The sequence below is a fragment of the Balaenoptera borealis genome (genome assembly GCF_965194805.1).
Source record: "Balaenoptera borealis genome assembly, chromosome: 1".
Classification (NCBI taxonomy): Eukaryota; Metazoa; Chordata; class Mammalia; order Artiodactyla; family Balaenopteridae; genus Balaenoptera; species Balaenoptera borealis.
In genome coordinates, this window is record NC_138860.1 from 5848871 (window position 1) to 6137228 (window position 288358).

Sequence of the window (288358 nt, forward strand, 5' to 3'; positions counted from 1 at the left end):
TTGATTATTAACAAATGGTAGCTAATAGTACAGTTAATTTTAAAAGTTCTTTACACTTAGAAAGTCTGAAGGGCAGTCTCGGCTCATTTAATAAAGTAAATCCTCTAACATGATGTATAGTTTCTCAGCTCTAGTGTGGTTGGTTCTTTTGTGTTGACATAAATATTGAACTCAAAGTAACAGAAAACCCTGATATTAACAAAGACGATAAAGACAAATGTGAATTTTTGCACATATATTGAAGACAATATAGTCCAGTGAACTGGCATTAGGAACCAGAAATATTTTGATGTGCAGATTGATGTTTTAATAGATGAAAGACATGCAGCAAAGGTGAGGTCACATGTCAAGTCATCCAAACCAGAAGTGAAACAACAGCATGTGTAGCTTTTATTTATAAATAAAGAAAATGTCCAGCGTAAACAGTTTAGATTCAAATCTTCATGTAAGTAAAAACTCAGAGATTTTTAATTCAACATTTTTCTTCTAACAATTATGTTTTATAAAGGATTTTATGATGTGTCAAAATGTTATTCTTCTTTCTGCCATTCATTTTCATGTCCTTAAGGGTTCTTGATAAGACAACATCCTTGATAAGAAAAAAAGAGAGAGAAGGTGGGGTTGAAATAAGCATCATTTCTGGTCAAGTATTTATTACAGTCTTAGCCCTTCAATATTTCATATAACTGGTCCTTGTTTTAATGAGGTACTGATAAAAGCAAGTAACCATCCCTGGTAAATTATACCACCAATTTCTTTTTAAAAACTCAATGTCATTAACTACAATAACACCATTTTATACAATTTTTTTTTCTAAGTTACTTATTACTTTTTCTCTTAGAAATAGGAAATGCAAGATATAATAAAAAATTTAAATAGCACATACATTTTTTACTCTGATTTTCAGCACAATTAAAAATTAAAAATAAAAAGTTTTCTGCTTGTGTGTGTCTTATGAATTTTTTTTCTAGAATGTTCAAAGTATCTAAAAAACTGTCCTTATGTAGTTCATACAGCTCATTCTTTATAACCATTAGAAGAGTACCACATGCACTTTGCCGTTAAGTCATTTAAAAATGTTCTTAGTTGAACCTAGAGTAGAATTCCCATTTTATAATGTATCTTCAAAGGGGGCAAAATTCTGACCCAATAAAATGAATTACATTATTTTATTGCATTCTTTTAACGTTTCTCTAAGAAAAGAACAGGATTGTTTTCCATTGATCAAGTAGTAGAAAATATATTTTAAAAATTGCTATATGAGAAAACACTTCAGAAATAACTTCCAAATTCTTATATAGAACTGTGTTCCTGAAAACAAATACCATAATTTTAATCTGTGTTATTAACATGCTTTTCCCTCAGTATCAAGTTTGTACAACTGTGTTTCCCATCGTTATTATGAACCGCTAATGAGGAATGGGAGAAAATGTGATTTTCTCTTATCTCAGAACATGTAGGTTAATTTTTCCACATTTAAATATCGCTCAAATTGATTTATTTACCCGATTGCCAAAGAGTCCAAATATCAAATAGCAAACAGTGCTTTGACTTTAGACCACTCAGAAAGCTTGTTGAATTAGTTAATACATCAAGGAGTTGGCTTGGTTTAAAAAAATAAAGACAACGTGATTTTTTTCCCTTTATAATGACCATAAAGTAGGACTGTTGTAGAACCTAATGTTTCTGAAATTTATAACATAATGAATCTCATGAATAACAACCTGAACAGAAAAAAAATTAGTTGCAGGTACAAACCTCTCCTTACCTTTCTCTTTGAATACATCTTGGATATTTTAACTGCCCTCTGTCACATTGCACTCTCAATTCTGATCCGATAATAGGAAGCTCAGTTATGTAAGTATCTCTCTTACAAAGAAACTCAATATACTCGCCGTGGAAAATATATGGCCTATTGTCAAAACTCCATTTCAGGAGCAAATTATTACTTTCCATTGTATCAAAAGATAATGTGCAAGGCTCTGAAAAAAATTAAAAACAAAGAAAACGATCTTGATACCTCTCAGTATTAACAGGAACCATTGTGTTGCTTTCTCATAATAACCTTAAAATTCCCAGGCATTAGAGCAGCAAGTAAGTTTGAATTCATATTCAAGTCAGAAAATATGTTCAAAGCTCACAGAAAACAGCCTGCCATTTATCTCTGTTGCTCTGAATTTGGAAAAAGGGTATGTCCTGCCAGTTACTGAGCTTTATGCCATTAAGATTTGCAAAGGCAGAAAGCAAAAAAAGGTGTTTTTTAAAAAAACATTGATAGTTAATAATAGTCATTGAAATAGTGTTCTTTTTTCCTTTTTCTTCTTCAGAAAGTGCAAATAAAACACCCATGAGACAAACCATTCATGGTTGGATAGATAATATTTTATGGAAATGTAGAAACAAGCTCGAGTCTCAACACTGACTCAGAATTTATGACCTGATGTATAAAGTATATCCAAAGTAATTAACAGTTTCTTCTCTTTTAAATTTCAGTTATTAAGGATTATTAAGATTGGATTGAGATGCTTTAAATTTTAAGCATTGACAGTATTATTGTGTCCTTCTCCTTATGCATTAAAACAAAACAAAATAAAAACTTAAGAACTAGGATACCCAGCAAACTTCTCTGGTTTCTTTTCCTTGATAAAAACATTGGTATTTTTAAAATACCAAATGTCAAATCATGTCAGAAAATGGGGCTGCTTGTGTTCATATTTGCCTCCTGGATGACTGAGCACCAAGCAGTTGCTTCTGAGATAAATAAAAAGGTTCAGGGCTTCCCTGGTGGTACAGTGGTTAAGAATCCGCCTGCCAATGCAGGGGACACGGGTTCGAGCCCTGGTCTGGGAAGATCCCACATGCCACGGAGCAACTGGGCCCGTGAGCCACAACTACTGAGCCTGTGCATCTGGAGCCTGTGCTCCGCAACAAGAGAGGCCACGATAGTGACAGGCCCACACACCCGGATGAAGAGAGACCCCTGCTTGCCGCAACTAGAGAAAACCCTCGCACAGAAACAAAGACCCAACACAGATAAAAAAATAAAAATAAATTAAAAAAAAAGGTCCAGAGTTGCTAACAGAGCATATGAATCATACAACTGACACGCTAAAATACTTCTTTATTCAGTCGTTCTCAAGTGAAGGCCTGTGTGTCAGATGTCATCCTAGAAATGCTATAGATCGAAAAAAAATGACAGGAATGATTAGAAAGAGTCTAACAGGATTTTTATAGTCACTGCAAAATAGTTTTGAAAATGAGGTCAAATGGTACTATTGTTTAGAATGTTCTACAAAACATGCAATTTAAATTAAAACGAGTTCCAAATTGTTTCACGGAACTTCTGCTCTCAGCCATGACAGAGTAGCCTATATCAGACCAGCACTTCTACTAAGAACTAGAAAATCTGAAAACAGACACAAAGCAAGTATTTCAAGGAATCAGAGAATTTCCAAGGCAGGCAGTACTCCAGAGGCTAAGGGCCTGGTAAAAGCCCATTCAGATGAGCTCCACACTCTGCGCCATTTTTCTCTTGGGGTTTTGTTGATTTTCAGCGCAAGCTGAGAGACTAGATAGAGATGGGCCAGCAACAAACAAAGAGCCAGAAGAGCTGCTGGAAATCCCATGGGGTTGAGGATAGAAAAGTGGGTCAGCCAAGACAGCCAGGACTTGACGTGTCAGAGCCCAGAGAGATGGGAGGTATGAGGAAATGAGCTTGATACTCTGCCCTGGCTTTGCCAGGGGGGCATCTGCCTATTCTTGATTGTGCAGAGAGAGAATGAGGAGCTCAGCTTGAAGTGAATGAAAATCTACAGTGAGCAGTGGCCATCTCCCAGGAATATCAGAGCCAGGCAGGAAGGGGGACCTTGGTATACACACCAAACTCTAGTGAAGAACCCTGCAGGGTACATTCTATGACCAGGAGCAAACAAAGTTCTGAAAATAAGCTTAGAGAAAGTTTTTGTCTCTCACTGAATAGAGAACAAATTTCCCTACACCATCAGCCAGAAAATGGGATGAGTATTGTCTGGAATAAGATGGCATCATTGTCTCAAGCTCCTAAAATTATCCACACATAATATTTGATATTCAATCAGCCATTAACAGAAATAGCAAGAAATGGGGCTAGAAAATAGATATAGCTTACAGATGATCCAGATATTGGAATTTGCAGACAAAGAGTTAAAGATAAATAATTGTGACTAATATGGTCAAGAAATAGATGTTAAGATGAAGTCTTTCATCAGACAACTCAAATCTACAAAAAAATATGAAATGGATATTCTAGAAATGCAAAGATAATAGTTGAAATTGAGAACTCAGTATACAAGTTTAAAGCAGATTGTACACATCTAAAGAGAGGATTCATGAACTGGAAAATATATCAGCAGAGAATTACCAAACTGAAACAATGAGAAGATAAAAGGAGAGAAAATATTGATTTTAAGAGACAGGGGACACTGGAAAAAGATGTAACATGTGTTTTATGGAATCACAGAAGGAGTGAAAAGAGAAAATGTTAAAAATATTTGAAACGACATTAGCCAAACATTTCCAAAACCTATGAAAGATATCAAGTCACAGATTCAAGAAGTCCTACCAACTAGGAGAATAAAATGCACAAAGAAACCAACATCTAGGTCCAAAATAACCTACTGAGAAGGCAAAGAGAATCTCAAAGACAGCAGAGTAAAAGATATTACTTTCAAAAAAGTACTATTAAAATGGTCTTTGACTATTTAACAAAAATTACAAAAACAGAAAAGGATGAAATGACATCCTTAAAGCATTGAAAGAAAATAAGGGACAAGCTAGAATTCTATTTCAGGCAAAAATATTCCTCAAAGGAGAAAAAAAATAAAGAGATTTGCAGACAAACACAAACTGAGAAAATAATAAAGAACTAATTTTTTCAGGCATACAGAAAATTATCCCAATGAGAAACAGAGAAAAACAAGAAAAGATGAAGTAGATAGTCTCATCCACCAGAGGGCAAACAGCAGAAGCTAAAAGAACTAAAATCCTGCAGTCTGTGGAACAAAAACCACATTCACAGAAAGACAGACAAGATGGAAAGGCAGAGGGCTATGTACCAGATGAAGGAACAAGATAAAACCCCAGAAAAACAACTAAATGAAGTGGAGATAGGCGACCTTCCAGAAAAAGAATTCAGAATAATGATAGTCAAGATGATCCAGGACCTCGGAAAAAGAATGGAGGCAAAGATCTAGAATATGAAAGAAATGTTTAACAAAGATCTAGAAGAATTAAAGAACAAACAAACGGAGATGAACAATACAATAACTGAAATGAAAACTACACTAGAAGGAATCAATAGCAGAATAACTGAGGCAGAAGAATGGATAAGTGACCTGGAAGACAGAATGGTGGAATTCACTGCTGTGGAACAGAATAAAGAAAAAAGAATGAAAAGAAATGAAGACAGCCTAAGAGACCTCTGGGACAACATTAAATGCAACAACATTCACATTATAGGGGTCCCAGAAGGAGAAGAGAAAGAGAAAAGACCCGAGAAAATATTTGAAGAGATTATAGTCGAAAACTTCCCTAACATGGGAAAGGAAATAGTCACCCAAATCCAGGAAGCTTAGAGAGTCCCATACAGGATAAACCCAAGGAGAAACACGCCGAGACACATAGTAACCAAATTGGCAAAAATTAAAGACAAAGAAAAATTATTGAAAGCAGCAAGGGAAAAACAACAAATAATATACAAGGGAACTCCCATAAGGTTAACAGCTGATTTCTCAGCAGAAACTCTACAAGCCAGAAGGGAGTGGCATGATATACTTAAAGTGATGAAAGGGAAGAACCTACAGCCAAGATTACTCTACCCAACAAGGATCTCATTCAGATTCGATGGAGAAATCAAAAGCTTTACAGAGAAGCAAAAGCTAAGAGAATTCAGCACCACCAAACCAGCTCTACAACAAATACTAAAGGAACTTCTCTAAGTGGGAAACACAAGAGAAGAAAAGGACCTACAAAGACAAACCCAAAACAATTAAGAAAATGGTCATAGGAACATACATATCGATAATTACCTTAAACATGAATGGATTAAATGCTCCAACCAAAAGACACTGCCTTGCTGAATGGATACAAAAACAAGACGCATCTATATGCTGTCTACAAGAGACCCACTTCAGACCTAGGGACACATTCAGACTGAAAGTGAGAGGATGGAAAAAGACAGTCCATGCAAATGGAAATCAAAAGAAAGCTGGAGTAGCAATACTCATATCAGATAAAATAGACTTTAAAATAAAGCATGTTACAAGAGACAAGGAAGGCCACTACATAATGATCAAGGGATCAATCCAAGAAGAAGATATAACAATTATAAATATATATGCACCCAACATAGGAGCACCTCAATACATAAGGCAACAGCTAACAACTATAAAAGAAGAAATCGACATTAACACAATAATAGTGGGGGACTTTAACACCTCACTTACACCAATGGACAGATCATCCAAACAGAAAATTAATAAGGAAACACAAGCTTTAAATGACACAATAGACCAGGCAGATTTAATTGATATTTATAGGAATTTCCATCCAAAAACAGCAGATTGCACTTTCTTCTCAAGTGCGCATGGAACATACTCCAGGATAGATCACATCTTGGGTCACAAATCAAGCCTCAGTAAATTTAAGAAAATTGAAATCATATCAAGCATCTTTTCTGACCACAACGCTATGAGAGTAGAAATGAATTACAGGGAAAAAAACATAAAAAACACAAAAACATGGAGGCTAAGCAATATGTTACTAAATAACCAAGAGATCACTGAAGAAATCAAAGAGGAAATCAAAAAATACCTAGAGACAAATGATAATGAAAACACGACAATCCAAAACCTATGAGATGCAGCAAAAGCAGTTCTAAGAGGGAAGTTTATAGCTATAAAAGCCTACCTCAAGAAACAAGAAAAATCTCAAATAAACAATCTAACCTTTCACCTAAAGGAACTAGAGAAAGAAGAACAAACAAAACCCAAAGTTGGCAGAAGGAAAGAAATCATAAAGATCAGAGCAGAAAAAAAATGAAATAGAAACAAAGAAAACAATAGCACAGATCAATAAAACTAAAAGCTGGTTCTTTGAGAAGATAAACAAAATTGATAAATCATTAACCAGACTCATCAAGAAAAAGAGAGCGAAGGCTCAAATCTATAAAATTAGAAATGAAAAAGAAGTTACAACAGACACCACAGAAATACAAAGCATCTTAAGAGACTACTACAAGCAACTCTATGCCAACAAAATGGACAACCTGGAAGAAATGGACAGATTCTTAGAAAGGTATAACCTTCCAAGACTGAACCAGGAAGAAATAGAAAATATGAACAGACCAATCACAAGTAATGAAATTGAAACTGTGATTAAAAATCTTCCAACAAATAAAAGTCCAGGACCAGATGGTTTCACAGGTGAATTCTATCATTTACAGAAGAGCTAACACCCATCCTTCTCAAACTCTTCCGAAAATTTGCAGAGGAAGGAACACTCCCAAACTCATTCTATGAGGCCACCATCACCCTGATACCAAAACCAGACAAAGATACTACAAAAAAAGAAAATTACAGACCAATATCACTGATGAATATAGATTTAAAAATCCTCAACAAAATGCTAGCAAACAGAATCCAACAACACATTAAAAGGATCACACACCATGATCAAGTGGGATTTATCCCAGGGATGCAAGGATTCTTCAATATATGAAAATCAATCAATGTGATACATGATATTAACAAATTGAAGAAGAAAACCCATATGATCATCTCAATTGATGCAGAAAAAGCTTTTGACAAAATTCAACACCCATCTATGATAAAAACTCTCCAGAAGGTGGGCATAGAGGGAACCTACCTCAACATAATAAAGGCCATATTTGACAAACCCACAGCAAACATCATTCTCAATGGTGAAAAACTGAAAGCATTTCCTCTAAGATCAGGAACAAGACAAGGATGTCCACTCTCGTCACTATTATTCAACATAGTTTTGGAAGTCCTAGCCACGGCAATCAGAGAAGAAAAAGAAAAAAAGGAATACAAATTAGAAAAGAAGAAGTAAAACTGTCACTGTTTGCAGATGACATGATACTATACATAGAGAATCCTAAAGATGCCACCAGAAAACTACTAGAGCTAATCAATGAATTTGGTAAAGCTGCAGGATACAAAATTCGTGCACAGAAATCTCTTGCATTCCTATACACTAATGATGAAAAATCTGAAAAAGAAATTAAGGAAACACTCCCATTTACCACTGCAACAAAAAGAATAAAATACCTAAGAATAAACCTACCTAGGCAGACAAAAGACCTGTATGCAGAAAACTATAAGACACTGTTGAAAGAAATTAAAGATGATATCAACAGATGGAGAGATATACCATGCTCTTGAATTGGAAGAATCAATATTGTGAAAAAGACTGTACTACCCAAAGCAATGTACAGATTCAATGTAATCCCTATCAAATTACCAATGGCATTTTTTACAGAACTAGAACAAAAAAATCTCAAAATTTGTATGGAGACACAAAAGACCCCGAATAGCCAAAGCAGTCTTGAGGAAAAAAACAGAGCTGGAGGAATCAGACTCCCTGACCTCAGACTATACTACAAAGCTACAGTAATCAAGACAATATGGTACTGGCACAAAAACAGAAATATAGATCAATGGAACAGGATAGAAAGCCCAGAGATGAACCCACGTACCTATGGTCAACTAATCTATGAGAAAGGAGGCAAGCATACACAATGAGAAAAGACAGTCTCTTCAATAAGTGGTGCTGGGAAAACTGGACAGCTACATGTAAAAGAATGAAATTAGAACGCTCCCTAACACCATACACAAAAATAAACTGAAAATGGATTAGAGACCTAAATGTAGGACTGGACACCATAAAACTCTTAGAGGAAAACATAGGAAGAACACTCTTTGACATAAATCTCAGCAAGATCTTTTTTGATCCACCTCCTAGAGTAATGGAAATAAAAACAAAAATAAACAAATGGGACCTAATGAAACTTAAAAGCTTTTGCAAAGCAAAGGAAACTACAAACAAGACGAAAAGACAACCCTCAGAATGGGAAAAAATATTTGCAAACAAATCAACGGACAAAGGATTAATCTCCCAAATATATAAACAGCGCATGCAGGTCAATATTAAAAAAACAAACAACCCAATCAAAAAATGGGCAGAAGACCTAAATAGACATTTCTCCAAAGAGGACATACAGATGACTGAGAAGCACATGAAAAGCTGCTCAACATCACTAATTATTAGAGAAATGCAAATCAAAACTACAAAGAGGTATCACCTCACACCATTTAGAATGGGCATCATCAGAAAATCTACAAACAACAAATGCTGGAGAGGGTGTGGAGAAAAGGGAACCCTCTTGCACTGTTGGTGGGAATGTAAATTGATACAGCCACTATGGAGAACAGTATGGAGGTTCCTTAAAAAACTAAAAATAGAATTACCATATGACCCAGCAATCCCACTACTGGGCATATACCCAGAGAAAACCATAATTCAAAGAGACACATGCACCCCAATGTTCATTGCAGCACTATTTACAATAGCCAGGTCATGGAAGCAACCTAAATGCCCATCGACAGATGAATGGATAAAGAAGTCGTGGTACATATATACAATGGAATATTACTCAGCCATAAAAAGGAACGAGATTGGGTTATTTGTAGAGACGTGGATGAATATAGAGACTGTCATACAGAGTGAAATAAGTCAGAAAGAGAAAAACAAATATCGCATATTAATGCATATATGTGGAACCTAGAAAAATGGTACAGATGAACTGGTTTGAAGGGCAGAAATTGAGACCCAGATGTAGAGAACAAACGTTTGGAAACCAAGGGGGGAAAGTGGTGGGGGTGGGGTGGGGGTGGTGGTGTGTTGAATTGGGAGATTGGGATTGACATGTATACACTGATGTGTATAAAATGGATGACTAATAAGAACCTGCTGTATAAAAAAATAAATAAAAAAAAAGAAAAGATGAGGAACAAATTACTGATAAATATATGGGTGAATCTAAAAGAATATTGTTGGACAACATAATATTAATATATCTTTGGGACTTAAACTATATGTACAATGAAAATGCATGACATAATAATACAAAAAGTGGGAAGAGTAAATAAAGTTAAAGCGTTCTGTGTCCTAGAGAAATGGTAAAAGTACGAATTTATACTCAATTGTAATAAGGCAATTTTGCATTATGAAATCTCTATGATAACAGCTAAAGGAAGTCTGGAGGAACATATAATCCACAAGCTATGAGAGAGTAAAATGGTATAACAAAAAATTTGATTTGCCCATGAGAAAGCAATAAAAAAAAAAAAAAAGAGAGAGAGATAAAACAGAACATAGAACAGATAGGATATATATCTAGTATAGTAAGATAGTAGCTATAAACCCAAACGTATCAGTAATCACATTAATATGTAAATGGACCAAATAATCCATTGTAAAGGAAATGACTGTCAGACTGAATAAGCATATTTTTACATACACTAACTATATATTGCTTGTAAGGCATACACATTAAAAGTAAGAACCCAGAAAGTTGAAAGTTAAAGGATGGAAAATTGTACACCTTGTAAATACTTGGCAAACACCAGTTGGTACAGCTAAAGTAGATTTTAAGGCAAAACCAAACAAAAACAAAGCATTACTATAGGTAAAGAAAGACTCAAATTATAAGGATTCAACATGTTTCAATCGGTGTGCACCTAATAAAATAGCATCAAAATACATAACCCAAAATTGACAGAACTAAAATGATAAATATTTTTAAATGTACCAAGTGAGAGAATTTAACACACTTCTTTTGGTAATTGGTAGAAAAATAAACAAATAAACAAACAAACACAAATCAGGATAGATAAGAATGAACTTAGTAACATGAAAAACAAAATTCAATTCAATTGACATGTATGTAACAACAGTGAACCCAACAAGGACAAAATTAATTTATTTCAAGTAAAAAGAAGGTTTACCTGAAACAAGTATATGCTTGTAATAGACTAAGTATTGGTGAATTTCAAAGAACAGATATAATTCAAAGTATGTCTCAATGGATTTAGACTAGAAATCAACAACCAAAAGAAAACTAGAAAATCCTCCAATGTTTAGAATTTAAAAAATAAACTTCTACATAACTCAGAGTGCATAGAAGATATCAAAATGGGTATTATAAATTTTTAACTGAATGATAGTAAAAATCAAAAATATAAAAATGTGTGGGATGAAGTTGAAGTTGTGCTCAGTGGGAAATTTATATCCTTAAATTCATTTTTAGGGAAAAACATAAAGGATGAAAATTAGTAACTCTAAGTATAAATCTAAACAAGCTAGAAAAAGTGTAATAAAATAAATCCAAGAAAGTAGAAGAGAGGAAATAATAAAGACAAGAATATAAATTAATGAAATAACAACATTTGATGAAAGGATCAAAAAATGCAGATACTGATTGCTTATAAGGACCAATAAAATTTACAGACCCTCAGCAAGATATATCAGAAAGACATACTTCTTCACAGCAGTATAACAATAGACACATCACTAAAGGCATTAAAAAGAGTATAAAAGGATGTCATGAACGTTATGTCAACAAACTTGACAATTTAGATATAATGGACACATTCTTACAAACCACTTCCTACTGAAACTGAGAGAAGATAATAATAACCTAATATCTATTAAACAAATTGAAGTTGTTATTAAAATCTTCCCTCAAAAAAAACCTCAAGGCCCAGGTGGCATCTCTGATGATTTCTTACAATTATTAAAGAAGAAATAGTACCAGTCTTAGACAAAAATCTAGAGAATTGATAAAGAGGGAATACTTCCCAACCCATTGTATGAAGTTAGCAGAAACTTGATACAAAACCCAAAAGGAAAATAACAAACAAATCTCCCTCATGAAAATAGTAGCAAAAATCCTAAGTAGAATATTAGCAAATAAAATTCAACAATATATAAAAAGCATAATTCATCACAACCATGTGGGATTTATTACAGAAATACAATCCTGCTTTAACATTCAAAAAGAAGCAATGTAATTCCAGGGAAAAAAATAAATGTAATAATCATATGATTGTTTCAACAGATACTGCTAAAATTAAACGCACTGAAGGTTTTTTTAAACTCTTAGCAAAATAGAAATAGGTGGTTTCGATATCTTTATTTTGATTTTTTAAAATGTATTTGTAACACCATATTTAAAGATGAATTACTGAAAGATTTAATTATGAGATCGGAACACAGATACCCACCACTTCTACTCAGTATTATACTGAAGTCCAAGACAGTGAAATAAGATAAGAAAATAAATGAAAGTCAGATATAAACACAAAGAAATATTTTCTTTTTATTTAAAAATATGCTATTTTACGACTCCTGAGAATCTTGGGAGATAGTGTTACTTTTATTAGGATGCCTCATCAACAAGGCATTATCATCTTTCAGCTTGAGGGGACCATTCCTATATCTGTTTCCCACTGTCCTCGTGTTTTCTAGCACAGCACCAATAACACTGAATGACAACTGTTAGACTGGTTCCCCACACCACACAGCTTATCCATCCTATAGTTCCTACAACCCAGTACCTCATGTATGGTTTGTACTTAAAAAATACTTGTTAGAATGAGCTGGATTCTAGATATTTATGATCTAGAGGAAAGAGTAGAACCCAGTAATTCAACAAGCACACTAATAAAATAACAAAAATGCAAAAATTAAATTTTATATTAGTGCTATATCAACTCAAAGAGAAGAGGAAGTGAAAAATATGGTTTTATTTTAAGAAATAGAGACATATGTGGCAGTACTTACCCAAACACAATGGTGGTGTAGTCCACACCCCCTCTAAACAATAGGACTCCTTAGACCCTTGTAGGAAATGGTGCTCGAAACATCTGTATTCCACTGAGGAACCATTTTCATAGGTCCTGATTGTTGAACTCTTAATAACTCCATTTTTAATAAGTGGGGGAGATGCACACGTTCTTTTAGATTCTGCAAAAATAATAAAGTCTGCAATGAATTGCTACAATAGGCAGCCAGTGTTTTTATAATCGCTACAGAAATAAAACAATATATTTCATGTAAAAGCATTTTTAAGACATCTCTCAAGTAATTTTTAAATATCAAAAGCGTTTCTGCAATAACTTCATACATAAAATTTATGATTGCAATTAGAATCTCATAATATTAAATACACGTTTAAAACTAGCAAAGTATTAACAATTGTGATTTTACTTTTCCCCTTTCTGTTTGCCAAAAGTGAAAGCATATAAGATCCGTCTTGAGGCCATGCTTTCTGTATGCATTCTCTTTGTTTCTCCTTATTAAAAGTGACAGTCCCATGCCCAAGGAGTACACAAAATCTCTCACTCTACCTTGAGCCCTCTTCTGAGACAACGTTTCCCTGCAAACCCTGAGGAGAGCAATGCTTTACAGGGTTGTTGATTGCTCACAAGAGGGTGATCCATCCTCTGAAAGTCTGGTGATATGTACAAAATCTCATGATTTCTCTCTTTATAAAACTGACTTACAGAATTAGAAGATGTCAGCATAGATCCTATTTAAGGGTATGTGCTGATTGGAAATTGATCAGGTCATTCCCAACTTTATAGATTAGATGGTGAGGGTGGTGGATTGCTTAGGGTCTTATCCTTTGAACTCATATTGATCACCTGTGATATTGGTCACCCAAGAAATTGTCAGGAAGCACTATTGTTTTACCTTTTCTAATACATGAAGGATATTTCACTTCTCCTCTGTTGCACTGCACCGATAATTCAGAGAGTGCAGTTGATGGAGACAAGTCATACCCCTGTTTACATACAAAATCTATTAAATCTCCATGTAAGATCTTCCCTTCATAATTCCACTTCATCCCTAGATTATTTCTGCTCATGTCATCCACGTTAACTGTACACGGCTCTGTAAAACAAAGGGTCTTTTCAATTCTTCACTCATCTCACTCATATTTTTACAAAAAAAATTATGACAGGCATCAAAAGCAGTGTTTTATATTTACCATTTATCATTGTTAAAGCTCTTCACATATATACATAATAAAGGATACACTTTATTGCTGTCAAATGAATTTATATATTTTGTATTATCTTCAATATACCATAAATTAAAACCACTTAATTTGAAACATTAAAAATATTGTTTAAAGACAACAACCACTTAGGTTCATCCTGATTGCCTTCCTATAAAATAAAATCTTCAAATAGAAAATGTATTTACTGTGTAATATTTGTGAGACACTTACCACTTGATATTTGTCGGTGAATAAAACAAAGATCCCTGCCCTCATGGAGATTACCTTCTAACTGGGAGACACACACACACAATAAACAATAAATGTAATAAATATATGGATCTTATAATTTGGGGCCATCTTTAAACTACATATAATAAGTGAGATAGGAAAATTAATAGTGGAAGCGTGGGGGAAGGGGGATTGTGCTTCTAGGTAAGGCGGTTGGGACAGGCTTAAATAAGTAATCTTTGAACAGACTTGAAGGAGGTTAAGGAGTGAACCAAGTCATTTTTTGAGGGAAGGGCATTCCAGGCACGGGGAACTACCTTGAGGTGAGAGCACACCTGGCTTACTTGGGGAGGAGTAATGAGACCAGACTGGCTGAAGTAGGATATGGGCAGGGAAGACCAGCAGGGGGGAGGTTGAGAAGTTCATAACATCTGGAATAATTCACAGATGGGAAATGCTGTTCCTTATAACACCATCTTTCCCATTCGTAGTGAGAGTACTTTCAGTTCCACAGGACAAGTAAGATGGACAAAGCTCTTTCCTCTTGCCCTGATGACAATAAATGATCTTCACTCAGTATTTGTTTTAGGCTGTGGGCATCAAGCCGAAATGTCATGAGGCAATTGTTCCAGACAGAAAATGATAGGTTTCCTTAAACCTTATTGTTCTCTATGGGGTTGTTCCATTACTAGCTTTTCCTTTACAATTTTGGTCCAGTCTCTATCCTCAGAGATGAATGCAATATCAATCACATCACCAAAAGCTTAACATCAAAATCATTTATGAAAATATGAGAGCAATAGAAAAACTACAGGTGAAGATATATCTGAATGTGAATGTGAACAGCAAACTAAGAATGACTTGAAGGAGAAAACCACAAAGGAGAGGCTGAAAGAGCTGACTTAAAACTTAAATTTATGTATATTAAAAACACTATAAATAAAAGGAAGAGGAAAACAAAAATTGTTGCAATATACATAACTGTCAAATGGATAATATAATTTATATAGATAAAGATCTTATGGGTATGGAAAAATCGCTAAACTATGAACAATCAGTTCATTGAAAAACCACCTGTGGCCATTAGAAAACTGAAAAATGTCAACTGTTTAATACCCAAATAAATCCAACTAAAGTAATTTTAATTGCCTAATTAACACTATGTAAAGATTAAGATATTCAAGTTCACAAAGATTAAGAAACTACTTCATTAATTCACTGATGCTGGGATCATAAATCAGAATAAACTTTATGAAGGGCAGTTTGGCAATTAACAGAAATTTAATTAAAATTCCAGATCTCTTTGATCCAGAAATTCCTCTTCAGATAATCTGAAAACAAAAACAAAACATGCGAAATAAATAGAATTAATTTTATTTTATTAAAAAATAAAGATTATTTACATGTACAAATATTTAGTACAAGATGTACTGTGTGGAATATAAAAATGTTGAAAACACACTAAATGTCCATCAAAAAGTAATTAATTAAATTATGGCATATCTGCATTAAGGAATACTGTGCAGCCATTAAAATATAATGTAGAGATATATCAAACCATGTTCATAATATAGTTTAAGTGAAAGAAACAAGATTCATAGCCTCTTCATGATATCATACATTTTTGTGAATATGTATGTTGGAAGCTGGTGTAGAAAAAGGTGTAAAAGACCATTATCTAAGTCATTGACAGCATTTGTTTCTGGCAAGGTTACTGATATTTTCTGTTTTCTTCTAGTTTATTCTGTATGTTTATTAATTTTCTTGTAGATAACAATGATTTGCTTTTGTTGTTTAAAGGGCTAATATTTTTAACTAAATGTCTTTTTTAACTTATAGGGAGCTTATCATGCAATTTTCTATTTGTAGAAGTCACAATGTAAGAAGTTCTTTGCAACTGTAGTGAACAGGTATGTTACTTTTAAATGTAACTCTGACTAGCAAAGTTAAAAAATGAGGCAAATCTATAGGCTTGAAATGAGAGGTGAATATTGTTTTCCCAAAGTAATTACAATTTAGGTAATTATTTAGATAGCTGCCTCAGTTTTCTACTTGAAAACATTAACATTAATTAATCCATGCCTTAATCCAAAATATATTTAGAGTAACTACAAACGTTTTTATCTGCTCAACAAGATAAAACAAAAGTGAGGAAGCAGTGGCAAAGAAAGCTATAAATGACATGCTCTACCAAGGAAAGAATTGGATTGATTATTCTTCTGTCCAAATGACATTCTGAGGACAATAAGAGAGACAACAAGAAATATAAACAACCAGGGGAAATTCCAGTTAGGAGAAAGACAACACAAATGTAATCAGACACACAAATGTGATTATGTTTAATGCCACTGAAATGGACACTTAAACATGGTTAAAATGGTAAAGTTTTGTTGTTCTTATGTTACCACATTTAAAAAAAAAATGCAGTGGGGTAAGAACTAGTATAGCCTAAACCCTAAGATACTAGGGATATTTTTCTGCTGACAGAAACGATAAAGTAAAACACTTGAAGAATGAAAGATATATACAAAATTCTCTTTTCCATGCTATAAAACATTATATGAAAATCACGTAAGAACAGAAACATAAGGGTAAAACAAATTCAATGTGTCCTGCTAAAAGCAGAGTAAGTTCCAGGGACCTAATGTACAAAACAATATATAAAAAAAAATATTAAAAAATAAATAAGATAAAATTCAAAAATTAAAAAAATAAACACCCCAATGTTGTGCACTTAAAAGTTGCTAAGAGTGGATTTTAAATGCTCTCATCGTAACAACAACCCCCAAAATTACGTGAGGTGAAGGATAAATAAACTAACCTTATTGTGGTAATAATTTCACAATGTATTTGTGTATCAAATCATCACATTATACACCTTAAACATACACAAGGTTATATGTCAATTGTATCTCAATAAGGCTGGGAAAAATTTTTTTAATTCAATGTGTTCTCTATCTCACCTAAGCAAACAGGTGGGGATGACCATTTTCCTTGTTCACAATGAGATATTTTTGCTCCTCTCAATAAGTAATATTCATTGCATCTATATTCCACTGAGGATCCTGTCGGGTAGCTTGCTAATAATCCACCAATAACAGCTCCATTTATTACATCAGGTGGAGAATTACAATTCTCAGTATTTCCTAAGAAAAGAAGATATTTTAAAATTAATACAAACATAACAACATAATGATGTAATACAGTTGCCCATACAATAGTACTTTAATATTTCACTATGTAATTTAGGACAATTGATCTCTCAGATTACCAGAATCAGAGAAACTTTATTCAGCTAAGTATTGTTAAAATTTACTAAGCCAAACTAAACAGCAAATGTTTTGCTGAAGGACAAGTATGCAGTCGATTTTTCACTTTTCTTGCTTCTGAAGGACTCATGCTATAGATATTCTTAAAATGTACAGAAAGATAAACAGTGTTCTTTAACCTAACGATTATGGTCCGTTTAAAAACTGTCCTTTGTTATTATCCATTTTTATTTTTAAAAAAAAAATTTATTTTTATGTATTTATGGCTGTGTTGGGTCTTCGCCTCTGTGCGAGGGCCCTCTCTAGTTGTGGCAAGCGGAGGCCACTCTTCATCGTGGTGCGCGGGCCTCTCACTATCGCGGCCTCTCTTGTTGCGGAGCACAGGCTCCAGATGCGCAGGCTCAGTAGTTGTGGCACACGGGCCTAGTTGCTCCGCGGCATGTGGGATCTTCCCAGACCAGGGCTCGAACCCGTGTCCCCTGCATTGGCAGGCAGATTCTCAACCACTGCACCACCAGGGAATCCTCTCCATTTTTATTTTTTCCTTCTCATCTCTCTTCATCTCAGATCTCAGTCAACCCATGGATGAAAATTTCCATTTTTCTCTCTGTCTTCAGAGTCTTTCTCCTACTCGGCTAATTTCTCTAGCATCTTTAATAGCTTTTCTCTTACACAACAGATATCCTCGGTAAACATGTCTGTGGAGGTCTCTCCAGGACCTGATCAAGAAATGAGGAGGGTGACAGGAAGGGTGGCACCGAGGAGTGGTGCCCTGGTTGTGCCCTTCAGTTAGATGAAAGAGCAGGTATGTGGCTCAGAGGGTGGAGGGCTCAGAATGGCCAGATGCAGAAGTACTATCATCAGGATGTTAAAAACTTGTTTGTTTCCCAATTCTTTATATTCAGTTAAATTCTACAGAGAGCTCCATATGCTCAGGAAAAATAGCAGAGTAAGTGCTGTATCTGTGTGTTTCAAACTCTTCTAAGCCATGGACTGTTGCTGTAAGTGTGTGAATTAAACAAAGGAAAATTTTACACACTAGGCTTAGCTCTGGATGTGAAACGCAGCACACATACCAACACACTCAGGGGGAAGGGTCCATCTTCCACGTTTACAAGTTATTTCTTCTGGTCCCCGGAGGTGATACCCTCTTTCACACATGTATGTCACTTTATCCCCATTATAATAGACCTTGGAGGATAGGTTTGCTGCAGCATTCGCAACCAAGGGTGGGTCCTCACAGACCATCCTCTGCTTTTCTTCTAAAAAGGGAAAATTTAAACAGAAGAGACCATTTAGCTCCACATGCACGCAGGTTTCATTGTAGGGAAAGCTTATTTGAGGTGCTGCTAACCAATGCATTTGGGAGGTTCTGTCCATTTTCCGTTTTCACAGCGTATCTCTTCTGATCCCTGCATCTCAAAGTTAAGTCCACATTCTATACGAACTGTTTCTCCGTGACGATACGTGGTTGAGTACGTTTGAATTTTGGAGGTCAGAGGCAGAGGGGGAGGAGGACATCGATTTCTTCTTCCTTATGGAAAAACGTCAGTATATTTAGTCATATAATTGCCAAAAAAATAATAGTTAAGATTTCATAAGCACATTCATTGTGCCAAGGACCCTAAGAAGTATGGCAGACAGACTGGGGTCACCCCCTGGATCCCCACATCCTGACGCTCACTTCCTTGAGTCACGCCCCTCCCCAAGAACAGGAACTGGGACTTGCTTCTAAGCAATGAACGTAGCCAAGAGGATGGGATGCGTGTGACTTGTTTAAACACAGCCACAACGATGGACGTGTGATCGCGCACACACACTGATGCAACACAGTACGGTAAGGCCGTTCTTGCCGAGCTCTTTCCCAGCTGATTTGGAAGAGAAGCAAGCTGCTTCTTGACGAGTTTCCGAATGGGGTGGGCCACAGGGCAGGGGGCACAGGGCTGCCTGCAAGGGCATCCAGGAGGAGACTGAAACCCTCCGCTCAGCAGCCTGCCAAGCTCCAAATGCTGCCACAAACCACAGTGAACTTGAAAGCAGCTTCTTCCCGAGTCCAGCCCCAGATGACACTGCAGTCCCACCTGACACCTTGACCGCAGCTTTGTTAGACACGGACGCAGAGCCAGGTCAGCTACACCCAGAATCCTGACCCACAGAAACTGTGAAAGACACAGCTGTGTGGTTTCAGGCTGTTAAGTTCGTGCCAATAGAAAACTAAAAGAGCCAGCACGTTACATTCATTATCTCCTTTCATCTTAAAATAACTTTGTTAAGCGGGGACTATTACATCTCCCATATTATAGACAAAGAAACTAAAGCTTATGAAGTAAGTAAATTATTAGTAAGTGGTGGATCTGTTCCTAAACCCGTGTCTATCTGAATTAAAATCTCCTGCTCTTATCTATTCTAAAATACTGACTATATTAATTTCCCATGGCTGCCGTGACAAATTACCACAATGGAGTGGCTTAAAATAGCACACCTTTATTCTCTTACATTTCCAGAAGCCAACGTCCAGAATCGGTTTCACTGGGCTGAAATCAAGGTATCAGGAGAGCTGTGCTCCTTCTGGAGCCTTTAGGAGACAAGCAGCTTCTCTGCCTCTGCAAGCTTCCGGGGGCTGCGTGCACTCCTTGGCTTATGACCCCTTCCTTTTTCACTCCAACCTTTGCTTCCACCGTCACATCTCATACTTGATCTTCTGTAGTCACATCTCCCTCTGCCTCCCTCTTATGTAATTATGATGCTTATGATTACATTTGGGGCCCACATGGATAATCCCAGATATTATTCCTCTCTCCAGATCCTTAATTTCATCACATCTGCAAAGTCCCTTTTGCCCTATAAGGTAACATTCACTGGTTCCAGGGACTTGAATATGAATATCTCCTTTTGGGACGGAGGGAGGCATTACTCAGACAACTATACTTCCCATCCTACATCTAAGGACTGTTTGCTAGACAGCGATAGCAGGAATGTTGGCATCTGACTTAATTTGGTGGGAGTGGGGCGAACAGGTGATAAGTCGGTAGGTCTGCCATTTCATTTTGAAATAATACGCTACAGGTAATTTGCTAACAATCTTCCTCTCTGCTGTGAGAGCAAGGCTGTTGGGCACCACTGGAAAGTTTTAAAAAGAATATTTCTAATAAAAAAAATTAAAGTCATTGTTTAGTGCATTTAGAGAATGATGGCAGTTCTGGGAAACCCCACTGCATAACCCTGGTGACCCATCTTTCATTCCTCCCAGCAACTGTTTCAAATCTTCACTACTCTCTTCCAAGGTTTCCTTTCCTGTCTTTCTCCTGCCTGTTAATAATGACACTATTTCCTACATTACAGAGACAACAGAGGCTATCAAGCCCTTTACCTCTCCCCATCCTTCCCAATCCTCAAAGTCCTATTTATCTTTTAAGGCCCAGTTCAGACATTATCCATCACCTCTGTAAACACTGTCCCACACCATATCGATCAGAACCTTCAATGTTTGTTCAAACACCTTATACCTGACTTTATTATACCAGTTGTCACATTGTATCAATGACTTGTCTCTGTTTCCTCTGCTAGACCAGGACCTCCTTCATATAGCATTGCAGGTGTGATTATATGACTATTGAATTGATGTCTCTTAACAGGTAATCATACCACCTGCTTGAACACAGCCAGTGATATAAATGGAACCATAGACGCCCCATTTGACGGTGGCTCTTAGTAGATGACCTCAGTTTTGATTTTCACTCTGGGTAGCATTCTGCTGCTTTTTCTGCTCTTTACCCCACTGTTTTGAAGACTGTATTTTCACATCAGGGAATATGCGGCTAAGTAATAAGAAAGTACCTTCACAAAGCTGCCACCTTGGGACAACTGGATCTAGTTAATTCCCAACAAGAAAAATTATTCATTATAATAAGAGATTTACAATTTATAATAGATTTTTAAAAATATATTTAAAAGATATGTCCACTCTGCAAACTAATGTAAAAATTAAGATTTCTTCAGATTAAATGTATTAAAGACTGTTGAAAATAGCACTGATTTAAAAGACAATATTTATTTTAAAAAATAGCACTCGGGAGAAGACTTAGATATCACCAGAGACTTTTTTTCATAGAAATTAAAGCTGATTCAAACATGATATTTTATTTGTGTGAGTATGAAATTTAAAAAATTACCTTCACAGACAGGAGATTCTGGGTACCAACCAAAGTTATAGCACTGAATTAAATCAGATCCACTTAGATAATAATCTTTATGACAGAAAAACTGAACTACATCTCCTTCTTCATAGGTTTGCTTTACAGGATGAAAATAACCATTTTCGATTGATCTTAAAGAAGAACATATTAATTCTAAAAATGAAAGAACAAATAAAAAACAAAGAAGTGTTATTTTTCCTGCTAGAACAAAATTCACCCACTACTTACCTACCATATCTGAATTAGAAATCAGCAACTTTGCCAAATTTTGTTATTCCTAGTAAAAGCTTGTCAATTTATATATTTATTGAATATCGTTAAGCTTATTTTAAGTATCTGAGCTAAAAGGATTTTTCCCTCTTTGAGAGCTTGAAATGATGAAAGCCTACTGTCAACATCGTTAAAACCAGAAGCAAAAAAATATGAAAAAAGGAACATAATTCGCATAACAACTTGTACCCATTTCTGGGAGGGAGTTTTCAAAGTGAAAGCAGTCGTCTTCAAAGTGAGAACCTACTGGCACATCGTGGGGTGAGGGCCCATCCGTACGGGTGACACTCCACCTCCTCCGTCCTCTTCCCGGAAGATGTGTGGTACCCAGAGGCACACTCATATCGTACTTTGTCCTTCACTTTGAACATCTTCTGTGCTGTGGAATAATTTCCGTGATGTAATTCAGGGGCCAAACATGTCTCTAAAAAAAAAAAAAAGAAATTAAAGTCATTTGTTTTATGAACTCCATCCCTAAACCTAGAATATTAAAAGGAAATCTCAAAAAGTATTTTCTATGAATCTTAACAATATATGACAGAGACAGCTCTTGGCAAAATTGAAAAATAATCAAAGTTTGCCTTTGTCTCTGGATTCCCTTTCTTCATGCACCCTGCATCCTAACTCTACCTGTCTTCAGTCTTTAAAATTCTGCTCTAGTGTATTTGGCCAAAGGCCACAATTCAATAGAAAACTTGTGCAGTAGCGATTTTTTGATGATGTCCCATCTGTGGATTTGTATAATTTAAATAGATAACACCACACTAACTACATATATATATTCAAATAAGTGGGTTATTTTTAAAATAAATTTATTTATTATTTATTTATTTATTTTTGGCTGTGTTGGGTCTTTGCTGCTGCATGTGGGCTTCCTCTAGTTGCGGCGAGTGGGGGCTGCTCTTCGTTGTGGTGTGCGGGCTTCTCACCGTGGTGACTTCTCTTGCTGCAGAGCACAGGCTCTAGGAGCGTGGGCTTCAGTAGCTGTGGCATGTGGGCTCAGTAGTTGTGGCTCACAGGCTCTAGAGCGCAGGCTCAGTAGCTGTGGCGCACGGGCTTAGTTGCTCCACGGTATGTGGGATCTTCCCGGACCAGGGCTCGAACCCGCGTCCCCTGCATTGGCAGGTGGATTCGCAACCACTGCGCCACCAGGGAAGTCCCTGATTGGGTTATTTTTAAGTTTATCTGATATTGGTCTGAGGTATAAAATAATGTGCATTATTTCAAACTCTTCTGTAATGAAGGATATAATAATTTATGTATGTTGTGACAGAAAGTTTCATTAAGGGTCTTTCCTTTTATTCCACTCCAATTCTTTGTTTACTAGTAAAAAATAGGAACTGCTGGAGTAGGTGTGTGGTAGAGGTTGGAAATCCTTGGATTAAGGAAACACCCAGCATTAGAGAGAAACAATAGAATAACTTCCTGCATCGGGAGACATAATAAAATAACAATTATATTTAAACAAGAATGCCTACCAATATAAGAAAGCATTGAACTCACAAGCTCTTATCTTCAGATTTAGGAGATGATTCTTAAACACATACCATGTTCCTTCCTACAGGTTGGTTGAGAAGACCATCCATCAGGGAGGCATTGAACCACTGCTTCATCCTGCCCTGTTGTGGTTTTGTACCCTGAGGCACAACGATAACGCATGTTCTCTTGAATTTTGTAAAATAATTTTGTGTCAAAGATGTAACCGTTCCTCAGGTCAGGCTTAGGGCATTTTTCTGTGGGGACAAAATATTTCTGTTCTAAATTGATGAAATTAAGCTTGTTCTTTACTGAGTTGTAAAACTAACAATGCAAAAGTTTAATATTATTCTTGGAATTTTAAGGAGAGAGAAAAATGTTCACTCCATAATTCCTTGATTTAATTTAATTTTGGAACTATCCTGCATGCTCTGCATCAAATTTGTTTAAAAGTTGATTCAATTTGACACTAAAATTCTTGGATGTACTAACTTCGGTTCTCACAGTCCTCCCACCCCTACCTCATCTACTTTAGAAAATATATCCAGAGATCTTCCTCAAACTAATTGTCATTAATGGAAAATAGAAAGAATTTCTTTTGGGTTTACTTCCTAATATTTTTGAGTCCACTGCATTTGCTAATTTTTAACATTATGTAACTAAAGCACATATACCTACTCTATGGATCCTTAAAGAATCATGCAGACAATTTAATGTGAAAACTGTGTTCATTTATTTTTTAAGCCTCTGATCGCCTACCTGCACAGTAAGACTCCATAGTCAGTCCATGTAAACTGTGACTGAGTCGCAGACATGCTACTCAAAACCTCGGAGTTCAGAGAGCTAATTTTTACTAAATACTTGGAACTATGATGTGTTAGATAGTACATTTACCTTAGCATTGTATGGAGTTCAATCATTTTTTAAGCCTCATTAACAGACCCTTGTAACAAACCAATCCAGAAAGGTGAAGAGACTTGTCCAAGGTTAATATTAGTTTAAATATATGTTGTACTTGCTGTGTGGCAAGCCCTTTATAAAGATTATCTCATCGAAGCTGTATGATTTGCATTTTATAGGTGAGAAAGCCCAGCTCAGAATGTTTAAGCCACTTTTCGGTGGTGCAGCAGGATTCACAGGCGGCAGTCTGGCCACAGAGGGTGTCTCAATGCTGACACTGCAATGCTAAGCCTGCATCATCCTTTCCTGGGTCCTACTTCACTGCTCTCACATCATCTCATCTAAGATGTTGAATGTACCTTTATGCTCTAGCTATGAGTGAGATGTATTTATTACAGTTAATCTATGGTCCATGTTAATACGAAAAGTGCAATGCTTAAATTGATGCTCCGTCCTCAAGTCATGGAGTGGATAATTATCCCAAATAGATATATTCACTGGACATATCGACCACCGTAAGCACCATACCCACTTCTTCTAGATGAAACTGACTCAACCAAAGCGCCTTACTCTGCAAAACAGAGCTTGGGGAATGTGTCAATCAAGAGAGGTCACCTGACTCCATGGAAGACAGCTGATGGTTTGACTCTAGGGTAGCCTGACATGAAATACTGAGATGAGCCGATCAGATTTCCTTTTCACAAATTTGAACTCAAAATTCAAAAAAACACATTTTTCAATGGATATTATGTGAGAAGAAGTTGTCATACAAAGGAGAGTCTTTCAAATGATAAAATACTAGAGTAACAACCCTACATATACTTCTTAAGGCCAGTGTCAAGCATTTTTCTGTCTCCTGCAGAACTCTCTGTAAAAGCCCCTCATTCTTTTTTTTTTTTTTTAACATCTTTATTGGAGTATAATTGCTTTACAATGGTGTGTTAGTTTCTGCTTTATGACAAAGTGAATCAGTTATACTTATACATATATCCCCATATCTCTTCCCTCTTGCATCTCCCTCCCTCCCACCCTCCCTATCCCACCCCTCTAGGTGGTCACAAACCACCGAACTGATCTCCCTGTGTTATGCGGCTGCTTCCCACTAGCTATCTATTTTATGTTTGGTAGTGTAGTCCATGACACTCTCTCACTTTGGCACAGCTTACCCTTCCCCCTCCCCATATCCTCAAGTCCATTCTCTAGTAGGTCTGTGTCTTTATTCCCGTCTTACCCCTAGGTTCTTCATGACCTTTTTTTTTTTTTTTCTTAGATTCCATATATATGTGTTAGCATACGGTATTTGTTTTTCTCTTTCTGACTTACTTCACTCTGTATGACAGACTCTAACTCCATCCACCTCACTACAAATAACTCAATTTCGTTTCTTTTTATGGCGGAGTAATATTCCATTGTATATATGTGCCACATCTTCTTTATCCATTCATCTGTTGATGGACACTTAGGTAGCTTCCATGTCCTGGCTATTGTAAATAGAGCTGCAATGAACATTTTGGTACATGACTCTTTTTGAATTATGGTTTTCTCAGGGTATATGCCAAGTAGTGGGATTGCTGGGTCATATGGTAATTCTATTTCTAGTTTTTTAAGGAACCTCCATACTGTTCTCCATAGTGGCTGTATCAATTTACATTCCCACCAACAGTGCAAGAGGGTTCCCTTTTCTCCACACCCTCTCCAGCATTTATTGTTTCTAGATTTTTTGATGATGGCCATTCTGACCAGTGTGAGATGATATCTCATTGTAGTTTTGATTTGCATTTCTCTAATGATTAATGATGTTGAGCATTCTTTCATGTGTCTGTTGGCAATCTGTATATCTTCTTTGGAGAAATGTCTATTTAGGTCTTCTGTCGATTTTTGGATTGGGTTGTTTGTTTTTCTCTTATTGAGCTGCATGAGCTGCTTGTAAATTTTGGAGATTAATCCTTTGTCAGGTGCTTCATTTGCAAATATTTTCTCCCATTTTGAGGGTTGTCTTTTGGTCTTGTTTATGGTTTCCTTTGCTGTGCAAAAGCTTTTAAGTTTCATTAGGTCCCATTTGTTTATTTTTGTTTTTATTTCCCTTTCTCTAGGAGCTGGGTCAAAAAGGATCTTGCTGTGATTTATGTCATAGAGTGTTCTGCCTATATTTTCCTCTAAGAGTTTGATAGTGTCTGGCTTTACATTTAGGTCTTTAATCCATTTTGAGTTTATTTTTGTGTATGTTGTTAGGGAGTGTTCTAATTTCATACTTTTACATGTAGCTGTCCAGTTTTCCCAGCACCACTTATTGAAGAGGCTGTCTTTTCTCCACTGTGTATTCTTGCCTCCTTTATCAAAGATAAGGTGACCATATGTGCGTGAGTTTATCTCTGGGCTTTCTATCCTGTTCCATTGATGTATATTTTTGTTTTTGTGCCAGTACCATACTGCCTTGATTGCTGTAGCTTTGTAGTATAGTCTGAAGTCAGGGAGCCTGATTCCTCCAGCTCCATTTTTCATTCTCAAGATTGCTTTGGTTATTTGGGGTCTTTTGTGTTTTCATACAAATTGTGAAATCTTTTGTTCTAGTTCTGTGAAAAATGCCAGTGGTAGTTTGATAGGGATTGCATTGAATCTGTAGATTGCTTTGGGTAGTAGAGTCATTTTCACAATGTTGATTCTTCCAATCCAAGAACATGGTATATCTCTCCATCTATTTGTATCATCATTAATTTCTTTCATCAGTGTCATATAATTTTCAGCTGTTAAGCTTATGGGGCTTCCCTTGTATATTATTTGTTGTTTTTCCCTTACTGCTTTGAATATTTTTTCTTTGTATTTAATTGTTGACAGTTTGATTAATACGTGACTTGGCATGTTTCTCCTTGGATTTATCCTGTATGGGACTCTCTGTACTTCCTGGACTTAATTATTTCCTTTCCCATATTAGGGAATTTTTCAACTATAATCTCCTCAAATATTTTCTCAGTCCCTTTCCTTTTCTCCTCTTCTTCTGGGATCCCTATAATTTGAATATTGGTGCATTTAATGTTGTCCCAGAGGTCTCTGAGACTGTCCTCAGTTCTTTTCATTCTTTTTTCTTTATTCTGCCCTGCAGTAGTTATTTCCCCTATTTTATCTTCCAGGTCACTTATCCGTTCTTCTGCCTCAGTTATTCTGCTATTGATTCCTTCTAGAGAATTTTTAAGTTCATTTACTGTGTTGTTTATCATTGTTTGTTTGCTCTTTAGTTCTTCGAGGTCCTTGTTACATGTTTCTTGTATTTTCTCCATTCCATTTCCCAGATTTTTGTTCATCTTTACTATCATTATTCTGAATTCTCTTTCAGGTAGACAGCCTATTTCCTCTTAATTTTTTAGGTCTGGTGGGTTTTTACCTTGCTCCTTCATCTGCTGTGTGTTTCTCTGTCCTCTCATTTTGCTTAACTTACTGTGTTTGGGGTCTCCTTTTCGCAGGCTGCAGGTTCATAGTTCCTGTTGTTTTTTGTGTCTGTTCCTAGTGGGTAAGGTTGGTGGGTTGTGTAGGCTTCCTGGTGGAGGGGACTAGTGTTCTGGTGGGTGAAGCTTGATCTTGTCTTTCTGGTGGGCAGGTCCGCATCTGGTGGTGTGTTTTGGGGTGTCTGTGACCTTTTTATGCTTTTAGGCAGCCTCTCTGCTAATGGGTGGGGTTGTGTTCCTGTCTTGCTAGTTGTTTGGCATAGGGTGTCCCACACTGTAGCTTGCTGGTCGTTGAGTGGAGCTGGGTCTTAGCATTGAGATGGAGATCTCTGGGAGATCGCTCACCGATTGATATTATGTGAAGCCAGGAGGTCTCTGGTCTAATGTCCTGAACTTGGCTCTCCCACTTCAGAGGCACAGCCCTGATGCCTGGCTGGAGCACCAAGAGCCTGTCATCCACACAGCTCAGAATAAAAGGGAGGAAAAAAAAGAAAGAAAGAAAGAAGAAGATCAAATAAAATAAAATGTTATTAGAATAAAAATTAATTATTAAAAAAAATTACTTAAAAGTAATTTTAAAAAAAAGAAAGAAAGAAGAGAGCAACCAAACCAAAAAACAAATCCACCAATGTTAACAAGCGCTAAAAATTATACTAAAAAAAAAAAAAACAAAAACGAAAAAACAGACAGACAGAACCCTAGGACAAATGGTAAAAGCAAAACTATACAGACAACATCACACACAGAAGCATAACATACACACTCAGAAAAAGAGAAAAAAGGGGAAAAAATATATATATCGTTGCTCCCAAAGTCCACCTCCTCAATTTGGAACGATTCGTTGTCTATTCAGGTATTCCACAGATGCAGGTACATCAAGTTGATGGTGGAGATTTAATCCGCTGCTCCTGAGGCTGCTGGGAGAGATTTCCCTTCCTCTTCTTTGTTCGCACAGCTCCCGGGGTTCAGCTTTGGATTCGACCCCTCCTCTGCGTGTCGGTTGCCTGCGGGCGTCTGTTCTTCGCTCAGACAGGACGGGGTTAAAGGAGCAGCTGCTTCGGGGGCTCTGGCTCACTCAGGCCGGGGGGAGGGAGCGGTACGGAGGAGGCGGGGCGAGCCTGTGGCGTCAGAGGCGTCATGACGTTGCAGCAGCCCGAGGCGTGCCGTGCGTTCTCCCGGGGAAGCTGTCCCTGGATCACGGGACCCTGGCAGTGGCGGGCTGCACCAGCTCCCGGGAGGGGCGGTGTGGAGAGTGACCTGTGCTCGCACACAGGCTTCTTGGTGGCGGCAGCAGCGGCCTTAGCGTCTCATGCCCGTCTCTGGGCTCCGCGCTGATCGCCACGGCTCGCGCCCGTCTCTGGAGCTCGTTTAGGCGGCGCTCTGAATCCCCTCTCCTCGCGCACCAGGAAACAAAGAGGCAAGAAAAAGTCTCTTGCCTCTTCGGCAGCTGCAGACTTTTTCCCGGACTCCCTCCCGGCTAGCTGTGGTGCACTAACCCCTTCAGGCTGTGTTCACGCCGCCAACCCCAGTCCTCTCTCTGCGATCTGACCGAAGCCCGAGCCTCAGCTCCCAGCCCCGCCCGCCCCGGCGGGTGAGCAGACAAGCCTCTCGGGCTGGTGAGTGCTGGGCGGCGCCGATCCTCTGTGCGGGAATCTCTCCGCTTTGCCCTCCGCACCCCTGTGGCTGCGCTCTCCTCCGTGGCTCTGAAGCTTCCCCCCTCCGCCACCCCTCATCTCCGCCCGCGAAGGGGCTTCCTAGTGTGTGGAAACCTTTCCTCCTTCACGGCTCCCTCCCACTGGTGCAGGTCCCGTCCCTATTCTTTGTCTCTGTTTTTTCTTTTTCCTTTTGCCCTACCCAGGTACGTGGGGAGTTTCTTGCCTTTTGGGAGGTCTGAGGTCTTCTGCCGGCGTCCTGTAGGTGTTCTGTAGGAGTTGTTCCACATGTAGATGTATTTCTGATGTATTTGTGGGGAGGAACGTGATCTCCGCGTCTTACTCCTCCGCCATCTTGAAGCTCCCCTCCCCCCTCATTCTTTAAAATAACTCAGTGGTGTCTCTCTTCCTTGCAATGTGATAATAACAATTTCAATAACTATCTGTATTCTCTTCACAGGGTAATATTAAAAACAGATAAAGAAGATAACATTTTAATGAAAGATGTGATTTACAGAATTACAGTATATGCTTTCATTTTGTAAAAAAGACAGTGGGTCAGTAATTTTGTTCTTATCTACCGAAAGGTTTAGACACCTGCCATATTTTAGGGGACGCTAGTTTTACAAGCTCATTTATTTCCATGTTATCACATGATGTTGACCCCGCCACTGACTTACTGAAGCACCGTGGTTCTGGGGACCATCCTGCTGCCGTACACGTGGTCCGGGCCTCTTGTTTCCCAGTTTCACTTGTATAACCAGCCATGCAGGAAAATGACAGATTTTGGTTTATGCTCATTGGAAAGTAATAACTTTCAAAAGTATAGTAATATTGGGCAATCCTTCCATTTTCCACAGTTGGAAAACCACAGGGTTTCTCTGAAATGAGAAAATATCAAGCTGAACACTGAAAAATATATTTAAAACCATACAATTTGTGATCAAGTGACAATACATTTTAAAATTCAAAGTGTTTGCAGACACTGTACCTAGGACTTATTTTTATTACTTAACATTTTAGGGTATTTTTTGACAATTCTTTTCAATCAGGAAGTAATCTGCTAGCAACCACAACACCCAACAGTCAGAATAAATCTGGGCAGGCCAGTTCCTCAGAGAAGCCTTCCCTAACTTTGTCAAACAGCACGTTCTAATAGAAACACCAGCCATATATGTATTTTTAAATTTCTAGCAGACACATTAATAAAAGGAACAGTTGAAGTTAATTTTAATAACAGATTTTATTTAACCCAATATATTAAAAGTACTTTATATTATTTTTTTCCTACTAAGTCTGAACTCCAGTGTATATTTACACTCATGGCACACCCCAATATGGACTAGCCTCATTTCAAAAGCCACATGTGATTAGTGGCCACTGTATTATTGGATGGGAAAGTTCTAGAATAGATGAGGTTCTCCTTAAGATACGCAGTTACAAATTTTCATATGAATGGCTTTTGTCTTGTTTCGTTTTTTAAGAAAAAGACAGACAACCAACTGAAAAAATAAAAGACTTGAGTGAGAACCTTACATTAAACGGTCAGAGGTCTAGTAAAGAGGACTCAGCTTTATCAGTCATCAGGGAAAGACAAATTTAAATCACCGTGAGATAGAAACACACATCCACAGGAATGACTGACCTGGAAGAGGCAGACTGCCCCAGTGGTTGGGGAGGACATGGAGAAAAGGGAGCTCAAGACCACTGCAAGTAAGAGTGTAAACAGGTACAACCTCTCCTGAGAAAACAGTACGGCAGAATATGTACAAACCACATTGAAAGCACATCTCTGTGCACCCACATGTGTAACAGAGTGTTCCTGGCAAGTCTCTGCATGTGGTACCAACTGGAAGCAACCAAGTGCCCACTGACGGCAGAAAAGACAAGCACGTGTCAGACTGTGCACACAAGGGCTATTACACAGCAACACGAGTGTTGATGCTGATGGTGAATCTCACAGACCTATGATTGTCTCCGCTGTGCCACCTAATTTCCTACTGCGTCCCCTCCTTTTTCTTTCTGCCAACCTCACCACCTCCCACCTTCCCCACTTGTGCCACAGGCCTCACTCCTGGCAGAAGGAGTGCCAGGAGTGCCCTCCTCCCTTAGGCTTCGTCCCCCCCACCCCTCCCCCACTCATTCAGCCAAGCCCCCAGCCACTCGCCCTGGGCCCTTGTCGCCTCACTGGAGAGCTCAGCCATGGACCTGCTCCAGGCCCGATGCCCGTCTCCTCGGATGTGCACGCTGCCTGCGGGTACACTTGCCTGGAACCCCTCCAGCAGGTGCCAGCTGGGTTCTTACCCCTCAGGAGGACCAGTCCGTTCTGGAAGCTGCCACGGCTGTCAGGCGGAGACAGCCAGGAGAAAGGTAGTAAACCGGGAGGTGAAGAACTGGCCCCCCCGCAACAGAAGGCTGAAGGCAGGGATCGGTGCCGGTGGTAGAATGTGAGGGACGGGCTGCTGTTCTCAGGTTCTCACGCTGCACGGTGGGAGGTGCCGTTGCAGACACGTCAAGGGACCCTACACCCAGACTTGAGGTCCTAGGGTGGTTGGCGCTTTATCTTCTCAAGAGTATCGTGTGGTGGCAGCTCAGAGGATGAGCCCCGCCCCCTCCTCCTGTCCCATCAGACCTCCGACCATCAGGGTGCGGGGCGAGGGTCAACCAGGAACTCAGCAGAGATGGCCGAGAAAAATCAGGCCCGGGGGTTCTGCCCTCCATCCCAACAGGAACCGATGAAACACAGACCTTTACCCAAAGCGGTAGGTTGTAGCCGATGGCAGCCTGGCGCCCGCGGGAACTGACCCAGGCCACTGCCCCTGGGCTCAGAGATCCTGGTGGCATCAAGCTCGGACACGCAGGCCAGAGGCGCCTTCCCAGAGCAGGGGCCACCGTCACCGCAGGCGCCACCTCCTCCCACCTGCCTTCCCGTTTCCTGAAAGGCGCCGCCACCCAGCTGCCGCGGGGGCGACGGAGCGCGGGGAGGACCTGGGACCCGTGGGCGGTGCCAGGCGCGCGGGGGAGGAAGGTTGACTCGTGGACATTCAGGGGAGCCAGTGGCTGGATGGCCGTGCTGCGCTCCTGCTTGGTGCGCACCCAGGCGCCCTGAGCGTCCCTTCTTCGCACGAGGCCCGGTGGGTCCTCCGGCAGCGCTGGGCGGACTGCACCGCTCTTGCCTCGGCCCCGCCAGCGGCCACAGGCGGGAGCCGCTGCGTCTCCATCAGTTTGCAGAGCTTGAACAGTAACTCGGTCTCTCAGGCCACCTGCCAACCCGAGAAAGGCCAGAGGACAGTCTTGGGGTCCAGAGAGCAGTGTGACCGCGAGGAGAAGAGCCTGCCCGGAGCTCCCAAAGACACAGCGCGCGAGGCGAGGGGGCCGGGCTGCGCGCCCGGGTCCCTGGCTCATGGCGCAGGAGGTCCAGCCGAGGGCATCCGTGCAGGGAAAGGAGCCTCCCCCACCAGGACTGGGCTTCACCCAGAGCCGGCCTCGCCGGGAGCCGTCGGACAAGGTGCACACGCCCTGCTGTGAGACCCGGAGAGGGAGGCCTGGAGGCACTCTCCGAGGAGGCTGGTCCTTGCTCCTGATCCCAGGGTCTCCCGTGTGGACAGCCCAGGGGGCCGTGATGGGGGCAGCAGGCCTGGGCCAGGAAGGATGGGTGCTCGCAGAGTGAGAAACGGTCCAAACCGCAGGGCCTCCCTGTTCTTTCGTCTCCAGCCCTCGCTCCCGCAAGGGGAGAGTCAGGCTTTGGGAGCGGGTGGCAGAGGTCAGGGAGAAAGAGCCAAAGATGACGAGCCCCAGCTGCAGGAGCAGTTCCACCGTCTGAGGGACTTTTTCTTTTTGTGGTGGGAAGGCAGGAGGCCCCCTGGATATAAGAGGGTCCCCCCAGATTCTTCTTTTGGGTGCTCGTCGCTTTGATGCGTGGTTCTGTCCGGGGTCTATGGCTGGGTTGGGGGGCGGTTCACCCCCATCCACCAGCCTCTGCTTGATCCTCTGCTTCAGCAGTTCCCACGCCCCTTCACCAGGCCTCCCACCAAATAACTAGCTTTATTTGCCTTTGGATGGCTTCTGGGGAGGGTGGCGCTGGCAGCAGCCTGGGCTTCATATGCCCTCCTTGAACCTGAGGCAAGGACCAGAATTGAGGCCAAACCCAAAGAACTCTACAGTCTGGGACCACGTCAGTCCATTCAGGGGAGGGTGCCACCTCAGGAGATGCATGTTGGGAGGCCCAGCCCCTGGCTCTCATCCTCGGCAGCGCTGTTGCCTCATGGTCTGCGGAGACTTCATCCTCTGCAGATGGTCCTCTCCTGCTTCCCCTGTGGTGAGGATGGAGAGGAGGGTGCCACGGGGGAGAGGAGAATGCCACGGGGAAGAGGAGGATGGAGAAGAGGGTGCCACAGGGAAGAGGAGGATGGAGAAGAGGGTGCCACGGGGAAGAGGAGGATGGAGAGGAAGGTGCCACGGGGAAGAGGAGGATGGAGAAGAGGGTGCCACGGGGAAGAGGAGGATGGAGAGGAGGATGCCACGGGGAAGAGGAGAATGCCACGGGGAAGAGGAGGATGGAGAAGAGGGTGCCACAGGGAAGAGGAGGATGGAGAGGAAGGTGCCACGGGGAAGAGGATGGGAGGAGGGTGCCACGGGGAAGAGGAGGATGGAGAGGAAGGTGCCACGAGGGAGAGGAGGATGGAGAGGAAGGTGCCACGGGGGAGAGGAGGATGGAGAAGAGGGTGCCACAGGGAAGCTGGTGGCCTAGGCCAGTCCCACAGCTCTCCTGGGGCTCCTATGCTTTTTCTGGGCATGTGTTCAAGCTCAGGGGGTGGGGGCAGGCTCCTCCTTGGTCTCTGGGGAGTTGGGGCTTGGCAGCACTGGCTCCTGTTCCAGGATGGCTCTGGAGAGCATCCCTTTGGAAGCCTCTTCCACCCACCTCTGGCACGTCACCCTCGTGCCAGATAATCCATGGTCAGAGAAGTCAGGATGGTTACCTGAGATTTAGTCCTTTAAAAAGGGACATTTAGGAGGCTTCCGAGTGCCAATCAATGTTCTATATGTTGATCCGGGTGCAGTAAAATTTCATAAACATTTATAGAGGGGCATCGCATGATTTTTGCATTTTTATGCATACATTATACTCCAAAGTAAACATTTATTTTTAAAAATCTATCCTTATGTTGGAGACTTTAAAACCATAAATACACTTAAAAGAAAGCAGTTATTGAGCATCCCCTAGGGTTTGTGTTGGGAGGAAGCGGCAGGTGTGTGGAAGACCCGGGCCGATGGGATTATTTTGCCTTCAATGCCTTGGGGACGGCAGTCAACCCTCTTGCTACCCTGAGACATAAAATAATAGCAGTGCCCTCCCAGGGCTGAGGGAAGTGGGCAAGGAATTATGAGTAAAAGAAACTTTCCAGAGTCTGATGGAAGGAAGGAGCAGATAAAAACATGCACAGGGGAGGCCCCGTCCCCTGAAGATTCTCACCATTTTCCATACCAATACCACCAGGGATTTACCAAGAAGACTCTTTAGAACTAGCAGAAACTATAGGCAAAAGTTGACGAATCTGATTATATGAAAATTGAGAATGTCTTTCCATGAAAAGTATTGTTGACAAAACACACACATCACATTTTGGAAGAAGGAATTTGCAACGTCTAAAAGTGACAAGAAGTTAAAATGTATTGTCTGCAAAGAGCTCCCACAAATCAGTTCTTTAAAAGGCAGAAAGCAGAGGGAAATGCTAATCTGTTATAAATCAGGAAATGAAGAAAAGGAATTGAGCCAATAGCCCCACATGGGGGATATATACAGGCAAGAGAAATGTCACAGAGAAATAAGGCGATTACATGAAAGCACTCATTTCAGAGTTACTTGAGGTTAGGAGGAAATTAGAGGAAACTATGTGTCCATCCTTAGGAGAGTGGATAAGTAAATATACGAAGGTAGGTAGCACTTAAGAGCAACAAACTAGATTCAGCAACAAGGAAATAAGTTTAAACAGTAGCAAATAAAATGAAACAATAAGGAGATAAAATCTATGGCAAGCTTCCATTTATATGAATGTAAAACACACAAAACCAGACATAGTTTACAAAGATAATTGCATATTTAAGGATATATCAAACATTATAGTGGGTCCCAATAGTTTGGTTTTCAACAGTTGGGTTTTCAACAGTTTGGTTGAAAGGGAAATGGAATTCAGGGTCAGGAAATGAAGAGGGAAAATGTATAAATAAAACAAAAGTGACACTTTTCATAGGCCAGTGATGGTCATATGAAATGAGGAGTATAGTTAACTTGCCCCCAAGATTCCGGATGGGGGTGGGGGAAACATGGGAATATGAGGTCATGGTCCCTGTCTTCAGGCAGCTCACATTTCTTTGTTTGTGTGAAAGAACATTATAATTACACAATAATTAAAAAATTAGCTAGAATATTGTTTCCATGGTATAGATAATAGACAATTATATCAGCTGTTTTTTCCCCTATTTAGACAGAAAAATAAAAGGAAACTTCATGCAAAAATTATCTTATTGTAGATTTAAATGTGTAAGATGAATTCTATTTATTTCACTTTCATAATTTTAATTGCAGAGCCTCTTCTGGCAGAAAATTTGTAGTAAACTATTCAACTAAGGCAATTATATATAATCTGTCAGATATTTTATTTCAACAAATTTCCTAAGGTGTTTTAAAAGAGGCTTATGGCTGTGGTTTCCTACTTTGTCTACTCCTCTTGCTGATACTTAATGACTTGCCTGGTTTCTTATCCCTACAGCCCAAGAACATCGTTAACTATTCCTAAATAACCCACACTGGCACACTCACATTCACCTCACACATGAGGCAGTCTGGGCAGAAAGATTTCTAACAGTTAGGGAGTCCACAGGTATTGCTTGTCTGGACAGTACTGATTTACCCCTGTCGTCCCATTTGAGTATTAATAAAACCTGCTTTCACCCTGAGACATGTCCTCATTTACATAATCAATCATATGGTCCTCCTACTAAACATTACTTACTGTCTTCAACCAAAGAATAAAAATTAGGATAAAAATCAAGGTGTCAAGAGTCAAAGATTTTGCTGATGATTTATGGTTCTTTTTAAAATTTCCCACATGAAAGCTCTCTCTTTAAGAGCAGAGAATTAAAATTGTACAAGCCGTGCAGTGTTAGGAATGAATTCTAGTCTGAAATTAGAATTAAGGTTAACTTACAGCTTCAAATGGTGGTACCATCAGCCTGTTAGCCTGAAAACACTTTAAAGCATTTAAATCCTGGTCTCCTATACCCTCAAAAGTAAAGATGCAAAGGGTTTTTTTTTGTCTAGTTTTGGTTTTCTAAGCTATGTTACGCTTAGAAAAGTTTAGTAGTTTTTCTCAAAGGAAAAAGTCTGTCTAAATATTATAACAAATTATATTTATAAGTATCTTTTTTATAAAATTGGTACATAAAAATGAAAGACTATATTAAAAGCTCAAGAAAAATAATGTTAGGATTTCCCTTTAAAATTATTAGAGAGTAAAGAATATTTAAAGTTAACTTTACCTTCTGCATTGAGTTCTCTTGAGATGATTAATATGATAACCAAAGCCAAGCCTTTCGACCTCATCTTCTATGGTGTGCTTAATAAAGGGTTTAACCGTTCTAAAGTACTAGGGACTCCGCATTAAGTACACAATACGTCTCCTGAAAAAAGTTAATTATTTACAACATCTAAGTCCCTTTGTAACAAGCCTTACATTTGATTTAAAACAGTTTAGAATAATACTAAAAATACACAACTACATTAATTGACAGTACTTTTCACGCCACGGTCCAATAAGAAGATGACCACTGATGAGGGCAACAATAACAGCAGCAAAATAATTAACTCAGGCTGCATTAAAAAAAACAGGGTAAATTTTCAATGTTAATTTCCCAATGTAAGTCCATGGAGTAAAGTTCATTGGTGGCCATTGATTTCTTTACCACTGTAGATCAAATGAAGGGATGAACTTAGGTACATGAATAAATGGATCCCTGATGTGAAAACAGTGTTGTCTAAACTGCACTGCTAAAGGGAAAAGTGGCCTTAATTGTCTCGAGCAGTGATAGAATAATATTATTGATTGTAAAGTCTAATGTTGAGAGAGGTTGTATGCTGTGGCAGGTGATTAGATAAGCACTGTGCTGAATTATCATTCATGAAAAATGCTTTGACTATCTGGTCTATACCAGGACATGCTCTAGTCTTGGGTTTATAGCAGTGAAAAAATAGATTCCAGTGACTGTCCTCATGGAGTTTACATTCTAATGGGTTTTAGTTTAAACTACAAAATAATACTGTGAGGTGGGAACTATTATTATTTCAGTTCAGGAACTTTTTATTAAAATGCAACATATTAAGAGAAAAGTGCATGTACGATTAGTGCACGGATCAATGGGTTCTCGCTAACTGAACACATCTGTGAACCAGCACCCAGAACAAGAGGATACACTAGTTCCCAGAGTCCCCGCTCCGGGTCATTGGCGAGGTCTACTCCCAGTATAAATACAATCTTGGCTGCTGACAGCATAGGTCAATTTTGCCTGGTTTTATTCTACATAAATGAAATCCTAGAGTTTTTTGTTTTGTTTGTTTTAATATCTGGCTTCTTTTGTTTAACATCTTGCTTGTGAGATTCATTCCGGTCTTGGGCTGTAGAAGATAACTCCTTCCCTGCAGTTTTCCACTCTGCTAATATGGCATGAATTACCCACCTATTCTACTCTTCATGGACATTTGGGTGACTTCCAGTTAAGGAATATAAGATGGCCTCTGCTTATTTTCAAAGATTATTTTTTAATTTGAAAAATTTCAAACATAACCTCCCCCTGGATTCTACCATTCACATTTTATTATACTTTTTAAAATCATGTACTTATTCATCTATCCATCTGTCCTTTTTTGACGCATTTCAAAGTAAATGGTAGGTAGTTGTGTGTGCTCCTCTAAAAACTAAAGCAAATATATCATTAACCCAGTAATTTTAAAGATTCTTTTGTCATGAAATTTACAAAGAAATGCAGAACTTTTAAGTGTACATTCTGAGCCTTGAGCAAGGCATACAACAGGATACTTCAAACCGCTGAAGTAAACAGCATCTCTAAATGTGGAGCATAGAAGTTGCTGAAGAGCAAACACCTGCACGCTGACAGCGAGGCTACAAATCAGGATAGATTTTCACTCGAAAGCTGCCTGGGTGTGAGGGAAGCAGATCACTGCTGCCTGTCCTAGTAGGTCAGCACTTATTTTAGAGCAGATAGGAACATACACGGAATTGAATGGTCTTGTAGGAAAGTGGCCATGGAACCCAGATAGCCTCAGAGAGAAAGTAACAATAGAAGGAAGACACTGAGTAGCCTATGTCTTTAATAACATTGTTAAGGTGAATATAAATGTCATCGGACTGTTCTTCAAATGTACCACAATAAAGATCAATCAAAATTATTGATAAGAGGAAGAATCTGTTCCAAATACTCAAACAATGTTCAGCAGGTATGAAACTTAATGATGCTTTGGCAAAGCAAGGGCAAAGTTTAGATCAAGTTTCATTTTGGTCTCATTTAGATAATTCAAAATAAACCATCACTATTCCAAATACAAAAGTTATCTGCAGTAATAATGGAATATTATTCATAGAATAAAACTCTACTCTCTAAGACTGGTTTCTGAAATAGGCTTCTGTATAATTGGAGAAAAAAAGGGTCCATAATTTATGCAAGATGCAGAAGCACTGCTTTATGTAGACCCCCCTTAAGTATTCCTAGAAATAAGCAGCTTTTTGGACTATTTCCTTCTTCCTTTATATAGGTTGGAATTTTTTACACACACCAACAAATACACATGCCCTCAAATGAAAATTGTAAGTAAATATTTATCTGCATTATATTTACCTCTGATAAAGAAGCTATAAGCGAAATATTTTCATCGGAATTCTCCCTTTTTGGTAAAAGCAGAACTACAGTAGATTATCACTCTTTCTTGACTGAGTGAACAATATAAAAATTAAAAGGAAGCCTGTTAGGAAGCCTAGCTACTAGCAACAAGCAATCCAAAAGACAGTATTTTCTTAATCAGCAAAGATTTTTAAATGAATTTTAAAAAGAATTTTAAATTTTAGATAAAAGGAACAAAGAATAGAAAAAGTTTGTTTGTTACATGTATCTTTTTAACTTTAACACAAAGTCAGATTTTAGAAGTTGTACAAGGAGAGCAAAAAGCACTTTCCATACGTGTGATCAGCTTTCCTATTTCTTTTCCTGTACATACTGAGATATTTGCCTTTGCTAATAAGGAATGCCAAGTGTGTCCATCACCATTTGAATAGCTTTCAGAGGATTCATCATTTCTTCCAAGTTATCTCTTCTCAACACCCAATCCGGTTTAAGTCTGTGAGAAGAATAAAAACCTTGCATTAATCCAGTTCCTCTCTTAGAAGACTCACATGCATCGCTTTGTCTTAAGTGAAATGTGGTCCCTCCTGGACGCATCACCTCCCTCACAGGCCCTCACACGGGTGGGAGGCTTCATGTTATCGCCGTTTATAGACTATTTCTCTCCATCTTCCCTGAAGGGTGATCCTGGCTCCTTTGAAGCTCAGGCTATTCAGCTACCAAACCCCAGGGTTTTGTCTGTAAACCTGGTTCCTGGTCTTCCCTCAACTCCTGCCCCATCTCAGAACTTCAGCAGCCTTGTAGCTAAAGAGCCGGCCCCTCACCTCTCCGTTTCTGCCCCCTTTCCTTTGGGTCCACTCAGCACACCCCCCCCCCCCCCCCCGTCACACAATCACAAGATTAGCCTCTGTCACCCTCAGAAAGTGCCCGGCCACCGACTGCTCAGTCTGAGCCTTCCAGCCTGAACCACCACTTGGGATTCATCCACGCCCCTTGACTTAATACGTGCACGGCTCACAGCTTCCTCCCACTGTGGTGTCTGCTTCAGGGGACCTCAGCACGTGCCTGTCACCCAGCACAATGTTGGTCTCCTTTCCCTCCCGTCTAGCTCGGGTCCCTCAGTATCATCTCTGTTACAAACGCCGTTAACGCTATTGCTGCTCTTCCCTATTGAATTCAACTGGAAAGCTCTAGGTGGATTCCAAGTTGAATCCAGGCATCGGCCTTCTCCATTCCTGCACAGCTGGACGTTGCTAAAGAAAACCTGCACCACCAGGCTGGCTGATTTTATGCCAATGATTGAAATTACCTAGAAGTTGCTTCCTTTCTCTTTCCCCAAGATGACTGTTTCCTTCTTTCCAAATGTCCCCTCCACACCCTCCCCCATCTGCTTCTGAGCTAATGTTTATCATCTCCTTCTTCACTAAGGAAACAGCAGCACATCCACCTTCCTCACATGAATCCCCACCACTATATGCATTTCCACCTTCCTGTTCTTTCCAGTGAAAATTCCGAACAGCTATTAACTGGGGGGTGGTCAGACAGAGTGCATATATATACCCCTACCGTGGAACAGCACTCTGTGAAGAAAGAGGTGCGATCTAAGCCATGCATCGAGATGGATGAACCTCAAGAGCATTACGCTAAATAAAAGAGTCCCGTCGCAAAGAGCTACCTCTGTATGATTCCATTTATGGGACACAGCAGAAAAGGCAAAACTAAAGGTACTGAAATCACATCAATAGTTTCCACAATCTAGGGGTTAACGGGAGAGAACTGACTGCAAGGGTGCACAAGGGAACTTTGTTGTGATAGAAATATTTTATCTCAGTGGTAGTGGTTTTACAACTGTATACATTTGTCAAAACTCATTGAATTGCATACCTAATTAAAGGGTACATTTATACTGTTGGGAGTTTTACCTCAGAAAACTTGCTTATGTCAAAAGGAAAAAAAAAGAACCTATTCATTCATACGTTAATAGTTTTTACAAGATAATTAATATTAAAATGTACCCAGTCCTTAAATAAAAATCATATGTAATGATGGTTCCCACTAATAAATTTCATGCAAGTAGACTATTTTTACCTTATACTGTGAAACATGCATGCACAAAACCAATTTACAACTATTACACATTGTATAATTATGAGTAATTATAAAACTAACTGCTATATAACCCAGGCCAAAATAGGTCACTGTCAACACTGTTGGATCTGCACTAAGTAGAGAACTGATGAGTTGTAGAAAGGAAGTAGGGAAAGAGGGAGAGAAGGAGAGAGGAAGGGAGGGAGAGAGAGGGAGGGAGGGAGGGAGGGAAGAGGGAAGGAAGAAAATTAAACATCATGAGTTAATCTAGTTCATCAAAATCAATTAAATCTTTTTGTTAATAAGCTAAAATCAATTAATCATTTTTAAATAAAATTGAACTGCCTGAACAAAATGTAAAGTTACAGCTGAAGTTCAGTAATGGAGAATACACCAACAAACAAACCATACAAGTTAAGCATAGCAACTATTTAAAAGAAAAACCAACAAGCAGTATTATTTGATATATAGACTTGGCTACCACAGGTACATCCTGGGTTTTGTGCCCATCCTGCTGCAGAATCCTGAGAGCATGCATCTCTCTGAGGACCATCAGATTTTCCGACATGACAATGGTAAAAATACCTACAGAAAATAGAAGAATACACCAGTTAAAGGCTAAAGGAAATGAAAACATTGAGGATTTTAATAAAAGATTAATTTTTTAAAACAGTCAACTCCTAGTGGTTTTCTTTTTTAAAATATATTTTTATTTATTTATTACTTATTTATTTTTGGCTGCTTTGGGTCTTAGTTGCGGCACGTGGGATCTCTTCGTTGCGGTGCGCGGGCTTGTCTCTAGTTGTGGCGTGCAGGTTTTCTCTTCTCTAGTTGTGGTGCGCAGCCTCCAGGGCGTGTGGGCTCTGTAGTTGTGGCACGCGGGTTTCAGAGCGCATGGGCTCTGTAGTTTGCAGCACGCAGGCTCTCTTGTTGAGGCGTGCGAGCTCAGTAGTTGTGGCACGCGTGCTTAGTTGCCTTGTGGCATGTGGGATCTTAGTGCCCTGACCAGGGATGGAACCCGTGTCCCCTGCATTGCAAGGCAGACTCTTTACCACTGGACCACCAGGGAAGTCCCCTAGTGGTTTTCTAATTCAGTTAGTTTTAACATTCTAAATATTACTGAACCATGCACCATGTGAAAAACTCAAATTCCAATGAAGTTTTTATGAGCAGTGTTCCATCAAAATGGTTCCAGTGGCATCAGATTGGTGTAGATTCCAGTCCTGACCAGTCATTGGCATTCAGCGAGTCACTTAACATCTGAGCTTCTGTTTCGTCAGTGAAGTAGAAACAATAATACATACCTCACTGGGTTTTATAAAACTCTAAACTAGAAAATGTATTTAAAACATCCTAGTATTGTCATTTGTAAATGCTCAGAAAGGAGTTCATTATACTTGTTGTTACATCTGGTACCACATCTTATATATTTAAGAAACTAACAGGAGGGCTTCCCTGGCGGCGCAGTGGTTGGGAATCCGCCTGCCAATGCAGGGGACACGGGTTCGAGCCCTGGTCTGGGAAGATCCCACCTGCCGCGGAGCAACTAGGCCCATGAGCCACAACTACTGAGCCTGTGTGTCTGGAGCCTGTGCTCCACAACAAGAGAGGCCGCGATAGTGAGAGGCCCGCGCACCGCGATGAAGAGTGGCCCCCGCTTGCCACAACTAGAGAAAGCCCTCGCACAGAAACGAAGACCCAACACAGCCAAAAATAAATAAATAAATAAATAAATAAAAAAGAAACTAACAGGAAAATTGCTATATAACAAAATGGCAATAATATATAATGAGAGGGTCTATTAACCTAATGAGCATTTATTAAAGGACTTTAAATTTCATACTGAGAGGTCAATTAAGCTAACCAAATGTCTTTATAAGTGAAACCATATTTTATTAAAGAATCTATTAAAAGTATATGATAAAAAAATTATCTTTTTTTCAAAAATCAAATGGTATACTTACCTTTAGGCTGATTTGTAGCCACAGAGGATTATATGACAACAACCAGTTCAGGACTTTCTGTCGTTCTCCTGAAATGCAAGTGAAAAACAAGTAAGCTCAGACAACTAATCAAATAGAGACAGTCAATAAAATTTCACGGAGAGAAATCAGTGGCAAAAAAGGAAAGTCGCATACATGAAATAATTTAAATAAAGTATACTTCCACTCTTTAATATACATACATGATCACGTTTACGTTTGTGAGATTTTAGGCAGCAAAGCCAAACTCTGAAATACAACATTTCTAGAGTATATTTGAAGAACTTAAAGTTTAAAGAATTAATCTCAAGATTTCTGTAATGTTCTCACCCACATCTTTCCAAGAATTAACCGCTTAACTTCAATGTCAATTTAATGATTTTCTCATAGCTTTAACCATTTTTTCAGCAGTAAATAAATGACACGCAGCACAACGTAATCTATTTCACTTGCAACGAGCGGTGTAAGCTCTGAGAGACACTTCATCCTTGGTAGGAGCTCTCGGGACACTTAACACCTGCAAACTGTATCCCAAGTCGAACCACTTCTCACAACCACTATTGTCCAGGTTCCAACATGATCACCTCTAACCCAGACTAATGGGAGAGCCTCTCCTAACTGGTTTCTCTGCTTCCACCCTCTTTATAAATTAGAAAGCTAAGCCCTTAAAGAATGTGATTTGTTAAAATTAAATTCTGAAATGCAATTTGAATTTTTATAAAACATTTTCTTCCCTCAGGAAGTTCTCGGTCTAGTATAGATGTGTAGATAGAATCACAATACACTACATAAGGAGAAGTACACATGAGGAGTCATGGGACAAGGGGAGGGAGAGCTAAGTCACCTAAACGGCAGGACAGCCTCCTGGCGGGGGTGACCCTGAGCTGACCCTGCAGTGGACGTGACACACCAGGAACGGGGCCTTCCACTGAACTGCAAAGTGCCCGGAGCCAAGAACACAGATAAGAAAAACAAGACAAAAAAGAGGTTGGAAGAGGTAGAAAAGAATTCAATACTATTAAAAATAACAGTGACAGCTAATAGTTGAATACTTTGTGCCAGGCACTATCAGAGTCTTGTAATTTGGGTTACCTCATGCAGTCATCACTTAAGCTGTTTATTATGGCTGTGATTAGAAATATCCTGAACTGCAGAAAATTTAGGCTGGTTATGTTTCCTTAAAAGTGTAATAATTTGACTTCATTTCTAAAGCTTGGATTTTTCAAAAATAGCTTTTGGAGATTTTGAACCCTGACATTCAGGAATCAAGGTAAAACTTCATTTCTTCTCTCATCTTGAGGAGGTTGTGAGGCCTGAGAATTTTCATTTGATGATGGTGATAATTTACATATATGCTGAGATATACATATATATGCCATGTTATCTTTTACACATTGACTTGGGGATAGAATTGGACTAACTGACTCTGATTCTAGATCCTAATTTAGTCTGTAATTATCATTTATGAAAGATGCTGGACTTAAAATTGTGCAGTAAATCTCATGCACACGTTTTGATTCCAAATGCACAGGCTTTGAATAATCTTTTACAAACATATCTGGTGAAAGACATTCCACTAATTCTGGTTCATTATTAGCTACACGGCTATTATTCACAAAAAAATCTGGACTTAGAAAATTTCCTTGGCTTTGTGTGATGTTCAAAGTTGAAGAAAAGTTTGGGGGTAAGAATGAGTTTACTATTCTCTTCACTTTGGCCATTAACATTATCTATGGGGTCAAAGGAAGTTTCAGTTATGACTTTCTCATTAAAATTATATCTTTCAAAATGTTGGAGATGGTTGTATATATGTAATTTAGTTAGTAGATTTGAATTACAAACAACATTACTTAGGTGTATGTTTTGTGGCTGCAAAGGCTTTTGATTTTTAGTTTGTCTATTTTCTTTCTTAAGGCATAACAAAATGTAGTGCTGGTCTTTTTATCCTTAATTGAAAGGTTAATCGGCTAACCCAGGAGGAGAGCACATATGCAAAAAAGATGCTCAAAGTGTTCACTCCATCTTTTTCTCTGCCTTCTCCTCTTCCATCCAACTTCCCATGAGGAAGCACTTCCATCATTTGTGACAATCTATAGACTAAGGCAGGGAGAGCAAATCAGTTCTGAGAGACCCAAAGGGATTTATGACTGATACCTGCTTTTCAGACTGCAGTGATAGTCTAGCTATAAAACTTCAGCTTTTATGGAGACAAATACGCTCAGAGGTGTAAAAACAGAAATAAAACATAAAGCATTTTACTTTTTCCCTTTCAGAAATCTTGATTTGGTCTCCCCCATCCCCCAACTCCACCCTTTAAAAAAATTTCTTAGGTAACTCAAACAAATGAGGGAACAGATCTGTCATACTACTTTCTTTTAAATATGCCTCTATTACCTTCAGTAATGCCATTCTTGGATATGCATCACTGTTAATTTTTTGAACAGAAGCATTGCCATGTGTCTGAGGTAAGAATCTTACTATTTTATCTAGATTCCGAAAGACAGCAGAAAAAATTACAATAAAAAAAAAAAGTGGGCTGCATCTCCCTCCTTTGGGAGAAGATTGAAAAAAGGTTGACAATCAATAAACAAGATGATCTCTCATATTTCCATCTAGTCCTAAGAGTCTGTGGTCTTTGTTTACACTTTTTATTAGTGACAGATCAGAAAACGGTAGTTGCAGCCAGTGACAACTGAAGCTGCCTTGTTATTAAATGGATCTGGCCCGCCCCCTTGTGGCCGTAAGTGCAATGACCATAACTGTCTGAGAAGCCTGGCTGTGAAGGAGGAGGAGGGAAGAGCCAGGTTTGGGGCTGCCTTGCCAGTCTCCCAGTCACATCAAATTAGCATCAAACTCATTGCACAATAGACGGGTGGCTTATTTTCTTGAAGAAGTGCGAGCGGCCTCATGTTAGCCTCTACTCGTTTGCAGAGCAAAAGCTCCTATTTCCAGAACTGGCACCAATGAGTCAGTTAAACCATCCAGTTGAGTTGTTCATAACCCTGGTTACAGAGATCACTTGAGGGGTTTGTAAAAAGTAAAAATGCCCCGACCCTCCTCTATGTCCTCCCCAGGAGTGATGCTGAAGCGGGGTCCTGGTACCCGTGGTTTTTTTAAAGCTCACCACTGAGGTAACGTGCAATCAGGATGGAAACACCACGTAGCTTAATCCCATTCAGTAGGATGGCTGGTGATTTTAACTGAATGTCATTATGAAGACCCAGACCCAAACGACAAACCCCCTACATTACAGCAGTCCTATGCAGATTCTAACACACCAGTATTATTGAAGTTTTAAAAAGAATGACTAGGAGATTAAAAGAAACCCAAGAGATCATTTAAAAAAGTTTTCCTTGGATAGGCCCCAATAAATCTGCTCTACAAAAATATCCCAAATGACAGTCTCCTGGTCTTCATTCCGCTTCAGGCCTAGATATATTGTATGGTAGACTTATTTTTATATTAATTGTGAATTTCTGTCATTCTTTGGCAAGTATAACACTTTACCTAGTGGTTCTTGAGATGCGATCTGCATACATAAGACCTTGTTTAAAATGGAGTTTTCTGTATTTACCCCCAGAAAGTCACATGAGTAAGTGTGGAGTGGTGAGTAGAAATCTCCCTCATTTAACAAGCAATCCGGACAGATCTGATGCAAGTGGTTGCAGGCATCTCAGAGAAGCGCTGCTTAGTCAGACCGTGACATGCTAATTCACTGGAGGTGTGGGGTGTGTTTTAGATGAGGGATGTTCTAATATTTATTTTCTACTACAGTGCTTCTCAAAATGTGGTCCCTGGACCTGTAGCAGAGGCATCACCCGGGAACTTCTTAGAAATGCAAGTTCTAGTCCTACTCTACACATATGGAATCAGAAAGTCTGAGGGTGGGGACCCAAAAGTATTTTAACCAGCCCTCCAGGTGATTCTGATGTCCAGTCTCCTCAAAGCATCCCATCCTCCTTGATAGCTGTTTGATGCAGCTTCTTCTTGTTCTTAGAATTTTTCCCTCAACCTCCTAACATATGTCTTTAGGAAGGAACCATGTCTCATGTCTATAAATCAATACAAGGGAAAGTGCATGGGATTTAAAATTATAAGACCTAGATGGGAATCCCAGCTCTGTCAACTGCTAAGAATAAAACCATGCATAAATATTTCCACCCTCTGAGCGTATTTCCTCATGAAGAATCAGGAAGAGAACATTTATTCAGGACACAGAGTCCAGACTTTTGCTTAAAGCTTTCTCTCATTTGAGCACCATGCACAGGTGCAGTTGGCATTACTTTCAACTAAGAGATGAGAAAATAGAGACACAGAAGACTCAGAAGAGTGAACTGAGCTGCCTACCCTGACCCACTGCACACAAACCCTTTGATAGTGTTGCCTTATCTGCAAATGTGGATAAGGACTCCATGAGTGTGATGTAAGGATTAAATAAGGCAACAGAGTTTAAGAGAATTTGTAAAAGGTAAACATTATGTTTGTATGTATTATCTTAGTGGTTTGGTGGGTTGAGTGGAATCAGCACACCCAGACCTGAAGCTGAGGGAGATCAACAGCTAATAAAAGACAAGTTTTGTTTTAAAGCAGAAACCATAAAACATCATAAACGGATGGTTTAAAAGATAAGAACAGTTAACTTTTACAGTATAAAAAGTGTAATTCTAAAAAAACAAAACCCAAAAACTTTAGTTCCACAAAACAAAAAAGAACAAGTAGAAGTATTATGTAGATAGAAAAAAGTATATATCTTTTCATGAAAAGAAAAGCAAACATTTATAAAGTAGAGAGAACAGGCAGGTTCTTAAGTTGCTCATATTTGAGGAGCACAGGGGTAAACTCCTGCTAGCGAGAAACACATCATGATAATCCAAGGGATGCGGTAGCATCTTGAGTCCTCAAATTATCTATCTGGGGTGGCAGCATGAGATGAAGTGTATACGAAGGGCAATTTATTCAAAGATCAGGTGGCCGGGGCACACAGTGGCTATGCCAACACTTTATAAATGATTATGAAGCGTAGAGTGTCACCTGGTTTCACCTGACCACCCTGGAGAGCATACACAGGGAAAAAGAAAATGAAACTCTGTGAACATTCAAGGGTACCACTAAGAACATATCTTGAGAACAAGAATGTGTGGACGGAAGGCCTGAAGAAGCCCCTCACTTCCTGTGGTCCCAGGGAACACATGGCCAAGGACTAATCCCAAGGTTGCTGGTAAATGTGGCAGCACTGATTAAATGCTTGACCCTATCAGCCCTCCTAGCTAAGGGGAGGGATGGGGACCCTGGGAAGGAGTGTGGTATTTGGGCAAAAGTTTAAAGGCTGAGAGCTTGTAATTCTCCCTATTCCCACAAACCTCCCTCACCAGCAGAGGCAGACCCTCCACCGGTCCGTTATATTGATGACATTTGCTAATTAAATCTGAAGAGCAAGAAACAGCTGTCAGGAACTGGGAGGGTCTGAGACTTACCCCACTGAAGTTTTACTGGAACACAGAGACACCCATTCCTTTACATGTTATCTACGACTGCTTTCACACTACAAAGGCGGAGTCGAATAGTTCCAGGAGAAATCATATTGCCTGCAAAGCCTGTACTACTTAGTATCTGGCCCTTTACAAAGAAGTTTGCCGACCGGGGATCTAATCCAAGGAACCAAACAACTGGATGTGACAAGCAACATTCCATTATCAAGTCAAAGTGGTGAACACCAGCCCAGGGCTGAGCAGGCCCCAAGTTCACAAGCTGCACAGACGACTCGGGTCCTGTAATATCTCCTCCTCCTACACTGCCTCTCTCAGTCTATACCTCGGGGAAATTGGGGATTTCCTTGACCATTTCATAAAGGAAGAAAAAGCCTGGTTTATGGATGGATGTGTATGGCAGGCCAGATGTGAGCAGAGCTAAACTATAGCCTCCCCTCAGGGTAGATGAGAACACTCAGTGAGCAGAATTTTGGATGGTGCATCTAATCCACTTCAAAAGGGAGAAGGCACGTCTCTGCTCTCTGCTGACTCAAGGGCACAGTCAACAGGTTGGGCAGTGGGTCAAGGGTGTGGAAAAAGCAAGATGAAAACTTGGTGACAAGTAAGTCTGGGGAGGAGAGGTATGTAAAAGGGCATCTCAAGATAGGGACGGGGGAATTCCCTGGTGGCACAATGGTTAGGAATCCGCCTGCCAATGCAGGGGACATGGGTTTGAGCCCTAGTCAGGGAAGATCCCACATGCTGCGGAGCAACTAAGCCTGTGCGCCACAACTGCTGAGCAACAAAGACCCAACGCAGTCAAAAATAAATCAATTAATTAAAAAGAAAAATAGGGGCAGGAAGTTAAGAAATTTGTGTCCCTAGTAAATGCCATCAGAGAATATCCAAGGCAAAGGAAGAGCTCAAAAATCAGGCAAACAAGACAACCTGTCCTGCTTAGATGTCAGAACCTCTTTCCTCAGAGACCCCATTCTTACTTGGTGAACCCATGTATACACTGGCCATGGCTGGAGATATGGGGGCTACGAAAGTCCCTCTTTCCAAGGCTGATCAGATGTCCCACCACTGAGAGCCTGACCTGCGAACAGAGGCCAAGCAGAACCCCCAGTGTGACTCCACTCCCCAGGGACCAACCAGTTACCTGTGGCATGTGGGTTACATTAAACCCTTTCTATCACAGAAGAGGTGGTATTTTCCTCTCTGGAGTAGATGCATTTTCTGAGTATAGATTGCTGTACCTGCCCCCACCATCCATGCATGGACATACAGAATGCTTTCTCTAGAACCAATGAATCTGTGGAGGTTTTCAAAGTGTGTCTAAAAATTCTTGGTCACTTCTCCCTTCAAGAGGGGAATCTTAATTTGTGTCCCTTGAGTGGTGTGGACTTAGGGACTCGCAGTGGCAGATGTGATGTGCTATCACTTCCTAGATTAGGTTATAAAAGACTGCAACTTAAATCCTGCCTGTGTTCTCTCTCTCTTTCATTTTTTCTTGGGGGCAGCAGCTGTGTATCTATCACCAGGCAGCCCTGTAGAGAGAGGCTGTGTGGGGAGGAACTATGGCCAGAAGTGGGCTTGGAGGTGAAGCCTGCTCCAAGATGGCCTCTAGAGACGGCGGCTCCCATGAAGTTTGACTTCAACCCCAGGATGGCCTCTAGAGACTGCAGCTCCCATGAAGTTTGACTTCAACCCCAGGATGGCCTCTAGAGACTGCAGCTCCCATGAAGTTTGACTTCAACCTCTGGCCCTGAGCCAGAGCCACCCAGCTCAGCCAGTCGATTCCTGACCCACAAGACCTGTGAGGTAATGTCTGTTGTTTCAAGCCACTACATTTGGTCTAATGTGTTACACAGCAATAGAGAATTAGGTGTCCCACACAACACTGCCTCTAGTGGGAAGGCTTGGAATTCACTAGTCTTCTACCAGCTGCCTGCGGAGGCTCAGTTATGGTGCCAGATGCAGATGACAGCTGGCCAGGTCGGGTGTGTCCTGTCACTCAGCTCGTGCCTTAGACCAGCAGCGGTCCATCCCGTGGCCAGAGTGTACAGTTCTGGGAATGAGGGGTAGTGGTGAGAGTGACCCCTCTCACTGTCGCAGGGACCAGCCCATTCATGGGATTTTCTACACTTCAGGCTCCTTGGGGAAAAACAGCGCATGACTACTTCAAGCATAATAGTCCACTATTAATATTTAAACTTATATTAATTAGCCACTTAAAAACCATTAAATAATGATTTATACATTTTAACATATAAAATATTTCAAAATGGTATCTAGTTTATGAAAAATAAAGAAAAATTTAATAACTGTGCCCCAAGACACTGGTTTTTTATGTGCTCATGGTCTTTTTTTTTTTTTTTTAACATCTTTATTGGAGTATAATTGCTTTACAATGGTGTGTTGTTCATGGTCTTTTTATTCAATTTTTCAGGAGCCAGGCAGAGCACTGCATTGTCATGCTGTGAAAATGTGTTCAGTAAAACCTAGATATGCTTTATTAGGACCAAAGAACTTTATTCTAAATATCAAAACAACACAAAGAACTAGTTCAATATACAATACACTTCCTAGTCTTCACATAGAACTGAATTTTTCTATAAAGACATTGGTAGTCAGGACACACGAGACAGTCAAAATATCTATAAAACTCACAAGATACTTTACACACAGTTCACAAAATAATAAATCTTGATATTTTAGATTTTTCTTTGTAACTGTTTTCAAAAGTGTTCTAATGATTAAAAAGAAAACTTAGGATTGGAGACTGAAAACTAAGTTCAAAGGCATTTCCACTTTAGTGGACATCATAAATCCCGTAATCAGAACACTTCCTACACAACACAGAGCAGCCAAATGCCCACCTCTGTGCTCATTTTTTGGCAGCCGCACTCATCAGTTGTAATACAGTTTTGTCCACAGGGATAAGAAAAGTCCGATTGTTACAAGGAATAAAAATTTTGTAATTACAAAGCAGGAATACCAAGCAACGAGACGAAATAACAATGAGAAGTGTGCATGCTCTTCATTCAAGAAATGTTTGCCCTTATTATGTTGATGAATGTTCCCTCTATAACCACTTTGTTGGGATTTTTAAAGCATAAATGGTTGCTTACAGACTAGAGAAATTCTTAATGAATTTTATTTGTACCTGGAGTTCTGAAATATTATGGCAATTATAAAACAATGTTGCTTTTTTCCCCTTCCACTCCTGCAAACTCGATATATGTAAAATAAGTTAGACTCCATAGCTTCTACTTCTTAATAACCTTAGCCAAATGCCATCTTACCTGGAGGCTAGAAGGTGAGACAGTGTTCTGATGCTCTAATCACATGGTGGGCTCCACTGGCAACCAGCCCCATCTTTAGGTGCTTTCCCAAAGTCACCCCATTAACATAACAATATACACATTTATCACTCTCAGCACTTAGTAAATTCCCAGGGTTTTTGGAACTGTGAACCAGGAAACTTGGAGGAAGACTAAATATGTATGAGAAATATATTTTGGTCATCTTAATGTCCAAATACATATGCATTTTTATAAATCACAATTTCACAGGAGGAAAGTCTTCCCATCTCATTTTATGAGGCCAACACTAACTCTGATACTAAGTTCAGATAATGACACCACAAGAAAAGAAAATTGCAGACCAATATTGCTGATGAATATAGATGCAACATTTTTCAATAAAATATTAGCAAACTGAATTCAATAATACATTACAAGGATCATACACCATGATCAAGTAGGATTTATTCCAGGGATGCAGAAATGTTTCAACATTCACAAATCATTGTGATACACCACATTAACAAAATGAAGGGGCCGCGCTGGGCCGGGCTGAGGGCACCTTGGGAGGGTTGGGGGTCGCAGGGCTGGGAGTGGAGGCGATGCCTGGGCTTAAGGGGGCGGAGTCTGGTTGGCGGGGCAGGGGAGCCTGGTGAGGGCGCACGGAGCCTATGAGGGATTGCAGCAAAGGTTTGAGGAGCAAAGCGTCGCGGCTGGAGCTGCGGAGGGACGGGGCTGGGGCCGACTTCGGGGAGCTCGTAGAGCGGGGTGGGTGAGGCGGGATTGAGAGGGTGGGCGCTCCGGCCATGGGGTTCTGACAAGGTCACAAGAAGAGAGACGGGAGGAAAGTTGAAGGGTTGAGAGGAGGGCGTAAAACCAAATGACCTTCCTGCCATCGGCTTCATCTTCTCCCCGGGCCGCTATTCCCTTCCACCTTTGGCGACCCTCTTTGGCCCTAGGAAGGAAGATTCTTCAATCACTATGTCAAGTGACACAGATGTTTCTCTTTCATCATATGATGAAGATCAGGGATCTAAACTTATCCGAAAAGCTAGAGAGGCACCATTTGTCCCCATTGGAACGGCAGGTTTTGCAGCAATCGTTGCATATAGATTATATAAATGGAAGAGCTGGGGCAATACTAAAATGTTCACCTGATCCACATGCACGTGGCAGCCCAAGGCTTTGTTGTGGGAGCAATGGCTCTTGGTATGGGCTCTTCCACGTATCAAGAATTCTGGGCAAAACCTAAACCTTAGAAGAGGAGATGCTGTCTTGATCTTGGTGGTGCTTGCTTTAGTTAGACATCTCATATTGAGGTTATATGTTTATGTTGAAAATAAATTCTGTGGGTCGAACAATAACATGGTAATTTGAATATTGGCTTCCTTTCTTGCAGGCTTGATTTGCTTAGTGACTAGTTCACTAGCTAGGTCATTCAGGGGAGTCAGATTAGCACAAAAACATGTCACTTTTAAATGCACTTGATAGTCGTACAATGTCCACCTTCTTAAACTCTTCTGATAAAATTAGTTGTAAAGAGGACAACATGCCAAACCTGAAAATGCTCCCAGTTGCTGCAGAATATCATATGCTTTTGATATAATGTAGGAATCCTATTTACCCCAGTTAATTTAACTCCTTCTGACTGCTTTGTGGACTGAGTACTGTTTTTAAGGTCTGGTTGGCTCTTGAAGAACCCTTTCAGAACAGTGCATGGAATACAACATTATAAACCTCCCGGCAACTGTGTGTGTGTTTTTAAACCAAACCTAAAGAGCTGGTAACAGCTGCTTTGAAGTAGTATCTGTTTCAGAATCATAGCTGTAAACATGAGAATAACTTAACTGTAGATCCCCGTTTAGCTCTTTTGTAATTGCAGAATTATAGTTTGCTGCTGTTATATTAGAATAATTTTTAAATGGCATTTTGAAATAGAAGTGTGTATTTTAAGTGCTAATGTAAAGGTAAATGAAAAATACTTTTTAAATGTGTGCAGTCTGTTTATTTTCTCTGAAAGAATCATAAATGTTAAACTAAATAAATTGCCTATAATGGAAGTGATTTATGAGCAAACTGGTTTGGTCAGACATTATACAAACTTCGGTATACTACAGAATGCTTTGTTGTACTTGTGAAATTCTCTTGTCTAACCCGAATTTACATTCCATGGTGATAACATGGTACCTGTAGTGTTATTAAAGTAAGCGAACACACACAGACACACACACAAAAACAAAACAAAACGAAGGATAAAAATCATATGATCATTGCAATAGATGCAGAGAAAGCATTTAACAAAATTCAACCTCCATTTATGTTAATGCTGTCAATGAATTGGGTATAGACGGAACATACCTCAACATAATAACGGCTATATATGACAAGTACACAGCTAATATAATATTTAACAATGAAAAGCTGAAAGTTTTTCCTCTATCATCAGGAGGGACAAGGATGTCCACTAAAAGCGTTCCTGGACCCAGTTCCAATGTGGTTGTGTGCCTGTGTGAAGGCTTTCCAACACCAGCAAGCAATTCCCAGACATCAGCAAGGTGCCCAAGAAATCAATTTAATTCTGACACTACCCAGAAATAAAATCAGATTCCACAGGTAAAGGGCTCAGTCCCACAAGATCACCCTCTACTTCATACACCAGTTATAGGGCCAGGTTGTACCCGTGCTTCTCACCAACCAGCTACAAACTGGAGGTTCCAACAACCCCCTCCAACTCAGCATGCCAATCAAAGTCCAGGTTGTTACATGTACTTCTGACCGACTGGCTATAAATCTGAAGTTCCCATCTTCCCCTTCTTGGGTTTGATTAATTACTCAAATGGCTTATGAGACTCAGAAAAACCCATTTACTCACTGGATTATCAGCTTATTCCAAAGGACATTAAAGGCTACAAATCAAGAGCCAGATGAAGAGATCAAAACCACAGTGAGATGTCACCTTACACCTGCCAGAATGGCTATCATTAAAAAGTCAAAGTTAACAAGTGCTATCAAGGATATGGAGAAAAGGGAACCTTCATGCACTGTTGGTGGAATGCAAGTTGGTTCAGCCACTAGGGTAAACAGTATGGAGGTTTCTCGAAAAATTAAAAATAGAACTACCATATGATCCAGCAATTCTACTTCTGAGTATTTATCCGAAGAAAATGAAAATACTAATAAAAATCATATGATCATTGCAATAGATGTTGAAAAGATACACGGGGGCTTCTCTGGTGGCGCAGTGGTTAAGAATCTGCCTGCCAATGCAGGGGACACGGGTTCGAGCCCTGGTCCAGGAAAATCCCACATGCTGTGGAGCAACTAAGCCCATGCGCCACAACTACTGAGCCTGTGCTCTACAGCCCACGAGCCACAGCTACTGAGCCCGCATGCCACAATACTGAAGCCCACGTGCCTAGAGCCCATGCTCCGCAACAACAGAAACCACTGCAATGAGAAGCCCGCGCACCACAACAAAGACCCAATGCAGCCAAAACTAACTATATAAATTTTTTTAAAAAAGAAAAAAGATACATGTAATGTTCACTGCAACATAATTTACAATAGTAAAGATATGGAAGCAATGTAAGTATTCACGGATGGTGGAATGGATAAAGAGAATGTGGTGTATGTATTCAATGGAATATTATCCAGCCTTAAAAAGAATGAAATTTTGCCATTTGTGAAAACATGGATGGACCTTGAGGGCATTATGCTCAGTGAAATAAGTCAGAGAAAGACAACATATGATCTTACTTACATGTGGAATCTAAAAACAAAACCAAAAAACAATTAAACCAACTCAAAACTGAGCTCATGGATACTGAGACTTGATTAGTGGTTGCCAGAGTCTGGAAGTGGAATGGGGGATTGGGCAAAATGGGTAAAGAAAAAGTACAAACTTTCAGCTGTAAAAAAAATAAGTCATTGAAATGTAACACACAGCAGGTAACTATAGTTAATAATACTGTATTGTATATCTGAAAGTTGCTTAGATAGTAGATCTTAAAAGTTCTTATCACAAGAAAAAACTTTGGTGACAGTGTATAGTGATGGATATTTACACACAACAGTAACAAGGTATTACCTAAAATATTTTTAATTATTTATATATTTATTTTCATCTTCAAGTGTTCATTTTTTGTAGATATTTAAAATGTTTCTAGTCAACTGATTTTTAGCTATGCTGTTTGAAATTAAAAACATAAAGATCACATTTCAAACTCTTGTGGTTGAATGTTTCCGAAACTCTCTATACCAGCAAACTCATGAAAATGTTATTAGATCTGAAGGTCAGTACCAAAGAGGTCTTTACAATTCTCAGTATGTATTGTCTTGCTTTATATGTATCCTTATTTAAAATAAAATATTCAAAGGTGATATATATACTTTAAAGGTTAATAAATTTAGAATCCACATAAGTATAAAGGAGTTAAACACCACCTCTTACCCCTATTATTTCTAAATTCAACTATAGTTTTTTAAAATATTTTATTGAACTTCCTACCAATCTTTGTTCAGTAAACCTTTATTCAGTATCAGAGCATAGTGTTTGTGTGTGTGTGTGTGTGTGTGTGTTTATACTTCATATTGGATTTTTTAAACCACTTTTTATGTCAACATGAGAGATATATACCCAATTAGATTCTAACTCCTCCTTATGACTCGTTTATTACATGTGCTAGATAGACACCTTGTAGAAGAACACAGATTTCATCATTTTTTGGTATATTTATCTATTGATCGATAAGCAAAGGTAAGTAATAACTAGATCTAATTACTAACATAGGTATGACACAGATTGCTTTTTACGTGTTTGTGAAGTGATATTATTTTGAAGATGGAGACAAACATTTTTTTCCATTTCTTCTGAAACAGTCTCAGAAAGCCTCAGAAGTTACAGAGAAAGCTTCGAGAAAGTTAGGAGAATGATGGATGGAAGGAGGCACTGAAGTGATTGCATCTAATTTCTTGCCACAGATGTTTTGTGAACAGGACACATAGCATTTTGGTTTGCCAGGTTTTAATGAAGTACTTTTAAGAAGTGATTCATTGGTCTCCCAGATTATAATTACATCATTCACATCATACTTAACACAAATTCTGATTTACTTGATAAAAGCAACTGAGGATTGGATTAATAATGAAAAATTCTGAATACATTTCAATTTTACAACTGCATTTTAACCACTGTTTCATCCACAAGTAGGATATGCCAGTTTTCCTTCCTGACAGGTTGTTCGAAATGTATGATTTGGTGTCCTTCGATTATATCCACGTTTACACGTAAATTCAACAGTGTCATCTGTTTTAGAATAAAGTTTTTTATCACGTCTCCATTTTAACTGGATGTTATGTTTTTTCATAATTTCTTCTGAAATTACACACGCATCTGAAGTTAAAAAAAATAAACATAAACCGTTAAGTGGTATACAAATATTTTCCACAGAATTTCAGGCTTTCAAGTAGAATCTCCTGCTCTGGTCCAAAAATTCCTTCTCAAAACCTTTTACAAACCAACTCATTGAAAATCCAGTATGTAGTTTCCATCATTTTAAACAGTTAATGTTGTAAGAATGAGGTACTATTTTTAGTGTAATAATTAAATGTTATAATCAAAGATTCATAATGTCAGTTATCATATGAAGAGCTTTCATTAAGGAATCTTTTGTTGCTATTGTTGCTTGAACAGGAAATTTTCAAACTTTATTTCCACACATATTATTTTCTGGTAGTCAGGCATGCCACAGAATGGTTGGTAGTTAATCCATGAAAATTCTATTATAAACAGCTAAACATCATACTCAGTACACCGATTTTCCCAGGATCCACAAGAAGATTGAAATATTTACCTAAGCACTTTGGTGGTTCTGACCACTCTCCATTCTGACACACTATGTGTCTGTTTCCCTGAAGTTCATAGAAGGACTGGCATTGGTACTCAACTGTCGATCCTGGAGGAAATACTGGTGCCGGGAATGAGGTAATGTCTCCGTTGTCTATTGGTGGGGGAGGCCCACATTTTCCTTGAGAGTCTGAAAAATAATTTGATTCATTGAGAGACCAAAGACAAACACAGGTTAAAGAAAGTAAATAAAAATATAGAACAATATGTAATAGACTTGTGATTTCTTATGACAGAAATGATTCACTGAAAAAAGTTTAATCACTTAAACTGAGAGTCACATTTTAAGCCCTTCCTTTCACCCCACATGAAAGCACACATAAGACATTAACAAATATGTCTGCTTTGCAGTATTCTGGTATTTAAAGATGTTTTCCTTAATGAATGTATACTAGAGAGATGGATAGCTAAGATAAACAAAGAAAGTTTCTTGGTCTTATATATTAAGCATACTGCAGTGGCTATTGAATCTCTGGTAATTTTTTAAATTGATTTTCATTTTTATTACAAGAGAAACATCAGCTTTTTAAACAAAATTCAAAGAATTACAAATGTGTATAATGTGAAAGGGAATTTCTGGCTTCCTGTTCTGGACAAAATGAGATGGGAACATTTCTGCTTATTTATTTCTTCTGCTAAATATTCCCTCTGTTAACTAAAAATCCTGAACATATTATAAAGACCAACATAAGAGGTTGTGAAGGGTGTAGAAAAGAAGTAGATCTTTTAGTGACCTTGGGCTTCAAGGAGTTACACTGCAGTGGGTTGTCTGAGTTTTCACTTTGCCTTGTATGTATCCTGGACTTGGGCACTGAGACCACGACCCAGAAATGATCTCACGTTCAGGCAAAATTAACAAACAAAAAAAGAGTCCCAGGGAGACTCTGCTTCCTTTAGCCAAAGGCCCAGGAAAGGATCAGCCTAGCAAGAGAGAAACATTTTTTCACAGTACAGGACTCACTCTAGAAAAACACCATTGAGGAAACCTGAGACCAACCCTCTCCCCACCTTGATCAACAGGGGTCAAGTGTTCAGTCTAGACTTTCACCCACACTGGGAGGGAACAAGATACCTGTGCTTGTGCTTGGACTGCACCCCTGGGGTTTCACAATCTCCTGGAACCTGGGTCCCGCATCTCCCATAAAGGGGCTTTTGCGGATAGATGCTAAATTATTATTGTTGAAGGTGGGATACCAGGAGGAGTGTCTTACCCTTTATCTTGCTGACATCGCTCTCTCCTTTGTGCTATTTTTGTTTATATTTTATAATTTTTTTCTTTTCTTTCTGTCTGGAGCTTCTGGTTTCTAATAATTTTATATACTCTCTCACTTTTAATTTCCTATTTAGGCAGATTTCTATGGCTTCTTTTCTTCTAGTGACTCAATCACATTACAATATTTCGGACAACTATATCTTTGGTTTCCAAGTGCTCATTTTTAAAATCACCTTTATTCAGATATGAATTACATACAATAAGATCCACACATATTAGCATGTGGGCCAATGATGTGACAATGTGTACACCTGTGTAACCACCCAACCAAACTAGAGACAGTTTTCATCTTCCTTTAAAAGTCTGTGGTTTCCTTTCTACTCCACCTCCCCCAACTCTCTTCCTCTAGGAAGCCCATGTTCTTTCTGTCACTATAATTTTGCCTTCCTACAACTTTGTATGATGGATTCATACAGCATGCATTGTCTTACATCTGGCTGCTTTATTTCATCCAAAGTCAAACCCATTCTTCTATGTGGTGTCTTGCATCACTAGGTCACTCCTTTCCATTGTGGAGCAGGGTAGCTTTCTATGGATATAAAATATGTTTATCCATTTTATCCTCTGTTGAATGACTTTTGGAGTGTTTCCAGGTTGTGGCAGTTATGACTGAGCTATTTATGAACACCTGAACTCAAGTCTTTGAATGAACATATATTTACTATTTCCTGATAAATACCTAAAAGTAAAATTGCTGGGCTATCTGATATGTGCTTGACTGAATCTACAAGAAACTACCATACTGGTTTTCAGGGTGATTGTGCCATCTTACATTCCCATTAGCAATGTGTAAGAGTTCCAGTTGATTCTCATCCTCACTAACAAGCAGGATGATCAGCATTTTTGTTGTTTTAAATTGAGGTATAGTTGGTTTCCAATATAGTGTTAGTTTCAGGTGTACAGCATAATGATTCAAAAATTTTGCAGATTATACTCCCTTATAGGTTAAGACAATGACTATAATTCCCTGTGCTATACAGTGTATCGTTGTCGCGTATCTGTTTTGTACATAGTAGTTTGTATCCCTGAATCCCACACCTCTAACTTGTCCCTCCTGACTTCCTTCTCCCCTTTGGTAACCACTAGTTTGTTTTCTATATCTGTGAGTATGTTTCTACTTTGCATATGCATTCAGTCGTATTATTTTTTAGATTCCACATATAAATGATATCATACAGTATTTGTCTTTTTCTGTCTAACGTATTTCACTAAGGATAATATTCTCTAAGTCCATGCATGTTGCTGCAAATGGCACTATTTCATTCTTTTTTATGGCTGAGTAGTATTCCATTGTATATATGCGATGGAAAGCACCTAAGCTGGTTGCCAAGGGAGTCACCTTGTGATGAGAAGGTTAGAAGATTCAGTCCCACACCCCTGACCTCCAGGGAGGGAAGAGGGGCTGCAGATTGCATCAACTGCCGATGGCCAATGGGTTAGTCAATTTGCCCCTGTGATAAAGCCGCCATAAAAAAAACAAAAGGATGGGATTTTGAGAGATTCCTAGCAGGTGAACATGTGGACGTGCTGGGAGAGTGGCCACTAGGAGGGCATGGAAACTCTGTGCCTTTCCATGTACCTAGCCCTGTGCATCTCTTCCATCTGCCTGTTGCTGAGTTATATTCCTTAAACTGGGAATCTGGTAAATGAAATATTTCTTTGAGTTCTATGAGCCACTCTAGCAAATTAATTGAACCTGAAGAGGAAGTCCCAGGAACCTCTAATGTATAGCCAGTAAACAGAAGCACAGATGACAAGCTGGACTTGTGATTGAATTCTGAAGGGGGCGGGGTGGGAGAGCAGTCAGCTTTCAGCAGAATTATAAATAGACTTATCCTAAGTTGAAGTAAAGTAAAAGCCATATGTGGTAACTGAAATTTTCAATTTTATAAATTTGGTTTTGCACACTTAATAAAGGCTAGCTTTCTTCTCTCCCTTTGTCTCCTTCCTTTGAATCATTCACTAACTTGCCAAATGACCTTGTCAGAATTAAACTGTGCTACCTTTTAAAGCATCATGAGAGAACCATATTTTGACTTGCTTCTTTTGATGCATTGTTATATTATGTGAAATTATTAGGAATTATATTAAAAATTCTGTATATTTGAGAAGCAGCACCATATGTATTATCAAGTTTGTTGATTCTGATTAAAAAAATACACTGAAGAAACTATATAATGTGAGAATCATAGTTTTTCACTGTGTACTTGGCTAGTGTTTTCTATTAGCACCTATATTTAATTTATGTAAGTAGACAAGATGATTTTCTAGTGATGACCCAGATATTTGCATGTCTACTTAGACACAGTTGGAACCCTGAAACTGAAAAGGTGACAATAGTAGAAACAGCAATACTGCATATACTAAATACTGTTATCTCTCTATAAAATATAAAAGAATACAAGATCCCAGAGGACAGTGTTTTCCTTACAGACACGACTGCATTTAGGAGGGGAGGACCAGCCATCTTCTGCACATGTAACGCTGCTCCAATCATTTGGGAGGCTATAGCCAGTGTCACACACAATTTGTACAGTTTCACCTTCCTGGTGTGTTTGTCCTGAAGATGCAGAATGACCATTTTCCACCCAAGGGAAAAAACACTGTCCTAAAAGCCAAAAGATGACAGATACAAATCTTGCAATGAAAGAGCATAACATTTTGCAAACTTCAGAAGAGAAATCAAGTGCAAAAATTTTGTTTCTTAAAAATTAAGCCATGCATGTAAAAAATTAAAATGCCATGCCAGTAATTAAGACTTGAATATAGAAAAAATGTACATTTGTAAAGCTACTTTCTATAAACAGCTTCTCACAACGAGCAATAACATAAGTCATCTTTGCTGGCCCCTCCGGTTCCCGCTGCTATGACTGTCCAGGCTCTGTGATACCTTCAGGCCGAGCCTCTCCACTCACTGAACACACTGGGTAATTCATCCGGACAATGAGGAGGGTGTTTACTCACTGAGACACTTTGGTCTTGGTGACCATCCTTCCTGTGTACAGATTATTCGATTCCAGAGTAATTGTGAAGGGGACACAAAGCTGTGATCACAGGTGTAGTAGAAATATTTCCCTATGTCAACTGGGAAGACTTGTTTATAACTGTTTTCATCATATATGGTTCCATGTTTTATCTCTGGAAAATCACACGTTCTTCCTTAAGAAAAGAAATAGTATCCTACATTAATGAATAGCTCTACTTATGTTAATAATCCCATTGTTGAATTTATTATTCTATTTAGCTTAATTCTTCCACTTGCATTAGTGACCGAGATCTGGGACAATGTATAACTAAGAGTACATAGGTACTTGAGGAGCTCAATATGTTTAAGTTCTTTGGAAGCATTTTCAAGATTAAAATCACACAGAAAAATGTAAACGCTGAGGAAGAGAACAAAAGTGGTTCTATGTAGTGAACCTCCCAGATCTAAGACGTTTGCTTCTGGAGGGATGGGAGGACTGTCTGTAGTTCTCCTTTCATTTCTTGTGCCTCTTCTTCCTGTGTCTTCCACAGAGATTCCCCAGCGTCTCAGCCCTTTCCATGCCTCCTCTCCCAGTCCACGTCACATGTTGCACAGGAGACATATACGAACAAATATACATTCGCATATGAATATATATATTCATATACATATAGTCATACATGTATATATGACTATGTCTAACCTTTTCAGTGAAGACAATTTGAATATAAAATATTCATAAAGGAAAAATACTAGCAACAAAAAACCGCTAAGATATAATTACTAACTTGTGATGAATGTCCTCTAAAAATATGTATGCAAGAATTTAAATATACTTGAGTGGAAAATAGAAAAAGAATTTTTGATTATTACTGTACACTCAAAATGTGTAAGTATGATTGTATTTATTTGCTAGGGCTGCCATACAAAGTACTATAGATGGGGAAGCTTAAAACAAAGAAATTTATTTTCTCACAATTCTAGAGGTGAGAGGTCCAAGATCAAGGTATCAGAAGGGCTGGTTTCTTCTGTGGCCTCTCTCCTTGGCTTGTAGATGACCGTCTTCTCCCTGTGTCTTCACGAGGTTTTCCCTTTATGTGTCTGTGTCCTGATTTCCTCCTCTGATGCTGACACCCGATTTATTGAATCAGAGCCCATCATAATGACCTCATTTTAACTTAATTACCTCTCTAAAGACCGTACCTTCATGTACAGACACATTCTGAGCTCCTGGGAGTTAGAACTTCAACATATGAATTTTGGAGGACGGAATTCAACCTGTGTCCATCCACTAAATACACAAAGATGTTTCTGTTTACACACAGGTGTGCTTCCACAGAATGGCTTCCATTCTCTGCTGAAAAACCTTGGTGCAACTCAAGCTTACGGGGCTTTCAGCTCAAAGGTTACTTTTAGAAAGAGTTCACTGAATGAGAATAGTTTACATTGGACAGGAATCGTTGTTGTATTGTTACTGTTGTTGCTGATGAAAGAAATTGCCCAAATATAGACTTAAATAGCATACAAAACCAACCATGCAAAAAATTATTTAGATTCACTCTTCTTGTAGATTAAAAATAACAAATAGTGTTTCATATTCTAATCATAAATGGTGCAATGAGAAATCCTAAAGCATATTAGAGGTTTTGTTTACAATAACTTGGAAAGGAGATTTTGATTTTAAAAGAAATAAGACACTTTAAAAAGATATCATGATGAAGGATCCATAGAGTTGTAAAAGAATGAAATAAACAAAACTGTGTCAATAAAATCTTGATGTGTACATGTAAAATTAGAATTAATATACAAAAATAAAGTGCTCCTTAATTTAAAGATAAGTGAAAGGATCCACAATATTTGTTACGTTATAAGAGATAATTTTTGATATAGAACAATTGCATTCAGGTAAGTTAATATAGAAAATTTCACTATAAATGTGAAAACACATCAGTGAACAATGTGCTAGGGTTAACGCTCTAAAAATTATTTATTAGTTTATTTGCCCAACAATTACTTCTGACCTCAGAAATGTAAAGTAAAATTAATTGTCATTCCACTGGAATTAAGAATTTACTATACTTTTTGTTGAAATGGATATTTCTTTTAACCTGCTGTTTATTTTATTGAAATATTAAATTGATCATGATGTCAATGACTTTTAACAGCTGTATGAAGTTATAATTAAAACACAGTAAACTAAATATATTTGAAATGCCTGATTTAATGAGTTTTGACATATGAATCCATAAAACTATCACCATACGCAAGATTATAAAGCTATCCATCACTCCCAAATATTTCCTTGCATTAAAACTGAGAAACCTCCATCCATTTTGAAGTCAGAAGCTAGCCTGTGACTTCTTTCCTAATGTTGTGTGAGCATATTCACTTATCTTTATAATCAGCGTTGAGAGTCCTTTCGCTGTGGAACTCAAAACACAGAAAAAACATAATTTTTTTTCGTTTTCCCTTAAGAGAATATGAGATAATTTTCCTGTAAGGTTACACTCTATCATGATGACACAATACAGACAATTCCTATTAGTCTATCATTAAAATATAAAGACAGGTGAAAGTAGATAAAACGTGGAGTTACATTCAAGAGGGAAACTGAGTGTTCAGGGGTGTTTCCACTTACCTTGTGCATGAGCACAGGAAACCCACAGGGTGAGGATGACATTGAGTAGTAACAGCATGTTAGAGATTCCCAAAGGCACGTTCATACAAATATTCCAGTTGTGTTGCTTGGTCGTTCAGCAGTTTATCAAGTGTGACTGTGAACTTAAGGACATTACTATGGCTCTAGTTAACTGAGGTCACTTAGTAAATATCAAAGTCCAAACAGCTTTGCAAAATCCCTGAATTACGGTTAGTGGTTTCACAACAATTTCTTAAGTTCATTCCCTGGTAAGTGCTTGCACAACCTTTTTGCGGGACAGTAATAGGTGGGCTCCAGAAGTGATATAAAACACTAATTGTTAAAGTAAACACTTCTTTAAAATAGGTGGAGTTCTTTCTCAACCAGGTGAGTCATATGTGAATAACTCTGAGGCCATGTCACCATCACTTTCTCATGTCTTTTATTTACCTTCACCCAGCTTCTTTGCTTAGGGGTCTAGGAAAACCAACATGTATTTGGATCTTATTCTATCATCTGTATTCTCTTGTGCTTAGGGAAGCACTGATTCTTTTTTTTTAACTTATGTGGGATCACACTAGTGAGTACAAGAGTTTCAGCATATTCTTGGCATTAAATATTCTTTACTGTGCTTGAGGGACCTTCTTTTTTTTTTTTTTTTTGAAATATTCAGATGCACACAATGATATCCCTTTTGTTGTAGGACTATAACTCAAAAATCCTCACCTGGTCTTTCACTAACTTAATTACACTTATTCTCTATTTTATTTAGATATGAATATTTATATAGTCAATTCTATTCAATGTAATGTAAAATACAATTCTTTAATATAAGAGAAGTGCTTTCAAACAGATAATTAATGTGGAAAATATAGTATTACTATAAAGGAAAAGAAAAACCAGTCAGAGATGTCAGAGAGTTAATGCATTGAAATTATTTATTTTCTTAATATAGCTACAGTAGTTTCAAAATATAAAATAATTTATTAATATATGTAATTAAGGCTTCCAGAATAGCAAAATAGCTTATATCAAGCTAAACTTTCTATGAATAAAAATTATTTGCTAACACAAATTATAACAATGACTGCTTGAGAGAGTAAAAGCTAGCAGAAAATAGAAAGTGTCCAACCTTTGAAAGAATGGAACCAAACTGTGAGATCCGTATTTACCCATTTTCTGAACTTAGAACACACTCACATACACATGGTGATGAGTGGTTGAGCTCCAGGAGGAAGCAAGAGTTTGTTTCTTGTGACAATTTAGAGACCTGTATGTGGGGCAGGCAGGACATCTGCCGTGTGAGAGGAGAAATCCATGAAGCCCCACCAGGGAAATTTGCGATAATCTTCACATTACTCCTTAAATTATCTACTAAATCCACATGAGTATTTACGGGCTGAAGTTCCAATATCAAATAAAATAAAATTCAAAAGAGGATTATCAGAGAATAATGAAGAGTATTTTATCATAATAAATAATTCAGATAATGTTGAATTCACCAAGGCAAAAGAAAAAGAGGCATGTAAGGACAGAGTAAAGCATAATTATGTAATGTTTAAAAATTAAGGATTCTACAAAAAAGGCTATTAGAAATAATATATACAAAACTTTATATAGAAACCAAAATTGAAAAAATATTATAAAGGACACCATCTTTTATAAATAAAAACTGTATTAAGAAATACATTTGACAAAATATTTAAAGAGAGCTACACTGAAAACTGCAAAACATTGCTGAGAAAAATATTAAAAGACAAATCAAGTAAGGAGAAGATGACGAACTTGGATTGGAACATTTAACATCATAAAGATGTCAGTTTTTCCCAATTAGTTTATGTTTTGAACATGACCCAAGAAAAATTCTTTTAATTTTTGTGAATTCCAAAAATGTAGGCTATTGCTGCATTTCATTTGCTGTCATGTGAGTTCCTTGATCAGAAGCAATGATGTGTGGATTACCGCTATGTGGATAAGTGCACGGAGGGTTGATGTGGCAGAAGCTTGTGGGTAGGGAAGGCAAATCCATTCCCAGGTTGAGTATCTATTTCAGGAAGAACAAAACACAGCCCCTTCCATGATGGAAGTGTCCAAAGTAATCAACCTGCCATCAGGTGGCTGGCTGATCACCCCAGGGACTGTGCCTCACCAAAAACTCATCTGGTTTCTGCTGCTAGGAGACGGGGCCCTCAGCAGTGGCTAATCACATAGGCTTTGGGGATAGGAAGTCCACGTTTCTGATCCCACAGATAGCCTCCATTCCTATTACCATGGCCATTGTACATGACCCCACCAGGAAATGACGGCAGTGGCTGGGGACAGAGTTTGACTGGAATCCATCACAGAGGTCGCCCTATCCACTGGATCCATAAATCTGCATCTGCTGAGATCAGCCTTTGCTGAGCATCACATAGGATATAAATATCCTCACCTTTTTTGCTAATCAGAGAGATCTATCCACATACCTCTTTTCATCTCCTTGTGACCAATTTTCCTACCAAAGTTCAGGACCCCATTCCTTCCTACTTGAACAGCAGACATCCCGTGTAGTTGGAAATTTAATTTGCACTGTAATCCACCTACTCGTAGGATCAGACTCTGGGTTTACTTTTCAGAGATCTCAGCTCTGGGGATACAGGAGATAAGGGTTTCTTTCAGGGTCAACAGAGAAACTTTAAGGGCATTTGCGCAGCATCTGAACTGTGGATTTGAATTCCTGAGCTCAACCTTTTCTTTCCCCACTTCGTCTCGTGCAACGAAGATCAACCAGTCAATCCAATTCTTCTCATTAGTTTGACAAAAATGCTCTACGATATCAAATACTTGTCACCTATAAATATGATTGGAAGTACCCAGTGTTGATATTTTGTGTATCTCTCTTGTCACATCATGCCACGGACTATCGGTGCCAGTGATGTTAAATATATCAGATTTGAGAATAAATTCCAGAAATCCCAGAAACAGGTTAGAAAATTTATCCTGAAGATGTTCTTTCTTTAGGATCTCTCGTTACCAAAATCTGTAATAGTCAAAGTTGTCTTTAGAGGAACAGAAACAATATCCTATATCAGTAAAACACACACACACAGGGAGTGACAGAGAGACAAACACGGATGTTGAGGTTTGTGATAAGGAATTGGCTCATGTGATTGGGCAGGCTGGCAAGTCTGGAACCTGCAGGGCAGGGAGCAGCCTGGAAACCCAGGAAGGGCATGTGTTGCAGTTTTGAGTTTGAAGGCCGTCTAGAGGCAGAGTTCCTCCTTCCTGGACGGAGCTCAATGTTTTCTCTTAAAGGCTTCAGCAGATTGGATGAAGTACACCCACGTTACGGAAGGTGCTTTGCTTTGTTCAAAGTCTGTGAATAGATGCTAATCACGGCTTTAAAATGCCTTCACAGAAACATCTAGACTGATAGTTTGACCAGGCACCTGAGTAGTGTAGTCTAGCCAAGTTGACACAAAATTAACCAGTACAGTGATGACCTTGCATATTTAGTTCAGAAGATTCCTAACCGACTATGGAAGAGCCACCTGATTTCTTCTTGCTGCTTGTAGTAAAATATGTGAGATAAGATGTAAATTGAAGGATGAACTGTCAAGCAAAAAGGAACCAGCATGAGATGATTTGAAAATTCTCAGCCTATCCACATAGTGTATTCACCAATCAAGGCCAGAGTGAGGCTGGATAATCCTTTGCTTAAAAGGTTAGGCATGTGACTTGAGATCCAAGCAATTGTCTCAGCCTAAGTCAGAAGAAACACTATTATCCAGGGAAGGTCTGGAATGTACCCTCACGTCTGAGAGCTTGTACCTATTAGTGCACAAGAGACTGACAAGATTTTTGAGAATGTTATACTAACAGAAATGCTTGCAGCAGGGAATGAAAGGGGCAGGGATCATACAAATAAAGGAGGAAAGTCTCCAAAGATTGGGCGATGCATACGGAGGCCTGGGCCAACACGGACTGTTTCAGCTGAGAAAGTGGGGTCACCTCCCTGGTGGTCCAAAAAGTTGGGGCTGCCACCCCAGGGGGCCCAAGGACAGAGCATGAATTTCACAGAGGGGTGTCCTCTGTTCTTGGAAACTAATGAGATTTCTCCTGCTGGGTTTTGGATTTCCTTGAGACCTGAGACCCCCTTTTTAAAATTTCTATTTCTCCATTTTATAATGGTAATATCTGTCCTATACCAGTCTTAACGTGTTATTTTGGAAGCATATTACTAGTTTTCTGGGCTCACAGGGTCGCACGTGAATAAGAATTTTGCCCAAGGATGGACCAGAAACTGAGTCTTCCCCATAACTGATTTAGAAGGTATTTAGATGAAATTTGGGCCTTAGAGTTGATACTGGAAAAGGTTAAAACTTTGGGGGATGTTGGGATTGGGTGAATATATTTTACATATGGGAAAGATAAAAATTTGAGAGGCCACAATGTGGATTGTTATGTGTTGAACAGTGTCCCTCAAAAGACTTTTTAGAGTCCTTACACCCAAGACTTAAAAGTATTACCTTATTTGGAATTAGGGTGTTTAAAAGATGTAATCAAGTGAAGATGAGGTCATTATGGTGGGCTCCAGTGAAATATGACTGATGTCTGTTTAAGAAGAAGAAAATACCAAGTAAAGACAAAGCACACAGAGAGAATATTTTGTGACCAGAGAGGCAAAGATTAGAATGACGCAGCTGTAAGCCAAGAAACACCCAGACTGATGGCCACTGCCAGAAGCTACAGAGCAGCAAAGAAAATTCTACCAGTTCTCAGAGAGAGCATGGTATAAAAAGCACAAATAGAAGCAAAAGGAAGCAAGTGCTATTGTTAGTCTTATGGGGGCCCCAATCCCATTTATAAGTGCTCCACCCTGAGGACTTCATTTAATCCTAATCACCTTCCAGAGATCGTACCTCTTAATCCTATCATATTAGGGGGTTTGGTTTCAACATTGGGATTTTGGGGGATGCATTCCATCTTCTTTCCAATATCAATAACTCTTTGAAAAACAGCTAACTACAGTTCTCTTTCATGTGTATTGATACATTTACTATGTTGCCAAGTGCTACCTGAATTTAGGTCATAAATTGGTTAGAAGAGATTTGTAGTTAATGCAGATCTCAAATGTATATTGATGATGATATGATAATATTGGAAACTGAAGAATAAGTATCAATGGTTTTATCTCCAGTAGTGAAACATATGACTAACAGAAGCTGGCCAATAAGAACAAAGGTCCAGGGACTTCCCTGGTGGCACAGTGATTAAGAATCTGCCTGCCAATGCAGGGGACACAGGTTCGAGCCCTGGTCCCGGAAGATCCCACCTGCCGCGGAGCAACTAAGCCCATGTGCCACAACTACTGAGCCTGTACTCTAGAGCCCGCACGCCACAACTACTGAGCCCGCATGCCACAACTACTGAAGTCCATGCGCCTGGAGCCCATGCTCCCCAACAAGAGAAGCCACCACAATGAGAAGCCTGTGCACCGCAATGAAGAGTAGCCCTGCTCAACGCAACTAGAGAAAGCCCGAGTGCATCAACAGAGATCTAACGCAACCAAACATAAATAAAAAATTTTTAAATAAAAGAAATGATCAAAGGACTATCCACTCACCATTTCATGGACACTTGGATTATTCCCAGTTTGTGGCTATTCATTCCAGAAAAGCAAAACTATAGGTGCAGAAGACGAATCAAGGGTCCCAGATGCTGGGGTTGGAAGGAGCAGATTGTCTGCACAGGAACCTCTTCACGTTATAGAACAAGAACCTTCTATAGCTTGAGTAGATGGTGCTTGTGTAACTGAATGCGTTTATCAGAACTCACTGAACTGTCTGCTTAAAAAGGGTAAGCTTTACAGAACTTCAAGATGGTGGAAGAGTAAGATGTGGAGATTACCTTCCTCCCCACAAATACAACAGAAATACATCTTCATGTGGAACAACTCCTACAGAACACCCACTGAACGCTGGCAGAAGACCTCAGACCTCCCAAAAGGCAAGAAACTCCCCACATAACTGGGTAGGGCAAAAGGAAAAAGAAAAAACAGAGACAAAGAATAGGGATGGGACCTGCACCAGTGGGAGAGAGCTGTGAGGGAGGAAAGGTTTCCACGCACTAGGAAGGCCCTTCGCGGGCGGAGACTGCGGGTGGCGGAGGGGGGAAGCTTCGGAGCCACGGAGGAGAGCGCAGCCACAGGGGTGCGGAGGGCAAAGCGGAGAGATTCCCACACAGAGGCTCGGCGCCGACCAGCACTCACCAGCCCGAGAGGCTTGTCTGCTCCCCTGCCGGGGCGGGCGGGGCTGGGAGCTGAGGCTCGGGCTGCAGTCGGATCACAGGGAGAGGACTCGGGTTGGCGGCGTGAACACAGCCGGAAGGGGCTAGTGCACCACAGCTAGCCGGGAGGGAGCCCGGGAAAGTCAGGAACTGCCGAAGAGGTAAGAGACCATTGTTTAGGGGTGCGCGAGGAGAGGGGATTCAGAGCAACACCTAAATGAGCTCCAGAGACAGGCGTGAGCCACGGCGATCAGCGCGGACCCCAGAGCTGGGCATGGGACGCTAAGGCTGCTGCTGCCGCCACCAAGAAGCCTGTGTGCGAGCACAGGTCACTCTCCACACCGCCCCTCCCAGGAGCCTGTGCAGCCCGCCACGGCCAGGCTCCCGTGATCCAGGGACAACTTCCCCGGGAGAACGCACGGCACGCCTCACGCTGCTGCAACGTCACGCTGGGCTCTGCCGCCGCAGGCTCGCCCCGCCTCCTCCGTACCCCTCCCTCCCCCCCGCCTGAGTGAGCCAGAGCCCCCGAAGCAGCTGCTCCTTTAACCCCGTCCTGTCTGAGCAAAAAACAGACGCCCTCAGGCGACCTATACGCAGAGGCGGGGCCAAATCCAAAGCTGAACCCCGGGAGCTGTGCGAACAGAGAAGAGGAAGGGAAATCTCTCCCAGCAGCCTCAGGAGCAGCGGATTAAACCTCCACCATCAACTTGATGTACCTGCATCTGTGGAATACCTGAATAGACAACTAATCATCCCAAATTGAGGAGGTGGACTTTGGGAGCAATGATATATATATATATTTTTTTCCCTTTTTTCTCTTTGTGAGTGTGCATGTGTATGCTTCTGGGTGTGATTTCATCTGTATAGCTTTGCTTTCACCATTTGTCTTAGCATTCTGCCTGTCCTTTTTTTTTTTTTTTTTTTTTTAGTATAGTTTTTAGTGCTTCTTATCATTGGTGGATTGGTTTCTTGGTTTGGTTGCTCTCTTCTTTCCTTTTTTTTATTACTTAAAAAATGTTTTTTAATAATTTTTTTATTTTAATAACTTAATTTTATTTCATTTCATTTTATTTATTTAATATTTTTCTTTCTTTCCTTCAATTTTTCTCTCTTTTGTTCTGAGCCATGTGGATGACAGGGTCTTGGTGCTCCGGCTGGCATCAGGGGTGTGCCTCTGAGGTGGGAGAGTCAAATTCAGGACATTAGTCCACCAGAGACCTCCCAGCTCCACGTAATATCAAATGGTGAAAATCTCCCAGAGATCTCCATCTCAACGCCAAGACCAAACTTCACTCAACGACCACCAAGCTACAGTGTGGGACACCCTATGTCAAACAACTAGCAAGACAGGAACACAGCCCCATCCATTAGCAGAGAGGCTGCCTAAAAACATAATAAGGTCACAGACACCCCAAAACACCACGAGACGTGGACCTACCCACCAGAAAGACAAGATCCAGCCTCATCCACCAGAACACAGGCACCAGTCCCCTCCACCAGGAAGCCTACACAACACACGGAACCAACCTTATCCACTGGAAACAGACACCAAAAACAAAGGGAACTACAAACCTGAAGCCTGCGAAAAGGAGACCCCAAACACAGTAAGTTAAGCAAAATGGGAAGACAGAGAAACACACAGCAGATGAAGGAGCAAGGTAAAAACCCACCAGACCTAACAAATGAAGAGGAAATAGGCAGTCTATCTGAAAAAGAATTCAGAATAATGACAGTAAAGATGAACAAAAATCTTGGAAATAGAATGGAGAAAATACAAGAAATGTTTAAGAAGGACCTAGAAGAACTAAAGAGCAAACAAAAAATGATGAACATCAAAATAAATGAAATTAAAAATTCTCTGGGAGGAATCAATAGCAGAATAACTGAGGCAGAAGAATGGATAAGTGGCCTGGAAGATAAAATAGCTGAAATAACTACTTCAGAGCAGAATAAAGAAAAAAGAATGAAAAGAATTGGGGACAGTCTCAGAGACCTCTGGGACAACATTAAATGCACCAACGTTCGAATTATAGGCATCCCAGAAGAAGAAGAGAAAAAGAAAGGGACTGAGAAAATATTTGAAGAGATTATAGTTGAAAACTTCCCTAATATGGGAAAGGAAATAGTTAATCAGGTCCTGGAAGCACAGAGAGTCCCATACAGGATAAATCCAAGGAGAAACACGCCAAGACACATATTAATCAAACTGTCAAAAATTAAATATAAAGAAAACATATTAAAAGCAGCAAGGGAAAAACAACAAATAACACATAAGGGAATCCCCATAAGGTTAACAGCTGATCTTTCAGCAGAAACTCTGCAAGCCAGAAGGGAGTGGCAGGATATACTTAAAGTGATGAAGGAGGAAAACCTACAACCAAGACTAATCTACCCAGCAAGGATCTCATTCAGATTTGATGGAGAAATTAAAACCTTTACAGACAAGCAAAAGCTGAGAGAGTTCAGCACCACCAAACTAGCTTTACAACAAATGCTAAAGGAACTTCTCTAGGCAAGAAACACGAGAGAAGGAAAACACCTACAATAACAAACCCAAAACATTTAAGAAAATGGGAATAGGAACATACATATCGATAATTACCTTGAATGTAAATGGATTAAATGCTCCCACCAAAAGACAGAGACTGGCTGAATGGATACAAAAACAAGACCCATATATATGCTGCCTACAAGAGACCCACTTCAGACCTAGAGACACATACAGACTGAAAGTGAGGGGACGGAAAAAGATATTCCATGCAAATGGAAATCAAAAGAAGGCTGGAGTAGCAATTCTCATATCAGACAAAATAGACTTTAAAATAAAGACTATTACAAGAGACAAAGAAGGACACTATATAATGATCAAGGGATCGATCCAAGAGGAAGGTATAACAATTGTAAATATTTATGCACCCAATATAGGAGCACCTCAATACATAAGGCAAATACTAACAGCCATAAAAGGGGAAATCGACAGCAACACAATCATAGTAGGGGACTTTAACACCCCACTTTCACCAATGGACAGATCATCCAAAATGAAAATAAATAAGGAAACACAAGCTTTAAATGATACATTAAACAAGATGGACTTAGTTGATATTTATAGGACATTCCACCCCAAAACAACAGAATACACATTTTTCTCAAGTGTTCATGGAACATTCTCCAGGATAGATCATATCTTGGGGCACAAATCAAGCCTTGGCAAATTTAAGAAAATTGAAATCGTATCAAGTATCTTTTCCGACCACAATGCTATGAGACTAGATATCAATTACAGGAAAAGATCTGTAAAAAATACAAACACATGGAGGCTACACAATACACTACTTAATAACGAAGTGATCACTGAAGAAATCAAAGGTGAAATCAAAAAATACCTAGAAAGAAATGACAATGGAGACACGACGACCCAAAACCTATGGGACGCAGCAAAAGCAGTGCTAAGAGGGAAGTTTATAGCAATACAAGCCTACCTCAAGAAACAGGAAACATCTCGAATAAACAACCTAACCTTGCACCTGAAGCAATTAGAGAAGGAAGAACAAAGAAACCCCAAAGCTAGCAGAAGGAAAGAAATCATAAAGATCAAATCAGAAATAAATGAAAAAGAAATGAAGGAAACAATAGCAAAAATCAATGAAACTAAAAGCTGGTTCTTTGAGAAGATAAACAAAATTGATAAACCATTAGCCAGACTCATCAAGAGAAAAAGGGAGAAGACTCAAATCAATAGAATTAGAAATGAAAAAGGAGAAATAACCACTGACACTGCAGAAATACAAAAAATCATGAGAGATTACTACAAGCAACTCTATGCCAATAAAATGGACAACCTGGAAGAAATGGACAGATTCTTAGAAATGCACAACCTGCCGAGACTGAACCAGGAAGAAATAGAAAATATGAACAGACCAATCACAAGCACTGAAATTGAAACTGTGATGAAAAATCTTCCAACAAACAAAAGCCCAGGACCAGATGGCTTCACAGGTGAATTCTATCAAACATTTAGAGAAGAGCTAACACCTATCCTTCTCCAACTCTTCCAAAATATAGCAGAGGGAGGAACACTCCCAAACTCATTCTACGAGGCCACCATCACCCTGATACCAAAACCAGACAAAGATGTCACAAAGAAAGAAAACTACAGGCCAATATCACTGATGAACATAGATGCAAAAATCCTCAACAAAATACTAGCAAACAGAATTCAACAGCACATTAAAAGGATCATACACCATGATCAAGTGGGGTTTATCCCAGGAATGCAAGGATTCTTCAATATACGCAAATCAATCAACGTGATACATCATATTAACAAATTGAAGGAGAAAAACCATATGATCATCTCAATAGATGCAGAGAAAGCTTTTGAGAAATTCAACACCCATTTATGATAAAAGCCCTGCAGAAAGTAGGCATAGAGGGAACTTTCCTCAACATAATAAAGGCCATATATGACAAACCCACAGCCAACATTGTCCTCAATGGTGAAAAACTGAAACCATTTCCACTAAGATCAGGAGCAAGACAAGGTTGCCCACTCTCACCACTATTATTCAACATAGTTTTGGAAGTGTTAGCCACAGCAATCAGAGAAGAAAAAGAAATAAAAGGAATCCAAATCGGAAAAGAAGAAGTAAAGCTGTCACTGTTTGCAGATGACATGATACTATATATAGAGAATCCTAAAGATGCTACCAGAAAACTACTAGAACTAATCAATGAATTTGGTAAAGTAGCAGGATACAAAATTAATGCACAGAAATCTCTTGCATTTCTATACACTAATGATGAAAAATCTAAAAGTGAAATTAAGAAAACACTCCCGTTTACCATTGCAACAAAAAGAATAAAATATCTAGGAATAAACCTACCTAAGGAGACAAAAGACCTGTATGCAGAAAATTATAAGACACTGATGAAAGAAATTAAAGATGATACAAATAGATGGAGAGATATACCATGTTCTTGGATTGGAAGAATCAACATTGTGAAAATGACTATACTACACAAAGCAATCTACAGATTCAATGCAATCTCTATCAAACTACCACTGGCATTTTTTCACAGAACTAGAAAAAAAATTTCACAATTTGTATGGAAACACAAAAGACCCCGAATAGCCAAAGCAATCTTGAGAACGAAAAATGGAGCTGGGGGAATCAGGCTCCCTGACTTCAGAGTATATTACAAAGCTACAGTAATCAAGACAGTTTGGTACTGGCACAAAAACAGAAATACAGATCAATGGAACAGGATAGAAAGCCCAGAGATAAACCCACGCACATATGGTCACCTTATCTTTGATAAAGGAGGCAAGCATATACTGTGGAGAAAAGACAGCCTCTTCAATAAGTGGTGCTGGGAAAATTGGACAGATACATGTAAAAGTATGAAATTAGAACACTCCCTGACACCATGCACAAAAATAAACTCAAAATGGATTAAAGACTTAAGTGTAAGGCCAGACACTATCAAACTCTTAGAGGAAAACATAGGCAGAACACTCTATGACATAAATCACAGCAAGATTCTTTTTGACCCTGCTCCTAGAGAAATGGAAATAAAAACACAAATAAACAAATGGGACCTAATGAAACTTAAAAGCTTTTGCACAGCAAAGGAAACCATAAACAAGACGAAAAGACAACCCTCAGAATGGGAGAAAATATTTGCAAATGAATCAATGGACAAAGGATTAATCTCCAAAATATATAAACAGCTCATGCAGCTCAATATTAAAAAAACAAACAACCCAATACAAAAATGGGCAGAAGACCTAAATAGACATTTCTCCAAAGAAGATATACAGATTGCCAACAGACACATGAAAGAATGCTCAACATCATTAATCATTAGAGAAATGCAAATCAAAACTACAATGAGATATCATCTCACACCGGTCAGAATGGCCATCATCAAAAAATCTAGAAACAATAAATGCTGGAGAGGGTGTGGAGGAAAGGGAACACTCTTGCACTGTTGGTGGGAATGTAAATTGATACAGCCACTATGGAGAAGAGTATGGAGGTTCCTTAAAAAACTACAAATAGAACTACCATACGACCCAGCAATCCCACTACTGGGCATATACCCTGAGAAAACCATAGTTCAAAAAGAATCATGTACCAAAATGTTCATTGCAGCTCTATTTACAATAGCCAGGACATGGAAGCAACCTAAGTGTCCATCATCAGATGAATGGATAAAGAAGATGTGGCACATATATACAATGGAATATTACTCAGCCATAAAAAGAAACGAAATGGAGGTATTTGTAATGAGGTGGATGGAGTTAGAGTCTGTCATACAGAGTGAAGTAAGTCAGAAAGAGAAAAACAAATACAGTATGCTAACACATATATATGGAATCTAAGGAAAAAAAAAAAAGGCCATGAAGAACCTAGTGGCAAGACAGGAATAAAGACACAGACCTACTAGAGAATGGACTTGAGGATATGGGGAGGGGGAGGGGTGAGATGTGACAGGGTGAGAGAGGGTCATGGACATATATACACTCCCAAACGTAAAATAGATAGCTAGTGGGAAGCAGCCGCATAGCACAGGGAGATCAGCTCGCTGCTTTGTGACCACCTAGAGGGGTGGGATGGGGAGGGTGGGAGGGAGGGAGACGCAAGAGGGAAGAGATATGGGAACATATGTATATGTATAACTGATTCACTTTGTTATAAAGCAGAAACTAACACACCATTGTAAAGCAATTATACTTCAATAAAGATGTTTAAAAAAAAATGTATTCAGTGTTCAAGGCATATTGTGTTTATATGTGTATGTGTGTTTATACTTGATGCTGGATTTTAAAAATCAATTATATGTCATGTTATGATAGTTATGCAACCAATTTGATTCTAATTCATCTTTTTTTAATATATTATTATTTTTATTGATTTTAGTATAGTATTTTTAAATAAATTTATTTATTTATTATTTTTGGCTGTGTTGGGTCTTCATTGCTGTGCGGGGGCTTTCTCTAGTTGCGGCGATCGGGGGCTGCTCTTCCTTGCGGTGCACGGGCTTCTCATTGTGGTGGCTTTTCTTGTTGCGGAGCACGGGCTCTACGCGCGCGGGCTTCAGTAGTTGTGGCACGTGGGCTCAGTAGTTGTGACTTGTGGACCCTAGAGCGCAGGCTCAGTAGTTGTGGTGCACGGGCTTAGTTGCTCTGCGGCATGTGGGATCTTCCCGGACCAGGGCTCGAATCCATGTCCCCTGCATTGGCTGGCGGATTCTTAACCATTGCTCCACCAGGGAAGTCTTCTAATTCCTCTTTATGTGAATTATTATGTGTGCTAGATAGGCGTCTTGTAAAAGATCATGTATTTCATTATTTTTTGGTATATTTATCTATTGACGGAAGAGCAAAAGTAAGAAATAACTACTTACATGTAGTTACTAATATAGGTATTACATAGTTTGCGTTTTACATGTTTGTGAAGTGATGTTATTTTGAAAATGGAGACAAGCATTTCTTCCCATTTCTTCTGAAACAGAATCTTAGGAAACCTCAGAAGTTATGGAGAAATCTTTAGAAAGTTAGGAAACTGATGGATGAAAGGAGGTACTGAAGTGATTGCATCTAATTTCTTGCCGTAGATGTTTTATCAACAGGACACATAGCCTTTTGGCTTGCCAAGTTTTAATGAGGTGCTTTTAAGAAGTAATTAGTTGGTCTCCAAGATTATAATTACACCATCCCTATAATGTTTAACATGAAGCTGATTTATGAATAAAGATGAGTTAAACAATACTTGATAAAAAGAAACTGAGAATTGGCATAATAATGAAAAATTCTGAATACATGTACATATTTCAGTTTTACAACACACTATAACCACTGTTTCATCCACAAGTAGGATATGCCAGTTTTCCTTCACGACAGGTTGTTCGAAATGTATGATTTGGTGTCTTTCGATTATATCCACGTTTACACGTAAATTCAACAGTGTCATCTGTTTTAGAATAAAGTTTTTTATCACGTCTCCATTTTAACTGGATGTTATGTTTTTTCATAATTTCTTCTGAAATTACACATGCATCTGAAGTTAAAAAAAAATAAACATAAACCGTTAAGTGGTATACAAATATTTTCCACAGAATTTCAGGCTTTCAAGTAGAATCTCCTGCTCTGGTCCAAAAATTCCTTCTCAAAACCTTTTACAATCCAACTCATTGAAAATCCAGTATGTAGTTTCCATCATTTTAAACAGTTAATGTTGTAAGAATGAGGTACTATTTTTAGTGTAATAATTAAATGTTATAATCAAAGATTCATAATGTCAGTTATCATATGAAGAGCTTTCATTAAGGAATCTTTTGTTGCTATTGTTGCTTGAACAGGAAATTTTCAAACTTTATTTCCACACATATTATTTTCTGGTAGTCAGGCATGCCACAGAATGGTTGGTAGTTAATCCATGAAAATTCTATTATAAACAGCTAAACATCATACTCAGTACACCGATTTTCCCAGGATCCACAAGAAGATTGAAATATTTACCTAAGCACTTTGGTGGTTCTGACCACTCTCCATTCTGACACACTATGTGTCTGTTTCCCTGAAGTTCATAGAAGGACTGGCATTGGTACTCAACTGTCGATCCTGGAGGATATACTGGTGCCGGGAATGAGGTAATGTCTCCGTTGTCTATTGGTGGGGGAGGCCCACATTTTCCTTGAGAGTCTAAAAAATATGTTGTTTGATTTATTTAAAGAGAAAAAAAAGAAAAAGAAATCCCACGGTTTAAAATAAAAAGATAAAAATGTAGCCTAATATGTAATAACCAGGCTTGTGATTTCTGATGACAGAAATGATTTATTGAAGAAATTTTAATCACTTAAATGAAAAGGCACATTTTTAAGTCCCTAGTTTTACCCCACATGAAAGTACACATAATACATTAACAAATATGTCTGCTTTGCAGTGTTCTGGTATTAAACATGTTTTCTTAGTGAATATATGATGGACAGATGGATAGCTAAGATTAAAAAAAATTATCCTTGTATACAACATACAGCAGTGTCTATTGAATCTCTAGTCATATTTATTGATTTTCATTTTTATTACAAAACAAACATTAGCCCCATCAGCTGCTTTTCTAAAAGTCAAAGAATTACAGATTTCAATAGTGGGAGAGGGAATGCTGTCTTCCTTTTCTGAACAAGATGAGGTAGAAATATTTCTGCTTATTGCATCTGCTCTGTATTCTTTCTGCTAACTAAAAATCCTGAACATATTATAATAAACCAACTCAGGAGACTGTGAAAGATGTAGAGAAGATATTAATCTGGTTAGAGACATTGGGATTCAAGGAATTACACTCCAGAGACTTGTTTGGGTTTTCCTTTTCCCTTCTTTGTATCCTGGATGGACCACTGAGCCTGCAACCCAGAAATGATAGCAAGTTCAGAAAGAAAAAAAAACAAAACAGTCCCAAGAAGCACTTGGTCTCTTTAAGCAAAGTCCCAGGAAAGGATCAGCATAGTAAGACAGAAACAGTTTTTACAATCCTGACTTTCTCGAGAAATACACCATAGAACCTAAGACCAACCCTTCCCCGCCTTGATCAGCAGGGGCCAAGTGAGGAGTCCAGACTTCCACCCACATGGTGAGGGAAGAAGACACCTCTCCCCTTTCTCCAGGAGTCAGTGGAGGCCAGGTGGGACCCCTGGACTTGCACCCTGCATGGCAGTAAGGGAGGTCTGATAAATAAAAGATTTCAATAAAATCCTTAATCTCAAAACATAATACCCAAAATGTCCAGAATACAGTTGATCATCACTCATCATACCAAGGATGAGGAAAACCTCAAAAGAGAAAAAATAATCAAAAAGAAGACAACACTGAGATGACATACATATTGAAATTATTGGACAATGGTTTTTAATAATCCAGTCAAATTGATAGAACTGGAAAATAGAGTAATATAATTTTTTTAAAAAACACACTGGATAGGCTCAATAATACATTGCAGATGGCAGAAGGATAAATATACTTGACTATAGGCTAACTTTGAAAAGAGTCATGTACCAAAATGTTCATTGCAGCTCTATTTACAATAGCCAGGACATGGAAGCAACCAAAGTGTCCATCAACAGATGAATGGCTAAAGAAGATGTGGCACATATATACAATGGAATATTACTCAGCCATAAAAAGGAATGAAACTGAGTTATTTGTAATGAGGTGGATGGACCTAGAGACTGTCATACAGAGTGAAGTAACTCAGAAAGAGAAAAACAAATACCGTATGCTAACACATATATATGGAATCTAAAAAAAAAAGAAAAGGTCATGAAGAACCTAGGGGCAAGATGCGAATAAAGATGCAGACTTACTAGAAAATGAACTTGAGGATACGGGGAGGGGGAAGGGGAAGCTGTGACAAAGTGAGAGAGTAGCATTGACATATATACACTACCAAATGTAAAATAGATAACTAGTGGGAAGCAGCTGCATAGCACAGAGAGATCAGCTCGGTGTTTTGTGACCACCTAGAGGGGTGGGATAGGGAGGGTGGGAGGGAGGGAGATGCAAGAGGGAAGAGATACGGAGACATATGTATATGTATAACTGATTCACTTTGTTATAAAGCAGAAACTAACACACCATTGTAAAACAATTACACTCCAATAAAGATGTTAAAAAAATTAAAAAAAAAAAAAAAGAAAATAGACTGAAAAGAAAATGGACAGAGCTTCAGGAACCCATGGGAAAATAGCAAAAGATTGGAGACCCAGAAAATGAAAAGAAAGGGGATGAGATGAAAAAAAAAAGTAAAAATAATGGTTGAAAATTTCTGAAATAGGGCATAAGGCACACATCTACATAATAAAACAGCTGAGTGAATTCCAAACAGGATAAAACCAAAGAAATTAATGTCAAGATACATCAAAATCAAATTGCTGGAAATTAAAGAAAAAGAAAAAAATCTCAAAAGAGCTAGATAGATATTATGCAATACTTATATGGAAAAAGGATTAAAAAAACTGGTAGGATTTTCATCCATGACCATAGATCCAGAAAGAAGTGACATCATTTTTTCAGTGCTGGAAGAAAAGAATTGTCAACCCGAAATTCTATATCGAGTGAAGTATATTTTAGGATTAAAGGGAGAAAGAAAGACATTCCCAGACAAAGGAAAACTGAGAGAATTTGTCTCTAGCAGACCTATACCTAAAGAATTGCTAAAGCAATTTTTCAAATATAAAGGAAACTAGAAAAGGGATTGAGACTTTAGGAAGGAAGAAAAAACAATGGAATTGATTTTTAAAAGTAAGGGTAAATATAATAAGAATATCTTTTCCCTAATGATTTTGTTAAATTATGTGTAAAATTATGTCATTTGATATGTTGCTCAATGTATATAGAGAGAATACTAAAGACATTTATGTTAAAATATGGGGAGATAAAAAGAATCTAAATGGAAGTAAGGTTTCCACATTTCACCTGAAGTGGTAAAATGTCAATCCAAGTAGGGAGTGATAAGCTGCTTATGTGTATCTTAATATTTGGAGCAACCACTAATAAAAACATGCCAAGACATATGCTCCAAAGCAATGCAGATGTATAAAAATTAAGTTATTTATAATGTTCAAAAATCCACAGGGAAGACAAGAAAAGGAAATGGGGATGAGAAACTGAGGAAACACACACAAAACAAATAATAAAATTGCTGACATTGTCTCTGTTATGTTAATAGATATTTTCAATGTAAATAGCCTTAATATATCAGTGAAAAGACTGAAAATGGCAGGGTGGACACATAAACGAGATTAATCTATATGCTGTCTACAAGAAAATCACTCCAAACATGAAAACATGTTCAAGTGGAAGACTGCAAAAAATACATACCAGGAAAAAGTTAACTTGAAAAACTATAAGTGGCTAATATATTTCTTGGTTTGGATTCCCTTACTTCCTGAACTCTAAACACTGAAGTGTCCCAGGACCAAGTTCTCAGACTTTTTTTTTTTATATGTACACTAATTCCCTGAATGAGTTCAGCTAGTAACATACCTTTAAATATCATGAATATGCTGAAGATGCCTAAATTTAAGTCACATTCTGTGATCAGGCCCTGGCTGCCTGTATTCCATGTCTCAAAGTGGAATTTCTTGGGCTGTCAAATGTACTTATGGTGTCGTCAACACATTTATTCACCAGGAAGTAACTGAATGTCTTAATATTTAAGATAAGAAATGTTCCAAGATTCCAACTGTTCAAATCTGGTCAACTCTTTCATACAATAAATATGTCAGATTGCTTATTCAGTCCGCAAAAGACCTGGATTTTAAGCACCTTCATTTTTATTTGCAACAAAAAAAATTCCATAAGAACTACTTCATTATACATTTATATCAACATATTTTGTCCCTAATATATTCTCTAAAATTGGGGGGGTGGTGGTGTAAGATACTCTACCTTTGCATTGAGGTGGTTTTGTCCAAGTTCCATTTAAACATATCACATCTACCACCCCAAAAAGGTCATAAGGCCTGATGCATTCGTAATGTACTCTCTCACCATTTTGATATCTAGACCTCTCTTTTTGTATAATAGCATTTTCCACTTTGGGTGGATTCACACAGGAAACATCTAGATAGAAAGAAAAATAGTATCTCTAATATAATGATCATTATGAACAGCAAGCTAACAAGGGGGGTGTCACATATATTCCATGGTCATTTAAAATCAAGAGTTAATCTGTCATGAAAGACTGCTAATTTTAATAAATTTACATGTAAGTTTGAGGATAAGGAGATAAAGCAATATTTTTTAGTACAAATTAAGCTTCTGTATCTTAAATCTCTCCCCCATCCTTCACGAGACGGTTGATACACATTTTTTAGGCCAGTGAAAATGAAAGCTTTTCTGGACATCTCTTTCCGAGTTTAGTAAAATAAGTGTTATAAATTATATAAATTCAAAATGAATTTATAAACCATAAGAAAATCATAATAAAAGATCATTTGACATCAGGATTCGGTTTATAGTCATCCTGTTTATGAACTGTAACTTTAGGCCCTTAGGAAAATAAACACATTAGGTACTTCTTTAAAGACTTGATCAAGAGTTAGCACATTTTGAAGAATACCGTAGTTGAAAGAAGAAGATGATTAATTAAAAGATCCAAACAAAGATCTGGAAAAATAACAGAAAAATAAATGTATGTATTTATTAAAATGCTCTTTAATAATATATTTTTGCAAATGCTTCCGTATACAACAATGAGTAATGTGTAATTCATCAGTGAGATTCAGGTGGATGTAAAGTACAATATGCTGTAGCTATGGTTCCTAAACTGAAATGTGCATAGAATCCCTTGGGAATCTTTAAAACAGTTTCAGGGTTCCATCCCCAGAGTTTTTGATACAACAGGTATGAGTGAGCCTGTGAATCTGTGCTTGCATGTCTAATAATCTTCCAGAATATGCTAAGACTGCTGTGTCAGGGGCTGTGCTTTGAGAATTATTGGGCTACAAGACTGAGCACTTGAGTACCCAATTCCATCCCTTTTTATGTTCAGGCATAAACCTTCTTTGACTTGGCCTGAAAATAATCTGTGTCCATTTTATGATGGTAGAGGCACTTTTCTGTATTATGTTACTTAAGATACTTTAATAAATAAAGTTTTAAATTTTACCAAAGTACCTCTGCATGCTGGCCTTCCTATCCATTTGCTCTTAATACACTGTACAGTATTGGCTCCATCCAACTGATAATATTGTAGACATTTAAAAGCCACCTGTTCTCCTGACCTATATGATTTCTTCTTCCGGTCTATGAGTACAGCATCATTAAAGCTGGGTACGTTAAAACAATCTGTGTCTGAAAAAAAAAAAAAGTATTTGTTTAGTACATCTTTAAAAATAATAGTGGCCAATAATTATATTCTAGAAAAATAGATATGTACATATCAAACTAATGAATACTGTACAATATTTCTCTTACAACTTAAAACAAATGTTAGAAGTCTTGACTTAGTTACATTGAATGTGTCTATATTCATCAAAACTATAACATGGGAATGGTGATATTCAAAGAGACAGGGATGCCTTTGATGCTTGAGACCATACTTCTCACATTTAAATTATTTTTCCCCATCACAGGTCACCTACATTATGGATGTTTCTTTTTTTTGCTTCTATCAAAATCTGTTCCCTTGAATTATGTCAAATATCTTAGAAAATTGTATATTATAAAGAAATAATTGATAAATTAACAGTAAATTGAGTGCTGATAAGACTGATGAGCAGGGGCCAGCTATGTTATAGGAACAGAGACCAGAAGTCTGAGAATGTGTATCAGAGGATGTCCAAAGTGTACACAAGATGATGTGATAGTGAGATAATTTAGTTCATGAATCAAACTTTTATTATTACTAGGGTTATTAATTCTCTACCAGAATCCAGAACTTTCCAAAGACACCTTGTTTAGTTCTAGAATTACAGCTTAGTTTCATACTTGTGCCATTTATGTCCTGAATTAAAGATATTTATCAGCCTTAGAATAAAATGAAATATACTATACTTATGCATTCTGGTGGAAGGGACCATTTTCCTCCTAAACATCTTATAGATGCAGGTCCATCGATCCCAAAACCTTCATCACAGTTGTATATAACTTCTTCTCCATGTTGGTAACTGTCTTTCTCATTAGATACAACACCATTCTGAATCAAAGGTGGAAATCCACAAGGAAGTCCTAGGAATAAATGAAAAAACGATTTCATGTTTCACTAACTCTGAAATTTAATTTGATGTACTGCTTGCCATATTTGGTAGTTTTACTTGAAAATAATAAATGATTATACAGGAACTTCCATCACATTGCAGAGAAGTGCACAAAGGCACCCAAAAATCACCATTCTGGTGTGTTTCCAGCTATCCACTTGAACAAGAACTTGAAACTAAAAATATCAATATATTTATGAAAGAGACCATCAGTGCATCTCTAAGCAATTATGATTAATAAAAGAAAACACACTGAGACTTCATCATCTTAAGAAAAGTACTATATATTGTAAGACGTCAAAAGGGACATTGTAGGAAGAACATAAGTTTTTTTGAAAAAACTTGGTGGCAACGCATACACTGAAACTTATATGAATAAGTAGGAATATAAATAGGTTTAACTATATGAATAGGTAGGTTTACTTTTTTTACACATACAGTGTTAATACAAAAGAAAGTGCCAGATTTAAAAGTGATTCTATACTGAACTGATGAAATTAACAGAAAATGAATATACAAAAATTGATTAAATGTATAAAAATATAAATTATATATTAATACATAAATGACCCATAAATATATAAATAATTGATATATTTAGGAATCTAAAGGATTCTGTTCCATGACTTTGATGATAATTGATTAGTAAAGAATGGTACTGAAAATAGAACTTTGGTTTGCATACTGTCCTCACCTACACAATGAGGTGGAGAACTCCACTTTCCCATGTGGCATGTTATCACATTTTCTTCGGATATCCTGAAACCATCTTCACAGGTATAACTTAACTTGGTGCCATGCGCATAAAGCTTGGGTGCAAATGTTTCTCTCCTTTCTTCTGCAGAGCTAGATGATTTAATCGTTCCATGGTCTACTTGAGGTGGTTGAGAGCATGGAACTTTTTCTACATGAAAAACAGAGATCAAAGGGTAAAGTATAAGTATAATGTTTAAATTAAAAATACATTAAAATAAGAATAATTTGAACAAGTTAAGGAATTTTAAAGCTGAAAAATATTTGAAACTTGCAAGGTATTTGTCTCCATAAACACTATGCTACTATCCACTTGTTCAGTATGCCCCTTCATCCTTTTTAAAAATTTATCTTTATTGAAATATATTTGATGTATAATAGTATGTTAGGGAGAGGAGTCAAGATGGTGGACCAGGAGGACACGGAATTCACGTCTCCTCACAACTAGGGCACCTACCAGGCACCAGTGGGGGACCACGGACACCTAAGGGGACGGGAGGAACCCCCAGCAACCAGGTAGGACGTGGGTCATGGGGGGAGTGAGGGGGGAGGAGAAGTGGAGGTGGGATGGGACTGGCGCCCCTGAGGGGTGGCTGGGGGAGGGGAAGGGATCCCTTGCCCAAAGGGGGAAATTGGGGAACCATTGGGAGGGCAGAGGATCAAAAGGGAGCGTGGCCAGGTTTCCCCTGCCCTCTTGGGCCCCCAGGAGGCTACTGAGATCCCGGGCCTGATCCTCTGCCCACCTAGGCCCCCTCCAGCTGTGCAGGTCCTGAGAGAGTGGGAGGGTGGGAAGGGGGAGCAAAAGTAAAGGCTGGACCTCTGGGACTGGCACCCCTGAGGGGCGGCTTGGGGAGGGGAGGAGTTCCTACACCCAGCGAGACCCACCAACAGTCAGGGGTCCAGCACGAATGGGGGAGACTCTGGGGGAGACGTGGGGGGACACAGAGGAATGGAAGGGAACGGGGCCAGCACTTTCCCTGTCCACTTAGGCACTGAGGAGCCTGTTGGGCTCCCGGGCCTAATCCACTGCCTTCGGAGCCTCCCTCCTGCGGCTCAGAGCCCAAGCCCCCCCCCCTTCACCCCATCCAGGGCCCTACCTCTATAATTGGAGACCCCCTCTGAGACCCCCCTCCAACCACGCTGGGCCTAAATCCAACCCACACACACTCACCCAGGGCCTTACCTCCAAACTCTGGAACTCCACACTCCATAGGCAGTCCTTTAGACTTGCTGTCTCTCTGCTTCCACTTGAATGATGCCCTGCCTAGGCCCCACCCCCAAGGCCTTTTCTGGCTGCATGGGTCCTGGGCCTATGCTCCACCCCACGCTCAAACATCAGCCTCCCTGCCTAGGTCCCACTCCACCTTAAACCCCACCCCTGCCTAAGTTCCATCTCTGCCTAAACACCTACCCCCCATAGCCAAGGTTTTTTCTTTTTCTTTTTTCTTTTTTTCTTCCTTTCTTTTTTTTCTTTTTTCTTTTTTCCTCTTGTAGATTGGGCTTCTGTTTTACCTTGTTGTTGATTCATTTATATTTTTATTTTTTCCAATAAATCTTTTATTTTTCTAATTTTATTTTATTCTTTATACTTTGTTATTGTTCTGCTCCTTTTGGCTTGTTCCCCGCCCTCCCCCCCTTTTTCTTTCTGTTGTGGTTTTGTTTTACTTTATTGCAGTTGTTTCAATTGTATTTTGATTTTTCCTATATAGTTTTTATCTTTCTAATTTTATTCTGATTTTTAGTCTTTGTTATTGTACTGCTCCTTTCATCTTCTTCCTTTTTTTCTTTGCCTTGCCATGTGGCTTGCAGGATCTTGGTTCCCAGGCCAGACGTTGGGCCCGAGCTCCTGTGGTGGGAGCTCTGAGTCCAAAACTCTGAATAACAGAGAACCTCAGACCCCAGGGAATATTAATCAGAATGAGGCCTCCCAGAGGTCCTCATCTTGGCACCAAGACCTGGCTCTATCCAACTGCCTGCAAACTCCAGTGCTGGATGCCTCAGGCCAAATAGCCAGTAAGACAGGAATACAGCCCCACCCATCAAAAAAAACAACAACAAAAAAAGAAACGACAAAAAGTTATGTTACAGATGAAGGAGAAAGGTAAAAACCTACAAGACCAAATAAATGAAGACGAAAGAGGCAATCTACCTGAAAAAGAATTCAGAGTAATGATAGTAAAGATGATCCAATATCTTGGGCACAGAATGGAGAAAATACAAGAAACATTTAACAAGGATCTAGAAGAACTAAAGAGCAAACAAACAGTGATGAACAACACAATAACTGAAATTAAAAATACTCTAGAAGGAAGCAATAGCAGAATAACTGAAGCAGAAGAACAGATAAGTGACCTGGAAGATAAAATGGTGGAAATAACTGCAGCAGAGCAGAATAAAGACAAAAGAATGAAAAGAATTGCAGACAGTCTCAGAGATCTCTGGGGCAACATTAAATGCACCAATATTGGAATTATAGGGGTCCCAGAAGAAGAAGAGAAAAAGAAAGGGTCCGAGAAAATATTTGAAGAGACTATAGTCAAAAACTTCCCTAACATAGAAAAGGGAATAGTCAATCAAGTCCAGGAAGCACAGAGAATCCCATACAGGATAAACCCAAAGAGAAACACACTGAGACACATATTAATCAAACTATCAAAAATTAAATACAAAGAAAAAATATTAAAAGCAGCAAGGGAAAAACAACAAATAACATACAAGGGAATCCCCATAAGGTTAACAGCTGATCTTTCAGCAGAAACTCTGCAAGCCAGAAGGGAGTGGCAGAACGTATTTAAAATGATGAAAGGGAAAAACCTACAACCAAGATTACCTGCCAAGGATCTCACTCAGATTCAATGGAGAAATCAAAAGCTTTACCAACAAGCAAACGCTAAGAGAATTCAGCACCACAAACCAGCTTTACAACAAATGCTAAAGGAACTTCTCTAAGCAGGAAACACAAGAGAAGAAAAAGACCCACAGAAACAAACCCAAATCAATTAAGAAAGTGGTAATAGGAACATACATATCAATAATCACCTTGAATGTAAATAGATTAAATGCTCCAACCAAAAAACACAGACTGGCTGAATGGATACAGAAACAAGACCTGTATATATGCTGTCCACAAGAAACCCACTTCAGACCTAGAGGCACATACAGACTGAAAGTGAGGGGATGGAAAAAGATATTCCATGCAAATAGAAATCAAAAGAAAGCTGCAGTAGCAATATTAATATCAGATAAAATAGACTTTAAAATAAAGACAGTTACAAGAGATAAGGAAGGACACTACATAATGATCAAGGGATCAATCCAAGAAGAAAACATAACAATTATAAATATTTATGCACCCAACATAAGAGCACCTCAATACATAAGGCAAATGCTAACAGCCATAAAAGGAGAAATCGACAGTAACACAATAATAGTGGGGGAAATAACACCCCACTTACACCAATGGACAGATCATCCAGACAGAAAATAAATAACGAAACACAAGCTTTAAATGACACGATAGACCAGGCAGACTTAATTGATATTTTTAGTACATTCCACCCAAAAGCAGAAGAATACATTTTCTTCTCAAGTGCACATGGAACACTCTCCAGAATAGATCACATCTTGGGTCACAAATCAAGCCTTGGAAAATTTAAGAAAATTGAAATCATATCAAGCATCATTTATGACCACAATGCTATGAGATAAGAAATCAACTACAGGACAAAAACAGTAAAAAACACAAATACATGGAGGCTAAACAGTGCACTGCTAAATAATCAAGAGATCACTGAAGAAATCAAAGAGGAAATCACAAAATCCCTAGAAACAAATGACAACAAAAACATGAGGATCCAAAGCCTACAGGACTCAGCAAAAGCAGGTCTAAGAGGGAAGATCATAGCAATTCAAGCTCACCTCAAGAAACAAGAAAAAACTCAAATGAACAATCTAACCTTACACCTAAAGCAACAAGAAAAAGAACAAAGAAAACCCAAAGTTAGTAGAAGGAAAGAAATCATAAAGATCAGAGCAGAAATAAATGAAATAGAAACAAAGAAAACAATAGCAAAGATGAATAAAACTAAAAGCTGGTTCTTTAAGAAGATAAACAAAATTGATAAACTGTTAGCCAGACTTATCACAAAAAAAAGAGAGAGGACTCAAATCAATAAAATTAGAAATGAAAAAGGAGAAGTTACAACAGACACTGCAGAAATACAAAGTATCCTAAGAGACTACTACAAGCAACTCTATGCCAATAAAATGGACAACCTGGAAGAAATGGACAAATTCTTGGAAAAGTAAAACCTTCCAAGACTGAACCAGAAAGAATTAGAAAATATAAACACACCAATCACAGGTAATGAAATTGAAACTATAATCGATAATTTCCAACAAACAAAAGTCCAGGACCAGATGGTTTCACAGGCAAATTCTATCAAACATTTGGAGAAGAGTTAACACCTATCCTTCTCAAACTCTTCCAAAAAATTGTAGAGGGAGGAACAATCCCAAACTCGTTCTACAAGGCCACCAGCACCCTGATACCAAAACCAGACAAAGATATCACAAAAAAAGAAAATTATAGACCAATATCACTGATGAACATAGATTCAAAAATCCTCAACAAAATACTAGCAAACAGAATCCAACAACACATTAAAAGGATCATACAGGGCTTCCCTGGTGGTGCAGTGGTTGAGAATCTGCCTGCCAATGCAGGGGACACGGGCTCGAGCCCTGGTCTGGGAAGATCCCACATGCTGTGGAGCAACTAGGCCCGTGAGCCACAACTACTGAGCCTGCATGTCTGGAGCCTGTGCTCCGCAACAAGAGATGCCACGATAGTGAGAGGCCCACACACCGCGATGAAGAGTGGCCCCCACTCGCTGCAACTAGAGAAAGCCCTCGCACAGAAATGAAGACCCAACACAGCCATAAATAATAAAATAAATAAATAAATAAATAAATAAATAAATAAATACCATTCCCTTAAAAAAAAAAAACAAGAATCTGGGTAATAAAATAAAGTCTAAACTTTTTTTTCTAAAAAAAGGATCATACACCATGATCAACTGGGATTTATCCCAGGGATGCAAGGATTCTTCAATATATGCAAAACAATCAATGTGATACACCATATTAACAAACTAAAGAATAAAAACCATATGATCATCTCAATAGATGCAGACAGAGCTTTGACAAAATTCAACACCCATTTATGATAAAAACTCTACAGAGAGTGGGCATAGTGGGAACCTACCTCAACATAGTGAAGGCCATGTACGACAAACCCACAGCAAACATCACTCTCAATGGTGAAAAACTGAAAGCATTTCCTCTAAGATCAGGAAGAAGACAAGGATGTCTACTCTCGCCACTATTATTCAACATAGTATTGGAAGTCCTAGCCATGGCAATCAGGGAAGAAAAAGAAATAAAAGGAATACAAATTGGAAAAGAAGAAGTAAAACAGTCACTGTTTGCAGATGACATGATACTATACATAGAAAATCCTAAAGATGCCACCAGAAAACTACTAGAACTAATCAATGAATTTGGTAAGGTTTCAGGATACAAAGTTAATGCACAGAAATCTCTGACCTTCCTATACACTAACAACGAAAGATCAGAAACTGAAATTAAGGAAACAATCCCATTTACCATTGCAACAAAAAGAATAATATGTCTAGGAATAAACCTACCTAAGGAGGCAAAAGACCCATACTCAGAAAACTATAAAACACTGATGAAAGAAATCAAAGATAACATAAACAGATGGAGAGATATACCATGCTCCTGGATTGGAAGAATCCATATTGTGAAAATGACTATATTACTCAAAGCAATCTGCAGGTTCAGTGCAATCCCTATCAAATTACCAATGGCATTTTTCATAGAACTAAAGAAAGAAATTTTACAATTTGTATGGAAACACAAAGGACCCCGAGTGGCCAAAGCAGTCTTAGGAAAGAGAAACTGAGCTGGAGGAATCAGGCTCTCTGACTTCAGACTATACTACAAAGCTACAGTAATCAAGATGGTATGGTAGTGGCACAAAAACATAAATATAGATCAATGGAACAGGACAGAAAGTCCAGAGAGAAACCCATGCACATATGGTCACCTTATCTTTGACAAAGGAGACAAGAATAAACAATGGAGAAAAGTAGGCCTCTTCAATAAGTGGTGCTGGGGAAAATGGACAGCTGCATGTAAAAGAATTAAATTAGAACACATCCTAACACCATACACAAAAATAAACTCAAAATGTTTTAAGGACCTAAATGTAAAGCCAGACACTATAAAACTCTTAGAGGAAGACATAGGCAGAGCACTCTATGACATAAATCACAGCAAGCTCCTTTTTGACCCACCTCCTAGAGTAAGGGAAATAAAAGCAAAAATAAACAAATGGGACCTAATGAAACTTAGAAACTTTTGCACAGCAAAGGAAACCATAAACAAGACAAGAAGACAGCCCTCAGAATGGGAGAAGATATTTGCAAACGAAGCAACTGACAAGGGATTGATCTCCAAAATTTACAAGCAGCTCGTGCAGCTCAGTATCACAAAGACAAACCACCCAGTCCAAAAATGGGTGGAAGACCTAAATAGACATTTCTCTGTAGAAGACATGCAGATGGTCAACAAATACATGAAAAGATACTCAATATTACTAATCGTTGGAGAGATGCAAATCAAAACCACGGTGATGGTCAGAATGGCCATCATCAAAAAATCTAGAAACAATAAGGGGCTTCCCTGGTAGCACAGTGGTTAGGAATCTGCCTGTCAATGCAGGGGACACAGGTTTGATCCCTGGTCCGGGAGGATCCCACATGCCGTGGAGCAACTAAGTCCATGTGCCACAACTACTGAGCCTGCACTCTAGAGCCCACGAGCCACAACTACTGAAGCCCGCATGCCTAGAGCCCGTGTTTCACAACAAGAGAAGCCACTGCAATGAGAAGCCTGCACACTGCAGTGAAGAGTAGCCCCTGCTCGCCACAACTAGCGAAAGCCCGTGCACAGCAACGAAGACCCAATGCAGCCAGAAATAAATAAATAAAATAAATAAATTTAAAACAAAACAAAAAAACAATAAATGCTGGAGAGGGTGTGGAGAAAAGGGAATCCTCTTGCACTGTTGGTGGGAATGTAAATCGATACAGCCACTATGGAAAACAGTATGGAAGTTCCTTAAAAAACTAAAAATGGAACTACCATATGACCCACTACTGGGCATATACCCTGAGAAAACCATAATTCGAAGAGATACGTGTACCACAATGTTCATTGCAGCACTATTTACAAAAGCCAGGACATGGAACCAAGCTAAATATCCATCAACAGATGAATGGATAATGAAGATGTGACACATATATACAATGGAATATTACTCAGCCATAAGAAGAACGAAATTGAATTATTTGTAGTGAGGTGGATGGCCTTAGAATCTGTCATACAGAGTGAAGTAAGTCAGAAAGAGAAAAACAAATACCGTATGTTAACGTATATATATGGAACTTAAAGAAGTGGTACTGATGAACCTAGTGGCAGGGCAGGAACAAGGACGCACAAGTAGAGAATGGACTTGAGAGCATGGGGGTGGGGGGAGGTTGAGATGAAATGAGAGAGTAGCATTGACATATATACACTACCAAATGTAAAATAGATAGCTAGTGGGAAGCTGCTGCATAGCACAGGGAGATCAGCTCGGTGTTTTGTGACAACCTAGAGGGGTGGGATAGGGAGGGTGGCAGGAAGGTTTGGGAGGGAGGGGATATGGGGATGCGTGTATACATGTGGCTGATTCACTTTGTTGTATGGTAGAAACTAGCACAACATTGTAAAGCATTTATACTCCAATAAATGTGTGAAAAAAATAAATTAAAAAAATATTGTGTTAGTTTCAGGTCTACTACATAATGATTTGACTTTTACACATATTATGAAATGACCAGCAGGATGTCTAATAGCAATCTGTCCCTATACAAAGTTATTATAATATCATTGACCATATTCCTTATGCTGAATACACATCCCCCTGGCTTCTTTAGAGTCTACGTATATGTGAGACCATGTGGCATTTGTCTTTTTCTATCTGACTTATTTTACTTAACCATAATACACCCTAGATCCATCCATGGTGTTGCAAATGGAAATGTGTCATTTTTATGGCTCAGTAATAGTTCATTCTGTGTGTATATATAAAACATCTTCTTAATCCACTCCTCTATCAATGGACACTTAGGTTGATTCCAAACCTTGGCTATTGTAAGTAATGCTGCAATGAACATTGGAGTGCATATATCTTTTCAAATGTTTCTGGTTCCTTTGAATAAATACCCAGAAGTGGGATTGCCAGATCATATGGCAGTTCTATTTTTAGTTTTTTAAGGAAACTCCATACTCTTTTCCATAGTGGCTGCACCAATCTACAATCGCACCAACAGTGCACAAAGATTTCCTTTTCTCCACATCCTCGCCAACACTTGATATTGTCTTTTTGATGACAGCCGTTAAGACAGGTGTGAAGGGACGTTTCACTGTGGTTGTGACATGCATTTGCCTGACTTTTTAATGATGTTGAGCCTCTCCTCATGTGTCTGTTGGCCATCTGTATGTCTTCTTTGGAAAAAATGTCTATTCAGGTCCTCTGCCCATTTTCTAGTTGAGTTATTTGTTTTTCTGATGTTGGTTGCATTAATTCTTTGTATAGTTTGAATATTAACCCTTTAATGGATATATCCTTTGCAAATATCTTCTCACATTCAGTAGGCTGCCTCTTTCATTTTATTGATCATTTTCTTTGCTGTGGAAAAGCTTTCTTATTTTATGCAGTCCCGTTTGCTTATTTTTGCTTTTGTTTCCCTTGCCTGAGGAGACGTATCCAAAAAAAACCAAAAAAACAAAATATTGCTAAAACTGATGTCAAAGAGCATACTGCCTTTGTTTTCTTCTAGAAGTTTTATGGATTCAAGAGTTACAATTAAGTCTTTAATTCATTTTCATTTTATTTTTGTATATTGTGTGAGAAAGTAGTCCAGCTTGATTCTTTTGCATGTAACTTTCCTGTTTTCCCAACACCATTTACAGAGGCAATCATTTCCCCATGATGCTCTTGCCTCCTTTGTCATAGATTAATTGACCATATAGATGTGGGTATATTACTGGGCTCTCTAATCTGTTCCATAGATCTATGTGTCTGTTTTTGTGCCAATGCCATTCTATTTTGATTACTCTAGCTTTGTAGTATAGTCTGAAGTCAGGGAGCCTGATTCCTCCAGCTCCATTTTTCTTTCTCAAGATTGCTTTGGCTATTTCTGGTCTTTTGTGCTTCCTTACAAATAAAAAAAAAAATTGTTCTAATTCTGTGAAAAATGCCATTGGTAATTTAATAAGGATTGCATTGAATCTGTAGATTGTTTTCAGTAGCATGGTCATTTTAACAATATAAATTCTTCCAATTCGTGAACATGATATCTTTCCATTTGTTTTGTCACCTTCAATTTATTTCATCAATTTCTTATAGTTTTCAGAGTACAAGTCTTTTATCTCCTTGGTTAGATTTACTCCTAGCTATTTTATTCTTTTTGATGCAATTGTAAATGGGATTGCTTTCTTGATTTCTCCCTCTAAAACTTTGTTGTTCGGGCATAGAAATGCAACATATTTCTGTATATTAATTTTATACCCTGCAACATTAATGAATTCATTTATTAGTTCTAATAGTTTTTGGTGGTGTTTTTCTATGTATAGTATCATGCTATCTACAGATAGTGATAGTTTTACTTCTTCCTTTCCAATTTGAATTCCTTTTATTTCTTTTCTTGTCTGATTGCTGTGTCTAGGACTTCCAATACTATGTTGAGTAAAAGTGGAGAGAGTGGGCATCCTTGTCTTGTTCCTGGTTTAGAGGAAATGCTTTCAGCTTTTCACCGTTGAGTATGACATTGGCTGGACGTTTGTCATATATGGCCTTTATTATGTTTAGGTATGTTTCCCCTCTACCCACTTCACTGAGAGATTTAACATAAATAGATATTAAATTTTGTCAAGAGCTTTTTCTGCATCTATTGAGATAATCATATCATTTTTATTCTTCAATTTGTTGATGTATATCACATTGATTTGCAGATATTAAAACATACTTGAATCCCTCTGAAAAGTCCCACTTGATCATGGTGTATGATCCTTTTAATGTATTGTTGAATTTGGTTTGCTAATATTTGATTGAAGATTTTTACACCTAAGTTCACCAGTGATATTGGCCTGTAATTTTCTTTTTTTGCACCATCTTTGGTTTTGGTCTCAGGGTGATGCTGAACTTGCAGAATAAGTTCAGAAGTGTTCTTCCTCTTCAAATTTTTTGGAATATTTTGAGAAGAATAGGTGTTAACTCTTTTGTAAATGGTAGAATTCACCTGTGAATCTGTCTGGTCCTGGATTTTTGTTTCTTGGGTTTTAAAATTACTGATTCAATTTTAATTGGTAATCAGTCTGTTCATATTTTCTATATTTCTCCTGATTTATATTTGAGAAATTGTGCATTACATGGAATTTATCAATTTTTCTTGGTTGTGCATTTTATTGGTGTGTAATTGTTCATAGTAATCTCTTATGGTTCTTTATATTTCTGTGGTATCAGTTGTAGCTTCTCCTCTTTCATTTCTGATTTTATTGAGTCAGACCCTCATCTCTTTTTCTTGATGAGTCTTTCTAAAGGTTTATCAATTGTGTTTATCTTTTCAAATGACTAGCTCTTAGTCTCATTGATATTTTCTATTGTTTTTTTAAGCCTCTATTTCATTCATTTCTCCTCTGTATTTATTATTTCTTTCCTTCTACTAACTTTGGGTTTTGTTTACTCTTCATTTTCTAGTTTCTTTAGGTCTAAGGTTAGATTATTTACTTGGGATTTTTCTTCTTTCCTGAGGTAGGCCTGTATCACTATAAACTTCTCTCTTAGAATTGCTTTTGCTGAGTCCCATAGATGTTGGACCATTGTTTTTTCATTTTCATTTGTCTCCAAGTATTTTTCTTAATATCCTCTTTGATTTCTTCAGTGACCCCTTGGTTGTTTTGTAGCATATTGTTTAACCTCTAACTGTTTGCACTTTTGGGTCTTTTTTCCTGTAGTTGAAGTCTAGTCTCATACATTTGTGGTCAGAAAAGATGCTGGCTATGATTTCAATGTTCTTAACTTTCTTTTGTGGCCAAGATGTAATCTATCCTGGAGAATGTTCCATGTGCACTTGAAAAGAATGTTTATCTGATGGTTTTGGATGGAATGTTCTATATATGTTTAGTAAGTCCATCCGACCTAAAGTTTAAGTCCAATGTTTCTTCACTGGATTTAAACTTGATTTTCTGTCTGGATGACCTGTCCTTAAACGTAACTGGGAAGTTAAAGTCCTCTACTATTGTTTTGTTACTGTCTATTTCTCTGTAAGTGTTTGTTAGTATTTTCTTTATGTACTTAAGTGATTCTATGTTGGGTGCATATATATTTAAAATTGTTGCATAATCTCGTTGGATTGGTCCCTTTCTCACTATATAATGTTTTCTTTGTCTCTTGTTTCAGTCTCTGTTTTAAAGTCTATTTTGTCTGATATAAATTTTGCTACCCCAGATTTGTGTTTATTTCTATTTTCATGAAATGCTTTTCTCCATTCCCTCACGTTCAGTCTGAGTGTTTCTTTAGATCTGAAATGAGTGATTATAGGCAGCATATATATGCGTCTTTTTTTTTTTTAAATCAATTCAGCCAGTCTATGTCTTTTGAGTGGAGCATTTTGGTTCATTTATATTTAAAGTAATTATAGATAGGTAAGTACCTATTGCCATTTTGTTAATTGTTTTTTGGTTGTGTTTGTAATTCTTTTTTGTTCCTTTCTTCTGTTCTCTCTTCCTTTGTGATTTAACGACTATCTTTAGTGTTATGTTTGGATTACTTTCTTTTGTGTGTGTGGATCTATTATAGATTTTTTGTTTTGTTGTTACTATTAGATTCATATATAACAACCTATATTCATATGTGGTTATAAGTTGATAGTTTCTTAAGTTCAAACACATTCTAACAACCCTGCATTTCTATTCCCCACCTCATATTTTACATCCTTTTGTTTTATGTTTCTATTAACTACTTATTGTGGATACAGAGGATTTTACTATTTTTGTCTTTTAACCTTCCTACTAGCACCTACTACCCTTACTGTATGTTTGCTTTTACCATTAAGATTTTTTTCTTTTGTAATTTTCTTATTTCTAGTTGTGGTCTTTACTTTTCCTCTTAGAAAGTCCCTTTAGCATTTCTTGTAAAGTCATTTTAGTGCTGCTGAACTCTTTTATCATTTGCTTATCTGTAAAACTGTTGATCCATCCTTTGATAGCCTTGCTCGATACAGTCATCTTGGTTGTAAGTTTTTTCCTTTCATCACTTTGTGTATGTTCTGCCACTCCCTTATGGCGTGCAAAGTTTCTGCAGAAAAATCTGCTAATAGTCTTAGAGGAGTCCTCTTGTATGTACCTAATGGCTTTTCTCTTACTACTTTTAAGATTCTCTCTTTATTTTTAATTTTTGCCATTTAAATGATAATATGTCTTGGTGTGGTCCTCTTTGAGTAAATGTTGTTTGGGACTTTCTGATTTCCAAACCTGGAAGTCTGTTTCTGTCTTGTTAGAATGTTTCAGTTATTATTTCTTCAAATACGTTCTCTGTTTCTCTCTGTCTCTCTTTATTTGGGATCCCTATAATGAGAATGTTACTATACTCGGTGTTGTTGCAGGTGTCCCTTAAGCTATCTTCATTTTTTTAAAATTCTTTTTTCCCTTTCCTGTGCTGTTTGGGTGGTTTCCACTACCCTGTCTTGCAGATCACTGATCCATTCTTCTGAATCCTCTAATCTGCTGTTGACTCCCTCTGGTGTAATTTTTCATTTCAGCTGCTGTATTCTTCAGTTCTGTTTAGCTCTTCCTTATATTTTCTACCTTTTTCTTAAAATTCTCACTGTTTTCATCCATTCTTCTCCAGAGTTCATTGAGCATTGTTATGGTCATTACCTTGAACTCTATTGGGCATACTGCTTATCTCCACTTTGTTTAGAGTTTTTTCTGAGATTTTGTCTTGCTCCTTCATTTGGAATGTATTTCTCTGTCTCCTCATTTTGCCTAATTCTCTGTATTTATATGTGTGAGGCATGTTCCTGATCTTGGAGGAGTGACCTTATGTAGGAAAAGTCTATGGGACCCAGCAGCATGCTCCCCTCTGTAGGATCTATACACCAGATCTATATGCTATAAGGGTGCCCATCTGTTGTAGCAAGGTCAATTGGGTGCACTGGTAGGTGGGGCTGGCCCCCCACCTGGTTGGCTACCATACTCTGCCTCATGCAGAGGCTGTCAGCCACTGGTGGGCAGGACCAAGTCCTGGGGCAGCTGGCTGCAGGACCCAAGGGTACCTGGGCTGGTGCTGTCCCACCCAGGAACAGGGCCAGGTCCCATTGTAGGAGCTGTGGGGCCTGGTGGGGCCTGGAGTTGGTGCTGTCGTGGGTTGGTAAGCTTCTGGTGCTAATAAGCTATAGGGAGAACTCCAAAGTGGCACTTGTCTCTTATAATGGCTGGCACCAGCATCCATGTCCCCAGTTGCCTCCTGCCTCTCTGGGAGGTTCACAAAGATCAGCAAGTCAGTCTAACCCAGACTTCTTTCTAATTACTGCCTCTGCACTGGGACATGGAGCAAGTGAGAATTTTTGTGTGCCTTTTAAGAACAGAATCTCTGTTTCCTACAGCCCTCTGGCTTTCCTGTACACAAGCTACACTGGTCTTCTAAGTCAGACATGCTGGGGGCTTATCCTCCAAGTGTGTGACTCCCAGGCTGGGCAGCCCAACTGCCCCTTCATTCTTGTCCTTTTGATCATTAGGAATAAAATATGCATAAACATAAATTTTACCTGGTATTTACATAGTAGGCCAAAGATTTTGTCTGTATTTACTTCACACTAGAGGTGAAAGAATGTTCATTAATTTATATACTTAATTGTGATTTACCATTTCAAGATAAAGTGGAATAGAGAGACCTTGACCTTGCTGATCCATACAAAGCTTAGAGGAGTATTAATCTTATTTAAAAGAATGTTATAAAGTAAGTTATGCACTACTGACCAATACAGCGTGGGATTGACTGCCATCTTCCATCCTTGCACACAAGTTCTTCTGCATCTTGAATTAGATAATTTTCTTGACAGAGAATAGATATTTTTTCTCCATCCTGATATGTCACTGTAGTTGTCATATCTCGAGTATTGGGAATCTGAGGCGGGGGTGGGCATGATTGTATTTGTGCTTCTGAAAATATTAAAATTAGATTTCTTGATTAAAAACCATGTTAAAAATATTAAAGGAATAATTTTCAATAAATAGAAAGCTCTAATAATATATCATAAATGATTAAACAATATTAGACTCTTAATTATACTCTTAAGCTTGTTTAGTACTTTAATATATCACACTTGGTTTACAGTGTCATGGTCTTCCTTGCAGGTTCTTCCTTCTGTTCTTTCTGTGGTCAATCTTGCATAATTTACGTAAAATTGATTTTAATTACTTCTAACCTTTAGGATGTTCTAAGTGAATTGCTCACTCAATTACAGGCACTAAGTAAAAACTGATATCAGGGTATTGTTTTTTACAGATATCGGTGAACAGATGTATTGGAACCGGCTTAAAACCCTCACAAGATTTTCTCCCAGTGGAAGCAGATTAGCCAGAGGAAAAATTACACTTAGTTAATGATCGATTAATTTGATGCAGAGTCTTGGCCAAGGTAAGAATTAGATATGTTCACTGGGATTTATAGTATACTGTTTACAGTTCAGAACTCTTCTGGAGGTACAATTTACTAGCTTTCCTGTGCTGTTAAGAGATATATAGATTGATGAAATACACCTGGTTTAACGGATTAGACAACCTGGCTTTAGTTACGTGACCAGCAGGGTATAAAAGACCCTTCTGTAAACTGTGTCTGAGTCCCATAAAATTGAGATACCTCAGATATATATTGGCAGTTCATAATTTGAAGACAAAGCCTGTCCTGCTCAACTGAGGGAAGATTCTGCATGACTATACCTGGAAGATTTTGGACCTCTCTGTGACTCCTTGATTTTGTTTTCTCCTGCCATACTGTACTTTTATTTCATTAGAAGCCGTATGCAAGTATATACTGGAAAGTCTTGTAAATCCTTTCAATTGTTCAATATTTTGTATTAAATTCAGAGAAATATTTGACTGAATACACTTCATTCATGCTTACTAGTATCATCAGATTTTCTATTTTGCTCTACATCAATAGAAGTATTTTATATTTCATCCAAAATATTTTTCTTATTTCTGTTTTAACTATCTTGACATTTTTTTCAATGTATTTTCAAGAATTTATTTTCTTTTGTGTCTGATGTTTAACCACTTTTGTCGTAATAATATTAACCTGTACTTCTTAATAAGTCTTGCAGAAGTTGGTCTATCCACTACATTTCCCTATAAACTGAATTAATATTCTATAAATCAGCTATTTATGATTTTTTAGCTTATTATAATAATTGATATTTTAATTTTAATTATTCTTTCCTTCTATGTTCTTTGGGTGTATGTTCTTTTCTAGATTCCAGATTGTACTTCCTATTACTTTAAGTTTGTTCCTTGTTTTGTAATGCACGCTTTAAACTACAAATATCTCTGTTTTTGCTGTATCCCATAGATTTCAAAGTATACTGTTTGCCTTTTCATTTTACTTAATTTAACGTATTTTCTGTTAGTAAACCACCGAAAATGGGGTTTTTTAGTTTAGAGATTTGTGACATGTGTGAATAAGATGTGTAGCTAGCTCTCTTTTAATTTTATATTTGCTTTTACTTTAGAGAGAATAATTTGAGGACACTGATTACTTGAAATTTGTTGGGAATGCCTTTATCGTATGAAAGTAATAAATTGTTTTAAATTAATTAACTATATTTAAATAAGCTAATATAGACTTCCGGCAAGGTGTATTTCAAGAGCTATAAAGAAATATTGTATAATTATAAAAAAGTTAATTCACAAGGACTAAGCAATTATAAATGTATAATGTATCTAAAAATATATCAAATAAATGAAGCAAAGATGGACAGAGCTAAAAGAAGAAATAGACAAATCCATAATCCTAGTTAACAATACTGATACCCTTCTTACTCTGACTGATAGAACAACTAGAAAAAAACATTTTAAGACATAGATAAATTTTTAGAACACTAGGAACCACTTTACCCTGATCTAGCAACTAGATTATACATATGCTTTATATGAAAAAGGAAATACCACAATGATAGGCAATATGCTGTGCAATAAAGAAACAACAAATTTCAAAATATTGAAAAATTACACAGTGTGTTCTATGACAATTGAATTAGATTAGAAATCAGTAAGAATAAATTATCTATGCAAACACCCATGATACTCATCAAACTGTATACATTAAATATATTCAGCTCTCTATATAAAAATCATACCACAATAAAGCTCTTAAATGGAGAATAAATTATTTAGAAAAACATAAATATTTGGGAATTAAACAACAAACTTCTAAACAACTGCCATGTCAAAGAAGAAGTCATTAGGAATATTAGAAACTATTCCACATAGAACTAAATGAAAGTAAATTGGATATATTTATAATTTTTTGAGACACAGCTAAAGCAGCACTTAGAAGGGAAAAAGGCAGTTTTACAGGTTTACATTTAGAAAGTAGGATGGCTTAAATCAATGTTTTAATTTTCTATCTTAAGAAATGAGAGAGTAAAATTAAACTCAAGAAATCATAAGGAAGGAGAATTAAGTCCAGAAAAGAGAGAAAATTGAGAAAGATGAATAGAAAAGAGGAAACAGAGAAAATTAACAAAGCTAAAAATTAGAGAAGAGAGGAAATGGAGAAAATCAAGAGTGTTAAAATTGGTTATTTGAAAATAATAATATTGAAAAACAAAACTCTTGGGAGAAGATCAAAATAAAGGAGAGAAACAACTATCAACACCAAGAATGAAAGAAGTGATATCACCAAATATACTGTAGAATTAAAAGAAAAATAGAATGTTAAGTGACTATTAGAAAGAATTTTACATCAATCAATTTCATAAATTAGGTAAAATGGAGACATTTCTTGAAAAATACAACTTTCACACCTTGACAAAAGACAATATCAAAAATGTGAATAGCACACTCCCTATTGAAATTGAATTCTTCATCAAAGGAAACTTCCAAAAAAAGCAAACTACATATCAGATGACTTCACATGTAAATTCAAAATTTTTTAGAACTATAAGTGTTTTACGCTTAAGACATTACTGGAAAAACAGAAGCAGAAATAAATAAAGAGACATACCATGTTTATGATGTGAATAGTCAATATGGTAAAGATGTCAATTCTCCCTAATTTATTTCTCATTATAAAGCCATCCCTTTCCATATACAAACAAATATTTTATAAAAATTAATCAGCTTTCCCTGAAATTTCTATGTTAATGTAAAGACCAGAATAACTAAAACAATTTTGAGTAGGAGGAACATACTTGTAGACTACATATCAGACTTCACAGACTTCAAGTCTACTAAAAAGCTAGTTACAAAGGCAAATTGGCAGGAATAAAGATAGACAAATAGATAAATGGACTGAATAGCAAGTCCAGAAATAAATCAACACTTCCATAGTCAATTGATTTTCATTTCAAAGTCTTTTCCACACATATTGCTAAAACAATTGGCTATCCATACATAAAAAAATCAACTCCTATTTTATGCAATACTCAAATGTTAATGTAAGATGGATAATATACTTAAATATACATACTAAAACTATGAAGCTTCTAGAAGAAAATGTAGAAGAACACATGTACTTCACTGCCTCTAAATATTACTTGTTTCCTTAAAGAGGCAGTTGTGTAGCAAGTTCTCTTTTAATTTTATATTTGCTTTTAATTTGGAGAGAATAATTTGAGGACATTGATTACCTGAAATTTGTTGGGCATTCCTTTATCATATGCAAGTAATAAATTGTTTTAAATAAATTAACTATATTTAAATAAACTAATATAGACTTGCAGACAAGGTGTGTTACAAAAACTATAAATAAATATTTTATAATAATAAAAAAGTTGGGCTTCCCTGGTGGCACAGTGGTTGAGAATCCGCCTGCCAATGCAGGGGACACGGGTTCGAGCCCTGGTCTGGGGAGATCCCACATGCCGCGGAGCAACTGGGCCCATGAGCCACAACTACTGAGCCTGCGCTTCTGGAGCCTGTGCTCCGCAACAAGAGAGGCCGCGAAAGTGAGAGGCCCGCGCACCGTGATGAAGAGTGGCCCCCGCTCGCCACAACTAGAGAAAGCCCTCGCACAGAAACAAAGACCCAACACAGCCAAAAATAAATAAATTAATTAATTAATTAAAAAAAAAATCAGATTTATAAAAAAAAAAGTTAATTCACAAGGACTAAGCAATCATAAATGTATCATGTATAATATACAGTACACATTGTATATTGCCACGGCAGTTGTTTAGAAGTTTGTTGTTTAATTCCCAAATATTTATGTTTTTCTAAATAATTTATTCTCCTTTAACAGCTTTAGTGTGGTATGATTTTTACGTAGAGAACTGCATATAAGAAAGAACTATAGGATGTTGAACACTAGATAGTAGATTTGTTTTTATATTGGTTTGAAGCTACTTTCTGTATATTATAGGCTTGTAGAAATTGGTAAAAATATTGAGGATAGTGAGTCAAGGTGTCCTACAGTTAGAGAAGAGAGATACAGATGTGAAAGTAAAAAACTGAAATGAGCCTATTCAATTGGAATTGGTGGTGTCAATATAATTCAAGACTTTTTAAGATAGCTATAGACACACAAATAGATAAATAGATGACTTGATAGATACATAAATATATATAAATAGATAGATACATAGATTGATACATAAATAGATACATGAATAAATACATAATAGTTCAGCATAGACATAAGCACATTTATGTGTAATGTAAGAAATCAGAAGCAATGGTTTTCCCATGCTAATGAGCACACCTACTGCCCAGATGTTAATTTAAAGCCACCAACGTTCTGGGTGTTGTGTCATATAGCTGACTAATGCACACGATACAATTAATATTTAGAAACAGTGTTTTGGTTTGTTTCTAAATTACTTTTCAGATTGAAAATTATTTGTAATGATAAATAACAATTTCCTTGGAAGACACAAAGATACTACTTTTACAAGTTAGAAAGAAATAGAATACATTTTTGAAAACATTATAAAGAAGAGTTTACCTTCTTTGCAGGTTACTTCAGGATCCCATCTTCCATTTATACAGATTGAGTGTTTGTATTCTGATTTTCCTCGACATTTGTAACTTTTGTTGGTGTTATGGTCAAATTCAATCGTTTCTGATGGATTTCCCTCAGATGCAAATATTTTTAACCATTTACACTTCTTAAGTTCCTCTGTCGCTATAAAATGAAAATATTCCCTTGAAAAGACTAATTCTAAGAACCAAATAACAAATACCATAAATAGCTATGGAGTCAGTAATATGATGAACTTACAATTTATGCCTACAAATTCCACCAACCAAGTTATTACTGATCAAATTGCATGAAATGGACTATTATATATGAACCTGAGTCCTGCATCCAGTTTTTGAAATTTCAGAGAAAATATCCATCTTTAAGACATTCTGCATTTTGGATTGGAACATTTTTGCATGATCTACATAGTGAATAGTCATCGCATGAATAATCTGGTCCCAAACTTGAAACATGTGCAAATGTTCACATTCATTTGTTTTTAGATCTGAAGCATCTCTGCATTACTTTTAATTCACAATCTTAAAACATTAAAATAAAAACAATTATGTGTGGACATAGAATATCAATTTGCTAGTTTATATATATTTTTTCAAGAAAAGTAATGAAACATAGTAAGAAAAGTACATCTAAGGGTTTTTTTTTTTATAGAATCTTAATTTTTAAGCAGATCTTTTGAACGATCACCAAAAAATAACAAATACTTGGAATAAGAAAGTGGGTACTTAAAGTTAAAACCTGTTTTCTGTATATACACGTAGAGTCTTTGAGAAGCTATATTACACACCAGGTCATTCTATGATCCAATATAATGCCATAATAACAATTTTTTTTCTGGTTCCAGAAAAAAAGGTAAATATGGACTAAAAAAGCTTTTTATATAGCTACCTATTTCAAAAAATCAGTGCAGGTGGAAGTCCTTTTTGAATATGACAAAATATCAGTATAGGTCTTTGGTAGTATTTGTTAATGATTTGTTAGTGATAAGAGTCAAGTGAGGATAACAGAATAAAGAAAAGTCAAGTAGTTGGCCCTCGAAAAATAATGATTTGAAAATGCAACCCTGAAAAAATAACATGAAATAAGGAGATGAATTCAAAACACACTAGAGGCTTGAGAATCAGCCCTATTTTTAGGATTCGTTCAGAGTGTTGAGGGAGACAAAGCCGACAGTATTCTTCAGGGAACAGTAACTGAAGGAAGATGTATACTCAAAAGGAGCAGTGGTGCCTGCTGTCGTCATCCTATGATTGACTGGTTTCTGAAAGGAAAGCAAACTTATTTATTAGGAGAAAATAAATATAGTAAGAAGAATGAAAATCTAGACTAGACAGAGTTACAAAATAAACACTGAGAGGAGAAAATTGGAATAAGGTCTATTATAGCTGAGAGGGATTATGTTAAACTGAATATAGGTAGAGGATTAACCTTTGCAAGGAAAACTCTGAGATCAGGGGAGTAATAATTGAAGCACATGCTTTGGTGTAAGGTAGAATGAAAAGTTAATGAGGCGAGGTCATTTGTGGAGATGGAAGAGGATAAAGATGAGGGTTGGTGAAGAACTGGCAATACCTTGGACAGGACTGTGTTAAGTAAAACTGTAGGGAGTAATAAACAATGAAATTTACTGATTAACTTAATAAGCTCCTATTGAATATCTCCCAGCTGTCAGCCAGTCTTCTGGTATTGGCAATATATCAGTGAACAAAACAGGTATGAATACCTGCTCTCATGGAGCCTGAGCCTAAGCCCTACCTTCTTCTTGGAATAATTAATGACTAGAAATCTGATGAATAAATAAGACTGGGCATCCAGGGCTCTCTTTGAGTGCAGGACCCAGGAAAACTCCAGGAAAGAAGTCAACTAAGGGAAAAGTGAAGGAAGATAGCTAAGATTCTCCCGGTCAGTCATCAAAGACTTGGTCATCCAAAGGTCAGGATGATTCACTTACAGTGAAATGCATCAGTCAGGGCAGGTTTCTGACCCCAGCCCAAGGGCCTCCTGTGACTGAGTTACCTACTGACTGGGAGGGCCTGAGCCCACCTTCCCTCCAGCACATTAACTTCTTTTTGCTGCATTTGAAACTGACTGAGAAATCATCATTGTTAGAAGTTTTGAGAGAGGCAAGATTCCTAAAGGAATGCATGAAATGGGTATTTTCTTAGCTATATTTCCTTGTTTTAAAGGTCCTAAAAGAAAGAGTATCATATAAAAACAAAAATGGTATTTCTGCAGAGATAGTTGTATTTTCCTGGTAACTAGTACTCATATTTTAATCATGTGAATATCAGTAAGATTTAGCTTCACACTTGTAAAGATAAACAATGTTAATATCAGGACAGAAAGATTCATAAAATTCTCTTCTAGTTTATACTTTTCCTCTTCAGACACATATTGAATTATAAACAACAAATGTTGGGAATCATTATAATTTAAGCTGACATTTTCAAGGATATCTCTAAATTTCAACAATATGGTTGCAAATGTTAAATGTCAATTTGAGAAGTGCATTCTCACCAATACACTGAGGAGGTTGGGTCCACTTTCCACTAATACATGTGACTGATCTGGGTCCAATCATTGTAAATGCTTCTCTGCAACTGAACTCTACCAAGTCTCCATGGTGATAGAGAGGGGCAGAATGGTTGACATAGCCGTGATCAAGTTCCGGTATATCTCCACAGGTACTCTTCTCCTCTGGAAAATTTCACAAAAATATGTTCGTCTTTATCATTTAAGTTTGTATAAGAATACAAATAAAAGTGTTGATTTACCTTTAAATATTACTATTTTTAATACATTACCAATACACACGGGCAAAGCGGTCCATTGTCCATCAACACACTGAATTTTATGAGAGCCCTTCATCAGAAATCCAGGATTGCAAACATATTCCACCACCTCACTGTGTCCATATTCTTCTTTCTGTGTTTCTTTAACTTCCCCACTGAGGAGTTGAGGAGGTGGAGCACACGATTTTACTTGCCCTACAGTAGACATACTGTGTAAATAATGGTTACGTGGTCTATTTTACAACTTAAAAATCCAGCTAATGCAGAGATTTTTTGTTAATTAGTTTATTATTTATTACATAATTAATTTTAGCATTCTTAAACAATGAAAAAACAATGGTGTTTACACCAGACTCTGTTTCCTAGTTCTATTACTCATCCTGAGCTAACATATTGGAAGTCTATGTAAGCCCAGAAAACATGTTCAATAATCTAGATACCCTAAATAGGTATGCAAGCCAATTAATCAATATGGGTGTGTAAATTATAGTAATATTCTTATTCCATGGAAACACTGTATCAAAACTTTTTGAGAAAATATCATCCTTTGAAACAAGCATTTGAACAAGTTTTAACTTTTATTCCAGCCATACATATGATTGAATTGACTATAAGCTACTTGAACATTGTTTAGACACACTTGATGACACTTAAGGTAAGTCCCACATTATATACAATGTCCGATATTAATGGTGGAATTGTAGGCGAAAGGAAAACTAACAAGAAATCCTGCCAGTGTCAGGTTCCTTATACATATCTGTGGATACTTCCACCACACATTTCAAGAAGCAACTGGAGATTAATTTCTTAAATAAGGAAAACTGTTTTATCTACAACCCAACACTTGTCCTTGGTGGGTATACCTCTGGCTTAATGCATTAGATTATAGATGCACTGGTAGCAGACAGAAAATTAAGAGAGGAAAAAAATGGTTGATGTCTAAGGTTTTAACTCTTGTTCAGCAGCTGTAAGATAAATATTTACCTTTACACGTTGGAAGATTAGGGGACCATCCAAAGTGGTAGCACTGAACTGAATCTGCTCCAACCATAATACGTCCTTGTATGCAGGAGAATTTCAACACGTCTCCAAATTTATATGTGTCTTTCTTGGGATTAGCATCTAAATTGTTTTCCATTTGTGGAATACTGCATTCTCTTTCTATAGAAAGAGACAAATAATTTAGTGAGAATATATAACTAATCATTGCCAAATAAATATTATATGTGTCATGTAAAAATGAGGTGCTGGGTACTGCATGCATATACAGAGGGGCAGCACATAAATGCTCTTCCTTGAAAAACATTACATATTAGGTTTTATACACCCTCTCCATTCATATGGGGCTCTTTGAGAAATATTAAGGTATTGAACAGCAACGTATGTGTCCTGATAATTTATTTGTTAAGTCAGCTTGTTTGAACTGGATATGATTTTATCACTGACATTTATAAAATTTAATGTTACTTTTTCTGTCTCAAAACGTAAAAAGATTCTCTCACGTTAAAGAAAACGAATGCTACAATTTTTAAATTGCACACAAATGAAAAATGGTATTTTTAAAAATATAATTGGGAAACCAGAACACACAAGGGAGACATTTCTCATGTATTTGAGTTACAGGAACATTAAAAATCCCTTAATTTTACAAGTGTGGAAATCAAACTGAAACGTGATCAAATTGAAACATGAAACAAAATGAGGAACATGTTCAAGGCCACAGAGATAGGCATATTCTAGGTGTCATGATTATGTATATGATATACAAATATCTATTCTTGTTGTACCTATAAATGATCTTACTATTAATATATTTATAATTATCCTGATTCATTTTAGAAATGTGTAAAATTATATCCCCAAATTTATAAAATGTATGAAATTTGTGACATTGCTACAAATTATGAAAAATTGCATTTTTCTTATTTGGAATCTTCCTATCTTGTTAATTAACTTATAAAATTCAAAACTGGAATTTGAAAATTAGAATTTTACCAAAATGAAAATTCATACCATCTGAAAGTCAAGTCTTAACACATAATCATAAAGTTAGATGTAAGTTAACTATTTTTAAAAGTAATGTCACAAAAAATAACTCAAAAAATAGTTTTCATTTTTGTGTTAATATTGAGTTTTGTAGCTTAGTTGAGAAGGTCACGCTTGATGAGAACAACTGAGATTCTTTTCTGAAAATTCTACTCCAAATTTCCACATAGCAATATTTTTATTGGTATGTGTCTGTGTTTATATATTTTGTGCTTAAATAAAATTCCTAAATGGAATTTGAAAATTAGAATTTTACCAAAATGAAAATTCATACCATCTGAAAGTCAAGTCTTAACACATAATCATAAAGTTAGATGTAAGTTAACTATTTTTAAAAGTGATGTCACAAAAAATAACTCAAAAAATAGTTTTCATTTTTGTGTTAATATTGAGTTTTGTAGCTTAGTTGAGAAGGTCACGCTTGATGAGAACAACTGAGATTCCTTTCCAAAAATTCTACTCCAAATTTCCACATAGCAATACTTTTATTGGTATGTGTCTGTGTTTATATATTTTGTGCTTATATAAAATTCCTATTTTATCATATTGTGGAAAATGCTGCATTAAGAATAACATCAGTTGTAGGCTATTTTCCAACTGCTGTCTTCACATAAAGACAGTGACTTTAAGAAAGCCATGATCATGTTAAGAGCCTCTCCTTTTACTTAGAATAAGCTCCAGACACTTTACAATCCATTCCTTGCCTACACTTCCAATGTCATCTATCCGCCCCTGGAGTCGGAGTCAATACAGAATTTTTAAAATAGGTCAATTTCTTTGCTGCCTCAGCTGTTGCACAGACCTTTATCTCTATGCTGAATGAATGGTTTCCAACTTTTCTTTGCATAGATGTCTTCCTGTAGGAACTAGAGCCTTCAGTCCCCTCCTATTTTCTAAGCACTTGGATTCTTTTGTTCTTCGAGTACAGTTATTTGGAAAATATAGTAGAAATATTTTACCTTTTGGTTCATTATTTACCTTAATTATTTGTTGGTTTTTCATAGTGGAATGAAAGCTCTTGAAAGGCAGATCCCCTGTTAGTATCTTTCACCATTTTCTCTTAGCCTACTTCTAGGACATATTAGGTGTTTGCTGACAGCCTGAAAAGTGAAATTTGTGCCCAGAACACTTGAACAAGCCTGTCTCATTTCCGTTATAAATTCACTCTGTGTGTCTGTCTGAAATCTCTATTTTTAATCTTTTCTACTCTGCCTAGTGTTCCTTCTCCTTCTTCCCCTGTGCACCACTTAATCTCACATGACTTTGTCTCCTACCTCAAAGGAAAGTAGAAACCATCAGCGACTGCTTCTTTTCAGCATTAGACTTACACATCCATTTTCCTTCCTTCCTCCTGATAGGAAGTTGGAAGCAGAGCTGTTGCCACCAAAGCCCAGTATTTTCTCAGCAGCGCTGGTTCCTTTCCCTTCTCCTTCACAGGGAACTTCCTGTGTTCAGTCTGCCTGCTCCCCTCTCTAGCATATCCTCTTCAGCGTTCAATACACTCTCATCTTTCCCATTAAAACAATTCTTTATTCAGTGCGTAATTCCCCTAGCAATATATCCTGAACCTCCTCTTCTCTGCCACAAGCAAATCTTTTGAAAGAGTTATGTCCACATGCTGTATTAAGTTTCTTACTAATCATTTTTTTCAGCAGGTTCTATGTAGGTTTTTTCCTGTCTACTCCATCCAAAACCATCTCTGTTGCAGTTTTTGTTGGCCTCTATGTAGCCAAATCCACCACATTTTTACAGTCTTCTAACTGGACGTATCTACTGAATTAGAAATATTCACCACTCTAACAATCATAATAATGTAATTAGATGACAATTTCCTTGATTTTATTGTATGGCAGGCACTATGGTAAGAACTTTATATGAATAATTTAGTCCAAAATCCTTTGAAATATTAGAACATTTGTAATTACTAATCCATTTTCCAGATTAGGAAGTGTGAACAAAGCTTCAAATAGGCTTGGTTGTTGCCCTAAGATACATGTTTAGCAAATTGTAGAACTGGAATTAGAACCCATCCAGGCTGACTCCACAGGATTCACCATTAGTCGATCTATTATACTTCCTTTACCTTTACACATTTTCTTCCCTCCACATCTATGAAACATTCATTTCTAAGTTTTTCCTCTAAATTCTCTGGGTTCTTTTTCCTATCTACTTTGCCATCTATTCCTCTTTGTCTGACACCTAAATGCTGGAATGCTTCAGGGTTCAGTCTTGATCTCTCTTCTGTTTTCATTCTACATTCTTTCCCAACGCGATATCATTATTTATAGGGTGATAATCTCACAGGTGTATCTCCTGGCTAGACCCATGTATTCAACTCTGTAGTGGATATATCCAATTTTTATGGTCCACGGGCAGCCCAATCACAATGTGTTCAAGTCAAAAGTTGCAGTGTTCTTCCCAAAGTGTTCTCTTTCTTGCCAGTAGCACCTGACAAAGTCATTTCCATTTACCTGCTTGCTTATGAAGCAATGGAGAGCAAGCACGTGAGTCCCTTGACTTTTTGCTCTTTTCGACATCCACCATTTAGTGACATTATCTGTGTTTTCTGCCAACAAAATATATCCCAAATCTATCCTCTGCTGTGCATCTCTTCAGCCATAACCTTATCTAATCCCCACTCTTTCTCACCCTACATGGCTTCCTGAAAAAAAAAAAAAAACTTCAAGAAACCAAATAAAATTATATTATTCCTTTCCTTAAAATTCCTTATGACCTTTCATCAATCATAAAATTAATCCAAATGTGAACATGCCCTGAAGTAACCTGGATAATCTTTCCTTTGCCTCCTATCCAGCCTCAGCTCATAAAGTTCTCCCACACCTTGAGTAGAATCCATTAACCTTGGTATTTCCCAAATATTGTTTTGTTGCCAAAGCTTTGCATATACTGTTCCCTTGGCTTGGAACATTCAACATCCACTCAGTTGGCCAGAGACTGTAGCCCTGTTTCTAGCCCTGGAGAAAAGACAGCTGATTGGCAAAGATAAAAGAGATTCATGTCACTGTCCTCAGAACTTCTCACAGTGGGAAAATAAAGAGCTCCTCTCAGTACCTGCAGAAATTAATACTCAAGGTAGGAGGTATAAAGCAGAAATTCAGGAGCAAAATAGTTGAAGAGGTTGTAAGACACTGTCATTTTGGTAATGAGTGAGTCTTTGCATTTCAAAACTTCCCCTCTACCCAGTTTATATTAAAGCAGAAGGAGACATCTTGATTTTAATCATTGTGCCTTAACAATGACTCTAGATCAGTCAAATTTGGTAAAAATAAAACATTTTTGATGATTATTGTTAATTATGTTCATTTTGAAAAGAATAACACCTGAAAAGGAGTTCTTACCATAACATGCAGGTTTATCAGACCAGCCACCTTCACCACACACGATGGAGCCTGTGGTGTGTCCATCTTGGCTCTCATGCCCATCAAGGCATTCGTAGTCCAGGCTGTCATTGACCTTAAACCATGTGCCATCGCTTCTGGCTCTGGCATTCTCAAATACTGGCATATCACAGGATTCTAATGGATAATGGAATAAAAATATTTCATTTCTAATATTATTTAGTGGGCAATCTGATTAAGTCTCACCTCAAGGGGAAAGGGGGCTTTACCAATTGGTATGTGCTAATAAATAATGATACAAAAATAATCCAAGAATACCAGTGATAGATCACTGTCCTGAAATAGTTACTCAAAATGAAAAAAATATGTTTCTGTTATTGTCTTTTTCGTCTGCAACACACGGCTTGCGGGATCTTAATTCCCTGACCAGGGATCGAAACCGTGACCCCTGTAGTGGGAATGCGGAGCCCTAACCACTGGATCGCCAGGGAATTCCTGAAAAAATATGTTTTACACAACATTTTTCTCAACACTTAATGTCTCTGAAATATTTCTTTTATGAACATTTTTCTCAATTTAATTATACTTACGCATTTTCCCCATGCTAGTAATAAGCCATTACAGATGTATTGTACTATTTTTATAACAGCATTTTCTGAATTAATATGCTGAACTTATTAGCAATTGTGACATATATGCAAGAAAAAAATTGATTAATTGAAAAAAAGTAATTTTCAACAAGGTAAGTAAATTTTTAAACATTCTATAGAATTCTACTTTAAAACACACTAATATTTAAAGTCACATGCTGATTTTTCTTTCCCAAATATATTTCTAATGGTTGTGTATTCTTTTATATTTATCAAGGTTGAATGCAGAAGTAGTTCTATTATTTATAACAAGTTACAAGAAAGTAAAATGTTTCTTTATAAGAAAGTAAAATTGAACAGTATCAATTTTCACTAACACCGTAATAGAGTGATGTTAATAAAGGTTTAAATAATTAATCTCAAATTTCATAATGTGTTATGTAGCCAGCTAGCTTAAAACTTTAAAAAATTAAAGCAAAACTATACTAGTATAAACAAAAGAGAACTTTTCTCTTCCATGAAAAGAGCGTTAGAATGGAAAATTGGTCACATATTAGTGCAAAGTGAATTTGATATGGGGGCAACTTTTATCATTTTCTCTTTGGCTAGTGCCCATGTTAAGCATAGACATTGGAAAGCAAAAGAAATAAAATGTAAACAGTAGAAAGGGATATCTTAAACATCCACTTCTCTTGAAGTGAATATGTAAACTATCACTTCAAAAATATCATTGTGCAGCTTTGGGATGAATAAGATAAACTCAGCAAATTGTCCTTAGAAAATCGTCATAAACGTCTGTGTGGTGGGACAGAAAAACCTCTCAGCACAGCAGAATTTGGTCCTATTAGATGTTTATGAAGATTTCCTAACAGAGAGAATTTTTCGCAAGTGGATCTACCCTACAGTTTCAAACATATAAAATTTACAAGTTATATTATTTGAAGATTATGCACTATGGACTCATATCTTCACTTAAAAACATAACTTTTCGGCTTAGGAGGAAAGATTCTGACATAAAAGTCTCATAAAATAAAATCAGATACAATTGGCATAAAGGACTCAGCTAAAAATAAATGAGTTTATACCAGACTATAGGTATGTCTTCTAGCTAAATTAGTTTTTAATCACGGGATGTTTTAAAGTGAAAAAACCTTGAAGTGAAGGATGCAATGATATTCTACCCTACTAGTAATTAATCATAAAAGGTAAAAAATGATACACATTTTTAAATTTATCTTTTCAAATACAGCCATGGAACCACATCAACACCTCATACCACCCCACCCCAGCAAAAAAAAAAAAAGGATAAAAAGAATGAAGTTAAAGAAAACTTCTCTAGAGTGATCATTAGGATAATGAATACTAAAATAATCAATTACTTACTAATGCATACAGGTTGCATTGACCATCCACTTTGCAGACATGTAATTAATCCTGATGTATTACCATCTGCTGTTACATATCCTGATTTACACTTATACTGTGTTTGCTTATTTAAAGGATATGTAAAGGTAGATTCAGAAAAAAATCCATTCTTAATTTGTATATCTGATTTTGAACATGTTTCTAAAAGGGAGAAAGCATAAAGAAAAGATAAGCATATATTTATAAACATTTTATAAGGACGCAAATAATATAACTATAGAAAAATGGGGAGTCATTTATAAATGTAAACTTAGAAAAATTCTAATCATTTAAGTTCTGGTGTGAGAGAAAAAAATCTATGAGTTTCCAAAGATATTAAATCAAGACACTTTATTCATTTTTTTAGAACAAAGCAAGATTTAAAGTACTCAGAATCCTTACTAGGAAATTATTAGAAATCTGTTTGTCTAATGGATCTGGAATCCTACAGCATGTCAGAACTCTATTAACAATAGGTTTCCTTTCCTGGGACTTGTTCAAAACATTGCTTAGTCTGGATCTCTTAAGCAACCCAGAACACAGTTAACAAATTGGGGTAGCTCAGATCAGGTGATGATCTCAGAATCTTCCACCACAGTTACCATAGCCTTTGGCATGTATCAGCTCCCATTATTCAAAACACTGGTTGAGAGGCTCCTGCATTCAAGGCAAGTGAGAAAATGCTAAAATCCTAACTGTTAGGAAAAACTGAGACACACTCTCACAATAAACCCCACCTAGGCACAGCACCATATAATTGGGAGGGAACCCTCAACTCCCAGCTTCTCCTGGAGGAGCAAAGAGTTTGAACCACAATCTAGGGCTCCAGTTTTCCAACGGCTAGTCCAGGGTCTGGCTTCTAACTCACCTGCCTCTGGGAGGGCCCAGCATTTCCAGTCCCCTGGGACTACTGAGGACAAAGTGGCAGTTAGGAATGGCTGCGCTAGCACTGCTCACAGGTCATCCCCTAGCTTAGTGCAGAGTGAGCAGCTCCCAGTTTCTCCATGGAAGGAGTTAGACTACACATCTAGACCCTCATCTTTTCTAGCTGCTGCCTAAGGAACTGGCTCCTAACTAACCTCTCTCTGAGAGCTGATGAAGCCCAGAATTTGTTGGTGCCTGGGGACTACAGAGAGCAAAATCATGGTTTGGAAGAGCACAGGGTTTGAAGGAGCATGCAGGCATTTCCACAGCCCTTCTCCTCAGCTCAGTGCAGAGTGAGTGAGGGGATAAACTCCAGCTCCCAGCTTCACCAGCTTTTCTGGCTTCTAGCTCACCTGTCTCAGGACGTAGATGGGAGTTGGCATACTCTAGACCCCTGGAAGATGCTAAGTACAAAGACAGCAGTTTGGATGAGCATAGAGGTTAGACAGGCATCCAGAATCTCTGGCCAGGCTGATTGATGAAGGCTTTCTACTTATGAGTCCAGTCTGTGAAGACTAGGAGTTGTGGGTGTTTAATCTAATGCACAGATATCAACACAGAGATTCGAGAAAAATAATAATAGAGAAATACGTTCCAGTCAGAAGAACAAGATAAGTATCTATAAACCAACACTAACGAAATGGAGACAGGTGATTTCCCCAACAGAGAGTCAAAATAGCAGTCATAGAGCGAAAAAGTTGACAAAAGAGTAAAGCAGAGGTGGTTTGGGCCTGGCATATGTCCCAGGTGAGTGTCACGGGCAGCTCCCATGTCCAAGCCTAAGTACTCAGCTTCTTCCCTTGCTTCTGATGTTCTCCCTCTTGTAACTAAAGCTTGTGGGTTTATTACTAGGAAATATTTAGAAATGAAATGCATTTTGCAATGGCAAAAAACCCCAAAACAAACAAACAGAAACCCCAAAACCCACAAAATAGCCATCATAAACATGCTTACATGTAAACATGTGTGCTTACATGTAAGCATACGTAAACACACATGCTTACATATGTAAGCATACATGTAAACATACATGCTTACATGTAAACATACGTGTACAAAGTAAGAATTTCAACAGAGAGATAGAAAATATAGAAATTACCAAAAGAGAAATGGTAGAACTGGAAAATGTGATAAATAAACTGAAAAATTAAACAGAGGGGTTCAACAACGGACTAGAACAAGAAGAAAAAAGGATCAGTGGGCGCAGAGGTCACTAAAAATAATTGAGTCAGAGGAGCAAAAAGAAAAAACAATAAAAAAAAGTGATCATAGGTTATGGCACTTATGGGACACCACCAAAATGATCAATATATATGTTACAGAAGACTGAGAAGGACAAGAGAGAGGGAAAGGGGCAGAAAACTGAATCAAACATACTAAAACAACTGAAAATGCACTAAATCTGGGAAAGGAAATAGACATCCAGATCCAGTAAGCCCGAATGAAGTACGATGAACTGCAAAAACATACAACCCCCCCGACTGATACACATAATCAAATTGTCTAGAGTCAAAGACAAAGTAAAATATTGAAAACAGCAATAGGAAACATCACAAAGAAGGGAACCGCAAAACTACCAGGTGATTTTATAGCAGAAACGTTGAAGGCCAGAAGGGAGTGGGATGATATACTCAAAGTGCTGAAAGAAAAAACTGCTAAGAATACTACACCAGCAAATTGGACCATCACAAATAAAGGGGAGGTACAAATATTACCAGACACACAAATGCTTAGGGAGTTTATCGCCACTAGATGTGCATACCAAGAAATGTTAAAGGCAGTTCTTCAAGCTGAAAAAGAAGGGTGCTAAACACCAGCACAATAGCATAAGAAAGTATGACACTCATTGGTAATGGTAAATATAGAGACAAATATAGAATACAGTGATGGGTAAATAACTTTTTAAAAAAATAGATCTTTATTGGAGTATAATTGCTTCACAATACTGTGTTAGTTTCTGTTGTACAGCAAAGTGAATCAGCCATATGCATACATATGACCCCATATCCCCTCCCTCCTGAGCCTCCCTCCCATCTTCCCTATCCCACCCCTCTAGGTCACTGCAAAGCACCGATCTGATCTCCCTGTGCTATGCTGCTGCTTCCCACTAGCTATTTTACATTTGGTACTGTATATATGTCGGTGCTACTCTTACTTTGCCCTAGCTCCCCCTCCCACCCCGTGTCCTCAAACTCCATTCTCTATGTCTACATCTTTATTCCTGCCCTGCAACTAGGTCCATCAGTACCTTTTTGTTTTTTGTTTTTTTTTAGATACCATATATATGTGTTAGCATACGGTATTTGCTTTTCTCTTTCTGACTTACTTCACTCTGTATGACAGACTCTTAGGTCCATCCACCTCACTAAAAATAACTCAATTTCGTTTCTTTTTATGGTTGAGTAATATTCTGTTGTATATCTGTGCCACATCTTCTTTATCCAGTCATCTGTTGATGGACATTTAGGTTGCTTCCATGTCCTGGCTATTGTAAATAGTGCTGCAATGAACATTGTGGTACATGTCTCTTTAGAATTATGGTTTTCTCAGGGTATATGCCCAGTAGTGGGATTGCTGGGTCATATGGTAGTTCTATTTTTAGTTTTTTAAGGAACCTCCATATTGTTCTCCATAGTGGCTGTATCAATTTACATTCCCACCAACAGTGCAGGAGGGTTCCCCTTTCACCACACCCTGTCCAGCATTTATTGTTTCTAGATTTTTTGATAATGGCCATTTTGACTGGTGTGAGGTGATACCTCATTGCAGTTTTGATTTGCATTTCTCTAATAATTAGTGATGTTGAGCATCTTTTCATGTGCCTCTTGGCCATCTGTATGTCTTCTTTGTTGAAATGTCTACTTAGGTCTTCTGCTCATTTTTTAACTGGATTGTTTGTTTTTTTGATATTGAGCTCCATGAGCTGTTTGTATATTTTGGAGATTAATCCTTTCTCTGTTGTTTCATTTGCAAATATTTTCTCCCATTCTGAGGGTTGTCATTTTGTCTTGTTTATGGTTTCCTTTGCTGTGCAAAAGCTTTTAAGTTTAATTATGTACCATTTGTTTATCTTTGTTTTTATTTCTGTTACTCTAAGAGGTGGGTCAAAAAAGATCTTGCTGTGGTTTATATCAAAGAGTGTTTTTCTTCTAAGAGTTTATAGTGTCTGGTGTTACATTTAAGTCTTTAATCCATTTTGAGTTTATTTTTGTGTATGGTGCTAAGGTGTGTTCTAATTTCATTCTTTTACATGTAGCTGTCCCGTTTTCCCAGCACTATTTATTGAAGAGGCTGTCTTTTCTCCATTATATGTTCTTGCCTCCTTTGTCATAAATTAGGTGCCCATATGTGTGTGGGTTTATCTCTGGGCATTCTATGCTGCACCATTGATCTATATTTGTTTTTATGCCAGTACCATCCTGTCTTGATTACTGTAGCTTTGCGGTATAGTTTGAAGTCGGGGAGCCTGATTCCTCCAACTCCGTTTTTCTTTCTCAAGATTGCTTTGGTTATCTGGGGTCTTTTGTTTTTCCCTACAAATTGTAAAATTTTTTGTTCTAATTCTGTGAAGAATGCCATTGGTAGCTTGATAGGGATTGCATTGAATCTGTAGATTTCTTTGGGCAATATAGTCATTTTCACAATATTGATTCTTCCAATCCAAGAACATGATATATTTCTCCATCTGTTTATGTCATCTTTGATTTCTTTCATTAGTGTTTTATAGTTTTCTGAGTACAAGTCTTTTGCCTCCTTAGGCAGGTTTATTCCTAGATATTTTATTCTTTTTGTTGCAATGGTAAATGGGAGTGTTTCCTTAATTTCTCTTTCTGATTTTTCACTGTTGGTGTATAGGAATGCCAGAGATTTCTGTGCATTAATTTTGTATCCTGCAACCTTACCAAATTCATTGATTAGTTCTAGTAGTTTTCTGGTGGCATCCTTAGGATTTTCTATGTATAGTATCATGTCTTCTGTGAACACTGACAGTTTTACTTCTTCTTTTCCAATGTATATTCCTTTTATTTCTTTTTCTTCTCTGATTGAAATGGCTAGGACTTCCAAAACTATGTTGAAGAAGAGTGGCGAGAGTGGACATCCTTGTCTTGTTGCTGATCTTAGTGGAAATGTTTTCAGTTTTTCATGATCGAGTATGATGCTTGCTGTGGGTTTGTCATATATGGCCTTTATTATATTGAGGTAAGTTCCTTCTATGTCCATTTTCTGGAGAGTTTTTATCATAAATTGCTGATGAATTTTGTCAAAAGATTTTTCTGCATCTATTGAGATGATCAAATGGTTTTTATTCTTTAATTTGTTAATGTGGTGTATCACATTGATTGATCTGCGTATATTGAAGAATCCTTTCATCCCTGTGATAAATCCCAGTTGATCATGGTGTATGATCCATTTAATGTGTTGTTGGATTCTGTTTGCTAGTACTTTGTTGAGGATTTTTGCATCTATGTTCATCAGTGATATTGGCCTGTAATGTTCTTTTTCTGTGATATCTTTGTCTGGTTTTGGTATCAGCGCGATGGTGGCTTCATAGAATGAGCTTGGGTGTGTACCTTTCTCTGCAATTTTTTGGGAGCATTTGAGAAGGATGGGTGTTAGCTCTTCTCTAAAAGTTTGATAGAATTTGCCCGTGAAGCCATCTGCCCTGGACTTTTGTTTGTTGGAAGATTTTAAATTACAATGTCAATTCCATTACTTGTGATTGGTCTGTTTATGTTTTCTATTTCTTCCTGGTTCAGTCTTGGAAGGTTGCACTTTTCCAGGAATTTGTCCATTTCTTCATGTTTGTCCATTTTATAGGCATATAGCTGTTTGTAGTAGTCTCTTACAATCCTTTGTATTTCTGCTGTGTCAGTTTTGATTTCTCCTTTTTCATTTCTAGTTTTATTGATTTGAGTCTTCTCCCTTTTTTTCTTGATGAGTCTGGCTAAAGGTTTATCAATTTTGTTTATCTTCTCAAAGAACAAACTTTTAGTTTTACTGATCTTTGCTATTGTTTTCTTTGTTTCTATTTCATTTATTTCTGCTCTGATCGTTATTTCTTTCCTTCTACTGAGTTTGGGTTTTCTTTGTTCTTCTTTCTCTAGTTGTTTTAAGTGTAGGGTTAGATTGTTTATTTGAGATTTTTCTTGTTTCTTGAGGTGAGATTGAATTGCTATAAACTTCTCTCCGTCTTAGACTGCTTTTTCTGTGTCCCATAGGTTTTGGGTCATCGTGTTTTCGTTGTCATTTGTTTCTAGGTATTTGTTAATTTCTTCTTTGATTTCTTCAGTGATCTCTTGGTTATTTAGTAGTGCACTGTTTAGCCTCCATGTATTTGTATTTTTTACGGTATTTTTCCTGTAATTGATTTCCAATCCCATAGCGTTGTGGTCAGAAAAGATGCTTGATATGATTTCAATTTTCTTAAATTTTCCAGGGCTTGATTTGTGACTCCAGATGTGATCTATCCTGGAGAATGTTCTGTGTGCACTTGAGAAGAAAGTGTATTCTGCCACTTTTGGGTGGAATGTTCTATAAATATCAATTAAATATCTGGCTTATTGTGTCATTTAAAGCTTGTGTTTCTTATTTATTTTCTGTCTGGATGATCTGTCCATTGGTGTAAGTGGGGTGTTAAAGTCCCCTACTATTATTGTGTTACTGTCAATTTCTCTTTTCATGGTTGTTAACATTTGCCTTATGTATTGAAGTGCTCCTATGTTGAGTGCATAAACATTTATAATTGTTATATCTTCTTGGATTGATCCTTTGATGATTATGTAGTGTCCCTCCTTATCTCTTGTAATAGGCTTTATTTTAAAGTCTATTTTATCTGATACAAGTAATGCTACTCCAGTTTCCTTCTGATTTCCATTTGCATGGAATATCTTTTTCCATCCCTTCACTTTCAGTCTGTATGTGTCCCTAGGTCTTAAGTAGGTCTCTTGTAGACAGCATATATATGAGTCTTGTTTTTGTATCCATTCAGTCAGTCTGTGTCTTTTGATTGGGGCATTTAACCCATTTACATTCAAGGTTATTATTGATATGTATGTTCCTCTTACCATTTTCTCAATTGTTTTGGGTTTGTTTTTGTGGATCTTTTTCTTCTCTTGTGCTTCCCACCTAGAGAAGTTTCATTAGCATTTGTTGTAATGCTGGGTTGGTGGTGCTGAATTCTCTTAGCCTTTGCTTGCCTAAAAAGCTTTTTATTTCTCCATCGAATCTGAATGAGATCTTTGCAGGTAGAGTAATCTTGGTTGTAGGTTTTTCTCTTTCATCACTTTAAGTATATCCTGCCAATCCCTTCTGGCCTGCAGAGTTTCTGCTGAAAAATCAGCTGATAACCTTATGGGGATTCCCTTGAACGTTATTTGTTGCTTTTCCCTTGCTGCTTCTAGTATTTTTTCTTTGAATTTAATTTTTGATATTTGATTAATATATGTCTTAGTGTGCTTCTCCATGGGTTTATGCTGTATGGGACTCTCTGTGCTTCCTGGAATTGAGTGACTATTTTCTTTCCCATGTTAGGGAAGTTTTCCACTATAATCTCTTCAAATATTTTCTCAGACCCTTTCTTTTTCTCTTCCTCTTCTGGGACTCCTATAATTCGAATGTGATATGTTTAGTGTTGTCCCAGAGGTCTCTGAGATTGTCTTCATTGTTTTCATTCTTTTTTCTTTATTCTGCTCCTCAGCAGTTATTTGCACCATTTTGTCTTCCAGCTCACCTGTTTGTTCTTCTGCCTCAGTTATTTTGTTACTGATTCCTTCCAGTGTATTTTTCGTTTCAGTTATTGTGTTGTTCATCTCTGTTTGTTTGTTCTTTAGTTCTTCTAGACCTTTGTTAAACATTTCTTGTATTTTCTCAATCTGTGCCTCCATTCTATTTCCGAGATTCTGGATCATCTTTACTATCATTACTCTGAGTTATTTTTCAGGTAGATTGCCTATTTCCTCTTCATTTATTTGGTCTTGTACTTTTTTACCTTGCCCCTTCATCTGTGACATATTTTTTTGCTGCCTCTTTTTAAAATTTTTTTTATGAGTGGGATTGTGCTCCTATCTTACTGTTGTTTGGCCTGAGGCTTCCAACACTGGAATTTGTAGGCTGTTGGGTAGACCTGGGTCTTGATGCTGAGATGAGGACCTCCCTGAGACCTCACTCTGATGAATATTCCCTGCGGTCTTAGGTTCTCTGATAGTCCCATGGTTTGGACTCCGAGCTCCCACAGAAGGAGCTTTGCCCAGCCCCTGGCCCATGGGGCATCCAAGATCCCCCAAGCCACATGGGGTGGCAAAAAAAAAAAAGAGAACAATAACAAAGTAAAAAAAAAATTAGACTAGGAAACTAACAGATATATTAGAAAGAATATAAAAATAAAAATACAGATGAATCAACAACTGGGAAGTACATCAGTACCACAATAGTACAAAAGCAGAGGAGGGAAAAGAAGAAAAAAAAAAAAAAGAAAGAAGAAAACGAAAAAAAAAGGAGCAGGAAAGCCTTGGCTGTGGAGGGCAGGGTCTAAGCAAGGGTGAGGTTTGGGTGGTGGGTGGGGCCAATGCTCAGGACCCAAAGGGCTAGAAAAGGCCCTGGGAGCTGTGGGGGGTGGGGCTTAGGCTCAAGGAACATAAGGGGCCAAGGCGTGTCCCCCACCCCTCATCTCAGAGGGCAGGGGAACCTCACCTGGGAGCCCAGCAGGCTTCCTGGGCTAGAGTGGGTGGGGCCAATGCCCTCTGCTCCTCTCCTACTCCTCCCAAGTGTCCTTCCCACCTGCCTCTCCTGATCTCCCTGACCTCTGGGGTGCCAATCCTGTCTGGCCTCCACTTCTCCTCCCCCTTCCATCCCCCCCACATCCTACACGTTCACCTGGGGGTTCTTCCTGTCTCCTGGGGGGTCAGGGTCCCCCACCAGCAGCTGGCAGGCACCCTAGTGGTGGGAAGATGCTAACTCCACGTCTCTCCACAACACCACCTTGATTCTGCCCCCCCAAATCACTTTTAATGCTAGTGTAAAAGTTAAAAGACAAAAGCATTATGAATAAATATAACAAATTATATAAATGGTTACAAACAAAATTGGATGTAAATTGTGGTGTCAACAACTTAACATGGAAGGGGAGAGAGATACAAGTTTATAGCTGTAAAAATTAGACATTTTATGTAAGCCCCAACAAGAGTATACCTATACATTACATCAAGGAAAAGAGAAAGGAATCAAAGCCTATTTAAACTGACAAACAAACAAACAAACAAATAAGGAAACAAACCCAATGAAACACAAAGGAAGATAGCAAGAAAGAAAAAGAGAGACAAAAGAACTACAAGACAAACAGAAAATAAGTAATAAAATGGTAAAAGTAAAAAATTATCAACAAAAATACTTTAAATGTAAATATATTAAATGCAACAATAAAAGACATAAACTGGATGCATGGATAAAAATACAAGATCCACCTTTATGTTTTCCATAAGAAACTAACTTTAACTTTAAGGAAAAACACAGGCTGAAAATATAGGGATGAAAAATGATATTCCATGAAAATGGTAACCAAAAGAAAGCAGGGCTAGTGATATTTGTGTTAGACAAAATAGACTTTAAACCCTTACCAGAAAACATGGGATCTTGGAGGCACAAGACATTCATTGTTTTTTTTCCTGAACCAACAACAGAAATTTGACATCCATCCACAGACAAACCTGTCTTTGAGGGAGGCGTGGGACTCAACACAATATGCCAAGGGACCCAGGAGGAGTCTCACCCACATATGCATGAAATAAAAGGCAGACAGGTCTCTGTCCAGACTGTGGTGTCTGCAGTGACCCATGAACCAGCTCTAGCCTCACTCAGCCTCAGTCCAGGAGTCACTGGAAACACTATCTTATACAATCACACATGGAGGAGAGTCCTTATGTGAAAGTCCAGGTTTTCACAGGAGGAGCTCCAGCACACACTGGAGAAAAAAAAAAATATGAGTTTGGATTCATTGGACTGGGTAAGAGGAACAGCTCAACTTTACCTTCATCACCCCTCCCCCAAAGGAGGCACAGCTTAAGGCTAATAGAAAACTTCCTGGGCCCCTGATTTCTCCCGCAGGGGAGTGTGTGTATGATCTTGCAGCTTCCCCATCTGTATGGGACCTGCCAAAAGGCTCATTTCTCTTTCATTCCATCCAGAGTACTAATAATGAGCTATATGTCTGGGAGTCAGGAAGAGGCTATGAAAGCAGAAGACTGGACACTTACAGAGCATTAAAGGGAGGCTGATCCTACTAACTGTATTGCAAACTCCATTGAAGAACTCACTCAAAAGCTGCTGGGACTGCCTCACCTTCCTGTTCACTCAACTGGCCCACTGGCCCCTTCAGGGCTCTGTCTGCCTCACTCACACACCCTCCCATCTTGTGGCCAACCCCTGTGGGCACAACTGACATTGGAGGTAAAAGCAAGCTTTGATAGACAGCTAGTGAGCATGCACAGAAATTTGGCTCAAATCTGTGGGCCAGGGAGAGAATAGAAGATTAAGATGTAGTGCCATCTTTGGGGAAACAAAAGACAGGCTGTCAGCACCCATCCTGGTGCATTGTAGGATCTAGACAAGGCACACAAGCACAGAAGTTCTGCCACTAGAGGGAGAAGAAGTGTGAGCTGGTGTTCCCATAGAAGATCTGAGATAGTCTAAAAGTCTGTAGCAGGGCTGAAGGAAGTTGTCTCACCCCCAAAGGATACTGGTACTTTCAAAGCAAACACAACAACACTTAACTTCAAGGAACATGAAATCAAGTAACATGGCATCAACAAAGTATCACAAAAATCTTCAGTATTCAAACTCAAAGATTGGAGATCTGTGATTTACCCAATGGAGAATTCAAAATAGCTGTTTTAAATAACTCAGTGTGCTACCAGAAAATACAGGAAGACAACTGAAAAACATCAGGAAAACAATACATGAACAAAATGAGCAGTTTACCAAAAAGATAGAAATCCAAAAAAAGAACCAAAGAGAAATTCTGGTGCTGAAAAATCCAATGCTGAAATGAAAATGCAATAGAGTAGCATCAACAACAGAATGAAACAAGCGGAAGGAATCTGTAAGATAGATGACAGATATACTGAAGTTATCCAGTCAGAGGAGAACAAAGAAAAAAGAATGAAAAAGAATTAAGAAAGGCTACATGATATATGGTATGTCATCAACAGAACCAATCTGTGAATTATTGAAATTCCAGAGGAGAAAAGGTGGAAATGGGGGCAGAAAGCTTATTTAAAGAAATAATGGCTGAAAACTTCCCAAATCAAGGGTGAGATTTGAATATCTAAGTTCATAACATTTTTAGGTGACCAAACAAAATCGATATAAAAAGGTCCTCTACAACACATATTATAATAAAACAGAAATAAATCAAAGAAAAAAAGAGAAGTCTTAAAGGCATCCTGAGAAAGAGACCTTGGAACTTACAGCAGAACCCTCATATGGCTCTAAGTAGATTTCTTAGCAGAAACCTAGTGGGCCAGGAGAAAGCCAAGTGCTGAAAGAGAAAACTGCCAACCGAGAATACTTTATTTGGAAAACGTCATTCGGAAATGAATGGAAGATAAAGACTTCCCCAGACCAACAAATACTGAGGGAATTGAACACCACTAGTCCTGTCTTACTAGAAACACTGAAAGGAGTTATTCAAGCTAAAGTAAAAGAATGCTAATTAATAACATGAAAATACACAGTACACTGGTAAATTTAAGTATACAGCCACATACAGAATACTCTAGGACTTTGATATGGAATGTTAAACACTTAACATATTAAAGTTAAAGGACAAGAATATAAAAATAACGATAGCAACAACTATTTGCTAATAAGTACACACCATAAAAAGAGGCAAATCATGACATCAAAAATATAAAAGGGTGAAAAACAACAACAACAACAACAACAAAAAACAAACAAACAAACAAAAAATATATAAAAGGGTGGAGGGTAAAAGGAAAGAGTTTTTGTATGTGGTTGATGCTCACGTTTCATCAGTATAAAATAGACCGCTGTCTCTGTAAGATGTTTTATTTAAGTCTCATGGTAAACACAAAGCAAAGAAACCACACTAGATTCACAAAAGGTAAAGAGAAGTTTATTAAAAGCATACTACTATAAAAATCATTAATTCACAAAGGAAGGCAGTCAGAGAGGAAGAAAGGAATTAGGAAACTACAAAAGAGTCTTAAAAAAAGAGATGGTATTAGTAAGTCATTACCTATCAATAATTACTCTAAATAAAAATGGATTGGGCTTCCCTGGTGGCGCAGTGGTTAAGAATCCACCTGCCAATGAGGGGGACATGGGTTCGAGCCCTGGTCTGGGAAGATCCCACATGCCAGGGAGCAACTAAGCCTGTGTGCTACAACTGAGCCTGTGCTCTAGAGCCCGAGAGCCACAACTACTAAAGCCCTTGAGCCTAGAGCCCGTGCTCTGCAACAAGATAAGCCACTGCAATGAGAAGCCCGTGCAACCCAATGAAGACCCAATGCAGCCAAAAGTAAATAAATAAATAATTTTTTAAAAAAATGGATTGCATTCTTCAATAAAAAGACATAGGATGGATAAGATGGAGGAGTAGGAGGATGCAGAGTTCGTGTCTCCTCATAACTAGGGCACCTAGTAGGTGCTGGTGGGGGACCTTGGACACCTAAGGGGAAGAGAGGAATCCCTATGTGACCAGGTAGGACGTGGGGGTCGGGGGAGGAGGAGGAGAGGAAAAGTGGAAGTGGGATGGGACTGGCACGCCTGAGGGGCAGCTGGGGGAGGGGAGGCGTTACCATGCTTGGAGGGGTCAACTCACAGTGAGAGAATCAGTGGAGATGGGGAGAGACCTTCAGGGGATCAGGAGATAAGAAGGGAACATGGCCAGTGTCTCCCCTGCCCACTCTGACCTGGCAAACCTGCTGGAGGCCTGGGCCTGAAACTCCACACTCCTGGGCCCCCTCTGGCAGCACAGGCCCTGAGCCTAATCCCTGCCACCCCCAAGGCCTTTTCTGGCCTTTTTTTCTTTTCTTTTCTTTTTTTTTGCCATGCTGCATGGCTTGCGGGGTCTTGGTTCCCAGGCCAGGAATTGGGTCTGAACTCCTGTGGTGAGAGCGACGAGTCCAAGCCACTGGACTAACGGTGAATTTCAGGACCCAGGGAATATTAATCGGTATGAGATCTCGCAGAGGTCCTCATTTCGGCACCAAGATCTGGCTCCACCCAACTGCCTGCAAACTCCAGTGCGGGACACAGCAGGCCAAACAACCAGAAAGACATGAACACATCCCTCCCTACACATCAAAATAAAAAATGAGATGACAAAAAATATGTCACAGACAAAGGAGCAAGGTAAAAACCTAAAAGACCAAATAAATGAAGAGGAAAAAAGCAACCTACCTGAAAGTCAATTCAGAGTAATGATAGTAAAGATGATCCAAAATCTCAGAAATAGAATGGAAGAATGGATCAAGAAAATACAAGAAATGTTTAATAAGGACCTAGAAGAACTAAGGAATGAACAAACAGTGGTGAAAAACAAAATAATTGAAAATGGAAAATACACTAGAAGGAATCAATAGCAGAGTAACTGAGGCAGAAGAAAAAATAAGTGAGCTGGAAGATAGAATGGTGGAAATAATTGTCAAGGAGCAGAATAAAGAATGAAAAGAAGTGAGACAGTCTCAGAGACTTCTGGGACAACATTAAACACACCAACATTCAAATTATAGGGGTCTCAGAAGAAGAGAAACAGAAAGAGTCTGAGAAAATATTTGAAGAGATCACAGCCAAAAACTATAAGTCTTAGTTTTAGTTTATAAAACTAAACTATGGGCCTTCCCTGTTGGCGCAGTGGTTGAGAATCTGCCTGCCAATGCAGGGGACAAGGGTTCGAGCCCTGGTCTGGGAAGATCCCACATGCCGCGGAGCAACTGGGCCCGTGAGCCACAATTACTGAGCCTGCGCGTCTGGAGCCTGTGCTCCGCAACAAGAGAGGCCTCGATAGTGAGACGCCCGCGCAACACGATGAAGAGTGGCCCCCGCTTGCCACAACTAGAGAAAGCCCTCGTGCAGAAACGAAGACCCAACACAGCCATAAATAAATAAATAAATAAATAAATAAAAAATAAAAAAAAAAGAGATAAGGTCACTAGACACTTAAAAAATAAATAAATAAACAAACTACAAGTCCAAGAAGCACAGAGAGTCCCATACAGGATAAACCCACGGAGAAACATGCCAAGACACACATTAATCAAACTAACAAAAATTAAATTCAAAGAAAAAATACAAAAAGCAGCAAGGGAAAAGCAACAAATAATGTTCAAGGGACTCCCCATAAGGTTATCAGCTGATTTTTCAGCAGAAACTCTGCAGGCCAGAAGGAAGTGACAGGATATATTTAAAATGATGAAAGGGAAAAACCTACAACCAAGACTACACTACCAAGCAAGGACCTCATTCAGACTCAACAGAGAAATCAAAAGCTTTTCAGACAAGCAAAAGCTAAGAGAATTCAGTACCACCAAACCAGCTATACAACAAATGCTGAAGGAAATTCTCTAGGTGGGAAACACAAGAGAAGAAGAAGACCCACAAAAACAAACCCAAAACAATTAAGAAAATGTTAATAGGAACATACATATTGATAATAACGTTGAATGTAAATGAATTAAATGCCCAGCAAAAGTCACAAACTGGCCGAATGGATACAAAAACAAGACCCATATATATGCTGCCTAAAAGACACCCACTTCAGACCTAGGGACACATACAGACTGAAAGTGAGGGGAGAGAAAAAGATATTCCATGCAAATGAAAATCAAAAGAAACCTGGAGTAGCAATACTCATATCAGATAAAATAGATTTTAAAATAAAGACTGTTGCAAGAGACATTAAAGGGCACTACGTAATGATCAAGGGATCAATCCAAGAAGAAGATATAACAATTATAAATATTTATGCACCCAACATAAGAGCACCTCAATACATAAGGCAAATGCTAACAGCCATAAAAGGGGAAATCGACAGTAACACAATAATAGTGGGGGACTTAACACCCCACTTACACCAATGGACAGATCACCCAGACAGAAAATAAATAAGGAAACACAAGCTTTAAATGACGCAATAGACCAAACAGACTTAATTGATATTTCTAAGACATTCCACCCAAAAGCAGCAGAATACACTTTGTTCTCAAGTGCACACAGAAAATTCTCCAGGATAGATAACATCTGGAGTCACAAATCAAGTCTCAGTAAATTCAAGAAAATTGAAATCCTTTCAAGCATCTTTTCCAAAAACAATGCTATGACATTAGAAATCAATTACAGGAAAAAAACTAAAAAATACAAACACATGGAGGCTAAACAGTACACTACTAAATAACCAAGAAATCACTGAAGAAATAAAAGAGGAAATCAAAAAATTCATAGAAACAAATGACAACAAAATCATGACGACCAAAAACCTATCGGATGCAGCAAAAAACAGTTCTAGCAGGGAATTTTATAGCAATTCAATCCTACCTCAAGAAACAAGAAAAATTTCAAATAAAAAATCTAACCTTACACCTAAAGCAACTAGAGAAAGAAGAACAAACAAAACCCAAAGTTAGTATGAAGAAAGAAATCATACAAATCAAAGTAGAAATAAATGATATAGAAATGAAGAAAACAATAGCAAAAATCAATGAAACTAAAAGCTAGTTCTTTGAGAAGATAAACAAAATTGATAAACCTTTAGCCATTTAGCCATACTTATCAAGAAAAAAGGGAGAAGACTCAAATCAATAGAATTAAAAATGAAAAAGGAGAAATCAAAACTGACACTGCAGTAATGCAAAGGATTATAAGAGACTACTACAAACAACTATATGCCGATAAAATGAACAAACACGAAGAAATGGACAAATTCTTGGAAAGGTGCAACCTTCCAAGACTGAACCAGGAAGAAATAGAAAATATAAACAGACCAATCACAAGAAATGGAATTGAAATTGTAATTAAAAATCTTCCAACAAACAAAAGTCCAGGACAGACAGCATCATGGGCAAATTCTATCAAACTTTTAGAGAAGAGCTAACACCTATCCTTCTCAAACTCTCCCAAAATATTGCAGAGAAAGGTACACACCCAAGCTCATCCTATGAAGCCACCATCGCCCTGATAACAAAACCAGACAAAGATATCACAGAAAGAAAATTACAGGCCAATATCACTGATGAACATAGATGGAAAAATCCTCAACAGAATACTAGCAAACAGAATCCAACAGCACATTAAAAGGATCATACACCATGATCAAGTGGGATTTATCCCAGGGATGCAAGGATTCTTCCATATACACAAATCAATCAATGTGATACACCATATTAACAAATTAAAGAATGAAAACCATATGATCATCTCAATAGACGCAGAAAAAGCTTTTGACAAAATTCAACACCCATTTATGATAAAAACTCTCCAGAAAGTGGGCATAAAGGGATCCTACTTCAACATAATAAAGGCCATATACAACAAACCCACAGAAAACATCATTCTCAATGGTGAAAAATTGAAAGCATTTTCTCTAAGATCAGGAACAAGATAAGGATGTCCACTCTCGCCACTATTATTCAACACAGTATTGGAAGTCCTAGCCATGGCAATCAGAGAAGAAAAAGAAATAAAACGAATACACTTTGGAAAAGAAGTAAAACTGTCAGTGTTCACAGAAGACATGATACTATAGATAGAAAATCCTAAGGATGCCACCAGAAAATTACTAGAACTAATCAATGAATTTGGTAAATTTGCAGGATACAAAATTAATGCACAGAAATCTCTGGCATTCCTATACACTAACAATGAAAGATCAGAAAGAGAAATTAAGGAAACAATACCATTTACCATTGTAACCCAAAGAATAAAATATCTAGGAATAAGCTTACCTAAGGAAACAAAAGACCTGTATGCAGAAAACTATAATACACTGATGAAAGAAATCAAAGATGACACAAACAGATGGAGAGATATATCATGTTCTTGGATTGGAAAAATCAATATTGTTAAAATGACTATACTACCCAAAGCAATCTACAGATTCAATGCAATCCTTATCAAATTACCAATGGCATTTTTCACAGAATTAGAATAAAAAATTTTACAGTTTGTATGGAAACACAAAAGACCATCCAAAGCTAAAGCAATCTTGAGAAAGAAGAACAGAGCCAGAGGAATGAGGCTCCCTGACTTCAGACTATACTACAAAGCTACAGTAATCAAGACAGTATGATACTGGCACAAAAACAGAAATATAGATCAATGGAACAGGATAGAAAGCCTAGAGATAAACCCACGCAGCTATGGTCAACTAATCTATGACAAAGGAAGCAAGGATATACAATGGAGAAAAGACAGTCTCTTCAGTAAGTGGTGCTGGAAAAACTGGACAGCTACATGTAAAAGAATGAAATTAGAACACTCCCTAACACCATGCACAAAAATAAACTCAAAATGGATCAAAGACCTAAATGTAAGACCAGACACTATAAAACTCTTAGAGGAAAACATAGGAAAAACAGTCTTTAACGTAAATCACAGCAAGATCTTTTTTGACCCACCTCCTAGAGTAATGAAAATAAAAACAGAAAGAAACAAATGGGACCTAATTAAACTTAAAAGCTTTTACACAGCAAAGAAAAACATAAATGAGACAAAAAATAACCCTCAGAATGGGAGAAAATATTTGCAAACAAAGCAACCGACAAGGGATTAATCTCCAAAATGCTCATGCAGCTCATTATCAAAACAAACAAACAAACAAACAACCTAATCAATAAACGGGGGGAAGACCTAAATAGACACTTCTCCAAAGAAGACATACAGATGGCCGAGAGGCACATGAAAAGCTGCTCAATCACTAATTATTAAAGAAATGTAAATCAAAACTACAATGAGATATCACCTCACATCAGTCAGAATGGCCATCATCAAAAAATCTACAAACAATAAATACTCGAGAGGGTGTGGAGAAAAGGGAACCCTCTTGCACTGTTGGTGGGAATGTAAATTAATACAGCTACTATGGAGAATGGTATGGAGGTTCCTTAAAAACTAAAAATAGAACTACCATATGACCCAGCAATCCCAGTACTGGGCATATACCCTGAAAAAACTATAATTCAAAAAGACCCATGTACCCCAATGTTCATTGCAGCACTATTAACAATATCCAGGACATGGAAGCAACCTAAATGACAATCAACATATGAATGGATAAAGAAGATGTTGTATATATATATATATATATATATATACAATGGAATATTACTCAGCCTTAGAAAGAAACGAAATTGGGTCCTTTGTAGAGATGTGGATGGACTTAGAATCTGTCATACAGAGTGATGTAAGTCAGAAAGAGAAACATAAATATCGTATATTAACACATATATGTGGAATCTAGAAAAATAATACAGATGAACCAAATGCAGGGCAGGAATAGAGATGGAGACATAGGAAACAGATGTGTGAACACAGGAGGGGAAATGGGGGTGGGACGAATTGAGAGATTAGGATTGACATATATACACTAACATGTGTAAAATAGATAGCTAGTGGGAACCTGCTGTATAGCACAGGGAGCTCAGCTTGGTGCTCTGTGGCGACCTAGGTGGATGGGATGGGGGTGGGTGGGAGGGAGGTCCAAGAGGGAGGGGATATATGTATACATATAGTTGATTCACTTCGTTATACAGCAGAAACTAACACAACATTGCAAAGCAAGTATACCCCAATTTAAAAAATAGTAAAATAACAGACATAGGATGAATGGATGGATAAAAAAAAAGACTAAACTATCTGTCTACCAGAGACTAAATCCAGCATTAAGGACACACACATGCAGAAAGTGAAGGAATGGAAAAAGATATTCAATGAAAGTGAATTACAAAAAAGAGGCAGGATAGCTATACTTTTATCAGACAAAATAGACGTTAAGCCAAAAAAGTAACAAGAGACAAATAAGGTCATTATATATTAATAAAGACATCAATTTATCAAGAAGATAAAAATTAGAGCACCTAATATATTGAGCAAATACTAACAGATGTATTGTGAGAAATAGACAACAATTAAATAATGGTAGGTGACTTCAAGACTCCATTATCAACAATGGATTAATCACCCAGACACAAAATCAACAAGGAAACATTAGATTGAGCCAAACTTTACAGCATATTGACATAACAGATAAACACAAAACATTCCATGCAGTAGCCACAGAATACACATTCTTTTAAATTGAATACTGAACATTTTGCAGGATAGATCATGTGACAGGTCAAAAATCAAGTCTTAGAAAATGTAAGAAGATTGAATTCATAACAAGTATTTTGCCAAACACAATGTTATGAAACTATCAGATACTGCAACATGAATTCTGAGGGAATTTTGTAGCATTAAATGTTTACATTTAGAAAAAAACTCAAATAAGCCACCTAAATATACCTCAAGGAATTGGAAAAAGAGGAGAGAGATCAAGATGGCAAAGTAGGAAGATGCTGAGCTCACCTACCCCAAGAACACATCAAAAGTAAAGAATGTCTATGTGTATAACTGAGTCACTTTGCTGTGCAACAGAGATTGGCACAATATTGTAAATCAACTATCCCTCAATAAAAAAAATTTTTTTAAATACATCTACATGTGGAGCAACTCTCACTGAAAACAATCTGGAAAGTGGAAGAAAGGCTCTTCTACACCAAAGGGTATAAGGAAAGGTCCACACAATGTAGGGTAGGAAGGAGGGAAATAAGTGGGTCAGGACCCAAGCCCTAGCAGGTGACTCAGAAGAGGAGTGGGATATCAGAGGTTTAGAGACTCTCCCTGGAGAGTGAGGAGTTTGAGCCACAAACTAGGTGCCCCAGACCTGGGGGTTGACACCAAGATGAGTCCTCTTAGCTGGATTGAAACCAGTGGGACTTAACTGGAGGGTTGAAGGAAACCAAGACTCCACTTGTGAAGAACGTGCACAAGTGCTTACTCCCAGGAACAGGACAAAAGAGACAGACTGAATAGTGCCTGGGGCTCTGGTCAGTTTCCCTTGACCACTCCAGCATGCAACCCTGTCTATACTGTCTGCCTGCTCCAGCCCCTCTTTCTCTGATGCTGCTTTCTAATAGGGTGGAGGTGTGATTGCCAAGGAGAGTGTTCACAATGAAAGGGAATGGAGCTGGCTCGAACCCAACCCAGCCTCTGAACAGGACAAAGGCAACCACGAGCAATGTGTGCGTGGAGGCAGCAGATTGAAAACTGCCTGGGGCTCTGACTGGTGCACTGGAATCATCCCATTGTGCACCAGGGCCTGCACCAGGTACCCTCTCCAGCTCCTTTTGCTCTGGAGCTGCTCTCCTAGGGCGGAGGTGCAGTTGCCAAGGAGTGTATGTGCACTTAAAGGGAATGGATCTGGCTTGAATCTGACCCTAAGAGCTTCTGCTCCAGGATCTCAGGGTCTTCTACCCACCCCCAATAGGGTGGTGACTATCATTGAGCACAGGAGAAGCCTTGGCTCACACCTGGCTCTGGCTCTATCCCCTCCATGTCCAATATCACCTTCCACCGAGATGAAAGCTGACAGCACACCCTGGGGGGAGATGTGACCCACACTCACTTCAGATCCAGCTTTATCATTAAAGCCACTAGCCACACACAGACCGTATAGGGACGCTCCCAGACAAGAATACGTATTCTAGACTGGATAGGTAACTGTTTCACCTAACTTCACAGAGACAGAAAAAGTTAAAGAAAATGAAAAGACGGAAGAGTATGTTCTAAATAACAGAACAAGGTGAAAAAAGTAAAAAACAAAAACAAAAACAAAAAACCTAGTGAAACAGAGATAAACAACTTACCACATAAGGAATTCAAAGCAATAGTAATAAGAATGCTAACTGAACTTGGCAAAAGATTAGAAGAACACAGTGAGAATTTTAACAAGGCACTAGAAAATATAAGAAAGATCCAGTCAGAGCTGAAGAATACAATAATTAATGTGAAAAACACACTAGAAGGAATTAGGAGTGGATTAGGTGATATAGATGGATGCATAAGTGATCTTAAAGATAGAATAATGAAAGTCATCCAATCAGAACAGCAAAAAGAGCAACAATTTTTTTAAAAAAAGAACAGTTTAAGGGACCTCTGTGATAACATCAAGCATACCAACATTCACATTATATGGGTCCCGGAAGAAGAGAGAAAGAAGTGGGTAGGAAACATATTTCATGAAATTATGGCTGAAAACTTCAAAACCTGAAGAAGGAAACAGATATACAGATACTGGAAGCACAGAGAGTCCCAAACAAAAAGAACTCAAACAGACACACTCCAAGACATATCACAATTAAAATGGCATAAGTTAAAGATAGAGAATTCTTAATGCAGCAAGAGAAAAACAAAGAGTCATATAAAAGGAAGCCCCCGCTAAGGTTATTAGCTGATTTTTCAGCAAAAATTTTGCAGGCCAGAAGGGAGTGGCATAAATATACTTAAAGGAATGAAAGTGAAAAACCTACAACCTAGGATACTCTAAAAAGCAAGATCACAGTTTGCAAATGACATGATACCATACATAGAAAACCCTAAAGATGCTACCAGAAAACTACTAGAGCTCATCAGTGAATTTGGTAAACTTGCAGGATACAAAATTTATACACAGAAATCACCTGCATTCCTATACACTAACAACAAAAGATCAGAAAGAGAAATTAAGGAAACAATACCATCTACCATCACACTGAAAAGAATAAAATACCTAGAAATAAACCTACCTCAGGAGGTAAAATACCTGTACTCAGAAAACTATAAGATGCTGATGAAAGAAATCAAAGATGACACACACAGATGGAGAGATATATCATGTCCTTGGATTGGAAGAATCAATATTGTGAAAATGACTATACTACCCAAAGCAGTCTACAGATTCAATGCAATCCCTATCAAACTACCAAAGGCATTTTTCACAGAACTAGAACAAAAAATTTTACAATTTGTATGGAAACACAAAAGAGCATGAATAGCCAAAGCAATTTTGAGAAAGAAAAATGGAGCTGGAGGAATCAGCCTCCCTAACTTCATGACACTACAAAGCTACAGTAATCAAGACAGTATGGTACTGGCACAAAAACAGAAATACAGATCAATGGAACAGGATACGAAGTCCAGAGATAGAACCAAGCACATATGTTCAACTAATCTATAACAAAGGAGGCAAGAATATACAATGGAGAAAAGACAGTCTCTTCAATAAGTGGTGCTGGGAAAACTGGATGGCTACGTGTAAACTGATGAAATTAGAACACTCCCTAACACCTTACAGAAAAATAAACTCAAAATGGATTAAAGACTGAAATGTAAGACCAGATACTATAAAACTCTTGAAGAAAAACATAGGCAGAACATTCTCTCACATAAATCACAGCAATATCTTTTTTGACCCACCTCCTAGAGTAATGAAAATAAAAACAAAAATAAAGAAATGGGACCTAGTTAAACTTAAAAGCTTTTGCACAGCAAAGGAAACCATAAACAAAATGAAAAGACAACCCACAGAATGGGAGAAAATATTTGCAAACAAAGTGACCAACAAGGGATCAAGCTCCAAAATATAGAACCAGCTCATGTAGCTTAATATCAAAAAAACAAACAACCCAATCAAAAAATCAGAAAGAGATCTAAATAGACATTTCTTCAAAGAAGACATACAGATGGCCAAGAGGCACATGAAAAGATGCTCAACATCACCAGTTATTAGAGAAATGCAAATCAAAACTGCAGTGAGGTAACACATCACACCAGTCAAAATGACCATCATCAAAAAATGTACAAACTATAAATGCTGGAGAGGGTGGGGAGAAAAGGGTACCCTCCTACACTGTTGGTGTGAATGTAAACTGGTACAACCATTATGGACAACAGTATGGTGGTTCCTTAAAAAACTGAATATGAGCTACCATATGATGCAGCAATCCCACTCCAGGGCGTATATCTGGAGAAAACTATAATTTGAAAAGATGCATGCACCCCAATGCTCATTAAAGCACTATTTACATCAGCCAAGACATGGAAGCAACTTAAATGTCTGTTGACAGATGAATGGATAAAGAAGATGTGGTATATATATATAATATATAAATATATACACACACACCATATATATATATATACACATACCATATATATATATATACACACACCATATATATATATACACACACCATATATATATAATGGTATTTTATATATATATATATATATATATATGAATATTACTCAGCCATAAAAAAGAACGAAATAATGCCATTTGCAGCAACATGGATGGACCTAGAGATTGTTATACTGAGTGAAGTATGTCAGACAGAGAAAGAGAAATATTGTGTGATATCATTTGCATGTGGAATCTAAAAAAATGATACAAATGAACTTATTTACAAAAGGGAAACAGACTCACAGATCTCAAAATCAAACTTATGGTTACCAAAGGGGAAACACAGGGAGAAGTGATAAATTAGGAGATTGGGGTTAATGTATACACACTAGTATATATAAAAATAGACAACTAATAAGGACCTTCTGTATAGCCCAGGGAACTCTACTCAATATTCTGTAATAACATATATGGAAAAGAATATGAAAAAGAATAGATATATATACATACATACATATATATGTATATATATAATTGATTCACTTTGCTGTACACCTGAAACTAACACAGCATTGTAAATCAGCTATACTCCAATAAAAACAAAACAAAACAAAACGAGTACTACAAAAACAACGAAAAAACGTGTAAGAAAATGGCAATAGGTACGTACCTAACAATAATCACTCTCAATGTCAATGTACTAAATGCTCCAATCAAAAGACATTAGGGTGGTTGATTGGATAGAAAAACAAGACCCAACTATATGCTGCCTGCTAAAGATACACACAGACTAAAATTGAGGTGATGAAAAAAGATATTTCCTGCAAATGGAAATGACAAGAAAGGTGGGGTAGCCATAGTCATATCAGACAAAGCAGACTTTAAAACATAGTCTATAACAAAAAGACAAAGAAGGGCATTATATAATGATAAAGGGACTTTACATATAATCTTTAATATATTTTGAGTTGATTTTTGTTATGTGGTGTGAAATAAGGGCCCAGTTTCTTTCTTATGCATGTGGATATCCAGTTTCAGTAAAACTGTTTGTTGAAGAGACTATCCTTTCCCAGTAGTGTATTCTAGGCACCCTTGTCATAGATAAGTTGATTGTGTCTCAATTATGTATTATTAACAAATGCGTGGATTTATTTCTGGGCTTTGTATTCTCTTCCATTGGACTGTATATCTGTTTTTATGCCAGTAGCATACTATTTTGATTACAGTAATTTTTGTAATATATTTGAAATCTGGAAGCATGATGTCCTCAGCTTTTTTTCTTGCTCAAGATTGCTTTGGCTATTCAGGCCTTTTGTGGTTCCATAGAAATTTTATGATTTTTTTCCATTTCTGTAAAGAACACCACTGGGATTTTGGTAGGGACTGAATTGCATCTGTCCATCACTTTGGGTAGTAGGGATATTTTAACAACACTCAAGCTTCTGATGCACTAGCACTGGATATGTTTCCAGTTACCTGTGCCTAATTTCTTTTATCATTGTACTACAATTTTTTGCATCTGTATTCACCAGTGATATTGGCCTATAGTTTTCTCTGCTTATGGTATCTTTAGCTTTGCTATCAGAGTGACGTTGGGCTTATAAAATGAGTTTGGAAGTATTCTCTTTTCTTTGATTTTTAAGGAGTTTTTAGCAGGATTGTTACCAATTCTTATTAAATGCTTCAAAGAATTCACCCATGAAGCCATCTGTTCCCAGTATTTTCTCTTTTGGGAGGTTTCTTTTGGTGGAGATTTGCTTCAATCTCCTTATTTGTTGTTGGACATTTTAGACTTTATATATATTTTTCTTGACTCAGTTTTGGTAGGTTATATGTATCTCAGAATTTGTCCATTTCTTCTAGATTATAAAGTTTGTTGGCATATTTTTGTTCATTAGTCCCTATGATTATCTTTATTCTTGAGTCATCCTGTATAATGTCTCCTCTTTCATTTCTGATTTTACTTGTCTTAAATTTAAGTGGTCTATCTTTTTTAGTCTAGCTAAGCTTTTATCAATTTTGTTTATTTTTTCAAAAATCCAACCTTTCATTTTGTTGATTTTTTAAAAATTATTCTTCATTTGATTTACTTCTGTTCTAATCTTCATTATTTCCTCCTTTCTCTAACTTTGGTCTTAGTTTGTTCTTTTTCTAGTGCTTTAAAGTATAAATTTAGGTTGTTTACATAAGATCTTTCTTTTGTTTTAATGTATGCATTTATAATAAAAAACTTCCCTCAGTACTGCTTTTGCAGTATCTTGTAATTGTTGGTATGTCCTATTTTGTTCTCATTTGTCTTAAGATATTTTTAAAAATTCCTTATGATTTCCTCTCTGATCAAACTGTTGTTCGAGTTTGTTGTTTAGTTTGCACATATCTGTAGATTTTCTCTTTTCTTCTTTTTTTTCTGTTACTGTATTCTTGTTTTATTTCAATGTGGTTAAAAAAGATACTTGGCATGATTTCTCTCTTCTAAAATTTGTCAGGACTTGTTTTGAGACCAAACAGGTCATATCCTTCCAGAGATTATTCCATGTGGACTTGGGAAGAATGTGTATTCTTCTGTTGTTTAGTGGAAAGTTCTGTACATACCTATTAGGTTCATTTAGTTTACAGTGTTGTTCAAGTCTACTTTTTCTTTATTAAAATTCTGTCTGGACATTCTATCCAATATTGAAAATGGAGTATTAAAATCTCCTACTATTATTGTATTGCTCTCAATTTCTTCTAATCAGATCTGTGAATATTTGGTTTATATATTTAGGAGTTCTGATGGTGGGTGTTTATATGTTTATAATCCATTTTCCTGTTGATTTGACACTTTTACTATTATATAACAACCTTCTTTGTTGCAAGAAACAGTTTAGACAAAAAGTCAATTTTTTCTGACAGCCCCTCCTGCTGTCTTTTGGCTTCTATTTGCATGAATATCATTTTCCATATGTTCATGTTTAGCCCATCTGTGTCTTTAATTCTAAAATGAGCCTTTTATAGACAGCAAATTATTAAATCTTGTTTTTTTAACCATTCAGATGTTCTATTCCTTTTGATAGGTGAGTGTAGTCCATTTACATTTAAATTAATCATTATAAGTGAGCACTTACTATTGATATTTTGTTAACTAGCTTACTCTGCAATTGCTATTTCAATGTCTTTCTCTCTCTCTTTCATTGTTATTTGATTGTTTTGTAATATTTTACTTTCTTTTTATCTTTTGTGTATCTGTTGTAGGTATCCCCCTAGCTTAATTGATGTATAGTTAACAATTAAAACTTTATGTGTATAATGTATACAATGAGATGATTTGATATACATATACATTTATCACAATAGGGTTAATTAACTCATCCATCACCTCACATATTACCTTTTCTTTGTATGTGCTTGGAATGCTGTAAATCTACTCTCTTAGCAAATTTCAAGCATACAATATAGTATTATTAACTATATCACCAAGCTGTATATCCCCAGAATTATTCATATTATAAATGAAACCTTACACCTTTGGACCAGCATCTCTCCATTTTCCTCACCTTCAAGTCCTTGTAACTACCATTCCACTCTTTCCTTCTGTGAATTCAACACTTTTCTTGTTTTCCTATTTTCTTATTGCCTTCCTTCCTTCCTTTTTCTCTTTCTTTTCTTTCTTTCTTCTTTCTTTCTTCTTTCTTTCATTCTTTCTCCCTTCCTTCCTTTCTCCCTTCCTTTTCTTCCTTCCTTCCTTCTCTTTGTTTCTATGAATTCAATCTCTTCTTTCCCTTTCTTTCTCTCTCTCTCTCTCTTTCCCCCTTTCCTTCCTTCTTTCTTTCTTTCTTATTTCACTTAGCATAATGACCTCTATGTTCGTCCATGTTGTATCAAATGGCAGGACTTCTTTTCTTTCTTGTGGCTGAGTAATATACCATTTTACATATATAGATCACATCTTTATTTATTCTTTTATTTATTATTTTTTTTGCTGACCCCTAAGTTGTTTCCAAAGCTTGGATACTGTGAATAATGCTAAGATGAACATGGGACTGCAGATATGTCTTCGAGATATTGATTTTATTTCTGTTGGATACATACCTAGGAATGAGATTGCTGGGTCATATGAAAGTTCTATTATTTTTTTTGAGGAAATTCCACACTGATTTCCATAGAGTTGTAACAAATTAAATTCCAACCAAAGTGTACAAGGATTCCCTTTTCTCCACATCCTTGCCAACAATTATATTTTTTGATAAAAGACATTCTAAAAGGTGTGAGGTAATATCTCATTATGGTTTTGATTTGTATTTCCCTGAAGACTAGTAATTGTTTTACTATCTACTCATGTATTTGTTGGCCATTTGCGTGTATTCTTCAGAAAAATGTCTACTCAGATCCTTTGCTCATTTTTAAATCAGATTATTTGATTTTTCTACTATTGAGTTGTAAAAGTCCTTTTTTAAAAAATATTACCCTCTTATTAGATATATGGTTTTCAATTCCATAGTTTACCTTTTCATTTGTAGATTTGCTGAACAGAACTTTTAGTTTAATACAGTCCCACTTAAATTTTGTTTTTGTTACTTGTGCTTTTGGTGACATATCAAAAAATATCATTGCCCAAACCAATGTCAAGAAACTAGTTCCCCAAGTTTTCTTTTATGACATTTATGGTTTCAGGTCTTATATTTAAGTCTCTAATTCATTTAGAGTTAATTTATGTTGGTATTTTCATATAGGGGTCCAATTTCATTCTTGTTTGTACATATCCAGTTTTCCCAGCACCATTTACTAAAGACACCATCATTTCCCCATTGTGTATTCTTGACTGCCTTGTTAAATATTAGGTGGCACATGGGCTTATTTCTGGGTTTCAATTCTGTTCCATTGGCTATGTGTCTATTATTTATGCCAGAATCATACTATTTTGATTACTATTGCTCTCAAACTATAGTTTGAAATCAGGAAGTGTAATGCCTCCAGCTTTGTTGTTCTTTCTCAAGAAAAGGGGGTATTTAGTGATTCCATACGAATTTTAGGATTATTTATTTTACTTATGTAAAATATGCCATTGGGTTTTGTTGAATGGTTTGAGAAGGATTGGCATTTATTCTTTAAATCCTTAGTAAAATTTACCAATTAGACCATCTGGTCCTGAGCTTTACTTCATTGGAAGATTGTAAATTTCTGATTCAATTTTATTTCTAATTTTATTCTGTTCAGATTTTCTATTTTTAAATGAGTTAGTATTGTTGAATTATAAGTTTCTAGGAATTTATCCATTTTTTCTAGGTTATCCAATTTGTTGGCTTATGATAGTTCATAGTTGTCTTTTATGATCCTTGGCATTGCTGTGGTATCAATTGTAATGTCTCATCCTTCATTTCTGATTTAACTTATATGAGTTTTATCTCTTTTTTTTCTTAATCTAGCTTTAGGTTTGTTCATTTTGTATATCTTTTTGCAAAAGCAGGTATGTTGTGATCTTTTCTGTTGTATTTTCTGGTCTCTATTTCACATATTTCTGTTCTGATCTTTGTTATTTCCTTCTTTCTGCTAACTTCACGCTTAGTTTGTTCTTTTTCTTTGAGTGTAAAATTGGCTCGTTTTTTGCAGATCTTCCTTTTTTCTTAATGTATGATTTTATCACTACAAATGTTTCTCATACAACTACTTTTGTTGTGCTTAAATTTTCATTTCCTTTATATTTTTATTTCTCCCTGATATCTATTTTGACCCATTGTTGAGGAATGTTTAGTTTCCACAAACCATCAGTTTTCTACTTCCTGTTACTGATTTTTTAGTTTCATACCATTGTGGTCCAAAAAATATTTGGTATACTTTCAATCATCTTAAGGTTTTTAAGGCTTGTTTTGTGACCTAGCATGTTATCTCTCCTGGAGAATGTTCTGTGTATGCTTCGGATGAACACATATTCTGCTGTTGAATGGAATGTTCTGATGTCTGTTAGGTACATTTGTTTAAGTTTGGTTCCAGTCGAATTGCTCTTTTTTGATTTTCTGGGTGAATGATCTACCCATTTTTGAAAGTAGAGTATTGAACTCCCCTACTATTATTATACTGCTATTTCTCTGTTTAGATCTGTTAGAATTTGCTTAATGTACTTAGGTGCTCCCATGCTGGATATATATATATATATTTACAATTGTTAAATCCTCTTGATTTGACTCCTTCATTTTATAGTGACCTCCTTGTCTCTTGTTTACAGTTTTGACTAAAAGTCTATTTTTCTGAAATAAGTATTGTTATGCCTGCTCTCTTTTGATGTCCATTCGCATGGAATATTGTCTTTTCATTCACTTTAGCCTTTGGGTGTCCTAAATGCTGAAGTGAGTTTCAGTTTAGTTTTACCTCTAGGTAGTTTATAGTTGGATCTTCTGTTTGGTCTCCCCCCCCCCCTTTTTTTAATGCACTCTCTTTGTCTTTTGATTGGAGAATAGAATTCATTTACTTTTAATGTTATTACTTGATAGGTAAGGGCTTACTAATACAATCTCATTAACTGTTTTCTGGCAGCTATATAGTAAATACTGTTCCTTGGTCTTTCTCTTGCACCCTTTCTTAGAGAATTCATGATTTTCTGTAGTGGTATACTTTGATTCCTTTATCTTTTGTGTATCTAAAATAGGTTTTGTTTTGTGGTTACCACAAGGCTTACACAAAATACCTTATAGGTTTAATGGTCTATTTGTAGCTGATAACAAATTCACTTTGATTGCATACAAACTTTACCCTTTCACTTTCCTCCCCACCTATTTTGTTTTTGATATCACAATTTACATTATTTTGTATGTGTTGTATATTCTCATGGTTTCACATTACTAATTAACATCTTTTTCTTTCAGCTTGAAGAACTCCTTTCAGCATTTCTTGTAAGACAGATCTAGTTCTAATGAATTCCTTCAGTTTTTATTCGTCTGGGAAAGTCTTTATATCCCCTTCATTGTTACAAGACTGCTTTTCCAGGCAAATAATTCTTCAGTTGCAGGGTTTTTTCTTTCAGTAATTTGAATATTTCATCCCTGTCTCTCCTGGTGTGCAGTGTTTCTGCAGTTTTATTAACCTGCTTATATCTTTATGGGGAATCCCTTTTGTTTGTGGAGGTTTTTCTCTCAGCTTCAAAAATTCTCTTTGCCTTTGATTTTAGACAGTTTTTTACAATGTGTCTTGTATATAGAATATCTCTTGTTTGAATCTGTTTGGGGACTTATGAAATGCATGATTTTGAATGTCCATGTCTTCCCAGCCATTATTTCTTTAAATAAACTTTCTGCTCTTTCTCCCATTCTTCTCCTGGGACACCCATAATCTCTACAATGTTTCTCTTGATGGTCTCCAATCATTCCTGTAGGCTCTCTTCACTCTGACAGGATACTTTCAAATGAGTTTTTTTTTTTTTTCTGCTTGATAGTTTGTGGTTGATGCTCTCCATTGTATTTATCACTTCATTCATTGTATTCTTTACTTTCAGAATTACTGTTTTTTTTTTTTATGTTTTCTATCTCCCTGTTAAACTTCTGGTTTTGTTCAATTATTGTTTATCTGACTTCTTTGAATTGCCCGTGTTTTCTTGCATCTCAGTGAAGTTCTTTAAAGTAACTATATTGAAGCATCTATCAGATAAATTGTACATATCCATTATTTGAGGTCAGTTAATGGAAAACTATTGTGTTCCTTCGTTTGTATTGTAATCCTTTGATTTTTTTTGTTTCTTGAAGTCGCCTGTTGCTGTCTTCACACTTAAAGAAGCAATTGCTTCCTCCAGTCTTTACAGACTGACTGGGGAGGAAAATACATTCTGTCACACTGCTATAGGCTTTTCCAGACCTTTTTTAAGGACACACCTGTTCCACACATCTTGATCCTTCATGGGAGAGAAGTTTGAAGCTTGTATGCTTCCCTCAATCTGGCAAAGCCAGTCTGTGTGCTGACAGCTTCCCGGTTGCTTTCCCTGGGGCAATGACAAATGCTCATGTTTGTGTGTTTTCTTACAATCCCACAGGGTCAGGCTGGCTTCTAGATGTCTCACTAGTCATCTGCAAAAGTTTGCATCACCACCTTGGGGACATACACAGGGAGCTGGCCATGGGGCAGGGGGATGTGGATGTGTTGAGGGTGTCCATGGGTGAGAAGGATTCACAAACTAGGTGTCTGCAATGGTTAGAGGATGGGCTTCCTTTTTTTTAAATGCCCAGAAGTGTCAATTTTATTTGTCAGTGCAGTAGGGGGCTAAGGCATGACCTGTTGCTTCTAAGAGTTAGAGAGCCAGCAGTGGAGGGGAGAAGCAAGCCCTCTTGGGCACTGGGCCCCGAGGCTGCCTTCTTGGCTGGGGGCTGGGCCTCAGACCTGAGCCCCAGCAGACCCAAAGTTTTGTTAAAGAGGAGGTTGATGGGGGTGGAGCCATCGGTGATGAGGGTTGATTTTAGGCCCAGGCTCTGGAGCAGTTTTACCTGCATCTCCAGTCCTGCCACAGCGAGGTCCCTGAGGGTGCTGGGACCCAGGCCCTCTGTCATCTTCTTGAACTTCTTCACCTCTACCTCAGCCAGCTGGTGGTGTCTACAAAACGGTCAGTAGGATCCTTGTCTCTTGATGAATTCTAGCCCTGGATGCTATACTCCTGGCCTCTCCCCACCCCTCAGTCATGCAGATTACCCCAGTATTCTGGATGGGGTGAGAGAGAAGTGGGCCTTTTGATCAGTATTGCAAGTGGAGGAAGCTGGCCCTTACTCACATGCTCTTATTTTCCCCCACAGGTGAAATCCTGTGCTGAAGGGGTCTCTCTGGGCAATAAGCTGTGCTACTTTAGGGGAGAGGTGACACAGGTAAAGTGAAACTGTTCCTCTAACCCTCTTTGATGCATTCAGTCTTGAATCTCTGTGCTCCAACAGTGTGCTATAATTTCTCTGCTAGACTCCTAGAATCCCACAAAGATATTCTCATCGATTCATGATTGTCAAAGTTTGTATCAGGAGAGACAGTAAAACTCCTATTCGGCCATCTTGCTGACATCTCTCTGTTATTATAGGTTTCTTCTTTGTGGCTTTTTTTTTTTTCCCCCTTTATTCTTGACTAATGTCTATCAATAGCACATTTATTTTGTTATATACTTATCAAGAAGTCTGTATATACACACACACACTTGTAAAAAATAAAACTAAATAAGTCTTTTGGCAAAACAAGAAAAAGTTGATAAAAACATTTTGCAGTGGATAATATAGCTGAGTTTTAGAAAATTATAAATATACTGGGATCTTGGACCAGTTTACTCACTGACACGGATGCATCTGGGAGGAGGAAACCAGTCATTCTCTGTACAGGTCATTGTGTTCTGGTAATTCTGAAGACTGTAGCCATTATAGCAGTGAACTCTTACAGTTTCACCTTGTAAATATTTTTTTTCGTAATCTGGGTAACGTCCATTTTCCAAGTAATTGAAAGTACATTGTCCTAAGGATCATAAAGACAATAGAAAAGAAAAAAAATAACATATATTTGGTAAAATAGCACATTAAAAATTAACTTTATAGTATTTACCTGACAATGCATTAGTATTCAAAAAGAACAAATAACTTAATGAAAATGAAAGCTACTACCACGTGTTTGTTAAAAAAGAAAAAAAATCAATATACCATGTTATTTATCTTTAGTTTTTATAATTACAATATGTGTAAATGATGCAGATATTCTTGTAAAGTCTCTATATTTCTCATGTGATTTCCATGGAGAGCTCCTCATAAAAAGAAGGCTTATTTGGGTCTTTTTGCTCACAGAACTTGACCCTTGGCCTTTTTTTTGTTGTGCAAGACTTAATTGTACTCACTTATGTACTATTGTCTCTCCACTCTTTGGAAGATTTATACATATAAAATTAAAGAGGTTTACTTACTGAGGCACGGTACTTCTGGAGACCACCCTTGTGGTGTGCAAGTAAGGTAATCGCAGGAAAGTCGTGAAGAAGTCACAAAATACTGATCACAGCAATAGGTGAACTGTCGACCTAACCTTACTGGAAAGTATTCTTCATTTGCATAAAGTAGCCTTCCATGTTTTATTACTGGAAAATCACAAGGTTTAACTTGGAATAAAAAAAAAAAAGGTATGAATAATGTTTTACCTTAGTAAGCCATCAAATTAGAGATCAGATGTTTCATCTATGAATTATATTCCTATTAGCTTAATTACCCTCATTGCGTTAGAGTTTCTAGGAAAAGAAAAGTTACAGAAAACTCAGATGATTGAGGTATGTAAGGATGTCCTTGCTAATCAAGATCAACTTATGTCTTGTGAGTCATATTACATAAAATTTATATGTGAGCTCTCTTGGTAGAAAACTATACAGAGCTATTGATTTAATTATCCTTAAGTACATAAGTCCTAGCCTTGGTTGACTAAATTAGCATCTTAATCGAGAGATGAAAGTATAAATTTTATCGTGCAGCTCATCTGTTTTCTTTTCCTTTCTTTTTCATTCTCATCAGAAATCAGGATCCTGGCTTTTATTCTCAGACCAAGTCAATGTAGGAAAACAGTTTTTGTTTATAGATTAACACTCATTAGTTTATTTTTCTATTTATTGGAAATGTGTGATAAGTGTAGAGAAGCACAACAGTTGAGCCATTGATCCATTGATCACATTACACAGAAAAAAAAAATTCTTATTTAACCCTCAAACTAGACATGAAGGCATATTTTCCCTTCTTTATCTAATCAGAGAAATGAACAATGAATGAATAATTCTTAATATCCAAATGGTTATGATTAAGGGAAACACTTAAATGCTTATTTCTAATTTTAATGGGAGAATGATGTTTTTTTCACTGTTTCTTATAAATATTTTAAATGAGGTATAATATAATTACATTTATTGTTATTCTTATATATTGAGTAATTTTCACATGTATTCTTAAGTGTTATGTTGTTTATAAGAGTTTTATATATAATATTTTTCAGAAAAATTTACCCTTTTTATTGGATGGTTTGGAGATAATCTAATACTTTTAATACTACACTAGTATTTATTTTACATCATGAAATATGATATTACAAGAACACATATGCAACACATTAAAAAAATGTACAACACACACACACAATATTCATTACCATTTTTAATCTTCCTTAAGATCAATGATCCGTTTTCTTTTTTGTATGATTACAGAAATCTTTCAAGCTGTTTTTATAGACTTGCTACGTGAATTATAAACTTTGAATCTTTGCATACCCTAATGTCTTTCTTTAACAAAGACTTGTGAATGATACCTTCTCTTGGTATAGATTCTTGTCCTATAGTCTGTATCTCTCATCATTGATAGGTTTTCCCCACTTTTGTGAAGCTTCCCACTCTTTTAAGATTGAAATGCTTATTTACTCTCATTCCTTTTAAGTAACAGACTAGTTTTCTTTTTTTTTTTTTTTTAATTTTTATATTCATTTTTGGCTGTGTTGGGTCTTCGTTTCTGCGTGAGGGCTTTCTCTAGTTGCGGCGAGCGGGGGCCACTCTTCATCGCGGTGCGCGGGCCTCTCACTATCGTAGCCTCTCTTGTTGCGGAGAACAGGCTCCAGACGCGCAGGCTCAGTAGTTGTGGCTCACGGGCCTAGTTGCTCCGCGGCATGTGGGATCTTCCCAGACCAGGGCTTGAACCCGTGTCCCCTGCATTAGCAGGCAGATTCTCAACCACTGCGCCACCAGGGAAGCCCCAGACTAGTTTTTTTTCACACTACTTTTTGGAGATTTAGAAGATTTTCTCTTCATCCATGGATTTTACAAATTCTATCATGTTATGTCAAGATATGTGTATTTAACAATAATTCTATGTTGGTCAAGCTTGAGTCTTTGTATTTGCAAGAACCAAATCTTAAAGAACTCAATTAACTTTGCCATTAAATTGTAGAGCAGAGATTTGAATCCTGATGATCTGATTTCAGAACTAGTATGTTTATCCACTTCATTATGTTTCTTCATACAATATGAATACAGTAAAATAATCCACTGAGATTCATTTCTAAAAGGTACACACAGAGGGCATAATTGAAAGTAAGTATTATTACTATCACTGGCCCGAGCCCTGTTCCTATTCTTGTCTTTCATTCGGTCACATGTGAATGTGTCTGTATCTCTCTAACCAGATCAATTCCTGAAGCACATGTACTATTCCACTGTGGTCGGATCAGCACTCACACTGGCAGGACTTAGAACAGCCTCACTACACTCTCACACTTCTACCAACACGAGCTCTGGTCTCATGAGCAGCTTTGGCTGTGCCATCACAGTGTTGGCTCAGACTGATCTCAAAACTGATTAAAATATTCACTAATTTTTAAAAGTGTTTCTAGTCTTTCTGTACTTGTGCAGCTGACTCCTATGACCCAAGCCCAGGATCTTACAGTTATCACTGTTAAGTTTCATGTTATTAGATCCAACCTCGCACATGGGAGTCTTTCTGCGTGATGAACCTGTCCTAATGCAGGTTCTCTTTCAGCACCCTTGTATCATTCCAGCGGTGAATTTGTACTGCATCTCCTCTACACCATTAAACTAGAGGGATGGAGCAGGCCTGAGAACACAGTCCTGAATCTGATAATCAGAGAGGCTTATTTAACGAAATTATGAATATCTGATAAACCATCTAACTGGTCAATTTCCCCATCTTGTCCACAAGAACTTCGGAAGTTCCCTTGTGGGATAAACTCATTGAGGTACAGTCAGGCTCATCTGCCATATTCATAAACCAAACTTTAACACGATTAAATATTTCTCTTATATTTCTTATGCACATTGAAATCTGTTTCATACTGATAATAGCTTCCTTTTTAAGGGACTCATACTTTGAAAAATCATTTTGGACTTATGCCTGGAATTAACATGGAGGTCACTGATCTATTATTTGTATCATTACATTTTTCTTTCATGCAAGATCGAGTTTAACTGTAGTGCATCTTTACAATAAACTGTGATGTATAAAGAAAAAGAATATGATTGTAGAGACAGAAAACACTTGAAAAAAGGTAAAGGAAGCATCCCTAGAAATAAAATACTCTGTTCAGTTTAGTGACATTTTTCTAAATGTGATAGTTTTAGAAAATTCCACAATGTCTTGTACATTCCTCCCTCCCAAAATTAGAGCCTAATTCCCCACAACTGAATGTGCTGGACTTAGTGACCCACTTCTAAAGAATACATATGGCTGAAGTGACAGTGACAGTGTGTGACCAGGTCATAAATGGTATGGAAACTTCCTGCTCTCTCTCTCTCTGGGATCACTAGCTCTGGGGAAACATAGCTTCCTCTCAAGCAATCTGCGGAGATGCCCATGTGGTAAGGTATTGAGGCTTCCCGCCCAAAGCCAGGTGAGAGAGCCTAGGAAGCAAATGACACATCAGGTGACTTGCAGCCCAGGCCAGCACCCCGACTGCAACCCAAGAAGTGTGATTCAGAACTAACCAACTAAGCCACTTCCTAATTCCTGACCCATAGGAGCTCTAAGAATATAAAGGTGTGTTGTTTTAAGCCCATATGTTTTGGGAGAATATTTTTACACAGCACTAGATAACTAATATACTAGGTGTTGGGTGATGTAAGTCTTACTCAATGTTTTAGTTCAGATATTAGAATTATATTAGAGAATTATATATTCATACACACAGACATATATTTAACTTTGAGTAGCAAAAAATTTAAAGAGTTTTAGTTTACAAAAATGTTTTTATTCCTCCTTAGAACTGTCTACTTTGAAAAGCAAAGAATGCCTCTAAAGCCTCTACTTTGCATACACAGTAGGGCAAATACTTGGATTTATTCTGTCCCCATTTTTGTATGTTTAAGAGAAAGAAACTTCAGAATTAAGAAGTAGGTCAAGATATGAGTGAAACTTACAGGAACATCTTGGAGCAGGTGACCAGCCATGGCTGGTGCACATTGCAACATTTCCCTGGATCACAGGAGAAAAGCCACTTTTACACTCATAAATGATTTTATCTTCACCTCTGTATTTGGTTAATTGAGGTGTGTAAATACCATTTGGAATATAAGGAGGATCACATGTTATTTCTGAAAAGAGAAAAGATATGTGTACAATATAGAAATAACTATCCATTAAAAATAATCAAGTATATAAAAATATAAAAGTGGATGTTATTTGTTCTTAGTACAGCACAAAATGTCATTAAAATGAGCACAGCCTCATGCCCTTCCTGCTGTATCACTCATATTTCCCTCCATTGTATTTCTCATCTAATGTATTTGTGCCCGCTGGACTCTTGAATACTCTTTCTCCAAAGCCAACACATGCTTCATGATATTCCATACCTGGCAATGAATTCTTGATATATCACTTCAGCTATTCTTTCCACTTTCTGCAAGTTCCTCAGCTTCTGTCATTCTCACAAGTACTATTTACAAATATTCTGAGTCTCCTCCCTCCAGATGCTTGGTTGGATAGTATACCCCTGTCCCTCTGAAGTAGACATAAACACATGGCTTGCATAGGACAATGAAATGAATATGGAAGTAATATGTTTTCCTTTAGGGAGGAACAGTCATTGTGACTGTAACAGTTATTGTGTGAATTTTTATGTTCTCTTCCCCACAGCTGCAGTGATTAAAAGAAGAACATGGAAAGGTGATGTCTCCATCCCCTGATTCTTACAATGAAAATGATGAGCAGAGACCCTTCTGACCTACATTGGATGTGAGCATGAATAGGAGATAAACTTTAGTGTATTAAGCCACTGAGATTTTGGAATACATTTTTCTTCCTGTAATAGAATAACCTAATCCAGGGTTTGAAAAACCTTTTATAGAAAGGGCCAGATGAAAGGTCTCTGATGTAATTACTCAGCTCTGCCACTGTAGGGCAAACATAGCCATAAACAATACATACACAAATGGGCATGGCTCTGTTCCAATAAATCTTTGTTCACAAAAAAGGGCACAGGCTGGATTTGACACGGGGATTAGAGTGTGTTATCCCTTTACCTAGCCTTTCCTAATTTATAAAGCTTTTCTCAGTCACTTATGTAAACTTTGCTATATCTCAACAATGGAGCAATTTGCAATATTCCTTTTCTAATAAAATATCATGCTTTTAAACTATTGTAGAAATGTTACACAGCCATCTATAATGGTGCCATGTTGTATTTTGGGCTAAAAACCTGTGGTGGACATTCAGCATTGCCTGAAATTCATTTATTTATACGCTCCTAATTTACTTTTGTTTCCATTTCCCAAAGTCAGTGACCCACAGTCTCCTTACTTTGCTCAAGGCACCTAACACAATTGCTCTCTCATCAACAGATAATAAGTCCTTGCATTCACAGGAAACAATTGAGACTACCAGTCGTGAGTTGTTCCCTAGATTTTTTTCCCAAGATTTCTTCAACTTTAGCTGCATCTATCCTGGACTTAAGCCTTTCCCTTAGTCTTTGATAATAAGGTGTGTTTTGTTGTTGTTGTTGTTGTTGCTGCTGCTGTTGTTGTTTGTTTCTTGTGTGTTCAAATTCAAGATAGCTTCTCAAACTTCTCATTTTTCCATGGATGTTGCACCACTGTTTAATTCTTCTCTCTCTCTCATTTTGTCAACCACTCTGTCTTAGATGGATATGCAAACTTCTCCCAATTTTAAACTCCTTCTCTCTACCTTTTGTCCAAGTTTAGGTAATTGTTGTATCACTCTCAGCCTATCCATAGGGACGCTGCCAGCTGGGTTGTCTGAGGCACCCATCTGGGCTGTACTGCTTGTGCGGAGCCTCCGCAGACCTTTCCTGACAGAAGTCAAGGCTGTGGGTGGACCAGCCCTGTGGTTCTTATTATGATTGCAAGAGGCCCCTCAGCAACAATCATCAGGAAACTCTGAAGAACAAGATTTATTACTCACAGGTCCTGAAGTGTACCCAGTACACCTGAGGAGTGCCCCGCAGTGAGGTCAGAGGTAGAAAAAGAGAGAAAGAGAAAGAAAGAGAGAGAGAGAGACAGAACGAACTTGGAGCTCTGTTTTTATTAGGGTCTCAGAGTGGGTGTCTACGATTCTCAGGTTCACTCTTTATTGGTGAATTTAAAGCAGAAGAGTGGGAATTAGGGTGAGGGAAGGGAAAAGCTGTCAGTTATCTAGGTCACCCAGGGCTTTCTATAAAGGGACCTTCATGGGTGTGGCAGTCCGGTTCCTTATCTAGTTATTTTGACAGTAGCTGTGTCACACAGCTGACAGTATGTTTACTCAGGATAAATGCCTTTAAAATGTATGCCTTGGCAATCAAAAGTTTAATGTCCCAGACACTTACACGACACGAAGGTATTCCATTTTTTCCTCCCATTTATTCTTCAACCTGTTTCCATCTGGCTTCTCACACCACCATCGTGCTGACATTGCTCTGACAAAAGTCACCAATGTCCCCCAATTTCCAAATTCAAAAATCTTTGTATTCCACATATTACAGTGTCTGGTGTATATTATTAGCTAAACTCTGTAATATTTGACACTGCTGATCACAGACTTCTTGAAGTTCCCCAGTGCATTACCTTTTTATGTTCTACTTCTCCTTACCTTTGTCTGAACAACACGATTTAATTTTGTTTAGTTTACTTATAGTTACTCCTCTTCTTCCACCAATCCACTTAATTCTTAGGCCCAGCCTACTTTTCCAATCGCATCCCCTACCACTTTCCTACTTATTTTCTGTGCTACCAACACACTAGCCTTCGGTCTGGTTTTCACACATGCCAAGCTTATGCCTATCATTTGCACTTTCTGTTCCTTGTGTCTTGAACGATTCTCCTCTAAATCTTCATAGTGATGCTTATCACCACGCCATAAACACCTTCCCTGAAGACCCTATAAGGGTTGTATGAATGAAGAGAGATGCCTTGTACTTGGCTCTACATGAGTATTTGTCCTTGATTTTGTTGTTTTCCTCATCATACTCTCTGTGTACTTCAAGACTTGTCCATGACAGAAAGCTTCCCTGTTATGCTAATAAATTCTTCAGTGTGATCCCAATCCATACACCCAGTTGCAGCTCACATTGGACAGGTCCATGGGTACAACTCAAAAGCATACTCAACTTATCATATATCAAACTCAATCATCATCCTTCTTTCAGTATATGCTTTTCTTCCTGTGTATAACATTGGAATTTGTGACACAAGAACCTCATGATGGAAGCCTGGAAATTTACCCCTACATTCCTTCCTCCACATCACTTCAAAATTCAGTCAAACACCATATTCTATAAAGTTGGTATTATTACTTATATATCTCCTCCCTTTCATAAGACACCTCCACTGTGTAAGGTCAGCTCTTAGAGGTAGTGCAGTAGTCTCCTAGTTGGTCTTAAATTTATATTCCATTCTGCCAGATAAGCTTCAATATGCCTCTGTTGCTAACATGATAATATAATTATTAGCAATGATTATATTAGAAATAATAGAAATCATATGTGATCACCTAAACACAAGTTTTATGTGAAATAGGTCTTCACTATTTAACACTAACTTCAAATAAGCCTTAAATGTGTTCATTTATTCTTTTCTGTTTTTTCTCTTTCACTTCATTCTGCTATATCTATCATATTTTCATATACACATTGAAGTCCAGTTTACATGTCTTAGTTTTTACTTCATGCTACAGCTGAACTTAGTACCAAAGTTTGAAGTCGAAAGTCACAATATATAAATAAACATGTGTTTCACTAAGATACCTACTAAATAATATTGGGAGAATTTTGTTAAATTAATTAAGAGTAGAAGAACTTCTAGGGATTACTTTCAAGCAGTATATATAAATCTTTTAATAAATTTTGATTCCCTACTCATGATCTCCATTAAAATAAATAATGTTATTAAAACATTGCCAGGGCAGGTGTTTCTATTAAAATAATAATAATAATAATATTTGAGGCTGTCCGAATATGTAAGGCCAAATTTTTTCTACTTTTAGAAGCAACCATTAAGCATTTGAAATAAGAATAATTAATTCAAGGTTAACACTCTGTTGTGAATCGTAGAAAATCCAGTCTGTACAGGGAACAGAGAGATTTGCATCAAAGGTGGCTTTTATTTAACAGGTCTTGATACTTTTATTTATTCCTGTGAGTGACTTGTTGTCAGAGACTGTTCCTTATTGGATACAGAGACCAAAGTTTTGACAAATCACCCTCAAATAAAACCCCTGACACGTACAAATCATAGACCAGATAGAAGACAATTTAAGTGTTTTATCCTAGACTATTTTATTTAAATTTACTTTTATGACTTAATTCCAAATTTCTTATAGAGTTCTATAAAATAAGATATGTTAATCTGGAATTTATCATTATCAGCAGGTAGATCCTTCCAATGTACCATGAAAATAGGGAGAGGTATTTGTGTCACTAGCTGAGGTACAGAGAGTGGAGTTTCTTTTAATAAAAGACTTCTCTATATCTAGTTAATGTAAAATGCATTTTAATAAAATGAAGCATCTTTAAGAGACAGAGCATGCTTATCTAATTTGGGGTGAACCACTCTTTACTTATATTGATCTTTAGCAAATTATCTTGTAAAAGAGAGAGTACCAGTCCTAATCCTGGTATCTCTCTCGCTAAAGAAAGCAGGACCTTAAAGCATACAGTCTTGAATTTTTAAGTTATGACTTGTGACTAGGAAAATGAAAAAGAACTTCTAAAAGGAAAATGTCTTATAAATGTGGATTCTTTGATGTGTGTGTGTAAAGGAGTCTAGTTTTAAGAGAAGTAAGCCTAGAAATTGTAGTAACACTGTGGGAAAAACAGAAATTTCCCACTACTAAAACGGATCTGTTCTAAGGAAGAGTTTTAAGTAGGTAGGTAAGTGACCAAGAAAAAGGAATAATTCAATGACTTCTACGTCATGTTATCCTGAGTCCTATGTCCAAGTAAAATTGAATTCCTGAGGCTTTACTTTGAATTCATTGAAACCTGGAATTCATTGAAACTTTATTCTAATGTTTATCCTCAATACGGGACAAGAGTCCTGATAAAATAAGTGGTTTATAAGCTATATTTTGGTGATCGGATGGATAAAAGAGGGGCTCTGGAAGTAGCATATATGGCAGACTTTGACGCCAGAGGACTTGTGCATCCACCTTCTTTGCTCAGGAGCCACAAATGCCGTGGAGATAAACAGCTGGGCTCCACACAGCATCAGCTGCACACAGATCTCATGTGGTTGTGTAACCGAGCGGGACCCTGTGGGGCCTTCCCGGGACAGACCCCTCCCCCGTATCCTCTGCTGTAGCTCCTCTCTGAACTACCTAGATGATAGCATCTGATGCACGTTTCCTGAGTTGTTTTACAGATGCTAAAACTACAATCAAACGGAAGATGTTAACTACTTGATGACCATGAGCACGTAGCCCCCAGACCTACTGGAGCCTGAGGATTGATGATGTTAACCCCTGTGACACTGCCCTGTGACCTCACCATCAACCAATCAGAGAATTGGCACGAGCTGATCACATACCCTGGGACACCTCTCCCTCACCTGGCCTTTAAAAATGCTTTGCTGAAACCCATGGGGGAGGCTGGGGAGGCTGGACTTTTTGAGCACTAGCTGCCCTGGAATCCTCGCTTGGTGCCTTATGATAAACGCTGCACTTCCCTTCACCACAACCTGGTGTCAGTAGATTAGCTTTACTGTGTGCAGGTGAGCAGACCCAAGTTTTGGTTCGGTAACAGTTATCACTGTCTTGTGTTCTTAACTTCTTTCTAAATATTTTCTTAACAATGCTTGAAAGTGAAGGTCATTCAGGAGGATGTATTTTCCAAGGAGCTGCTCGTGGGCTCAACTAAATTTTTTTAAGAATAAAATCAGCTCAAAAACTATCTCTAGTTTTTGTAAAAGAGGATCACCAAAGCAAGGTTTATATATGTTATTACGAATAGCATGATTTAAAGTTCAGAGGGCTCTTAAGAGGTGAAGGTCACAGTGTGGCAATACCTGTAAAAGTTGCCCTCTTGGAGAGTCACTTGTCTCGGATGTCATGTGTGATAATACTGTTACTTGTTTTACTCGGTGAAGCAGCCCTCATCAAAAGCTAACTCCCTCCTTTTCATAAGTGTTTGCAAATAATTCAACACTGTTATTACCATGCTATAGCTGTATCTGCCTGCTCTTCTTATGACTTCTTACATTCCTCAACTATTTATTGATATATTTTTCTCTTCTAAGCCATGATAGTTGAAACTATCCCTTTCTAAATGAGGTAGGCTAAGTAGAACACAAAAAAAGCAGACATAATTTCTGGTGGGCAAAGAGCACAGTTGAAATGAACTCTTTGAGTCTGTGTAACATCCTTCCCTTATGAAGCCTAAAAGAGGAACTGTTTTCAGCACCATCACCACAGTTGATTCGTATGAAGCCTGTGGTTAATGAAATCTCCAGTTTCTTCTATTTAATTCCATTATCCATGGAGGATTACCTCATCTGGTATTAATATAATTTACTTTTTAAAGTGAAAGTTTGGGCTTTACGAGAGGAATCTAATTATTTGAGAGGTATATATACCTGGGGATTAGGAAACCTGTTACATTCCTGGCTCTGCTCTAGATTTGCTTTGTGACCATAGACCAAAGATTTCATGAGCTATTGAAATTTTCTGGTCCTGTTTATGTCTATCTTCAGAGTGAGAGAATCACACCAATTGATCTCAAAACAGGCCTTGCACACATAAAATGTTATGTCTTTGTAATAGTTGATTCCTATAAACATTAATACTCCATTGTGAGAAAAAATAAACTGCTTAACCGTAAGGAGTATATGAATTAAAACAATTGGTAAAAATATACAGCAAAAGATATAGAAGAGAAACATAGCATTACCTTTACACGAAGGAACTGGGGCCCATCCAAATTCAGTGCATACGGCATCTCCTCTTTCCCCGTATTCGAAACCACTTGTGCATTTATATTGAACTCGTTCATTTGCCTTATAAATTTCCTTCAGAGATAGAGGATATCCATTTAAAATGGTTGGTTGTTTGCAGGAAATTTCTAAACAAAAGGGATTAAATTCCAACAGGTTTGTTATATATTAAAGGACTGTGTCCCAAATATAGTTATATAAAGATACAACTCTTGTTTCCGTTAGGTAAATCAGACAACTAAACAAAAGTCCTGTTTTGACTTGAATGCTTGGTGAATAATTTATCGGTTGTTCTTAACATTCATTTTTGAAGTAAGTAAAAATTCTGATTTAAATCATGTTGCTAATTTATTTAGTTTGGGGATAAATTAGTCCTCTTGAAATAAATAGTGGCCAGTAACATTCATCAACTGTATATATAAAATTGAATACAGAAATAGGTTTAATGTGATATGTATTTTCACTGTGACCTGTAAAAATTACATATTTTTTTAGTTATTGATAATAGAGTAATTATTGACAAAACACTTTGTCAAAGAAATTAATATATCTCATTGTTATTACATCTCCAAAAAGCAACTGACCAGCTTCTGTGGTTTTGCTATCCATCCAAGTTTTCCGTCAAAAAAAAAAAAAAAAAGAGCTGGCCATCATCTTTCACACTATTGTCACTCCAAAATTTTTCTCTGGGACTCCAGCAACAGTGACTAATTTCCCAGATCTTATTCTCCCTTCATCTTAATCTTTTTTTCCTGTTTGTAACTTAATGATCTTTTTTTCTTGTCACTTTATTGTTCCATTTAAAATGCTTCATTGATTCCCAATTCAGTCTGTATAAAAGCCTAATTCTTCAGCATGGTGTACGTAGCCCCGCAGAACCTTGGACTGCCAATCTTCACTCCATCTCAGGCCCCTGAGAACAGTGGGAATAGGGGAGCTTCATGCTCAAAGAGGCCTCAAGGCCATTGTCCCTTCCTCTCCACTAACTTCTTCTGGCTGGTTTGCTTTTCCCCTCCTCAACTTCATCTGAAAGATTCTCATTCTTCCTTTAAGACTTATCTTCTGCATCAGTCATTCCAGAAAGGTTTCACTAACCACAGAAATTTAGTTGCAAGAAATAAGCCCCATCCATGAACCTCTAGAGTATACAGTAATTGCTACACTGAATATAAATATGTTTGCCATTATTAACTCAAAGAACTAGTTTTGTAAAAAAGACTTCCTAGGAAGAGGGACGCTTCTCTCTTCATCTCACTGTAGGACAGACTAGACTAAGAAAGTGTAAATAATTTGGGGATTTTAGATAATGTTAAAAAACAAATATGGCAGAAATTTCTGCCAAAGAAATACTGGTCAAACGAAGTATGGTACTTTTAAATAAATTGACCAAAATATATTATTACAAAAGCCAGAATCATCATATTGATCATCAGGCACAGGTCAGTAGTATTAAAACTAAAGAACTGCTAACTTCTAGCTAACTATGGAACTTTTTTTAAAGACAAAGATTTATTTAGTGGATTCAGTTCAGTTCAGCAATATTTATACTAAACTCCCAGTGCAAGTATAAAACAGGGCCACTTCCTAGAAGCATTATTCAAAAACACAATGTTATCATGACACATCAATAGAAATAAATAATGATAGTTTTTCAAATAAAAAAATGACCTATTCTGGAGTTTTAATATTAAACTTGTAGTAGAAATGTTTAAGATTTTATGTTAGTCATAAGAGTCAATTACAATTTAATTATAGTTAAGAGCATGGACTTTAGTGTCAGATAACCTACGTTTAAATCTTACCTCTACCATATATGCCATGACAATTTTGTACATGTGATTTAATTTCTTTTTTTTTTTTTTAATTAGTTTATTTATTTATTTTTGGCTGTGTTGGGTCTTCGTTTCTGTGCGAGGGCTTTCTCCAGTTGCGGCAAGCGGGGGCCACTCTTCATCGCGTGCGTGGGCCTCTCACTGTCGCGGCCTCTCTTGTTGCTGAGCACAAGCTCCAGATGCGCAGGCTCAGTAGTTGTGGCTCACGGGCCTAGTTGCTCCGCGGCATGTGGGATCTTCCCAGACCAGGGCTCGAACCCGTGTCCCCTGCATTGGCAGGCAGACTCTCAACCACTGCGCCACCAGGGAAGCCCGATTTAATTTCTTTGCACCATGATTTCCTCAATTATAAAATGGCAGTGAAAACAGTACAAAAATCACATAGTCATTTGGAAGGCAAAATAGATGACATGTGTAAAGAACTTAGATCACTTACTGGGAAATAGTAAGTGCTGAATAAATGCTAGTGAGTTAGTATTTTTCAGATTCTGTAGGAGGCACAGTGTTTTGAAAGGCATATTTTCATGAAAAAAAACTAAACTCATTCAAATAATCAAACAGTAAGTGTATCTTACCTACACATTTAGGTTTTTCTTCACTCCAAATACCATCTGCTGAGCAATGTATTTGTTTAGGTCCATCAAGTATGTAGCCTGAATTACATTCAAACTGTATTGCTTGTCCAAAAGTATATATTTGGTCTGGTTCCAGGGCACCACTGAAAATTTTCCCATTCTCTGGTTCTGTCACTGGTAAACACTTAACAACTGAAAAAATAAATATAAATTTTTCTAGTAGAATTGGAAAATTTTATTATGAAAAATGAGTATATAAAAATATAACATATATATAACCAATAGCAAGATTGGAGGAAATTAAATTCTTTAAAGATGTATTTGATATACCTGTTAGCCAAAAATAAATTCTACTAAGTAAAAAAGCCCCCCAAAAAACAAACAAAAAACCCCTGTAAGTTTATCTCTGATTCTTTTCTATGAGAGTGAACAAAGAAAATTATTACTTTGGATTTTTGATTGACAGTTTATATATTTTGTAGTAGCAAACAAGTGTTTCTTAAATAATTGAGAAATATAAAGTTTGGGATAATTAAATACAAAATTTCCATTTAAGCCCCACAATAATATAAAACTGTATTCCTAAAAGGTGTAAAAGCAAACTTTCTGATTATGTTTATTTCAATAAATAAATAGTCTTTAATTTTCCTTTTTCCATATCAAAATAACTTGAGCACTTTTTTGATTTTCCTTAATATTTTCCGGTATCCCTTAGCTTATGATATTCAATCTTTATTTTACAATGATCACCCAGGATGCTTGCTAAATGGAAATTCTATGGCTGCCCTATCACCCCAGGGATACTGATTCCATACATCTTTACTAACCAAAAATTTCAGTTTCTAAGAAACACCCCAGGTGATTCCAATGTGGATGTTCCTTAGAACATTGATGTCCTTCCCCTCATTTCCGCAGATGAAAGATCCACTCTCTTTTTCAGACAACGGGATTTTTGAGTCACCATGTTTCTTCTCCTCCCCCCACCCCCCTCCCCTTCTTCCTCTTCTGCTTCCTCCTTGTTTTTCTCTCTCTTTCTCTGTCTCCCTTTGTGCCTTTCCTTCTCTCTTCTTCTCCCTCTCTCCTTACTCCTCACCATGGAACTTGGAAAAACAATTCTGATTGATCTCTTATTTTCATGATGACTAGAGATTGGAATTACTAGTTCAAAATTTGGGAACAGGATGTGCATTTTTTCATTCTCATTGTTTGCTTTATGGATCAGTAAGAAAGGACAGAGGTCTTCCTTAGTTCCTGTCTCTTTTCAGTACAACTAAGACCATAGGAAAACTCCCCTTGCCAGGCAAGAGGGAGGAGGTGGCTAAATCATGTTCTCCACTTCAGCCGTTACCAGAGATCCCTGCACTGGGATCGTTATTTGGGGCAGTGCCTCTTCATGAATAAAGCTGAAATTCTCAGCTTCATTTTGATGTGATACTTGTGTTATTTCTAGTGGTTAGAATCCAAAAGGAAAAAAAAAATTAGATTTTTCTAATCTGTAATACGTTAACTATTAGATCAGATGAGCCTGTATTTATATTTGGTTATTGAAACACATAATAACGTAGCAATAAAAGGATTAGATATCCACTCTGTACTACAGTAGAATCCACAAAAATAATTTGAGTAAGAAATATTTAATTATAGACTTTATGAATATTTGATGTAAGACATTTCAAAAAATCCTAATATTTTAAGTATATGTTTTAATATACTTGTAAATCAGTTTTACATCTACCTTCACATATGGGAATATTATTGGTCCATCCATTTGTTTCACATTCACGGAAATTCATCTCACCCAGCATCTGATACCTAAAAACCAACAATAACAGAGTTGTGAGCTAATGCGTGTTTATGCCCAGTTTTAAGTTTGATACCATTTCAAATGTCCAGAAACTCCATTTCAAGGAAAATTAACAGCATATACTTCCCTCCTTCCTTTCTTAAGAAAGGCCCTCGGGCTTCCCTGGTGGCGCAGCAGTTAAGAATCCGCCTGCCAATGCAGGGGACACGGGTTCAAGCCCTGGTCCGGGAAGATCCCACATGCTGCAGAGCAACTAAGCCCGGGCGCTACAACTACTGAGCCTGTGCTCTAGAGCCCGCAAGCCACAGCTACTGAGCCCATGCACCACAGCTACTGAAGCCTGAGCGCCTAGAACCCGTGCTCCACAACAAGAGAAGCCACCGCAAGAGAAGCCCGTCGACACAACTAGAGAAAGCCCACGCGCAGCAACGAAGACCCAACACAGCCAAAAATAAATAAAATTAAAAAAAAAAAAAGAAAAGAAAGGCCCTCAAACCCTCAGGTGTATGGACTTGGAATAATCATAACCCTTGGTTCATGACACAAACTCATTACTGTTTCACACACAATGCACTTTTATTCCTTCATTAATTTATTTTTTCACTAATGAGGTACATTTAACAATGTAATAAGCTCCACGAACAATCATCAAAAACAGAAGATAAAAACATGATAGTACACAACAGGTCACTGTATGTCACCCCCGTCCACTCTTTTTCCATATTTCTATCCATACTCCTACCCTCCATGGTTGTGATATTTTCTGGATGCTTTGGGCTTTTTACATGATCAAGGATAGTGCTAACAAAAATGTCTTAGTGTGGCTTATTTTCAGCACTGGTCACCATCTCCCTGTCTCTATACCCGAGATCCAAGATGCTTTCCAGAGGGCAGTCGATGAGTCAAGTCTGCTTATAGAAGTCATTCAATGTCGAATTATAGTAACTCATCAAGCCTGAGCTTAAAACCAAAGATGCTGTACTTTAACACAAGGTCCTTGGGCAGGTGTACAGTGTGCAGTCATCCCCGGATGCTTCAGATGAAGGCAAAGCATCCTTCTCAATATTTATTACATTGGATGGTTGGAGGCAAAAAAACAAAACAAACAAACAAAACCTTTTTCTCAAAAAATAAATAATGGAAGGCATTTTGATAACCACAAAAGAGAGAATTTTGACAAATGGTCTTTCATGAACTTCTAAAGAATTCTACGTGGACAAATGTTTCCTTTGTCTGCAAATAAGAGTTGTTCTGCAAATTACACAAGTAAAAGAAATTTTCTCCTTCAAAAAACACTGTGTCTTTCTTGGATTGGGATTGATTTGTTCCTAATTCTCTACAGGAAGAAAACATTTCAACAGAGTAAATGGGAGTCACAGAACTTGAAGTCAAACTTTTACTCTGTGCCTCTGTCACACGAAGGAACAAAATAATTTGTTATTAAAGGTTCTTCTCTGGTTCCTCTCTTGGCTCTACCTTATAACAGAGAAAGAAGATTTCCTGGTGAATATTTTCCATCTACACCAGGGACCCATCCACTTGCCCAAATCTCTGTCAGGCGTTCTGCAAAATTCTACACAAAACCGCCTAGCGTCACCAGCAAAGCCTGGGGAATAAAACCAGAATCTGGGGAATAAATCTAACCTTCCCCCCGGCCCCCGCCCCCGCCGGCTTAGTCTAGTTTCACTGGCTCACAGGGTCGCACATGCAGAGGAATTGCACCCGGCTCTTCAAACTGGAGTTGCTCGTTCAAAATGGCCCCGGCACTTCAGCTCAGGGCCGTGTGCACACCTTGCACACGACACTCCATCCAAGATGGCAGCAGCGGGCGTGTGCAGAGATGCTGCACCCGGCAGTGTGGTCTGGAGCCTGAGCAGAGCAGCTGCCCCGCCCCCTCCCAGCTGACAAGACCCTATAAGGCAGAGCCGCTCACTTGCCACCTGTTGGGAGAATGAAGCTTTCCTGTGCTGTACGGTAGGCCCTTATGAATGATCTATTTTATATATAGTAGTGTGTATATGTCAATCCCAATCTCCCAATTTATCCCTCCCCACTCCCCTTTCCCCCCGCTAGTAACCATAAGATTGTTTTCTACATCTGTGACTCTATTTCTGTTTTGTAAATAGGTTCATTTGTACCCTTTTTTTAAAGATTCCATATAAAAGCAACATCATATGATATTTGTCCTTCTCTGTCCGACTTACTTCACTCAGTATGACAATCTGACCTATATGCGAATAGAATCTAAAAAAGAGGGGATATATGTATACGTATAACTGATTCACTTTGTTGTACAGCAGAAACTAACACAACATTGTAAATCCACTATATGCCAATAAAAAATAATTTTTTTAAAAAATGAAGCTTTCCTTTGCTTCTGAACCCAACTCGGTCTCATTCTATTGGCTGAAAGAACACCGGGCAGAAGGACCCTTGTTAAGACGACTCCAAAAGGTCAGTAATGCTAGGGCCCATGTACATCGAGGGAGGGAGAAAGATAGAGAGATTGTCCAAATGTTGGTTTGGAGAAAAGTAAGGGCTTGTGTTTCTGCAACCCCAAGCTGGCAAAATACCAGAAACACTGTGCAGAGGGCCTCTTATAAGACTCCCTCCCTGTAGGAGGATCAAACTGGTTTTCCATATTGAGTATTCTGGCAAGTGGCTAGTATTCAGCTAAATGGGTGCACAGCAGACAAAAGGGGGATGGGACAAGGGGACACACAGGGTGGGTTGGCTGGCAGAAACCGTGGGGACAGTAAACCCACTCTATCATCAGATCCCACTACTGGGTCAGAAGACTTATATCCCCTCTGATGCTGACCTTACAACAGTCCAAGGACTTTTATTTCACTGACAAATATCTAGTCCTGTTGAAAGCCCAAGCTGGGTGGTGGAGACAGTTGCTCTTACAGGGTCTATGACAGTTTATCCATAGTTAATACAAGAAGAACGTGGCAAAGATGAGTTAAACAGAGCCAGAGTCAAAGCACGTATGTCACTAACCTCTTTACCAATTTATAAATATTATTTATTACTGAGATTTAGGGAATCTAGTAGGAGAAGTTTATGAGTTTTGATCCCTTTTGCTAGGTCAAGGGTGGAACTTAAAGGGACAAGACTAGCCTGGATTGAAAGGGATATTTCAGAGATTGGGGTAAAAACTCTTTGAAAAATCTCCCTCCGATAGTGACCAAGGAGAGACTAAGTTATAAGAACTAATACTTATTGGGTGTTTACAATATCCCAGGAACTCTTCTAAGGGCCTCAGGTGTGTGTCGTATTTATTTCTCCCACCAATCCTGTGATGCACTTGACATGTTTCTGCGTTTATAAGTGAGGACATGGGAGTAAAGAGGTAGTTTTAAAAAATACATATAGTTATTAAGTGGTAGAGTTTTGGAATATAGGCTTACTCCAAAGCCTAAGCTTTAAAATATTTTATTTTACTGCCTCAATTCAAGAAATAAATGGAAAGAGAATAATGATTCCATGTGTAATTTCTTGATCCTATGTGTATTTACGTAGTATAAAAGTGCAATGATCCTGTTTTCCCATGCATGAAGCTTTCTCCAAAATAATTTTTTGGCCTGGCTGGAGATCTTAGGAAAGAAAGAACACTGAGGAGATAACACAGGGTTAAGATTAGCCGTGAAAACCAACAGGTGCTTAGAAAGCACAAAGTCACTGATTCCGAACATAGCAGCATTTTTGGTCCATGTGATAAGTATAATTTACAGCTTGTGGAACCTTAAAGAATGGTAGTTATTATTTCAGGTAAAAGTCTTGTTTCTGCTAAATTTTATAAAATTTTATCAAAATAGATACCATGTACTGTAAGTTTGTTACTATTCCCACTCTCCCTGACATATCAAACTCCTATAATACTCTGCACATAATAGAATGTAGTGAGGACTCATGGCAGTGAATTTTTATTTATATGCATGCTATTTTCCCACTCTCCTATAACTACACTCTCCCAGAGTAATCATAATTCATTTTAATTTTTCAGTGTTGAGGAGATGATAATTATATCAATATATAATCATTTCCATTATAGTTTAAATTTTCAGGTTGCTTGTATGTTACTTATAAATACGTTCATAGAAAAATATAGTAACCTTAAACACATAAATTAGTACAGTTTCTATTTACTGTTTCCATTATGAATTATCTGAATTATAAGCCTCTTTTTCTATTGGCTACATACCCCTCATCACATGTATAAACAATCTTTGCACCGTATTCAAACTGAGTTCCTACTGCAAGATGGAAAGAACCAAATGGAGTGTCTCCAGGGTGTCCGCAGGGCTTTTCTAAAATGAAAAAAAAAAAGGATGTAATGTTAGTATGTAGCACGGGGAGTAACAATTTACATGAGTTCGAGGACAGGGATATCTGATATTGTGTTAGAGGACAGAATTGAAAATATGGAAAAGTGAAAAATGGCAAAGTTATCTGTACCTTTTGGAAGATGACAACACCTTGTTAAGAATAATGACGATGAAGAATTTGAAAAAGAACAGATACTTGTGTATGTATAACTGAATCACTTTGCTGTACACCTGAAACTAACACAACATTGTGAATAAACTATACTCCAATATAAAATAAAAAGTTAAAAAGAAAATAATGAGGATGTATCATTTTGTATTTAAATGACAATAGTGATAGAATTCAGCCAGCGTTTCCATAGTAGCACCCAGTATCTTCACAACTAAAAGTTTTCACAGATTTCACAAATGTAGGAACGACTTACTCTGACATATCCTCGAAGGATGAAGAGGTAGCCACTTTCCATCCTTGCATACCATTACAATACTCCCAAGAGTTCTATATCCAGGGCGGCATTTATACGTAGCCTGAGTGCCCTCTCGATATGTTTGTTCAGTCCAAGAACCTGACAGAATTTCTCTTTCTTTTCTTGGAGGGGGTTCTTGACAATCTACAAAAAAATGAAAACACAATAGGTGTTTAAATAACTATTAAAAATGCAGTACGTTTAGGTTATTTTTTATTAAAAAAAAACTATACAGGTCCATCCAAATGTAAGTCTTTTTTTTTTTTTTTACTTACTAGATTACTAGTTTATTATGAAAGGATACAACTCAGGAACAGCCAGATAGGAGCGATGCATAGGGCAAGACTTGGGGGAAGGGGTGTGGAACTTCCATGTCCTCTCCAGGTGTGTCACTCTCCCAGCACCTCCCTGTGTTCACCAACCTGGAAGCTTCCAAATGCCATTCTTTACAGATTTTTATGGCAGCTTCATTACATAGACACGATTGATCAAATCACTGGCCCTAGGTGACTGACTAAACCACCAGTTCCGCCTCCCTTCCCAGAACCCTTGAGGTTGGGGACTGCGGGAGGGTGGGGAGGGTGGGGCTAAAATTTCCAACCTTCTAATCAAGTGGTTGGTTCCTCCTGGCGACCAGCGCCCATCCTTTGGTTCTCTAGGGCCTTTCCAAAAATCACCTCATTAACATAAACTTAGGTGTGGTTGAAAGAGGCTTGTTGTGAATAACAGAAGACACTACTTTCACCTCTTAGCCTCTGGAGCTATTTCAGGACTGAGAACAAAAGACCAAAAATTATCAACAAAAGATACTTCCTTTGCTCTGTATTAATTAGGAAATTATAAGAGTTTTGGAGCTGTGTGCCAGGAACCATGGATTAGGCCAAAATGTGTATTTCTTATTATTAATCATAGTATCACTGTTAGTCTTCATTTCTCTGCAAATGTAAGTCTTAATATATATAAGATATATATTTTACTGTACAAAAATTAAATCTACATAGAGTTGTAAGAATAACTTTCCAGATAAATAATTATACTTTACTATATTATCCAAGTGATCAATAAACTGATGAAAAATTGGTCAAACTTCAAATAAAAATTAAAACCATAATAAATCATGAATAAAATGACATGACATTGGCAACATTTTTTAAAGTCTAAAAATCCTACCACTTGGAAAGAACGTGGATCCTTAGGTACTGCTGGTGGGAAGGAAAATCAGAGCGCCCCACAAAGAGAGGAGCTTAGCAACTCATAGTGAAGTTGAAGGTACCATTGTTTATTACTCAGCAATTTTATTCTTAGGAATATATCCTAGAGAAACTCATACACACTGTGAACTAGATTTCACATATGGGAACATTTTACAGTCATATGGTTTTTTTTTATAGTAAAAAATGGAAATGACTCCAATGTCTGTCAACTGTTGAATGGATTAAAATTTATGGTATATCCATGCATTGGAATAGCACACCAATGCCACAAAATGCCGCAGAAACAAATAATAATAATCACATGAAGTAAAAAGACACAAAGGTACATCAAATGTTACAAAATTATTTCATCTATATAAAATTCAAGAACAGACATATATAATAGGTATGTGTATAGAGACGGTTAAAAAGTATTAAAGAAGAGCAAAAATATAATTACCATAAATATTAAGATAATGTTTTCTTCTAGAAGAAAGGAAGGGGTATTAATCTAGAAGAAATGCAAGGGTATTTGGGGGATGCTGGGAATGCTCTACTTCTTGACGTGGGTAATTATAACTATTTTTAAATACAGTACATTCATATTTTATTCACTCATGTACTTCACAATAAAGATACTAAAGTAATAGAATCTGCATGTACCGTATGATTCTTTTTTTCCAAAAAAGTAATTCATTAACAAAATGACATATAAAGAAGGGAATGCATAAAATTAATAATGAAGCTCATGCCTACTGATTATAATTGCTAATCTTTTTAATACTTCTTACTGCTTAGTTTAGATACAACTACCCTTGATATTAGGGTGATTTCATTAGTTGACCTTTAACACATTACTTTTAAATTGGCAAATTCAAAGATACTTCTCACCATATATATATTTATTGATATTATTTTCATTGTTAAACTCCTTTTCTTACTTGGTTTTATAAGAATGGTTTAACATTGTATTCTAGAATTTCTTTTTGTAAAGGCAAGGGGAAAAAATAATCAACGGAGCTGGACCCCATTACAAAAACATTCTACATTTCGTAGAACAGAAACTCCATATGAAACTTCATTTTTGTGTAATAAATAACACTTGTGTGGGCTTTCATATGCACTAATTTTTCTTTGACTTTTTTGCAAATGTTTAGCACATTTGTTAGGAAACTTTGTAGTCCATGATTCCACATTAGTTTTGATTTCTAAAATTTAGGTAAACATACTTTTAGTCCACTAGATGGTGCTAACACCCTACCATAAAACAACACAAACCGCCTGCGCCTCTTCCTACCAGCAACCCTCTTCCCCCAAAAAAGCCAGAGTTTTTGGTTTTGTTTTTTCAACTTAAGGATCATGTTTTTACATGGAAATTTTGTGTTTAACTACAGGATAATATGTGTGTTTTCCACTTTCTAAATTCAGATCCACTACATGGCGTTTAGGTTACTGGAAAAATTAATTAAATTTCAAATGTAGATGCCAATATTGTGAGTGGAGAACCACTTTTCACTAATATATCAACATTTTGATAAATTTAATTCCTATCCTTCTATTAAGCTCATGCAAGGAAAAAAGTAATAAAATTTTCTTATCAATTAACTTATTCAATTTAAATGATTTTTATTAAAGCAATGCATTTACCCAAAGAGTAATCATGTGTGTTACTTACTTTTAACACCCAGACATAAAAGACAAGGATACATCTCTTTCATACCATCTTTCTACCAGATTCTCACAATATTTACTCTGTGTATACATATTTACTACATATAAACAGTTCTTATATTCATTACACTTTTTACTTCAAATGATATTTAAAACTCTGGTGCTTTTTCCACAAACTTTATTTATTTATTTATTTTTTGGTGTATATTTCTTTCTTTATTTTTTTTATTGGAGTAAAATTGCTTTACAATGTTAGTTTCTGCTGTATAATGAAGCAATGGACAAAGGATTAATCTCCAAATATACAAACAGCTCATGGAGCTCAACATTAAAAACACAAATAACACAATTTAAAAATGGGCGGAAGACCTAAATAGACATTTCACTAAAGAAGACATACAGATGGCTAAGAGGCACATGAAAAGATGCTCAACATCACTAAGTATTAGAGAAGTGCAAATCCAAAAATTTTAAATTGTATCTCTTGGCTCCGTAGGAAAAAAATGTTATCGCCCCCTACTCTGTTGTTCCATCTTTCCACTGCCATCGCCAAAATCTTAGTTCTGATTATTATCATCTGTCAGCTCGGTAAAGACTCAACCTGCTAACTAGTCCCCAAGCTCCCCTCTCCCATTGGCCTCACAACCACGTGTGATTTTTGCAAATTTGGTCATGTCACTCCTGGGATTAAAATTCTCCTGTGACTTCTCCTTCCCTTGGCTTTGGAACCCACATTTGGCTCTAGCCATGCTCTCTGATTTCATCTTATCACCTCTACCATTTATTCACTGTGCCAAAGCCACCCTAGTTTGTTTATATTTAGATGAGCATCTCAAATGAATTTTTCCCCCTAGGCCTTTTGCACGTGTCATTTTTTTCCTCTTTGAACACGTTAACCACAGATTTTTGGTGTCTGGCTTTGTCTCATCTTTCAGGTACTTCCTCCAAGTGGTCCACTTATCTCTAGGCAAGGTAGGCAAGACACCCCACAACCCCATCTCTGTTATTTTCCCTCAGCCCCTACTTTACTTCCTTCACAACATAATTCATGGTTCATAGTTATGTTTATGTATCTATCCTCCCATCAAAATGTAACTTCCCCAAGAATAAAGACCGTCACCACAATCCGTCAAAACCTACCCATGATGTCGTCACAACCCTGATATATTTCTCTCTCTTCATTGCACCTCTTACAAACCAACTCCTCAGCCCCACCCTACTCCATCCTTTCATTCCAATTTGAGCATCTTGTCTTCCCTAAGTGATCCTACAGTGTTTTCAGTTATCTCCATCAAAATACTTTATATGATAAAATACAATATATTAGTAAAATACAATAATCATCCCTTCTGTTTTGCCTCCTAAGTGACCTCTTGTTGGAAGGTGCTTGTCATAGTGCCTGGCACTTAGCAGTCACTCAAAAGAAAAAAAATGATCACTGAATGAGCAAATAAATAGATGAATGAATGGATGAATGAATGTGAAGCTATCCCGAAGACTTTCCATTTTATCTGTAGATTATGGATAACCTGGGGAAAAGGCATTGTAGACGGTAACAAACATAAAAGATAAGATAAGAGAACAAATGTTTAGTGCACTTAAACCTCTGTTGCATGAACCCAAGAAATCTAACATCTGTAAAATTCCATTCTACATCCTGTCTATGTGTCCTATGTTTGAATTATGTTATACTTTTTTGAAGTCAGGAATCATTTTAATTTAGCTCAAAAAACTTCGGGGAACCTTTGAAGGAACATTTCTATAATACTTTTCTATCTATTACAGTTCTGGTTAACAAGGTTCAGGAGAAACTTGGCTCTCTTGGTCAAAATGTCAAAACAAATAAAAGTGCTCTGTCAAATCTTTTTCTTTCCCTTTCTTTGTATTAGTTTTGTGATTTTTTTTCTCTGTCCCATTACTTTACTCTCTCTGAACCATTTTTTATAGTGTTTCCTTATAATCTTAAGCTGGAAGGTAACACTTTAGTTTTCCAGGGGCATCACGGCCTTTTGGTGCACTGTGTTCTGAGACCGGTTAAAGCTGTTAAGAAGTGGGTAAGGTGCACGTTAGTTAAGCGAGCACGGGGTAGGCTGGCTGGCAGACTCTCACGGGCAGGCAGGTGGGGATGGGGTGTGGGGTGAGAAGGAGGAGGAGGCAGAGCCGGGAAGAAGGAAACATGGCCAAGGCTGTAGAACCGTCAGGGATGGAGGGGATAAAAAAGTGGGCCAACTCAGACTGAGGCTCAAGCCCTAGCAACCAAAGGCCCAAAATAAAGAATCCTCCCTAAACTGTGCTTCCACGTATATTTGAAAACTTACTTCTAGCTAAGAATACTGTTAGCAATACTTAAATAATTTAGTTCTAATTTGAAATTACGTGCAGGCAGAAGAGTAGCATGTGCGTTCCCAGGCTGTGCCTAAACTTAAAAGTCAGCAAGGCTCTCGCTCTCGTGACATTCCTGGGGGTGTTTCCTCTACCCCTGGTCAAAGCACCCACGAGAGTGCTTCCCCTGTCAGATCTTCCTTCCTGAGAAAACCTCATCTTCCAGGATTGCTGGGTCCTGTTCTTACCACATCCTCGTTCATTTCTACCTCTGCCCATTAAAATTGTTGCAGAAAACTTATCAGACAGAAAACTTACTGTGAATAGTAATTCACATAATTGTGGTGCATAATACTAAATTGAACTGTCCCAACTCTTACTCAGAGTATTGTTACTCCACATAAATTTCAGACTGGTTGAATTTATGGTATTATTAATATGTAAAACATTTTAGGAGAAGGGAAGATGTTGAAGACAATTTGGCCATTGCTCCACTTTAGATCCCACCGTATAAATACCCACACTACTACCTCTGAAAATGTGGGATTTTTTGGAGATGGGGAATTCTTATTTATCACACTGGAACTGAAACACAGAATTTAGGATTATAAACTGCTATCACAAGTTTTCTGGATTAGATGAATATACATAATATTCACATCTATCCTTAAAAAAGAGTAATTTTTATGAATTTATAATTAATTCTTATGATCATAATACCAATTCTTTTTTGTATTAAAAAGTAATTTTTATGAATTTATAATTAATTCTTATGATCATAATATTGATTTTTTTGTATTAGTTAATTCAAATTCAAAACCATCTTGTACTTGAAACAATACATTAAAAAAAAATAAATTCTCCTCTCTCTGTTGGAATAGAATCTCTCTGATATGTAACATATTTCAGGTCCTAAAAGAACGCTTTTGCCCTTTAAACCTCCAGAATTAGAAAACACATCTCTCCAAACAACATAGCCAGCGTGCACTTGGACATATTTCAGTTGTGTTTTGATTTATTTACTTTAATCAGCCTGGAATTTTGGGGCCGTGGCTAATTTCAAAGAGCATATGCTTTTTGGATCTTAAATCTAAAAGGTCTTCTTGAAAAGCTTGGTCACAAGATATTCCAGAAAGCAGAAACGATGTGGTATAACTGAGGAACAGTTACTCTGAACTCTGTAAATCTGACCAGGTTCTTAGTAGCCTGGGGTGAACTCCCCCGCAAGCAGCTGACGCTCCTGTACAGCTAGGGATGAAAATGCAGACCACCTACTGCATTAAAAAGGTACTGCTTGGTCTCCAATATCCTTTTCTAAAAAGGGGGAAAAATAGAAAGTTGAGCTTATAAATTCTTCCTGTTGGTTACTACTCCTCTTTAGTAGTGATTAGTATTTTTGAGGAATGTTCACTCTTAACAGGATGGAGACCACTTAGGAAAGGCTGAAATGCAGTATCTAGTTGAGTAAAGCAGATCGTGAGAGTATACACAACTGTCTTTTCTCACTTTCTCAACTTAGCATTCAGTATTCAGTTTAGTATTTCTCAGTTTCTCAATTTGTATTCCATCGTCATTTCTACATGGGAGACAAAAACAGAGGCAAATGTTGAAGGATATGTGGATATTTTTAATGATCAAGGCCACTCTGTTGAGTAAAACTTCTGTTAGGGCTAGACTGATGGAATTGGTTGTGCATTGTGTGTGCTTTTGTGAAAACCATGAGGCTAATGTAAGTGTTACTTTAAATACCAAAGCTGTACTTTATCTAGGAAGTGGCCAGATTTACAGCCATTCTCACTGTAATGCATGTAGTGCTAAAGCTCAATTCACCAGCAGAAACTGCTGTCACATTCCAACATACGTTCATGAAATATAAAATACAAGTGAAATGAATCAGCTGGAATCAATTAGGGAAGCAGGGAGTTTTAAATCACTATTATTTAATTTTTATCACTTACACTTTGTAACACCCAATTTTAATAATATTTCAAATTCCACTTTGTCATCACTGAAACAGTTTAATTAAATTTAGCATTGATTCTTAGCTTTAAACATGAGCTAGAAACCAAACAAATCTTCCATACATGACAAATGCAATCTACATAAAACCTCAGCAAACAATATGTAAATCGTGAAGCACTAAGAGTATTCCTATTAAAGAAAAGACAAAAACACTTGTGTAAAGAAAAAGATGTTTGCTATTGGTAACATTAACATTGTTCCAGAACTCTTTGCCAATATAATCATATTTTGGTATATTGTGTTGTAATATTAGTTATTATTAGTTGTAATATTTTTATGGACAGGGAAATGATTGTATACCTAGTTTAAAAAGTGGCTGGATATAAGGTTTACAAGCTAAAAATCAAGCAATACCATATTAGTGTGTATAACCGAGAAAAAGACTATCTTTCAAAAACTCTTAAACACACTTGAGAAAGACCTGAAAAAAATTACTAAAGGATACAACTTCAAAAAGATATCTGGCTTTATTTTCTAGATTGAAAGACCCTCAAGGACAGGGGTTTTGTTTTATTTGCTAATATTCCTCACTGCCTAGAGGTTGACTTGAAATAAGCATTCAATCGAAATTTGTTGACCTAGTGAAGAATGTTGGGAATTTATGAATGATAACTTTAAAAAACGTCAGTCAAACATGTATCACATAATTGGTTACCTATCATGAATTAGGAAACCAAATTTGCTCCAAGAAGAAACTTTTTCATCTATCAAGGAAAAGTGATAGAAGTAAATTTAATTATCCATAAATTCTTACTGGTATCAGAAAAAAACTCCTGCACTCAGATTCACTACTCCTAAAGGCTTTTCTACTAGCATATCTTATATCAACCACAGGGGAAGAAAACCCTATTGAGTAACTTTTACAAAGGTTGCATATTCAATTTTTTTTCAAATGTATACATTTTCATTCAAACGATACAAGTGATGGTTGTCTCCAAGACTTTTAAAGCCATGGCAATATCAATTGTAAATGATAAATCAATTTTTCTTTAGCAAGAGTTAACATCTCTATCTGAAATAAGTCCAATCATTGCAGCTTGAAGGCTTTTATTGTCTAATTCATTTTCTTGTTCTATGTTCATCTACTTCTTAATACATTCACATAGGCATTTTGGTGAAAATTCTAAGCAAAAAAATAAATTACATTTTATGATAATCACAAGGGAAATGATCATGACATGTCACGTTTTTGAAAATAATTATTAAAACATTTTCTGAACTTCTACATTAAATAAAATTATGATGAATAATTAGATATGCCACTCAAATAAGCTGCTTATATTTTTTAAACTGAACAGTGTCAAAAGCGTCTCACACACTAGGTTACAGCACAGTAATTAAACACATTTTCTAGACCACATTTTTATTTCCACCGTAAAAAGCATGTAAGCAAATGTTTTGCAATATAGAAAAAAAAAGCCTTCCTTTTTTAATCTTACCTTTTGCGACACAAACAGTCCATAACATAAGCCACACAATTGCTGCTGGAAATCTCATTTTGGGGACCCTTCAGGGGCACCTCTAGTAGTTGACAGTGCTTAACACTGTGTCAGGTTCTCCTCTGTTAAAAACTATGAAAAGTGCAGGAAACTACTTGCTCCAAAAGGAAGTCGAAACACAGCTTGGGGATTAAAGCGATTGCTAGATGTCCCGCCCATCAGAAACGTTTGCAAAGTAAAAGAAAAAAAATAAGCCAGGAGCCCCAGCAGTGCCAGAGTTTGAACCTGCACTCCCACTGAAAGCTAATGCCGTGACCTGCCCTTGATTTGTTTTTATAAACCCAGGCATGTTCTTCACTGGAAACGTTCAGGTTCTTGGAATGTGCATAACTGGTGATATTCTCCGCGTTTCATAAACCCTCCAATTATTTAGAACCCATTCAGATCTACCGTTGGTAGACCTCAGAAGATTAAAATAAATAAATAAATAAATAAATAAATAAAAGCTCTTTCAGAAATCATTTACAGAACTTGAGGTTAGGCAATGCTTTCACAATCAAGACCCAGACAACAGAACTAAACTTTGCCAGGAATGCAGTGCTGGTTGATTTGGGGGGCCTGCTTTGCCTGCAGTTCATGAAATTAGTCTTCTAAGGACTTGTTATAAAGGTGTGTATAAAGCAACAGGCTCACTCTCCTTAGGTATGAATGAGTTTATTAATTCAAAAATCAAGAAACTGAAATGCTGAATTTTTTTAAACTTTGTACTGAAATATAATATGCATAAAGGGAATGTAAGCCAATGGTTTGCTGAATCCGGAGAAACTGAAGACACACGTGCTAAGAGCACCAAGGTGAAGAGTAGCAATCTCTCAGGAAAGGCCCAGCCTCCACTTCAGTGCCCCTCCCCCCTCCCCCATGACACACTCTCCTGATCTCTGTGAACAGGGGACAGATTTCCCTGGTTTTGTACTTTGTATACATCAGATAATAAGATATTTATTCTTTTGTGCTTGGAGCCTTCCACTAAAAACTATGTTTAGATTATCCCAGCACACTGTTGGGTGTTGCTGTAGATTATTAACCCTTATTGCTGTATGATATTCAATTCTTCGAATATGCCACATTTTATTTATCTGTGTGTCTGTCAGTAGGCATCTGGGTAGCTTCTAGTTTGGAGACAATGCACATAGTTCTGCTGTGAACATCAAATTATGAGGCTTTTGGGAAACACGTGTTCTCATTTCTGATGAGTACATACCTAGGAGTGGAATATTAGGACATAATGTATGAATATCTCTAGGTGTGATAGGGCTCATCAGACACTCTTCCAAAAGGTCTATATCAATTGACATTCCCATTAGCAAGTGTGTAAGTTACTCCACACCCTCAACACACTGATGTTTTCCATCTTTGTAGTTTTAGACATTATGGTGAGCACGGAGCAGTAATTCTCTGAGGTTTTAATATGCATTTTACTGATAAGGAATGAAGTTGAGTGACTTTCATGCCACAGTTGGTCATTTAGCTGAGCCGCAGGCCATTTAAGCAACTTCCTCAAAGTCAAAAGACATTGTGCAACAACCAAAATGGAACCCAGCGATCTGATTTCCTGAATCTTTTAACCCATACAGATCTGCCTTTCAAATGATTTGCTTCCCATACTATTAAATGCATATAAATTAAATTGTCAATAACTCCTTTATATAATTTAAAATGCTATAAATATTTGCATATGTATTTTAGTAAATACCTTCACATTTACATGTTTATTTTATAATTATGTAAACATATTACCGTACAAGTTTTTAATGTACGTACACAAACACATATATGTTTACGGAGAATTTAGAGTATTTTCAGGAGTGATTTTACCTTACAGATTTTCACTTTATTTGCAGTTGTTGAACATTTAAGGTGCCACTCTACTGTTCAAGTGAAAATAATGGCTTCAAATTAATTTCAACAATATCTTTTAGATGTGTTATTTTTACTGTTTTTTCTCTTCTATTTGATTTCAAAGACTGATGGCTAAGTCATCAGTTGAGTGCTTTTGTTTCCTTTTTATTTTCATCAATATTTTTAAAACCAAGTATCTATTTCAAAGAGATTTAGAAGAACATAAGAAAATTACCAACATGTTATTATTTCATAACACAAAGTTGTTATATGGTACAGTAAGTCCCCTAACGAGTTCCATTCCGAGAGTGCATTTGTAAGTCCAATTTGTTCATAAGTCCAACAAAGTTATCCTAGGTACCCAACACAATCAGCTATATAGCACTGTACTGTAATAGGTTTATAATACTTTTCACACAAATAATACATAAAAGACAAACAAACACAAAAATAAAGGAAACATTTTTAATCTTACAGTACAGTACCTTGAAAAGTATAGTAGTTCAGTACAACAGCTGGCATACAGGGGTACGTTCGCATCTTTGAAAGTTCACAACTTGAAAGTTCGTATGTAGGGGACTTACCATATTAGATTACTATTAGCAAGAACAGACTGCAAATAGTTAACCGTTAGTACTAAATTTAAGCCCCAAACACTTGTATTTATTCTCAATATCCATGTTGCCACATTCTCAACAAATGTGTTCTACGTATTTGTAGGGCAAAAAGTTAGGAAAAATTTATAAGACTTAGGAGACTTTAAAAATTCTCCTATTTTAAAATTATAAGTAAGTAATATTTGTACTAAGTAACAAATGACTATTATGGTCAATATGTACCACAGGAGTTGAAGGAAAGAGAAATTTCTTCCAAAGACTTGATTTGGGAGGGTCTCAAGAATATTTAGTTATTAAATTCTAATTTAGGGGAAGAGGACATCCAAGCAAAGACTCTGAGGTATGGAAAAGTGTAGAGAGTGTTCTAGAATTAATGAGAATATCGACAGCAGAGCAGTGGTTTTGCACAAGGAAGCTGTGGAAGAAGTAAGAGGGGCTTTGAATGAGGAAAGGTTTGAATTCCAGATAAAACATTTGTAAATTATTTTATAAGCAATATGCAATCATTGATAGATCTAATTAAGGAAAAGGAATGTAGGAAATGCAGTTTAAGTAGCATTGCTTTGGCCGTTGTGTTAGGATGGATGGAGAGAAAAGGACGTAGGAGAACAAATTAAGCAGATAACTGGATGAATTCATCATGCAACAATTATACAGAAGCTCAATGGATGGAAAAAGGGAAAAACTGATGAAAACAGTCAAGAGCTTGATTTCCTTTGAGGCTGGTGGAGTTTACACTTCAGGGCTTCTCGTTTGAACAGACACCATCAAGGACCTGAGAGGGACCCTAGTGATGTTGTTTCGAGGTCGTATATTTTTGTAAAAATTGGAAAGATGTCTTAATTGCAAGAGAATAAACTACTGTCTTTTTCTACTCTAATTTCCCCCTTCATCATATTTCCACCGAGTTAGTTGGCATTACAGGCTTTGGAGGACTCAACCAAGAAGTCAAGGAGAGAATACATGTAGTTGGAGATAAGTGAGGTATATTCTGCAGTCACAATTGTATATAATTTGGTAACCGTTGTCTCATGTCTTCCTCTTTTGAGTATATATCAATGTCAGCCTATAGAAAATGTTGCCTTCTTTTTCATACGACCACTTTGAGAGCACCACTACTATTGCAAATACAAATTAAAGTTGCAAAAAATAGGAAAAGAAATTGTGAAGAGTTCATTATCCTTTCTCTAATTAATTTAAGCCAGGAACAGCTTGTCATTTTCTATCACTGTTCCTGATCTGAGGTTAACTTTTCCTCCCCCTACCTACTCAGGTGTGCAATGATCTCCTTTAGGAAAGAGCTTAAAACATCCCGACACATTTCCTTGTCATATTTCCTCCTTGACATCCTGAAGAACAATGTACAAGTTGCACTATACAAGCATAGCCTTAGATAAAGATCATCCTTCAGATTTATTTTAGAGTATCTCCTCACTTGCATGGAGAAGCCCTAAACATTCCAGAGTTCCCTTTCCCACTCCTTAGGAAGCTAGTACCTTTACTTCTTCCCATGGGGACACTGCCAGCATAATCCAATTTAATAATTTGCATAGAAGCGAAGAACAGTGACTCTGGATTTGTTTAATTCTAGTTGTAAGGAAGTGAAAACACACATGGCCTCAATTCCTAATTATTGCATTTATTTTATTAGGTGCATTTCTAAAACTAGATTGCAAGCTCTTCCAAATAATTCAACCCTTTAGAGGAAGAAGAAAAAACAAGTTGCTGTCTCCTTGGCAACTTATTCAAGCATATGGAGCACATGCAGAAAGCTCTAAAGCCTTCAGAGAAAACTGGTTGTCCCTTCCCTAATGTCCTTTTTCCAGGCATTCACCATAGGGTACAACACACAACATAACTGCACATTTATGAGCCTTTTCTAGAAATCTGTGAGCAAAGTCACTTGACTGCCCCTGCACTAACACTGCTTCAACCTTCCAGACACTATTAATCTGTTAATAATTAATAATGATTAATTTTTGTGTGTCAGGTACTGTATTAAAGGTATTACATACTTTAACTCCCTCAGAAACCTTATGAGATAGTTCTATCATTCCCTTTTTACACATAGGGAGGCTGAATTTCAGAGAGGGTTAAGCAACTTATTTAATTATATTAGAACCCAAACTGTCTGGTCCCACAGTTGAATATTTAAACACTAGACTCACCACCTTTTTGACTCCAAGTGTGTATTATTCCAAAAACTTCATCATTAATTTTTCCTCTGGACAGAGGAAACTCTTAGAATCGGTCTTTTTCCAGTCTCTAATGAGGACTCATAGGGATTCAATGCAGTATTTTGTATAATGATATTAAGCTGCATTTTGGTAGACTGTAATTTTATTGAAAGTTATCCTAAAAATATCTAATAAGTTATGTACTTCAAGATGGAAATAATCATTTCTTGGGGAAAATAAAGCGAGTCTTGCCTATGATGTGTAGTTAACTAAAAGTAAATGGTCAGTAACACAGTTAATATAACCAATTGGGTCAACTTATATGTTATCATTTAAATGAAATTCAAATACAAAACAATACCTAAGAATTCACAATTGTTTAAATTCTGACATGTATCAATAATCAAAAGGAATAAACATATGTAAAAATCACCCTAGGTACATGACCAGGTTTTAGTAGATTAGGTACAAGATTCTATTTATTTCATATCAAAAACAACATGGTTGCTGCTGGTTCCACTACTAACATTTTTTATTCTATTAAGAAATCCTATTAATCATTAAACATCATGTTATTAATAACATTCCTATTTATGTCATCAGCAAAGCAGCAAAAAGACATGATTGGAAAACATAAAATTTTTTCTTTCAGATATTCTAAGAGAATAAAATTCCATTCACAAAGTATTTCTGAAACAAACAATTATAAAGTAATCTTCTCCAAAATTTTATTTTATAGAAACACTATAATTTGAAAATTAACTCATAATATAGTTTCAATAAACCAAAAGATGGAGCATACTCTTAATTACTTGGTAGCCGCCTTAACAGTACTCCAGTTTTATTTTTATTCCCTCAGGAGAATGATTAGAAATAAATTTGAATGCAAAGATTTTGAAGATCTCTTATAACTGCATATAAAATCTATTTTTTAATTGTTTGCAGATTAAAATAGTCACTTCTTGAAGACTACAGTGCTAGGGTATTCTATGTAAAAAATGGTAGAATTACTGAATAAAATAGTCAACAATACTTGTCTCAGCTTTTATCTTTTGTCCTCTTAGTAACAGTCCAAACTCAGCCTTATTGTAATGATCTATTTTGTGGACACAAGGATAAGAATGACTATTCTGATAGTGACATCTTGAACTAGTTACAGGACTTAACTTTAAAAAGACATTAATAGTGGGAAATATTGGCTCTACCAAGACTTTTCTTTGATAAGTTTGTAATTAATAATCTCCTTTTGTTCTTAAAAACAATGGTCAAATTCAGTTAAAACCTATTCTTGATGAAAAAATGGTTGCTCTGAGCTGTTGATGTAATCCCTCTATAAACACTATCTATCTAATGGCAAATCCAGCACAGAATTCAGGGTTAAAGGAGCCAAACAGAAGTATTGGTCTAGTCCTTAAGTTATTTTAAGATTGAACAACATAGCGACCTCTGTAACATGGAATGAAATGGTATCCTGATTCTTTGCACATAGAACTGGCTGCAAAGAAAACCTGAATTAGATTATACAGCAGGGAAAGAAAAATAAAGGAAAGAAGGAAGGAAGGAAGGAAGGCACAAAGAGAGACAAAGAAAGAGATAACTCTTATTTCAATATAAACTCACCTGAAAATTGATTATTAAAATAAATTTAGGAAGGACATTTCTAAAATGACAATAAATTTATGAAATGTTACAGATGCTATGAATTGTTACATTACAACCATTTCACACTGTTGTCCAAGAATGTTATCCTAATTCCCACACCCTCAAAAGCACATGAAAAGAAATACAAAGGATCATGAGAGATTACTACAAACAACTATATGCCAATAAAATGGACAACCTGGAAGAAATGGACAAATTCTTAGAAATGCACAACCTTCAGAGACTGAACCAGGAAGAAATAGAAAATATGAACAGACCAATCACAAGCACTGAAATTGAAAATGTGATGAAAAATCTTCCAACAAACAAAAGCCCAGGACCAGATGGCTTCACAGGCAAATTCTATCAAACATTTACAGAAGAGCTAACACCTATCCTTGTCAAACTCTTCCAAAATATAGCAGAGGGAGGAACACTCCCAAACTCGTTCTACGAGGCCACCATCCCTCTGATACCAAAACCAGACAAAGATGTCACAAAGAAGAAAACTACAGGCCAATATCACTGATGAACATAGATGCAAAAATCCCCAACAAAATACTAGCAAACAGAATCCAACAGCACATTAAAAGGATCATACACCATGATCAAGTGGGGTTTATCCCAGGAATGCAAGGATTCTTCAATATATGCAAATCAATCAACGTGATGCACCATATTAACAAACTGAAGGAGAAAAACCATATGATCATCTCAATAGATGCAGAGAAAACTTTTGACAAAATTTAACACCCATTTATGATAAAAGCCCTGCAGAAAGTAGGCATAGAGGGAACTTTCCTCAACATAATAAAGGCCATATATGACAAACCCACAGCCAACATCATCCTCAATGGTGAAAAACTGAAACCATTTCCACTAAGATCAGGAACAAGACAAGGTTGCCCACTCTCACCACTATTATTCAACATAGTTTTGGAAGTTTTAGCCACAGCAATTAGAGAAGAAAAAGAAATAAAAGGAATCCAAATCAGAAAAGAAGAAGTAAAGCTGTCACTGTTGGCAGATGACATGATACTATACATAGAGAATCCTAAAGATGCTACCAGAAAACTACTAGAGCTAATCAATGAATTTGGTAAAGTAGCAGGACACAAAATTAATGCACAGAAATCTCTTGCATTCCTATACACTAATGATGAAAAATCTGAAAGTGAAATTAAGAAAACACTCCCATTTATCATTGCAACACAAAGAATAAAATATCTAGGAATAAACCTACCTAAGGAGACAAAAGACCTGTATGCAGAAAATTATAAGACACTGATGAAAGAAATTAAAGATGATACAAATAGATGGAGAGATAGACCATGTTCTTGGTTTGGAAGAATCAACATTGTGAAAATGACTCTACTACTCAAAGCAATCTACAGATTCAATGCAATCCCTATCAAACTACCACTGGCATTTTTCACAGAACTAGAACAAAAAATTTCACAATTTGTATGGAAACACAAAAGACCCCAAATAGCCAAAGCAATCTTGAGAAAGAAAAACGGAGCTGGAGGAATCAGGCTCCCTGACTTCAGACTATACTACAAAGCTACAGTAATCAAGACAGTATGGTGCTGGCACAAAAACAGAAATATAGATCAATGGAACAGGAGAGAAAGCCCAGAGATAAACCCACGCACATATGGTCACCTTATCTTTGATAAAGGAGGCAAGAATATACAGTGGAGAAAGGACAGCCTCTTCAATAAGTGGTGATGGGGAAACTGGACAGCTACATATAAAAGAATGAAATTAGAACACTCCCTAACACCGTACACAAAAATAAACTCAAAATGGATTAAAGACCTAAATGTAAGGCCAGACACCATCAAACTTTTAGAGGAAAACATAGGCAGAACATTCTATGACATAAATCACAGCAAGCTCCTTTTTGAGCCATCTGCTAGAGAAATGGAAATAAAAACAAAAATAAACAAATGGGACCTAATGAAACTTAAAAGCTTTTGCACAGCAAAGGAAACCATAAACAAGACTAAAAGACAACCCTCAGAATAGGAGAAAATATTTGCAAATGAAGCAATTGACAAAGGATTAATCTCCAAAACATACAAGCAACTCATGCAGCTCAATATCAAAAAAACAAACAACCCAACCCAAAAATGGGCAGAAGATCTAAATAGACATTCTCCAAAGAAGATATACAGATTACCAACAGACACAGGAAAGAATGCTCAACATCATTAATCATTAGAGAAATGCAAATGAAAACTATGATGAGATATCATCTCACACCGGTCAGAATGGCCATCATCAAAAAATCTACAAGCAATAAATGCTGGAGAGGGTGTAGAGAAAAGGGAACCCTCTTGCACTGTTGGTGGGAATGTAAATTGATACAGCCGCTATGGAGAACAGTATGGAGGTTCCTTAAAAAACTAAAAATAGAACTACCATACGACCCAGCAATCCCACTACTGGGCATATACCCTGAGAAAACCATAATTCCAAAAGAGTCATGTACCAAAATATTCATTGCAGCTCTATTTACAATAGCCAGGACATGGAAGCAACCTAAGTGTCCATCAACAGATGAATGGATAAAGAAGATGTGGCACATATATACAATGGAATATTACTCAGCCATAAAAAGGAACGAAACTGAGTTATTTTTAGTGAGGTGGATGGACCTAGAGTCTGTCATACAGAGTGGATAAAGTCAGAAAGAGAAAAACAAATACAATATGCTAAAACATATATATGGAATCTAAAAAAAAAAAAAGAAAAAAAAAAAGAAAAAAAAATAGGTCAGAAGAACCAAGGGGCAAGAAGGGAATAAAGATGCAGACCTACTAGAGAATGGACTTGAGGATATGGGGAGGGGGAAGGGTAAGCTGGGACAAAGTGAGAGAGTGGCATGGACATATATACACTGCCAAACGTAAACTAGATAGCTAGTGGGAAGCAGCCGCATAGCAGCAGGAGATCAGTCGGGTGCTTTGTGATCACCTAGAGGGGTGGGATAGGGAGGGTGGGAGGGAGGGAGATGCAAGAGGGAAGAGATATGGGGACATATGTATATGTATAACTGATTCACTTTGTTATAAAGCAGAAACTAACATACCATTGTAAAGCAATTACAGTCTAATAAAGATGTTAAAAAAAAATGAAAAAAAAGCACATGAAAGCATGCTATTAGGTGCTTTGTTGACCTTGCAGAACTGCTTAATATAAAACTTTTAAACAATAATTATTATAATAGGTGGAAAAGCATAAATTATTTTTGGATTGACCACTTTAAAATTCTTGCAGTAGTGGCTTATGATCATGTAATTATTTTCTTCACCTGTCATACATTTCCCAGCTATTCATAATTTTGGCTTTTGTCTTCCCTTGAAAACAATTATCTTGGAACACTCCTAGTACTCTCTAATCATTTAGTCCCTTTCAAGGTATTGGTTTCCTGGGGCTACTATAATAAATTATCACAAACTGGGTAGTTTCAAACAATAGAAATTTGTTTTCTCACAATTCTGGAGGTCAAAAGTCTGAAGTCAAGGTGTCAGCAGAGCCAGACCACCACCAGAGACACTGGGGAAGAATCCTTTAGTGATTCTTTCTAGCTTCTGGTGGTTGCCGTCAATCCTTGTAATTCCTTGGTTTGCAGTGGTATCACCCCAATCTCTACTTCCATCGTCATGTGGCTGTCTTCCCTGTGTGCTGTCTTTGTGTTTATGTGAATAAATCTCCCTCTTCTTTCTCTTATAACACAAAGCACTGGATTAGGGACTCTATTCCAGTTTAACCTAATCTTAACTTGATTACATCTGCAAAGTCCCTATTTCCAAATGAGGTTACATTCACTGGTACGGGGGTAGGACTTGATCGTACTATTTTGGGTGACATGGTTCAACCCACAACACTCAATCTTAATAAAAATTCCCCATATTCTCTTTGATGCATTTGAAACTACTGACCTTTTCTCTTGAAACTCCCCCTTCTTGTTCTCTGCGATACTGAATTTTTCTGTTCTTAATCTTCTCTAACCTTGTTTGGCTCTGTCTTCTTGTTTTATCTTCTTGTTTCCTCTATTCCAATAACTTTGGCTTTAGTTCTTTTTCTTCCATAATCTGACTCTCTATACATTTAATAAGCACATACCGGTAACTACACGTACGTATGTTTGCTGGACTCTGGCTATGTAGAGTAAATTAATCATAGTTCCTGCTTGGGAACTTACAGTAAAACTGGGACATATGTAGATTTATCAATAAGTATAAAACTGAGTAGAAAAGGGACATAAGTAATACATTAAGAAAGCCTGCATAATTGAGAAGACACTCAAACTGAATTTTGAAAAAAATGAAAAAGTGTTTACCCGGCTAATTTTCATGAATTTCTATTACACTTTTTCTTGATGGACAGGTTTTAATGATGAAGAATATTTCTTTAATTGATATAGGAATGTTCCTATTACTATTTCTCTTTGTGTTAACTTTTTATAGAATAGTTTTAAATTCATAGAAATATTGCAAAGACAGTGCCAAGAACCCCTGTATACTTCTATTGTTTCCCCCATTGTTAGCATCTTACATTACCATGCTACTTTTGTTACAACTAATGAACCAGTATGGATACATTGTATTTAACTAAACTCCATGCTTTACTCAGATTTCCTTAGTTGTTACCTAATGTCCTCTTTCTTTTCCAGAATCCCATCCAAATTATATTAACTATAAATATCACATTATATTTAGTCATCATGTCTTTTTAGGCTCATCTGGACTGACAGATTTTTAGACTTATTTCCTTGACAATTTTGAGGGGGAACGATCAGCTGTTTTGAAGAATGTCCCTCAGCTGGAGTTTGTCTGCTGTTTTTCTCATGACTGTATTGAGGTTATGGGTTTGGGGAAGAAGATTAAAGAAAGGAAGTGTCATTCTTATTACATCATATCAAAGGTACATGCTATCAACATGACATCATTGATGATGCTAACTTCAATTAAGCTGAAGTGCTGTTTGTAAGGTTTCCACACTAAGCTATTTTCCCCCCTTCCTATATTGTATTCATTGAAAATTAGTTACTAAGCACAGCTCATGTTCAAGAGGTGGGGAATGAAGCCCCACCTCTTGATGGGAGAGTCTTTACATAAATTATTTGGAATTCTTCCATACTGAAAATTTGTTCTTCACTCCCCTTTATTTATTCAATCATTTACATATATCAGCATGGATCTGTGGATGTTTAGTTTATTCTTTAGGTGATAATCCAATACTACATATTTACATTTTTTCTCAAATTGTTCCAACTTTGGCCATTGAGAGTTCTTTTAGGATGACTCCAGTGTACTTATGGCATGCCCCCATCATCTTGGTTTTTTAGCACTTCCTTACTTTCTAGCACTAAAAGATGATCCTGAACTCAGGATCATCTTGTAGATTTCTGCCTCAGCCCTAGAATCAGTGATTTCTCTGAGGAGCCCTGGTTCCTTTTATTGGAAAATAGTATTAGAAACAAAGATCTGGATACTAACCGTGCTTGTTTTACTGGAGTGTTATTTCTTCTAGGATCTTTCAGCCAGCAGAGCTAGGAAATACATGCGTGTATCCCAGTCTATGTTTATACATATACCTATAGTAACTTCTAAATCTACCCATCTATGTATTAAGCCAAACATGAATTCAGGCTAATGGCTCTGACTATAACCCTGTTCTACAAGGTTTATTCTAGCCTTCCTTCTTGCTTATCTATAATCTCCCTTTCCAATGGTGAGAAGCCCGGTTCCCACATCTAACATCTGTTTAGTTTTATTTAATTCCAGTATACATGCATAGCATTTTCAGAATTATTAACCCATGTCCACATGAGAAATAATTTTACCAACTAGAGTAGAGCTTACACACAGTTCCTTTGCCTTTAGTCTTACAGGTCCAATAATTTCTAAAGTTACTTAGGTCAGAAGCTTTTCTTCCCTGCCCCCCACCACCCCCCGCCCCACAGTGAGGTTAGGTCACACATTTGTAATATACTTAATAATTTTTACATTCTGCATTTCATTCTGAGCTCCCTCAACCTTGTAATTTTTTTGAATTTGGATATATTAATGTTTACTCCTTGTGATATAAAGTTTTATGAGCTTTTGACAAATGCATAATGTCATCAATTACCACTACAGTACCATACAGAATAGTTTCACTTCCCTAAAAAATCTCCTGTGTTTCACCTAATCAAATTGTGAATTTTTAACTCACTAATTTTTATTATCTGGCTCCCTTGTTCTCCAGTAAACCTCTTACTGTCTTGGCTAAAGTCTTAAATTGTCTCTCCTCTGAATTATTATAATGAAGGCTGGGAGAGAAGGGGAGTATAATATTGAAACATTCACTTTGCTAACATATAAGGAATTCCAGCTCTGAAAGACTACTTTCTTTTGAATTATATTTCTTAATGCATCAATGGAGCTATTCAATGAACCAAATCTGGCTACAACAAGATTTAATGAATTTGTCACCATATCCATATTTTATACACATTATTTACCTTAATTTATTTGCTAAAGCTTGTCATAATTGGGGCTATAGTGTCATATCCTGGCATTAATATATATTCTTCCAGTGTTTCATCCTTAAACATCAAATTTCCATCTATTCTTATTTAACTGTTTCATTAAAAAACCAAACAACTGAAGTTTGCCAAATATCTGTTTATGATCTATGGTACTATCAGTGGTTTCTTAAATTTTGATTTATTAGTATATTTATGTCAAGAGACTCCCTGAATTGAAGCATCAATAACTAGTTAATAGACATCTTAAGCCTAACATATATAAAACAAAGTTCTTGATTCACCAACTCCATCCCAAGAAAGTCTACTTTATCCTCAGCATGTTGATAAAAAAACCTGGACTGAACTTCAAAAAAATTACAGAGATGGGACAATCAGGAATAAAGATTAGGTATATGATCTGGTCCCCTACTTGCCTCACAGGTGGAAGACTTCAAACATTCTTGAACTTGCCAGAGACCAGATTTTATATGGCTTTTATTTTGTATTTTGTGTCTGGACTGTACTTGCAGTTCTTCTGCCATGCTACATAGCTGATCAATTAAAAATAAGAAAAATAGATCTTATCTCACCTTCATTTCTTTCTTCTCTGATGCTCTTCTTTTTTTATATAGACCCAAGCTTTTGGCCTATATTATTTTCCTCTGCTGAAGGAAAATCTTTTAACATTTCTCATAGGGCAGGTCTATCAATGATAAAATCCCTCAGTTTTTGTTTGTCTGACAATGTCTTTACTTCTTCGTTTTTGAAGGATAAGTTTGCTAGGTATAAAATTCTAGGTTGGTAGATTGTTCTTTCAACATTTTAAATATTTCACTCCACTCTCCTGTGTTTTCTGATGAGAAATCAGTTGTTTTTTTTTTTCCCTAGACTCTTTAAAATTTTCTCTTTACTTTGTCTTTTTTTTTTTTTTTAAGTTTGAATGTGATATGCTTAGGAGTAGTTTTTGGTATTTATTCTGCTTGCTATTGTCTAAGCTTCCTAGATCTGTGGTTTGGAGTTTGTCATTCATTTTTGAAAATTCTTGACCAGTATTTCTTCAAATATTTTTTCTGCTCTCTTCTATGTTTCTTCTCCTTTTGGTATTCTAATTATACATACGTTATTCCTTTTTGTTTTGTCCCAGAGTTCTTAGTAGTTCTGTGGTTTTTTCAAATTATTCATTTTTTTATCTTTGAATTTTTGTTTGGAAAGTTTTTATTGACCAATCTACAAGTTCACCAATTCTTTCCTTGGCCTTATTCAGTCTACTGATAAGCCCACCAAAAGCATTTTAAAATTTCTGTTACAGTGTTTTTGATTTCTAGCATTTCCTTCTGATTCTTTCTCAGAATTTCTATCTCCGTTTACATTACCCCTCTGTTTTTGCATGTCTATTTTATCCCATTAGAGCTCTTAGCATATTAATCACTGTTATTTAAGATATTCTGCTTGATAATACCAACATCTGTGTCACATCTGAGTGTAGTTCTAATGTTTGCTTTGTCTTTTCAAACTGTTTTTGTTGTTGTTGCCTTTTGGTGCAGCTAGTAATTTTTTTATTGAATTCTAGACATGTTATATCAGGTAATAAGAATTGAGGTAAACAGGCCTCTACCATGAGAATTTATGATCTTATCAGGATCTGAGCTTTGTTTCATGTTTAATCAAGCTATAGGTGCCAGGGGTTTCAAATTTCTCTAGTGTCCTAGGTTTTGTCTCCCTTCTGGACTTCAGGCTTTCCTACATACTCGTCTACGGAAAGAATGTGTCTTATAGCAGTTTCATCTGTGATCAACAGGAACCCTGTTGGTGTGATGGCAAAGTGTGTGTGTGGGGGGTGAATGTTCTGTAATTTTCCATTTAAGTCTCATTCTTATAGTGAGCCTTAATCTTTGGCTGGTGACCTTCACAAGTGTTTTTGTTTTTGTTTTTGTTTTTCTTGTATAGCCTTTAGAAAAATCCCTCCTCTCAAGGTAAGACAGGAAGGACAGAGGGGGCTGGAGTGAGAGGAATGTCCTTCCTATGATTCTGGGATAAGGCTCAGATCAAGTTTTTCCTCTTGGAGGGAAGGGCTTTGTTATGGAGAAGGTCTGGGCATATTTCGCAAGGATTACTCTCCCTCTGTCCCTGCAGATTCAGGAGGGGAATATTTCTCAGATCTTCATTTTGAGAACCTGATAGGGTTCTGGGAAGTAAAGCCCACAAAAGTGTGGGGGTCTCCTACAAGGCTAAAGCCCCCAGGAGCTTCTCATCTTACTCTAGTCCATACTTAGTCTTCAACAATTGTCAACATTATCAATTAAATCTTACCAGTTCATGGATCAAGTGACTTGTGCTCCAGATAAGCAGATCTTGGTTGTGATTCTCTGGATTTACCTTTCTTTCCAGATTTCAGGGTAGTGGTTTGTCTGCAAACTCAATTCTTTTTCGGGTTCAAGAAAAATTGTTGATTTTCAATTTATCCAGATTTTCTTCTTGTAAGGACAGCAGTGAAGACTTGCTGGAACTAAAAGTTCTCTATATTGTTTTTGGTTTTTGTTTGTTTTGGGCTTTTTGTTGTTCTTTTTTGTGTTTTGTTTTGTTTTGCTTTTGGCCCTGCCACGCAGCTTGAGGGGTTTTGGTTCCCCGACCAGGGATTGAACCCGTGCCCCCTGCAATGGAAGCACAGAGTCCTAACCACTGGACTGCCAGGGAATTCCCAAAAGGTTCTCTATATTGTTGATACGAATGTTCCAGCTGCTCAAATGCAAAAATATCTTGATTGGATATAGTTATTGGTGACCTCTGTCAGAGTAGTGCATGACTGAGAATGGTCACTGGGATGCTTGTCTAGCTTGAACAATTGAGACAATGTCTCAGACTAGGAGAAGAAACAGTATTTGGTCTTTTCACAGAGGGATTAGTGGAAGTGGAAACACTGTCTCAAGTTATCTCCGATTTTAACAGCCCTGACCAGACAATGGAGCCACTTCACGTTGTAGAGGCATATAGTGGTTATCGTTTCCACACTGAAGTAACAGTGACTCTGAAGAAAGAAACTAAGTCATGCGAATGACAAATCATTAATAAGTTGGACAAATAGTAAAACAATACTGACTCAGTGTATGTTCAGATTTTCTTATAATGATGATTTTTGAATGTAACTATCCTGAGAAAACTCCTTACATCACATCATGTGCCATCCTAGCACAGCTGACAAAATGGATCAACCTTGAATGAAGCCAAAGTCCACGGTACCACCAAGTTACCACTCTGGGAACTTTCTGGACTGTAATTTATAGTTATGTTATAGACTGAATTGTACCTCCCCAAATTCAGACGTCAAAACACTTACCCACAATGTGACTGTATTTGGAGATAGGGTCTTAAAGAAAGTAATTAAGATTGAGTGAGGTCATAAGAGTGGATCCTAATCCGATAGGACTGGTGTCCTTGTAAGAAAAGGAAGAGGCAGCAGAGATCCCCTTCCCTCCACACATGCACAGAGGAAAGGCCACCATCTGCCAGCCAGAAGGAGGGGTGTCACTAGAAGCCAACCCTGGCACCTTGATGTTGGACTCCCAGCCTCCAGAACTGTGAGAAAATGATGCGTGTTGTTTAAGTTACCCAGTTTATGTATCTTGTTATGGCAGCCCTAAGTGACTAATACAAATGGTAGAGATGAACTGTTGGTTCTGCAGCCAGCAGCTATAAAGAAGTTAGGTCCAACACCTGACCGACTTCTTTGGATGTTGCAGATAGCATATAGCACAAGCGGAAATTTTGCTGCTGCCTCTGCACCAAGCCAACAGACAGGCAGCCTAATCTCTTGAGCTAGAGGCCTTGAAATCAATCCAAACATTAATACCTCAAGTGCTGTCCTGAAGCCCATACCTCCTTCAGAACCCACGATATTACACATATCTGTGTACAGCCTCACAGCTTTTTGATTGGAACCTTTGGCAATAGACCATCAGTACCCCTCAGCCTCCAGGATTCTGCATGAAAGGGCCTATAGCTTGCCCAGTAGATTCAGAGATTGTCTCACTACAAGTCATGACTCTCTTATTTGGAACCTCCAAATAAGAGCCAAACAGGGCCTTGCATCCTTGGCCTCTCTAACAAATCCACCTTTAGACACAAAGAGGATGCATTTAGTGGACTAATGCAGCCTTCCAGCATAATGATGGACCACCAATAGCCCACAGCAGTGAGGCTCTGCAAAGTGGGCTGAACATCAAAAGTGTTCTAGACACAGAGCACATCATCTCAACACTAACTGAAATTCATCTTTACACAGACTCTTGGGCCAACACTAAAAGCCTAAAAATTGTCAGGCTATTGGATACGAACTTAGGGCTATAACACTAAAAATACATCTATATGAAACCGGATATAATAACTTGTTCATGAACTTAATCTTTACATCACACACATGTATGTCCAAGTAAAGGGACTATATTTCAGTCAAAGTATTTTCCTGACAAAGCCCAATCAAGAACATAGGGCTATTATTTCTGGTGTAGCCCACATAGTACACTCAAAGGTACCAAGAAAATGAAACCATATAAGAATGCCAGTGTTATTTTAAAAGCCTTTATTATTTGTGATTATACAAGCAAGGACAAATGATCTGATTGTCTTCAAATACTTGTAAGTTTCACATGGCCATACCCCTTCTGCCTTGGCAGTACTCCTAGAAACACATGAATCAGGGAGTGGAGAATGAGAAAATTTTGAGAAGAAACAGTACGTCTTCCTCCTTTTCATAGCAGTGTTGTTAAATATGTGTAACATCTACCGTGTGTATGTGCGTGTGCGTGTGTGTACTTTTTCTGATCTCTGAAGATACAAGGAAACAATTTTAAATGCTTGCTTTAACCTCAGTAGGTGGAGGCAAAGATTGTATTGCTCAAACAAGGACACCTGAGCAGACATGACCTTGGACGCTGAGTTTGCCTCAAGTGGTTTTATGGACCCTCTTCTCAGCCCCATAGATTGCTTATGAGAACAACATGATGGCTTTATGTCCCTACACAATTCATTATTCTGGATACAGGACAATCGATCTGTCTCATTCCCAAGAGGGCATTCAGACTTTAGCTGGTTGGATATAAAAATCCCTGACCCTGTGAGATGAGTAGGGGGAAGAAAGTAAATAAAAAATTTCCTCTTTCTATTACAGACATATACAAACAGCCTGAAATATCTTTCTACAAAGCTTTTAGGCAATGCCTTATGAATCTGAATCCCTCCTAAGTGTGGCTATGCCACATCCCACTTGATCCAGCTGCATGGCTTCTCAATGATGCTCCATCCTCAGAAAATAGTGGGCAAACATCTCAACTCCCAGACACACCGTGAAACCCACTAGGAGCTTGTGTCAATCAGAACCAATAGAATGACTTACAATTACTGAGTCTCCCCAGGGTATGAGAGACACATCAGGATGGTTTGGAGGCTCATGTCTGTGCCCCTTTTGATAGCATAGCAAAGATCTGACTAGCTTGACTGGAACAAAACCATTGACTGATGACAGCATTCCTGGCATTCAAGGTTTTCCCCATAGCACTTGGTTTGCAGATTTTGGTCTTAGAATGACCTCTCTGTAGTGTTCTTTCTGGGATTTCTTGAAACACTTTTTGTTAATTAAGTTATGCATTCGCAAGCATCCCTTAAACTAAATATATGTGACATGAAGTGGAGACAGGGCTTATTCTCTCTTCTGGAGACTCTCCTCTTGCCCAGGCTCCTGGCCGTGGTCCACAGAGTCCATGGATGCCTGGTCCATGCTGTGAAATAATGAGAATTCTCAGGACTGCTTACAATCAGCACGTAAATTTCAACTGAAGACTGAATGTCTTTAATGGTTTTTGTTTAAAAATAAATTTATTTATTTATTTTTGGCTGTGTTGGGTCTTCGTTTCTGTGTGAGGGCTTTCTCTAGTTGCGGCGAGCGGGGGCCCCTCTTCATCGTGGTGCGCGGGCCTCTCACTATCGTGGCCTCTCTTGTTGCGGAGCACAGGCTCCAGACGCGCAGGCTCAGTAGTTGTGGCTCACGGGCCTAGTTGCTCCGCGGCATGTGGGATCTTCCCAGACCAGGGCTCGAACCCGTGTCCCCTGCATTGGCAGGTAGATTCTCAACCACTGCGCCACCAGGGAAGCCCCCTTTAATGGTTTTATGACTGTTCAGATTTTCTATTTCTTTTTAAATCAGTTTTTATCAACTTCTACTTAAATAATAAGAATTCTAGGAACTCTAGGAATTTATTTCACGTATTTTCAAATATATTGGCATACATTTGTTCATAATAGCCTCATTATTTGTTTAACCTCTGTAGCATTATTTATGTACAATACTTCATTCTTAATAGTGTTTAATTCTACTCATTCTCCTTTTAGTTCTGATTAATCTTAATCTTATCAAAGGTTTATCTACTTTACTAGTCATTTCAAAGAAATTAATTTTTGACTTTATTTGTCATCTGTTTTTCCAACTTCATTATGACCTGTTCTTCTCTTTATTATTTTCCTTTTATTTGGTTGGATTTAGTCTGTTTTTTATTTTTAATATCATAAGATAGATATTTAGCTCATTAATTTTTACACTTCTTTCCTAATGTAAGAATTTTAGTCTGTCCATTTACCCAACACTCCAAGTTATGACACCTAGTATTTCCACTATTTTAAATGTCTAAAAATTGCCTAAGTTCCATAGTGATTTCTTCTATAATCCACGAGTTGCATGTGCTAATTTTTATATTTCCAAATGTAGTTTTATTCTAGTCATTCTTTGTTATCATTATCTTCCTTAATTGCAATGTCATCAGACAAGTTCCAATATTAGCAAATATTTGAAAGTTTTAAAAACTACTTTTATGACATGGCACACCATCACTTTTCATAAATATTCTATATGTGCGTGAAAAAATGTATATTTTTCAAGTGTGAAGGTACAATATTCTGTATATATTATTAGTTCTAATTTGTCAATGGTGTGATCAGAGCCTTCAAATTGCTTATTTTTAAAATGTTTATTCTATCAACTACTAAGAGAGATATAATAAAGTAACACGAATGATGATACTTTTGTCAATTTTACTTGCTCTCTTCTCTCTCTCTCAATCTCTCTTCCTCTCTTTTTTCCCTCCCTTTCTTCCTCCCTCGTATGTTGTTAGATAAAATTTAAAAGTTTTTATAAATTGTTAAATACACATTTTGCCATTACGTACTGATCCTCTTTACCTCTGCTAATGTTTTGCAGTGTAATGGAGTTTTTTTCAGTTCAATTCAACAACTCTGGCTTTTCACTGCTGAGTTCAGCCCAATTAGTGTAATTGTGATTTTCAATTGTCTCTATTTTTTTCCTGCCATCTTATAATAATTATTCCCTATTTCTATACTTTTCTATTTCTCTCATTTTCTGAATTTTTCAGTGTTCTTCTCTTTCTTTTTATAGGAAGCAAAAACTTTATTACCATAGTACAATAATTTAATATTAAATTTGGCACTGAGCTTCCTAACCAGGAAACAAAGGGAAACATTGGTTCACATAGTTCTCCTTAACAACTGCAAATTCAGTGTGAAAATAGATGAAAATGCCTTTTCTAAGAAATGAAAGTACATTGATTTTTTTTTTTTTTTGAGAGAAAATTTATCCAAGTACTACAGTCTAAAAAGAGTGTCTGGTGTGGAACTCAACTTATATAGGGCAGTACAACATGATGGTTGTCACTGACAACAGTTCATAGGAGAAGGGAAAGGGTGGTTGGAAACTACTCTTTTTTTTAAATTGAAATATAGTTGATATACAATATTATGTTAGTTTCAGGTGTACTAAATAATGCTTTGACATTTGCATACATTATGAAATGATCACCATGACAAGTCTAGTAACCATCTGTCTCCATACAAAGTTATTACAATATTATTGACCATATTCTTTATGCTTATTTACTATCTAACTGGAGGTTTGTACCTGTAAATCCTCTTCACCTATTTTGCTCACCCTTCCCTCCACCACCCCTTCTGGCAACCACCCGTTTGTTTTTTGTATATATGTCTGTTTTCCTTTTGTTTTGTTTTCTAGATTCCACATATAAATGAGTTCATGAGGTATTTGTCTTTCTGTCTGACTTATTTCACTTAGCATAATATCCTCTAGATCCATCCATGTTGTCGCAAATAGCAAGATTTCATTTTTCAGTTTCCTTTTCTTATTCAATTTTCTACCTCTATTTTTATTATTTAAATGATTACCTTTAAATTTTATAAATATGAAGTTAATCCATATTTTACTCACCTTTCAACAAGGGAACATTTTAATACTTAATATATCTGTTTATGCCTTTCCCAATTTACATACTATTATTGTTCACTAAATAAACGTTTCCTTCAACACTGCTATTTAAAAATTATTACAAATTAAAAAAAACAATATTTATTTAAATATATCTATAGATTTACCAACTTAACTGCACCTTAGACTATCCTTCTGTTGTTATTTTATAGAAACATTCATTGTTAATTATATGTATTTATTGACGGGGTCACGGGGAACACAAATATTTAGCTAGACTTTATATCTGGGTGTGTCAGTGAAGGTGTTTCTGGGTGAGATTATTACTTGAATTGGTTATTTTTAGTAAATTCTTAGTTTTTTATCTAAAAATAATTTTTTAATATTTTTTCTTCAAAGATAGTATTTCTACGTTCTCAATTAGAGGCTGATTTTATTTACTCTTAGCTATATAAAGAGAGCATTCCACCACCTTAATAGTTTCCATCTTTGCTTAAAAGGCATCTTAAGTCTAGTCGTCTTCATTTTGTTGGTGATTTGTCATTTATCTTTGCCTGCTTTAAAATTTTCTCTTTGTCTTTGGTGTCCTTAAGTTTTATGAATATATGCCAAGATGTAGATGCATATTTAGTCATTTACATGCCTTCTGTGTTCCTGGCTTCCTATCTTCATTTGTTCTGAAAAATTCTCCGTCATGATCTCTTCAAGAGTTCTCTCTTTTTCCTTTTATATTTATATAAATATAATATATTTATTTTAATATATTTTAAATAAATATTTATATTTCCTTTCTCAGACTCAGATTTATTTATTTATTATATATTTAATATATTTTATATTTATATAAATATAATATATTTTAATATATTTTAAATAAATATTTATATTTCCTTTCTCAGACTCAGATTAGAGATACATTATGCCTTCTCTTTATTTCCTCTATTTCTCTTTCACATGCATTTTGGGTTATTCACATTTATACATTTTATATTCTTCGATTGATAATTTCAATATCTAAAGTCCATGTGATTGTCAATCTTTTGGTTTTTGTTTTTGATCATTCTCACTCTTGAAGGCAAGAATCTGTGTGTGTTTGATGATTTTTGATTGTCAACTAATATTTTCCTGATATGTGGGAATACTGAAGGCCTATTTTTCTGCCAGGTTCCAGAAGTCAGCACTGTGCCTTGGAACATTTTAGAGCCCCAAGTGTCCCTCCCAGCAGCTAGATAAAGTGGCAGCAATAGATATCCTAGAATCTCAATGGCTGAAGATGATATTTCTATTTGTTTTTATATGTAAAAATACAAACACACAAAATGCAAGCATATACAAAATATTGTAATTGTACAAACAATATACAAAGTGCAAAACATTTAAATGAATATTATGTTTTATAAATATGTTTCTGTAACAATAGTTTACACTTGTTTATATTATCTCTCATTCATGCTACTTGTTTTTAATGGGCAACCCATAGATTGACAGTACATGTTGTTCTAGCCCCAGGGTCCAGGCCATGTGGGACTACCAGTCACTAGGACAGAGGGAAAGAGATGCAAATTGCATACAATTTCTTAAAGCTTCTGCCTTGAGATCACACAAGTCACCTCAGCTCTCGTTTTATCATCCAAGTCATGTTCCAGGCATGTTTTTAATATAAAAACTGTGTCAGTTCTGCTGTGTACCTCCAACACCCTCCTTTCATCACTTCCTGGTTGTCTTCGGTTTAACATGTATTCTGTGGTTCTAACATTTATGTTCAATTTCATAACTAATTTTTCCATTTTCTGCAAATCTTAGTTTTATATCTGAGTGTATCTTTTTTTAATCACTGGTATTTTCCAACTGTGGCTTCTCTGTTATCGAGATCTTAATTTTGATTTTTTTCCTTGAAGTTCATAATCAAATTTTAAAGACAGGCATTTGGACTCTATTCCTTGATTTCTTGCATATTCATGAATTTATTTCTTTTATACTAAAATGTCAACTTGACTGAATATAAAAAGTCTTAAAAAAAGTCTTGAATTGCACTTCTTTTTCATAAGGACTTCATAAACATTATTTCACTCATTTTAAACATATGATTATGTGCAAGACTTTAATATTATTCTTATTTTCTCATTTGCATGATTTGTCCCCAGGATGCCCATAGGATGCTTTTTACTTTTTAACTAACTTAAGTGTAATTTTATTTACCTTTTAAGTTACAAAATAAGATGTGGTATTTTAATCATTCATATAGCACAGAGACAGAGAAAAATGTCAATAGCCTCTATATCCTCCACCAATCTCCTCTCCTAAGCTTGTTTTTCTGAAAATATACATATTTATTAAATTATAACACAGATACAGAAAATGTGCAAATCATATACATAATGCAAACTAAGTTTATAAATGTGAATACACCAATGTGAGCAGCATATAGATAAGAAAACAGTACAACACCAGCATTCTAGCAGCCCCCTCATGCTCCATTCCTTCCCCAAGGAGTAACCACTATTCTAACAGCTAAAATAGTTTTGCTTGTTTTTTAAAGGAGGGAAAACAAAGAAGTTCTTTGGTAAATGAAATTTCACATAGAAACAAAGACAGATGGAACATGACACGAAGTTATTTTTTATTAATAAAAGCATTTGCTTACAGAGTGCCATATCAGATGAAAAGAGGCGTGCATAGTTTGAATAATCATATCTGAACTACATTTTGTGAGCCGTTTGAAAGAAGACTAAATTTCCATACCTTCAGGTGTCAAAGACTGTACTTATGTGGAAAGGATGGTAGAGTTTTGACTCATTGTCGTATGTTTAATGATGCTTCTTAAAAAAATCTTGTTAGTGATTATAAGCCTATTTAGCAAGGTCTTCTTGATAAAATGTCTTATTGAAGAATTATATATAAATGATCATGGATCATGACTGTACCCGACACAAGATCGTTAAACAGAAAATCACCAACATTCTAGAAGTCCCTCTTCCATATCCTGACTTCTAAAACTAGTGTTTTTGTACATTATATAAATGGTATCATATACTATGCACTCTTTTGTAGCTTCTTTCCCTCAACTTTATGTTTGTGAGATTCCTTTTCCTTGTTCTGGGTAGTTGTACTTTGTTCTTTCTCAGTGCTGTATCATATTCAATTGGTGACTAAACAACAATTTATTTATCCATTCAGCTGTTAATAGGCATTTGGGTATTTTTTTGACCATTACAAATAGTGTTGCCTTGGGCATTTTTATACATTTCCCATAAAAAGATATACCTAGGAATGGAACTGTTAGATGGTGGGATATACATGTGTTCAGATTTAGTCAATTCTGCCAAAGGGTTGTCTAAAGTAGTTGCACCAATGTCCATTTCTGTCAGCAATAAATGAGAGTTCTGCTTTCTCTAAATCCTTCTCAGTGTTGTGTGACTTTTTCATTTTAGTAATTTTCTGTGGATTTGTAGTGACAATGCACTGTTTAAGTTACTTTAAGGTAACTTATTTAACAGTTTTATACTACTCAAGTTTTTTTTTCTATACTGGTATACAAAGATATGCAGATTTTCCCATTCCCCCCTAAAATTTGTATTCAACATCCCAAACGTATGCATTGTTATTTATAACATATAATGAAGAATTACTATGAAACAAACCTACCCCTGCTTAAGAAATAGAACATTATCTTTGTAAAATTCCTTATCCATCTTTGAAAATCAATATTTTCAAAAACATTGGTTTGCGCTTTTTTTGCTATGTAATCATTACTTTAAGCTTATTATGTATTTTTTAAAATTGAAGTCCAGAAGCAGTGGAGACAGTCTTACTCTCTAGTCCAAAGTCACTTTACCTGCTCTCCAGAATGGCTATACCTGTCTCTCTTCCCACACAGCACATGAAGTTCCCTGTATCCTCATATCTCACTATGGTTTTAATTTGCATTGCTCTAGTTATTAATGTGTGTAAACATCTCTTTCTATACTTCATATACTTATTAGCTTTTTTCCTTTCCCTTCCTACAAAATTCCTGTTCATATCCTTTTTATGTTTTTAATGAGAAATCATACATTTCATTGTAAATATGCAGAAATTTCTTGTATCATATATTTCTAATATATTCTAAAGTTACCCCTCATTGGTTTTAGGTATTGTAAATGTCAGATTCCCATTCTGTCATTGGTCTATTAACTTTGACCAGGTGATTTTCATTTCCCTGATGATTAGTGATGTTGAGATCTTTTCATGTGCCTGTTGGCCATCTGTATGACTTCTTTGAAAAAATGCCTATTCAGGTCCTCTGCCCATTTTTTAATCAAATTGTTTTTCTTTGCTATTGAGCTGTATGAGTTCTTTGTATACTTTGGATATTAACCCTTTATCAGACATATCATTTGCAAATAGGTTCTTCCCATTCAATGGGTTGCCTTTTCATTTTGTTGATGGTTTTCTTGCCCTTCTTACATTGCTCTTTTCCTACATGTTTAATTTTTATTTACCTATGAGTATGTCATCCACGCTTATTTCTTTCTGACTTTTACTAATTTTGAATGGGGCACATATATCTGGTTGAAGTATCTGCTGAAATATATTAAAGCTGAGAGGTGTAAACTAAAGCAGTGGAAGCTCAGGACACATCTTCATCACCTCTGTTTTGTCGTCTCCTTCGTAAATGTTTCCACTCATTATTACCTTTCCCATGTCTGGTAAGCAGAAAATCTTGAGTTTTCACAGTAAAGCCCTATGTTTCAGGTGTCTATGATATATCTCACCATTATTCATTTATTTTCATGGACTTTGATCAGCTGTCACCACAATGACTGTGGTGTATGCTCTGTCTTCTTGTCTGCTTCCTGAAAAGATGACGTATGTATGAATCTTCTTATTTAGCCTTCCCTCACTTCTCAGGCTTGCTTTAGACACCTGTACTCTGCTCACACCTCCATTCCAGGTATCTTTGATCCTTTTAGAGCTGTTCTCTCTACTTTGCAGGACCTCTGCACTATTTAAAGTAAAGTGTCTCTAGGAGTTTGCATTTGCTCTTGTCACCTTTTGCCATTTTGGTCCCAATAATATTTTTCTTTAATTTCTTTTTGGAGGTTGTGATTTGCACTGTGACTATTTCCTGTTCCCATGGAAGATATAGCAGTCCCTATTTTTTATATTTAGTTGTTCTTTCAGTTGGCATTACGGAATAAAATAGATAAAATTACAGAAGGGAACAATGTTTAATTCTCTGAAATTGGGTAAAACTTCGGTCAGTAAAAATATTTTCTAATTTGCTCATCTCTTAAAGTCTGTTATTATCATGCAATTTTACATTTTTCTGTGGGATCAGGTGGTCTGCTGCTTTGTGGTGGATATTTGATTACTGCAGAATGTAAAATTTGGGACTTGCATATGGAATGTTAGTCCATGCCAATGATGTGAAAATTACCATCCAAACAGCAGTGAAATTTGCTGAGAAAGAAAATGTAAAGTTGTTGTACTACTTAGTTTTATTAGGAAATGATTCTGGTATGGGACCAAAAAAAGGACTGGTAATTATTCATAGCAGGATTGAGGAGATTGTCATATGTGACATAAGTTTATTTATTGGTTAGGATTTTTTTTTCAGGTGCAAATGATAGAAATTCAAACCATCTTAAGGAAAAAAAGAGAGCTTATTGATTCCTATGACTGAGTATTCTAAGAATGATCCTTACTTTAGTTATGGCCAGCCCCAGAAGCTTAAAAAATATCTTGTATTGCTGCAAAAGTCCAGTCAGTTCCAAGTTATTTACAAGAAGGACACACATAACTTCTTAGAAACCCCAGCAGAGAGAGAATTGCTCACTCCCAATATCCATACATGAAAGATTCCCCTTTCCCATTGTCCATACTCTTTGACCCAACTTGGATCATGCAGCTATGTAAGAATGTGTGTTGAATTCCACTGTGATCAAATGAGAACAGTAGGACTTTTATGTACAAAAACAGGATGTTGGTATAGCAAAACTTAAGTCCAATATAATTAGCTGGGCTGTACTCTTTAAATATCCTGATTGCAATATAATCTTGGGAAAGGATTTGCATTTCTACTTTAAGTATGTGCAGAGTCCCTGAAGCCTCTTCTGTTTTGTTTTGAAGAGGACTGGAGGAAAGAACAAACCATAAGACAAGGCTATTTCAGTGTTCTTTATTCTTTAGCTGCAGACTGGAAAACCAAACACCAGGATATTTACTCTGGCAGTTTCAAGTTTTGCTTGGAATCCTAGGTTTCGAGATGTTCTCTTGTTTCTGTTGGAAGTGAATGAAATAGTCCTCTGAATTTCTTTAAGCATCTTGAAATCACAGGAAGGAATATAGAAGGCAGGACAATTAAATGCAGAGGAACTAAGTCTTCTGTGGTACCATTAGGTCACCACATCAAGCTTTGGCTAAAGATGTTCTACTTCTCGATTTTTCCATATATGAGATAATACACTTCTTTAATGTTTTATGGCATAGTAGATCAGGTATTTTGTTACTAATAATCAAGAACATCCTAAGTGATAGTCCAGCTTATTTTGGCCCTTAGCCTTGACTAAGTGTCAAAATCTCCTTTCATGAGAATTAATAATCTGCTAATCTGGATATGTCATATTCACCTAATGTTCTCTGATGTCCCTCTTCCTATAACTCCTCTTGCTCTATCTAACTAGACCTAGTACCTAGAATATTTCCTCTGTACTGAGCATCCTCATTTTACTTTTGACTTGACCTACTGACTTGGATCTTCTTTAGAATCCAATTCAGCTTTTGCAGAATCTCTAACATGGTCTCTTTATTACTACTGAGTTACGATTTTGGCAACTTTATTTTCTTTCCTATTTGATTCATTCCTACTCACTAGCTCTCACATGACTCTAGCATAAAAGACCTAGCTTCTAGTTTGCTCTTTCTAACAACTGAATTTCACCTAGGAATTTGGAATCGGTCTTTCATCTGTGATCAGAGAGCTGAGCCTTAGCAAAGCAAAAAAGCATTGAAAGAAAATGAGAAGGTGGGAAATTTCAAAACAAAGCTATTTGATTTATTACTTTTATAGTCTTGGTCCTATCTGAACCATGTTCTAGTATAATTAAACTGGATAAATTGTTTTGGAAAGACTGAGTAAAACAGGTAAGTCACAGAGAAATCATGATCTTAGAGAATCTGGTAGTCAACTCCTAGGAAATTTATCTACTAATGTTTCAAGAAATTAGTTGAAAACTCACTTTGGCTGTCAGGTCATTAACATATAATAGCATTCAGGTTTTCTGTACTACCCTATGCAACGTGGTGATTTTCTCAGGGCTTAAATCCAAGTGAGTGTATAGGCTTAGAGGCAAAACAAAAAGAAATAGAAGTGCAAAGGACAAGTTAAAGTTGTTTCTTATTCATGTTTCCTAAATCTGGGTGAATGCCTTGTTAAAAATGTTCATCATAATATTCTCAAATATATTGCATTTCTTCACACTAATCAGTATTTCAATATATTTTATATTGATATTTGAGTAGGAGGTGGTCACCTTTCCTCCTAATTATTGATTTGGCTATGACATTTCCAGATTGCTTTTTGCCATATCCTTATTTTCTGCAACTGTAAAGTTTGTGTGAAGCCAGTGTAAAAACTGCATTTCTCATGGAGCTCTGTAGCACATGTACAGCTTATTGCATCTGAACTCAATATGGTGCGTATTTTTTTCTACTTTGCATGTGAAAATAATTCAAGATGTTTGTTTTAATTTTAAAAGCCTCCGTGATCTGGCTTCTAACTAGAGAATATTTAAGGTACTTTCTGATTATCCATATTTATTATTTCCATGGGAGTTCAGAAGAATCACTGAGCAGCCAGATATTTTTTTCTTTTTAATTTTAGTATATTTTTACGTTGCTTCAATTGCTCTGAGGGTACATATTTTAGTTTATCTCTTAAAAGGTAATCAAAGCTGTTCAACCAGTTGTGTGAAATTGGAAACGCGTAATTAAATTCATTAGTTGCTAAACAGCAAAGACGAGTTTATATTAAGGAAAAGACTTCTAAAAATGCGGATGCCTACATTTTGAAAAACACATGTAATAATAATGGCATAGTATGTGGTGAACACCCTTCTAAAATATTTAGACGTGTTAATGCATTTGATCCTCAAAAAATAAGTGCTCTAATTATTCCATTTCGTAGATGGGGAAACTGAAGCACAGTGGTTAAGTTGCCCAAGGTCAAGCAACTGATAAATGCCAGTGTCAGGGTGTAACTCCAAGCAGTCCAGACTCAGAACGTGTACACCTGATCACCAAAGAATATTGCTTTTCAGGTAGCTGGGTGGATGGGTTGGTGGGCAACGGGACCAGGGTAGGTTTTATGCCAAACTATGCCCACTTCTGGAATTCAGAGCCTAAATGATGGAACTGCAGGAAAGGATTTACTAAGATTTTATTTGTGTGTGTGTGTGTGTGTAAAAGATAGGATACAACTTTTGTACCCCTGGGGCTGGAGTGACCTAGGGGTAAAAAAGGTAGCATTTACATTGAAAATGAGATACATACTGACTCACTACTTTCAAATAATAGCTTTTCAGATACCTACCAAGTGTGAAATCACTAATAATATATCACCTTTTAAACTGCAACCTCTTCAAAGATATATCTAATTTTCTATAATTTTGTCCTTTTCCTGAAGACTGAATATAGAAGGCTCAACTGAGGCTGGGCAGTTGCTGCTAATGGTCGTGCCTAATGATTCCCTCTCTTTTCTCAATCCCTAGTACGAGTATTCAACATCTTGTCATTAGTATCAGTATTTGTAGTTTTGTTTCATTCTTATTTTTATATGACAATAGAAAAATGTACAGTAAATACACATTTTATAATTTGTATACTCAAATGGTACAAGACGGCAATGGATGCAGAGCTACTATTTAATACCTTAAAGTGGAGAGCTATCTGAAAATAAGATCAAAATTTGGTATATGAAAGCAATGTAATATTTACAACATAACACTATAGCTAAAGAAAATACATGAGTGTCCAGAGTCTTATGTATTCATAAACACCAGTAACCTCAATGTATCTAACACTATTATTTGTGAAAAAAAAGTGTGAGATTTTTCTAATTTCTTTGATTTTTTTATTATGTGCTGTGTTTACACCATCATGTTATTTGCAATGAAAATTACTACTATTAGCTCATAGCCTGGGGACACTGCATAATAATCAGGAAAATTGGACTTCCATGTCATTTATAGTGAAATGGGTATTGAGTGATTTATTTTAGCTTTCCATTTCCTCTATCTAATCATCTTCAAAATGAGAAGAATATCTATTCTCTTAATATAAAATATTGTCAAATTATTATAAATTTTAAACAAATGAGTCTGGGGTCACTTTTAACACTGAAATGGACATACAGTAACGGCGTAAGTTGTTAATATATTATAGAAATAATACAGAAATCACCAAAAGTTTTCCTCCTTGTAAATTAAATTTCTAAATAGGAGGAATCAATAAAAAAATTAATGACAATGTTTCGATACAAGTAAAACCATTTTAATTGCAAAGATCATACCCCATATACTTTTTCTTTCTTGCAAGCAAGCATTACTCTATTTCTCAAATCACACCCTCATGAGAGAGGACTTATTACACTTAATATAAGGCTGTGATAAAACGCTTTTTAAATTGGCATGCCTTAGTTAAGCATGGCACATGCACATGCATGTGTACACACACACAGAAAAATAATATCTATATGTGCAATGCAATTTTCCCATATTGGAATTGAAAAATCTAGGCAATTATTCAACAAGATTATTGAATCATTTTCTCTTCCTTTACTCCGCCTTACTTTCCTTTCTATCATTGAACAAACTCTGTTTTGGGGTCCATACTATATACCAGGCACTGTTCTGCATGCTGACAAGATCAACAAGGCCCCTGCCCTCATAGAGCTTATATCGATCATAGTGGGAGTGGAGGACTAGGGAAACACAAACACAAAGAGCATCTCTGTGTTGGATGATTAGAAGAGTCTTCTCTGATGACGTGACAAGGAAGTTAAGAGGCAGCCGTGGCAAGAAGGGGGAATGCAATTCAGGGAAAACAAACAAGTGATGGGAAGTCCCTCAGGTGGAAAAGGAGGTAAATGATGGTGGATCTGTAGGACTTTGACTGGGGAGTTTTATAATTTTATTTTAATTTAGATGACCAATCGGGAAACACAGATGTCTACTAGTTATTGACCATAAATCTACTTTCTCAGCTCTATTGGGAAGAACATGCACTTTGGAGTCAGAAAATCAAGGTTTTGAATCTTGGCCTAGCACCTTCTATCTGGGTGATATTATCTGAGCCTAGGTTTTCCTATCTTTCAAAACTGGACAAAATTATTTGGTTTTCATAATTGTTGTGAATCTCCTACATAATATCTGGCACAAAACAGTTACACCGCAGCTATTAAGTTTTTTAGCATTTGTGCGTTTTTATGCTTGAAGAATGACAAGGATACGACCTAATCCATTCACATATGTAGCTTCTCACTCACTCACTAGACGGTTGTTGATCACCCACTAATTGACAACCCTTGTGAAAAAGGCCAAGTCGTAGCTGCCATTACTTGCTTTAGAAGGTTTGGAGATGACAAGGGTGAAGGTGGAGGAACGAACAGGAACAGGGTGCTTCTTCTGATCTACCCGAGAGCTGGATTTGGGACCTTAGCAACATAAGGATGGGTAGATCGAAGATGAGAACTGGAGTTTTCCAAACCTGCTGGAGATTTTGTTCCCTGCAGAAAATATATTTGTTTTGTAGGTAGAAGACTCATGTGGGTGTGATTCCTGGATTATTGTCGGATAACATGCTTCGAAGGTATTGAATCACATTTGATACCAAATAATTCCCCCTTTGGCTCTGTGTTCTTCCTCCAAAAAGTCAGTCAAAGGAAGAGAGTTTAGAAGCAGGTAAAGGGAGTTGATGTGTGTTATCGTTAAGAGTGACGCTGAATAAGATGTGTATTGAGGGAGAGCTTTGAGAAAAGGGAAGGAAGCAAAGAGGAAGCTCACAGAGGACATTGCTCTTAATATATTCATAATAAAATATTATATTAATATATTAAATTAATACAACTCCTGACAAGCTTACACCATAAAGTACACACACAGATTTTGCCTCTCGGACAAGTTTTAATTTTAGAATGACAAAAACCACTAGAAGTGTTGGGTAAATCATGTTAATTACCACAATATCTTCATAAATCTCCAGATGGCCTTCCTCTAAACTACTTACCTGTGCTTTTCAGGTGGAATTGGTGAATCAGTTGTGATAGTCTGCCTTTTCCTTTTCTCTCTACTGCTTCCTCTTTTCAGTGCTGCTGAAATAAAAATTATTCTGCTCATGTGGCTGGACATGCTTAGAATATAGGGCAGGGTTTGTTACATTTTTCTTCCTGTAGATAGAATCTATTTTAGCTTGAATCAAGGGTCACAGAATAAAACTAATTAAGAAAATAGAGAAACACCCGTCTCTACGCTGGGGTTAGAAGCTGAATTCCCTTCTGTCATCCCTCCCACCTCTCCAGCCCATCCCCTATCCCGGGAACCTTTACAGGCTCAGTGTCTGCCCCACTCTTCTCTCCCAGTGCCTCAAGTCAGGTGCATTTATCCCTCTATATGATGCTTCCTGATTTTTTCTGTCTGGATAAGAATTTGCTCCTTATATTCAGACCCACAGATTCAAACCTTCTTGACTTCTCCCTTTGGCAGATGGCTCAGAGTGAACTCATTTTCTCACTCAAACCTATTTCTATATTCCTATCTCACCCAACAGTAAACTCTTCACCTGCTTACTCATCCCAGAAGCCTAGAAAGTATCATCGATTCTTCACTCCCCATTAAATTTCATACTCTCTCGCTTATCCAGTCCTGCCAGTACCATCTTCCTAATTTCCTACAAATCTGTCCTCTCCTTTACATCTGCATTGTAACCACTGCCTCATTTCAGACAACTGGAATATCTCTCCTGACATACTGTATGGCTCATAAATGGTCTCCTTTCTTCCCTTCCTGTCCTCCCCACCAATCAATCATCTGCACTGCTAACCGCGGTGGTCTTTCCAAACATAAACTGGACTTTGTCACTTACTTACTTAAAAATCCTCAAGAGATTCATCATTGTCTACAAGTTGAAACCCAAACTTGTTGGCATGGCCTGCCTGGCCCCTCCAGATGATAAATGAAGGCAGCTCCTGGCTGCTAATCTTCCTGCCAATTTTTCTCCCTCTTCTCTGCCCCCTCCCCGTCTAAATACAGACCCTGAGCTCAAATTACCATTGCTTTCTTATATCCATTATCTGTACCTGTATACTTGCTGATGCTTCTCTTACTCACTCACTTTTTTCATTCTTCAGTGTAGATGTGAGTTCCTCCAGAAAGCCTTCCCTGATTTTCCAAAACCAGAATATGTCTCTCTGTGCTCCTCAGCAACACGCCTGCCAGTGCAAATTAGTGTGACCCGCCACATTCTAGTGTAACTATTGGATGGTCTTCCTCTCCCCCATTAAGACTATGAGAGGTTCAATTCATAGTAACTACTCCATGAATCTTTGTTTAAAAACATTAATTGAACACACCTCTCTCCGTTACACTGAGATGTTGCTATGTAGCTTAATGATGCTGAGTAGATGTGGATTATCCTGTCTTTTTCTGCCGACACAGATGAAGCATCTATGAAGTAGGTAGTCTAACACATAGAAAGTTATTTTTTTCTATTTAAAATCTATTTTCAAATACCTTTTACAGGTCTAGGTAGGCATAATCATTGACAGTTTGAAAATGTTGTCATAAAAATAACATAGGTAATATGCACATATTTTTTGGGTAAAAAAACCCCATCATATTCTATACTCTCAACTATGTTCATTATTCACAAGATAATTATCAAGAAATTGTTTTTTTGTAAGTAAAATCATTCTTCACTCATGGGAATGACTCTCATTTCTTTTTATATTTAAATATTAATATAATCAATCAGTGTACTGGAAATCAAAGATTTAAAAAAACAATTTTTTTTCTTTTACAGAAAAGGAAGAAATTAGAAGATATTCTCAAATGTGTTTTCTGGAAAGAAAAATTCTTAAACTAGGAAATGAATCTTCTCCCTAATTCTCATTCTTAACATGCTCTACTCCATCACCATTGTAATTCAGAAGATTTTTGGTGAGTACTCTCTTAGTAGTATGGGACCAAATTAGTCTATTGCTCTAATCTACACCAGATGTTGGTTAGGGTGCTTAAGAACACCAGTGAGTAAGGTGCAAAATTGTAATGTACAGAACCAAGTTTAAAAATGTTTCTAAAAATCTAATCTCATGTTATAGTAGGATGAAAGCTTTCACACACACACACACAGAGAAAAAGAGTCTATGAAATAGGACATTAAAAGAGCACAATGAAAAAAGGAAACCAAGATAAAAAGAGTGAAAGAGGAAAATATATTTTAACAGCAGGAAATGACATGACACGACATGACAAAAAAGAGGAAAAAGTATAGAAAGACAGGTGGGAGAGCTAAAAGTCAAAATTAATGACAAAATATGAAAAGTCTGCCTTCAGAAAACTGACAAAAAAATAGAATGGAGAGCAAAGGATCTTCCAATTATAAATTTAAGTTTCACTGTCCAAATATTGCTATATTTTAAGAATGTCAGGATAGTATTTGTTAGATTGCATTATTCTTTTAATTTTCTTAAACTTAGAAAGATAAGATTCTTCACTGTGACAATTTTAAGGCACATAGTGGTCTCCACCTGCTTTGACACAGTAGGGTCCTTTGTACCCTTTGTATCCTTAACAGCTGGGCTATGACACTACTAGTTGAGCAAGTTTTTACTTATTCTATTTTTTTTTCTTTCTTTCTGAGGTACCTGCTCCCTCTTAAAATGTTTTCTGGGCACTTGGAAGCCAAATAATTAAGACTGCCATAAAGGTGACACCAAAGTAAGGTGCACAGCTTTCTTTTCTTTTTTTTAAAAAAATATATCTTTATTGGAGTATAACTGCTTCACAATACTGCGCTAGCGGCATATACCCTGAGAAAACCTTAATTCAAAAAGAGTCATGTACCCCAATGTTCATTGCAGCACTATTTACAATAGCCAGGACATGGAAGCAACCTAAGTGTCCATCGACAGATGAATGGATAAAGATGTGGCACATATATACAATGGAATATTACTCAGCCATAAAAAGAAATGAAATTGAGTTATTTGTAGTGAGGTGGACGGACCTAGAGTCTGTCATACAGAGTGAAGTCAGTCAGAAAGAGAAAAACAAATACCGTATGCTAACACATATATATGGAATCTTAAAAAAAAAAAAAATGGTACTGATGAACCTAGGGGCAGGACAGGAATAAAGAGGTAGACATAGAAAATGGACTTGAGGACATAGGGGGAGGGGGAGGCTGGGGCAAAGTGTGAGTAGCATCGACATATATACACTACCGAATGTAAAATAGCTAGTGGGAAGCTGCTGCATAGCACAGCTTTCTTTTAAGTCAAATGCTTTTGCTTTACTCTCTAATCTCTAGCACTGCAGAAGTCTAACACTCAACAGCTATTTTTTTCCTGTTTTTAGTGTCTTGCTTCTGAGTCTGTTACTGATACATAAATATTTCAGATTTCTGCCAAATATATAAAGGCAGACTATAATAATACAAATAAAAATATAAATATTAGCCTGGAATGTTAAAAAAAAAAGTAAACTTCACAGAGCTATCTTAATAGCAGATGATAAGGTCCAAAATATAAAACAGATATTCTCTCTCTCTCTTCCCGCCCCATCTCCCCCCAACTAACAATGTAGTGATATAACTTTCTCATTTGGCAAAGGGATGACAAAAGTTCATGCAAAAAAACATAAATAAATACACAACTTTGGAGCTAAAGCAAATGTGAAAAAAGATTAATTTACTATCTTTAAAAGCTTTTAATAAATCTGAACATTGTTAAGATTTTACTCATTTTGAATGCAGTGTGCTAGAGAGATAAGCCACAGGAAGGGGGATAAGATGTAGAAAAATGTACAGCAGGCCATAATATAATAAGCACTACAAGCAAAATACTCACAGAGGGTATGAAGGGTTCAAAGGAAGAAGGCATTTTAACCAGCTGGACGCATCAGGAAATCTAATAGAGGAGATGTCATTTGAGATGGGTCTGGAAGAATGGGTTGGATCTGGACGACAGAGACATCTATTTCCACTTTTTCTTCAGATTTAGGTAGGTACTCGTTCTATTTTATCTGCTATTACCTTTTCGCTGATTTCTTCTTGAATTAATAACGTTCTGTAAAAATATCCCTTTGCCTCTACTCATAGGCTTCTCTTTCCTCACTCCATTGCTTTCTTCCCTTCCCTTGAGTAAGTTGCAAACTAGCATAGAAGACTTAGTTCACTTTCTATGTCTTGACCCTTCCCTGCATGAAAAAGTGTGTTATCTCACAGGTATTTCCAAAACTCTTTATATGTTGCTTGATTACTGTGTCTCATATTGTATCACTTCATTTATAAGCTTGTTCCTGCAAGCAAACGATGAGATTCCTGAGGGCACGGGCCGTGATACAGTCTTGTATCCTCAGGCCCGAGTCTCTCAGAGGGGAAATATTTGGTGTCTGTACGTACCCTGATGGAATCGGTTCTTGGTGGAAAAACAGTATAGGCAAATAGGACTAGGGCTTTTATACACAGCAGGTTCCCATAAGCTGCGGTCCATACTGAAAAACAGGCTGTGGACCCTCGGGTTCACCCTTCCTCTGACCGCGTGGGCCACTAACAGGAGCACACCTAGCAAGGTGCAGGCCACTTGGAAGCCCACAGCACCACGGGTAGCAGCAGCCCTCATTTCCTAGTATGTCATCCTCCATGCATTAATCGTTTCTCTGCAGCGGCCTAAAGTGGCCCTTCATTCTTTTCCAGGATCAGGGAAACACCTCCCTTGCTTTCAGCCAGTGAGAAAAAAGACTAGGACTTTCCTGGGGCTGGGAGCGGGGATTCCCTCTCCCGGAACGTGCCATTTCTACCCCGCCTACCTGGCTGGAGACGGCCAAGGAGAAGGAGCTGGGGGACCTGGGGACACTCCACGCGTGCGTCCCCCTCCTCCGGAGAGGGGGTTGGAGCCCTGGAACCCGCTAATTAGGCTCGCCCCCATTGGTCTTCCCCAGGCACGGCCGTCACCGTTATGCTAACGAGGGGCGTCTCATTGGCGGGGCCTCCGCGGCGGCCCCGCCCACGGGGAGAGCCCGTCCGCCACGCGGGGACTCCAACCCCGGGACCCCCGGCGCCTGCGCGGCCGTGCGGGGCGTCCGCCCGAGGGGACCTGCTGCCCGGAGCTGTCCTCGGAGGAGCCTCTCGCCGCCCGCCGTGCGGGAAAGTGCTTCACCCTAACGCCGAGCGCACGCCCACCCCTCTCCCCTCTTTCTAGGCACCGCGCGTTTTTTCTCTTTTTTCTTTCGGGCGAAGTAACTTTTGCATTCCCGCCTCCCCCGAGTCCTGGGGACCAGAGGCGGCGCCGATCCTGGGGGCGGTTCCTTGGCAGCGTTGGTTCTTGTCAGAGCCAGACTTTTGCTCTTGGGCTGGGTTTGCATCATCCCCATCACACCCTCAGGAGAGAGGAGCCGGCCCCTTTCAGCCTCAGCTTCCGGCTGGGAGCAGACCCCCCCTCCCCCATCCCAGGCCCCTTCCCCTGCTCCAGCCCATCTCCCGCATTTCGTTAGTCCTCGCCCTCTACTCCGCAATATTTTCTTTCTCTCGTCCTCCTCGCCTCCATTCGTTGTTTTACGTTTCCCACTCTTTGAGGAAGGATGGTTGATTTGGAGAGCGAAGTGCCCCCTCTGCCTCCCAGGTACAGGTTTCGGGATTTGCTGCTAGGGGACCAAGGATGGCAGAACGACGACAGGTGAGTGGTGTGCTGCAGTGTGGTTCCGTAGATACAGCTGGGAAAGGGAGGGATGGGGAGGCTGGAAGGGGAAAAGGAGGGAGAGGAGGGAAAGGAGCCAGAGGCTGGGGGAGGGAGGAAAAGGGACTCTTTGACGTGTCTCTCCATTTTGACTCTCTAGAGCAATTGCTGTAGGCAAGGAACTCTTTGCCTTTTCACTTTCTGATCCCTGCAGTGCATTTGTTGCATTTATTTGTGCTTATTCTTTTGTCTATCTGTGCTTTCTTAGGGTGTGTATGAGGCTGGCGTGAGAGGTACAATTACATCCAAATGGCACGCAATATCAGTGCCAGTCAATTTTCATTTTTTTTTTCCTTAGGTGTTGTTAACCAAATTCGAAAATGCATCCAAGTTGATTGAAAAAACACATTATAAACTTAAAATCACCTGCACCCACCTGTTTACTTACTCCGTGTCAGTCTTGTCTTGATTAGGTGTCAAGACACCTGCCACTGGGAATTTTATGCTTTTTAAACATTTGAAGACGCAGGTAGACAATTGGTTTAAATATGTAACAGGTAGTTAGTGAAAATGGCAGCGTTGGCAATGGAAAATACTCACTTTGAACGGGTAACTGTGAGTATTATTAATAATGGTGTTTGTATAGTATGATCCAACCTTTTCATAAATAATGTACTTAACCTAAATAGTGTATATGCCACAAAATTAAAACTAAGTCTCAAAACTAAAATATTTATTATTAGCAAAATATTGCTCATGTGTTTTATCTCTAGCATCACTGTTTTGCCTAGTTAAACTTCTGGAATTCCTTTTGCTATGTCTTATTATTTAAAAAGCACATTTTATGTTTCATTGAATTTAGTATTTTCCAGAATAGTCATTTAGGTATCACATGCCACATTTCCTTGTTTTAAAATAATATGTGTATACCAAGTAGTCTTTCAACTCAATTGAAATGTTTCCTTAAAGTTCAGTTTGGCATTGATGTTCTATTTTAATTGCATAAAAGATCCATTATTGGTCCCATTCAGAATCTCCTTGTTCAACCACTGGGAAATACCTTCCTTCTTTTCCTTCCCATCTCAGCTCTCAATACCAACCCCTACCCTACACACAGGGGATTTTATCTTGAGTGCCAATTGTGGACTTCTTCTTTGGTCTCATGTTAGTAATTTAAAGGGGTAGGGATGTTTTGTAGAGGATAATATTTCAGTTCAATCTCTTCTTTTTAGGCAAAAACATATATATTGGTAAAAAATTAAAGAACAAATACCAATTTACGAGTATGCTTGGAACGTAAGGTGTTCTGGTTGACTGAAGATGAAGAAAAGAATATTTAAACAAATTTCAATGCTAACTGACATTTAGATAAACTATATTAACTTAGCTCAATGGCTCATCAAGTACAGTGAGGTGTTCATAGTAATTGGATCTGTATTTGTTACTTCAGGAGGTCAGGATCATCATGTAGAGTAGAAATCCTCACTGTAAAAGTCTGAGTTGGGCTGAGCCCATGGAGTACACATTTTGGACTTGGTGGTGGTAGCACTGTTTGTTTGTTTTTTTAGTATCGTATCCAAGATACTAATTGTTCATGTGGTTGCCTTCATTTTTCTAGGGGTGCTGCAGTTATTTTTCAGGAATTAAGAATTTTGGTTAGTTGACTGCTTCCTAAATGAGGCGTTGCTATGTTAAAAAAAGTTTTGCACGTTTCTTTAAAATACGTACTATAATGAAAGTTTATGCTAGACCAACTTTAACTTTAAAATTAGGCCATACGTACTGTTAAAATGAGGTATTGTTACTGAACCAAACGTGGGTTCACTTTAAGGGTAATTTTGTGGCTCCGTGAAAACTTAGTTTTGGTTCTATTAGTTGTCCATCTTCGAAGACAAGAGCCTTTGATTAATAGGGACCCAGGTTTCAATCCTATACTTACTTCTTCACTACCTGAGTGGCCTTGGGCAAGTCATTCCGCCATTATGAAATTCAGTAATCTTATTTCTGTAAGATATTTCTGTAAAACTAACACTTAGTTGGTACTAAGTACTTGGCTAGTGCTATATGTTAACTATGCTATATGTTATATGCTTATATGTATGTGTGTGGGTAACATATATATATATATAAACACATGTATATGTTAACTTATGATATGTGTTATCTCAGTCGATCCTCACATAGTCCCTGAATTGTAAGTAATTATTTTAAGGACTAGGAAACTCAGTTTCTGGGAAATTAAATACTTGTGTTGGTGATATATCTTACAAGTGTAAAGATGACTTTGTGACTGAAATTACTCAAGAAGCTGCGAAGTTCCCTCCACTTAATTAAATTTGAATTTATAAGAATAATTTTACAGCATCTAGCATAGGTGAGGTGCTCTTAATGTTAGTTCCCTTCTTCACCTACGACTCGAAGTTTGCAACTTTTAAAATTTTCTTCAGAAACTTAAATTAATATGCAATAAGTAAAATCATCTCTTTTGTCTTTAGTATTGTCACAAATTCCTCTTTGCGATTAAGTCTGAATAGCAATCTTATTCTACTCAGTTATATTGTGGACTCAATTCCTGCAGAGTCGAGGAGGAAGCAGTCTTTCATACAGGAGTAAGTAGACAGTTTCTAACAACAGATGCATTTAGTGCTCTGCCCATGTTTTCTGGATATTTTCTATGAACACCCTCTGCCTGTCTGAGGTTTTTTGTTTGTTTGTTTTCTCCTGGCCTCAGGTGCACACCAGGGCCTCTTGGAGAGCAAGGCAGAAGTGCCACTGAGTAAATACGGATTTGTTAGACAAATACCTTAGCCTCCTAGTTCCTTGGTTGGGACCATTCTGGAGCATGTTCTCTACACTGTGTCCAATGGGACTCAGCTCTAGTTGGCTCACGGTGGTAACTGGCTTGGTATTGCGAGTTTATTGGCTTCCTTCCCCCTCTCTGTAACTGGTATTTTCTGTATCATTTCCCAAATATGCTATTTAGGCTTCGATCCTTATCTCAAGGTCTTCTTCCGGGGGAATCTGGATCAGGCTGGATACCTTCCCCATCTAGAGTCACATCCTAGAAATGACGGGGGAATTAGATGATAGGAAAGTAGACACTTTCTACCCTGCCCTTCATTTTAAGAATTTTAAATTCATTCTTAGTAGGATATGGTGAACTGGCATGTGAAAATGAGTGAGGCATATCACTGATGTGTGAAGGGGTATTGTTACAGAGGGAATATTGGTGGGTCTATCAGGATACAGGAAGTGTGTACTCCACACCGTAGACTGTCTGTGAACTAGCCTTGGATAGTTCACTTACGTTTACGTTGTACCACCTTTTGGTAGGGAAACAGACACACACTTAAAATACATGCAATAAGTATGTATACGTATAATGTATATGTGATAGATCTGTATTCTATGTGAAATATATGGAATGACTATGTAACGTATAGGCCAGTGCATCCTTACATAATTACCTCTCCCTTATTGGCATTTTGATATCCTGTTCTAAGTAGCACGGAAGGGAAAAGAGTTAGAGCAGTGAAGATAATTTAGCACAGGAATAACATTAGTTCTGGGAGGCCATGAATAAGTTTGAGAGTTGCTAAATGACAACACTGCTTATGCCTTAGGGATGTCTGTTGTATATATAATGCGTGTTTACTTTTTTGGCATCCTGAACACAAAAATCTAATGTAAATGGTTTGTATAATATTTCTTTAATGGTCATTTATCCAATCAGCTAATGTTTGAATACATGCTACATCTGAGAGCCTCATTAAGTTAGGCTTTGGGAAGAATATAAGAAAGAATATGAAACAGGGCTTGATCAGGAGGTGTTCACAGATATAATTAGAGGTGAATTTTCCCCCAGAATGTTGAAAGTATTGCTTATGTTATGATGATATCCTTGCAGAATTTCTGTTTTAAGACTGTCAAGAAGAGCATCCAGCATTTGTAGATAGGATATTCAGTGTTGGCTTGAAAATACAGTAGCTAAAATCACTATATTAGAGATGGCTCAAAATCTTAATATACTTTGAATTTAACATTTAGAATACTTAATATCATCAAAGTTACTCTATGATTGAAACCAATATGAGTAGAGACAGAATTTAACTGATCTTATATGGGAGCCATTCTGTAATATGTAAAATTGTTGTAGTGTTAAAATACTTTTTTTTTCTATTTTAATGTTGCTAAGATTCATAAAGCAATAAAAATTTAGAATATTCTCTTACAGTTAAGAGAATATTAAAGATTGAATATTAAAGATAAATATTAAAGAATTAAATATTAAAGAATATTAAAGAATTCTTTAAAGAATATTAATTAATTCTTATTCTTTAATAAGAATTAATTAAATAATATTAAAGATAAATATAAAAAATAAAGATTGGTAAATTTCAGGTTTTAAATGCCTTTAGGCAGTTAGGACAAGCCCTTCTCATCCTTCATCATGACTCAGTAATTTTAAAGTTTGGAACACAATGCACTTGATGTGGATAAATTATCACAGCTGTGGATAAATTACTGTTAATGGACAATTCTCAGTTGCAGTCATATGGGAGTAGGCCATTTATTTAATTAACATTATTCTAGTTTTCAGATATTTGGTCAGGTGTTGCAACTCCAGTAATTTTAAGTATATCTTTCATATTTTGTAGGTGGAATTTAAAAGTAATGCAAGCAAGTCACCTAATGCATTGTAGTAATTGAAAACATAAAAGAAATTGAACAAAGGGTACAGTTCAATCGATTAATAGTTTAAGAAGTATTTATAAAATGGGGAGAATGTTGGATAGCTTCTGGAGTATGTGTAAGTTTAGATATCATACAATGAAAATATGCAATATGACTTTATATAATCAAATTGAATTGGGAAAATGGGTTTTGGATTGGCATCTGGCACATTTATGTGTTACCAATTTTATCTTTCTTATTAAATTATATATTATTTTTAAAAGTAGCCATTTAATATAAAGTTCTTATTCTAAGTTTTTATGTTCAGGTCAGTAAATATACTTTTAAAATATTTTAAGTGTTATTAAAAAGAATGAAATGTTATTTTTACTGTTTAATTATATAGTGGAACCAACCATGCATATGCAATATCTATAAAAATGATTTAAGCATTTATTATCAGAAAACCCAGACTATTTGTTGTCTTTTAGCACTATTATATTAAGAGAAATCTCCTTGAATAAGGCAATAAAAAATTACCTACTACTGAAGTAGGTAATGGTGCAAAAATTGACTTTACATATATATATATAAAATATATAAAATGCAGAGAAAAATGTAGTGTAATAATTATTATTTTTCAATAGTTACCAATAAGTCAGACATTCATATTTTATATAAAAACATATGATTTTTCTTTTTACCTACTCTTATTAATAAAATTGAAATATGGCTTTTCAAATTTATTGGAATTTAAAGTTTGATTCCATTTAACCACTCTTATATATCCACTTTTTGTATATGGTTACTTATTTGTAATACCTCTTCTGTGAGTATTACACTTTTCTCAAGATACCTCTATGTATAATAAATCTTGGGTGAAGGAAGTTGGAATGTAGCAATTTCATTTTCCACATGAGGTATGTGCCATTTTAAGGAGATTAAACTTTCTACTAAACAGCTTCTCCACTGCAGCTTCAAGTTAGTCTTGAGGATGGGTAGAAAGACATAAATCCAGATGGATGACCAAGAAAATGATTTCAGCTAACTTATTGTTTTATCAGAATTAACATACTTTTTTCCTTCTCTGTTAGTAATGTAACTCAACTTCTGCAAAAATAGATTTGAAAGGTAGTAAGAGAAGTAGTACAAATGAAAGCTTATTTTGGTCTTCATTATTGGTACAAAATAAAAATTAACACTATCTTTAGTCATCACGTGTACCTGTAGCTAGGTTAATAGTGAATGTGATACTTTTATTGGCTTTTTCAAATCATGCTCTTGTAGAGATGTGGGTGGACCTAGAGACTGTCATACAAAGTGAAGTAAGTCAGAAAGAGAAAAACAAATATCGTATATTAACCCATATATGTGGAATCTAGCAAAATGGTACAGATGAACCGGTTTGCAAGGCAGAAATAGAGACACAGATGTAGAGAGCAAACGTATGGGCACCAAGGGGGGAAAGAGAGGGGGATGAATTGGGAGATTATACATATATGCACTAATATGTATAAAATAGATAAGTAATGAGAACCTGCTGTATAACACAGGGAACTCTACTTCACTTCGCTGGGCAGTAGAAACTAACACAACATTGTAAAACAACTATACCCCCCCCCCCCCAAAAAGCAAAAAATATCATGCTCTTGTTTATCATTTATATGTTTATATATCATTTTGTCCTTGATGGTTCATCTATTTTTATTAGTGTACTTATGTATTGCCAATGTTGTCTTACTTATGTGCCATGCTTGTCTAAGTTGCCTTTAGAAAATGAAACAGAAATACTTTTTACAGTGAAATTTAACCAGTAGCTTTGTATATTTATAGTTTGAAATTTAATAAGGGTGGCCTTTTCTGAGCTATATTTAATACCTTCAATCAAGATGTCTTTAAACTAATGCTTTTCCTGAGTCTTAAGTTGCTAATTTAAAATTTCTCTGTAAAAGTAATCAAAACAGTAGGTAATAATCCAGAAGGACAATTACTTTTACTCTTTGACAATTTTTGACTGGATATGGGATTTTTTTTTAATAGGTCATTTTTTTTTTTTTTTTCACAAGTATCTTAGTCATCAGACAGCAATCAAGTTGCAATTTAAGAGAAAACTACTTGGAGAACAGAGTAAAAAGAAAAAGGTGCATCTGTAGCACTGAGAAGATCTCAACCTCAGTACAAACTCAAACTGGCTCTGTGGAGTTGTAAAAGCTAGGATGTGAGTGAAGTGGGTGGTGGGCGGGGACTTGGAGTCCCCTTTCATACTGAGTGTACCGCCCAAGTAGAGTGGATAAAGATAAGCTGAGCCAGAAACTTCTTTCTGGTGGTCATGGTGGTGGTATGTAAGGTTTTTAAAGTTGTAAGCAAATGACCAAACTTTATGAACAAATTATAAAGACTGAGCATAGATATTTTACCCTTGCAATTCAATAAAATATAGAACATTGTTAATCTGTCAAACATTTAATATAATCCATATTAAATATTTGTACCTAATACACATTTATAATGATTATTGTACTTCGATTCTAATTAACGTAGAAACGAAGAAATTTGCCACATTTTAGTATATGTGCTGCCGAAGCGAGCACTAAATTTGCCACATTTTGCAATCATGAGCTTTACTTTGCCAGCCAAATCACATTATTAGTTTTCTTTCGCCTAAAACAATCATTAATATTGATAACTTTTCTAATATTCTGTATTATGTCACTGTTGTTTTGTTATACACTCATGTATTACAGAGCATAGGCTATGGTTCCTTAGGAGCTGAGGTTACCTTGTATTCCCAACCATCGCTCCAACCCAAATCTTTGTTCGTGTATGTTTGGCCTCGTAATTTGTCACAGTGTCTGGGTATTGCATGGCCCTGAGCCACTGTGATATTTGAGTGCATATCTCTCATGTGCAAGAGTGACCATATACGTGCTTGCAGAAGATAAATAAAAACCCAGGCATTGTGAAGGCAAGAAAGCGCTGTAAGAATGGCATTGGGTCCTTCATATCTGATCATCTGGAAGCAGAAGAGTGAATTCAAAATATCTGACCTTGATTTCTCAATAACCAGAACTAGATTCTCTTAAGGAGAATCTGAGATGTAGTATAATTTCAAGGGAAGGAAGAACCACTGCACATACTCGGAAAAGTAAATCATTTATGTAAACTAATTGAGTGCTCCAGTGGTATTAGATTTACCTGTCCTCTTTGGCTGGGAAGTGGGGATGGGTTTGGAGTTGGGAAAGGGATTCGGTAGAGGCTGGAAAGTCCTAGTCACCTGAAAGGAGTAGGGGGGAAATACTCCTGCGGATTCTGAGAAGAGGATCCATGGAAAAGGGAGACCGGGGACAGTGAGATTTCTCTCCCCGATTTTGTCTTGGATTGATCATATTTATTTTTGTCTTTTTTTGACAAATAGAAGCAGTGAAGGGAAGTAGAAACAGAAACCCAGGCTGCCAAGCTTGGCTGGTCTGTAGGGCACTGTTGCCTGGCAGCAAGTCTCAACTCTTGGACCCCTTTCCTGTTCAGACTCTTAACTGGGCCTCTCTTTGGACTGTGCTTTAGTCCTCTCAGCACTACTGCAATTACGCCACGGCTTTAAAGAGTGAGAATCATTTCCCTCTGTGTGCGCCTTTCTTTTTTTTTTTTTTTTTTTAATGTTTATTTATTTATTTATGGCTGTGTTGGGTCTTCGTTTCTGTGCGAGGGCTTTCTCTAGTTGCGGCAAGCGGGGGCCACTCTTCATCGCGGTGCGCGGGCCTCTCACTATCGCGGCCTCTCTTGTTGCGGAGCACAGGCTCCAGACGCGCAGGCTCAGTAGTTGTGGCTCACGGGCCGAGTTGCTCCGCGGCATGTGGGATCTTCCCAGACCAGGGCTCGAACCCGTGTCGCCTGCATTTGCAGGCAGATTCTCAACCACTGCGCCACCAGGGAAGCCCATGTGTGCGCCTTTCTTAAACTCAGAGTTGTATTATTTCTACTTTTCACACTATGTATGTGCAAGAAATGGACTTTGCGCACAAAGCCAAAAACCGGTGAATCTAAGGACTAAAGGACAGCTTGTTCTTGGCTGTCTTGCAGTGGACCTTGCACAGAAACAGAATGATGAATTATTATGGGCGCACACTTAACCCATCTTGTAAATCACTGTGTGAATAGGGATAAAAGTGGATTAACACATTTCAACCTCATTTAACTCCCTGTGGGAAGACTTGCAGATTGTCCACATTTTGCAAACAACCAGTTATTAACAAGAGGGACCAGATGTGTGGTTTAATAATGGACAGCCTGCTGTGTCAGGTCTGTCAAAAATTGAAATACCACTCCATCCCCTAGGAATCGGATCTGGTGATTAGTAAGCTGCACAAGTTCCAGTCAGGAGTGATGGCAATGACTTTAGTCACGACCACACCATGGGATGATGACACTGGCAAATTGCAGATGGAAGCTTTTGTGTGATGTTTCTATTTCTTGCCTATCTCTCCACAAGAGTTCCTGTGCTATTCCACCTCTTTCCTGAAAATACAGAAGATGAAGTGAAAATAGGTGATGATACTGATGAAGGTATAGAACGCCACACATTGTTCTAAGCATGTCCCGTGTATTATTTCATTGAATCTTCACACCAGCTCTGAGGAATCTGGTATCCTCCCCTTCCTGCAGATGACTGTCCTGAGGTACAGAAATTCATGACTTGTTCCCAGTTACATAATCCTAAGAGCTAGAATCAGAATCTAATTATTATGCCTACACCCTATGTTTACAACTAAACAGATGTGATTTAATGCTATGAAATAACAGAAAGAACAAAACGCAAACAAATGTGAATGCTTTGGAAGGTAGAAGAATCACATAGCATCTGCATCCCTTTAGGTCAGCATCACAATGAGTTAACTCGAGGAAAGTTATGGCATTTTTGAAGTTGGTAATATTTTCTGGGAGAAAAGAATTTTTCCCCTCTCCATATAGAGCATTGTTCTTTTGACAGTCTGAAGAAAGTGGATTGAAATAGGAGATTAGTGAAACAAACAAAGCAGAGATTTTGTTTACTTAAATATTTATTTATTTATAGTAGAAACAAGCTAAGGGTAATTGACATCCCAGGAGTCACAACAATTCACAACAATTACCTTTCTTTTGATATGGGTAGGTTTTTTTAATGTTTCTCAGTAGAACTTTAGGGTTTTCTACTTATACTTCTACTCCCTAAGGTATTTGTACCCACCTGAAATTCATTTTTCTCAATAATTGTGCTGGTGATCATGAAAATCCTCTTGCAGAGATGTTATGACATCTAAATGTGGTAATGTCAAATTACTTGATGGAGGCCTTAACATTTAGGTATACCTATTAGTATGTTTCACCTGTTCCAAAAAAGATTTGCAGTGGTTCACATAAATTTGTGCAATAGCATAAATAGAAAAAAACAGCTGAAGAAAAATATAATAAGGGGGTAAAAATGAATCAGGTGTAGAGTTGGTACACAATATGAATTCCATTAGTTCCTATGTAGTTACCAGAGATGGACCACAGAGTTAGAGCAAAGACATGATCGGTCACATAGATGAGAAATAAACCAGCAGTTCAGGAGAAATACAGCTTTCCTTGGTGTTCAGATTGAAAGGACATTGGTCCCGTGGATCTTGGTTAGTGTACAATATCCTCACCCACTTTCCTGTCATAAAAGAAGAGCAAATTTCATAAGACTTTTGTGACATCTCACTGTCAGGTTCTGATATAACTAGAAAGAATTATTCACTTAAAGTAGATCTACAGGACATACACGTATTTCAGATACATATTTTAGGACAAAAGAAAAAAGAGAAACTCCTGAGGTTACTGAGTCTTTCATGTAATCTTTCTTAAAAACTTTTTTAATATAGATGGCTTTGATTAATAATTAAGAATGCAAAGACTTTAGGGTTATATTCTTCGTTGTGAACCTGAAGTATAAATGTACTCAATAGTGGGTAGGATGACTCACTTCATGGAGAATCTACCAAGATTCTAACCAAAACACAAGACTGAATTGTAGTTATTCTCACCTCCTCACAACGGTTAGATTAATTCATTTATTTTCCCACAAATACTTAAATATCATACAATTTAACATTATATAAAGACTTTGTAAATATCCTGAATTTAGTTATTTATATAGCCCTATGTATCTTCATATACATAGATAGAGATATATATTAAGCACATAGTTTTTATAGCAGACTTCTGGTTGCTAATTAATTGATACAAATAACCTCAAACTAGAATATTTTTTCAGTTTATCCACCATCACCAATATCATTATAATCCTCCAGAATTCTGCATTTCAAAACTCACAGTAGTTTTGTATTATTTTTTCAGCTTGCTTTTTTAGTTCTTGATCTCCATCTATTCTTTTTTGGTAGGATTTCATTCCTTCTTATTTAAATTAATATAGCTCTTGCTAGCATGCTTCATTGTTCCAAGCCTGTTCTTTGCACCCCACCTCCAATAATCTCCATGGCCAGCTCAAGTCTCATTCAACTTAAACATTTTCATCAGAATCTTCTTAACATAATTTTAACATAATATTCATGTCACTGATGCTTATTATGTAAAATTTAAAATGCTCAGCCCAGTATTCAATGTTCATTAACTGACTCCTCCATTAATTTTTTTTTTCCTGAAAACACATTTTTATGTCTTCAAACTGCAGTCGCAGTTTTTTCTTTTAAATAAGTCAATTTATTTAAATGAAAACAAACAATTCACCCATTTCTCCAACTCCCTCTCCCAGCCTCTGCAACCACCAATCTATTCTTTGTATCTATGAGCTTTTTCTTTTTTAAAAAACTTACTATTTTTTTAGATTCCACATGAAAGAGAGATCATATTTTATTTGTCTTTCTCTGTCTGACTTATTTCACTTAGCAGAATGCCCTCGAGGTCCATCTGACACCATTTTGGTGTCAGATTCAAAATGATCACCAAGACCTATGTCAAGGACCTTACCACCTATGTTTTCTTCTAGGAGTTTTATAGTTTTAGGTCTTATGTTTAAGTCTTTAATCCACTTTGAGTTAACTTTTTGCATGGTGTAATATTGTTGTCCATTTTCATTCTTTTCAATGTGGCTCCCCAATTTTTCCAACACCATTTGTAACAAATGACAAGATTTCATTTTTTTTTTTTTAGCTGAAATATATATGTATATATACACACACACATATATATTTGATATACTTTCTTTATTCATTCATCCATCAGGGGACTCCTAGGTTGTTTCTATATCTTGGCTATTATGAATAATATTGCTATGAACATAGGGTTGCATATATCCTTTTGAGTTAGTGTTTTCTTTTTTTCAGATAAATACCCACAAGTGGAATTGCTGGATCATATCATAGTTCTATTTTTAATTTTTTGAAGAAATTTATAGTGTTTTCTATGGGACTGCACCAATTTACATTCCCATCAGCAGTGCACGAGGGTTCTCTTTTCTTCAAAACCTCTCCAACAGTTGTTATTTTGATAATAGCCATTCTGACTAGGTGTGAAGTGATATCTCACTGTGGTTTGATTTTTTTTTTGAATTTTATTTTATTTTATTTTTTATATAACAGGTCCTTATTAGTTATCTATTTTATACGTATTAGTGTATACATGTCAATCCCATCTCCCAATTCATCCCACCACCACCACCACCACCCCACTCACTGTGGTTTTGTTTAACTTTTTCCTGATGATTAATGATGCTGAGCATCTTTCATTGGCCTTTTGGCCGTCTGTATGTCTTTTTGAAAAAAATGTCTATTCAGATTTTCTGCCCATTTTAAAAATCAGATTGCTTGCTTTTTTGCTATTGAGTTGTATGAATTCTTTATATATTTTGGATATCAGCCCCTTATCAGATTTATCAGTTGCAAATATTTTCTCCTATTTGGTAGGCAGCCTTTTCAGTTTGTTGATGGTTTCCTTTCCTGTGTAGAAGCTTTTTAGTTTGAAGTAGTCTCACTTGTTTAGTTTTGCTTTTGTTGCTTTTGCTTTTGGTGTCAGATTCAAAATGATCACCAAGGCCTATGTCAAGACCTTACCGCCTACGGTTTCTTCTAGGAGTTTCATAGTTTCAGGTCTTATGTTTAAGTCTTTAATCAATCCACTTTGAGTTAATTTTTTGCATGGTGTAATATCATTGTCCAGTTTCATTCTTTTCAACGTGGCTGCCTAATTTTCCCAACACCATTTATTGATGAGACTGTCCTTGCCCTAATTGTATATTCTTGCCTCCTTTGTTGTAAACTAATTGAACATATATGCATGGGTTTATTTTTGGGTTCCCTATTCTGTTCCATTGATCTAGTGTCTGTTTTTATACTAATACCTTACTGTTTTGATTACTATAGCTTTGTAATATAGTTTGGCATCAGAGAGCATGTTGCCTCCAGCTTTGTTCTTATTTCTCAAGATTGCTTTGGCTATTTGGGGTCTTTTATGATTCCAAATAAATTTTAGGGTTGTTTGTTCTATTTCTGTGAAAAAACACTATTGGACTCTTGATAAGGATTGTATTGAATCTCTAGATTACCTTGGGTAGTATGGACATTTTAACAATATTAATTCTTCCAGTCTATGAGCACATAATATCTTCATTAATTTTTCCTAAACTGCTTTTTGAAATTTAGTCACTGTAGTTACTCACAGAAATCACTCCCCACCTCCCATACTGATATCCACTTCATTGCCTTTGCTGGTATCACACCACGTTCTGAGGCTTCCTGGCATCTCTTCCTGTTCACGTCATCCCCCCGCTTCATGATTGGACCCAAATCCAAACACAGAGCCAGAGTTACTAATGAAATCTTTGAAATCACTCAGGCTATTCAATATATTTTACGTATCATGATGTTGTTTTACAATTACTCACATGTTATTTCAGGTATAACATATAACTTTCTAGGGAAAAAGTCATGTCTTCAATTCATTTTGGATCTTCCTATATTATTTAACACACGTGGTTTACACAAAGGCTCCAAGAATTTTAATTCTGTAATATAAGGAAGATATTTTTAAAAGAAAAAAAAGTCACAGCATGAATATATATGTGCACCACATACATACATATATACATTATTATAATAAAAGTACAAGATCATTTGAATTTGAGATGTTTTTCTCCATGGAAACAAAATAGTTTTTTAAAGCTCCTTCTAAACCCAGGTATGTAGTTTAAATCATTTGAGTTGAAAATGCCATTCCCACTTCTAGTTTAATATTCACAAGAAGCTTTCCTTTCAAAATGGCAAAGCAGAATGTGCTTCAGTCCATAATTCGTACAGTGACAGTTCAAATGACTGTTAAAGTGAATTCTGAATTTTACATATAGGGCTGCTCAGTGAAAGCCATCAGTCTGCTTGACAGCCAGCAGTGCCATTGTCCAAGAGACTTGTGGAGGTGTTGAAAAGATCAGATAGGTAGTGGTAGTAATACTTACATAATTGGGATGAACAGAAGGAATTCTTTTGGTCTTAAATACTGTAAAAAAAAGTTTTTTTTTTAATTGAGGAACAGTGCTTATAATAGTTGAGTATGTTTAATTTTGCAGTGTTAGTGTGAATAGAATGATTTTCTAGAGGAATAAAAAATATGTGAAATATATCAGTGACAGTTATCTAAACATGTTCCAAGTCTTTGAATAGAAGGAGGCACATTCTTCCAAAACATGTATATTCCAATTATTATTCTATTTACCAAGTCAGATCTTTACCTGCTGTTTTTGTCCAATAGAATGAACACTTTTGATTACACTTCATTCTCCTCTTCAGTATCAGAAAGAAGCTTATAATACATCTCTTTACCACATGGCAGGTAGGAGAGAAACAAACTCTAGTCGCTTACAGAAATATAAAATTAAATGTGTTTTTTAAAAAAAGACTAATGTTCATTATAAAGTTGCTCTGACTTGCTGATTCTGTTCCTCCTACTACATATTCCAAGTAATGTCTCCTTTTAGTAAACCCGTATAATAAAGTGAGGGGAAGTTCCTCTGTGCATCTCAAATTGTGTTCACATTGAACTTATGCCTGCTACCATATGAGTTAGGATGATGTATGCGAGGTACTTGAATGATACAATCCCACGCTCATACCATCCTTGAGCTTATATTGTGTGGGAGACATAAGACATGCAAAATAACTCCCATAAAGTAGAACACGGTACAAGGGACAGTATTATGGGAGTATTAGAAAGAGCTTCTTGGAGAGTTTAGAAAGTAAATTTTATATATTAGGATTCATGTATTAGACAAAAAGTAGTAATGGCTAGCCCAGAGGTATGGTGGGTCTTCCATGGGGCATGTTCTAGGAAAAGATGCAGGAAGTAGACTAGATTGGACATAGTATAGGATACTTGTGGATCAATAATGGATATCAGTGGTTTGGGGGAAGACTGTAGGAGAACTTATATTGCCAAGTTGAAGAGTGTGATTTTTTTTTTTTTTTTTCTGTAGACTGTGGGGAATTGTTGAAAGGTTTTGAATAAAGAAGTGGCGTGATTAAAGTTGTAGCTTTAGAAACTACTGGAAGAGTAGGAAATTCATTAAGCTACTTTAATGGGATAAAAGAGGTAGAGCAGTGATAGTGAAAATGGCCAAAAAAAAAAAAGAATTCAATAAAATACTTTGGAAGTGTCATTAACAAATGTGAAAATGGATCGGGGTGAAGAATATCAATGTTGTGAAATGAGAGGAAATATGAAAAGAGGATCAATTTGGGTTAGTGTTTGTCATGTTTGTGCAGTGCAACTTGATATTATTCACTGGGGTTATAAATTCTAGGGAGCAAAATCTCTAGTATCTAATTATGCCTTGCAAAACATCCAAGGAAGGTGCTCTTTAATATACTCATTTTCATTATTGATAACATTGAATTCAATTCAACAAGCAATAGTTAAGGCCTGACCATGAATTGTGGTCTGTGCTAAGCCTATGAAAACAAAGAATAAGGTGTTCCCACCTTCATTTATCTTAGAAAGGAGAGAAGGACAAATAAACAAGCAATTATTGTATAGCATACTACATAAAAATAAGTATGAGTAAATTGTGGAGCTAGCACAGGGGAAAAAGAATTATGTGACGATATTATGTACATTAATACATAAAAAAGCTATTATATTGTATTTAATCCTTTTAAAATTTATTGGTTTTGTATTCTTCACAACATGTATGGAAAGGTAAACCAATCTCATGTTGCATTTTATAGGCAGAAACTCAACTAAAGATAATTTATTTTTTATTTTTATTTTTTTCTTCTTTTTTTATTGAAGTATAGTTCATTTACTATATCATGTTAGTTTCATGTGTACAGCATAGCAGTTCAGTTATACATTCAGTTATACATATGTATATATTCTTCTTCAGATTCCCTTCCATTATAGGTTATTACAAGATATTAAGTAGAGTTCCCTGTGCTATACAGTAGGTCCTTGTTGGTTACATATTTTATATATAGTAGTGTGTATATGTTAATCCCAACCTCCTAATTTATCCCTCCCCCACCCCCCTCTCCCCTTTGGGAACCATAGGTTTGTTTTCTATGTCTGTGAGTCTATTTCTTCAACTAAAGAGAATTTAAATGCCTGACACAGTAGCAGAAAGTCTCTGTTCTCTCAGTGGCAAATCCTAGAAAACCCAGCTAAGATACACTCAATAAAACAAGATGTCTGGAACTACTATAGTTTCAGGGTTGACTTTAGACCCCAGGATATGTCTGTTTTCTCCATGGCTTCCATTGACATGTGTTACTCTGTCTCCTGGAGCTTGTCCCCTTGGTCCCTGAATGGCTCCTCTGGTTCCAGTGACAAAGTCAAGAGGTAGACAAAAGAATTGTCCTTGTATTAAGCCCTTCTTTAAAGTGAGAAAAGCGTTGCCAGAGGCATCCTGACAGATATGCTCTCATGTGCTGTTGGCTGGAGTTGGTTTGTGCTGTGCCCAAACCAAACCATGGCCAGAGCAATGAGACCTCGGGGGCTGGAGGCGGACTCAGCCTCCTCTGAAGAACTTTGCCACTTCAAGGTGTGCAAACAAAATCAGGTTTGTTTATGGGGAAAAAAAAAATGTATGTGTGTGTGTTGGTGGGTGGGTGAGGAGGGATGGAAGTTAGGCAAGTGATATGGCTATTGGGGTAGGGAACCCATAATTCCAATTCTAAGTATAATTCTAAGTGTAATTCTTTAACTGTTTGTTTGCCTTCATTTCTGAGCAGTTCTCAGAGGAAATTGTAATCTCAGCAGGTATCCTAAGTCTTCTCTTGATAAACAGAATGGTCCAATATGGGAAGGTTCTTAAATTCCCTTATGAAAATTATAACGTTATAGGCACTTCCCTGGCGGTCCAGGGTTAAGACTCTGTACTTCCACTACAGGGGGCACGGGTTCGATCCCTGGTCCCGAACAAAGATACTGCACGCTGCGCAGTGCGGCCAAAAAACAAAACAAAACAAACAATTATAATGTTATAAACACTGCACTAACTTGTAACTGGACCCTTTGGAAAATTGTGAGCCTCTGTAAATCATCCCTATGTTATGGTAGTTAACGGGTCTTGAGAGTGCAAAGCTTCTTTTCACAGAGTCAACATTTAATCATATAGGTGTTGAGGAAGTTTTGGTATTTTTGGTGCTGATAGTAGATAATAAGGAAGGGAATACAGATATATAGATAGATATAGATCTATATCTATATATAATATAGATATATAAGGTGTAGCTGAGGTGAATGCTTCCTTACTGCCAGGTGATATTACTCAAAATGTCAATTTAGAAGCAGGAGCTTTTTTTTATCTAAAATTTTAATGTAGACCAACCACACCAACCCCCCTCACTGAAGAGTCATTTTTTACCTGAAAAAGCACATCCTACATTATCTGGAAGAGCAGTGAAGAGACTGAAGGTCCTGCCAGGTTATGGGGAAACAGGTGGGCTGAACTCTGCCAGGGAGAGGTCAGGTTGATGTGACCTCCCTTCCTCCCCTCTGTCCCAGCCTTCCTAACTGGCCCCCTTCAAAATCCTGGAGGGTGGGGGACAGGGGTCACTTCTTGGCAGCTTCTGCCTGGGCTGCCAAATCTGCCTCTTTCTGAGCAGCCAGGAACAGGGCTCGCTCCTTGTGGAAAGCTGCCAGCTCTTCAGAACAGAGGTCCTTCACCAGGCAAATGCCCAGGGAACGGGCAGATGCAATGATGGAGTGGACAACAGAGGACAGGGCACGTCCTGCAGGGCAAAGGCGTTATCCTGAGCTTTGACACCGGTGATCTCCTACACGTGCTTCAGTGGCACCAGGCCTGCCACTTCTTTCCCTGTGTGCGGGGCCCCCTTCTCAATCCCAGAAGCTGCCTTCAGGAAGTAGGAAACAGTGGGTTGGCCAATTTTGATTTCAAATGCCCTGTCAGGCTTCACAAAAATCTTGGTAGGCAGAGAAATGCCTTCTTTGATGTCCTTGGTCTTCTCGTTGAACTCCTTACCGAACTGGTTGACAGAAACGCCTTGCTGACCCAGGACGGGGCCTAGCGGGGGCCCGGGCCAATGGTCCGGATCATGTCGCTGGCCTCGGGCTTCCTGAGGGCCTGAGTGGCCTGGCTTAGCCTTGACATGATGCGGAGTTCCCGACCTTAATTCATTTCAGGTCTACAGCAAGGGGGAGGTGGGGAGGAGGAAGGGGGGAGGAGGAGGGGGGAGGAGGGGGAGGGGGAAGAGGAGGAGGGGGACTGGGACATCTTCTAAAACCTGGCCTGCATCCCAGTGACTACAGCACTTTATCTCTTTCTTGTAACAAGTCTTTCTTGTAACAATTATAATATGTTCTGCTCATTAATAAATGTGGGGTCTGGCAGTAGCAGGCATCTCTTGATCACGTAGGGCAGGTGTGGAATTTTTATATAGTTCCTTTTATAATTTTGCTGATCTGGCATATTTAAGATGAATTATGAGAAAGAGGGACCGTAACTGATCAGGTAATGCTTGAAAAGAAGTAGTGCCCTTAGCCTTATTCCTTTTAATATCTTCTTTAACATTTTGGTGATTTCCCAAAGTCTAGCAGGCCATGCTGTTTTTAAAACAACAGTGGCTACAAAAATGTTTTCTCTGGTATAGGAATGAGGAAAGCAAGAGGAAAGCCATTTCTTTTATTTAAAAAATGTCTTTTAGAAGGTTTATAGGAGCACATCCTAGGTAATGCTTAGTAAAAATTGATTTAACTATTTATATGCCTAAATTAAAGGCTGCTTTTAATGAAATGACATGAATATGATAGGCTTTGGATTCAATAACTGACACAATGAATAAAAGGGAAAGTTAGATATTTTCAAAACACCCATAGAGATCCAAGAATATCAGGGATAGGCAGTGGTAGCTAAATATAATGTGTCAATGAATATAATAAATGCCACAAATATACCTATTCATACTTTTATAAGGGAGGGGCAACTTCTTAGATTGAGAAGGATGTGGCTCTTTTCAGGGAGGTTGTCTTTGGATTGTGTAGACACCCCAACGATAGCTAGTTTTAGTTTTAGAACAGAAAAATGAGGCAAAATATTATGTTTAAATTTATTAGAAAACTCAGTTGATAGTAGATCATTCAAATAATTTTATTCTTTTATTTTAAAAATCAAACTTTATTCTTTAGTCCCAATAACTTCTGGACTACAAATACTATGCTAAATAGTATTTTTTATAACATTTTTAAATATGGTTGATACATTTTAATGTGTAAAATTGTTCAAAGAATACATAAAATACTTTGACTATTTGCATATCTATGTATACATATTGTTTATTTTATTTGTAGTGACTTTAATGGATTTTGTTTACATGAATGGAGTTTTACCAGAGAAGATAGTTTTTTTTTTGTTTTTTAAATTTAATTTATTTTTTATACAGCAGGTTCTTATTAGTTATCCATTTTATACATATTAATGTATATATGTCAATCCCAATCTCCCAATTCATCACACCACCACCCCTACCCCACCACTTTCCCCCCTTGGCGTCCATATGTTTGTTCTCTACATCTGTGTCTCTATTTCTGCCCTGCAAACCGGATCATCTGTACCATTTTTCTAGGTTCCACATATATGCATTAATATACGGTATTTGTTTTTCTCTTTCTGATGTACTTCACTCTGTATGACAGTCTCTAGATCCATCCACGTCTCTACAATGACCCAATTTCATTCCTTTTTATGGCTGAGTAATATTCCATTGTATATATGTACCACTTCTTTATCCATTCATCTGTTGATGGGCATTTAGGTTGCTTCCATGACCTGGCTATTGTAAACAGTGCTGCAATGAACATTGGGGTGCATGTGTCTTTATGAATTACGGTTTTCTCTGGGTATATGCCCAGTAGTGTGATTGCTGGGTCATATGGTAATTCTAGTTTTAGTTTTTTAAGGAACCTCCATACAGTTCTCCATAGTGTCAATTTACATTCTCACCAACAGTGCAAGGGGGTTCCCTTTTCTCCACACCCTCTCCAGCATTTGTTGTTTGTAGATTTTCTGATGATGCCCATTCTAACTGGTGTTAGGTGATACCTCATTGTACTTTTGATTTGCATTTCTTTAATAATTAGTGATGTTGAGCAGCTTTTTATGTGCTTCTTGGCCATCTCTATATCTTCTTTGGAGAAATGTCTTTTTAGGTCTTTGGCCCATTTTTGGATTGGGTTGTTTTTTTTTTTGATATTGAGCTGCATGAGCTGTTTATATATTTTGGAGATTAATTCTTTGTCCGCTGATTCGTTTGCAAATATTTTCTCCCATTCTGAGGGTTGTCTTTTCATCTTGTTTGTAGTTTCCTTTGCTTTGCAAAAGCTCTGAAGTTTCATTAGGTCCCATTTGTTTATTTTTGTTTTAATTTCCATTACTCTAGGAGGTGGATCAAAAAAGATCTTGCTGTGATTTATGTCAAAGAGTGTTCTTCCTATGTTTTCCTCTAAGTTTTATAGTGTCCGGTCTTACATTTAGGTCTCTAACCCATTTTGAGTTTATTTTTGTGTATGGTGTTAGGGAGTGTTCTAATTTCATTCTTTTTTTTTTTAACATCTTGATTGGAGTATAATTGCTTTACAATGGTGTGTCAGTTTCTGCTTTATAACAAAGTGAATCAGCTATCCATATACATATGTTCCCACATCTCCTCCCTCTTGCATCTCCCTCCCTCCCACCCTCCCTATCCCACCCCTCTAGGTGGTCACAAAGCACTGAGCTGATCTCCCTGTGCTATGCGGCTGCTTCCCACTAGCTATCTGCTTTTACGTTTGGTAGTGTATATATGTCCATGCCACTCTCTCACTTCGTCCCAGCTTACCCTTCCCCCTCCTCGTATTCTTAAGTCCATTCTCTAGTAGGTCTGTGTCTTTATTCCCGTCTTGCCCCTAGGTTCTTCATGACCATTTTTTTTTTCTTTTTTAGATTCCATATATATGTGTTAGCATATGGTATTTGTTTTTCTCTTTCTGACTTACTTCACTCTGTATGACAGACTCTATGTCCATCCACCTCACTACAAATAACTCAATTTCGTTTCTTTTTAAGGCTGAGTAATATTCTATTGTATATATGTGCCACATCTTCTTTATCCATTCATCTGTTGATGGACACTTAGGTTGCTTCCATGTCTTGGCTCTTGTAAATAGAGCTGCAATGAACATTTTGGTGCATGACTCTTTTTGAATTATGGTTTTCTCAGGGTATATTCAGAGTAGTGGGATTGCTGGGTCGTATAGTAGTTCTATTTGTAGTTTTTAAAGGAACCTCCATACTGTTCTCCATAGTGGCTGTATCAATTTACATTCCCACCAACAGTGCAAGAGGGTTCCCTTTTCTCCACACCCTCTCCAGCATTTATTGTTTGTAGATTTTTTGATGATGGCCATTCTGACAGGTGTGAGATGATATCTCATTGTAGTTTTGATTTGCATTTCTCTAATGATTAATGATGTTGAGCATTCTTTCATGTGTTTGTTGGCAATCTGTATATCTTCTTTGGAGAAATGTCTATTTAGGTCTTCGGCCCATTTTTGGATTGGGTTGTTTGTTTTTTTGATATTGAGCTGCATGAGCTGCTTGTAAATTTTGGAGATTAATCCTTTGTCAGTTGCTTCATTTGCAGATATTTTCTCCCATTCTGAGGGTTGTCTTCATCTTGTTTATGATTTCCTTTGCTGTGCAAAAGCTTTTAAGTTTCGTTAGGTCCCATTTGTTTATTTTTTTAAAATTCCATTTCTCTAGGAGATGAGTCAAAAAGGATCTTGCTGTGATTTATGTCATAGAGTGTTCTGCCTATGTTGTCCTCTAAGAGTTTGATAGTGTCTGGCCTTACATTTAGGTCTTTAATCCATTTTGAGTTTATTTTTGTGTATGGTGTTAGGGAGTGTACTAATTTCATTCTTTTACATGTAGCTGTCCAGTTTTCCCAGCACCACTTATTGAATAGAGTGTCTTGTCTCCACTGTATATCCTTGCCTCCTTTGTCATAGATTAGTTGACCATAGGTGCATGGGTTTATCTCTGGGCTTTCTATCCTGTTTCATTGATCTATATTTCTGTTTTTGTACCAGTCCCATATTGTCTTGATTACTGTAGCTTTATAGTATACTCTGAAGTCAGGGAGTCTGATTCATCCAGCTCCGGTTTTTTCCCTCAAGACTGCTTTGGCTAATCAGGGTCTTTTTTGTCTCCATACAAATTTTAAGATTTTTTTTCTAGTTCTGTAAAAAATGCCACTGGTAATTTGATAGGGATTGCATTGAATCTGTAGATTGCTTTGGGTACTATAGTCATTTTCACAATATTGATTCTTCCAATCGAAGAACATGGTATGTCTCTCCATCTGTTGGTTAAATTTTTAATTTCTTTCATCAGTGTCTTATGGTTTTCTGCAGACAGATCTTTTGTCTCCTTTGGAAGGTTTATTCCTAGGTATTTTATTCTTTTTGTTGCAATGGTAAATGAGAGTGTTTCCTTAATTTCTCTTTCAGATTTTTCATCATTAGTATACAGGAATGCAAGAGATTTCTGTGCATTAATTTTGTATCCTGCAGCTTTACCAAATTCATTGATTAGCTCTAGTAGTTTTCTGGTGACATCTTTCGGATTCTCTGTGTATAGTATCATGTCATCTGCAAACAGTGACAGTTTTACTTCTTCTTTTCCAATTTGTATTCCTTTTATTTCTTTTTCTTCTCCGATTACCGTGGCTAGGACTTCCAAAACTATGTTGAACAGTAGTGGGAAGAGTGGAAATCCTTGTCTTGTTCCTGATCTTAGAGGAAATGCTTTCAGTTTTTCACCATTGAGAATGATGTTTGCTGTGGGTTTGTCGTATATGGCCTTTATTATGTTGAGGTAGGTTCCCTCTATGCCTACTTTCTGGAGAGTTTTTATCATAAATGGGTGTTGAATTTTGTCAAAAACTTTTTCTACATCTATTGAGATGATCATATGGTTTTTATTCTTTAGTTTGTTAATACGGTGTATCACATTGATTGATTTGCGTATATTGAAGAATCCTTGCATCCCTGGGATAAATCCCACTTGATCATGGTGCGTGATCCTTTTAATATGTTGTTGGATTCTGTTTGCTAGTATTTTGTTGAGGATTTTTGCATCTATATTCATCAGTGATATTGGTCTGTAATTTTCTTTTTTTGTAGTATCTTTGTCTGGTTTTGGTATCAGGGTGATGGTGGCCTCATAGAATGAGTTTGGGAGTTTTCCTTCCTCTGTAGGTTTTTGGAAGAGTTTGAGAAGGATGGATGTTAGCTCTTCTGTAAATGTTTGATAGGATTCACCTGTGAAGCCGTCCGGTCCTGGACTTTTGTTTGTTGGATGATTTTTTTTTTTATTCATTTTTTTTTTGGCTTTGTTGGGTCTTCGTTTCTGTGCGAGGGCTTTCTCCAGTTGTGGCAAGCGGGGGCCACTCTTCATCACGGTGCGCGGGCCTCTCACTATCGTGGCCTTTCTTGTTGCGGAGCACAGGCTCCAGACGCGCCGGCTCAGTAGTTGTGGCTCACGGGCCTAGTTGCTCCGTGGCATGTGGGATCTTCCCAGACCAGGGCTCGAACCCGTGTCCCCTGCATTAGCAGGCAGATTCTCAAACGCTGCGCCACCAGGGAAGCCCCCTGTTGGAAGATTTTTAATCACAGTTTCAATTTCATTACTTGTGATTGGTCTGTTCATATTTTCTATTTCTTCCTGGTTCAGTCTTAGAAGGTTATACCTTTGTAAGAATTTGTCGATTTCTTCCAGGTTGTCCATTTTTTTGGCATAGAGTTGCTTGTAGTAGTCTCTTAGGATACTTTGTATTTCCACAGTCTCTGTTGTAACTTCTCCTTTTTCATTTCTAATTTTATTGATTTGAGTCCTCTCCCTCTTTTTCTTGATGAGTCTGGCTAATGGTTTATCAATTTTGTTTATCTTCTCAAAGAACCAGCTGACAGTTTTATTGATCTTTGCTATTGTTTTCTTTGTTTCTATTTCATTTGTTTCTGCTCTGCTCTTTATGATTTCTTTCCTTCTACTACCTTTGGGTTTTGTTTGTTTTTCTTTCTCTAGTTCCCTTAGGTGTAAGGTTAGATTGTTTATTTGAGATTTTTCTTGTTTCTTGAGGTAGGCTTGTACTGCTATAAACTTCCCTCTTAGAACTGCTTTTGCTGAATCCCATAGGTTTGAGATCATCGTGTTTTCGTTGTCAGTTGTCTCTAGGTATTTTTTGATTTCCTTTTTGATTTCTTCAGTAATCTCTTGGTTATTTAGTAACATATTGTTTAGCCTCCATGTATTTGTGTTTTTTACGATTTTTTCCCGTGTAATTGATTTCTAATCTCATAGCGTTGTGGTCAGAAAAGATGCTTGATATGATTTCAATTTTCTTAAATTCACTGAGGCTTGATTTGTCACCCAAGATGTGATCTATCCTGGAGAATGTTCCGTGTGCACTTGAGAAGAAAGTGTAATCTGCTGTTTTTGGATGGAATGTCCTATAAATATTAATTAAATCTGTCTGGTCTATTGTGTCATTTAAAGCTTGTGTTTCCTTAGTAATTTTCTGTTTGAATGATCTGTCCATTGGTGTAAGTGAGGTGTTAAAGTCCCCCACTATTACTGTGTTACTGTAGATTTCCACTTTTATAGCTGTTAGCAGTTGCCTTATGTATTGAGGTGTTCCTATGTTGGGTGCATATATATTTATATTTGTTATATCTTCTACTTGGATTGATTCCTTTTCATTATGTAGTTTCCTTCCTTGTCTCTTGTAACATTCTTTATTTTAAAGTCTATTTTATCTGATACGAGTCTTGCTACTCCAGCTTTCTTTTGATTTCCATTTGCATGGAATATCTTTTTCCATCCCCTCACTTTCAGTCTGTATGTGTCCCTAGGTGTGAAGTGGGTCTCTTGTAGACAGCATATATATGGGTCTTGTTTTTGTATCCATTCAGCAAGCCTGTGTCTTTTGGTTGGCGCATTTAATCCATTCATGTTTAAGGTAATTATTGATACGTATGTTCCTATTACCATTTTCTTAATTGTTTTGGGTTTGTTTTTGTAGGTTCTATTCTTCTCTTGTGTTTCCCACTTAGAGAAGTTCCTTTAGCATTTGTTGTAGAGTGGTTTGGTGATGCTGAATTCTCTTAGCTTTTGCTTGTCTGTAAAGCTTTTGATTTCTCTGTCAAGTCTGAATGAGATCCTTGCTGGGTAGAGTAATCTTGGTTGTAGGTTCTTCCCTTTCTTCACTTTTAATATATCATGCCACTCCCTTCTGGCTTGTAGAGTTTCTGCTTAGAAATCAGCTGTTAACCTTATGGGAGTTCCCTTGTATATATTTGTTGTTTTTTCCTTGTTGCTTTCAATAAGTTTTCTTTGTCCTTAATTTTTGCCAATTTGATTACTATGTGTCTCGGCGTGTTTCTCCTTGGGTTTATCCTGCCTGGGACTCTCTGCACTTCCTGTACTTGGGTGGCTATTTCCTTTCCCATGTTAGGGAAGTTTTTGACTATAATCTCTTCAAATATTTTCTTGGTTCCTTTCTCTCTCTCTTCTCCTTCTGCGACCCCTGTAATGCAAATGTTGTTGCGTTTAATGTTTTCCCAGAGGTCTCTTAGGCTGTCTTCATTTCTTTTCATTCTTTTTTCTTTATTCTGTTCTGCAGAATTCCACCATTCTGTCTTCCACATCACTTATCTATTCTCTGCCTCAGTTGTTCTGCTATTGATTCCTTCTAGTATACTTTTCATTTTGGATATTGTATTGTTCATCTCTGCATTTGTATTGTTCATCTCTGTTTGTTCTTTAGTTCTTGTAGGTCTTTGTTAAATATTTCTTATATCTTCTCGATCTTTGCCGCCATTCTTTTTCTGAGGTCCTGGATCATCTTCACTATAATTATTCTGAATTCTTTTTCTTGAAGGTTGCCTATCTCCAGTTCATTTAATTTTTTTTCTGGGGTTTTATCTTGTTCCTTCATCTGGTACATAGCCCTCTGCCTTTTCATCTTGTTTGTCTTTCTGTGAATGTGGTTTTTGTTCCCCAGGCTGCAGGATTGTAGTTCTTCTTACTTCTGCTGTCTGTCCTCTTGAAGATACAGTTTTGTCAACTGCTATTTTCACTTAACATATTGTCAAGTAGATCTAATTAAATCTGTTAAGTGAAGTGTATCTTTAAGTAGATTCCTGAAATGAGATTATTTATGATTGTGTAGTATTCCATGATATGAGTGTATAATATTTATTTAATTTGTATTGTTATTAGGCTTTAGGTTGCTTTCATGCTGATAGTTCACATTCTTGTCTCCAAATATGTGTAAGCATTTCTAAGGCCGTGCTGTTGATTTTCCTAAAATAAATTCCTAAATGTGGAATTACCATGTCAATTTTAAAGCTTTTAACGTGTATTTCCATACTGTACTCTAGAAACATGTTTCAGTTTCTAGATACAGTAATTATTAATTAGTGCCCATAACTATGCAGGTGTTAGGTCATTGTAAAAAAGAAGTTTATAACATGGTTGCCTAGGGAGTGCTATATTAGTCTTTTCTACATTCCTTGGGTATCATCCTTGTCTCATTATATATATTTACTTTCCTTATGTATTTTTCTTATATCATCATACATGCATATTATTGGCAAAACAAAAGCAAAGAAGAAAAAAAACAAGGAAATTGACACGTCAGTGCATGTGTTAGGAATAACAATAAAGGTTACTGCTTTTATGAAATTTCAAAATGCTTACAATAAGATAATGCTTTTGCTTGCTAGTAAAATCTCTATTTTGCTCTGTGCTGGTAGCAACAAAAAGAAAGGGAAAAGATGAACAAATCACACATAGACCTTGACTGCTAGGAAAAGCTAATGATGTAAATGAATAATAGTAAGATTTTTATTATTTCAAGTAAATCATCACATTTAAGGCATGCTATTCCCAAGACAATAGGGCAGCAGCTTTCTGTTTTAAATGTTTTATTTTTTTCCCTGTTTTTTGTTTTCCTGCATATTTCATCCCCATTCAAGTACTATTTAATTCACATTCACATTGAACTATAAAAGCTGAGATATTCAAAAGCCACTCACTCTTGGGAATTCCCTGGCGGTCCAGTGTTTAGGACTCCATGCTTCCACTGCCAGTGGCCCGAGTTCGATCCCTGGTCAGGGATCTAAGATCTCGCATGCCTCATGGCATGGCCAAGGAAAGAAAAAAAGCCACTCACTCTTGAAATAGTAGTTAGTAACTGTGTGGTCTTGGGCAATTATTTAATCTCTGTAGTTTTCAGAGTCCTCAACTATAAAATGAGGGTAATAATCTTACTGCCTTTGGGAGTGAGATAAAGTAGCTTTGAAAAAAGCTGAATCTTGATAGTGAAAGTTTATTGCTGTCTTTTGTTTCCTAGGTTTTGAGTCTATTTTAACAAAATATGGTGATTGTGCTTTGGAGAGTCAAGCTCCAAGGTGAGGATTTCTTTCTTTCATTAGTCACAGACAATAAGACTTTTGTTCTTCCATGAGCACTTATTAAATACTGCAGTTAAGAGATCAAGGGAAGGACCTGTGAAAAATATATAGTTTGTTATGGTGAGATATAGTGGAAGAAATTGTAAATTGTACTGCTTACTGTTTAAAAATTTTTTTTTCCTCAATTTTTATTTTAGTAGCTGTCTTGACTATTTTCCTTTGGCTGTATATTTCTCTCCACTTGTCTTCCTAGAAACTTAAGCAGAATTCCATTATGGAATCTTGAAGCCAAGTAATTTCACCCTGAGTCCCAAGGTTCCTGTTCTAGCAAAGCCTATCAATTTACTATTAACAAAAAATTCAGTTAGGGAAAAAAGGCAGGATTTTCCTTTTGACAACAGTATTTCTAGTCATGGCAATGTTTGGTGATATACTTTTCTGGGAATATGTTCATTCATCTGTATTCTTTGTCTTATCCCCACACTCTGCTAATTTAACTGTGCAGACACTGTCCTCTCTGCTAACCCTACTTTCTTCGGAATCTTCTGGAATTCTTGCACCATCATAAATACATTTTCTTACGCACTCAATATTTTTCAAAGAGAGTCCACTGCACCTGCTTATATTATTTTATTTTTAAAAATTTTTATCGGAGTACAGTTGATTTACAATGTTGTGTTAGTTTCCCGTGTACAGCAAAGTGAATCAGTTATACATATACATATATCCACTCTTTTTTGGATTTCCCAAATAGGCCATTACAGAGTATTGAGAAGAGTTCCCTGTGCTATACAGCAGGTTCTTATTAGTTATCCATTTTATATATAGTAGTGTGTATATGTCAATCCCAGTCTCCCAGTTTATCCCTCCCCCCTCTTATCCCCTGGTAACCATAAGTTTGTTTTCTACATCCGTGACTCTACTTCTGTTTTGTAAGTTCATTTGTACCCTTTTTTTTAGATTCTACATATAAACGTTATTATATGATATTTGTCTTTTTGTGACTTACTTCACTCAATATCTAGGTCCATCCATGATGCTGCATCTGCTTATTTTAAATCTTTTTTTTTAAAAATAAATTTATTTATTTATTGGCTGCGTTGGGTCTTCGTTGCTGTGCATGGGCTTTCTCTAGTTGCAGCAAGTGGGAGCTGCTCTTCATTGCGGTGCGCGGGCTTCTCATTGCGGTGGCTTCTCTTGTTGCAGAGCACGGGCTTTAGGCGCATGGGCTTCAGTAGTTGTGGCACGTGGGCTCAGTAGTTGTGACTTGCGGGCTCTAGAGCACAGACTCAGTAGTAGTGGCGCACTGGCTTACTTGCTTCGCGGCATGTGGGATCTTCCCTGACCAGGGCTTGAACCCGTGTCCCCTGCATTGGCAGGTGGATTCTTAACCACTGCGCCACCAGGGAAGTCCACATCTGCTCATTTTAATAGGAATCAAGCTGTAACGTGAACATCTTTTCCATGAAAACTGCCCATTTTCACGCTGTTCCCCACATACCACAGGTCTGGGGGTGTGTTGCTGACCTTATAAATTATAGACCATTACATCTCCGTATCTTTGAGGTGCATTTTTTTTATTATGACCTTTGTTTTTTCCTCGTCACTGTGTTCTCCCAACTTTTAGTGGTTCTTTCATAGTCATGGAGGGTATGGGTACAGGTTCCGTTTTTTCTTCTCATCCCAGATTCTGCTATTCCCCTTTTCAGTTTCCTTACCTTAGTGAATGACCCCTTTGGGATCTTGCCTCTGTGGTTCCTTTATTTTGATGACTTTCACGTCCAGCTTTCTTCAGCATCCTCTTGTAAGGCTGGACCCTCCTGTGACCAGAATTGCTTTACTTCTGGGAACATACCCTGCAACCTCCCACTGTATGACTTCTTGTCCTTGCAGCCCTCATGTCTTCACTGGCACCAAACTGATTGACTTTCACCTGTCAGCAAGAGCTTCAGTCCCTTTCCACTCCACTTCCAGGATTCTCGCCATTCATTTCTAGCCTCTGATTTTCTTTTCTGCCTCTTATTTACCCTCCACTTCCTGTACTTCTTTTTGTCTTACTGCTCCACTGACACTTCTCTTAGAGTTTCTGATCATCTTTATTATGCCAGATCCAATGAACAGTTTTCTCTGTTTCTCCTCTTCTTCTTTTTTGATATCTTTTTCTCTCTCTCTCTTTTTTTTTTTTTTTTTAATTTTTCTTTTGGGCAGCACCACGCCACTTGTGGGATCTTAGTTCCCTGACCAGGCATTGAACCTGGGCCCTGGCAGTGAAAGTACAGTGTCCTAACCACTGGACCACCAGGGAATTCCCAAAACCTCCTTCTCCTGATTTCTACATCATTCTCCTTCAGTTTATGTCCTGTACGTTCTTTCTTAGTTCTCCTTTATAGGTTTTCCTTTCTTTTACTTACTCCTAAAAATTATGGTTTACCAAGGGCCCTTTCTTGGTGTTTTGCTCTCTTCACTTCTTACCTCTTTCTAGTTCATTTCACTCAAATTTTAGTAACTTTAATGATGCATTGATGATTTCCAAATCTCTATATTTGTCTTGCTCCTTTATCTAAATTTATATATACCTAAAATTATATTTACCTTTTCCCACTGAACATCTTTGCATAGCTGACATTCAAGAGACACCTCAGTGTAGAGTATCCAAAATTAATTTTGTCTCTTTACAACTATCTCTTCTCTGGTATTTTGTTTTGGGGGAATGGTAGCAACACACAACCAGTTGCCCAAACCAGGAGCATGAAATTCTACCTAAACCTTGGTTTAGCGTGAATCTCACTGATTCAGCTCATAGACGGCTCATGTAAATGTCTCCATTTTCGTTCTTACTTCTATAATGGATGCGGTCATCCTTCTCATCTAGACCATTGAGAGTTGTCTTAATTTTTTTGCCTCAGGGTTTCCATCTCTGGCTGATGTCTGAGAGCTCCTCTGTCTGGAAGGAGTGACCACCTCCAGAGACATTGCACTCCACCCACACCCTGCCACCCAGCCATATTTTTGACCAGCCATTACTTACTTATTAGCCTTTGTCTCAGCATTTTTAGGAAGACTTTCTTTTCTATAGATCTCTATTCTCATAATCTTCTATATTTTACTCTTTCCCAACCTTCATCAGACTTTATTCTACTTTTTTTTCTAGTTTGGATAAGCTTATGCAGCTTAAGCATGCAATGATGGATCACTGCAAAGTAAATGATGTGGTGAGAACACAATTCAGAACCAATTGTGGTCTTTGAACCAAGCCCAGTCCAAGATGCCCTGTCTTGAGTGTTTGTTAGAGGTACTAAGATAGTGGTCAGGACTGAAGAAACTGGGAACTTGACCTTCTTTGGTAAGGCAGCTTGCACAATTTGCCCTCTGTCCTTCTACCTAATCCCCCAAATCCTCTCAAATCTCAGCTTCACTTTTGCAGATTCACTTTGCCTGTTTGCATAAAAAGGAAAGTAACTCTTTTTGTTTAGTACCGAAGGTGCCCACATTAGACATTGCATTTTTGTTGTTGGTGGTGGTTTTTATCAAAGTGAAGTATAGTTGATTTACGATTTTGTGCTAGTTTCAGGAGTACCTTAAAGTGACTTAGTTATGATTTTCAGGTCATTACAAGATATTGAATGTAGTTCCCTGTACTATACTGTAGATCCTTGTTAGTTACCTATTTTATGTTATAGTAGTATCTGTTAATCCCATACTCCTAATGTATCTCTGCCTCTCTCCCTCTCCCCTTTGGTAACCATAAATTTGTTTTCTATGTCTGTGAGTCTGTTTCTGTTTTGTAAATAGATGCATTTGTATTCTTTTTTAGATTCCACATATAAGTGATATCATGTAATATTTGTCTCTCCTTGTCTGACTTACTTCACTCAGTATGACAATCTCTAGGTCCATTCATGTAGCTGCAAATGGCATTATTTCATTCCTTTTTATGACTGAGTAATATTCCATTGTATATATGCCACATCTTCTTAAACCAGTTGTCTGTTGATGGTCACTTGGGTTGTTTCTACGTCTTGGCTATTGTATATAGTGCTGCTATGAACATTGGGGTGTAAGACCTTGCATTTTTAACCCATGACAATAATTATACATTATCAGAAGTTATAATTTATTTCTTACCATATTGAGTCCAAAGAGAGAGCTTAAAATGTCAGATAAGGTGATGTGCCTTTTCCTTGTGTTTTCCCACCAGATTTCCTCCCTCACATTTTTTAAAGTTTAAGATAACATACAAATTTAAAGTAATAAATAGATAAATAGATAAAAGAATGCAGTGCCTTTGTAAGCAAATGGATTTGGGAAGTTACAAAAATGAAATACTTAGGAAAAATATCTCCTGCTTCCCACTCCCTAAATATGTAAAAACAATTTTTCTATTATATAAAAAAGTGAAGCACTGCAACCTAATCTGTATTTTCTTGCCACAGATAAGCATTTATGTGATCTTATGCTAAGCCTTTGTGATATTAATAGCTAAAAATGCTAAAAAGATTGTATTCCATATAGACCGATGTTTAAATGTTTAATCTGTTTTAAAATCTTGCTTGTTTTATAAATAGCTGTAGTTGCTGTAATTCCTTGAGAATAAATGACCTGGTTTTGAAAAAGTGTTTTTATCAAAATACATGTACATTGTTCAAAAAGTCAGCAGTTATCCTAAGGCTTAGAATAAGAAAACAAGACCAACAAAAACAGTTGGCCCGGGACTTCCCTGGTGGCACAGTGGTTAAGAATCCGCCTGCCAATTCAGGGGACACGGGTTCGAACCCTGGTCCGGGAAGATCCCACATGCCACGGAGCAACTAAGCCCATGCGCCATAGCTACTGAGCCTGCGCTCTAGAGCCCCCGAGCCACAAGTACTGAGCTCGTGCGCCCAGAACCCGTGCTCTGTCTGCAGCAAGAGATGCCACCACAGTGAGAAGCCCGTGTGCCTAGAGCCCGCACACCACAATGAAGAGTAGCCCCCGCTGGCCTCAACTAGAGAAAGCCCGCGGGAAGCAACGAAGACCCAACACAGCCAAAAATAAATAAATAAATGTATTAAAACAAAACATTTGGCCCCTGCCATCATGTTATCAACCCTTCCATGGTTTACCTTTCAGACAGAAACACTTTTCAGTTTTTTATCTGTTTCTTCTATAGAGTTTTTAACTCACTGTAGTATATTTCTTAGCTTTTCAATTTCAGGCAGTATTTGTTGACTTCCTTCTATAGAAGATGAGGAGTTAGAAGTCCAATTACACCACCACCACACACGCCTTCCACTCCCCATCCCCCCACTATAATCCTGCTTGCTTAGGGGATGCCAAGGATGTATATTTTACGACTATTGAAATATTGCTCAGAGCTGAGTAATGTAGTAATGTATTAGGATTAAATTTTTCTTATTCAGATTTTTTGCTTCTTAGGAGTTTAATCATTTTCATTTTTTGGGTTTGTTTGTTTGTTTGCCTAGTTTTCCCACAATACTCTAGCAGAACTATATATAAAGGCTTTCTCAGTGTGGTCAAACACATCAAGGATTGTATCAGTCAGGATGGTTCAAGTTGTGCTAAGGTCAGAAACAGCCTCAAATCCTCACTTGTTCTCTGTGGAGTTACTCAGGTACCCCTTGCCCTCCCACTGAACCATCTTCATGCTTCATTCTGGATTCAACTCTTTCGGCTTCTTTATCACTTTCTCTCTGTTGATCTGGGACTTCAGTTCATCATTGCTCCATCATCTTGGGGGTTCTCCTCATTTTCATATTGGAGTCTCCTATTTTCTAAGTTTGTTTACTCTTTTCTGTTGGTGGAATACATCTTCCAGAAGCTTCCTGAGAAAGGGTTTTTAAAAGGAAAGATTTTGAGTTTGGACATGTCTAAATATATTGCTATTCTACCATTACATGTGACTAAATACAAAATTTATTTTGGAAACTTATTTCCTTTTAGAATTTGGAAGGAACTGTTCCACTGTCTGTTATTCTCTTGTGCTGCTGTTGAGAACCCCATGATCATTTGAATGTCACTCACTTCTAGGTATTGAAAACTTTCATCTCCATTCTTCTGATAGTTCAAGATGACGTACCTCGGTGTAGGTCTTTTTATTATTACATTTCATTAATTTAGTAGTGAATGACCAAGAATTAACTGGAAGCTCTATGAATGGATGGGATTTGTTGCCTGTGGACTTTACTGGGAATGATATGGAGAGGAGCTGCCTGTTTCTTTGTCATTGTCCCCTTCACCCCCCCAGCCCCTGCCCCCATCTGTAGTTCTTACCTCCTGGGCTAGTTTGTCCAGATTTGAATCCTCTAAATCTTGGAAAAGAAGTCATTTATACATTAACTTACAATAGCAGCCTTTAGCATAAGCCCCCTGCCTTGGACAGTGCCACCTCCCTCCCCACTTTCTGTTCTCCCTGGTCTACCTTGGTCCACCCTGGTCTAACCTCTTTCATCGTCCAGTGTTCTGGGGGTCAGGGAATGATATTTGCCTAATTGTGTGTGATGGAGCAGGGGATGTTGGTACTAATAGACCTTTTATCCACTCTGTTTTCTCACCAGCCCTTCCTCTACTCCCAAGGTTCCCACTTCCCAGTAACTTGGTCTTTCCAGGTACAAAGGTGCTTCTCGTCCTTCTGTGTTATCTAACATCTGTGTCAGTTCCGGAGCCATTTCAGTTGACTCATTTTTCTGCTAATGATGGAGTCTGTAATGACTACTCATTTCTAAATTTTGCTTACAAATGAAAACTTTTTCTAATATCAATCTCTGTGCCTTGAGCTCTGTTCTCTTCTATCAGTGATCTAGGACAGCAAATAAGTAATACATAGCATTAAGTAAAATCTTACAACATCCTGAATGCAGTGCAGATTACATTTCTCATGGCTTGTTGTCCTTTTTTCCTAATGAGAAAAGTATCCACAAACTCTAAAATAGCACACGTGAGAAGGAAACAAAGAACTTGAACTTCAAAGGATTGTATTTTCTGGTTTCTTTGCATTCCTAGTGATTTTTTTTTTCCTAGTGATTTTGTATTGGATTCCAAACATTGTGCATTCTATCTTTTGAGACAGATATTTTATATTTCTGTGAATATTCTGAGCTTTATCTTGGAACGTTGTTATTTGGAAACTGTTTGATCCTTTCAGGTCTTGCTTTTGAAATTTGTCAGGCAGCCCCAGAGCAGTGCTCAGACTAACGTTTATTATTTCCCACTACTGAGGCAAGACCCTTTGAGTCCTCTAGCCCTGGGCATCCTGAGTTTCTGCAGGCTATTTGGTGTAAGCCTGGGTACAGTTCCTGGCCCTTTGTTCTTGCCAGGCACTGTTACCGCTGGTTCTTTCCCAGCCTTAGTTTCCTGGCATGCATGTGATAATCAGCAGTCAGCTGAGTACTTGAGAATGTCTGCTTATCTCCAGAGTTTTTTCCCTGTGCAGCCCTCTCCTGTCTGGTCCTGAATCCTGTGATTTCTAGCTGCCTTGGTTTTTCCAGACACTTAGCTCTGTCTTCTCAGTTCAGAGGCTGCCAGGCTCCATCTGGATCTTCCTGTCTGTGAGCAACTTTCTCAAAGCAGTTACAGTAAACCGAGGCAACTGTAGGGCTCACCTCGTTTGTTTCTCATCTTTCCGGGAATACCATCCTCTGTTGCCTGAGGTTCATTGCCTCGAAATTTTGTGTGTGTGTTGTCAGTCTTTTTGTTGTTTCTGGGGTGTGTGTGTGTGGATCTGGTGTCTGTTTCTCTATCTAGGCCAGTAGAAGCTACAGGATAGATGTTGGTTTTTAACTGATTATCACTGTACACATTCTTATAAGAACTCTATATTTTCTTCTAGCAGTTGATACACTAAGAGTAATTTGTTGGTATAATCAGATAAAAATGGCAAAATTCCTTCAAGTAATTTTTTTTCTCTGTTCAATGTGTCATCAGAAGTCCTTACATGGATATTTACTTAGAAATTCTTTGTGCAAAGACAACAAGAGTTGATCACTTTTTTCAAGAAAATGCTTTGCTGGGAAAGAAGAGTTTAATTAACTTCATTGACTGCATCACTTAAGAAAATATGGGCAAGAAGGAAGGAGAACTGTCACTGATGGGATTGATTGCTCAAGGAATTCATTTTTAGCAATCTTTAAAAATGAACTCAGGTATGGAGGTTCCTTAAAAAACTAAAAATAGAACTACCATATGACCCAGCAATCCCACTACTGGACGTACACCCTGAGAAAACCATAATTCAAAAAGACACATGTACCCCAGTGTTCATTGCAGCACTATTTACAATAGCCAAGACATGGAAGCAACCTAAATGTCCATCAACAGAGGAATGGATAAAGAAGATGTGGTACATATATACAATGGAATATTACTCAGCCATAAAAGAGAACAAAATAATGCCATTTGCAGCAACATGGATGGACCTAGAGATTGTCATACTGAGTGATGGAAGTCAGACACAGAGAGACAAATATATGATATTGTTTATATGTGGAATCTAAAAAAAAAGGGTACAAATGAACTTATTTACAAAACAGAAGTAGAGTCACGGATGTAGAAAACAAACTTATGGTTATCAGGGAATAAGGGGGGGAGGGATAAATTGGGAGATTGGGACTGACATATACACACTACTATATACAGAATAGATAACAATTAAGAAGCTGCTGTATGGGGCTTCCCTGGTGGCGCAGTGGTTGAGAATCTGCCTGCCAATGCAGGGGACACGGGTTCGAGCCCTGGTCTGGGAAGATCCCACATGCCGCAGAGCAACTAGGCCCGTGAGCCACAATTACTGAGCCTGCGCGTCTGGAGCCTGTGCTCCGCAACAAGAGAGGCCACGATAGTGAGAGGCCTGCGCACCGCGATGAAGAGTGGTCCCCACTTGCCACAACTAGAGAAAGCCCTCGCACAGAAACGAAGACCCAACACAGCCATAAATAAATAAAAATAAATAAATAAATAAATAAATAAAAATTAAAAAAAAAAGTTTAAAAAAAAAAAAAAAAGAAGCTGCTGTATAGCACAGGGAACTCTACTCAATACTCTGTAATGGCCTATATGGGAAACGAATCTAAAAAAAAAAGAGTGGATATATGTATAACTGATTCACTTTGCTGTACACCTGAAACTAACACAGCATTGTAAATAAACTATACTCCAATAAAAATTTAAAAATAAATGAACTCAGGGACTTCCCCGGTGGTCCAGTGGTTAAGACTCCACGCTTCCACTGCAGGGTGCATGGGTTAGATCCCTGGTCAGGGAACTAATATCCCACATACTGTGCGATGTGCTAGCAAGTAGGCAAATTCTCAAATATGGAATCCATGAACAACAAGAATTGATTGAAAAAAAAATAGATGAACTCAAAACCAACAATGCCTAGTGATTTAAAAATCTTTAATTCACTATATAATGTAAACATGTATATTTAAATGTAGCCAAAGGTACTTTTTTTATTCAAAAGGGCAGGTCTCTACAGATAAGAAAAAATAATACAAGATGTTGAATAACGTATTAGCACTATTTTCCATTTACTTTATAATTTTCAGATACACGTTTATTCATTCTTTCGCTATGAGACCTTCCAGATGCTTTTAGAATTGTACACTAGGAATAACGTGCAAACTTTTCACATAATCTTATGCATGACAATATCTATTTCAGTCTGAAACACGCTACTAACTGTACTCCTAATGAGTTTTGCCTGGAATGTTTTTCTAAATAGTATAGGTCCTTTAGAAGACAGTAGATTCAAATAGAAAAAAACATTCAAATTCCTGTGATATCCCTGCATGTATCTCCTTGGATAATTAGTTTAATACTCCAAATCTCAGTTTCCTCTTTATAAAATGGTAGTAAAGCCAGGAACACTAGTTTTTGAATCAGATATATCTGTGTTTATATTGCTTTTTATATCACTGGCCTTGAGTTAATTAATCTTGGGAGCTTTAATTCTTCCCATCAAAACTGAGTGTCACCATATTGAATTGTTGATGTTAGGATTCATTGAAGACATGTATATAACAAACCTGAAACACTGTTTGGCCCTTCCCAAATATTCACCAAATGTTAGCTACCATACCGTCCCCAACTTAAGCTAACAAGGCAGTTGGGATAATGAATTTTAGACTATAGATAGAAACATTTTTGAAAAATATAAAAAACAATGCATATTATATGGTCATGTTATATCTGCGGTAGTCATACAGGCTATAGGCTATAAACCTATAGCCAGGTTATCTGTAGGTTAGTACATTAAAGTCAGCTCAACTGACAAACCTTTCTTCATCTGAATAATGGTTGGAATGTTTCCTGGCTAGAGGGCAGGGCACTAGCAGCTCTGCTGTAGTCAAGGGACATAGCTTAGTGCTATGAACGTTTTACTTATGACTCATTCACTATAAAACTGTAGTATATTATTATGTGCATCATCTCAAAAGAGATGCTGAGTGAAAGGAAAAAAATGATATAGATATCATTGGTGAAACAAAAAATTACCCAACTAAATCATGATAGATCCAAGAATTCTGAATTTAAAAGGCAGTTGTTAGGAAAGTGGTCAATAATTGTATATGGATATCTGCCAATCATTGTTGGGTATTTAAAACAAGATCTTTGAAAATCCTCTCTGATTGATTGATTACTTAATACCTTTACCTCACTATTTTCTCTGGGAAAAGAGCAAATTTCCATTTCTAAAATTCTCTCTGTTCTAACGATGATTTTGAAATGTCTTAACTGAGTTCTTCCCCAAACGGACACAGTGCAATTTATTTAATATAGAAAATGCCATCAATTGATAATGAGCCTTGAATTTTGTTTGAGATCATTGAACACAGGCAGCATATTATTTGTTGAAAATGGTAGGAGAAAAATCTGGGAGAGACATATGGAGAAATTTGATTTAAGTTCTTCTTTACCTGATGTTAATTTTTAAGAAAAAAGGAAAAACCTTTTTCTCATGTATGTTTTTTCATTCCAATATTCTCCAGTTGTAACTGAATAATGCAAAAAATTGTACATAAATTATATATGAAATATCTATAATAACTCATAAATTATATTCTCCATAATTTTAAAAATAAATCAAATATGTCTCTTTAAATCTTAAAAAAAAAAACTTTTTGATCCCTATTAAAAATTGTGTAATGATTAAGACCTCACTAAGAAATTATTTCTGTTGGAGAAACAATTTGCAAATTTAGAATTTGTTTTATAGCTATTCCATTTTAGGTTTCTGTATGATACCTTTGTGATGAAACTAGAATTTTGTTGTAGAGTGGAGAGAATACTGAAATATAAGAGAGAAAACCTGGATCCCAAGTTTTGGGCTCTTCTGTTGCTACCTTCTTCCTGGTTAGTTGTGAACAATTGTGACACTAAGCTCTTCCTTTCCAAAATGAAACAAAACTTTCACTGTCTCATAGGATTGTTGTGAGAATCACATTAGATGATATATTTGAAAGTGATTGGTAATTTAAAGTTCTTTACAATATACAGATTATTTGGTATATGGAGATTGACTCCTAAATTAATATAAAATAAAACACAAAATTTCATTTGTTTGCATTTCTTTATGTTCTTATTTTTTTATTTTTTTGGCTGTGCTGTGTGGCTTGTGGGATCTTAGTTCCTCGACCAGGCATTGAACCCAGGCCCTTGGCAATGAGAGCACAGAGTCCTAACCACTGGACCACCAGAGAATTCCCGTGTTTGCATTTCTTAACAGGATACTTTGCGTACTTATTCCACTTATGTGTCATAGGAACCTTCATTTATTCCACTTATGCTTTATTTCATAAAATAAAAATTAGGTATTATTTTCTCTTTTCTCCAGATTAGATAATAAAACTATTAATAACTGATTCTCAGCAAAACTAAATGATTTTCTCAGGACCATGCAAATATGATAGAGCTGGGATTCAAACCCAGGCCCACTCTACCGTACTATTCTATCGCTACCCAATTTTGTGTACTTAGTCGAGTTTTCTTTATCTTAGAAATGTCAGTCTATTTCTTTCTCTCTTTATCTCAAGAAATTTCAAGTACCTGCCTGTCAGGTACTATTATAAAGGAAACCATGCGATAAAGACATTTACAGTAGCTGGGAAAGTAAATAAGAGTTCCATGCAGCGTGGTGTGATCAAGTTGCAGGTGTCGTGAGAGCACGATGAAAGGAAGGACCAGGGGAGGATCTGAAGTGGACCAGTTGCTTGAGTGAGTCCGGCAGGTCAGTGTGGTAGGAACCTGCAGAAGGAATAAAATGTGCAAAGGTGCAGAACCACGAGAGAGCGTGGCGAATGTAAGGAACTGGCGAGCCAGGGGCTGGAGAATGCCAGGAGATAACATTGTGAAGGTAGGGAACTTTCTGATCATGAAGGCACTCCACGCCTCTCTCAAGTTTCTAGACTTTTTTGACTGGTGGAGGAGGGAGGCTACTGAATAATTTTAAACCACGAAGTGACCTGCTGGGAATCCAGTTTTGGATCTTTCTCCTCTGTGTGTGCTAAAGGTTAGCTTTGCTTCAGCGAAGATTTGGATGATTAAGTCTGGCTGTGACACAAGATATATGCAAAATAGATATAATTTCTGGTTCACATTTCTGTTGGGAAAGTTCTTTGCAGTCAATGAATTATTTCTTAGAGATAAAAGCAGATTGCCTAACTATGTCATTACATTTTGAGATTTTAATGGGTAATTTTTTGCCCTGGTAAGAGTGTGTATGTAGGTGGATGTGTGTGTGCACATACATGTGTATTTATGTATATGGTTTTATGCTGTATTATATATGTTATCATTAGAAGTATAATGTATGGCAAAACAAAGCAAAATAGAGAGGAGCTTCCTAAGGGAGAGCATTCCTAGTTTGTACTGAAGATTCAGAGACCCCAGATCTTTAAAAATCTGACATAAGTACGTATAGATATTCCCTCATTGGTTAAAGAATGGTTTCACTCATTCAGTGAACATTGTTGAGTCTTCACGATGTGGCAGGCACTCAGGTCAGGACTGTGGATACAGTGATGAATGATATAGTCCCTAGCCCTCTCAGGTGGGATTAACATGTATTTCAGCAGCTGTAATTATGATAAATGTTGTGATAAAATTTGCATATAAAGGAAGTTATTCAGACCGGGATAAGCTTGTCAAAGTATCAAATTGGAGTAGATAATAGAAATTACCAAAAGCACTGGCTTAATTACGTAATACTCAAACATGACACCTCCACCTTGGTGCCTCACAAAGGTGTCAGTGTCCTGTAAAAAATGAATTTGGAAATAGTGGGGTTCAAGAAACAGTTTACACGTTCATGCATCAGAAGACTCAATATAGTAAAGATGTCATTTCTCCCTATATTGATCTGTTGGGTTAAGACAATTTCTCTCATCATTTCAGCAAGGTTTTTTTGTAGACATAGATGAATTTATTCCAAAATTTTTATGGAAAGGTAAAGTCTCTAGAATAGCCAAAACAGTTCTGTGGGAGGAATAATAATGTGGAAATAATCGCTCTTCTCAATGTTAAGGCTTACTGTATAGGCACAGTATTCAAGATGCTGTGGTCCTAGAGGAAGGAAGCACAGAGCTGGACAGAACTGAATAGAGAACCCAGAAGTGCACCCATACAAATATGTCCAATTAATTTTTAACAAAGGAACACAAGCTGTTCAACGGAGGAAGAATAACCTCTTCAAAAAACACTGCTGGAGCAATTGGACCTCCATAGCTAAAAAAATGAACCTGGACCTAAGTCTCACACTTAACACAGAACAACTCAAAATGGTTCATGGAATTATATGTAAAACATAAACTAACATTTCTAGGAAAAGGCATAGGAGAAAATCTTTGGGACCAAGAATAGACAAATGGTCCTCAGACCAACACTAAAAACAACCCCCCGCCCCCCCGCCCAAATTGTGCTTCATCAAAATTCAAAGCTTTTGTCAGGAGGATGAAGTGACAAATTACAAACTGGGAGAAGATATTTGCAATCCACATTTCAATAAAGGACGTGTTTCTGGAATATATGGAGAACTCTCAAAACTCAGCATTGAAAAAGAAGCAAAAACAATACAGCTAGGAAATGAGCAAAAGATACGCACAGACATTTCACCAAAGAATATATACAAATGGCAGATAAGTGTATAAAAAGATGTTCAATATTGTTAGCCATTAGAGAAATGCATATTCAGACCACAAGGAGCTATCATTACATACCTCTCAGAATGGGAAAAAAAAAAAAGTGATCCTTGCCATCAAATGCTGGTATGGTTGTGGAAAAACTGGAGCACTCATACATTGCTGGTGGAAATGTAAAATGGTACAGCAACACTGGAAAATTGTTTGGTAGTTCCTTTTAAAACTGAAAATAGATTTACCATATGACCCAGCAATTTCAATCTAAGGCAGTCTTAGATTTTCATACAGAAACTTGTACACAGATGTTCACAGCAGCCAGTCCCTAGTTATATAACCAGTGGTACATCCATACCATGGAATACTAGTCAGCAATAAAAAGGAAAAATGATTTATAAATTCGACAACTTGAATGAACCTCAAAGAAATTATGCTGAAGGAAAAAAAGCCAACCTCAAAAGACTATATACGACATGATTACATGTATTTAACCTTCATGAAATAATGTGATTATAGGGACGGAGAGCAGATTAGTGGTAGCGAGGTATAAGCGACGCCGGTTGGTGGAGAGGCTCTAAGTAGATGGCAGGAGGGAGTCTTGTGATGATACAGTTAAATATCTTGACTGTGTGGTAGTTACAGGCAGCTACACGGGTGATAAAGCTTTGCAGGGCTACACGTACAACACACACATACCAGTGAGTGCATTTACAACTGGTGAAATCTGAATAAGCTTTTTGAATTGCACCAATTTCAATTTTTATGGTGTTAGTATTGTGCTATAGTTACGTCATATGTTAACATCAAGGGAGCCTGGGTGAAGGGTGCACAGAACATCTCAGAACATCTTTGCCCTTCTGTGAATTTATATCATCTCAAAATAAAAGACTTAAAAAAAAAAAGCAAGCGAGAAACATAAATAAAATAAATGCCTCCTGGGGGAGAACAGTTTTCATGTCTCCTCCATTAGCACTGCAAATTGTTAGAAATAAAATGACCGAATCTTATGAATATTTTAGCCAGTTTTCTATGTATTAGCACATTCAGACGCTCCTCCCTCCCTCTTCCTCTCCTCTATGTGCCTCCCTCTCTTTTTTTCTTTTAGTCATCAGTTATTTAGTGTTCAAAACACTTTGAAGGATACTGCATAAACAGCTAGAAGAAAATATGAATATCATATATCAAATCTTCAATCTAACTTTGAGTTCTACAAAGTGACTCATCAAGTTAAGATCATTTTCACCTGGTCTGATTAGAAATCAAGACTGTCCCTGAGTAACTTTTTAAAAAAGATAATTAAGCAATGAAATGTAATGCTGGATGTATAACCAAATCCAAAGCATTGTTTCTGCTCATTCCAACCACAAAAAGTGCAATTGATTTTGGATCTGAGTAAGCCATGAAGTGATTAAACACACACATGTATGTTTAGGAATTATATTCTCTACGTTCATAGAATTTTAAATATACCTCTCAGAATTCTCTCTCTCTTGCTCTCTCTCTCACTCTCTCTCTCAGCTTTATTTTATTCTTAAAACTTTACATTAGTCATAACTGTCACATTTTCCATGAAGACAGTTAAGGTAATTCTTTGAAGTTAAATGCAATGGACGAAGTCTTTGTGACAGTTGTTACCTATCCCTCGAATTAGAAGATTTGGTCAAATATCCACTGTGTGCCTTGCGGAAGTTAAAAACCTACACTCAACTTTTTCAAAATTCTGAAAAGACAAGGCCTGCTGTGGTTAAAAAATCCTGGAGATTTTTTCTTTCTGATGTACATGGGTTCTTTTATTTCATCCTAGCATCCATCTAAACCTGAGGCACTAGAGCCCCTTTCCATTTATAGCCCCATTTATATGGAGTAGAACTTATGCCTAAAGTTTTCTGAGAAGCAAAAAAGAGTCAGCATGCATCCAGAAACAACTGAAAATCATATGCTAGATCTTCTTGCTCCTAAAGCCTTTGCAGCAACTCTTTTGTTGGTGGTTCCCATGTGTTACTTCATTTTACAAAGTGCCTGGCCTTCCAGCATCTCAGGAAATTTCTCTTTTCCTTTGTCATCGGCTTTTCTTGAAAGCCTACGTTTGCCTATCCAAATGCATCACGGTGCTCAATAAAATAAAACAGCTTTTTAATGATAATATCTACACTCATTAGAAAGCATCTGCATGCCATAACAATGGTGCCTTACTGATTATCCCACCAAACGTGGTGATGGTGGCTCTGATTTGCTAACAAGGTGACGAAGCATATTTATTTTTGTCAGTTGGATACTTCTTCCTCAGCCTTCTCTAATTCACTTCATGGCACTCTCTCACTCTCTTTACTTCTAGAAGGCCAAAATTAATACCCCTAAGATCCCTTTTGTGTGTTGATATCTAGATCTGCCTTCTTTTTTAGATGCTGGGAGACACCCTCATTCACTTGCCCAGTCACTAGGTCATCATACCAACTTCTACCACCCAAGCTTAGGCTACTCTGGATCTGGAGGATCCTGTGTCAGGCAGAGTTTTCCCTACATTGGGAGAAATCCCAAGCCCCTAGTGGATCTTTGTATCAGATCTAAAACTTCAATTTGCAGGGTTTAATTTTTGCAAGAGGGTGAGTAAACTCTCAAAATATGTCACTACCATATTCTCTTCTTTTACAGTCAAGATTTCTTGTCATTTGCTAGTACACCAGAGAAAGAGATTAAAAGGTGAGCACTTTTTAAATCTCATTAGCCTCTTTCTACAGGATCTGAGCCTTATGGAGTCAGTTGGATTGTTTCATTCATGGTGTTGGAATACATTACCTCTCAGGTCCTGCTTCTCAGTTTTAAAATCTCCTTTAGGCAAGTTTTAGCATCTGCATAATCACACAATCAGGGTCAGACTTTTAGCATGGATATACATTCCCCCAAATACACATTATATCCATTACTAAAACAAAAGAATTGATATTTCTGCTTTGTGACATCCCCAAAACACACATCAGCCCTCATTCCAAGCTATTCTGGCCCCTTTCCATGGAAAGAGATTTCTGCATCTCTGGGGCAATAATGAAATTTACTGCATGTCTGGAAATATGTGTCTCTGCCGTCCTATGCCTTCTAGATTTGTACCCCTGGGACTCGTATTTGCTAGGTATCAGGACCTGATTGACCTATTGATCATAATTATCTTGTTTATAGACAAGAATTCTACAGTGGAGGCAAACTCATCAGCATGGTTAATAATGAGGAACCGGGATCTCTTTTGAGGACACTTTTGTGTTGAAAAACTACCTTAACTCCAGTCCCGTCCCTCGAGTACGAAAAATTCTACATCAAGGGGCTTATTGTATTCATTTCTACATTTCTTTCAGCTTTCTGTCTGAACTGAGTCCCAGTGCTACTGTATTCTGGGATGTTCCTCCAAAATAGTCATGTCACCTCTCGTTCTTTCTCCTCGAAAATTAATAGCTTGAGCAGGGGAGAGTCGGGGGAATTTTTCGTGTCTTTTCCCATGTTGCCCAGGTTCTTCCAACAGATACTGTAAATGGATCTATATTGAACTTATTTCTACCTTTTCTGTTTAATAGCAACATCCTGTACATCTCTGCAAAAATATCTAATCTTAAATCATTTATTATTTCAACCAATATTTGTTGAGCATCTCCTAGGTAACAGTCATTATTCAAAGTATTGAGGTTGTACAGGTGAATAAAATAGGCAAACATTTCTGCCCTCATGGGACAGCGAAAGGGGAGGGGAAGACAAATTAATATAGGAGGTTGGTCGTATAGGACCAGATCAGAGCAGTGTGGCAGGAGTAGGCTAGGGGAGTGAGCTGTCTGCTCCTGTAACTGACTTTTGCCTTCTGGGCACTTCCTTTAGAGGAAATGATGAAGGCTTGATTCTTTGGCCGAATGGATGAGATGCAACCAGTTATTTATGGGGCACCTTCAAGATGAACTCTCTGATGTTTAATTGTCAGACATTTTGTCCTCACCAAGTTCTAGAAGCAAGCCAGAATCTTGCTGTTTCTGAAAAAAGGACGGTAGTTACTCATTCAAGGAAGATTTATTTTTGCTTCAGAATCCTAGGCATCCCTGTTTGGTTCTTCCTGTGAGAGCTTGACACACATTCTTTATAGCACCCTAATCTGCCGCAGACAACTTGTGTACCATTGCATCTGCCGGCTTATAAGATGTGTAAAGTATTTTCTTGCCTTGAGAACACTACTGCAAGTGGTATTCTCTACTCAAAACTCAAAACTTTTCAGTTGGCTTGGTATTGAGTAAGAGTGTGACACCAGCATGGTATATGAAAGTGTTGAGATGAAGTGCCCACAAATAGGAACTCTCCAAGCCAGCAAAGCTTCAGATTCCTTTCTTTATAGTACAAAAAAGTTTATCTGATTGTTTTAAAGTCAGGTTTATTTAGGCCCCTTCAAAATTATGTAATAAAAACACCTTGTAAAAATCTGCCAACACAAACATTTAACAGGCTTTTAACAATAAGAATTATCATATTCCAGCAGTTCCTCAAAATGAGACTCTTCCTTTCACAGTTACTGAATTTTACCCTAAGAACAGGTTCTCTCTCTTTTTTCTCTTTTTAGCAGAATGAGGTGTTGTTTTGAACTTCATAGCCCACCACTACACGAAATCCTTTTACTCAAAGGGCTTTTTCTATTCTGGCTCAGACCTCCTGGACCCTGGAGACTTGTTGGTCAGAACTTCTCCTGCATGAGCAGAAGACCCCTGTAATCCTTGAGTGACTTTGGAGATGACCAAGTTAGCTATAGATTTCCTTCTATCTCTGCCCATCACACCTCCCCCCAGATTGTCCATTTGCCCTGTAATCAAAACAAAAGCATGACTTTATTTTTAATAGAAATTTCTCACAGTGTAGTGAATAGCAGTCTTTTAATTTTCTGCCCAGTCTGGCCAATTTGGATGAACATGAACCCCAGTTGCTCAGGTCTGAATAGGGATCTGTAGCCCCATGTCTGCTATTCTTTTCCTTCCCTCTGGGCAGCCAATATTACTTCCCTGTTGTTATCCTTTTGAATTAACTTCATTAAGAATTCAGGGGCTCTTTGGGTCTCTCCAGAAGTCTGAACTCCTTCAGTCATGTTTCTCCATAAATAGCCAGAGCAGTAAATTCTTCCAAATGATCCTGAAGAAAACTATAAAATTTAATTGGGATATATAAATAGAGACAAATGTAAGGCTGTAGCTTTATCCTAAGGAGGTCACCAAATATCAGATACATTTATAGCCTTATTACAATTCCAATAAAAGTTTTAAAATATATCTTTTATTGAAAAATCAATATATCACCATCAAAATAATCTGAAAAATAAATGTTGAGAATACAAGAGGTCATTTTGAAAAAATAGAGACAGATACTACCAAATATTCATTCACAGTAGTTGTAGAGATCAGTGAAGCAGTTTAGATAGCCCTGACATGATAGGAAGTCATCAATTAACTTTTAAAGAAAAATTTTGGGACTTCCCTGGTGGTGCAGTGGTTAAGAATCCGCCTGCCAGTGCAGGGGACTTGGGTTCGATCCCTGGTCCGTGAGGATTCCCACATACCGTGGAGCAACTAAGCCCGTGCGCCACAACTACTGAGCCTGCGCTCTAGAGCCCGCGAGCCACAACTACTGAGCCCATGTGCCACAAATACTGAAGCCCGCGTGCCTAGAGCCCGTGCTCCCCAACAAAAGAAGCCAGTGCAATGAGAAGCCCACACACTGCAATGAGAAGCCCGCGCACCGCAACGAAGAGTAGCCCCCGCTCGCTGCACCTAGAGAAAAGCCCACGCGCAGCAACAAAGACCCAACGCAGCCAAAAATAAATGAATAAATAAATTGATTAAAAAAAATTTGAAGAAAGAAATTTAGCGATGTAGTTGACTATAAAAATCAATCCAGTTTACAAATATTTCAGTAGATTAAGAAGCTAAGCATAAAACAATAGTTCTAGGCAAACTAAGAGAAAGTAGAAATTAATTTTAGGATTTAAATGAAAGCATGGAAACTTCTTAGGAATAAAATTATAATAGCAGTGACTTACTCCTAATAAGTTTCCATCCTTTCATTGATATCCTCAAATTAATTTCTACATTAATGACAGGACTTTTGTTTTATACTTAGCTTCTTAATCTACTCAGTGACTTCTGCCCCATCCTTTGCCCTGGATTATCATTTCTTTAAAAGGATAGAAAATATCACAAGGGAACACATCCGTAGATTTGACTCTACATGCTATGAGCTCTTTGAGCCCAGAACTCTGTCTTTACATTCCTAGCATAGGGTCTTTCTGGCCTGCATTCAACCAACATTTACTACTTGCTTCAGTTGTGTCAGACTCTGGAGAGGAAAGAAAAGCCCGTCATGCTACAGCATAAAGCAGGCATTTTAATCTGTGGTAAATGCGGATCGAAATTAGTCCTGGGTATTAAGAGAGAACAGAGAAGGACTGCTTAACCTAGTCTGAGGAGGGAGCAAGTTTCAAGGTGGTTGTTTTAGTTTTGAGAGGCGATACCTTCAATGCTCGAATATCAGAACTGCTGAGGATTGTGAAGAAAACCATGATCCGATAAACTGGAACCCAAGGCTCAAGGCATCGAGTTCTCCTAAATGAGATCAAAGTCCTGGGGGGAGGAAGGCTCAAGTACTGGGGGAGAGTTGGAGATGTGTGCTGCCCTGAAGTTCCTGTGCTGCTCCCTGACGTCGCGTTCCCATGCAGGCTCCGTGAGATGCGCTCCACTCTGCTCAGGAGTGCTTCTTCACTACCTTCCTCTCTTTCTTAACAGAAGGCTTAGCTTCCCACTTCAGGGATAAGGTAGAAGCCGTCACACAAGAGAGTTCCTCAGGTTCTTAGACCTGGCCCTGGTGAGTACACTCCCACCTCATGACGCAAGAAGACATATCTTTCCAGGGGTGCGTAGTCTACCTTCCCTGGACCCATCTGCTCTCCCTTCCCGGTGAATCTCAAGCATCATCAATCCTCTTTGTAAAGATTGTAGAAAAACGTGGAAAGTCCTAGGTTTATGCCAGTAGCATTAAAGATTCAATCTCATCATGCAGAGACTTACAAACTATGTTATTGCAAGATAAGATGTCAGGGGAGAAGGGACATTTGAGTTTTGCTCTTGACAGATAAGGGGATTTCCAGGAGGTTACACTGTCAAGAAGGCACAGGGAACTCTACTTAATATTCTGTAATAACCTATATGGGGAAAGAACCTGAAAAAGAATGGATATATGTATATGTATAACTAAACCACTTTGCTGTACACCTGAAACTAACACAGCATTGTAAATCAACTATACTACAGTATAAAATAAAAATTGAAAAAATTAAATTAAATTAAAAAAAAAAAGAAGGCATTCCAGGTGGATGGAAGAGAGCATGCAAAAGTGAGTTATGTTCCAGAAATGGTGCTTAGTCTAGAGTAGCTTAATTAAAACGCTGATGTTCATGGAGAGGAGGAGTGAGAGATATGAATGAGTAGACTGAACTGTTTTATGATTGATTTACTCTAAATTGAGGAATTCATATTTAATTTTGCAGTTAATATTCAGCCAGTAAGTTTTTGCTTAAGGAGTATATTGATTAATCACTACAGTTCTTAATTAGATGTTATATGAACCTTGAGGCTATTTTTATGTACTACTTATTTATGTGTTTATTTATGCATTTTAGTGTGTATTTTTGCTTGTAGACCTTACGTATATTTATTCATGTTGCAAAGTATTGTCTCATACATTTTAAATATATATTCAAAACCTATAAAATTTTTCTCACTTTAAAAAATATCTTGTAATAGAACAAAGTGCTAAATCTGATTATTTACGTACATCTTCTACTTTTCCTGTAAGAGGTACCCTATTAAGTTGACTTCTCTGTGTGGCATTCACCGACCACATTTAGCTATGGTAACGGTATACGATTTACTTCTTATCTCTAAGGAAATGCCCTGTAGATAGCTATTTGTCCGTTGGGACTAGCAGGATGAAGCCATAAAAATAGCTTATTCACTGTGAAACTGTAGGTAAGCTTCCATGTAAATTCTGTAAAGTTTTTCTGTTTTCCATTCCTACTTCCACCATGTTAACCTGCCTCTTTACAACTTCACATCTGGTCTTGAAATAAGCCTCTTAAGACATTGGTTTCCTGCTCCATCCCATTTAACTAATCTTGCACACTGTTGCCATACTCCTGTTCATAAAAATTTCTTGGATCATGTCATGTCTCATCGAGACAACTTTTATTGTTCTTGGGTCAATAAAAATTTCTTGGATCGTGTCATGTCTCATCGAGACAACTTTTATTGTTCACCCCCATGCCTTTTTTATAGTCCAAAGGACACAGTCTAAACTCTGCAATTTAACATTTAAAGACCACCAATTCCGATACCAGATTACCTATGAAATCATTCAAGCTGCTCTATTCAGGTAAACGTGTCCTTTGCTACTTGATTACTTTTCTCTTTCTGGAAGGTCATTTTTTCCTTTGTTTGAACCCAATGAAATTGGACCTACAGGCAGCCGTCCTACTCCCCTTGGCAGTAAGTATCTTTAGTGATCTCTTGACCCAAATTATCTTTTCCTTCACTGGCTGTGATTAGAAAGGGAATGGTGGGGGCCAGGTTGGGGGGCACTGGGAGGAAAATTGATCCCTCAAAAAGAATAATGCTAGCAAAAAATGCTTTCTCTTTTCCTCATATTCCTAACGCTGCCTTAATTTCCCGGGCAATTGGGAGGCTGATGAATAGGACATAGGTTAAAGTCCTTAGATTCTTGGCAACTGTTGGGAAGGACCCAAAGCTGAAGGCAAAGAATAATCATGGTTTGAAGCCTAAGTCCTAGAGGTTGGAAAGCTCAAATACTAGGATGGTGTCTTAAAGAATCAAATACCTACCCCTTTATATTAATTCTCTACACTGATGGTAGGTGGAGTGCATGAATGAGTTTGAAGCAAAGATTCTGCATTAGATTTAGGTGGTGGAGTCTAGTTAAATTGAAAGGAAAAATACCTGGTGTGAAGGAAACAATATTCTTCTTGGGTTCTCAGGTTCTTGGTTTTGTTTTATTTGTTTGCATTTGGCAAGAGAGAACTTTGTGAATGGGACCAAGCTAAAATAGAACTTGCCCTGGAGGTAATTAGTTATTCAGAAAAATAGAAAAAAAGAATAAAAAGTAATTAGAACCTTACTTCACTCACTAAAATATAATTCAAAATAAATTATGCAATGCTTAACTTACTATTTTCATTTGACTTTTTTTTAGTCACCTCAAATTCAGTATTTCCCCAACCAAGGGAAATGGCAATGTATCTGTGGCCATATTTCTTGGACTATCTATCCTGTTATAAAATAATTTAGGAGTTATCTTTACACCTCTTACCATTATATCTTATTCATTATCAGACCCTATTGCTCTTGTATGTGAGATATCTGTGAATACATCCACTTCTCTCCTTTACCATCCCCATCTTATTCCAAGCTTCTCCCATTTCTCACCCACAATGTTTATTATTTGGGTGAGACTTCCTTTCCTCTATCCCATTTTCTTCTTTACAGCCAAAGAGATCATTTTGAAATATAAAACTAAGTGTATTTTCCCTCCCTTCACACTGTTGGGGGAAAATGATTAAAAACACGGTCTTCTTCTAGTCCAGCGAATTCTCGCCATGAAGGGAGGAGAGAAAGAAAACACTTTTGTCATTGAGTAAGCCTGAGACTGGAACGTGAGACACATCACGGGCACCCCACTAGGCGAGAGCAAAAAGAGAAACCTCATTCTCTGATATAGCCAAGTAGATACAACCCATCACTTACATGTTCTCAAGATAAACAGTAACTCATTCTCGAGTAAGAGGACTTGACAGCACCATTTGCACACACAGTTCATCTTAACTTTACCTAGTAATTGGAGTGACCATCTGTGTTAACTAAATGGCTTTACCCAGAGGACAACCAAACTAACTTCCCAGGTCTTTATTACAGGAAGTTGTTTTGCAACTTGAAGTCCTGAAGATAGACTGCTGTCCTACTACAGAAACTGAGAGACAGGGGCTATCTCCCTTGACGTTCACATCTCAGAGAGATTGCTCCCAGGTCCTTGAGAAAGAATGACAGTCCTAGGTCTGTAAAGCCCACAAGAGGCTGACCTAGTTTTCGAAAGGATTCTCTCACTTCAAAAGAGCAAAGTATTTACAAGTACAGATTTTTTAAGGAAATGCTCAAAGGAAAAGGAGGTTGGGGAAATCTCTTTATTTTCAACAGGGAGAATTAAGCCTCTTATTTTCAATTTGTGTTTGTCTTTACAACACCAAAAATGTTTCCATTCTTTCCATTCTTCTTAGGATAAAGACCAGAAATCTTAATAGGCTTGTAATGCTGCCTTACCTCTCTCTCCAGCTTTATCTCTGACTCCATTCTCTCCTCACACACATGTTCAGCTACATTGTTCTTATTTTACTGTATCAGAATTCACACCACATTGCTTTAGCATAAGATAATTTTTCTGCTTCACCATCCCCCAACAAATTTAGCCGTGGTCAGATCTTTTACATCTCAGCTCGAGCCTTCCTTTCAGTAATAGCTGCCTCTTGCATGAGATTTTAAGCTGCATGAGCCCAGGGGCTGTATCAGATTTTGTTCAGTATCGCTTTATGCCAAGTTTAAACTGTGTTTTCTTTATGCATAGTAAGCACCTTACTAATATTTTTAAAGGAATTAATGAAAAAGAGTAACATTAAAAAGTTAGTAAAAAAGTAAACGAGAAATTGATTAAATACTTACCAAATATTTGAATGGAGGAAAGCTTCTTAATGGTTAAAAAAAGACTGTAGAACCGGTTTCTTTAAGAAAAAGAATGATAAATTTGATTTAAAGTGTCCCATGTGTAAACACACACACAAACACACACAAATCAAAAGACAAATAATGCACTGGAAAAATACAGCAATGAATTAAGTACTGTATTATAATTTTGGGGGGAGGATATTTTACAAAGAATTAGGTAAAAAAATCCAGAAAAGATGATATCGAAATAAATACCAACCACAGAAAAAAATACATCGCCAGTAAGCTGAGAAATGCACACTAAAGTTAGATGTCATGTTTAGCAGTGCTTTTTACAATTAAATTATTTAATATGGAAGAGGATATAGTAAAACTTTCTTACATTCCTAGTGGGAATGTAGATTTGTACAACTGTTTGCAAAATGACTTGGTAATATTTATGAAGAGCCTTGAAATGTTGATACTCTTTGAACAAGTAAATCCACTTCTGGGAATGGCCTCTGGAATGCAGCAAGAACTTAGCACATTAAGATGCTTATTATTCACAGTTTGTTTTAATAGTGTGATACTGGAAACAAGCTAAATATTCAAAATTGGAGGAATGGTTTACTAATTTATAGAATATGTATATTTATGGGATGAATTTCTGTGCAGGCACAAAATATGATGTTTTCAGGTAATTTTTAACAGCATGGAAATATGTCCTTTTGTATTTATTGCCAAGTTTAACAAATATATATACACATGCACACACTGCACACACATATATAATAACATTAAATAACAAAAACAACATTCCACTTATTTACTATGACCTATATTAAAAATTAGATTTTATATATATATAAGAATTGTTGAAAAGACACTTCACCTTCAGGTGATCTTAAAAAGCTCTTAGTTAGGTGTGATCAATTTAAGGAGAATATTCAGTGAATTTTTTCCCCAAGTAAAACAACTATTGTTTACTTCTTTAGTTTTTATTTAGGCATGGCTTTTCTTTACATGTATTTCAAATATATGTCCCTCTGAAGATATTATTTGCAATAAGAAGAATAACCATGTATTATCACCTTTTCATAAAACTGTATATAAACCTGTGTGTTACAATTAGAGATTTATAACTAAATTTTCTATGCATACTGAGAAAAATTCAGAAGCTGGTACATTTGATTCAGTGAATATTTTTCAGTTTTACTGTATTTTCACAAAATAATTAAAAATAAATTTCAGCTCTGAAAGAAAACACATTTTGACTGTGTAAAAAGAGAAGTAAATAGAAAACCATGAGAAAAATACTTGAACAAAAGGCAAGTATAAGAGATTGGTTGTGAGCTTATTTAATTCAGCATTTTGTCTTCCTCTTAGTTCATAGCCTATTTGTTTTTGTTCTATTTCCTGGAAAATCATTGACCAGGTCCCCAGAGACATTAGAGATTCTGGTAAGTACATATTACTTGGCTTGTTGCACTGGTTGTGGGAATAGAATTGCTCCCATTTTCCTGCAACAGCTGCAGGCCAAAACAAAAACCAAAAAAAAAGAAAAAAGAAAAAAAACCCCCCAAAAAACGGAAGGGAGAAGAAAGAGAAAAAAAGAAAGAAAAAACCCCACACAAGTTAAGGCAAATTTAAAAATTATAAAATAATAATACAGATATAATATCCTTACTTTATGATCTTCCTTGTTAATTGATAATTGGAGGTCGATTTTAATAGATTTCACCATTTGATTCAATTTGACCTTTATGCACATTTTTCTATGGTATATGAGAGTTGCATATATAATTTCTTTGGCAATGCATAGGATGTGGACTACAGTTACTGAAGAAATGTCTTCGGTTTCATTGTATCATGTTATTTTATGATTAGAAATAAAAGTTAATCACTCACTCTATTACAATATCAGCTTGCGGTTAAAGAGTGCTTTGTGGAAAGTATTAGACACCCCCCACTTTACCAGGATGCTAATTTGTAACATTTTGGTGAAAACAGTGAGGTAACATATTACAGAGCATTCCCTGTCAGAGTGTGCAATCTCTCACATCTCTCCACGTAAGAATAATTAGATCTCATTGCTTTTTCTTAATAATTCTGAAAGGTATTCTTCTTTTTTTTCATTTAACTTTATTTATTTTTTTATACAGCAGGTTCTTATTAGTCATCCATTTTATACACATCAGTGTATACATGTCAATCACAATCTCCCAATTAATCACACCCTCCCCACCCCGACGCTTTCCCCCCTTGGTGTCCATAGGTTTTTTCTCTACTTCAGTGTCTCAGTTTCTGCTCTGCAAACTGGTTCATCTGTACCATTTTCTAGGTTCCACATATATGCGTTAATGTGCGATATTTGTTTTTCTCTTTCTGGCTTACTTCACTCTGTATGACAGTCTCTAGATGCAACCACGTCTCTACAAATGACCCAATTTCATTCCTTTTTGTGGCTGAGTAATAGTCCATTGTATACATGTACCACATCTTCTTTATCCATTCATCTGTTGATGGGCATTTAGGTTGCTTCCATGACCTGGCTCTTGTAAACAGTGCTGCAATGAACATTGGGGTGCATGTGTCTTTTTGAATTATGGTTTTCTCTGGGTATATGCCCAGCAGTGGGATTGCTGGGTCATATGGTAATTCTGTTTTTAGTTTTTTAAGGAACCTCCATACTGTTCTCCATAGTGGCTGTATCAATTTACATTCCCACCAACAGTGCAAGAGGGTTCCCTTTTCTCCACACTCTCTCCAGCATTTGTTGTTTGTAGATTTTCTGATGATGCCCATTCTAACTGGTGTGAGGTGATACCTCATTGTAGTTTTGATTTGCATTTCTTTAATAATTAGTGATGTTGAGCAGCTTTTCATGTGCTTCTTGGCCATGTGTATGTCTTCTTTGGAGAATTGTCTATTTACGTCTTCAGCCCATTTTTTGATTGGGTTGTTTGTGTTTTTGATATTGAGCTGCATGAGCTGTTTATATATTTTGGAGATTAATTCTTTGTCCGATGATTTGTTTGCAAATATTTTCTCCCATTCTGAGGGCTATCTTTTCATCTTGTTTATGGTTTCCTTTGCTGTGCAAAAGCTTTGAAGTTTCATTAGGTCCCATTTGTTTACTAGTGTATAGGGAATGCAAGAGATATCTGTGCAGCAATTTTGTATCCTGCAACTTTACCAAATTCATTAATTAGCTCTAGTAGTTTTCTGGTGGCATCTTTAGGATTCTCTATGTATAGTATCATGTCATCTGCAAACAGTGACAGTTTTACTTCTTCTTTTCCAATTTGTATTCCTTTTTCTTCTCTGATTGCCATGGCTAGGACTTCCAAAACTATGTTGAATACTAGTGGTGAGAATGGGCATCCTTGTCTTGTTCCTGATCTTAGAGGAAATGCTTTCAGTTTTTCACCATTGAGAATGATGTTTGCTGTGGGTTTGTCGTATATGGCCTTAGTTATGTTGAAGTAGGTTCCCTCTATGCCCACTTTCTGGAGAGTTTTTATCATAAATGGGTGTTGAATTTTGTCAGAAGCTTTTTCTGCATCTATTGAGATGATCATATGGTTTTTATTCTTCAATTTGTTGATATGGTGTATCACATTGATTGATTTGCATATATTGAAGACTCCTTGCATCCCTGGGATAAATCCCACTTGATCATGGTGTATGATCCTTTTAATGTGTTGTTGGATTCTGTTTGCTAGTATTTTGTTGAGGATTTTTGCATCTATATTCATCAGGGATATTGGGCTGTCATTTTCTTTTTTTTGTAGTATCTTTGTCTGGTTTTGGTATCAGGGTGATGGTGGCCTCATAGAATGAGTTTGGGAGTTTTCCTTCCTCTGCAATTTTTTGGAAGAGTTTGAGAAGGATGGGTGTTAGCTCTTCTTTAAATGTTTGATAGAATTCACCTGTGAATCCATCTGATCCTGGACTTCTATTTGTTGGAAGATTTTTAATCACAGTTTCAATTTCATTACTTGTGATTGGTCTGTTCACATTTTCTATTTCTTCCTGGTTCAGTCTGGGAAGGTTATACCTTTGTAAGAATTTGTCCATTTCTTCCAGGTTGTCCATTTTATTGGCATAGAGTTGCTTGTAGTAGTCTCTTAGGATGCTTTGTATTTCTGCCATGTCTGTTTTAACTTGTCCTTTTTCATTTCTAATTTTATCGATTTGAGTCCTCTCCCTCTTTTTCTTGATGAGTCTGGCTAATGGTTTATCAATTTTGTTTATCTTCTCAAAGAACCAGCTTTTAGTTTTATTGATCTTTGCTATTGTTTTCTTTGTTTCTATTTCATTTATTTCTGCTCTGATCTTTGTGATTTCTTTCCTTCTACTAACTTTGGGTTTTGTTTGTTCTTCTTTCTCTACTTCCTTTAGGTGTAAGGTTAGATTGTTTATTTGAGATTTTTCTTGTTTCTTGAGGTAGGCTTGTATAGCTATAAACTTCCTTCGTAGAACTGCTTTTGCTGCATCCCATAGGTTTTGGATCATCTTGTTTTCATTGTCATTTTTCTCTAGGTATTCTTTGATTTCCTCTTTGATTTCTTCAGTGTTCTCTTGGTTATTTAGTAACGTATTGTTTAGCCTCCATGTGTTTGTGTTTTTTACGTTTTTTTCCCCCTGTAATTGATTTCTAATCTCATAGCGTTGTGCTCAGAAAAGATGATTGATATGATTTCAATTTTCTTAAATTGACTGAGGCTTGATTTGTGATCCAAGATGTGATGTATCCTGGAGAATATTCCATGTGCACTTGAGAAGAAAGTGTAATCTGCTGTTTTTGGATGGAATGTCCTATAAATATCAATTAAATCTATCTGGTCTGTTGTGTCATTTAAAGCTTGTGTTTCTGTATTAATTTTCTGTTTCGATGATCTGTCCATTGGTGTAAGTGAGGTGTTAAAGTCCCCCAGTATTATTGTGTTACTGTCGATTTCCTCTTTTTGAGCTGTTAGCAGTTGCCTTATGTATTGAGGTGCTCCTATGTTGGGTGCATATATATTTATAATTGTTATATATCTTCTTCTTGGATTGATCCCTTGATCATTATATAGTGTCCTTCCTTGTCTCCTGTAACATTCTTTATTTTAAAGTCTATTTTATCTGATATGAGTATTGCTACTCCAGCTTTCTTTTGATTTCCATTTGCATGGAATATCTTTTTCCATCCCCTCACTTTCAGTCTGTATGTGTCCCTAGGTGTGAAGTGGGTCTCTTGTAGACAGCATATATATGGGTCTTGTTTTTGTATCCATTCAGCAAGCCTGTGTCTTTTGGTTGGAGCATTTACTCCATTCACATTTAAGGCAGTTATCGATACATATGTTCCTATTACCATTTTCTTAATTGTTTTGGGTTTGTTTTTGTAGGTCCTTTTCTTCTCTTGTGTTTCCCACTTAGAGAAGTTCCTTTAGTATTTGTTGTAGAGCTGGTTTGGTGATGCTGAATTCTCTTAGCTTTTGCTTGTCTGTAAAGCTTTTTATTTCTCTGTTGAATCTGAATGAGATCCTTGCCAGGTAAAGTAATCTTGGTTGTAGGTTCTTCCCTTTCATCACTTTAAGTATATCATGCCACTCCCTTCTGGCTTGCAGAGTTTCTGCTTAGAAATTAGCTGTTAACCTTATGGGAGTTCCCTTGTATGTTATTTGTCATTTTTCTCTTGCTGCTTTCAATAATTTTTATTTGTCTTTAATTTTTCCCAATTTGATTACTGTGTGTCTTGGTGTGTTTCTCCTTGGGTTTATCCTGTATGAGACTCTCTGAGCTTCCCTCACTTGGGTGGCTATTTCCTTTCCCATGTTAGGGAAGTTTTCGACTATAATCTCTTCAAATATTTTCTTGGGTCCTTTCTCTCTCTCTCTCTTCTCCTTCTGGGACCCCTATTATGCGAATGTTGTTGAGTTTAATATTGTCCCAGAGGTCTCTTAGGCTGTCTTCATTTCTTTTCATTCTTTTTTCTTTATTCTGTTCTGCAGCAGTGAATTCCACCATTCTGTCTTCCAGGTCACTTATCCATTCTTCTGCCTCAGTTATTCTGCTATTGATTCCTTCTAGTGTAGTTCTCATTTCAGTTATTGTATTTTTCATCTCTGTTTGTTCTTTAAATCTTCTAGGTCTTTGTTAAACATTTCTTGCATCTTCTTGATCTTTGCCTCCATTCTTTTTCAGATGTCCTGGATCATCTTCACTATCATTATTCTGAATTCTTTTTCTGGAAGATTGCCTATCTCCATTTCATTTAGTTTTTTTTTCTTGGGTTTTATCTTGTTCCTTCATCTGGTACATAGACCTCTGCCTTTTCATCTTGTCTATCTTTCTGTGAATGTGGTTTTTGTTCCACAGGCTGCAGGATTGTAGTTCTTCTTGCTTCTGCTGTCTGACCTCTGGCGGATGAGGCTATCTAAGAGGCTTGTGGTAGTTTTCTGATGGGAGGGACTGGTGGTGGGTAGGGCTGGCTGTTGATCTGGTGGGCAGAGCTCAGTAAAACTTTAATAAGCTTGTCTACTGATGGGTGGGGCTGGGTTCCCTCCCTGTTGGTTGTTTGGCCTGAGGTGACCCAACACAACAGCCTACCTGGGCTCTTTGGTGGGGCTAATGGTGGACTCTGGGAGGCCTCACGCCAAGGAGTACTTCTCAGAACTTCTGCTGCCAGTGTCGTTGTCCTCACGGTGAGGCACAGCTGCCCCCTGCCTCTGCCGGAAACCCTCTAACAGTAGCAGGTAGGTCTGGTTCAGTCTCCTATGGGGTCATTGCTCCTTCCTCTGGGTCCCAATGCGCACACTACTTTGTGTGTGCCCTCCAAGAGTGGAGTCTCTGTTTTCCTCAGTCCTGTCGAAGTCCTGCAATCAAATCCTCCTAGCCTTCATAGTCTGATTCTCTAGGAATTCCTCCTCCCGCTGCCAGACCCCCAGGTTGGGAAGCCTGACATGGGGCTCAGAACCTTCACTCCAGTGGGTGGACTTCTGTGGTATAAGTGTTCTCCAGTTTGTGCGTCACCCACCCAGCAGTTATGGGATTTGATTTTATTGTGATTGTGCCCCTCCTACCATCTCATTGCAGCTTCTCCTTTGTCTTTGCATGTGGGGTATCTTTTTTGGTGAGTTCCAGTGTCTTCCTATTGATGATTGTTCAGCAATTAGTTGGGATTCTGGTGTTCTCTAAAGAGGGAGTGAGAGCATGTCCGTCTACTCCGCCATCTTGAACCAGTCCTGAAAGGTATTCTTTGATAAAGAAGTTTGATTTCCTAGGGGACAAAAGATGTGCTTTAAAATAGTGAATGATGCACGTTTTCATTTAAAAGAAGGTAGATAACTGGAAAACTGATTTTCTTAAGTAAATTACCTGCTCTTGTTCACAAATAAGACTTCTAAAATATGAACTTTTTTTTACCCACCCCTCACTTTTGAGTGATTTTATAATTTTTCAAAAGTTTTTTTTTTTTCTTTTTGTGTATTTTTCATCACTTTGATGTGATTAGGTGGGGCTCTGCTAAGCAGAATGGAATTACTTTGCTGTTAATTAATACATTCTCTGTATGTGCTGGGCCAGATTGTCATTCTTCTTATCAGCCTACCATTTTTTTTTTTTTTCTACACAGAGATAATGTTGAATCATAAACTTTGTAAGAGGAGAATATCCACAGGGACCATGAAAAATTACCTCATGACTGTTAATTAACACCAAGCTGCCTGCTACAGGTGATAAAGTTTGGTGGGAATGTACACCGAGATCATTATATTCCTTAAGAAATGGTGTAGGGTGATATTTGCTATGTTTTGGTTAATTCATAATCAAAATTATGATGCAAATACTGTTAGAATTTTGTAGAAAAAAGATTTTTTATGCCGTCTTTGTCTTTCTAAAACAGTACTATGAAGTATTTATGAACTAATACAGAGACACCCAGAAAGTGAAAAAACTCATGATTTTAATGATAGAACAGTCAGTAATTCCTGTTTTTAGGAACAAATATAATGTAGGGGTGGGCACAGCTGTGGAGAGAATTGGGGAGTGTTGTTTTAGAATTAGTGTATGGTCTCTTTGTTTCTCATTGGCATAAAAATATCTATCTTGCTTTCTCTTTTTTTTTTAACCTATTTTATTCTGATTCTAGGGAGGGGTTGGAATTGGGGAGGCAAGTACTGTGGTGACTTGATAGACAAGAATAGGAAGAACAGAAGAACTGGCAAGAGTTTGAGGTTCATCGTGTTTATAAATATTTCTGAATCCCAAATCACATGACTTTTAATCTAGTAATAGTGCCTGGATTCCTACTGCATTATGGACTCCTCAAAATTCGTCTCACATGTTGTGGTTAGTTATAGGTGCACCAATTCACAAAGGGTACCAACCAGGGCAGGTAGAAGGGTGACACTCTCTGAATTAAAATGCAAGGGTGGAGAGTGTGTATGAGATCTATCTATGTTCAGATGTCTGGAGATATTTAAGCTTCTCAAGGAAGTGACCACCATGTTTATTTAACTTGATGTGGTAGCCTTTTTACCTAGCACTAAATGTAGCTTACAGTGGATGTTCTTTAAATGAATGTAATTGAAAAAGGAAACTTTTTTTTTTGGTCATGATTCAGGGCAACACTAAGAGAGTAAAAAGCTGCAGGAAAACACATAGAGGAAGAATTATCTTGTATTTAGGAATAGACTTCATCCTAATGAAGGAAGTGGGTTCCCTAACACTAAGTCTGACTGCCAATGCTGGTGTTCATCTTTCATGGATGATTTAGAAGATATCTCTCTGGGGCATAGAAGAAAGTACCTTTTAAGGAACGCCTGCATTTTAATTTTACATGATTCTAACTTTCATGTCCTTAGCTTACAAAACACTGCAGTCACCACGATCTAAATGAAATAGCAAAGTAGTCAGAGTTTATTTCTCTAATTCTCTCTCTGCACTTCAGAATCCCTCTCCTTTTAAAACTGTTCTCCCGTCTTCAAAATCTCCAAAGCCCCACGTGTACCTGTCATGCACCAGCTCTCCTGTTCCCTCTAGTTCCACTGTTTATGCAAACAATTCAAAATTTGTTCTGTCCCTCAAATCCAAACAAAAACAGCCCTTATTACTCAGTGCTTTTGTGTTACAATCTGGTGAAAATAATTCAACACAAGTTATGGATTTAAAATAAATGGAATGATCTCAGAGGGTGTTTAAGCATGAGTACATCCCCATCAATATCTAAGTGTTCAGTCCTGGAAGAGGCAAGAACAGGGAACTTCTAAGCTCGACATGTCTCCTGGAGGCCCTGATGAGCCCATCCACTTTTTTCAGTGACTCCCGCCCCAAGGGGCAGTGCTGTAAAAACACACACCTTGAACTGAGAGAGCATGGTCTGGCACAACTTCTGCAAGTATCAGAACTCATGAATCATAAATATGTGAATGTGAACAGTTGCTTGTATGTAGGAAAAAAAATTTTCATTAGGAACATAGTTTTCCCATGTCACTTTTAAATGTCCCATGAGGTCAACTTGAATTTACTCTCAACAATCCCTCTTCTTCCTAGCATGTTTTTTGTTTTGGTTGTTTTTCCTTTTACTGTCCTGAAGCGTCTGGTTCTGAGAACAGAAGCATCTACCTGAAGGAAACAGAGGTTCCCATGATAACTAAGGGGAAAGGGAATAGAAGTGAGAAACAGAGCAGATCTGGTGTCTGCTGGCTGATTTATTTTAGAACCTGTACACATGATCTTGTGTTTGTTTTTAAGCCTGTGTACTTGGATAAAATATAAATGTGGTCTACATTCAAAATCCTAAATGAGGTCCTATATGTTAACATAAGTGATGACGTCGGAAGACTACAAGGCTGAAGTTATTTCCTTGATTTTGATAATCTTTTAGTATAATAGTATATCTAACAGAAATTATATGTAATATAAAAATCCACATTTTTCTGACAGAGTGATCACAAAATGTGTGATGTTTAAAATAACCAATCTTCATTTTGTGTTTTTTCTTACACATGGTACTGGAAGCAAAACACTTAAGAGGAATCTAGACAATCCAAATGTTTGATTTTCCAAATGATTTTGCCAGAATCTTTGAGTTAAAATTTTTTTTCTCTCACTCCTGCTGAGAAAGTACATACATTTTGAAATTTAGTCTATTTGAGCAATGCTTTTTTTCCCCTTTAAGATGATAATAAGCATATGGGAGTGGGATTGAACTTGAGACAAGCTGTTGATTTCTATTGAATACTCAAAAAATGTAAGGTATCAAAAAAATTTTTTTAACTATCCAGTGATAGGCTAAAATGTATTAAAAGTCCAGTAAAAAATCATCCTGATGTGGAGCTTATAGGAAGAAACGTATGGTTGGAGTATATTTCATAATTGGGGTTGTGATTATTTTGCTTAGTCCTTAGAGTTATAAAGTTATGGTTTTCAAGGAAGAGAATTAAGGAGCAGAGAGGGATACTGAAATTCACATAGTGGCAGCAAGAATATTATTATACCTATCCTATCACCATTCTTTTGTTATCTCGTTATTTTCGGAGCCATGTATTTAGAAATAACATACATATATATATATATAAAATATGTTCTATTATATAATTATAAAATAACATATATGTTATATGATAGTATATATATGTCATAATATATATATAAAACATATATATAACATGTATTATATAACAGTATAATATATTATAATATATATATAGTCCTATGCTCCTAAGAAAGATTTTGAACAGATAGAGAATATACACTAGAGGCATTAACTGATTTTAAAGGATACACTTATAAATACATTTTCTTCTGTATCTATTGAGAAAATAGACTTCTGAGAAATCAAGTGGTATATCTTAGAGGTATAGCTAAAAGGAAATGGAGACCTGGGTTTTGTTTACATCTTTATGAAACTAGATTAGCACAACCATTTAACTTTGTGGGTTCTCAGTCTCTTCATTTGTAAACCAGTGGGACTGAACTGGAAGACCATTTCTAGCTCTAGTTTGTTTGACTAAAGAAAGAAACAGGCTAGTCTTAGAACATCTGTGAGAACACGAGGTCTGTCTTTGGGGCCTTCTCACCTACATTTCTTTGCCACTCTGCCCTCTTCTTTCTTGCTCATCTGCTTTCTGCTGAAAATATTCAGGTGTCTGGGCCCACGAGGTTTCCTACTGAACTTCTTCCTTCTTGCAAAGGTTTATGATGACTTTTATAACTTGCTGTTTAGCTTAACCTCTACCAAAATACCCAGGCCTTATCCAATTAAACTCTGCTTTCAGCTAGCAATAAAAAATAAATACTCGAATGAATCTAAGTAGCAGACTTCCATGTTCATGTTCTCAGTTTTTAGTATGCATCACTTGTTGAAAGCCCATATTTGGCGCCTGGTGCCCCAGCCCCTGAATGTCCATTTTGAACAAATTCCCTAACAGATTTGGAGGCTATTTGAGAAACATAGGTCTAGGATTTTTGTATATCGTCAGAGATTTAGAAGGATTTATTTTAAATTATAGATAGAGTATTTGGGGTTTGCAACATGATGCTTCAAGTCACATAATAAAATTGTGTATAATTTTTATAGGTTTTACTCCTTAGACAGTTCTCACTCTCTGGCACAGGGCCTATTTCCTGCAGAATAATTCTGTTTCTTTTCTCCAGTGAATTTTCCCACATAGTATTTCACCTAGAGTTCATGTGTAAAAAAATGGAGTCACAATTGAGAAAAATGGAAGAAAATGAACTTTCAAAATTACGAATTAATCATCTATTCTATATAGTAGTAACAATTTATCCCTCCCCCCACCCACCCCCTGGCAACCACAAGCTTGCCTTCTACATCCATAACTCTATTTCTGTTTTGTAGATAAGTTCATTTGTCCCTTTTTTTAGATTCCACATATCAGCAATATCATATGATATTTGTCTTTCTGTGTCCGACGTCACTCAGCATGACAATCTGCAGGTCCATCCATGTTGCTGCAAATGGCATTATTTTGTTCTTTTTTATGGGTAATATTCCATTGTATATATGTACCACATCTTCTTTATCCATTCATCTGTTGATGGACATTTAGGTTGCTTCCATGACCTGGCTATTGTAAATAGTGCCGCAATGAACATTGGGGTGCATGTATCCTTTAGAATTATGGTTTTCTCTGGGTATATGCCCAGGAGTGGAGTTGCTGGATCATATGGTAGTTCTATTTCTAGTTTTTTAAGGAACCTCCATACTGTTCTCCATCGTGGCTGTACCAATTTACATTCCCACAAACAGTGCAAAAGGGTTCCCTTTTCTCCACATCCTCTCCAGCATTTATTGTTTGTAGATTTTTTGATGATGGCCGTTCTGACCCGTGTGAGGTGGTACCTCACTGCAGTTTTGATTTGCATTTCATTAACAATTAGTGATGTTGAGCATCTTTTTATGTCCTTTTTAGCCATCTGTATGTCGTCTTTGGAGAAATGTCTATTTAGATCTTCTGCCCATTTGATTGGGTAAAAGAATATTTTAAAAAACTATAAAAGCAGATCTTCCTTAAGTGACTCACTGTAGAAGTTCAATGCCAAGAATAGGTTTTTAGTATTTTTATTTATTAGTTACTATTGTTTTCTCTAATTCCCCTCATATACTCATTTTCATGGCTTATAATAAAAGTTCCGCTTATTTAATGAGCAACTCCATGAAATTCCTTAAAATCTATTGCTCAGTGGATGGCCTTGGGCCTTTACTAGAAATGCTGAAAATTTGGACCCAGTCCAGACCTACTGAATTAGAACCTGCATTTTATGAGATTCCTAGTTGATTTGTATTTGTTTTAAAATTTGAGAAGTGCTACCTTAAAATACTTTTCCTTGGGCTCTACCAGACTGGAGTTTACTTTTAATATGTTACCTTATGAAATTACAAATTTTTAATAATAATGTTTTAAAAAATAGCTGTATTGTTTTTGTATAAATTATACATGTTTATTTAAGATATAAAGATAACACAGAGAAATGGAAATAAGGAAACTCACTCAACCACTCAGAAATAACATTATCATATGATAATTTTAGACATCTCTATATACAGATATAGATGTAGCTATAGGTTGAAAGATGGATGGATGGATGGATGGATGGATGGATGGGGAAAGGATGAGAGAGAAAATTTTACTGAAGTGAAATCATGCTATCTATAGAACATTTTAAAATGAAAGATACTAAGTTAATTTTTTCTGAAATCAGAATTATTGAGAATTTATAAATACGAAGAAATTTAAGTGAAATTGAAGGTATTGCTGAACTTGAAGCAAATGTTTACAAGAAGAGGTATTAGATTTTAAATGTCTTCTAAAATGTAATAACATTGTGTTTCAAGTTTGGACATCTGTTGTCTGTCCAATGAAGGATGAGGAAATAAATATCATTGCACTGCTTTGCACATTCACCTCCCGATTTGGTTTCTTCAAAACAATTTTTTTTGCAATGTCAAGGTTTCTAATATTCACCTTCCATTCTACCATCATAATTTTAATAATTGTTTAAGCTTAACTACTTTATTTAGGGGTATAATTATCTTATCAGTAGTACTTACAACATCTACCATCCTGAATTTTTATTTTGATTCATCTCTTAAATGCAAAGATTTCATTAAATATTATTATTCTCTTCCCAAGACAGTCCAACGAGTATTGTTTTCTTTAGCTTCTTGCATGCTTGAGAAGGCATGTTGTCCTTTTCCTGGAAGGCCAAAGTGCATGGATATGTACTTTGTTATTCTTTGTTGTTTAATACTGGTGATACTGCTGTGCTTTCAGAGATTATTTTCTTGAAGAAATCTCAGATCAGTTTAATACACCTATCTCCCCCTTCTTGTACTTAGGGAGTATATATACAACTCTTTTTCTATGAAGTTTAGTAACTTTACCAGAATATCTTAGTTTTACTATCAATTTTTTTGTGGTGCACAGTGTGCCGTAAGTTGCTGTAGATTTGAGTTTCCTTTATTTCAGTACAGTTTTCTTTGATAAAGTTTTAAATTTTTTTCTCCATTTTACTTGTTCCCTTTCTTGGGAACTCTATCTGTGTGTTCAGATTTGTTTGTTTTTCTTCTATTTCAGCATAGTAATAACAGGTTTTGTTATGAATGGGAGATTTCATCACTCACTCGACCCTGATATTTAGATTTTTCCTTCTGTACTATATCATTACCCTTAGGAATTATCACCAATGTTCTATTTCAGAGACTGATGAGTGTTCTGAGCTGTGGCCACAGGGTACAAGCAGAGGTGACTTGGAAAACACTCAGAGTTATGGGAAGATGTCCATCTGTTGATAATATAAATGTCACATTGTTGGCTGCTATCACTAGAAGGCCCATATGGCCCAGAGATGGCAAGTAGCTCATTAGGCTCCCCTCTCAGAAGATATATAGTTTCCTCTATAATAACGACACATGGTATGATATCAGGAGTACAAGTGACAAAAGAAAAAAAAATAAATTTACCTTACCAAAATTAAAAAATTTTGTGTTTCAAAGGTCATCATCAATAAAGTGAAAAGATAATCCATAGAATAGAAGAAAATATTCGCAAAACATATATCAGATATTCTAGATATTTATAATCTACAATATATGCACAACTTTTACAACTCAGTAATCAAAGGACAAATAACCCAGTTTTTAAAAATGGGCAAAGGATCTGAATAGGCATTTCTGCAAAGAATGTATACAAATGGCCAAGAAGCATAAGAAAAGATAGCATTATAGCCATCATGGGCATGGAAATCAAAACCACAGTGAGAACCTACTTTCCACCTACTAAGATGGTTATGACGTAAAAAGACATAATAACAAATGTTGATGAGGATGGGGAGAAGTCAGTGCCCTCATATATTGCTGCTGGGCGTGTAAAATGGTGCAGCTGCGTTGGAAAGCAGTCTGGCAATTTCTGAAAAGGTGAAACACAGATTTACCATATGACCCAGGAATTCCACTCCTAGGTGTATACTCAAGAGAAATGGGAACATGCGTTCGTGCAAAAACTTGTACATGGGTGTTTATAGTAGCTTTATTCATAATAGCCCCCAAATAGAAACAAGCTCTGTGCCCATTAATAGATGAATGGGTAAGTGCAATGTGATATATCCATCCAGAGAATACTACTCAGCAATATGAAGGTGTTAAGTACTGGTACAAGGTACAACATGGATGAACCTTGAAAATATTATGCTAAATGAAAGGAGCCAGTCACAAAAGATTGCATATTGTATGGCCCATTCATATGAAATATTCAGAATAGGTAAATCTATAAAAACACAAAGTATTGATAGATTAGTCTTTGCCAGGGTCTGGGGTGGGTCGGGAGTGGGATGTAGAGACATTGCTCATGGTGGATGGGTATAGGGTTTCTTTGGGGGGCTGAAGATATTCTAAAATTAGGTTTGGTGATGGTTGCACAACTCTGCTAATATACTAGAAACCACTGAATTGGATATTTTAAATAGGTAAATTTTATGCTATGTGAATTATATCACAATAAAATCACTAAAAGAAAAAAGCCAGGTGGAGTGCAGTCTTGCTCCCAGGTTTCTCTTTGGTCCCTCGTGATATTAGCAGTCTTCCCAGTCAGACTGTTTCCCCAAGGTCATGGCTCTGCTCATACTCTGGTACCATTTTTCTGTCCCTCTTCCCCTCAATCCAGGTGGTTCCTTTCATGGTCCTGGTGAAGATCAGAGCTAACACATGGCGGAGGCTTTATTCTTCCCTTGCTTTCTTTTTAATATCACAGTCACTGCATAATTATACCCTGCTTGTCTCCCAAAGCCTTCTTTTTTGAGTTCCAAAAACCTCTGGTGAAAGTAAAAATCCAAACCTAGACAATTTTTTTAATGGTTGTTTTTGGGATTAGGGTTGTGGGAAATAACTCATAATTCACAGGAATTGTAATTCCTGCTAGTAACTTTTGGCATGTATGGAGAAAACAGAAATATATTTGAGCCAAATCATGTTTTCCAAGCCTGCTAGGCTTTTGAGAAGTCCACAGGGCTTTTTTTTTTTTTTTTTTAATCTTTTGCTAAGAATGAAATGAGGATTGATTTTTTTCTCTTCCTCTTGTCCAGGAAAACATTTCATAAACTGCAGAGTTAAACCCACTCTTCTTATTTTTGTGGTCAGTTTTTATTCCAAAGTTTTTTCCTCAACTGCTCACGTCCTGAGAAAAATTTCACTGCTTAATCTCACAGGAGACATTATTTGTATTACAAAACAAATTTGATCATGTATAATGAGACATCAAAGTGCCAGGCCTGCTGATGTGCTTTAACACTGCTCAGGGCATTCTTTTTCCAGTGAATTTTATGTCTGAAAACAAATTAGGAAGAAAAGACTACTCAGTGAGAATATGGAATCATATCAAAGAAAGTGTTCAAACCATCAGAGAGTTTCTGACATCCAGCAATTCACTTCCAGACTAGAGATGTATTAGGCAAATTTATTTACAACTTCTAAATCTAAAATTCCCCAAGATACCCTTTTAGGTTTATAATTGTAACCTCATTTATAATTAAAACACTTCTGTTAGTTTGGGAAGAGGGTTATTAGAACTTGAAATATATATGTATAAATATTTTTTACATAATTAAAATTATATAATATATATTATATATTATTATAATTAAAATTATATAATATATAATATATAGTATCTGTTTTATATAATTATAAAAATTTATATATAATTTTTCAAAAATAATTTTTTAATATGTAATACATTCACATGGCTTAACATTTTAAAACTGTGCAAACAGGAATAGAAGAAATAGAATGAAAATTCTCCCTCCTCCCCTCCACCCCCTCCCAGTTTGCATTTCCAAAGACAAGCAGTTTAGCTGGTCCTTTGCTTCTGGTATATGGTTCAAGAAACATTCTACAAATTTGGAAGGAAATATATATATATATATATATATATATATATATATATATATGCATATTTCTTTTTTTCATCTTTATACAAATGCTAGTGATTATATGGTCTATTTTGTACATTTCTTTTTTTCACTTTATACGAAGTCTTGGAGATGTCCGTTTTTCCAACATGGAATGGTTCCTTAAAGATTAAAAAAACATAAGTTAAATGTACTTTACAAGTTTTAAAAATTAAGTTTGTTTTTTGTCTGGACTCCTTTTGTCTCTCAATATTTTCTTTTTCATTATATTCTTACTTTCACAGATTTACCTTTGAGAGTATTAAGATGGTAGTGTGATGTTTTAATTGCTATTCAGTCTGACAAAATTTATCTTTCTGTGGTTATACCAGAAGAGACTTCTGATTGATAATCCCTCGTGAGATGTACACAAGACATTTTGCTGAGATTAAACTTTAGTCTTCTGATTTTAGAATCCTCACAATTGCAGTATGTTAAAATGTTAATTCTCTAAGATATTGCCGAGAGACAGATGGGATAATTATCTACATATCAAATATAATTGTTTGGAAGTTACAAATTAAATCATGAACCAAATTTCTTATGCATGAAGCTTAACTCTAGTGAATTCCCTTGAAGAATTGTAAGTCAATAGCTTTCAAGACCACTACCACTATATTTTAAATGAATGGTTTGCTTACATATTAGCTAAATAGTTATATTATCAATTTATAACAATATATAATATCTCACAGTATTTATTTCTGTTTTTCACTTTGTTCCTTGGTGTTCTACCAGCTTTTTCTTTAGGTGACTCTGACCCTTCGGATCTCTATTCCTTGGTTATTTTCTCGGCTTTGTGGAACTCTGTCACCTTTGCACAGGGACCATGCTTATCTTCTCTGCATGGTTCCAGTTTTGTTATATCTGATGCCTAAGTGAGCACTCTGAACTCCGGACCAGGTTAAACCCTCCTTCTATATGTTTCCTTAACTCTCCTCTTATAACACATATGCCGACATCTTCAGTATCCATCATCCTTTAACAGAACCTCTTGTTCATTGTCTTCAAGAGGAGGACCATGTCTCTCTTGTTCATTGTTTTCTCTCCACTCTCAAGCTGGGTGCCTTACCCATCTTAGGCACTCAGTAAGTCTATGTATTTTCGTTGAATGGTTGAGGGAATGAAATAACAGACTTAAAAATACCTCCCAACTTCTAAGTTCCATGGACATGTTCATGATTCTTTCTCAACTAAGTTATTTGTTTCTAATTCCCACTTCTTTGAGGCTGAGCAGGTTGATAACTCAGAAGGAAGATTATGGAAGAAGAAGGGAGAACCCTAGAAAGTTGTCCTGGAATTTAGTCTCCTCCAACCACTTCCAGATATTCCAGACTTATGTTAGACCTCTGGCTCCTGTATCCAGTATTCTATATTTTGGGCAGAGTTCTATGAAAATGCCTAAATGTTTACTCCAAATCAATGATCTCTGAAGTTTTACATACATAAATCGAATGTTATGAAGTTTTATATACAAAATCAAATGGAAGTTGCTCCTTTTCCTTGTCTTGAAAAGACGATATCACTTTGTGGCTATGTCTTTGGAAGGGTAATGCATATTTAGTTCAATTCATAGAAGGTAATTAAGAAATTCTAATTAGATTAAAAAGTACACCTTAGAAACTATATATTTTTTAATAGAATACGTTAGGTAGATTTTAACTCAGTGTAAGTGAGTTAGTTATTTAAGCCTTTTAAATCTTGATTTTTAAAATTATAAATGTTATATTTCTTCCTTTTATAAAAACTATACACAATTTTTTCTTAATTTGACAGAGGAAAAGATTGTGCTTAAAGGGTTTGATCATCTCCTCTCTTAAAAAATAAGCATATACTTTGAATAGGTAACATATTTACATATATTAATAATCAATGACTGTACAAGAATGTTGTGAAAAGTCTTTCTCCTGGCTTTGTCCTCTACCCAATTTTCATCCATACCTCCATTCAATAAGCATTTTTTTTAGTGTCCTGACATCATCTCATCTCATAGGATATGGATTAGTTAAAAGTCCAGAGTGTATTATCAGAGAATTAAAACAAATCCTCTATAATCAAAAAGTGAGTCTCTTAAAGGTCTTGCTAAAATGTAACAAAATACGTTATGGCAGAAGATAGGATATTCTGCTTGCTAGAACAGGAATCAGCAAGTTTTTCCTATGGAAAGGACCAGATATTACTGTAATTATTCTAGGCCCTGTAGGCCATAAGGACCCTTTTACAGCTAGTCAACTCTGCTGTTGTAACTTAAAGAGCATCTGTACACAGTATGTAGATGAATGAACATGTTTGAGCTGAAATAAAACTTTATTTATGGACACTGAAATTTGAGTTTCATATGCCATGAAATATTCTTCTTCTATGAATTTATTCCAGACATTTTAAAATATAAAAGCCATGCTTCATTCATAGGTTATAAAAAAAACAAGCAGTGGGCGAGATTTGCCTTCTGAGCTATCGTTTGCTGACCCCTGAAGTACAGCAAAATATGTTGTTGGGTTCTGAACACAATTCATTTCATTTTTAACTGATGATTTTTGCTTTAGTGTATTCAAAATACTGATTATTAAATATCTTAATTGATTTTTTTTTGTCTTATATGTTCAATTCAATATATTACTTAGGGAAGAAGACATAACACTTTTGAGTGATGATTAGATGCTAGACACTTGG

The 288358-nt window shown here is 37.1% G+C and overlaps 4 protein-coding genes, 1 long non-coding RNA gene and 2 pseudogenes across 16 annotated transcripts in view; 2 read left to right on the forward strand and 5 right to left on the reverse strand.

Annotated features, from left to right (window-relative positions):
* Positions 1-222: 222 nt before the first annotated feature.
* F13B (coagulation factor XIII B chain) lies at positions 223-40113 on the reverse strand. Its single transcript, XM_082394604.1, has 12 exons — positions 37099-40113; positions 30240-30440; positions 23639-23824; positions 22339-22515; positions 21798-21974; positions 18980-19159; positions 18702-18887; positions 17320-17502; positions 13816-14016; positions 12904-13086; positions 1769-1982; positions 223-589 (listed from the first exon to the last, which is right to left on the reverse strand). Exons 1-12 carry the CDS (start codon positions 37160-37162, stop codon positions 556-558), a joined length of 1986 nt encoding a protein of 661 aa, XP_082250730.1. The 5' UTR covers positions 37163-40113; the 3' UTR covers positions 223-555.
* Positions 40114-52969: 12856 nt separating this feature from the next.
* Positions 52970-57232, forward strand: LOC309630501 (HIG1 domain family member 1A, mitochondrial pseudogene; annotated as a pseudogene). The gene has a single exon. The product of its transcript is annotated as an HIG1 domain family member 1A, mitochondrial pseudogene (transcript).
* An 88-nt stretch (positions 57233-57320) lies between these two features.
* Positions 57321-65238, reverse strand: LOC309630331 (complement factor H-related protein 2-like). 2 transcript variants are annotated; one of them, XM_082395444.1, is made up of 5 exons: positions 65096-65238; positions 62457-62651; positions 61924-62100; positions 58167-58349; positions 57321-57706 (listed from the first exon to the last, which is right to left on the reverse strand). In XM_082395444.1, exons 1-5 carry the CDS (start codon positions 65178-65180, stop codon positions 57510-57512), a joined length of 837 nt encoding a protein of 278 aa, XP_082251570.1. In that variant the 5' UTR covers positions 65181-65238; the 3' UTR covers positions 57321-57509. The 2 variants fall into 2 exon arrangements, with proteins under 2 accessions (XP_082251570.1, XP_082251571.1); XM_082395445.1 differs by lacking the exon at positions 61924-62100 and having other exon boundaries at positions 65096-65237.
* A 13773-nt stretch (positions 65239-79011) lies between these two features.
* Positions 79012-178346, reverse strand: CFH (complement factor H). Of its 2 annotated transcripts, XM_082394236.1 has the most exons (22): positions 178116-178346; positions 169427-169612; positions 168878-168983; positions 164602-164678; positions 162867-163058; positions 160417-160587; positions 153461-153634; positions 149474-149662; positions 148858-149034; positions 116442-116624; positions 114469-114645; positions 110048-110224; positions 109076-109258; positions 108789-108968; positions 106236-106415; positions 101051-101233; positions 86820-87029; positions 85923-86096; positions 85044-85220; positions 83814-83987; positions 79890-80072; positions 79012-79428 (listed from the first exon to the last, which is right to left on the reverse strand). In XM_082394236.1, exons 1-22 carry the CDS (start codon positions 178171-178173, stop codon positions 79232-79234), a joined length of 3708 nt encoding a protein of 1235 aa, XP_082250362.1. In that variant the 5' UTR covers positions 178174-178346; the 3' UTR covers positions 79012-79231. The 2 variants fall into 2 exon arrangements, with proteins under 2 accessions (XP_082250362.1, XP_082250363.1); XM_082394237.1 differs by lacking the exon at positions 153461-153634 and having other exon boundaries at positions 178116-178344.
* Positions 178347-207680: 29334 nt separating this feature from the next.
* On the reverse strand, positions 207681-215401 carry LOC309630663. Its single transcript, XR_014245870.1, has 3 exons — positions 215315-215401; positions 214354-214413; positions 207681-210600 (listed from the first exon to the last, which is right to left on the reverse strand). It is a non-coding gene; the product is annotated as an uncharacterized lncRNA (long non-coding RNA).
* Positions 215402-215573: 172 nt separating this feature from the next.
* The window catches only part of KCNT2 (potassium sodium-activated channel subfamily T member 2), a 376144-nt gene continuing 303359 nt past the window's right edge, over positions 215574-288358 (forward strand). For 6 of the 8 annotated variants that reach the window (XM_082394255.1, XM_082394261.1, XM_082394256.1 and 3 more), the window contains exon 1: positions 215574-216180. In XM_082394255.1, the coding sequence (XP_082250381.1) occupies positions 216086-216180 (95 nt within the window). In that variant the 5' untranslated portion in view covers positions 215574-216085. Of the gene's footprint in view, positions 216181-243767; positions 243826-288358 lie in introns of all 8 variants that reach the window. The other 2 variants (XM_082394260.1, XM_082394258.1) reach the window with 2 other exon arrangements.
* Positions 225602-234466, reverse strand: LOC309630422 (large ribosomal subunit protein uL11m pseudogene; annotated as a pseudogene). The gene has a single exon. The product of its transcript is annotated as a large ribosomal subunit protein uL11m pseudogene (transcript).

Excerpts from the sequence above, each read along its gene's own strand:
- F13B (XM_082394604.1), bottom strand. The coding sequence starts at position 37,162 with ATGAGGTCGAAAGGCTTGGCTTTGGTTATCATATTAATCATCTCAAGA. Across the intron at positions 18,888-18,979 it reads AGAACCTCCCAAATGCATTG|AAGAAAAGCAGAGGATGGTC; the intron begins GTTAGCAGCACC and ends TTCCCTTTTTAG. Across the intron at positions 14,017-17,319 it reads ATCCCCACCTGTTTGCTTAG|AGCCGTGTACAGTTAACGTG; the intron begins GTGAGATAGAGA and ends TTTGTTTTACAG.
- LOC309630331 (XM_082395444.1), bottom strand. The coding sequence starts at position 65,180 with ATGAACGTGCCTTTGGGAATCTCTAACATGCTGTTACTACTCAATGTC. Across the intron at positions 62,101-62,456 it reads ACCAAGACCAAAGTGTCTCA|GACAGTGTTTTTTCCCTTGG; the intron begins GTGAGTAAACAC and ends TTTGGCTTTTAG. Across the intron at positions 57,707-58,166 it reads AGAACCACCAAAGTGCTTAG|ATGCGTGTGTAATTTCAGAA; the intron begins GTAAATATTTCA and ends TTTTAACTTCAG.
- CFH (XM_082394236.1), bottom strand. The coding sequence starts at position 178,173 with ATGAGATTTCCAGCAGCAATTGTGTGGCTTATGTTATGGACTGTTTGT. Across the intron at positions 149,663-153,460 it reads ACCTGCTCCAAGATGTTCCT|TTAAACCTTGTGATTTTCCA; the intron begins GTAAGTTTCACT and ends TTTTATTCCAAG. Across the intron at positions 116,625-148,857 it reads TCCCAGATGCATCCGTGTCA|AAACATGTTCAAAATCAGAT; the intron begins GTGAGTAAACTG and ends TCTCCCTTTTAG.